The 224,563-nt window shown below is 37.3% G+C and overlaps 6 protein-coding genes and 2 long non-coding RNA genes across 14 annotated transcripts in view; 4 read left to right on the forward strand and 4 right to left on the reverse strand.

Moving 5' to 3' along the window:
* sh2d5 (SH2 domain containing 5) overlaps positions 1 to 4,852 on the reverse strand; it is a 5,602-nt gene extending 750 nt beyond the window's left edge. The window contains exons 1-10 of one of the 3 annotated variants that reach the window (XM_042733786.1): positions 4,510 to 4,764; positions 4,098 to 4,180; positions 3,905 to 3,985; positions 3,311 to 3,385; positions 3,088 to 3,234; positions 2,626 to 2,826; positions 1,717 to 1,897; positions 1,359 to 1,464; positions 158 to 314; positions 1 to 65 (exon numbers count right to left, since the gene is read on the reverse strand). The exon at positions 1 to 65 is cut by the window's left edge and continues 750 nt beyond it. In XM_042733786.1, coding sequence (XP_042589720.1) covers positions 1 to 65; positions 158 to 314; positions 1,359 to 1,464; positions 1,717 to 1,897; positions 2,626 to 2,826; positions 3,088 to 3,234; positions 3,311 to 3,385; positions 3,905 to 3,985; positions 4,098 to 4,148 — 1,064 coding nt within the window. In that variant the 5' untranslated portion in view covers positions 4,149 to 4,180; positions 4,510 to 4,764. Of the gene's footprint in view, positions 66 to 157; positions 315 to 1,358; positions 1,465 to 1,716; positions 1,898 to 2,625; positions 2,827 to 3,087; positions 3,235 to 3,310; positions 3,386 to 3,904; positions 3,986 to 4,097; positions 4,185 to 4,509 lie in introns of all 3 variants that reach the window. The other 2 variants (XM_042733785.1, XM_042733787.1) reach the window with 2 other exon arrangements.
* A 711-nt stretch (positions 4,853 to 5,563) lies between these two features.
* hp1bp3 (heterochromatin protein 1, binding protein 3) lies at positions 5,564 to 12,606 on the reverse strand. Its single transcript, XM_042733784.1, has 12 exons — positions 12,461 to 12,606; positions 11,724 to 11,802; positions 11,219 to 11,474; positions 10,963 to 11,095; positions 10,092 to 10,238; positions 9,961 to 10,002; positions 9,690 to 9,838; positions 8,868 to 8,958; positions 8,637 to 8,796; positions 7,953 to 8,064; positions 6,987 to 7,151; positions 5,564 to 6,775 (listed from the first exon to the last, which is right to left on the reverse strand). The coding sequence occupies exons 2-12, from the start codon at positions 11,791 to 11,793 to the stop codon at positions 6,418 to 6,420; spliced, it is 1,683 nt and encodes a 560-aa protein (XP_042589718.1). The 5' UTR covers positions 11,794 to 11,802; positions 12,461 to 12,606; the 3' UTR covers positions 5,564 to 6,417.
* A 2,371-nt stretch (positions 12,607 to 14,977) lies between these two features.
* On the forward strand, positions 14,978 to 17,000 carry LOC122138820. The gene is made up of 3 exons (XR_006155815.1): positions 14,978 to 15,325; positions 15,931 to 16,063; positions 16,529 to 17,000. It is a non-coding gene; the product is annotated as an uncharacterized LOC122138820 (long non-coding RNA).
* Positions 17,001 to 20,303: 3,303 nt separating this feature from the next.
* On the forward strand, positions 20,304 to 107,157 carry bsnb (bassoon (presynaptic cytomatrix protein) b). 2 transcript variants are annotated; one of them, XM_042733788.1, is made up of 12 exons: positions 20,304 to 20,658; positions 33,883 to 34,258; positions 52,955 to 53,716; positions 87,044 to 87,478; positions 88,062 to 94,331; positions 95,504 to 97,547; positions 97,923 to 98,776; positions 99,674 to 99,785; positions 99,912 to 100,037; positions 101,954 to 102,009; positions 102,165 to 102,266; positions 104,113 to 107,157. In XM_042733788.1, exons 1-10 carry the CDS (start codon positions 20,480 to 20,482, stop codon positions 101,992 to 101,994), a joined length of 11,199 nt encoding a protein of 3,732 aa, XP_042589722.1. In that variant the 5' UTR covers positions 20,304 to 20,479; the 3' UTR covers positions 101,995 to 102,009; positions 102,165 to 102,266; positions 104,113 to 107,157. The 2 variants fall into 2 exon arrangements, with proteins under 2 accessions (XP_042589722.1, XP_042589723.1); XM_042733789.1 differs by having other exon boundaries at positions 87,044 to 87,244.
* Positions 107,158 to 110,030: 2,873 nt separating this feature from the next.
* On the forward strand, positions 110,031 to 163,569 carry erc2 (ELKS/RAB6-interacting/CAST family member 2). 3 transcript variants are annotated; one of them, XM_042733790.1, is made up of 20 exons: positions 110,031 to 110,182; positions 113,554 to 114,281; positions 131,804 to 131,830; positions 134,506 to 134,943; positions 136,167 to 136,241; positions 138,701 to 138,856; positions 140,812 to 140,979; positions 141,162 to 141,329; positions 143,602 to 143,739; positions 144,255 to 144,395; positions 144,491 to 144,631; positions 146,114 to 146,149; positions 147,307 to 147,509; positions 156,248 to 156,368; positions 156,479 to 156,639; positions 156,781 to 156,928; positions 158,869 to 159,408; positions 160,874 to 160,937; positions 161,034 to 161,223; positions 162,204 to 163,569. In XM_042733790.1, the coding sequence occupies exons 2-18, from the start codon at positions 113,628 to 113,630 to the stop codon at positions 160,898 to 160,900; spliced, it is 3,342 nt and encodes a 1,113-aa protein (XP_042589724.1). In that variant the 5' UTR covers positions 110,031 to 110,182; positions 113,554 to 113,627; the 3' UTR covers positions 160,901 to 160,937; positions 161,034 to 161,223; positions 162,204 to 163,569. The 3 variants fall into 3 exon arrangements, with proteins under 3 accessions (XP_042589724.1, XP_042589727.1, XP_042589726.1); XM_042733793.1 differs by lacking the exon at positions 146,114 to 146,149; XM_042733792.1 differs by lacking the exon at positions 131,804 to 131,830.
* A 3,122-nt stretch (positions 163,570 to 166,691) lies between these two features.
* Positions 166,692 to 170,629, reverse strand: LOC109099368 (protein disulfide isomerase Creld1). The gene is made up of 6 exons (XM_019112885.2): positions 170,482 to 170,629; positions 169,055 to 169,264; positions 168,885 to 168,968; positions 168,464 to 168,559; positions 167,844 to 167,984; positions 166,692 to 167,383 (listed from the first exon to the last, which is right to left on the reverse strand). The coding sequence occupies exons 2-6, from the start codon at positions 169,221 to 169,223 to the stop codon at positions 167,190 to 167,192; spliced, it is 684 nt and encodes a 227-aa protein (XP_018968430.2). The 5' UTR covers positions 169,224 to 169,264; positions 170,482 to 170,629; the 3' UTR covers positions 166,692 to 167,189.
* A 258-nt stretch (positions 170,630 to 170,887) lies between these two features.
* Positions 170,888 to 181,550, reverse strand: il17rc (interleukin 17 receptor C). 2 transcript variants are annotated; one of them, XM_042733794.1, is made up of 16 exons: positions 180,962 to 181,550; positions 177,747 to 177,969; positions 177,627 to 177,670; positions 177,503 to 177,539; positions 177,220 to 177,320; positions 176,768 to 176,873; positions 176,364 to 176,405; positions 175,987 to 176,102; positions 175,788 to 175,844; positions 175,631 to 175,685; positions 174,968 to 175,185; positions 174,253 to 174,309; positions 174,091 to 174,133; positions 173,820 to 173,915; positions 172,309 to 172,356; positions 170,888 to 172,190 (listed from the first exon to the last, which is right to left on the reverse strand). In XM_042733794.1, the coding sequence occupies exons 1-16, from the start codon at positions 181,064 to 181,066 to the stop codon at positions 171,505 to 171,507; spliced, it is 2,034 nt and encodes a 677-aa protein (XP_042589728.1). In that variant the 5' UTR covers positions 181,067 to 181,550; the 3' UTR covers positions 170,888 to 171,504. The 2 variants fall into 2 exon arrangements, with proteins under 2 accessions (XP_042589728.1, XP_042589729.1); XM_042733795.1 differs by having other exon boundaries at positions 172,318 to 172,356; positions 180,962 to 181,549.
* Positions 181,551 to 198,081: 16,531 nt separating this feature from the next.
* On the forward strand, positions 198,082 to 199,282 carry LOC122138821. Its single transcript, XR_006155816.1, has 3 exons — positions 198,082 to 198,141; positions 198,738 to 198,775; positions 198,875 to 199,282. It is a non-coding gene; the product is annotated as an uncharacterized LOC122138821 (long non-coding RNA).
* Positions 199,283 to 224,563: the final 25,281 nt, after the last annotated feature.

Genomic DNA, 224,563 nt, shown 5'->3' on the forward strand with positions numbered 1-224,563 from the left:
TCCTCACTGAACTCTGTGTAGTGCTCAATCAAAGCAGCAAGGCTTTCAAAGTCAATGTGGCATTTCTGTAAAAGAACATGAAACATTTTCTACCTTCTACTTTATGAATGGAGCAAGTAACAAAATACAGACAAAAAAAGCTTCCATCTTTGCTCACCTCAAGCCGGAACTTCCCCTTGGAATTCTTAATAGCATGAGTTACCAGTCCTGAGGGAAAGCGGACTATAAGAGACCCACGGTTGGGCTTTTTGGGATGAGGACATAGCAGGAAGGCACCCAAGACATCATCTGCCAGCAATGAAGAACTACAGTCACTGTAATGGAAACCAGAGACTCAGCACTACACTGTACATAGTAAATTAAAAGCAATATGAATTCATCCCGTTGATGTACTACCTTGCTTATTAAAGAGAGAACAATTAATACTATCAACTCAGAAAAAAAATACAATTAAGCTCAACAGATTGCATTTGACCCTAAATATGACAAATGACAGAATAAAATGTGTTCAAAATAGAATTATGCAATTTAGAGAAACATGCAAAAGCTAATATTAAGAGGTACTGCTTTAAAATGAATTATGTGTAAACATTAAAGGAATAGCTCACCCGAAAATGAAAATTTGCAGAAAATGTACCCACCTTCAGACCATCCAAGATGTTAATGAGTTTTTCTTCATCAATCAGATTTGGAGAAATTTTGTATAACATCACTTGTCCAAACAGCTGATAAAAACATCACAATAATAATAATAATCACAATAATCCACACCACTCCAGTTCACCAATTAACATCTTGTGAAGTGAAAAGCTGTTTTTATAAGAAACAAACCCATCAAGACATTTTAACTTTAAACTGTCACTTCATAATTCTGAGCTCTCTGTTAAAAATAGTGCTTCCATAATAAAAGTGAAAAAGTCCATCCCTGTTGTCCTCTCGCATCAAAATCCACAGACACATATCCAGATTCAGAGATCACTTTTTCACTGGAAAAAGCAATATTGTGTAGAGGAATATTACTGTAGCCAGAAACAATGGTTTAAAGTCAAAACGTAATGATGGATTTGTTTATTACAAACATGCAGATTTTCACATCACAAGTCCTGTGGATAACTGAAGTTTTTAATCAGCTGTTTGGACTCAACAGGATTCACCGGTGAGCAATGATGTAACAATAAATGTATCCAAATCTGTTCCCATGAAGAAACAAACTCAACTAAATCTAAGATGCCCTGAGAGTACATTTTCAGCTTTTTTTTTTTTTTTTTTTTTTTTTTTTACCATTTTTGGATGAATTGTTCCTTTAAATTTATATAATTAAACAACAGACTTCATTGCCTTAGTGCACCAGCACTGACCTAGACACGCCAGCCCAGCACCACACTGCTTGAGCCAGAGCTTCTTCGGTCTCGGCTAAACTGGGAGCGCGAGACTTGCATGCTTTTGCACTGGCTTGTTCCTTTTCTGTTTACATGAAATGTTTATACCGTTACATGTATAAGATTTAAGAAAATTAAAGAAAAACAAAAACACTACTAATCCAAATTATGGAAATCCCCACAACCCCTTTAGACTGATCAACCACTAAATCCAAAGATAAATGATAAGTATAATAAATTAGCCCACTGTGTCTTAAGCCAGCCACCTTAACTATGTGTGTGCATTACCTAATGAACTCTCTCATTCTCGAAAGTGTTCTATGAACACTTATCCCACCTTGTGGTGCACTCAGTTTATCCTGCAGGTGCCGCTGTTTGAGAGGAGTAAATGTAAAAGAGCGATATGCTCCAGAACGCAGCTCTTTCGTTCGAATCGCCTTTTTACGAACTATAGTCGGAGAAGAAGTGAGGCCCTCTTCAGGACTGCTGACTTGCTCTGTGCTCGGCTGTGAGGACACCTGTTCAGAGAAACTGAGATGAACCCACTGCAGAACAGTGCAGCATTCAAATTATTGGAAACTTTTTTCTCAAAAGGAGTATTTGAGGGCTATTTACAACAAGCTCTGTTGACAAAATCTGTAGGTCATGCTGTCAATTTAAAAAAAAAAAAAATATATATATATATATATATATATATATATATATATATATATATATATATATATATATATATATATATATATATATATATATATATATATATATATATATATATATATATATATATATATATATAAATAAATAATGTGTGGGTTTTAAAAATAAAATAATTTTATCAATAATAATAATAATAATATAATGATAATATAAAATGATATAATAATATAAATTATTATATTATTTAAAAATAATTACATTCAACTGTATATACAATTTATACAAATATTTAGACTAGATTTAAACAAACTTACAAGTCTTTTTTTGTGATACCAAAACCACAAGCTGCAAATGTATGTTTCAATTAAACAAAAAAAAAAAAAAAAAAAAAAAAAAGTAAATAAATTGGGAAAGACTCAATTTTCTATGGTGAAATAACCAGTAAACCCAGAATATTTCTTTAACTAATATCAAACTAGTACTTGTACCAACTGCTTTTTATGCCATTTGCATCAATTTCATTCGGAAGCTTATCAAGGTTGTGATAATCTTTATAAAGCAATATATGCTAGATACGGTGACAACAAACCTTTGCCCCTGGTAGCAGGCCTTGAGTTGGGGCCCTGCGGAAAGACACCAAGGCACTGACACTGAGAGGGACACCTTGATTAAGCAACGATGGATTTCGAGTTGGTTTCTTCCCTGAACACTCATCCTGTGCTTCCTCTGGGTGCTTCTCCAGAAAATAGAGTTGAAAACAGCGACAAAGCAGCAGGTTCAGGAACTTGGCCTTTATTTGAGTAAAACCAATGGAACACATTAAATTCTTACAGTGTTTGAGCAGTTTTTCTTCATTTAAGCAAAGCAGTTACAGTCTTGGCGATTCTAAATATCACTTTTGTGACTTGTAAACCAGAAAACCACATCCTTGATTCTAGAACCGACATTCTAGAACCAATATAACAATCATTATATGGTGCTTTACAACCAAAATGATTAATAACACACCAACCACAAAACCTTTGCTGGGTTTCGTCATGTTAATGCTTACAGCTCGGGCATGTCTGGCTCTGAAGAGGTGGCAATAGAGCTTGGCATCAGAATTTCCAGGATTATGGGAGACAAAGGCAAACTGGGCATCAGACGGACGGGCGGTGGACAGCGAGACTCGACACATGGCGTGAGCCATGAGGAGCGTCTGATGAGATGCATAACAGAGTTCAACCATGCGACATACACAAAGAGAAATGTCAGAAATCTTAAGACAATCTTACCATTTCATCTTCATCATAAACTTTGACTCCCTTGACAGAGAACCTCAATGAGACTGTTCTCTTACTCTTGCAGTTCTGCAGATACAGAAGTTCACAAATCATCTGGTACCAGTCAAAGTATGATTATTTTCTAAATAATTTAATTGTCATTCAACTAAATTGAATAAACACTGAATTTAATTAAGCTGAACAGTGACAAGTGTGTTTTCAGAGCTTTTTAACAGCTGAAACTGTATTCATTTTATAATTGAAGAACTTTTCTTGTTTATTATTATTATTATTATTATTATTATTATTATTATTATTATTATAAGCTGTTTTAAAACTTTTATTGTATAAAGCCCTATATAAATAAATATGACTTGACCTTGTATAATAATAGCAAAGGCAATAAAATGATGAAATACTCAAATGAATGCATGTACATAATTTGTCTATAAAACTAATTGCAAGCACATAAGCTTCTCATTTAGATCAAAAGGCTCTTAAGACCATTAAAAACATATTTTGTCACGTGTCCAAACCTTTGCACTGTAAACAAAACATGAAAAAGCAAACATACTCTTGAGACTCATTGAACAGTACACAAATTACCTTGAAAGATTTCAGCTGAGTGTGCAGCTGCTGAATCTGATCATCCAAACAACTGTCATCCACAGGAAATGAGCCAATATACTAGACAAATGGAGTTTTTACTCAGCAAAAGCAACAAAACTGAATTCAAAAATCAACTTATATTCAAGAACAGATGTAGTCTACTGCATTAAAACATTGAAGACAATTTCACCTCCGCAGATCTTGTAACAATCCCATGTTCCCTTCCAGCTGTCTCACCCATGTCTCAGTCTGAGCCTGGCTTCCTTTACCTTACTTACTGTTCAAAAAAAAAAAAAAAACAAAAAAAAAGAGGGGGAAAAAATAAGATAAGTCAAACAACAGGAATGACACACATTCCTCCAAGATAACGTTACAGGCTGTGCAGCGTTAAGATTCGAAACGTGCCAAAAATGGCCAAAATGAAAGTATGTTTTGAAACACAGCCAAACCGGTTCCACAGAAATCGAAAAATCGAAAGAAATGTTTTGAGTTTGACTTTTTTTTTTTTTACAGACTGCTTTAATTGTAATGCTTGAGTAACACTACAAGGATCAAGAATGTTGCTGAAACAACAGACAAACACACAGAAGAAACAAACTTACAAACATTCGTCCACGCGACTGAACCTGGCAGGGTTGGTAGATTATCCTCCGGGGGTTCTGCGATCCTGACTCACCTTATTCTCTAAATCCCGCCTATATAGAGCCAGACTGGATTCATCGAAAGCATTTGAACTCTCCGCCTACACCACACAAGGATGATGCACAGTGGCTGAATCAAAACGATTCACTTAAAAGAGTCTGATTTTTCCGAGTCCCGTCAGGAGCCATAGATACAATAAATAATGTTGTTAGTGTAAAATATGATTTGTTTGGGCTCCCATACACGTATTATGATGTTCACAACCCGATTCTTAAATATAATTAGATTATAGCCTTTTCTATACGTCCTTCTGTATACAGATTACAGGTAGATAACTAGTAATTCAGTTCTTTACAAACGAGCGGCCATCTATACCACAAGCGGCATGGATTCACTTCGACTGAATTGATTTTATTTGCGATTCGAACTGAAATGAACGATTCGTTGGCTAATCGAACATGACAAGTTAACACTATTACATGTATGGTTTTCAACAAAAGTCTGTGGAAAAACATTTACATCAAAGCACTTACATTTTCATGACATTCCTAACTTTTTTTTTTTTTTTGTTAATTTTCTAAGAAATTATATGTTAAGTAATGTAGTATGTTCATAATCATCAGTAATCATAAAATCGAGAAAATGTGATATATATATATATATATATATACTGGGGATACCTGGATTGTGTAAATTTCTATAATTGTGTAAAAGATACTTGAAATAGTTCTACTCTAAGCCCCAAGACAAGTCAAAGCAAGTCTCCAGATAAGTTGTTGTATGTAAACATTTCAGTGCTTAGTATTCTAAATTAAAGCAGGCCTTACGTGCGTGTTAGAACAAGAGTAAGAATTTGCTATGGTGAATTTTACATTAATAGAGACTCTGATAAGGAGACAAACCTTGTGTTTCAGAGCTTGAATCATTTGGTAACACCTTTTAAAATAGCTGGTTTATCATTAACCTCAATTGAGTTTAAAACCAAACCACCAAAACAAAACAATGGCCAAATAATGAAGTACAAATATAGCCACTTTATTAAGGACTACAGAAAAGTAAGTATATCAGTTACATGCATGCAGGGTAAGGTGAGCAATGCTCATAAAATTACATCTACCCCCCCTGATAAACAAACACACAAGAGTATGACCGGGTTAGTAGTGCATCAAATGTCTTTAAACATCTGCTTGGTAAATCTTTTCAACTTATATTCTTCTTCGTAGACTATACAGAACAAAAAGACAGGTGTGGATATGGATGCCAATGTTTCTTTAATGCACTTTAATAAATCCAATTTTGCATTCATTTAGACTGTTCAACTGAAAGTTAGGCATCAATAATCGTTCTTTACTTCGACTGACAAAAAAAACAAAAAAAAAACAACATCAACAAAACGTTCTTGATTACAATAAAAGCTAAAGACCTAACTTCACAAAACATGACCCCAAAATGGAACTAAAACTTACAAAGAGAGTTTTCTTGAACACTGATGAGAAAGGGGCGACTGAATAACTGAAACGCTTGCCTCTACAGAAAGACTGACTACAGGAACTTTAAATAATTGATTTTTTTCTTGATACACAACCGAGAACAGCTCCTTCTGATGTTCTCTTAATGGTGACCTGAATGAGCATCTTTAACACAAACAGTAGCATTTCTATGCTTTACCTTTACCTGTTATTTAAGAATACTGAACATAAAATGCGTGTGTTTGAATGGCAGAATAATTCTCAAGAGGTCCTATATTCATCAGAGGCCCCAAGACGAGGAGAACATGGAAGTTTCTACAAAAATAAGAGGAGAAAATAGCCAGCACTGCAGTCTACGGAGCTACAGTTGATCTTTTCAGCCGTCGGCAGGTGCGGGATTCATTTCCGGGCTCGGAGTGACTTGCGGGCAGCAGGTTTAGACTTCACAGCTGATTCAGTTGCCTCCTTCTTAGCTGCCTTGGGTGCCGGCCGTTTGGGCCCCCTGCTTGTCATCTTTTTGGCTACTGGTGTTTTAGGTTTACTGGTCGGGGCAGCTTTCTTGACTGGTGTGGCTTTAACAGGCTCTGGTGCCTTTCTAGATGCGGCTTTGCTCGCAGATGCTGGTTTTTTGGCTGGTGGAGGGGCTTTCTTGGCTGATGCAACTGATTTCTTTGAAGCAGGAGGTTTTCTGCTGACTGTTTTAGCCCTTTTATTTGGACGAGCCTTAGGCGCAGATGTCCGGTTTGCACGCTGGGTCCTGTGGAGAAGCAGAAAGCATGCAAAGACACAGTCTAAACCAAAAGTCTCTATGATATTCTGAACTGTAGATACACTTCCCTTTTAATCATCCACCGAGTGGAAGCCAGACAACACGCAAGGTTTATTATGCATGGTTTCAAATCTCTAGAGCCGAGTATGATCACAAAGATAATACATCATGCTGAAACTGTTTATGTGATGTACTTCACCTCTTTCTCCGCGGAGGCTCATCTTCATCGGATTCCTCCTCTTCAGATTCTTGCTCTGACTCTTCTTCGGATTCTTCATCAGACTCTTCACCTCTCTTGCGTTTAAGCTTCTGTTCCTCCTTCTGTTTAAGTTTTTCCATCATTTCTGGAAACAGAACCGCTGGGCTGCAAGAGGAGCAATAGAAAATGTGTTCATTCAAGTTCTCACCTTTATCACACTTCTATGACAAATTGGACAGACATCAAAAATTACCTTAAAAAAAAGATTTTTTTAAGTAATAAACTCACCGAGTTCGACATCGACAAAATGAGTTAAAAATGAGGACAAACCATCAAAAAAGTGCTCAATCTAATTTTAGTTGTGGCTGAATTGTTAAGAGTTAAAGGGATAGTTTACCCAAACCTAGAAGACATGGTCTCAAAATGGTTTTGGACCACACTGGCATCCACTTTATGGACAAAAACAGCTGAAACATACTTCAAAATATCTTCATTAAAATTCCACAGAAGAAATAAAGTCACTGAGCTTTAAATTGACATGACAGTGAGTAAATGATGATAAAATGTATATTTTTGGGTGAACTATTCCTTTTAGACTAGAATTAATTAGTTGTAGAGTTAAAAATGAACCTGCATTCAGGATTTCAAGTGTGGAAAGCCCCAAAGGAAAGTTTAGGATATTTTTGCTTATTGCAGTGCTATTTAATTATAATTCATTTTAATATTTATTAACATTTGAATCAGCTTATATAGTTTCTGTTTAATTTAAATTTGTAGTAATTTATGTTTTAGTCTTTTTTACATATTTCTTTTTGGCTTAATTTATTTTATTTCAGTTTTTTACTTTTCATATAGGTTTTTCAACTACTATTTATATATTTTTTTATTTCATTTTCCAAAAACAATTTCTAACAATTTTAGTTTTAGTTAACAGTAATAAGCTGGCTTACGGTGAGCTGAACTTACCTGGGATAATACGGATAGCTTAGCTGGTATGACCCACTGAGTCCATGACCAGAAATCTGCTCCATCCATCCCATCATTTTACACTTCTGCAGGGTTCGCTTCAGGTTTGACACTAGCCATAAGAGAGAAAACATTCACAAAGATTCTACATAAAATAATTAATTTGCAACAAGTACAGGCAGATATAAATGTGATCCTGTTGTCATAAGGGTCAATTTTTTGAAATTGAGATTTATACAACTACTTGAAAATCGGGAATCTGAGGGTGCAAAAACTCTAATATTGAGAAAATCGCCTTTAAAGTTGTCCAAATGAAGTTCTTAGCAATGCATATTACTAATCAAAAATGAAGTTTTTATATATTTACAGTAGAACATGATCTTTACTTAATATCCTAATGATTTTTGGCATAAAAGAAAAATCTACTATTTTGACCCATACATTGTATTGTTGGCTACAAATATAGTGTGACTTATGACTGGTTTTGTACTCCAGGGTCACAAATGGTGACTGTAATATAAACAAGGACAGATCAAGACAGCTATTTATGTAACAGAGTTCTTGTGAACAACTCATTTGAGAATAACAATTAGAAGCAACCCCAAAACAAAGGCAAACTTGACTCAGTCCTCAGAGAGAAAACTCTCCCTAGGCTGCGATGAGTCAGGAGTTAGTGTACCGTACCGAAAAAATAGTTGTTCTGCTCCTTCTGTCTCTCCACCAGGAATTTGCGCAGTATGGTGATGCTGCAGGTCTTGGGCTCATTCATGGCTGTGATGGCGGCCACTATGGCGTCTTCCAGCAGTCCGCCACCCATAAGCACTTTATTCCCAGCTTTCTTCAACTGTCAAACACAAATGCAGATTCTCATCAAACCTGCTTTTAGGTGCTGAGCGATTCAGAAGGGTAACTAACCTGGAATGTTCCAGAAGCTCCCTTGCCAGTGATCTGCTCCAAGTAGCCCTTTTCCACAGATTTTTGCAGGCAGTTCTTCAACACATCAGGCCTGAGAGAGATTTACAGAACAACCCAAATTTTACAATCATTCAGGCAAAATGTACATACACAATTTCAATTTGTAACTAACTTATCATGACAAAATCTAGTATGTACGATGCACATATGCAAACATTTTGCATGTACGATGGAATACTTTTATTCATCAAGAATGCATTAAATGAATCAAAAATGTTTGTAATATTTCACAATATTAGTGTCTCACTGTATTTCTAATCAAATAATTGCAGCCATGGTGAACATAAGAGACATCTTTCAAAAACATTAACAATTCATACATATCCCAAACTTCTGAATTATAGTATTTTATTACCAGTCTTCCCAATGTTAAGTTTATACTTCTAGTGCTGTCAAACGATTAATTGTGATTAATCAAATTATTTTTTTTTTTTTTACATATACATATAACATATGTGCACTGTTTATATATCATGTATTTATAAATACACACACATCCATGTATATATTTCAGAAAAATATGTTATGTTTATATATTAAATATATTTATACTATAAATATAAATTATATGAATATAAATATAGACATGTAAATACAAGTAAAAATATTTTCAAGATATATCCTGTATGTTTGTGTATTCATATATATACACATACATTATGCAAACAAAAACTTTTATTTTGCATGCGATTAATCACGATTAATCGTCTGACAGCGCTAGTTCAAACTGTAGTCTAGCTATAAAAACACGTCAATAGTGACCTGCTATCCACGTTGAGTTGTGGGAAGTGTTGCTCCAGGTACTTCTTGATCAAGATGTAGGAAGCCTCCTTGGGTTCACAGAGGCGGGTGATGATCAGAGGCAGAGATTCTCCCAGTGTCTCTTTCGTCCCGGCAGACCCAGCTGGCTTCTGCACAACACGACATCGACAAAATGAGTTAAAAATGATGACAAGCCATCAAAAAAGTGCTCAAACTCATGGATCTCAGCAATAACAGCAATGCAGACAACAAACAAATGACGTTTGGATACCTTCCCAATGGCGAAACTTCCAGAGAAGCCTTTGCCTTTAAGCTGTGGGTGAAGACAAGAAGACAAAGTTTACTTTTGACTTAAGTCTGCATATAAAATGAAAAATATTCATGTATTGGATTGCAAATCACCTGTTTGACAGTTCCCTTCTCAACCATTCGCTTCAGAGTCCTCTTGTAGATGTTTTTGGTCTTTTTGTCCATTTCCACAGATGGATATTTCTTCATGACATATTTCACAATGGTGATGGCAGAGGCACCACTCCGCTCTTTGCAACTCTGTAGGTAGAGAGTAAAGATGTACATATGAGATGGCAATTTGTTTGATTCTTAGATTCTGAGATTTTCAGCACATCATCCTGAAACCACTGAATGGGTTTTTGGTTAAAAGCTTGAAATAAGGTTTGTGGTTAACACAAGCTAAAAATATCATAACATAAAATACTGCTGTAATACCCCACTCACAGTTTTTTTAAGTTTAAGTTTAAAATGAGACTACAGAGATTTTCGGAAACATTAAATGTCATTGTTCCGAACAGGTAAACACATCTACTTCAACTAAAAAGTGTAGATTTTAAATAAAGATCAAAGAGTTCTCAGAAGCTTAATGATGGTGATGTTGAATGTGAATGAAGTCATGTGAACGTGGTGTAGATTTTTTTAATAGCCTATGTTTAACTTTTGACTGCTTTAGGCTTCAAACATCCTAAAAGTTGTGTTTATTTGTGAAGATCATCATGATTAACAAAACATGTAATAATCATACATTTTTGTTGTTCACAGAGCTTTTTCTCTTCAATAATCCAAAAGCCAAATGGAATAATCCTATTGGGGTTTTTGTTGAAGGAACCAGGCTGGTGATAACTTCCAGACTGGGCTACAAAAACACTTCATCACTGCAGCACTTTATACTGGTGCACATATTTTACTGATCAGTGAGTGAACACCTACTTACTCAAATTCTCTCTAAATGGTAATGAAACAGTTCAATTCTGAACCAGACCTCAATTGCTTCTATGATGATTTCTTCAACTTTGGGCTGGGACAGAGAGGTTGAAGCCAGTTTGTTGGCGGAAAGTGTCGCCCAGGCAGGAATCTTCTTTTTCACCTTTTTCCCTTTGTCATCTTCCTTGTCACTGCACAATTTGAGCGAAACAAATACATAACATGCTTACTAAGTCATTTTTGATTCAATAAACGGGTGGATATCATCAAACGCTTAAAAATACATTTAGTTTTTGTACAAAAGCCAGACTTACATTTTGGCAACAACTTCCTTGACTTTTTTCTTCTTGCTCTTCCCTTGTTCAGCTGCTGCTTCGTCAGATTTCTCACCCTCATTAGGCGTTTCTCCTTCATCTTTGGACTGCTCCTCACCATCAGCGGTCGCCTCCTTCTCTTCACCTTCTTTCTTCTCCTCTGTGCTTTCAGGTTCAGCGGGTGCCGAATCTTTCTCTTTTTTTGTCTTCTCCTTCTCCTTCTCACCTACAGGTGCAGACCCTTCGGCAGGAGCATCTGTGGAATCGAAAACAATGAAATGCATGGAAATGTTCAAGCCAAATTCACACCACTTGTGCATTATTTTAGAAACTCTCCTGAAGCCATATGATTTCAGGAAAGCATTTCAGTGGCTAGTTGCCTGTATTCCAGTATTATTTCAGTGAATAATGACAGACTAACACAGGTAAATGACAGGTTCCACATTTATTTGTGGGAGAATTACTGCTTATGTGACCTGTGTGCCAGGTAAGGGGCAATACGTACCTCCCTCAGGAGCATTTGCAGGGGGTGCATCCTCTTTGGGAGGTGCTGCAGCTGATCGGCGAATGGGCATGATTCTAACCTGCCAATAAATAAAGACATTATGAATGTGTGTGTGTGTGTGTGTGTGTGTGTGTGTGTGTATATGTGTATATATATATATATATATATATAAATTATTTCATTTCTAACATGTTGTATGCATCTAAGTTGGGAATGCATTAAAAACATGTTTCATTGTTTATTACGTTATAATGCATTGCACTGCAGACTGAATTAGAAAATTACAGGTTTTTAATGCAATGTTTTGGACACCTGAAATGAACGCATATGACCTCTGGCCAGCAAAGGGAAGCTCGTGCATAGAAAAACACGTCGACAAACACGCGCTGGACATAAAGGCACGGCAAATTAACTAGAAAGGAGCAACAATATCATTGTTTATCTGCTCCACATACAGTCTGTATTGATATTTGCAGCGAATAGCGTGCATAAAGTCACACCTGCACACGTTTTACCAGTGCACAGGAACAGAATTGCACGTAAAACTCAATATAATCGAAAATGGCCATTTTGTCCATTTTGCCCTGTACAGTAATGGCGCTGCGTTAGGCTGAAAATGATAAATGCACGAGACTGCAGAGTGAAGAGATTTAATGAAACGTACGCGCCTGCAGAACGTATAAAAGATTCTGTAAACGTAGGATGCACAATTTCAGAATGAGTTTTTTAAGGCATACCTTGATTTACTGGATTATCAGTTGAAAGAAACACTCCCTTCTTTTTTGGAATTCTCTGTTTACGTGCCCCTCCCCCCTCCTGCGTACGCATAGAGACGTACGTGAGAGCGCACGCGCGCGCGTGCCATGACCAGGTCGTCAGCGAAATTATTTCTTGTGCTTACACACTAAGTTATAAAAGACATTACAGAATGACTCGTTTATATAACATTTACTTAATGCTTTCTCTCATTCTGTGTAACGGGAGAAAAGGGGATTATTTTTATAAATTATTTTTATATTTATTTAGGCAATATATTAATAAAAACAACAAAACAATAAAACTTCAAAATAATATTTAAAAAAATAAAAATATCTTTCCGGTTTGGGTTGTGTTTATTCGTTATTTGCGAATTAAATCATTTATATGTCAACACGAGATGGCAGTATTGCCACTAGATGCATAGAATTAAACTTCATATTTCTGATCTATCATCAGAGATATGTCTTTGTTGAACTCTCTTCACACGTAGTACTTCTTATACACTTTAAAAATAAACTACAAAATAAACGTATTAAAAGTACATTTAAAATTAATAAAAAGTATGATAATATAAGTTTTTTAGATCAATGTTGGTTTTAAACACCTGGGATAGCCTAACGTGTGAATATTTTTCTGCAACTACAACTATTGAATCACTATTTAAATTAAAAGCTTTTAATTTATATTTAATCTATGCTTTGAATTACAAATTGCTTGAAAAGAGGTGCTTAATCTTCAAAAATACCATTTATTCTCTTCAGAAGGTTCGACTTTATGAACTATTTGGCATAATTCATTTTATGAGGATTGAAATAATTTATTATGAATTTGGTTTTTTATTGGTTTATATAAGGAGGTAAAACTTACTAAGTAACTATACACTAACTAAAATGATCCAATTTGTAATAACAGCATTTAAATAGAGTTTAGCTATACTGCAGAATACAGTGTTATTTTAGTTCCACTGAGATACTATTATAGTTTTTATTAATATTTTGAATCAGTGTTTATTTTCAGATTTTGCTTTTATTTAATCTTAGTTAAAGTTTTAGTAATTTTTGTTGCATGTGTTTGTCATTTTTTTTTTTTTTTTTTTTTAGTAAATCAAATTAAATTAAAATAACATTGCCTTGGGATATAACTGAAATAAAAAGTTTTTTAATATATTTTATTTTGTTTCAAGGAATTATTATTATTATTATTATTATTAATTATAATAATAATTATTATTTTATTTTTTTTTTGTTAAATTTTCTGTTATACTTCTTTCTAACCCTGCAGGACACTGCAACATGTCATGTCCACTATTCATATGTCAAAAATTGGTATTATCATTTGATTTTTTTTTGGTGCACAAGAGGAGATAAAGAGGAGACAACCTGTGGGGTTTCATGCAGTATTAAAACACAACCCACACACTCTCTGTGTTTTTAAAGTCTAGCATGTGGCATGCCACACAATCATCCACCCCTGCAAAAATACAAGACACAAAGCTTTTCCAGCGAAATGACTTTCTATCAGCTTCCTAAACACACCTGGTCTCTGAGATGTTAGATTAATCGTGATGGTTTTTTTTTTTTTTTTTTGTTCTGTGCATTTGTGTTCAGTGCCTGGTTCCATAAAAGCAGTGAAATTACTATGTGGTTACCATGCCAACACAAACCTTCATATTTTTAGAGACTTTTTCCTTGTACACAAAAGCCCAAAGAAATTGGTGTACAAGTGGAGCTGTTTTAGATCTAATAGTATCAGAGCTAATGCTCTTTTGGCATCATTTATATCTCAGTCAGTATGTTATTCATGGACAAAGTTGCATCTGTTCTAGTTGCTTTGCAGGGAAATAATAAAAAGAAGGATCCCTGAGCTAGACAGCATTTAAAAAGCATAGCCCTGCAGCATCAGTGTGTGCTTCATTAGGTTTGTAGCACTTTCCACTTGAAACACTTAAAAATGAAGAAAGAATGGTGAAAATGAAGTGTTTTGCAGTCATAAGGCATATAAATACTTCTGGGGCTCTTTGGACAAGGGATTCAAATTAAATTATTGGCCGTCCATGAATCAGATTGACCCTTATGAAGGATTTCTCAACTGCAGCCCATCAGTTTGTGGATTTATTTGAACTTAATAGCCGTGATAAAAGGTTTCATAATTTATGTTTAATCTATGCCTTGGATTACATTGTTTTTTTAAAAAAGGAGTTGCTTAACCTTTAGAAATATTATTTATATTATTTATTGTCATCAGAAAGCTTTATTCTATTCTTTTCTATTCTATTCTATATTCATTTTACATGAGGTTTGCAGTTTTTAAAGTAACAAAAAATAATAGATAGATAGATAGATAGATAGATAGATAGATAGATAGATAGATAGATAGATAGATAGATAGATAGATAGATAGATAGATAGATATATAGATAGATAGATAGATAGTAACTGGTACAGGTAAAGGGTTACAAATTAGGCACTAAATTAGATCAAAGAGGCTACCAAATGTTGGTTTGTAATTATTAATAAACTTACTGGCTTTCATAACTGAAGGGAAATATTTGTAATTTGTTTATATTTCATATTAATTTTATGTTAGAGAACATTACAATATCTAACTTATTGTCACTCTAAACAATATAGTATGTGTGGATATTTTGCTTTAAAAAACACGTAATTAAACAATTTGCATTAAGCTTATTATCGCGTTCAACACCATATAAGCAGAAGAGAGCGGGGTTTAAGAATATCACACACGTCATTGGTTCTTTCGTGCAACGTCAACGCTCCGAATTTGAATTTGAGGAAGTGTGAAAGCAGTTTTTTATTGTTGTTGTTGTTGCGCAAGTATAAACTGTGAGTTCATTTAAATTTGCCTGAAAGTAAATAGTATATTTATACATAATAGTGTGTTTTAGTTTATGTAGCCTAGTTAATGTGCATAGCAAACAAACAAAGATATATTTAATTTCTTATGTTTTGATTAGCAGCACATACATACTATGATCATTCCGGTGGATTAAGGTTGTGTTTGCATGAAAGGAAAGATCCAACGTGTATAGCAAGCTTTCATAAACAAGACTGAATGGGTCATTCATATAATGCAGTAGAGAGGCCTACCCCATCATGCTATCAGTGGCCTATATGGGTAAAATGTTGAATTTACAATTTTAAGTGAACATGGGGTAGAAAAACTTGCCTTGCCTAATAAAACGATTATCCGTCTTTTTGTCTATATAAATACTTTAGTTGAAGGACAGCCATAGTGTTGCTTCCTAGAGAAGACTGCAAGTCTGGATTGAATGAAAGTCAAAAGGAATAATGAGATGGTTTTGTATATTAGGGTAGTCCTTGTGTAATGAGGAGCATGGAGAAGCCAGCAGCCATTGAAATGCTTATTTGCCTGCCGTTTTGAATCCAGAACACTAATTGCACTAATTACAACAATTTTGTAATTTCAGTGATCTTCGGTTCTTCCTGGTTCACCCCTATTTGAGAGATCCTTCCTCAGCTGGGAAATAGCCTTAAATATGAGGAAACCTCCATTCAGAAGATTGATCCTGTTCATCATCATGCAGCAGATTTTGTTTTTAGGTTTGTATTTATTTTAGGCCTATTATGATTATTCAGTTTTAGATGCTGCGACACAGAGATGGATAATGCTTGAGTCAAGAAGAATATATATATATATATATATATATTTTAGGCCTTATATATATATATATAATATTAAACAAGCTGAAGGCGACAGATGTTTAACTCTCCCTTGATGATTCTATGTGAAGGATGCAAATGGCTGCAGATGTTGGTTATGGCTGACAACTCCTACTTTTGACCACTAGATGTCGCCATTGAAGTGTTTTGCTCTTTCTTTGAGTTAATGTGTACCTATTCAGTTTATTGTCACCTATGTTTGACTCTTTACAGTCCACCGTTATACTCTGCAGTTTTTATACGCTCCGACTTTTTTAGGGTGAGTTTTGTCCTTTTGTCCTCCATGCTGTTCAGTTCTGCGTTGAAAGATTAGTTTCTTGTTTTTCTCTTCATTGCCTTGTGCAGTGTAATCATTTCCACTTCATTGACAATAAGTTATTGGTGGCTTGCCAGTGAACCAGACACTATCCAAGACTGATCATCCACTATGAAGAACCTTCTAGTGGTGCTGACCTCCAGATCCACCCTATGAAGGTCGTTCATATAAGAATAAGCCATTATCTAGTTTATTTTTGTGTCAGTTCTTCATCATTACTGTGAATCAGTGTTACAGTGGTGTTTATATCAAACATTGTAATTCAGAAGCTTTGGTGCCATTAGACTTTAAAAACTTGTTCTAAATTGTTGAATCTGTCACAACTCTTGCAGTCATCACTTTTGAATTGATTAACTACATCAATCACATTTAGAAGAACCAGAACCTTATACAGTATACACTTTTAAAAATAAAGATTCCAGAAGTGAGGCATTTGAAGCAATGCCATATAAGGAACAATTCTGAGTTCCAAAAAGAACCATTTTTGTCTTAGTTTGTAGAACATTTAAATAATCTGAAGAACCTTTTGTATGTTTTCATGCAGTCATGAATGCCAACAAGAAACCTTTATTTTTAATAGTGTTGACCATGTGCTTGACTCTCACAAACCTCCCTCTGACAACCTTATGCTGTTTAAACATGCACTTTCAAAGCAAAATTCACCTCAGTGACATTGCCCAAACCAGACGCTACAAACTTAAGTTGATATCTCTGCAGCCGATGTGCTTCCATGCAGTATTTGCTTGTCTCGGTCCCATGCAAACAGAGATAATTGTGGACCAGCTGTGTGAGCAGGAGGCAGCCAGTGAGAGGACTCATTTGTAGTGAGTATGCCACCATGCCAAAACTCGGTACCAGTCATTCAGCTCTGTTTCAATTAGACCTCAAAATGAGTTAATCTGATACAGTCCAGAGAGGACAGACTCTGCAAATACGCACTTTCACTTTGCCTACAGATCATTTCAGCTAAAGTAAATAGTTCAGTTTCTTCTTTTTTAATCTGAGGATGACTTTACTAAGCACAGATCAAACAGGATTGCAGGCTGTACTACTTTTCTAGATTCTCACTTCTCGATTGGCCTTCACTATGCAAGGTGTAACACATCCAAGATGTAGATGAGTTTGTTTCTTGACTGGAACAGATTTGGAGAAATTTTGCATTTGCTCACTTGCAGCTGCATGTTTGTAAGAAACAAATCCATTATTAAGGTATTTTAATTTTAATCATCATTTCTTACCAGTCCATACTCCATAATAATGTCTTTTCAGCTTTTCTAAGACATTATTTGAAGTACTGGAGTAGTGTGGATTGCTTGTGTTTTTATCAGCTGTTTGGACTCTCATTCTGATGGCACCCATTCACTGCAGAGAATCCATTGGTGAGCTAGTGATGGAATGCTAAATTTATCCAAATCTGTTCTGATGATGAAACAAAATCATCTACATATTGGATGGCCTGACGGTGTAAATTTTAAGCAAATTTTAATTTTTGGGGGTACTATTCCTTTAAGCAACTAAGTGCTTACAATCACTTATACCTGCTATAATTGGTGGTGCTTGCCATTATACATAGTGTTGGAGATTAGTATTGAACTTTGGCAGTAGTCTGCTGTTACTTCTCTTAGTGAAGGCCCATTCAATCTGAGGACCTGACCTCCATATGCAGGGTTTTAAACTAGGCTTGGCTTGAAGAACTTGCATGAACTCTTAATCTCTCCTGACTAACGTGGATACCACTAGTCCGTCTACACTAATGTTCTAAATGTTTTTAAAAGACGTCTCTTCTGCTCACCAAGGCCACATTTATTTGATGATGAAATAACAATTTAAAATAACTCTTTTCTATTCGAATATATATTTTAAAACATAATTTATTCCTGTGATGAGAATCGGTACGCCAGTCTTCAGTGTCACATGATCCTTCAGAAATCATTGTAATATGCTGATTTGCTGCTTAAGAAACATTTCTTCTTCTTATCAGTGTAAAGCACAATTGTGCTGATTAATATTTTGTGTGCAATCCATGATGCATTTTTTCAGGATTCTTTGAGAAATACAGAAGTTAATAAGAACAGCATTTATTTGAAACTGTTACTCTTCAGTTTAATGCATCTTTGCTATTAATATTAAAAATATTACTGACCCCACACTTCTGAACTGCAATGTATGTGCGAGGGAGAGCTTCAGGGAAAAAGCATCAAAGTATCCTCAATCTGTTTGCAATGCAAGCAGATCTCTTAACGTTTTTCTCTCTTTCATTTTCCTTTATTCTTTTTCGTGCAGGTGAATATGAGATTTATGCTGTAGAGAATATAGCAGCCATCTATTAGTGCCACAGTCTTAGTGTCTGGTGAAACAGCTTGGGATGGAGTCAAAATTAGTATTGATTTAACTGATTGATGATTTGAGCAGCTCTGCTTGGGTGTGAAATGACAGTATCGCCATCTGGAAGAGAGGTCTGGTGACTTTGAAGGAATGCGGTGCCTTTCTTTATTCACTGAGCTTGCATGTTCTCTTTCTTTCGCAGCAGGATTCTTGTTTTGCACAAGATCACACCAAAGTATCAGTTCCCTCTTTTTGCAGTATGGCTGTGGGTAACTTATTTTTTATATATTTTACTTTCTCTGCTTCAAAGGCTTTCTTAACATCACACAATTTTCTGAGTGCTTCTGATACACTAGTTCAGAGGTGACTGATGCAACCTCGACAATGACAGTGTCTTCATCAGCCCAGGAGGGTGTGCCATTCAGATCGAACTGAACAATGCTTTTTAAATTTCAATTAAATTGTTGAATGTGACTTGACTTAAAACATTTTATTTTTCTCAGATATTTGCCTGTGTGACAATGTAGATTATTTAATGTAATGTTTTATTTCGTATTGTATATTTAAAAATAAATAAATAAATGTATGTATATATGACCCTGGACTACAAAACCAGTCTTAAGTGGCTGGGGTATATTTGTAGCAATAGCCACCAATACATTGTATGGGACAAAATTATTATACACATTTTTCTTTTATGCCAAAAATCATTAGGCTATTAAGTAAAAACCATGTTCAATTAAGTTATTTTGTAAATTTCCTACTGTAAATATATCATAACTTAAAACTTGCTAAGATCTTCATTTGGACAACTTTAAAGGCAATTTCTCCGTATTTAGATTTTTTTTTTCATCCTCAGATTCCAGATTTTCAAATAGTTGTATCTCGGACAAATATTGTCCTATCCTAACAAACCATACATCAATGGAAAGGTTATTTATTCAGCTTTCAGATGATGTATAACTGTCAATTAACAAAGAACGACCTTTATGACTGGTTTTGTGGTCCAGGGACACAAACACACACACACACACACACACACACACACACACACACACACACACACACACACACACACACACACACATACACATATATACTTGCATTTGTGATTTAAGGGGACTCTCCATAGGCGTAATGGTTTTTGTACTGTACAAACTGCATTTTCTATCGCCCTACACCAACCCTGCACATAAACCTACCCCTTACAGACAACTACTGGCAATTTTTCATAAAACACCGTTTTGTATGTATTTTTATTTTTTTTTTTAAATCCTTTTGTTTTACGGGGACCCAGGGATGTCCTCATAAACCATGTTTACGTTATAGTAGTAAAATGCCGTTTTTTTTCATCATTAGAATCCGTCAGTAATCGATGCATTTTTCCAAGGCTGGATTCTACGGGACTCTGTAGATCTAGGACACAAGCGCGTTCACGCCGCTCCCCCGTGCTTTCCCGGCTCTGCGCGTGCTCGGTCGAGCCCTTCCGCCGGGCGCACGCGCGCGCTCCGCTCAGGATGCTTGATTGTAGGTGATGATGGCGGAAGAGGAGCTACGCTGAGTTTTCTCCCAGTTTTTTTTTTTTTTTTTTAAATAGACCCCTTTCAGACGCTCGTCAGCAGATCTCGTCTTTCTCCTCCTCACTCAGAGGGACTATGGGGAATGAAGCGAGCCTCGAAGGAGAGGGCCATCCGGGGCAACCGGGAGGCGCTGTCCCCGCGGCTGGAGCCCCGGCTTCCATTTCAGCACCAGCGGGCGGCGGACAGCTCCTCAAGCCGAGCAACGGAGCGCCTGCCGGGGGAACGGGCGCCGGACACGGCCCGGCGATGAACAGGTATGCCGAGTCATTTCAAACGCTTCTGAAACGTCTATATTTCTGTGAATTAAATGCACTCCTTTGTGCTGCACGATACGAGTCTGTGGGGTGTAATCTTGTGCTTTTAAATGTAAAACAACTAGTCACTTTTAGCCATATTTAGAATCGATCATTTATGTTTTTAACCGCCTTCATTTACTTGCACTTCATACCTGATGTTTTACACCCAGTGGTATGCATTACCTAAACCTACTAAGCCAGTTGTCAGCTAAAAACCTCTATATGTGCATAAGATCAGGAATCAACTAACATATGCTGGACTCATGGGGTTATTTGATCTCTGGCATAGTTCTATTTACATATGAGCATGCATATGTATATAAGAAGCCATATATTAGAATGTTTTGTTTTGGCGTGTTGTGTTATTTAGTGTATATTTTTCTATTAATTACAGACAGTCTGCACTGTTAGCCTTACTCTGTCCTGGACCGATAAACCTATGTTAGTTTCAGAGCTTTAATGGACATAGGATATTGATGATATTCATGATTGATAATATAACCAAATGCACATGTATTATCATATTTAGTGGTATATTTAATGCATATGTGAATCTGTTGCCTGATTTGGTTTGTTATAGAGCGAGGCATGTTTTGAGATAATCTGATGCGTGTCATACTCTTATTTAGTCATATAAACCTCAGTTTGCTTAGGTGTGATGTTTTAATAACACTGACTACAGTCACATGATGTGAAATTCATTGCTTTGGCAGCCACGCCTAACAGTGTTGATATCAAAATGCACTGGTACTAAAATCTCACTGTAAAAGACACTTGAGGGATCTGAGAGTGCAAGCATGATAAATTGTTATAGCGTTAATAATTGATAAAATTTTGACGAGCATCCATGTGATTCATCTGTTACACGTGCAAGCGAACATCTTTCACTACCTCTCTCTCTATTCCTCCCCACCCCTCTCTCATCTTCCTCTATGTTCTTTAAATAATGTAATGTGTGAATTTCCTAGCACTCGAAAGATTTAGAATCATTCAAACTTCTGCTGTTTGCAAATTTGCTAGCTGTCCTTCTCTGTCTGGGTTCATATTGTGTAGCAGTGGTTCTCCAGTGGTTTTGCATCAGCACACAGATTTTACATTGGACATGAAGTGGCAACCCAGAGCAGTAGCAAAATTGTTTATTGTATAAAAAGTCTCTTGAATTATGATAGTTTGGTGCTCTTGGGAGCCAATAATTCATAGCACAAAGCACATTATGGTTGGCACAGACATTTATTTTTGTCTGGGTTGTATTTTCTTTTACATTTCATCAGGCTTTTTGGATGAGGGCTGGTCATGTATCTTGTGCACAGCCTTTGACACCAGCAACAAAACATTTAGAAAGTGTTTCTTTCATCGAAAAAGGTGATAAGTCTATTTATATTCTTATATTTATATTTTAGCATTGTTTTTTTTCCTTCAATCCACTGGTTGAGAAGCACAGGTATACTATAAATTGCATTTTATAATTTACTTTTATAAAATTATTTTAGATTTATTATACTGTAAATGTTGATAAGATGCACAACCTTTGATGTCCATGATATGGGAAACCTTTTCTCTTCCATTGTAAAAGTTGATCATTTTCCAGTCCTAAATATGCATATGGTTAGTTGCATTATATTATTTGCTCTTAGCATCCTCCCTCCCCCTCGTAACCCATTGGTTGATCTGAGAATTGATTGAATATTAATATTATATTATCTGATACAGTAACAGATTAATTTGTGTCCCAATACTGTAATTTTTTATTGTCTACAGTAACAGATGAGTTTGTGTCAATAGACCTTAAGTTTTGATTGGATGCCCGCCTTTTGACATCAACAACAAAACATATGTGAAATGTTTTCTCTTCAATTTTTAAAGCTGATAAGCCTATTTATTGTCCAATCATAAATATGGACAATTATACAGTTTTTCCCTGCAACCAATTGGTTGAGAATCACAGATAATCTTATATAATTGTGTAGTAATAACGATTGGATACGTTAATTTGACTTGCATCTACAGTACCAGATATATTAGTGCCAAAATAATGTATATTTTGATTGGATGCACAACCCTTGACGTGAACAACAAAACATGAGGAAAATGTTTTCTCTTCCAACTTAAAAAGCTGATAAGCCTATTTATTTTCCAATAAAGTTGCACAATTATACGGTTAGTTGCATTTTATTTGATTTAAGCAATGTTTTCCCTTGCAACCCACTGGTTGAACCACTCTTGTAGATCTGATAATATTATAATCTGACTTGCGTCTTCAGGCACAGTTGAATTTGTGTCCAAAAACTGCAGTTTGTTTAAATACACAACCTATGACATCAACAACAAAAGAAGTGTTTTCTCTTTTATTGTAAGTGCTGATAAGCCTATTTATTCTCAGTCCAAAAAAATTAATGATTATAAGGTTCGTTGCTTTATATTTTTTGCTTTAAGCATTGTTTTCCCTTGCAACCTGCTGTTTGAGAACCATTGTTATATTAGATAATATGCTAGATGTCCTTGTCTTAGAACTTAGGCTTGTTTTGCATCTTGCACAACTGTGTCTCAATTGTTCTGAAGTGCAGATACACTGTGTAACCAACCTGAAACATTGATTTACAATGCAATGATCCAAATGAAATGTATTTGTAGCAGGTGGGTGACCATAGCTGTCAAATTGTTTATAGTCAGGCCTCTCTCAGTAAGACTACATTCTTGATGTCAGCATTTCTCTATGGTCTGATTTGTTTGTTCATAAGCTAAAGTTGAATCTGTTTGGACCTGTGAAATGCAGAGAAGCATTTGTACAGCAGTAATGTTACTGCTGCACGTACTGGCTGTCTGTCTGTGTCTGACCGGCATCATTAAAACTCCTGAACTGGGTGTGTAGTCGCAGTCGTAGCCTTGCGTGAGTGTTTGAGGGAAAAACAAACCCATGGAGGATATTACAACCAGGGCAGAGGAAACAATTGTTTTTCTCATGGGCCATTCTGAGACTCCTTTCTTTTCTACTTGCGTACGTCTCTTGTTTTTATTGATGTACTGAAATGTCCAGATTTTTCTGTGCAGTGTCATCCCATCATACACACGCATGGTGTGGGAAATGGCTGCATCTCCGCTTTGTTTGACAGAGTGGTGTTATGTCTTATGTACCATATCAAGGCACTTCATCATTCACTGGTAAAGTGCGTGAGATGCCTACAGATGAGGCAAGATCTTGTGCTTATATCCTCATGGGTTTCTTTCACTCCAAAATCTTTTAAAACTGCTGTCAAAGTTTGATGTTTGCTGAAGCATATCTTTAAAATCATTTCACAACATTGCGGTTGGGGAGTAACTTACTAGAAGTGGTAACATTACTTTTTTAGTACTGTCACAGTAACTAAATTTTTTGTAAAATAATGTGCATTTCTAGTAACAAGCTGCCGAATAAAATGTTCGTTCGAATTGCCTGGGGTTTCTGGCTTAATTCATTGTAGTGAGTCATTTAAATCAAATGGTTCATTTTAATGAATTGGTTCAAAAGATGATTCATTTGAGTGAGTCAGTCGTGTTTCTGGAACTCCCTGTGCAACTTTTTTTATTATTATTATCATTATTTTTATTTTTTTTTATATAGTTTTTTTGTTTGTAACAAAATAAATGTCTAGTTCAATACTGTTAAATGCTTTTCAGCACTGTTATGCTTTGGATTCATTGTTCAGAAGTTTAGGATTACTATAATAATATTTTATATTGTGAAATATTAATGGAATTTAAAAGAACTGTTTTTCTGTTTGAATATATTTTAAGATGCAATTTATTCCTGTGATGGTAAAGATCAATGTGTTATGATTTAGGCTTTTGTAAAAAACATAAGATTAAAGTTTGTTAATCTCCCGTTCACTTTTATTTTGTTTGAATGTTTGCTGTTTCACATTTGAATTGTCACATGATTCTTCAAAAGTCATTCTAATATGCTGATTTGCTACTCAAGAAACATTTCTTATTATTATCAATGTTGTGCTGATTATTTTTTTTTGTAATATTCAATATATATATATATTTAAATTATTTGATGAATGGAAAGTTCAAAATAACAGCATTAACTTGAAATAGAAATCTTTTGTAACGTTATAATCATCTTTACTGTCACTTTTGATCAATTTAATGTGTCATTTCTTAATAAAAGTATTAATTTCTTAAAAAAAAAACAGAAAAAAAACTTCCTGTTCCCAGACCTTTGAACTAGTGTAAATTATGCAATATTTTACTTTGTTTAAGTGTATTAACAAAGTTTTTGCTCTAATTTATATATTTATTGCAACTGTATACCAGATAAATGTTGCTCTTTTTCACTGAACTATTATAATTTCATAAGAATATAAGTGAAAAGAAAAAGCCCCCTTACATAGCTTTAGTATAATTAGCTATTTTTTAAGCTTCAGTGAAGTTAAAGGGTTAGTTCATCCAAAAATAAAATTTAGCCCATGTTTTACTCACCCTCAAAGCATTCTAGATGTATATGACTTTCTTTTTTCAGACAAATCCAATTGGAGTATATTAAAAATTATCCTTGCTCGCCATGTTTTACTCACCCTCAAAGCATTCTAGATGTATATGACTTTCTTTTTCTCCGTGGGGTGGAGCAGTGTGAGGCACATTTTCACTTATGGATAGGTAGAAGCCATTTATTCATTTTCAGACAAATCCAATTGGAGTATATTAAAAATTATCCTTGCTCTTCCAATACTACTTTTGGACTGCTGAAAAAAACACCCGCCGACGCCCATTCTAACGCTTGGAAGAGGAAGAATAATTTTTAATATAACTCCGATTGGATTCGTCTGAAAGAAGAAAGTCTTACACACCTAGGATGCCTTGAGGGTGAGTAAAACATTCACAACTAATTTTCATTTTTGGGTGAACTAACCCTTTAACTACTGATTCTAAAGAATAGTTTCACTGTTTGAACTAGTTTTCAATTGAGTAACCAAGTAAAGTTTTTAAAGATCTACAGTTTTAATGCTTTCCCAGCACCGGAAAGCAGTCTTGAGTTTTCTTATTATTGTATTTAAGCTTTAAAATAAGAATGTTAAAATTGAATTATGTATTATTAATGATTAATTATTCATTTATAATAATATTATAAACTATTCATTTAATCCAATCACATGGGGAAGCATGTGAAAGCGACAGGCTGAAAGAAGTTTCAGAATCGACATGTTTGAGAATTTTCATGGCACAAACTCAGAATATGTTCTTTTGACTGACAGCCAAAATGAGGAACCAGAAGCTATTAGTGTGTTTGTATGGACATTCCAGGGGAGTGTGTAGTTGTTGTTTGTGCTATTAGTGAAACATGGATGAAGAGAAAGACAGGAGGGATGAGAGAGATGGATGGAGAGACAGAACAGTATCCGGCGCTTTATTTCCCAGCAGATGGAATATGAACATCTCTGTCTTAGCCACCAAACATCACCCTCATAAAAGGGCCCTGAATTGTAATGACACAGAAATCTAATAAATGTTCTCCATGAGCCCGTGGCATTCTTTTAGCGTTCTCTTTACACACCCGCTCAGTGTCTTTAAACCGTTCCATTTATTAAGCATTGGAAGGAAACGCAGATAGAATATAGCCATGCACCCCGGCCCACATGTCGAAAGGCCAATTTTAAAAAGGTTAATGCCAAATCTTCCTATTTTAGACCTCTTTCATCATATGATACTTAATCTTTAGTTGTTCATTGTTCCCCTGGCCTTCAGACTTTACTGTTCCAGCACGACATCTTCATTGCAAGTCCTTATAGTAGTAATAGTGGTCTGTATCGCAGTACAGTACAGTATAGGCATACAGGACTTCACACTAAAACATAGTGCTCAGTGCTAGAGTATAGTACACTATATAGCAGTTCAGTTCTATGCACTTTATATGCACGATTCATTACAAGTTAATCTCAGTTGAAAGCTGTCGTCCCTAGTGAAAAATACATATGTCAAAATTTGTGCTGTCATATGATTAATCGCATCCAAAATATAAATTTTTGTTTACATAATATATGTCTGTGTACTGTGTATATATATCATGTAGGCCTATATATATATATATATATTTTTTTTTTTTTTAAGAAAAATGTTATGTTTATACATTTAAAATATTTATATATAAAATCAATTATGTTAATATAAATATATACATGAAAATAGTTTCAAAATATGTACTGTATGTGTGTGTATTTATATATACATAATAAATATAAGCAGTATACACACATATATATTATGTAAGCAAAAACTTTTATTTTGGATGCGATTAATCACAATTAATCATTTGACAGCTCGAATTAAAATGTATTTAAAATACATTTATTTCATACTAAGTATACTACAAATTCATTTATTAAGTATTTATGTACTTAATAAAAATACCCTGCAATTGTATTTTAGTATACTAAACTGGTATACTTACAGTCTGCTAAATTAGAACAATTAATTTTGTACTTAATGCTCTTTAATTGTGTGGAAGTAGTGCTGAAGTCCAATTAAAGATATACTGAAGTATATTTGATTGTGCTAAAGTAGAACTATTGCAAGTATACTTCACATACACCTTAAATATCTTGCATTTAAAGACTGATATTATTCAAAGATCATACAATCCTCATCAATAATGACATCAAAACACATTTTAGGCTTAATATTAAGAAATCTGTATTGTGTACAAGTAGTCCTCCAAATTAATTTTAATTATAATTTTTATGTCACATGTCAGTATATATGTTAATAGATTACTATACTTAGTATGAAATAAATGTATTTTAAATATATTACTTTTTTACATAATGTTGGTTACACATATATACACACACACATATAAAATGTTTAAATCAGATTTGTCCCTTTTTAAAAGAAAAGAAGGGACAAATGGAATAGAATTGTGTGGTAATCAACATTATGCAACGGATGGTTCCAATTTGAGCTTAACTTGTATGCTTGTATTCCTTTAACACCATACAGTATAGGACTCACTCTACAAAGAAGTATATAGTTATAGTATATAGTGCAGTATTCCTCACAGGAGTGAGAGGAGACATGAATTCAGTTAGTCAGTCTTCACCCATGCCTGTTCTTCTCATGTGGAGCTGACACCCACTGGTTTTGTACTTTCCTTCTGTCACTCTGTGACTCATCAGAGGTGTTAACACAGGCTCTGTGCAGTAGAGAGAGGAGTGAAGGGGACTGCTCAGCACTACAGATCCAAATTAATCTGATCCAGCAGACATGGCTGTCTAAGGCTGCTGTTAGCCCAGCATCACAGTAAATGCTCACTTCTGTCCGGGAATCACTTTAAGCCCTTTGTACATGCGATTGTGCCCAATTTAGCATTGCATTTAGAGCACTAGGATTAAAATATTGTCATACTGCATATAGATTTGATGATAAATAAATAATGAAATAAATATTAAATAGCATATTAGACTGATTTCTGAAGGATCATGTGACACTGAAGACTGGAGTAATTGTGCTAAAAAAATTAGATTTGCATCACATGAATATATTACATTATAAAATATATTCATATCAAAAACACTTTCTCTATAGCCGTTCATCTGTTTGAGAAAATAGACAGTATTGTTAAGATCTAGAAAGATTATTTGTCTGAGTGAAAAATGTCTAAATATATACATTTGCCATGCATTTTGAATATAATGACCACAGAAAGTACAATGATTCCCTGCATCGAGACACAGAGTATAGAAATTGCTTATCAGTGCTCCATTATGTTTTCTGCATTCAGGAATAATTACCTGAGCGCTAGATAATGATAAGGGGTACATGGTTCAGTTAATGAGACAATCAATCTTAGCAGACACAAAAACTCCTTGATTAAGGACAAATTATGGTGTATCGAGTCACTCAGTCAGTAACCATGGCCCTGCTTGTTTTGCTCACTTACTTCAAAGTTTATATCTGTGAACTATTAGTGATAGACATGTATCAAGGGTGTGTTAGCAAACAGTATTATAGACTGTATCCCTGTTTGTATAGTGTGCTATGAGAAGTCTGTTTGATCAGAAATACAGTAAAAGCCGTAATATATTGAAATATTATTATAGTTTAGAAGGTTATGTAGTCGTGTAGCTGTCCTGACTCTGACTTTTGACTATGGAAAATACAGTTAGCTTGGTTTAGCATTAAGTGCATTTAGCCTCTAGCTGTTTAATTCACTTTTTATTGAATGAACTTATCTGGTAGTGTATAGCTTTCTCTGTTCAGACTTGGCCTCAGGATTTCAGTTAAGATAAACTCTATGCATATTGATATTAGCAATACATCAGAGTGTTGAGGGTGCATTATTTTTCTTACTTGAATAAATAGTGTATATAGAGATAATGAAATGCCCTTAGCAGAAAACGATCAACCGTGTGATGAAAATTATTTGAAGTATGTCAGTGAGTTTATTTCTACCACAGAGTATATACCCAAAAGCATTTGTATATGTTGTATCTTATTTAAAACTACTAACTCAGTGATTCTTCTAGACATCAGTGAGATTAAATAGACTTCATGTCTCCATCTTTTTAACAAATTAATTATTTTATTTTATTATTATTATTATTATTTTATTATTTTCAGAAACCTCAGTTTGAACTCAAATGTTTCTTATTCAATTAGAACAAACTTAGAATTAGCAGCTATTTAGTCTTTTGCATGGCCACAGTAAAAAGAATTTACTTGTCCCCCAAAAAAATTTGGTGGAAACCCTTGTGTTGCATTTGTTTTGTTTTCAGGAATAATATTTCTTATTAAATTCTTCCTAGAACAAAAAACTCAAGATTTGATTTTTAGTCTTGCATGCCAACAGTTGTCTCATTTCCTTTTGTTTATTTCTTACAAAGAATTTTGGTAGAAACCACTGTTTTTATTTTATTTGAAACATTTTAAGATAAACTTATTATTTCTTATTAAATCCTTATTAGAACAAATAACCCAAACTTTGCAGCTCTGTAGACTTCCTGCATGCCATTCTAAAGTCATTCAATTCTTTATTTAGACAAACTCTTAATGATGCTTTCTATAATTTAAATGGTTCGTCTATAATGACTGAAACAAAGCTAGTCAGTTGTTAACAATTAGCACTGAGTGACTCTAGTGGGAAATATAAGTGTGAAGTAAATTCAACATAAGCCTGTTTTACTTCCGTAATCCGATGTGTTCTGTTTGACCTACTTATATTTCACTACATATTGACCTGAGGTAGGAGAAAGCCTTTTAACAGAGAAAAAGTATGTCCTTCACCTTTAAATATGCTGAAAGATTATATTATGCCAATAGATAGTAGGCCTACCTGTAAGCCTTTCCACCTTAGCTGTACTGCTGCGAAGTCAATATTGTGTAAATTGAATGCTGGGAAGGAACTTTGGAGCCATAGTTGGACTGAGATTAAATTTCTTCGCAGAATACAAAGTTGACACTGAAATAATGAACTTTTCTCCTGCTTTGGCGCGTCTTAGTTGATTCAGACCTTGGTAATGGCTTTAGATGAAGCGGCACAAGAAAGGCGGCCTGATTTTCTGGCTCTGAAGTTCCACTTCAAGTTTTTTTAGGGCTTGTATTTAGTGAGGGGGTGGTTGATGTATTTATTGATGGACAGACAACAGGGGGATGCACAGCTCACAGATACACACACACACACACACACACACACACACACACACACACACACACACACACACACACACACACACACACACACACACACACACACACACGCACACACAAGCAAGTTTCAGCCTGACTCCCTGTTACTGTGAAACCTGCTATTTTAGTTCTCACACACTTTTTTCCTTTCTCCTCAGAATCTGACAGAGGAAGTGTAAGCTTTTGAAGTGTCTTGCGTGTGCATTTGAGGCTTTCTGTGTGTACCCCTGCACTTGTGTTTGTCGGCTCTCTGGAGACGTTATGACCATAGAGAAAGCTTAGAGTCCATTCTAATTGCTCACTAATCCCAGCAACAGCATGTGGAAGAAAGAAGAAGAGAAAATCATTACTGTTGTTGACGTGATAAACGACCTCAGAGTAACAAAGTCTGCACAAACCCCCTCATGCCTTTATAGGCAACTTGGGGACTTAAAAAGAGAGAAAAAGAGGCCAAGAAAGGGGTTGACAGAAGCTTAAGCGAAAGTTAGAAAGCAGGCAACTGTAAATTCAGCACTGAGGCTTAATTGAAAAGCAAAAAGGAAACAAACATGGGATCCGTAAAATGTAGTTGATGTCCGTTATGTGTTCTGGATTTGTTTTATAGAAACAGTTGCAGGGATGATACAGTGAACATGCGCTGCTAGAATGTTCCTCTGTCTATTTATGTAGTTTTTCAGTCAAAAATAAATGATTCAGTGATGTCTTAAATCTGAGTTTTATTAATTTTATTTTATATCTTTATATCCAAATTTATTGGTTCAAGTTTAATGCTGTTAATTAAGATTTGTTTATTCATTCATCATTCTGATGAAAATAAAAAATAAAAAATATAAAAATATTATATTAAAAATGTCTAAAATATAAATTCAGTGTAGATACCTACTATTTGTAATTTGTAGCTTGTAGTGTAGTTAACTATTTAAAAAGTTATTCACCCAAAAATTATAATTCTGTCATTAATCACTCACCCTCAGGTCCCGTAAGACCTTTGATCATCTTCGGAACACAAATGAAGATATTTTTGATGAAATCCGAGAGCTTTCTGACCTGCATATACAGCAACACAACTGACACATTCAAGGCCCAGAAAGGTAGTAAGGACATTGTTAAAATAGTCCATGTGACATCAGTGGTTCAACCTTAAATTTATGAAGCTACAAGAATATTTTTTGTGCGCAAAGAAAACAAAATAATGACTTTATTCAACAATTTCTTTGTGGTACTCTTGTAAAAACACACGTCAAAGACTGACACAGAAGAGGAGAAATTTCTTCTCTTCTGTGTCAGTCTTTGACATGTGTTTTTACAAGAGTACCACGTTATAAAGTTTATTTTGTTTTCTTTGTGCACACACAGTCTTTGACAGGGCATTCATGAGAGTATCGGTTGCAGTATTTGTGTGGGATTTAATATTTTAACTATGTCTTTACTATCTTTCTGGGCCTTGAATGTGTCAGTTGTGTTGCTGTCTATCTTAATTTGTGTTCCAAAGATGAACGACATGAGTGTGAGTAATTAATAACAAAATTTTAATTTCTGGGTGAACGTTCTCTTTAAGGCAACTAAACGTAAAAACATTATTTTTAATAAGTCAGTTTCAGTTTTGGTTTTTGGTAGTTTTGGTTTTTATTATTTTTTATTTTAAAGTTGAAATTTAAGTTTTATTTATTATTTTGTAAGTAATTACATTGCCAAGTAAAACAACATACTAGTAGTCTAAAATGGTTATGCAATCATAACACGTTTCTTTATGACAGACTCCATGACTCACATTTATATTAAAGCATTTCATCTTACAGGACACACATTGAGCATCTCTTGCTTGGGTAATTATATTGTTTTATAAACCATTTGGATGAGATTCAGTCATGTCAGCTCTGGGACTGCATAATGTTTATTGATCATGGTTTGAAATGTGCCATTGACCATTCTTTTGAGTGAAACAATAACAAATAGCTCATTAGAGCACATTGATTAAATGCTTAAATATAGTCACCGCTCTTATGTGTACAGGCTTCAAAAGAAAAGTGCTCATAAACAAACTTTTAGCATGATGTAGTATGACAACGATGTGATAAACTGTCAGTGGCAGATTTTGAGATTCTTGTGGAGGAAAGTGTGTTTGTGTTTGCAGTAAATGGCAGTTCCATTAATATTCTTTGAAAGGATTTTTTTTTCTTTTCTTTTTTTTATGTATTCAGTCACCTGTGAGATCTCCTTCACGGTCAATTTCTGCATCTGGTCATAGAACTATTTTGCTTTTTCCGAATCATGCCAAAACTTTTCCTTATGCACAGAGCACAGTTAACCGACGTTTTAAAAGATTTGACAGATATTGTTTTAGAACCGATACTGATTATTTTAATGTTCTATACAAAACTGTTTTATAACAATACACTGTAAAAACATGTTTTATTATTATTATTATTATTACAATCTAGTATACAAAACTGTATTTTATTATATTAATAATACACTGTAAAACATTACATGCTTTATTATTATTATTATTATATTTTACCATTTTATTATAATAACAACAATATATTATTATACAAATTATTATGTTATTGTAATAATAAAAAAAAAAAAAAAAAAAAAAGTGACGTGACATTTACCAAGTATGGTGACCCCATACTCAGAATTCGTGCTCTGCATTTAACCCGTCCGAAGTGCACACACACAGAGCAGTGAACACATACACACACACACACATACACTGTGAACACACACCCGGATTGTTAGTGAATTATTATTATTATAATGCCATTCAAAATGTATTGTATTAATAACGCCCTGTATAAGCAGTGTGGGGTTATTATAGTGAACACACACCCGGAGCAGTGGGCAGCCATTCATGCTGCGGCGCCCGGGGAGCAGTTGGGGGATTTATTATTATTTTTGTTGTTGCTTTACCGTTTTTATTATGATAACAATTTATTATTATACAAATTATAATGTTATTGTAATAATAATAATAATAATAATAATAATAATAATAGTGAATAATTGTTTTTATTGTTAGTATTAAGGGTTAGTTGCTTTGAAAGTTTCCAACCATAAGTAAGAGCAGTAGTAGCAATGGTTTCCTTCATAAGCACCACTAATGATAATTCATCCAAACTATTTATAATAGCCATAATTTTGTCACTTTGCCCCTAAGCAGCATCTGTTCTATGTCAAAGTTCAAGATTGACCATTTAAGACAATTAAATATGCTTAGCTGAAGAGGAAACCCCTGTCACCATATAGATAACATTTCCAGATTCTTTTGGAGAAGCATTAAAAGTCCTCATCAATCTGTCTGTTTCCACCCCCAGAATTTGCCCCGCTGCATTGATTTATCTTTCTATTCTCATTCAAAGTACTCAGGAAGCTGCGGCACAAAGCTCTTTAAATCTCCTCCTGTGAATCCCCTGGGCAGATGGATTCAACAAAGTGTTCAGCTATCAGTGATTTCAAACATATGCCACACCACCCCTGCTTTAATTTACACACCGATGTCTTTTTTTCCTCCCACAGTATCCAAGGCAAACCTAATCAGACAGACCCGAGCATGGGACCCAAACCTGGGGGTCCACCGGGTGCAGGACCCAGCCCCGGAGCGCCGACGCAGCCTCAGGGACCCAGTCAGGGTCAAGCTGCACGGAAGAACCTCCAGGTGGACGTGGGGAGCAGCAAAGGGGGACACCCCGTCTCGCCCGGAAGCAGTGCTCCCACCTCGCCCTATTCTTTGCCTCAGATTGCACCCATGCCCAGCAGCAAGCTCTGTCCGGTGTGCAAGACCGCAGATCTGACAGGCACCACAGACGGCCAGCCGAACTGCAGTAAATGCACACAGTGCCGCTCCATGGTGTGCAACCAATGCGGGTTCAACCCCAACCCTCACCTCACTGAGGTAAGCAGCCCAACGCATGCTCATTCTACTTTTTATGTTGTACAGCACTGGGTTAAAAATTTGTCATCAGTTAGATTTTTCTATATAGAAATAGTTTTATTGAGCAAGAGTGCATTAAATTGATCCAAAGTGATAGTAAAGATATTTACAATGTACAAATGCAAAACATTTCTCTTTCAAATGCTGTTCTTTTGAACATGTACAAAATGTATAATAAGCAATGTTTTAAATAAATTATTGAGCAGCAAATCAGCTTATTAGAATGATTTCTGAAGGATCATGTGACACTGAAGACTGGAGTAATGATGCTGAAAAATCATCTTTGGATCACAGGACTAAATTAGATTTTAAAATATATTTGATATATTATAATGAATAAACACATATTATAAAAAATAAACATTTATTATATTTATAATGAATAAACAGTACACACACATATATTATGTGAACACGAACTTTTATTTTGGATGCGATTAATAGCGATTAATCATTTGACAGCACCAATTCAAATACAAAAGTTATTATAAATTGTAATAATATTTTGCAATTTAACACTGTCGTTTTCCAATTGTAGAAATAATGTGAAATATAATAATAATATTTTTGCTCAGTTTTTTTATTTTACAGTGGAATGCTACAATGGTAATATTGCTTATTTTGTTTTTATTTAGTAATTTTTATAATATTATTATTATTTATTATTATTTTATAGCAATATTGATATATAATCAACATTTTGGCTAAATTGTGCAGCCCTACATGCACAACAAACTTTTTCTTTTTAATTGCAATTGCAATTTTTATCTGAAAAATGTTTCTATTTCCATCCCCAAATCGTGCAGCATTAATTTTTACAGAATTTTTGATTAAATAAATGCAACCTTGTTGAATTGCGCATAAAAGACTTTCCCCCCAAAAAACGTGTGTGTATCAGCTTGACTTAAAGGGGTCATATGATGTTGCTAAAAAGAACATTATTTTGTGTATTTGGTGTAATGAAATCTGTTGATGCGGTTTAAGGTTAAAAAAACACATTATTTTCCACATACTGTACATTATTGTTTCTCCTCTATGCCCCGCCTTTCTGAAATTTGTCAATTTTTTCAAAGCTTATCATTCTGAAAAGCGAGGTGTGCTGTGATTGGACAGCTATCCAGTGCATTGTGATTGGCCGAATGCCTCAAGCGTGTGACGGAAATGTTACACCCCTTAACATACTGTGATGGAGCGACGAGATAAAACATCAAAAAACCCATTATAAATGAGGCATTTGTTGCATCCAGTGGGGACATAATTACTGATTATACTGACTTATACTGTCTTTTTATGCGTTGTGTTGCGTATCGCGCTGTGTAAACATAAAACCATGTCTGCATTTGTGATCGGAGAAATGACAAACAACAAGTGCTGCTCTACACTGCTCAAAACTTGCGTTTGAATCATCAGTATGGCGTTATTTTTTAGTCAAAAGTTATGAGCGTGTAAGACATGCTCACGAGCACATTATGTTATTTCACACGCGCAAAAATTAACCTTCAGCTGGCATGATAAAAGTACTCGCGCACAAATTCAACAACCGAGAGGTGTACATGTAGCTGTGAGCGAGCGCCTGGCATACTCTTATAGGTTAACTCTGCTTGTACAGTGGAATCCTGCTCGCTCGCAGCGGGCTTCTACTCGCGGAGTGCTGTTTTGCTCGCGCAGTGGATTTCTGCTCGCTCAGCTGATTTCTGCTCCCTCGAGTCTACATGACTTTTGACAATTTGGGGGCGGAAACCAAGGAGGGCACTGACCCTCTTATGATTGGTCACTTTCACACAGGGACATCCTTGTACCTTGATTGACAGCTCTCATTACAGGAAGCACAGAGTCAAAGTATCAGTCAAAGTCATTCAGTTAACACTGCACAGTTATGGAAGCAGATTAGTCTCAAATATAATTCACGCAAAACACACAGTGGACGGAATGGCGGCGACACCCTACTTAACAAAACGTAGGCTTCATCGTTCGCACATATATACATCGATGGTAATTGATTTAACTATGATCTGCGCAGCATTTTATACGTGCAGAGACATTTTATGTATATTAGAAAACTCATTCTAATTCATTCCCACTCTTCTTCGGTGGTAACTTAACCCAACTCCGTGCTTTCTGTAATGAGAGCTGTCAATCAAGGGTACAAGGATGTCCCTGTGTGAAAGTGACCAATCATAAGAGGGTCAGTGCCCTCCTTGGTTTCTGCCCCCAAATTGTCAAAAGTCACGTAGACTTGAGGGAGCAGAAATCAGCTGAGCGAGCAGAAATCCACTGTGTGAGCAAAACAGCACTCCGCGAGCAGAAGCCCGCTGCGCGCGAGTAGGATTCCACTGTACAAGCAGAGTTAACCTATGAGAGTATGCCAGGCGCTCGCTCCCAGCTACATGTACACCTCTCGGTTGTTGAATTTGTGCGCGAGTACTTTTATCATGCCAGCTGAAGGTTAATTTTTGTGCGTGTGAAATAACATAATGTGCTCGTGAGCATGTCTTACACGCTCATAACTTTTGACTAAAAAAATAACGCCATACATCAGTGACAAATTATTTAAAAATGAAAATGTACTTATAGACTGTGAGTCAGAAAAGCCGGCATGGTCTACTCTCCCAGGATCAGGAAACAGTCCTTCATAAAATGCGTTGCACACAGCTGAATATTTGGGTTGGATGTTGTAAATACAACTGTAGGTGTGTCCTCTTTTGGAACAAAATAGTTTCGCTTTCACAACGAAACAACTCACACACGGCAGGCTTGATTTCTAGGCTTGAAAAAACAATGTGGCGCCGCGGGCTTGCGGCAACCACATGCGAAGGACCCCGGGCTTGCACTTTCCACATCCACAAAGCCGATTTCGCTTTCATGTTGTCCTCAACGAAACAGGCATGACGCGTCTATACGACAACACAAGTAGTTTCGCGGTCGGCAACGAAACCACAAGCGTACTTAGCAACAACGACGAATAAAAAGTTACGCCTTCTTTCTTTGCGTGAACATTTGGGCGGTGTTATCCAAATCTTCCCACATACTGACGTAGAGATGTGGGGGCGTGTTAGAACGAGCCGTTTCAAGGGGGGCGTGCACAAGTCTTAAACTTTTATAAAAAATATATATTTTTTTTTTTTTGATTTTTTATTTGCAACTTCACAGATCTTCTTTACGCACCAAGAGCTTGTAACACTCCAAAGAGAAAGAAAAAATTTAAATCACATTATATGACCCCTTTAAATCATGCCATAAGTCCCTTCAGAGACTTATTCCTGTTTGATTCTGAATATTCACCATCAGAAAGCAACAGTGTGATATAACAACAGTGAAAGAGAGTGAACATTGCAGTCCAAATGGTGATTTTCAAATAAAATATTACTGTTAATGATATGTATTTCTGGAGGAGAGAAAGCGAGATGTGTTAAATAAAAAGCTCTTGGTAATGAATCCTACGCTCGGCCTCTGCCTCTATCTGGCTCGTACCCAGGACACACACTGCACACAACCTGGAACTGCTCAGTAAAGAGTCCTCTGGGGCGCATGGGAATGTGTGCCTGTGTTTTCTCTGAGTCTCTGCGTGTAGGATGCAGCGGAAAGACAGAGACAGTGTTCAGAGATGTGTGTGTGTGTGGGAGAGCGAGAGGGCACACGGCTGAGTGTGTTTGAGGATGTTGCTTAAAGGTGCAAATGGCTGGTGGCACGTTAAATCCTGCAAGTGTAAATTAGGCAATGGACAGGGGGACGGAGAGGATGGGATGCTGAAGATAAGTGTAGAAGGGGCTCTAAAGTGATTTTTGAGGATCTGCTTTCCTTCTCTCTCCTGCTCTTCATCAAAGCCATTAAGGGGTGGAAATGCAAAACAGCCCCCTAGTTAGTAGGTGAGGGCAATTTTATAAGGGTTGAAGAGCAGTTCAGACAGACAATCACTGATTCAGAAAGCTGTGTTATAAGTAAATGCTCACTAGAGAAAGCTCATTCCAGCCCCTTGAGACCATTTATAGAAAATAAGCTACAAAAATAACTCAGCAATGGTCATGGTTATCAACACACATTTAATATTTAGTAACTTCACCCGTCCTGATGAATAACAACATGAACTACAAGTTTGGGGCCAGTAAGATATTTCATCATTTTTAAAAGAAATTAATACTTTAATTCAGCAAAGACACATTATGTACATAACTATATATGTAACTCTCTATATATAACTCTAACCCCAAACCTTAGATCAAGATCAGTAGTATGGCCGTATACTACTGTAGTACCACCGTATTGCTTGTGCATTCAATTCCAAATCTTTTGAAGCCATATTATAGCTTTGTGTGGGCTGATCAAAATTTAAGTCATTATTGACTAGAAAAATAGCACCATTTGTGGGAACAATAGTAAATAATTGTGCATCCCGAGAGCAAATATCATTGACATCAGTGGTGCCAAATTTGATTTGAGAACAACAGAAGAGAGAAGACATTTTATTGAATAATGATTTTTGTTGTGTTCCTCACACAAAACTATTGTAGAACTTTTGAAGTCTTGGAATATATACTTTTATGATACTTATTGTGCTTGATTTTTTTTTTTTTTTTTTTTGTATATGAAGAAATATGTTTGGACTCACATGAGGGTGAATAAATAATGACAGAATTTTCATTTTCAGGTGAACTGTCCCTTTAAAGGTAAAGAAGCAAAAACCTGTAAAAAGCAACCCTCAGCATTTATTTTAGGAATACCACTCATTACAATGCCTCTACTACCTGGCAGATTGCACTGAAATGGATGTCCTGAAATCACACATTTGTTTCCATGACAGCCCTGGGCTCTTTACACAGCAAAGAATCTGAGTGCATTAGCCAGTCATAAAGATGCCTCTCTGTCAATAATTTTGCATGTTAGGGTTGGCTGGCATATCTGTGAGACTGAACGGATGGTCTTAATTTAGGCCATCTAATTTAGCAAGATGGCTAACATACACACAGTAAAAACAGTAATATTGTGAAATAATATAATTTAAAGTAATGTTTCAAAGTGTAATTTATTCCTGTTTTAAACCTATAACAAGGAACTTACCATTCTTTCAGTATATATGTATGTAAAGTGCAGCAAGTGGAAAATTATGACTTGACTTATGCTAAATAGACTTGAGGGAATAAAGTAAAGTGCAAGTATGTATAATATGGCATTTAATGAACGATCATTGTGTGGAAGAAAAAAAAAACAGCTTTTGGGATTAAAAAGCTTCTGTTGATGACAAAAAACAATAACATCCAGGCAGTATAGTAGTTCAGCAGCTGAAACTGATGATCTCAGATATACGGATATATCATTTGTCTAGCACATTGCCACATTTTTTACAAAAGGGTTCATCTTTAGAAATTCGATTGGGGGAGTTTGAGAGCCCTGTTGTGCTTTATAAAGACAGGATTGAATTAATTGGGCTCCTGTAGGATGGTGGACACTACAAAGCAGCTCTGAGAGGGCTTTGATTTATACTGATGCTGCAGCACATAGCATACAGTGCTAACTCAGCGTTTTTAACAGCTCTGCTGTCAGTTCCAGCTACATGTGACAGAATGATGGGAAATATGTCTTCTGGCATGTAATTTCAGGGTTCAAGTGTGGTAAGAGCAGATGTTTTATGAGCATATGGTTTAAATTACTAGAGCTCTCTGCAAACTAGAAATACAGCAATAATGGTGAACTTGAGCCCAGATTTTGAATTGAACACATTTGTTTAAATTATTGTTTTAAGCATTAAGCAGGAGCCAAGCACAAATTTATTAGTGAAACGGGAGACATTATGATATGACAGGCTATTAAATGTCAAGTAGGGGTGAGCGATATATACCAGTGGAAGCAATTCACTGGCTTTTCCGAAGGGAACATGGAAGAACTTGTTAGAAATAAGGTGCATGCTGTGTGATGAGGAACTGGTGTTAACAGTCTCAAGCTTTCCTACTAGAGCTTTTATTATAAAATAGTGAATTTATCTAGTAATTATATCTGGTCACCCAAATGTCATCAACATGTCATGGCAGCCTACATCCAAAATTGGACAAAAAAAGTGGTAACATTGTAATTAAATAAGTGTTATTTTTGTAATAAATGAAAAGATCTCTAATGCTCACCAATGCATCATTTATTTGATCAAAAATACAGTAAAATTGTGAATCATTATTGCAATTTGAAGAGACTGCTTTCTGTTTTAATATATTTTAAATGTACTTATTCTTTGTCATGCAAAGCTGAATTTTCAGAATCATTACTCCAGTCTTCAGTGGCACAGGATCCTTCAGAAATCATCCTAATACGCTGATTTGCTGCTCAAGAAACATTTCTTATTATCATCAATACTGAAAACAGTTGTGCTGCTTAATGTTTTTGTTGAAACCATTTTTTTCCCTATTCTTCGATGAATAGTAATATTTATTTCTTTTATTTCAAACCAAACCATCTTATGTAACATTCTAAACGTCTTTACTCTCACTTGATCAATTTAATGCATCCTTGCTAAATAAAACCATTAATTCTTTCTTGCACAAATCATACCGACCTACTGATATATTGCACTTTTTAAACCACTTTTCCAATAAAAAATACTTATATTGTAATGTTAAAGGGATAGTTCACTCAAAAATGAAAATTCTGTCATTAATTACTCTAATATCGTTTCAAACCTGAAACATAAATTAAGATATTTTTGATGAAATCCAAGAGCTTTCTGACCCTCCATAGACAGCAACGCAACTGACACGTTAAAGGCTCAAAAAGGTAGTAAGGAGATTGTTAAAACTCAAAGAATTTTAATTTTTGGGTGAACCATCCCTTTAAATCATTTTCATTATATTTTGAGAATATAAAGATGTAATTGCTTTCCCCAAACTCCTACAAAGTCAGAATAAAAATATTACATTATTTAAAAAATTGAAAATATCGGCTAAAATTAGTAAAAAAAGATATTGTCCAATCTACCTAATATATGTGGTTAATGTTTTTATACTTGGTCAAGACTCACTTTGTTAGATGAGTAACATACAGTATGTTAACTCAATTGTGAGTTGATGCTGCTGTGCATTTGTGTTTTTATGATCCAGTGAGCTACTGTCTTCTGTATATAGAGCGTTACAAATTGATGATTTATGAGGCGTCATTTCAGTTAGTATGCTGCTTAGAAGGAAGCTGCCTGTGTAAGTAATGTTGAGTTGAGTTGCTGCTCTATTTTGTGTTTGTCCGAGTACTCCAGTAGTGATGGTTTCTTCCAGGTGTTTAGTGTAAAGATATCGGTTTAAAGCTGAACTCTAAATGTCTGTTGGAGAACAAAGCAGAGAGAACATGAGACAAGTAGCAAGAACAGCTGGTGAAGAGGAGAAAGAGCGGCCATCTGATCACTATGCAACAGACACCTGGAGAAAGAGAGAGAGAGAGGCTTGACATGATGGCAACAACACTTAGTGGGATGCAGGAACCATGGATATACGGACAGAGAAATAGCAGGGTGGGGAAGGGGGATGGAATGATAGAAGGAAAGAGAAAGTGGCCCTGACACACTCCAGTAGTCACCCACCAGCATGCAGGAGGCGGTTCCACTCTGCCATTGGCTGATCCTCTATTTATAGATCTTGCTATGTCTCTGCAATGAGCTCCCATTCCTACTGCCAGAGAAAACCAGTGGAGGATCAGAGGAGAGAACGAGATGGACAGACGGATGACGGTGTGGAAATGTAGAAAGAAGAGTCCAAATTTATCAGGCAGTTAAGGAAGCTAAAAATAATTGTGCTTGTTTGGCACATAAGCACTGCTCCCTCTGAAAACCCTGGGGTAATGACGGTAGAATATGAGCATCATGAATTCTCTTCTCTCCACGAGTTCTTCAGAAATCTGTGACTTGACGGGAACGTGAAATCTAATAGATGGGTCCTGCGTTTTGGCTCCGAATGTATCACGTCTTCTGGTATTCACGCTATCTAGTGGATTTATCATGAGACTGACAGCGGAAACGGAGTGTAGGGCCATCTGGGCTACAACACACTCATCACAGGACAAACACAAAGAACACACACACACACCACCACCACCACGGCCCTAGAGATTTCACGCTATTTTTCCATCATTACACAAATTTGCCCAGGCAGCATTTGCACATTATGTGGTTTCTATATGTAATCCTAAATATATACAACATATGTATTTTTGAAGCACATGGATGATGGCTTTTATAATTTACTGACATTTGGATTTCATTCGATTTTTCCATCATTACATAAATGTGCCTAGGCAGCAATGGTGCGTTATTTGGTTACCACATTCAATACTAAATAAATATATACACCATATGCAGTTTTTTAGTGCATGGATGGCATCTTTTAGAATTTTCTGACATTATATATTATATTAGACATTTAGGTATCTAAAAACAAATCACTGATATTTAGTAGTGCTTTTTACGGCAAATTTAGTATGTAATTTGAGGCTTTATTTTCGATTTGAAATATGTTATTTAAATGGACCCGTACTTGCATGACTGGAAATAGCTGGCCAGTGGCATTTCCGAATATTTTATTGTTATTTATATACTATTAGTATTATTATAGTATTTATTAATATTAATAATAATAATAATTAGCCTTCAGTTTTCATGCAGTTTTATTTATTTTTTTTATTTAGCTTTCATTTATTTTAGTTTAGTAACTTTTTTGTTAGTTGCCAAGACAACATTTCTAATTTTATTTTATTTTTCCCCCTAATATTTTTTCATTCTTTTAAGTTTACACCATTTATTTTATTTTATTTTATTTTGGCTATTTTGTATTCAGTATTATTAATTTTATTTTATTTTTTTGAATCAAAAGGGACTGAATTAAAATTTGTGACTATCAGACTTAGCTAATCAGCAATCAGACTTAGTTTTCATTTTAACTAATGATAAATCAGGTGGAAAAATCCCTTAGGTTTATGCAGTTTATTTTTTCAGTTTGGTATTTTTATGCAGTTTGAAATATACAGAATATTTTGTTTTTGGTGTTAGTGAGACAAATAATGAGCCTTAATGCATACATTTTTATTATGCATTCACAAAAATTGGCGAACCTGATAACACAAAAAGCCCTACTATTTGGTCTTATACAGAGTCAAATAAAGTACTTTAATCACCTGTGGCTATCACCTTTTTTTCTCCTTTTAGCAGAGTCATATCAAACAGCACATGGTAAAATTGGATCAGAAGTGCTTGAGTTGATATTGAACCGATGTGTGAAATGACTGCCGGTCTCTGAGGGCTGAGTAAGAATGCATCGCTCACCATGCAAACATGAATAATCAAACAATAGAGTACTGTGTTTTTCTTCTAAATGGCACAGTGTCCTGCTGCCTTTCCAAGACAATAGAATCTGTCATGTGTTAAAGAGATGGACGTCCCACTTTTTCCACTAATGCACAAAATAAGCATTCATGTGTAAACTGTGCAGTAATAGAAAAAGTTTCTGAGAAATAGGCTTTTTCCACACTAAATGTTTTTTCTGTGAGTTTGATAATATGAAAACACCCTTTGAATGTTTCACATAGCACAGATGTCTTTGCTAACTTTTCGATTACCTGAAGGTTACATCTCGACCATGTGGAATATTGTAGCCTTTGCCATCTAAGCTGCATTCACTACATTTTGGAAATTACTATAATTAGAGTTTAGTCAGAGCTGTTTACGACCTTGGATTCTGAATTGATTTGTTTCTATGGCAATGATCGTAACACAGAATTAGATATCATTATGTGGGTGGCTAGCCAGCTGTTTTGTGCTAGCTTAGCTAGAGTGACGTGATGTGACATACAGCCAAGTATGGTGACCCATACTCAGAATTCGTGCTCTGCATTTAACCCATCCAAAGTGCACACACACAGCAGTGAACACACACACACCGTGAACACACACCCGGAGCAGTCGTGCAGCCATTTATGCTGCGTTCGGGGTTCGGTCCCTTGCTCAAGGGCACCTTAGTCGTGGTATTGCCGGCCCGAGACTCAAACCCACAACCTTAGGGTTAGGAGTCAAACTCTCTAACCATTAGGCCATGACTTTCCCTAAAAAAAAAAAAAAACCTAACCCCTAAAGCTAGCGGTTAAGCATAGTTAGTTTTATTCTGATTGATGATTTTTATATGATGATGATGATTATTATAGTAGTTGTTGTGGTTATCAAATTGCTAATTTTATGTAGTAATGTAAATGCATTATTATTAACGAGTGATTGTATTATACTACTAAGCAATGTAAAAAATTCAGAATTTTTTTAATTCAATATTTTGTTTAACAATAAAAATGTAATAATAAAACTAATAATAATAATAATAGGATAATAATAGTTGTGTTTTTTGAAGTACTAAATTTATAATACTGAAGCCATGTAAAAAATTTTATCTAATGAATTATTGTTGTTATTATTATTTAACTACCAATTGAATTATTTGATGCAATAATTTATTTAATAAATACAATAACTTATTTAATAATAATTTATTATTATTATTATTATTATTATTATTATTATTATTAATGCAATAATTTATTTAATAATAATAATTTTATTATTATTATAATTAATTATTAACTACTGATTGTATTATACTATTAAGCAATGTAAAAAAATCTAATAGTTTTGATTCAATGACGGTTTAATAATAATAATAATAATAATAATTATCAAATTACTCAATGTATTATACTGAAGTGATGTAAAAATTTTTGATACTTTTATATAAAGTATTATTAAACTACTGTTTGCATTATACTGAAGCAATGCATAAATTGTTTTGATTTAATGATTATTTAAAAATAATGATTTTTATAACTGCAATTACTACTACTAATTATTATTATAATTACCATTCTGATTGTATTATACTTAAGTCATGTAAAAAAAATGCATAAATAATTTTTTATTGATTTAGCACTGTATATGCGTCCCTAACATTGGGGCTGTCATGAAATTCAACATATCTAACTTACAATTACGCATCCAACTAAAACATGAAAGCCACAAACTCGTAATTATGGTAATTCCAACATGACTTGAGTCCAGCTATAGCTAAGCATTTTGATTTCCTCCTGAGAGTTCAGTTTTTTCAATACTTTGTTATAATGATCATTATTACTCACAGAAACATTTCTCTTGCAACATGTCACATTCATTACAGCAAAGTTAAGTAGTTTTGAATCATCTTTAAACACCTCAATTATAAGCTACCCATCAAGTGTACACAGTAGTACTCAGCAAATAAGGGTTCTATACCTTTAAAAATCCTCACCAGCACATTTCCATTAATCGGCTTCATTTGTGCTTCATATGCTCTGATAAGCTGTCATTTTGGTCTAATGCTTGCAGAGAAGAAGTAATTTATGAATCTGGTGCCCATTGAGACAGGAGTGAAGCTGTGTTGTGTTCTTGTGTGGTGTTTATAGAGATATTTAAAATATTGGGGGCCTTCAGAATGCTCTTTTGATGTGACTCGTCCCAGTTTCGGCTCGGTGCTTCGCTGCTGTGGTTTGTTGTTAGGAAACTGCAGCATTCAGTCTGTGTCTCAACCGCTTTAGTCTGGAAACAGGCAGCAGTTCACCTCCTCTATCTGTCTCTCTGCTCTATGCCAACAGAATGCTGTCGACACGACTGTCTATGCAGCTGATGTGTCTCTAGTTCACCCTTAAAAATTTCATACTCTATTCGAAGGTTCTATCCAAAACTATTTGAAGTCTTCTCAAGTCATACAATAGAATTGACTGGTTAAAATTGTATTTTGTTGTTCTATTGAGATGTTAATTCAAGAACTGCCATGTCCAGATCATTGAGTCAGTGAGTTGAATGAATCATCCAGTTGGGTTTGTGAATCTTATCAACTAGTATCAACTTCATTGACAAGAATCGACTCAAAAGAACAATTTTGGTTCTGTTTCTCAAATTTAAACCATTGGCTCAGTTTATTAGTTCACAGCATTTCTCATGCTTACTCACTGAAGAGGAAGATTATCATTAAAGAGTTAGTTTACTCAAAATTTAAAATTCTGTCATTAGTCACTCATCCTCATGTCGTTCCAAACCTGTAAGATCTTCGTTCATCTTTGGAACACAAATTAAGATATTTTTGATGAATTCTGAGAGCTCTCTGACCCTCCCATAGACAGCAAGTATCCTTACACGATCAAGGCTCAGAAACGTAGCAAGGACATCGTTAATATAATGCATGTGTCATCAGTGGTTCAACCGTAATTTTACAAAGCTACAAGAATAAATTTTGTGCACAAAGAAAACAAAAATAACGACTTTTTAAAACATTTGTCTCCTCCGGTACCCTGGTGCCATTTTGGAGACTATCACATACGTAAATGATGTATGCAGCGTATGTACGCGGATACATTGTTTACGTTCAGATCAAAGCGTTAACAGTGTATCTGCGTACATACGTTGCATATGTTGTTTACGTATGTGATACTTTCCAAAATTGCACTAAAAGGTGATGCGGAGGAGACAAATTGTTGAATAAATTCATATTTTTGTTTTCTTTGCGCACAGAAAGTATTCTCGTAGCTTTGTAAAATAATGGTTTAACCACTGATGTTAGGATCCTTGCTGTCTATTGGAGGGTCAGAGAGCTCTTGGATTTCATCAGAAATATCTTAATTTGTGGTCTAACAATGAAGGAGTTTACAGGTTTGGAACGACATGAGGGTGAGTGATTAATGACAGAATTTTCATTTTTGGGTGAACTAGCCCTTTAAATCAACAAAAAATGAATTCAATTTTTGTCTGTCTGTTATGCGCATGGAAAAGAGCTCATGAGTCAGTAAGTTGAATGAATCATCCAGCTAGGTTTGTAAACTGAATCAGCTGTTCACTGACAAGAATCAACTGAAAAATACAGTTTTCACGGTTCTTATCAAATTCACGCGATTTTGTCAAAGCAGTTCTCAAAAAAAAAAGGCATTATTTGGCTATGACTGAATTATATGTGACAGTCATATTCTGTTTAAATTGTTCTCTTTGAAAAAAACATTGATGCATTGTTAATAATCTAGAAGTGTATCATTAGTATTAGCATGATATCAATATTTCATGTTTTAAATATTACTGTTGCTGTCAAATGCCGGTATATTGCCCCTAGTTTGTAATGAGTAAATCACGCTAAAAATGTCATTTACATTTGAACTTTTCATTTTAATGTGACTATGAGACATGTACAGTGGATATATTATTAACTGAGCTCTGTCAGGGTGCAGTGTGTTCTGCGGATTGTGTGTGAGTGTTAGTATTCGGCTCAGTGTCTTTGAGAGATTCTCCTCTTCTTGTGGATTCTCTCTCACACACCAGCTGACTAATCAATACCTCGGGTGCTGCACCATCATTTGGGTGTAAATCAGTGGAAGAAGTGTGTTTGTGTGTGTGTGAATGCATTCTGAGAGATATTAGCATAAAACTGTACACATTTAGTTTCTCATAAATCATATGCAGTCTTCACACACATACATAGGCACACATAAAAATATGCTTATTTAAATATGTGCAAATCCTGCCGTCCGTGTGAAATTCCCAGTTGAATGCAGGATATTGTTAGACTTGCAAGGCTAATGTTGTAAATGTTAAGCAGTATCTTTATAGAAGTTAGTTTGATGTTATGTAAATCTGTATATACAGGTACATGGAGATATATAAATATGGAGATAGATAAATCTGTCTATGAAATGAACCTGATATTCAAAAATGCTTTCTAGGTAGGTTGATCACTAGGTTTTGAAAGTCTTGATTATGTTGATTCTGGTCACCTTCTAAATACTTTATCCATTAATTCAGTCAGTTAGTCTACTAATCAGAATGAATGCAGGACAGGAGAACATGTAGTTTGTGTGAATAAGCCAAGCTACAATTGACCCTTCGCAAAGAGCTTGATTGACAAACGAACTGACAAATCATAACTCAAAATCTGCCATTTTGTCCGACAAACAAATCAGGCAGGAGATTAACTTCGGTGGACTTAAACTTGAAAAATCGTGTGTATTGACATCTTTCTGCAGTTGAAATAAAATATGTTCTGATGTTCATTCATGTTTATTTCATTTATATGCTTTAAGTAAATATGAAAAGACGTTTGGTTCATGTGCCGCTTGAACTGAAGCGCTAAAGCGATCTGTTGGGTAAGTTACTTAAAAAAAGTAAACCACTACAAATTACTAATTACTTCTTTAAAATTGTAATTTGATTACATCACTGATTCCTGCATTTAAAAAGTAATCAGATTACAAATTACTTTACTTTGAAGTTACTTTCAAGGTTACTTTACTTTTCAAGTTATCAAACCTAAAAAATGCACTACAAAGAGAAACTCATAGTTCTTTCATTAATTTAATATTGATAGAAAAAAATACATAAGTATTATTTTTATAGTCTACACTCCTAATATCAAAATCTTTATTTATTTTTTTGTAAAATAAAGAAAACAAATTGGGTGCATTTTCTGCATTCTCAGTCTCCGCAAATATCTTCCTGATACCAGTCACTAAAATTAAGGAAAATGACATGAGAAATACAGTAGGCTATATCTAAAGAAAGCGTCTATTATTAAATGAAGTAAGTCATGTCAAAAACAAATATTCTCTGATAAAATAATCTGTATGAAACCAACGTGAGGTACAGTCTCTCCTGTCTGAGCTCACCTATATCATGCCCATGCACATCGCGTGCTATGAGATCATCATTCACATGAGACATGCGAGCATGTAAATGTCCACATCACCTCCGTATATAAGGGAAAGGTTCATGAGCCGGGACTCGAACACAGGACACCTGAAATGCAAGGGCGCTACATGTCAACACACTGCCCACGAGGCTGTCGGCACCAACTGCCACACCAGATTTGACATTAAAATTGGTCATTGGTCATACATTCTGGCCATTGGTTATCTATTAGTTTTCTCTCCAGACAAAGTGGTCATATGAAACACTTTAATGGTGTTTTTTTTTTGTTTTTTTTGGAGCTTGAGAAAAGGGCTCTGCAGAAGAAAACAGCAGAAAAGTGGGAAATGAAAGGTAGAGTACAAATGGAGAGAAAATACTAGAGCAGACTGGCACAGGGGTCTATATGTAATTACTCATTGTCCAGTGGATATTGAGTGTGTTCATCTGCTGTGTGTTTGAATGACAAGTGCAGACATTTTCTCTCTCTCTCTCTCTCTCTCTGTCTCTGTCTCACACACACACACACACAGAAACAGAGTCCTCTGTGTCTCTGCTGCTGAAATTGGACTCTGACTACAGCCCTGTCCTTCAATATGATTGAAAAACATTTCTAGAGACATCATCACCAACTAATGCACAGGCTCAAAGTTTGACCTGAAGACCATCACTCAAACCCTTGCTGTTGAAATAAAGTACATTTACACTGCAGATTTTCAGCAAAGAATCACTCAATATACGAACAGCTGGTTGAATTCACAAATTGCTGAACTGTAGGCACCAAAAGGGCACAGATTATTTCTCAGGCCTTTTTAAATATTTACAGTGATTAAATTAAAGGTTATGAATTATTGTGTTTGAGTTAAATCCTTCAAGAGTGTTTGGAGTTAATAATTGTAAGAATAATGAGATCCTGTGACATGTCTGGCTATGAGAAATCTGCTCATTATCTTTCTTCATAACCCAGAAGCTCATGCAAGCGAGAACATTTACTCACAAACGTAATTTCTGGAACAGTCATTAAGTCATTATATTTCAGTAGTTGCTATTAGTTTTGTTAATTGGATTTATGCTGAAAAAATTAAAAGTACTGTGATGCAGATAACAGGTAACTGAAAACCGTTTGTGCATGTGTGTTCTTGTATATGTGCAAATGCTATTGAGAAGATAAATGATCTTACAGTACTGTGTCAGTACCATGGTACAGTGACATATCAGATGGTAATGCTGTGGCTCATTTGTCAATAACTGACCAATTGGATTCATTTCTTGATCTAGATATGTCCAATCTAGATATGCCAATACCAGTATGCAGAGCTATTGGCATTATATTGATGCAATACCAATGTATTATACTGTAGCTTAATAATAATTTATTGATAGCAAATGAGGCATACATAAACATAAACATAAACTGATTTATCAATGTACACCAGCGTTCTTTTAATATATTCTAAAATGTAATTTATTCTTCTGATGCAAAGCTGAATTTTAAGCATCATAACTCCAGTCTTCAGTGTCTCATGATCCTTCAGAAACCATTCTAATATGCATATTTGCTGCTCAAGAAACAATTCTAATTGAAATTGAATACAGTTGTGCAGCTTAATATATTTGTGGAATCCAGGATACAGTTTTTCAGGTTTTTTTGATGAATAGCAAGTACTATAAAATAATTATTATTCTTTACTGTCAGTTTTTATCAATTTAATACATCCTTTATTAATTTCTTTCATAAACCTGATCTTGTTGACCACATACTTAGTGTATATTGGTCTAGCATTAGAATTTACTGTATATTGTACCATGTCAGCTTTTCGGTACGTGTTTGCACATGGCTGTTTTTCTTGTGGGGGTGAACTGTTGGTGACGGGAGTTTGCCTGGTGTGAGTATGGTCAATAATGAGACACGCTGCCATGATGTCAGTGGATGTTACATGAGCACTGATGTGGTATTGACAGGCGTCAGTTATCACACCTGACCCAATGTGACAGCCATCTCATCTTAACCTGAGAGAAGTGTGTTTGTGTCTATCACACTCATACACACATTCACCTTGACCAGAAATAGATGTTGGTTTGACTGTCCGTGAGAAATAGGAATAAGCTATATTACAATTTTTCTTAGTCCTAACTAAGCTTTAGTCAACAAGCATTAGAAAATACATTAACATATGATTATTTTTTCTGTCCTGACTGGTTAGCACCACTCTCATTGATCCAATTTCATGTTCAACATAACTTTTACTAAACATAAGATACAGAACTGGACAATTTTGTACCCTTAATTCACACTGACGAATGTCTGAATGCCATTGCTTTAGATGCCAAGTGGCATCTGCAAACAAATCATGTTAAACTTGTTCTTAAACAAACCTTACTTTGCCTTTCTTTCAGCTTGAGGCATCAATATCCTTCAGTGTTAAGTATTTATGTTATTGCTCTTTTGTTTATTACTTCAGTCCACCTCTGGCACAATTTGGCACAAATGTAATACTGTTTTATCAGCATCAATTACAATCATGGGCCTCTAAGCTTTGGTAGAAGGCAGTTAAGCACACATTTGTCTGTGTCATCTCCTAACTGTAAAGGGAAACCCTCCCAGAGTAACCAGTGTCATATCGTGTCAGTCAAGCTGTCAGATGTTACAGTTTTGTTTGATATGATTTGTCGGTCAGTTATATTAAATCCGGTATGTCAGCTTTCATGTCTCAACATGTCAATTCCAAATATCGCAAGAGCAGACAGACACTAGACAGGCTAATATACTCAGCATCAAACTCCTTTTATGGTTATAATCCATTCATAAAGTCAGATTTTCTGACCGGGTGTCAGTTGCGACTTTTGATCCTATTAGTGAATCCTATTTATCTGGGGCCGCATGTCACATCTCTGTCATAGATTATGAAGTAATTGTGCTAGCTCTGTCAGGTAGTTAGCACTGTTGATGTGGACTCATTTCCTGTTCCAGTGGTCAAATGAGCAGTTATATTGCTACTTATGCTACTATTTCTAAATGAAGTATTAGTTTTATACATATTAATTTTAACAAGTTAAGTATTACAAGTGTTTTTGTAAAACTTGCCACAGAGTGTTTTGTAGCACATTGGTGAGTGAATGCTACGGAGTTATGGTGGTTTCTAACTAAAAAGTGCACAACCCAAAGGCCTGGATGTGTTCCATTCTGTAGTGGTAATCCCTATACCCTATTCCCTTCAAAGTCTTTATCTTTAAATGTAAGAGTTTTCATGTTTTGAAAGACATGCCAATCAATAATATTTACCGCTTGCTAGTACCTTGAAAGATATCCTTTATACTGTTTGGAACACAGTATCTATGGCACTCTGGTCTCTAGATAATGTATGATTGTAGTCCAGGAGTGTCCAATCCTGCCCCTGAAGGTCCAAATTCCTGGAGAGTTTAGATCCAACTCTAATAAACATGCCTCAACCAGCTAATCAAGGTCTTCAGGGTTACTCAAAATTTCCAGGCAGGTTTATTGGAGAAGCTTGGATGAAGACTTTGAAAGGTGGCCCTCCTGAAAGCTTAACCAGATAATCAAGGTCTTCAGGGTAGCTGGAAACTTTAAGGCAGGTTTATTGGTGAAAATTGGTGAAAGTTGTAAAAGAATGGGCACCCTGATCTTTCACCTTTGTAAGTCTCTGGGATTTTTCCCACTCTGTTTTAGTTAACAGCTGGTGAGACTGTAAGACAAATATAAGCAGTAACACAAGTCACGCATGAAAGTCAAATATGTGTGGTTAGAATTTATTCACATCCTAGTCAGCAGATCTTCTATTGCAAGAAACTAGCTGATATGTCATGTATTCTAGTTCTATTTCTTTTCTTCTCCTCCCCATCCTCTTCATCTTTTTCACATTGACATTCTTCATTATGAGAAATTAATGAGTAATCTTTTGATCTAATTACATAGTCAGTAAATGGTTCGTTGTCTTTCCCAGGTGCAGGAGTGGTTGTGTCTGAACTGTCAAATGCAGAGGGCATTGGGGATGGATATGGAGACACCACGGTCGAAAAGCCAACAGCAGATCCACTCACCATCCCAGCCAAGCAAACCTCCTCCCCAGACTGTATCCCAACCCACACCTCCCCCACAGACCCAGCCCCAACCCCAACCTCAGTCCCAGCCTCCCCCAGAAGCTAAGAAGCAGACCGTCCCTCAAGCTGCCCCTCAAAGCAAACCCCCAGCTCCAGGTGCTGTTCCTCTTCCAGGCATGGCCAAAGCCCCATCCCAGCCTGACCTATCCCGCTCGGGCCCCGGATTCCAGTCTCATGCACCGCGACAAGACCAGACTCGCAGTGCCGGAAGTTCCCCATCCCGTCAACCTCCTCCTCCAGAACAGCCCTTCGGAAAACTCTTTGGTTTCGGCGCTTCTCTCTTGAACCAGGCCAGCAGTTTAATGTCTGTGGATCCGGTGCAAACTGCACCACCAGCCCAACCACCATCCTCCCCCAAGCCCCCGCAGAAACAGCCGGGACCCCCTGGACCTGGTCCAGGTCCTGCAGTGGGTGCTAAACCTGCAGCCCAGCCAGGTCCACCACGGCAGGAAGTTTCTTCAAAGCCCAAAGTGTTCTGTCCACTGTGTAAGACTGAGCTAAACATTGGAGATCCAGCCAAGAGCCCGAACTACAACCTCTGCACCGAGTGCCACACCCAAGTCTGCAACATGTGCGGATTCAACCCCACACCTCACCTGACCGAGGTAAGATAAGACTTTTATCTGGATGATTGTGCATTTTTGGAAAGTCTGAACTTTTTAGGTCCTTGGTATCGAATCATTGAGCAGCAGCTCAAAGTCTCTTTGTTTTCTCTAGAATTATTCTTTGACAGGTTTTCAAGAATTGTTCTTTGGCAGGTTTTCATCTGAGACTAGTTGCCTTTCAGTGTCATTAAAGGATTAGTTCACTTCCAGAAAAATAAAAATAAAATTTGCATAATTTACTCACCCCCATATCATCCACGATCTTCATGTCTTTTTTCTTCAGTCACCAAGTAATATTTGGAGTTTTTTTAGGAAAACATTCAAGGATTTTTCCCCATATAGTAAACGTCAATGGTGGCCAACGGGTTGAAGGTCCAAATTGCAGTTTCAATGCAGCTCCCTTCCTCGCAGGGGAGGCGAGGAATAAGGATCCCATCTAGCAAAACAATTAGTCATTTTTAAAAAAAATACATATTTATATTCGCTCTGCGATGCACATGAGTGTCTTCACGCATTACGAAGTCACGTTGGAAAGGTTACGCATGACGTAGGCAGAAGTACCGACTCAGTGTTTACAAAGTGAACATACAAGGTATTGCGAACGCCTGAGGTCAAATACGTGAGGTCAAGCTAGTGCAAGGAAAGCAAGTAGTAGGTATTGTGTGTTTATGAGGTGAAATTAGTGAGGTGACTGATCGTTTTGCTAGATAAGACCCTTATTCCTTGGCTGGGATCATGTAGAGCCCTTTGAAGCTGCATTGAGACACCTCTTGGGCATGCAAGTGCAACTCCTATCTTTCTGAATGGGGGAACATCAAATTCTCCAAAACTGTTCACTAAGCTTCACCAAATCACCAAAGAAATCTGACAACAACTGTGTCATAAATGTTGTTTCTTTTGCTGAAATAGCGTTATAAAAAGCTTATTTTTCAGGCTAGATCAGCCAGTGTGCATGCGCAGTCGTAAGCATCTCAGAATGCTGACTGTTTCTATAGCAACCGGGACCCTTCTAAAGGCAGCTGCAATGACATGCTGACTTTACCGATTAGTGATTGGCTCTTTCATTCAGAGGGTGGGGCTTCCTGCAATCGAGCGGCCATATTGAGTGTTGCATTTTTCCCCATTCAAAACTATATGAGTGACACGTCTTGGGTATTCTATAGTCTTTGCTATGACCAACCAAGCTAATTCGTACGTTTGGTTAAATTTCATTGGGTAAGTTTTTTTTTTTTTTTTTGTCATGTTCAATAGTTTTGGCAAAGTGTATAGGTCAACATTGCTGTGGTGTTGTCAGAATAGTCTTTAGTTCCTGCTGCTGTACCAGGTTTTTCTTGTACGAATCGATTTACAGATACAATGTTGGCCAAGTTTTATTTTAGGAAATGATATGGAGGCATATTATGATACAGTTCTCATTTATCAAAATCATTGATTACATAATATGATATTGTACATAATATCATATTATGATGGTAATATGCTACTTAAAGGGGGCAGATTATCTGTAACATTGTATATTGATTGTATTACAAATAAGGTCTATCTATATATGATATTTTAAAAATAATTTTCAGACACAGTAGTTTGCAAGGTACCAGTGTGGCTTAATTATTAGAACTATTTCCTAATATTTCATTAAAATGTCACTAAGACATTATATTCAAACTGATATTCTCAACCACAATGTTTTTGTTAAGAGAACCTCTTAGATACTGTGTCCTGTTCACTTAAAGGTGTTATGTCAGTTCAGAACAGTCTTTTCATAGAAATGTGTTATTGGGAAAAGTGAGCTTTTGTGCCACAAAATATAGTGAGATTCAGAAACAAGAAGCTGTCAAAGGAATGTTTAAGTGAGTCGATAGACTTGTTTGCTTTTTTATTTTATGCAAGCCTTCTGGGTCAAATAGGGATCAATAGATTATCACACATGACATTTTGCATTTGAAAGCAAAGGGAGATTGTGGTCACAGTATGTGATTATTCATATTTCATGGGTTTCTGATCGCATTATATGCAAAGTATTATTTTATACTAAATAATTTATAAGCTTGTATTTTTGACTTGTGTTTTTACTGAAAGTTGTGCAGCTCTGAAAAACTGAAAGCATATAGGGTGCATTTTCCAACAGCTTATAGATATCTTTATGTGGATATGCATCATATTGAGAGAGACTTCCCAGACCCTCATCTGTTTTATAAGCTTTCTGTGAAGAGTGACCTTCGTCTAAGAATTTCCAAAAACTCTTTCACATTTGTATTACCTGTCCTGATATCTTTGAAGTTGTTCACCACCATCAAGCTAAAATCCATCAAATGGCTCGCTGCCCCTCAGGTTAACAGAACGTTAGTGGACAGACGGTTTCATTTCCTTCCAATAAAGTGACGATACTCATGCAAATTATTCTCATTGATCGCTTTTAGGCTACTTAATTCAGAGGCCAGCTAAGTTGACCCTGACTTGTTAGCTGTCCTGGAAAGTTCTGTCATGATAGAAAGAAAAGCTGGGAGAGTTTTTCACCAAGACAGCATAGGGATAAATATGCAAATCAGGCCTGATTGAATGATGGCAGTAATAACAAGCTTTCAGGGAAGTATTGCATTGTTTTATGAGCTCACTCAGTCTTTACATAGTCACAGCTGTCACGATGAGAGCGTGAAGTCATCGTTACTGGAAAATCTTAAGAGAATATCATCTGTTGTCTTTCTTATGATTATAAGTGGTTACATTTAACATAAAAGGGCATGTGCAAACTATTTTACTCTACAGTTTAGATTTAATGTTGACTAGGCAGCAGTTTCTTGTTTGTCTTATGTTGTATGTCTCATCTGACCTTTTCTGCTGACTAGTTCGACCCATTGTGACACTGATGCTCTTGTATAGGCTACTGTTTGAGATTTACCTAGCCTTGCTGATGTTACCTTGTCCTTTATGCTCCGCATTCTTGGTTTTGTGAATCTTGAATTTGTTTAGCTCTACCATATCTTTGTGTAGATTCCTGATGCTGCCATGCTGAAAATCACTGCTTTAAACCAGTCTAAGGTGGTTTCTTGGTTTCCTAGCTTGGCCAGGCATGTGTTTAGGTGGTCTAGTTGATCAGCAAGATTTTTTTTTAGCTTAAACATGCCATAAACTCAGATGGTCTGCAAAAAGAAATGTATTACTTATTCTTGATGTTTTAAAAGAACAAATATCTAAACTCTTACATCAAGATGCATTTACCTCAGAAATGATAATTACTCAAGAAATTAAGTTTTGCTTTTACATTTTTTTTTAGCAAAATTAAGTGGTTTTATGCTTAAAACTCTCAGTTGGGTGCGGAAAATCATTTTCTCACCCCATTGCTAGATATTTGTTCTTGTTTTAAGCTTTCAAGCTTTCAACTTTGACATTTGTCAGAATATGATACTTAAACTTGAAGTCATTTTGCTTCTCAAGTAAGTGTATCTTCTTGATTTATGAATGTTTAGAGATTTGTACTGAAATATAAGACCAAAGCACTTTGCAGTGCAGCCAACCACTTCTGGCTGGCTGAAGATGTTTTTGCAACATGGTATCTAGACTGAGGTTTCGGCATGTTTAAAGTGAACACCTACTTAGTGAGCTACCTACACAGACAGCATTTTAAGGCACAGATCTATTCTGATGTGAAGGCTTTGCCAAACAGTAGGCACACTGCAAAAATCATTGTCGTAATCAATATTTGCATCTAGTTCTTCAATAAAAACATCTAAACATTCTTAAAACAAGATCAATTGACCTGGGAAAAAAGGGACAAAAATACTGTTTAAGACCCCATTTTTACCTAATGTTTGTGTATTCTATGTAATTTTATGAGCAAATAATTTGACTGAGCAAGACTTCATTTCTTAGATTTGTTTATAATACAACTTCTTTCTGCTGGTTATGAATCTTTTTATATAACAGTAACTATGACTGTGTTGAGTTGAACAAGCACAGATTCTTGAAACTTCTCTCCAAACGCATGATGAAGCCTCTAGAGGCCCTCGTCATATTTGCCACATATTTATTTATATCAACCAACGAAAACTAGGTCTGAATAATATGGGAACAGCATGTGGCCTAGATGGCAGAAACACAATTAGGGTGACAGACACTTGCAGTAAATGCAACACAACAAATATACCCTATAAAACACTGTAATTGGCATAACTTATTTTGAAGCTTAATAAACAGACATATTTAAATGCCAGAAATAATTTCAGCTACATTTATATAACCTTTGTTGAGATTCAGTGCCATTGTACTGCCAAAAATAAAATTTTACTTCAACAGAGAGTGCAAAATTCTTATTTCTAAGCGAGACAATGAGTCACATTGCTGAATTAAACATGTAAACTGATGATCTTATGTTGCAAAGTTGTAGCATACTACTGTTTAAAACATTTTGTTGCATACTGCATGCTTTCACACACTTTCTACAGTGTAAACTTCAGTACACTAGTATTGCATTGATTACTCAGATGAGTCATTGAATCATTTTTCATTAGTTTGAAAGAATCTATTTAGTAAAATGACTCTCATGGGCACTCCACATCAGATAAATGTTGTAATCCTCTTTTATCCGTAAGTGGCAATTGGCTGATTTTGTTTGCGCTTCGGTGGGTTTGAGCTCAGATTGAGTTTGCAGTTTCACAGGCCTCTTCAGAGCAAAACAGCTGCATGGGGAAAACGTGGGGTGTATTTTTAAATCACAGACCTAGATATTCATAATGCATAATTTATCCTCACTCCGTAGCCCCTACTGCTTCATAATTATTTAGTTGAGATGCCGTTTTAAGATGTGTGACTGTGCATGTATGAGTGTTTGTTTGGATGTGCTTTCATGTGGAGACAAGAGAAATAAGGCAGTCGTGCTTGTTTTGTGAATCATGACATTCCAGTGCAGTTTGTAAATAAGACGGAGGGCTTTTTGTGCTGCGTTCTGTATTCATGAACATTTCTGAATCATATTTCACTTCAATAAGTATATGAACAAGTGTGGGTATGTTATAATTTGTGATTTATTTGTATTGCAACATTATTTTCCTGACAATTAATTGTGTTACTGCCACATTTCTTATCATTTCATTATTAAGATTTATTAAGATATTTATTTAAAAACTGATTTAAATAATGTAATATGTGATACATATATTATTATTTAATTTAATATTAAAAAATATTATAAATAAAAATAAAATTATTGAGTAAACCATTTAAAGATGTAAATGTCACAGTGCAAAATTCTTAGTTTTGAAATGTAAATTCCATATTCACGTGTAAATTCACAAATGAATGGATGTAATGTCAAAATCTAAAATTATTAAAACAACTAAAACAGTTTCTGGAATAATTTACAATGTATATCTTTCTATAGCATACTGTAAATAATATAACTGATGGTTATGTATCTATTCTTTTTTCCCGTTATGTAATATATTATGTTCTTTTACATGCTATTTGTTAAAAGCATTTTAAAAATATTAAAATTCCTTAATCATCATATCTCTTTATGCAAAATGTAATTTCTTTCTTTTTTTTTTTGAGGTGAAATGTTTTTGTGACCCACAAGCTTTGAAAAAATTTGCATAATTTTTCCTTTCTGTATTTCTTAAAAAAGATTGGTACAGTTAGCTTTTCTCTCCATGATTTGATAGCCTGTGTCAGTGTCATTTATTTTTATGTGTATTTGTGTGTGTATGTGTGAGAGAGAGAGAGAGAGAGAGTGTGTGTGTGTGTGTGTGTGTGTGTGTTTGTTTGTGTTTGTGGTTTGCTTGTGATAGCCATGTATCGCTTCAGTTGTTCTCTGAAATGCTCATTCCAGACCTCTCCTTCAAACATGACGCAAACATCTACCCATTATTACCAATTCCAGCCTTTACTGCTTTACTTCAGGAATTTTTTGGTCCGAAACATCAAGTGGCTTTTCAAAGCACTCTGCGGTGCCGGCAGAATGAGATCACTCGATTATTCGGAGAAACCTGCTCTGAGATGCATGAGTCAGGCTGAGCTGAGAACTGGGGCATTTTAGCTGCTCATAAATTCATACAACACTGATCTGAACTGCTGCATATAGGTATGTTTGCAGTCCAGATGCTGATGGTTATCATAACTCTAAAAAAAATCACTGCATGAAAGAATTGTGACTCCACTTCCAGTTTAAAGAGGATGTGCTGGTGGGTGTTGTAGTAGTAGTAGTAATGATAAAAATGTATCCGGGAGCTCCCATCATGGTAAGTGGTTGTGATTCATCGGCCTGCTGTGAGCTTGAGTTCTTACTCATGATAAAGGGGGGAGGAAAGTGAAGTTCATGTCTTTTTTTGGGAGGATGTTAGGATTTATTTCACACTGTGCTCATTGCTTGAAGTGGAAACCCAGTCAACAAAAATATGTTTGAAGAAGGTTTTTCTAAAGTTATGAAAACATTATATCTGAATGTTCTCTGAGCATTCAAAATGTCCAGTTGTTTACATTGCATTTGAAAGTTCTCTAAACATTCTAAACAAGTAGTAACATTAAAATGGACATCTAACTAAAATGCTTCCAAATGAATACTTTTGTGCTAACATCTTGAGAACATTATTAAAGACCAGATAAATCAAATTCTAGCACATAAATGTTGATGTTAATTCACATAAAGCTAAAGCGCTTTCTCTTCGTAAATCTTCAAGAAGCTTTTGAAATGTTTTGGATTTAGATCTTCATATTAAATTGAGTGGCTGCGCTAGTACATGCTGTTTTTGTTAGTATGTAAACACAGTCAGAGCTTTAAATCAGGCTTTGTTTAAAGTCTTTATTTAGAGAGATATATCTTATATAAACACATCCAAGTCATATTTCATCCTCCAAATCAGAAGAAAAATGTAAATAATTTCTGTGATGTACAGTAAAATTACTTTACAATTGAATGGCCCCGTTCCACCAACGGGGCTTTGTTTAAGCCAGGACTTAAATTAAGATATTTAAGCAACTTTTACAAAAATGCATTAGAAGAAAACAATACAGGTGTGCATCTTGACACAGAACAATGACACATATTTTAATATATGTCAGAGCAAGATACTTTCAATTGAGACATGCATTTTAGTCTGGGACTATCTCAAAGGCATACTCCACTCCAAAATGTGTCATCCGCGCCACAAGGATGCGCTGTTTTATTTCAAATCTAAGCTAAATACAGCGCATCCTTGTGGCGCGGATGACACAGAAGAGCATGCACAGCATACGGTGATATTGAGAGACACAGAGGAGACTGTTGACAAAGAAATTATTGAATAAAGTAGTTTATTATTTTATAAGTCGTATATTGTTTTCTTTGCTTACAAAAAGTGTTCCCGTTGCTTCATATAACCCAGATTGCACGACTGATGGCAGATGGAGTATTCTGAAGACGACTTTCATACCTTTTATGGACTTTGACACTGTTATTTACTTGGCAGTCTATGGGACAGTCACAGGCCTCCCGGTTTTCATCCAAAATACCTTAAATTGTGTTCCGAAGATGAACGGAGCTTTTACGGGTTTGGAATGACATGGGGGTAAGTGATTAATGACAAAATTTTAATTTTGGGGTGGAGTATCCCTTTAAGCCTTTTCTGTGAAACCAGGAGATTATGTTCCATTTTTTTTTTTTTTTTTTTTGCATTGTATGGAAAAATAGACTTTGTATTTCTTATGCAAAATACAATTGTAATTTAATTTAATTTAATTTAATTTAATTTAATTTAATTTAATTTAATTGTATTGTATTGTATTGTATTGTATTGTATTGTATTGTATTGTATTGTATTGTATTTGTTTATTTTATTTATTTTTATGCGGTAAAATAGTGTTTGGTTACATTTAACCTGAGTCTGGGCTCTTTTTGTGTAAGAAAACATTAAATGTTAGCTATCATTGTTGTGTGACTCTTCTTACTCATATATCTGATTACACCCATCATAAATCTGTGTGTGTGTGTGTGTCAACGTTTGAGTGAACTACTGAGTTTAAAAAAAAAAGGTATGGCCTATCAATAATTCAGAAAGGGAGAGCACATTATAAATAGTGCATGATATGAGAGGCAGGGAGAAAGTTTGAATCCATGTGTCAAACAAGGTCTGCGAGAAAATGTGCGTGCATGTGTGTGTGTTTGCTTGCATTCAGGGGATATGATGTTTCGCCTATGTCAGGGATTTTCATTTAAAACACATGACCAGTGTCATCAGATCAGATGTGTTGCTTTTTTAAGCATGTCACATTAGTGGAATGTATATTATATTTACACTAATACAATTCAAGGTGACATTGTCCGCAGAAGATAATGGCTGCTGTCTAAAAACAAATGCTTTTTATGTAATAAATATATTCTGTCTACCTTAAATATTCAGCACAAGAAGCTGTTCAGCAAAATAGATTTGTACGTTTCCCAGTGGCTTCAAGTGAGATGTCAGTGTGTGCAAAAAAGAGCTTGCAGTCCTGAGAGTGTTTTACTGATAGACAGCAGGAGGAAGAAGGATTTAGTCTCACATTGAACAAACCAACGAAGAATTGCACATGACCTTGGTTGAGAAAAATATGATTCTGTAATACGTTCAAAACTGACTTCATAGAATGAAACATGCAAAGTCAAAAAGATAGATTTCAGATATTAGTAAGTGTTAGTAGTAGTTTAGCAGATGATTTTTACGATAGTCTTACTACGCTGACAATCCCTCGGTTTAGTGCCATGCTTAAGCGCACAATGGTAATAGCTAGAGGATCAATGTTTGTGGGTTCAAATCTGCGACCATTCGATTATCAGCCTGTGTTTTTAACCATTAGGTTGAAGATGAAGACATTCTGTCTTCAGTTATTCACCGAACAGCTAGTCCCATCCCAAATCTGTCTACCTGCTAGAAAGTATGCTAAAAGTGATGTTCCTCCTCAGTATTTTTTTTCTTGCTTTCCAGTACAAATATCTAAACATTCTTAAATCAAGATGCATTTACTTGAGAAGAAAAATGACAAAAAGAGATTAAGTATTGTTTTCAGATAAATCTTGTTTAAAGTTAAATTAGTTTATGCTTAACAAAGAACAACCAATGAGAAAAGAAAAATGCTTAATTCGAAGGGAAAACAAGATCATAATTTCTTACCTAATCACCAGATATTTTTCATTTTTTATGAACAAAAATACCAATCAATATCTTAATATCTTAAGTCATTTCCTTCCAAATTAAATTGATCTTGATTTAATAATGTTTAAATTAGGGATGTCCTAATCATAAATAAAACTAAGTAAATCTTTTTTAGCAGTGTATAGGCTACTTATCTAAGAAAGTATTTTAACATCTAAAAGTGACATGTTTGACCTTTAAATAAAGTGTAGATCAATAAAAATCCCCAAACACCTTCTACTTCTCTGATCTGCAGTGGTCCCGCAGTAAACCTCCTTCAGAAGAGCTTAGCTGGTGTGAAACTCTGACAGACAGCTCGTCATGTGCAGCGCATATTAATGAGTGTGGGTGAATTTAATCCTAATCCAAAGCAACTGGACGTGTACTGAGTGGCGGAATCCCCATCATTTAAACCCCGCAATGCAGTGACATCATTAGATGTGCAGTCATAATCTCTCGCATAATATCCGCCAGAGATTTCACACCAATTCGCACCTCATTAAGTCGACTCCCTCTGGGAATCGTGACTCTCGTGATGCCCGGATATTTTGGGCATAACATTCTTAAGAAGGATGTCTGTTTGCTGTGCTTCTCTTGTTTTGCAGTATCATGGCTAGGCACACAAAATGGCAGGTCTTCTAATCTGAAATGCTTCTGATCAGTCCAGTATATCTGAAGATGAACGGTGAAAACAGTGTGTTAGTTTATTGCTCAGGTCAGCAAAATACATTTGCAACTGGATAATTTGTTAAACAAAAGGTATTTTGAGAAAGCTATATTGATGTTTTAATGTTTTCTAGATGTCTATGGAAAACTTTTTTGTGCTGTAAAGGTGCCATTTTGTGGCTTTTCCTAGCTCTTTTCACTGGCTTTTTATTATTACAGTTGTAATTTAGTTTTTCATGACTGTTTTCCACCCTCTCTGTGACCCTTATAAACAGGCTATTTTTGCTGCTTTATCTTAAAGACTTAAAGGCACAATATGTAAAAAAAATTATTAAAATATCCAAAAGCCACTAGAACAGTGTTATATATTTTGCTGACTTGTGTACTTACATTATCCCAAATGTTTCAAAGAATGTTTAAATCCAGAGAAATAAGCAATTTTAACTAGTTACACGGACCGTGTCCATAGTGTCATTGTGTCACCTGCCAATGATGTCATAACCCCTCGATTTCCGGTTTTGTTTTGTAGAAAACATGGAAACACCAAAGATGCTTTAATATGATGAGCGTTTTAATAGACCGATGACGACCGCACAGAGTAGCATTATAACAGAACTTTTAAATGTATCTAGTATGATAAAATGGCGCTGCTTTTTTCCGCCCACATACGCATGACCGGAAGGAGCGGAAGCGATCGACTGTGGCATAATAAAAGCTCTGCTGCTTGTGAGCCGTGTGTCGCGCTCGTTCAGCGGCCTTGTTTCGCTTCGACGGCTTTCAGCCTCACCCTGCTTCATACTACAATGTTAATACTGTATATCATTAGCTCATCCATGAACATGATTTCTGCCCGAGTCCCGTTGGATTGTGTTGGCTGTGGGGATGAAGATGACAACTCCCATGATTCCACACACAGGCGTCATCAAACTACGCCTTTGTCTCTTTGTTTATTTTGAATACGCACCCTCCAGCGGCGAAAATTACATATTGTCCCTTTAATGGAGGGCTCAACACTACGAATAGGTACAGAACTTCAGGTACAGAAATTAATAATCAAATATAAAATAACATTGCATTTTCTTCAGTGTATAAAATAAATATAGAATAAATCCATGTTAAAGCTACAAAAGTTATACAGTTAGTGAGTGATTTACTCATTGTGATTTACTTTTTTTTTTTTTTTTTTACTGGACAGCAGCTAGTAATTTAGGCATGGTCACCTTAAAGGGTTAGTTCAAACAAAAACGAAAATTCTGTAATTAATTTCTTGCCCTCATGTCCGTTCCAAACCCATAAATCCTGAACACAAATTAAGATATTTTAGATGAAATCCCAGAGCTTTCTGACCCTGCATAGAGAGCAATGGAACTATCACGTTCAAGGCCCAGAAAGGTAATAATGACATCATTAAAATAGTCCATGTGACATCAGTGTTTCAATCATAATTTTATTAAGCTACGAGAATACTTTTTGTGACCCCCCCCCCCATTTTTTTTCAATAGTTCTTTTCTTCCATGTCTGTGTTCAACAGATATTGTGTAAATTTTATTTTTGTTTTGTGTTTCATCTTGTGTTGTTGTTGTTGTTGTTTTTTTAATTATTTTAGTTTTGTTTTACCATGCAGTAAGTCAGTAGATGTTGTTTTTGACCCCAAAGATGTTTTAGGGTGTCTTCACACTTGTAGTTCGGTTCTCTTGATTCTTTTGGTCCGGACCAAAAAGTAAAAAAGTAAAAAAAAATTAGGTCCTGGTTCACTTAGCATTAACACTGGTATTTTGACAGCGAACCTAAAGATACCGAACCTACTGTAAAGGCATAGTCATACATTCATAACCTGATGGTCGGGTTGAATGACATATATTTCATGACGGAACTTACAGAACTCCCCAAACAATAGGTGTGCTTGACTAAAAGCGGTGCTGTGCAGACCGATCAGTGTATAACATCAGAGTACCATTCACTGATCAGTCTGCTCAGCGCTGCTTTAAGCTGAATACACCTAATGCTGTCAGCTGGACTAAACTTGCTCACTGTTGTGTGTACATATGATTTTATTTTTGCCACCTGCAAACTCACAGAGAGCTTATTAAAAGCACATTACCTCCTCGTTGCTTAACATTTGCCCTCTTCGCATTTTGTTTTGGATACACCACTTGTTCTGCATTGTCAAATCATGTCACATAGCATCTCATCTTGTCATTACATCCTTTTTTTGTTCATTTAGAAGTATTTGGTCCATGTTGCGTTCATATTTCATTCAAACTGCACAGTTCATTTGAAAGCGGACTGAGACCCATCTTTTTAGTGGTCACGGTCCGCTTGTTTGGTGCACACTCAAATGAACCGCACTAACAGAGCAGTCACAACAGACTTCATTTTAATCAAACCAAACATGACAAATGTGAACACACCCTTATTGTCAGGAGAAAAACAGCTGAAACAAGTGCATTCATAAAGATAGATGAATGCACTCAGTCCTTGATGGAAACACACTGAATGCAAGTGGAAATACGAATTCTTCATGGTTAAGTTAGGACATCACAAATATGAGTGACCACAAACATTTGCATATCAATGCATATTCAGTGTTCAGCAACGTGGTGGGGATATTATTGTGCATTTCTTATACAAAGAGTTTAGCCAATCAAAACAGACATCATTTACATATAAAGGTCTTGAATAGGCTGCGATTGCTAATCTAATTTAATTTTAGTGCTCCATGTGAACTTGAAGAAAAATCTGCCATTCCAACTTATATGTAGAGCTGTAGTCTCGCTCTGACTGTTTTACATATTCTGACCTCTTTACGTAATTTCTACCCCTTAATCAGTTTTCAGAAAACATTCTCTTCATTTACCCTGCAGGATGGCCCGTTGTTAACATCTATATGGACATATGAGGGAGCGTTGTGTGTGTGTGCATTGACCTGTGCCTTTGAATTGCTCCTCAGTTCATAGATGTATTCGTATACACACACACACACACACACACACACACACACACACACATAAATAAAGCCACGTGCAAACATCAGCATAACTTTCACAGTGTGACAAAAATATTGCTGTTCAGTTTGATGGATTATTTTATTGTGCTGTAAGCAAAAGGTATTAGTGTTATTTTAATGTGCTGTAAGTGTGATGTATGAGAGTTTATAGCTGCTAATTCGTTGCATTTAGTCCCTCAAAACTGGCCTTTGGCATAATACAGCAGACTCGGGACAATGAATGTGTGTGTATGTTTGAGCGTGCTGTGCCATACTGGTCTGTGGCTTCCATACAAGCCACGACATGCTCATTTGGCACAGATCAGTTGTTGCATTGCAGGAGAGCCAACTCGGACCAGATGGCCCCTTTGCGAGCGTACGCCAGGCAAAATATCACAGGGTACAACACCAGGCACACTTAACACATAATACAAATATACTCACAGACCTGCACATATTTATATACACCTGTTTGTAGCCTGAGAGATTTGTGTCCGCTTTCTGATTCCCTTTTGTAAGCAAAAGGATGAAAGCATGCAGTGTGATTGGATCGGCCCTCGGTGCCTGAAAACTTGATAAGTGACCTCAGGGAATCCAATAAGATTAGCAGAGTGCAACACGAGAGAACAGAATTGAATAGAATGGAGATTTGTAGTGTTACTGCAAACATGGTTGGCAGCTTGATAACTTTCTGTTCTTTATTTATCTTTTCAGTCTGTGGAAGATTTATGAATAAACAAACAATAACATCTTTACAGTGCTTGTAAGGCAGGAATTTAATGAAATTCATCTTATTCTTCTTCAGAATTTGTTTTTAATAAATTGCTTTGTTTTCTCAGGTGGCTATGTATTTTTTGGTGTTCATAAGCTTTAGATAGTTTTAAGTTTGAGAGTCTTTCTCTGCCTTGCATTGTTAAGGCACATTGACACCAAGAGGATAACTGTAACAATAACGTAACAATAAATTTAAAATAATACCTCAATCCATGGCACAACTATAACAATATCGACACAGAGGAATTATATAGTTGGAATTTCTTTCAAAGAAATTTTTTCAGCTGATGAAGGATAAAAATATTGACAAATTAGAATCGATCCTGCTTTAAAGAGCACGAGCATTTAAAGTGGCAGATGATAAAATTGAATGTTATCATGTGTTGGCGTGGATGCTAATATAGTGTTGTAGTAATCTTTATAGTTATAATTTTAGGTGTGAATAGGCCTTTAGAGTGCGTGTTCAAATCTAACCAACTGTGATTATGTAATTATAATGACTTAAATTATAATATTTGCATACTTGGTTGCAAATGGTTATCTTTTTTGCATATATTTTCTTGTTACATTATGATTGATGGTGATTTTTTCCTCTATGCTAGAAAGCTGCTCATTTATATATATATATATATATATATATATATATATATATATATTATATATATATATATTTTTTTTTTTTTTGCTAGTTTGATCATGATTTAGCCAGCAATAACAATATGGTACTCTATGCCACATTTTTCCCATGTTTGAATTGATTGAAAAGTGCAAAGAAAGTCTGCAGATTTTGTCTAGACCTGCTTATCACTGTCAGTCTCATTCTATCCATTTTTCCTCTCCATCACTACATTTTCGAACTCTCTTTAGACTGTTGTTTTACTGCCTTGCAAACACTTGTTTTTTTATTCAGTGACATTATAATAGTTAGGTAATGTTTTATTTTTTATTAATGTTAGAATACTGTACTTTGGGGGAAGTTGTGGGCTAATGGTTAGAGAGTTTGACTCCTAACCCTAAGGTTGTGGGTTTGAGTCTCGGGCCGGCAATACCACGACTAAGGTGCCCTTGAGCCAGGCACTGAACCACCAACTGCTCCCCGGGCACCGCGGCATAAATGGCTGCCCACTGCTCCGGGTGTGTGTTCACGGTGTGTGTGTGTTCACTGCTGTGTGTGTGTGTACTTTGGATGGGTTAAATGCAGAGCACAAATTCTGAGTATGGGTCACCATACTTGGCTGTATGTCACGTCACTTTCACTTTTCACTTTACTTTCTTCTGTCTCAGCTCAGTATGCAGAGATAAGTAATTCATTTGTAGGATGATTTCACAAGAACTGCTGATCAGTTAAGCATTATATATGAGGTGCCACCAAATCTGGAATTAATATGTCAAGTGTGGCTGTTGGATTTGACATGGATCCATTTGCAAAGTTTAATTAAATGTAATCATAATCAAAATTTATACAGGCGTATGGTTCTAATAGCAAATCCGTTAAATAAGTGCAAAAGATTAGATGTATTAATCAAAATAATAAACAGATGACTGTTAAAGGCCAAATGATGGAAATGCATAAACCCTCGTAATGAGTGATCTGAATTTTAGTGACACTAACAAGATGTTGTATTTGACAGGTGGGCGCTGCATAATGAGAACGAGGTGTGAGCAGAAACCATGGAAACCTATCAATATGACTGGGATGACAGTGATTGGGTGTTGAGTTTCTGAATAGCAGGATAATAATACAAAAATGTGATATTTACATACTTTTAGGCACTGTTTTGTATTCTAACACTCAAGTTTGGCGTCTTGCGATTATTTTAGCCAATTAACCTACAGATTCCTCTCCGTCTCTGTCAAAATGTTTTTTCATTTTCCATTTTTGTGCTGCACTCTTTTTACTTGTAGAGATAATTTCCTTCTGCCCCAGTGTCTGGCTCTCTCTCTGTCATTCTCTTTCTGCAGGGAGGCTGCTTGTTTGTTGACACATTGATTGAATTGGTAACGACTCTTGGCAGAGCGGGTTGAGATGATGTTTCGGCACTGCACTGGCCCTGTACCTGTGTGGCTGCTCTGTCAGTGCCACTCATGGCCTGCTGGGTGTGTGTGTGTGTGTGTGTGTGTTGGCTCCAGGGTCCAAAATTAGCTTTTTGCCAGAGCTGCCAATGTTTAGATGAATGGAGACTTTATTTAGGCCGTAAATATTTCTTACACACATTTTTTATTTTTTTTTAATCTGTATGAAATTGGAGTTGTTGTGTTGTCTTGTGTCTTTTTTAATTAATTATTTTTTGTAATCACCAATGCAGCATTTATCTGAATAAAAATACTGTTAAAACAGTAGTTATGAAATATTATTACAATAACTGCTTCTATTTGTTTTACTCACATTAGTGCTTGGTTAGTGTTAATTTTTAAACCTGATTGTCTGCCATGTGGAAGAGCATGTGTGTGTGCCTGTGTTTTTAGACTTTACCAATACATGCATTTATTAACTAGTTTAAATAGCTAGATTTAGTGGAGCAAACAATCTGTAAAACAACAGGGAATCTATTAGAGGCAGCATTGGCTTATTGTATCTTCATGTTGCATCACTGTTGCAGCAGGGAAGTCATGCTAACACATTTCAGCAAGCTTCTGTTAGCTCTGTTGTATGTATTCCTTTTGAAGAAGAATGCAAGGTGGGTTAGTGCTAAGACGGCCTCTGATCCTCTGAGATCCTGGTTTATCCTCACAATGATTCTGTAAGATCCATAGCAGCCATGCTTAGCCCCGTTATGCCCACAGAACAACATATACACACACAAACACAGATGAATGTTGTTGTGATGATGCCTTTAGCTGGATTTCAAGGGCTGTGCTTTTTGTATAAGATGCAGAGAAATACACATACATCAGTGTGACCGTAATTGTGCTAGTCAACATACAACAACATAAATTCTGGCATTCTTGGCCTTATTGTGTATGATTCATCTATATATATTATTTTAAAAGAAAAAATGGTAGTCTTGGAAATTCTTATTCTCTTTTTAATTCTAAATGTACTTTCTTTTTGGCTTATGTAACCAGTATTCAAGGTTTGGCTGTTTAGCAACAACTTCTTGGCTCCAATCTGGTATGTAACACCCACTTTACTGATAAAATTTAGCCCCACCCTACATTTTTTCCCCCGACAAATTGATAGGGTCCTGTTGAGTCCTTAGGTTCCTATTTAATTATTATTATTATTTTTTTTTGTCTAGATTTCATTTTCTGGGTTCGATTCTTTTCTTTTCATTTTATTTTCAAGTTACATTTTAGTTGTCAAAAACATGTCTTAAAGTGCCCCTATTATGGATTTTTGAAAATTACCTTTCATGCAGTGTGTAACATTCAGCAGTGAATGAAAACATAATGCAAAGTTTTAAATCTGAAAGTGCACCATGTGTAAAGTTATTGTCTCTCAAAAGAAAGAGTTAACTCTGAATCATTGAAACAAGTTTTTTTAAAACAAATCCCAGGCTTTCATGTTGATGTCAACATGAAACATTAGCATATTGCCCGCCCACTTGTTGGTCTTTTCTTGGTCTGAATGAAAACGCAAATTTATTCTTTGCCACTAGGTGCCGCTTTTGGAGCAGTAAAATAGCGGTTTCCCCGGTAACTGTACACAAAGCAGCACTGCCCTCACAAGCTGCTTTATGAGGCATTACAGGCATGATGACATTAATATGAGACCAATCAACCAATCACCGCAGATTAGCATCCCGCAATGGAGGTGTTTTGAAAAATGAAAAATGAGTCTTTGAGCAAGTAAGGTAAAAATAAATGCATATTATAAGACAATGAAAGTGTTTTTTGTCCTTGCATGCATGTCAACCTGTTATTGGGGACTCCCAAAACCAAAATATGAACCTTTCATTACCCATAATAGGGGCACTTTAATTAGACACGGCTAATTAATTTAAATCATGAAGCTTGTACAATTTAACAACAATTTACTAAAAGGGCCCTATAATGTCAAAATTCACATTTTTTCCCCCAATTTATTTCTATTATAATATTCTATATTCGGTTTCAGAGGTTTATTAAATTTGAATAATCAAAAAACATATTTAATCAATTAAATTAATAAAATGTTAACAACTTAATATTTTATATTACATTTTTTTTATATTTTAGCTTAATACTTTAAATTTGTACAATAATACAGTCATATGAAATGTTTTATTGTTACAGAAACTCTGTGTTGTCTGTTTTTTTCTGGATTAACAAAATTCTGACATTCCTTAAAAAATAGCTTTAATAGTTTTATTATTAATATTGGTTTGAGAAGTACATTGTATTGTATTATATTATAGCAATATATTTGTCACAATTTCTTCAAGTTAAACCAGACTTTAATTTTGATGTCGTGAAGACCTTTGAGTTTCTGTGTGAATGTGATGATCGTTTTTAGCTAATTGTGAAATCAAGTGAAGTGACTCTTAGAGCAGCTCTAGAGATGAAGTTCATGTGTTCAAGTCCTCATATAGCTACTTTTTTTGGTTACACACCACTTTGAACATTCACCAAAATCTTTTGCAGGTTAATATTCACAGAAGCTAGTCTGTATCAAGATTTGATTCATTGTACAGCCCTACTTGAGATTTATTCATCCAAAATTGACCATATTCCATGACATTCTGCAATATGCTGTAAATTCTGGATTCTGTGATTCTGTTTATGTTTTCTGCCTTATGGAATTCTAAGGGCCCTATGCTGTTACACCCCTTCATCTGTACCGTCAAGCGGCTGTTTTTGCTGTGTAACCTCATATACAGTTATACATCTCTATATCCGCCTGATCAGCCACTGTGGCGACTCAATTATTGTGAGCATTTCGGGCCTGCTGTCAGAAGTGCTTTTGTGGGCCGGGTGGAGTAACAGCCTGTCTAAAAGGTTGTTTATAGGGTAGCACAGCTTCACAAAATGTGATTCAGTGAGGCCGACTGAAAGGAAGCAATGAAGTAAACATACACTGGAGATAACAGAAAAAATAACTTTGTACAGTGAAAAATAGATGTTCAAGTCTTGAATTTAATCGCTGCAAAACCAAGGTTACTTGAAGCCAAGGAACACAAGCTGAGCGATTGTGTCTGCTCAAGCCTTGCTGCCGACTGCAAATTTGTGAATGCGCTTTTGGCAAGAAAGATCCCCACCTCCCCTTTGTGATTAAAGAGCTTGATTCTGCAAGGCAGGCCGATAAAATATTGATAGGGAGGTTCAGCCTAGCTCGTCCCTAAATCGTTAACTTTTAACGAGTTTATCACAGCTTTTGATATGAGATCCTTGATCAAGTCACCCAGTTTCTCCCAAATGGAGGTGGGATATGTCACTTGGGATTACCGTCTTCCCTTTTGTTCTTTCTGCTGAGTTATTCTGGGAATTATGTGGCACTGGTGTGGAAGTAAGGAGTCCTGGAAGTTTAGAAATCCCAGTCTGTGTGTTTTAATTAAAGCCGGGTACATGCTGAATTATTTTCATGTAATTTCCCATGTTTATTACGACTGTTGCTTGTCTGATTGTAGAATATAATCTGGTGAGATCTTGAGTAAAAGCCAAGGTAGACTGGGCAACATCTAATTAACATGATATTAATATTGCATAATGTTCCATTTGTCCATACGATATGCACATTTTTTAAAGAAATTAATAGTTTTATTCAGCAAGGATGCATTAATAATGAAAAGGAATGAATTACAATTTTTAAATCTATTAAAATAGAAAACTTTCTAAATTTCACAATATTACTGTTTTTAGTGTATTTTTGGTGTATTTTAGAATTTTAAATTCATCAACAATGAATAACCAATCACTTACAGTAATATTACTTACATTTATTTTTTTGTATTTTTTTTTAAAACAATGTGAGTAACAAATCATTTATATTAATTTATTTATCAATTTATTAACATTTAATTTATTATGAACAAACAGTAAGAGTGGACAGTAGTATATTTTTAAATGAACATTAACCTTATTGTTTAACAAATTGTCTCACATGGCAAAAATCACACTGTGTACACCTGGCTTTAGTTAAGAGCCAAGATGACACAGGAATTACTCCAATTCCCTTTCTTTTTGAGTGCTGTTAGCATGTTATGCTAAACCAGCAAACATGGCCTCTGAGGCTTTCCTGTAAGTTCTGAATCCGTGAATGTTGGCAGAGGTCAAAAACCATTTGTCTCCGGACTAGATTGCTGTTGTGCTATGCAGACAGCTCTATTCATCAGACTAATGCTCCTGAGGGGGTTGATGCCTGTCTCAGACTGGATATGTTTTACACAGATGAATCTGACCCAGCATTTCCTGCTTCCTGTGTGCAGTAGCGCTGATTGGCTGTGCCGCATTGATTTGATTGATTGATTGGTCTCGGCTCACAGGTGCTGGAAAAGATGTGACTCATTGGAGGGGAAACACTTTCATAATTAAATGATGACATTGTTCCTCTTTTATAGCCTTAATCATCAAGGCCAGGCCACTTAAGTCTTTTAAATTCACCTAATGATGGAGACTTCATGATCTAACCAAGTTCATTTTTCTTTTTTGGATCTAGACTCATAGATTCCTTTACACAGAGATTGAGCCACATAAGTGTATATTTCAAGGCTAACATACCTATTTTTTTTTCAATCTTATTATTGTATCTGTAAATATTGTTGAGTTCACTATTAGTTTTTTGTTTGTTTGTTTGTTTTAATTTTGTAACCATTGTCTTGTTTTAGGAGTAATCAAAGATTAGATGGTCCCACTTTATATAAGGTGTCTTTTACTACTATGTACTTATTTCAGAAAATGTAACTGTTAGGTACAATATACTTATGTTCATTTTGAATTGCAAAATTATTTTGTTTATATATTGTTTGATCTTAGAAGCTTTAAGATCAACAATTTTCTGTCAGATTAAAAGCTTGTTTGAAATTTTTTTGAAAATGAATCGACAGACATAAATATTCATATTGTAATTTTACAGTTGTACTATTAAATTATTATAATTACCTTATTTTTCTTAAATGTGACCCTGGACCACAAAACCAGTCATAAGGGTCAATTTTCCGAAATTGAGATTTATACATCATCTGAAAGCCGAATAAATAAGATTTTATAAAATAATATACATTGATGTATGGTTTGTTATGATAGGACAATATTTGGCTGAGATACAATTCTTTGAAAATCTGGAATCTGAGGGTGCAAAAACAATCTAAATATTGAGAATATTGCCTTTAAAGTTGTCCAAATGAAGTTCTTAGCAATGCATATTTCTAATCAAAACTTAAGTTTTAATATATTTACAGTAGGAAATTTACAAAATATCTTTATGGAACATGATCTCTACTTAATACGCAAATGATTTTGGCATAAAGGAAAAATCAATAATTTTGACCTATTCAGTGTATTGTTGGCTATTGCTAAAAATATATCCCAGTGACTTAAGACTGGTTTTGTGGTCCAGGGTCACAAATACTTGTTAATTTGTATGGTTTTAAGTTTTTTTTTTTTTTCTCATGTTTAATTTGTATGTATTAAAAACAATAAGTATTGTCATTAATAATAATAATAATGATAATAATTTGATTCATTCAATTCGTTATGGGATTATTGTATAATTTTTTGTTGTGAAATGGCTGGCAAGCAAAGTGTGAGCTGGCTAGAGAGGCAGTGGAGGCTGCGGGTTTGAACCTTGGTTGATCGTATCCAAAAGACTGTGATACGTGCTTTACCACCTACGCCACTGGAGCTGACATGTGACAGCCGTCTTTTGTAGTGTTGACTAGCCCAATCACACATTGGTGGGCAGAGTTAGTTTAAATAGCCTCTGCCAACAAGGCTAGGTTATTTCCACTTAGTGTAAATAGACACTCGGAAACGTAAATGTACTAGTGGGTCAGTTCCATAAGGGAAGACTAATTGGTCTCTGAAAATTTGTCATCAGTTCAGAGTTATTCAGAGTTAGACCAGAATGTGTCTGAATATACATTGAATGTTTATTGTAGATAAAAAAGATCATTCAAAAGTCAGTTATAGCTATACTTAAGTAGATAGTATAGTATACAGTAGATAGTATACACTTTGTGCACATGGGCATTGTCATCCTGAGGAGAAAACACCACTGTTCTCTTGAACGCCGTTGTATGGTGTGCAATTAAGATCTGTCTTCACTTGAATTAGTGGTCTGGCCAAATCCATTAATTAGTAGTGAGTGTCAGAGACACGCATAGACACAGTGCTGTGTTCACTGATGCTCTTCTGACTCATAACGATTTCCTGAAGGCATTTAGTCTTTCCTGACTCGATTGGCTGATGTTAATCACCTCGAATGTGATTGGCTATTTCAAAAAGCTCCCAGTCACATTGGCTGCTACAGTGTCTCCCGGCCAGCCCTGCATATCTCCTCATCAGGCCTGGAGAGCAGTGAAAGAAGAAATGAGAGATGGATGCTGAGACATGATGAGATGATAGTGAAGGATGAAGAAATGAGAGGAGAGGAGAATGGGTGTGCCAAGTGAAACGGATATCAGTAGAAATCTAGACTCATGACTGTGCACTCTTAAGGTTTGTCCAGAATAGTCCTGGACCTGCATGTCTTAAACTAGAGGAGAAAAAAAAAGATTGGTGCATTTAAACATTAAAATTTACGAATTATACATAAAACTGATTGATTGACTGATTTTACATAAAACATAAATGTTCTTATAGAAGGAGCAATCATTCTTGCAGACCAATTTAAGTGCTTAAATGAACTCGTGACATTTAATTTGATAACTTCATTCCATCTGCCACGGTCAGGCCCGGGATTTTGTAGGTCAGCCTTGCAGGAGTGAATATATTGCTGTTGTTGTTTTCCATGACTGACAGTAGCAGCAGTCATTCAGTATTAAAAATACCAAATTGTCATTCATTTTACCTGACACTGGAAATTAAAGTTGTTGAAGAACATTTTCAGTTAAAATAGATGTTTCTTTGCATTTCTTCGATTCTCACTATGGTATTTTTGGTGGAAATTAAAGCTACTATGCTGTATTTTTGGTAAAGAGATGTACTATAAAGTCATTTGTATCTCACAGCAAGACAAAAAATCCAGTGGATCAGTCTTTTACCTGTTATGCTATAACAAAAGCAGTTAAATTGACAGAGAAGAATAGTTCCTACGAGAGTAATCCTTGCCTTAGGCGCTTTATACACACAGGCCCTAATCTTACACTTTTCACATCAGTCCCTGTCCTCAGTGGGACGTCTAAGGAGATTTCCCACTGCCTTTTTGGCCATGGAACATACTCTATGGAAGCAGACATTAACGCTTTTCCAAAGCATGTTCTATATGTGTCAATAAATTGGTTGACATGTTTTCAACTTGTAAGATTTTCATCAAACTCGACTATTACAGTAGTTGACCTGGAAGTAAAAACTGACCATAGAAAACAATTCTATTGTGGCAATGCTATTCATGTGGGATATGTGCATTTATGCATTTGGCAGATGCTTTTATCCAAAACAGCTTGAATTGCATTTCATGGTACAGTACATTTTATTTTTTTTTATTTTTTTTACATCTCATTATGTTTAATAGTATGACATTCATTGGAGTGACGTCCTGTGGTGATGGTGTAGCGGTTAATTTTATGGGTTGTAATCTAAACGTTTTAGCTTCACCATTGTGCCTTGATACTTACCCACAGGTGGCTGTAGCAAATGTGCTGTAATTTGCATCAAATATAAGCATCTGCTAAATGACAAATAGGCCAATGAAAATAAGCTAAGCACCCGGAATTAGTGCCTGGATATTAGATATTTTCTCTGGCTGTCTGGAGTAAAATATGTTTGGGTTGAGAGTCGAATGCTCCAAGGTGTAGTCAAGAGATCTGGGCTTCCACTCAGGTGATCAGAGAGCATTATGGGCCGCAGGAAGCTGCTGTTCAGGGCAACAGTCTTCACACGGCACTTACTTCATTACAGATAACATTTGATATGGTCTGCGGTGTGTTTGTTGTTATTGCCATCACACCCTGTCTGTCACCGAGCGTCTGTGTGATTTCATTTTGAAACGACTGATGCACAGCGACACAAGCCGTATATAAAGAGTGCTAATACATGACCCTGCTCTGCTCGGCTCTGAGAGGGACTAACAGTGCATGCTCGCACCGGCTTAATCGCTGATGACAGCCTGTTATCCTGCAGCGACATGCGGGTGCTATTCAGGCCCGTTTGTGTGTGTGTGATAGGGCTTCATTGTTATTTCAAAGTAGAGCCTGGCAGAACAAACACATTTTTTTTTTTTAATGAATGAAGGATCATGTGACACTGAAGTCCGGAGTAATGATGCTGAAATTTCATGAATGAATTACATTTTAAAACATTCAAATAGAGAACGGTTATTTTAAATTGTAATAATACTTCAAAATATTATTGTTTTTACTGTATTTTTCATAGAGGCTTCTTTTTTTTTTTTTTTTTTTTTAAACAATTTTGAACAGTAGTGTATATCACTGTAACTACAGATCACAAGGATTTTTTGGCTAGAAATAAATTATGCTTATCAATATATAAAATTTAAATGGTTATATTTATTTTAATTATGGTAATTTATTTAATTTGTTGTGTATTTGCACGTCGTTATTTTCACATTACGTCATGTTTCTTAGCCTTTCTCATTTGTAAATAATGTAAATCAGTTCTGGCCACTCGAATACTGGATATCTACTAGTAAATGATAAATGGTATAGCAGAACTTGGTTAACACATTTCTGTGTTTGTGCTTTGACAACCTTAATCATACCTTCCTTATTCAGTAAAATTGCACAGATATTCATGTAATTTTTCCTTGTACATGTGGTGCTTGTTACATCAGCAGAAAAGGACTGTTATTGGATTTTAATGACAGCATAAGAAATAAACATTTTCTCTTTAAAATAACGTAAAGCATTGTGCAAAATAAGACGAGAGACATTATTAAAGGAATAGTTAACCTAAAATGAGTTTGTTGTTTAATCAGAATAGATTTGGAGAAGTGTAGTATTACGTCACTTGCCTACCAGTGGATCCTCTACAGTGAATGGGTGCCGTCAGCTGTTTGGACTTTCATTCTGACGGCACTCATTCATTGCAGAGGATCTATTGGTGAGCAAGTGATGTAATGCTAAATCTCTCCAAATCTGTTCATGAACATCTTGGATGGCCTGAGGGTGATTGAATTTTCAGCTAATTTAAATTTTGGACCGAACTATTCTTTTAATATTTTCATGTTGTTGTTTCTAATATCCAGACAGTTTCTCTCTTTCACAGTTTTGACTGGCCAGAAAAGTTAGAGAATAATTTGAATAATAGGGCAATTGTAATGTAATGCAAAACATAAATCAGGGAGAATGCACTGCTTAAAGGGATAGTTCACCCCAAAATGGCATTTCTGTCATCATTTATTCTCTCTCATATTTCTCCAACCTGCATGACTTTCTTTCTTCACTGAAACACAAAAGGAGATGTTAGACAGAATATTAGGGACTGAGAGCCTCAGACACCATTTACTTTTATTGCATTTTTCCCCCACACGATGAAGGTGAATGATGATTGAGCCAGTCATTCTCTCTAACATCATCTTTTGGGCTTCGCAGAAGAAAGTGAAGTTGACATCAGTGAGTAAATTGACTGAATTTTCATTTTTGAGTTAACTATTCCTTTAATGCAAAATCAAATATTTATTATATTAGATATATAATTGGGAGTATAACTAAAGCAGACAAAATCTCTTCAAGTCCTAACTGACTGCTCTCTATGAAGTTCCTCCTTTCTATTCTTTTGCGTTGTGTAATATCACTGCTTCTCTAAAGCTAATATACAGCTAAATCAATTACCCACATAATTTAGAGTCTTTCTTTGCCTCAGGTTCTGCAGGAGCTTCAGTTGAGACTCTCCACATGAAATAAGCAAAGAGTTCAGTTCTCACAGGTTTATGCTGCTTTGAATGAATCCCAGTGCTATTAATGGATAGTGAGGCGGTACAGGAGCAAACTACTGTAACAGATGCGTTGCAGTGCTTTCGATCAGGTGGATGCCAGTGCACACGCAGATGGCTTTCTCTTTTTCTCCATATCTTTCTCTCCCACTTTTCTTTTCTCTGATGGAGTTTGAATGGGGGCTCTTTGAGTGCCTTTATGCTGGATGATCTTTCATTTCCTACTCTCTGTAATCCGGTGCAGGCTCAGACTCAGGGCAGCAGGCCTGGAGAATCTGTGTTGGTGTATGTGTGTGTGTGTGTGTGTGTGCACTCCCACGTGGCCCATTGAAGGAGTCCCACAGGATTAACCCACATATCTCTTGACTTGCCCTGCAAAACCATCCTGACACACACACATGCGCACATAATCATACAGCAGAGCATAGCAGATGAATGCACATGCATGTGAGAAACATTCATAAATCAGTGCACGAGTTGCTGAGAAAGCCAGTTGTATATACTGTAGGATAGTCTTATTGTCTAATACTATCTATCTATCCATCTATTCATCCATCCATAATTTTTCTGTCATTTTGTTTGTGGTCTATCAGTTCATCTGTCGTTTTTTTGTTGATTGTTGTCATTCTATCTATACTATAATAATTTCTGTTGATATTTCTATCTGTCTAATTATTATCATTATATGAAATACATTATTATAATGAAATACTGCACTGTTCGATATTATTACAGTTCAATTTGTTATGTACTGTTTTTGATGAAATAATGAACATACAACTGCATGGTTGGTAAAAATATATATATATTTATGCCGTTGGCAGGAGTAACAAAGTGTTAGTTTCAGGGTCGAGAAAGCCTGAGAGAGATGCCATATAAGACTGCATTATCTTACATGCGTATTCAATTGTCAGAGCTGATTGATAAAGCAAAAATAGTTTAAATGCATAGGCGGCCAGGGATCCAGTGCATAGGCTGATGGGAGTCCAGCAGTAAGGGTCAGGTATGTGACGTGTAGGGATGGTGAGTGGGTGTGTCTTGGCTGTTAATGAGCACTGACATTTCCTGTTTCAGCGTGAGTACCTGCGCCCAGTGGGCTGTCAGCAGGGATAGAAGCGTCCTGTCGAGACATGCGTGGCAAGCATACGCATGTGGCTGTTTATGTCAAGAGGCGAATGGGAATTCTGGCAGAGTGGAGTGAGTGTGTAGATGGCGAGTATGAGCATGTGGTTGCACCTGTGCCCCAACGTGGAGGTGATTAAATGTGTAGTGGTTTGTGCTCTCTCTGGTGCCCTCCTCAGGGGAAACAAGGGAACCACAGCTTGGCAGAGGATGGATTTCCTTCTGTAATGTATTAGTATACTCTCCTGGATTGAAGATGGTTTTATGCTTTAATACAAATATAGAATTAGATTCCCTTTTTCACCCAAAAATTGTAAAGTATCCTTATTTTAGCCTATTAATACTTTATAAGTTGCTGTTAATATGTATATATGTATATATATATATATATATATATATATATATATATATATATATATATTTATATATATATATATATATAGTTTATATTAAACTGATACAGTTTTACCAAAGCATATATGCTGAGCTGATAAACATCAAAATGTTCTCCAAGACCACTGTCATAGCATAATATTCACATGGCAAGGCACAGTCAGAGATGTAACATGTCACATGGTACCATCATGTACCATCATTGTTCCCATGAATGTCCATGCAAACATGCAAACTCTGTCATGTAACCGCAGCTCATGCTGATCTGCAGGTGTCTGGTCAGAGGGTGAGTCAGCACAACTCGCTGTGTGGATCAATCCAGGTGACCCTTTTCTTTCCTGTAACCTGTGGAGAGGTGTATCTGATTGTTCTTTTAATGAACGCTCTATATCTATATATCTATATCTCATCTATATTCCAGAGATGAGTTCTGATTGGCCCATATCATCAAAATTCATAATATACGCATTTATAAAGAATGGACTTTTTGTTGTTTCACACAAACTACATGTTCAACTTAGTTTGGGGTTAGGTCTTTAATGTTTTTGAATGACGTCTCTTCTCACTGAGGCTGAATTTATTTGATCAAAAATAGTCAAAACAGCAATATTGTGAAATATCATTACTATTTAAAATTAACTGTTTTCTGTTTTAATATATTTTAAAATATAATTTATTCCTGTGATGCAAAGCTGAATTGTCTTCATCATTACTCCAGTCTTCTGAGTCACATGATGCTCAAGAAACATTTCTTATTATTATCAACAGCTGCTTAATATTTATCTGGAAAGCATGATACATTTTTTTTTCAGAGTTCTTTAATGAACAGAAAATGAAAAAGAAAAGCATTTATTGTAGCATAATAAATGTCTTGACATTTATAATGATCAATTTAATGCATCCTTGCTGAATACTAAGGCTGAGTACTAATTTCTTACTAAAAATCCTACTGATCACTGGGGCATTGCTAGCGAGTTCTGGGTGGTTGTTAGGTGGTTTTCTACAGGGCCCTCGAAGTCTGTAATTTGTAGATATGGCACACATCTCTCCTGATTTTTTTTACCAGGCAAAAACCGTAAGTCAAATTGATTAGAAAAATAAAAGCACGCCTCTCTTCAACAACTGTCCACAAACTGTGTGGAATGAGTTACGCACTTAAGTTTAAAACTTGAGGGTAAGAGTTTGTTCAAAATACTTATGAGCAATAGTAATGACCACTAATTAAATATAGATTTATTCTGATTACTTTGAACAGTCTGGCATGTTTCATAGCTGTCTAATCAGATGAAAAAAAAAGTGTAATCTTATTTGAAGGTACTGTACTAAAGATATCCCTGATACTATATCAAATTATGTTTAACTCTTTAAAAGACTCTGGAGCCTTTGCATAATTTTGAGGATTCTGGACATAATCACTGTCTGTATTTCTGATATGGAAAGCATTGCAGCCATCATGAGATTATGTTGTTTTCATAGAGATGAGCTAATTTAATTTGTAGACTGTAGATGGCTGTTTGTCTGGAATAAATTGTAGCATTTTGACTGAAAATCTCAGACATGAAAGTTTAACCTCTGTGATTGTTATATTTTAATGTCAAACCTCAAAAATTTGAATGTCACAGTTTCTAACTATAACTTAGATGTAAATGTAATGCAGTATATGCCTTTCTGTACACTTAACCAAAAAAGGAACACTATAAATACATTATTCTATATTTAGCACACACTTCTTATCCTAAGTGACTTCTTGTATGTTTTTTTTTCATAGACCATTCCTTTTAGAGCAAGGGCATAGTGGTTATAGCTCATAAATCATCCCTTCTGGGGTTTGAACCTACAACATTTGAGCTACCAGCCCACATGAATAACCACTAATCCATGCCACCCCACTGTCCTGCAATAACTGTAGTAGTCTGACCGGCACAGTCCCTTAACATGATGACAACATTTACTGATGCATTACTAGTTAAGACTAGTTGCATTTGGAATAAATGTTTTACATTCTATTTATTTGAAAAAATTGCTAAAACTATTTGCAGTTTTCTAGTCTGTACTGTTCTAGGCAATCTGTATTGTTAGCACTCTCGTTATTGCCTTCTTAAGATGAATATTGTATCCTTTTTTATAAAGTTGCTTTGGATAAGTGTCTACAGAATGAATAAATGTAAATGTATTTTATCTAAAATGTATCTTAAATGCAGTTATTCTCAGATCAGTGGCTACAAAAACATAGAATTTTGCCATTCCAACTCTGTACTTTTTATTGCATGATTTGGCATTAAATGTGATTGTAGAAAATAGAAACATAAGGTAGGCTTATAAACAAATAGAGTCTATTTCACATGGCAAGACAAATGCAACTCTTTTCAGTCAGTTGTGCAGACTCCACTTACTGGGTATGTAAAAATGCATCAGTTCTTGCTTTTAAAATCCTATAAGCAAATCCTTCACAGCCTTAGACTGACATGTTTTCTTGCAGCAAGTAGCCTGGTAGGGGAAAAGTGTGAGTTTTTCTTGGATGTCGATATGAAAGAGTGACAAGAAACACCATGTGTGGAGTTTTTTTGTCATTTGGGTGCTGTTAATATTTGTAGTGAAACCTTCAATGCGTGTCTTGCTTCATAATCTGTATAATCAATTCTAATAAACCTGCCTAACTGGGATAAATTCTGCTTGCACACATAAAACATACAAACATCCATACTTCTTTCTCTCGCTTTCTGTCCCCTCAATCTCAGAGAGATTGATTGTGTGGCCTGAGTGTTTTTCCCATTGAGCACTGAGTTGCAGAGTTCTATGTAAAGCGCTACAAAGGCTAAGGCCTTACACCCACTATCTCTTAAAGTAAATCTTTTAAGAGCAGTACACCTCTCTGCCCTTCACTGCGGAGTTTAAATGACTCTAAACTGATCTGCTAACGCTTTGATCTCTCGCGTTTTCATTTTTCTATCTCTGTCTTTTTATTTGCTGAGCTGTGTGTAATAGTTTGTGAATAGGGACCAGTACTTGGCATGTTTTTGTAACAAGAGGGACGATGCTTTAGAAAACAAACTAATCTATATGCTAATCATTAACAATGATCATTTGCATTTACATGGAGATATTTTTTATGCGGGAGAAGACTCATTTCAGTCTTCTGAACATCAAGTCTACTGAACATGTGGTGTGTAAAATTCAAGACGTTCCCTTTATAGTCAGTGAAGCATTGTGGTTTCATTTCTAGCAGAGCTTCATTTTCCCTGTCTGTATCAAAATGATTTACGTACAAATGCCATACAAATGCCGTGTTACTATTGTGAGAGCAATATGGCGTGCAGCTTTGATTCTCCTAGCACTGGCAGACTCAAGCTGTTGTGGTGTAGTATAAAGCAGTCATGTAGGCTAGATGGTTTGGATTTAATCTGGCAAATTTTTTTTAGATTTAAACTTTTGAGACATTCAGATGTAGCAGCGATTTATAAAGAAAGTTGTTTATGTAACATTTGAAATCTATTGAATGCAAAGTTTATCCCAGCAAGCAAAACAGTCAAGTCTGCACCTGCTTGATGGCAACATCGAAACACACTGTGAACTAGGAGCAGAAATCACAGACACACAGACAGTAACACAGGTATGCAATTAGCTAATTCAGGTCCTGTGGATTAACTAAATAATGTTAGAAAACATTTATTGTTGTTCACAGTAGTATAGTTAGCAAGTAATCTTGAAGATTATTTTACAAAGCAACTGTCCTGGCCTTGGAACCCATTAATCCAGGTATTTTCTAAATACTTGAGTAGTGCATTGGTATAAAGTTTAACCATGTTATTCTTTGCCATCCAATATGTCAGTGGAATTTTTGTTAGTTAAATTGTTTAAATGTATATTGCTTCATTTAAACTGCATACTTCCTATGCAGATTTACCTTTTTATTAGTGATTAATTTAAAAATCATATACATTGAAGTTATTATTAAGGCTAAAAGGCCTGAATGTAGCCCTTGAATTGTCTTGGCCTTGTAAATTGAATCTTTTCCATCATTAACTGAGACTCAAAAGCTAATACCTGCGATTTGACTTTGAATTGCAGATCAAACCAGAATTGTCTGATTGTCTCGTGTCCAGTAAGAGCTGACATTGTATATGTGGTTTCCATACTCTCTGAAACTCACGTGTCATACATTTAGATTTTTGAATGCAAAAAATTCTGCCAGTCCAAATGAGTCACAGCTTTCAAAAAGCATTTGCTTTGAAATACTGTAAGTTACAGTTTTTCTTTGGCTTTCTTCACAGGCACACACTGCATTACTACCTTTTGTTCATAATGCTAAAAGCACACCTCAGAAATGACTACACTCACACAACGTCCATTCCACTTCAACACACCATACAAAAAGCAGAAAGGCACAGATGGCAGAGCATTTTGTGAGCTTTGCACAAGCATTGAGTGAACGCTGCACCTGTTTATATTTAGCTTCACTGTGGAGCACTTGGGGGGGTGTAGAATCAAAAAGAAAAGGCGTCTGTCTCGCATGGCAGAACCTTTCCTTTTCTCAGCCTCTCCCCAGATTTCATCCTGACCCGCTCTAGCAGTCAAGCAAAGCTGTGCACATACATTTTTTATGATTTTTTTTTTTTTTTTTTTTTAAGCAGAGCTGTTTACTTACCAGAAAGAGCTTCTTTCTATACTCAACAGCTTGGCTTTGGGGATTTTAATGGCATAATTTGAATGAAGTTACAAGTTATACATTTAGGACTTATTACTATTGCCATTACTTTGTAGAACCCCAAAACCTTTGTATTCAACTTCAGTATAAAATCCTATAGATTTCTACTTATGCATCCCAGTCATATGCCGGGCCCAAAATATTATAGAAAATGGTGGTGGTTGATTTTTGTCTTTTGCCAGTAAGCAACCACCTAGAAACATTAGCAACTGCTAAGCAATGCCTTAGCAACCACCCAACACACCTTTGGATGATGACTTCTGTTTTGGCGCAGTTTACATAAGTGAGCAATTTCTGATGCAGGTTTGTGGTATGTTTGTGTATTTTTTGTGCACCAGAGATCAACAAGCAGTACACCCCATGGAATTCTGTCCCGATCTACACTGATGCAACTGCTTGTACATCAACCTGAGTCACAAAATCTCAATCACTGAATAGAAACAAAACCCAGCAAACAATTCCAAAAGGTATTGTGAAAGTAGAGAAGTCTGACAGGAAATTCAAGAAAAGAGCAGCACAGCAAATTGAAAATGATCTCTTTCATATTTAGGACTAGGAGAACTATTACTGTTTATTTGCTGTACTCATGAGACTCATTAAACTTAGTGAGAACTTCTGTAGTCTCTTATAACAGTATATCTGAATGGTTTTGGTGTTCTTTCTTTTGAAATTATCTGTAGACCCATGGCTGTGAAAGAGAATAACTTTCAGTAGATGTTTTTATTTTATTTTTTTTTATGCCGGTGTACTATTTGCTGCTATATATGGTGCAATATATGGTGAATATTTTCTGTGATGATGCAGAAGGAATTACTGGCTCAATGCTTTAGTGAGTTTTGCTATAAAATGCAAATGATTTTTACTTTATAGTTCATCTAGCAATGCAATTGGGTTTAACTGGTTTTATGAGATCATACTATCAGTAGGTGCGTTTACATGGACACTTTTTGTATCCATCAGAATTAATTCATTCTGATTGACGACTCCAATCGTAGTGCTTACGTGAACGCTAAATGATCGGGTTGATATGCGCGTTTATATGTCACAAGCTTCTGATCGGATTTACTCTTTTTACATGTGCACACTGCATGAATATACAGAGTTTCCCGCTGCTGTCGCATACTGTTTTAAAAAGCACACGTGATATTTATCTACTTCGGGTAGGCGACGACCAGCACATGAACTGTTGTGCTGCTTAACGTTACTACAGCCTCCTGCTGTGGATGGTATAAGCCATCATTCTGAGCTTGTGTGTCTTACTGGACTTAACAGAGGCTAAATAATCGTGTGTTAAACACAGTAGCTTTGAAGAGAGTCAGCAAGGCCTTTGAGAAAAGGTCACAGTCTTGGCCAGGGCCCAATTATGCTTGCTTGCTCGGCTTGACCAAATCCCTTTTAAATTACAATAGTAGTGTGACAAAGGCAGAGAGAGTGCAAGAGAATGCCAGTGAGGGTGAGTGATGTGATAAATCACATGTAATCTGACCATTGACACTTTAACCTTGTTTACAGTTTTTTCCCCTTTATATCTCAGTTGTTTCCTTGTACTTATTATATGTTTTTCTTTCATTTTCAGAAGAAAGAATGGCTGTGTTTGACATGCCAGACCCAGAGAGCAATGTCAGGGAGCTTAGGGGATATTCCTCCTCCCGTGCCATCATCCGTTGGATCTCCCCGACTACCAGGCCCAGCCAATCAACAACAGCAGCAAGGGCCCAGTCAGCAAGCTACGCTGAGACCTACCGGCCCTCAGCAGCAAAAGCCATCTGGTGCCCAAGTAAGTGGTCCTTTTTCTCCGGTAAAGCAAGGGGCACCACAATCCAAGGGCCCCTCTCAACAATTTCCTGCAACTAAGGCTGAGACAGAAAAACAAGATCAAGGCATTAACAAGAAACAAGCTATGTCCAAAACAGAAAAAGAGGGGGACATCAAAGCAACGTCTAAAAAGGGAACAACGGATAAAAAAGATGAGAAGAAAAGTAGTGGCAAGCAGAAATCTAAACACGATGACGTGAGTGGCCCTCCGTGTCCTCATCACCACCGTCTTTATCCTTCATAACAGATCACTTCAGCATTCTATGATGGGAATGTTATATGTTAAATAATATCACCAATGTCATCTGTACTCAAAAATGGGTTAAAAAATTAACAGTCTCAGTGGCTAATCACTATTTCCAGTGCCTGATGGTTACAAGAGCACAGTTATGAGTCAACATCATTTGTAAACTTTATTATCCATTATAAAGAATTGAAGCACTAAATAGCTTCATGTAACTATTTAATGTGATATACACTAAAAGTATTTCCAGAGCTATCAACTGTTAACATATGCATGCCATGTTTATTTACATCACTAACTAATATTATTTATTGCATTTACTACAATTTTCAGGATTATCAGGATTTAGATTCACTTTTGACCTCATCCCCTCCAGGTTTTGCATGATTGTCTAATGTGTGCCATTTGCATGTTTTGTATATTGTGCTTAATAAACTTTTAATGTTTTATATGTTAGTTGACTTTGTAAATCTTTCAGTATAATTTAAATGATCATATGACCTATGACCTAATGTAGTGTCCTCTGCATTTACAGGATTCCAACAAGTCTAGCACACAGAGTCTGAGTGATACAGGCTACTCCTCTGATGGTATATCCAGCTCCCAGAGTGAGATTACCGGCTTGATCCAAGAGGACTCTATGAAGCTCAGTGAGAGGGGGATTTCTGACCAACGCAGCCCCCCAAGTCCATCTGAACTAACAAAACTGGAAAGTTCAATGCGACCTCTGTTGGAGTCACATACAGCCACTGACCAAGGACACCATCGTGATGGAAAAGAGACAGCAGAACATCAGAGACCTCGATCTCTGTCTATAACACAAGATCAGGAATATGAGTCTGATGAGGAAGCATCGGATGATCTCAGTTGTAAATTACGACATGATTATGTGGAAGACAGTAGTGAAAGTGGCCTATCTCCATTACCACCCCGACAGAAGAAGTCACAGAAAAACCTGACTGATGAGGAGTTCATGAGGAGACAGATTCTGGAAATGAGTGCAGATGAGGAAGACACAGCAGATGTTGAGGGCCACGTGAAGACAAAAAGGAGCCATAAACATAGCGGAGATCTAGGAAAAGAGAGACGTCGCCTGACACAGCAATCTAGCAGTTTTGAAGAAGACACTAAAAGCACTGATAGCTACAAATCGGGTGAAGCGGATGACATGATGGCCTCACAAGGTGGTCTGAGACGATTTAAAACTATTGAACTGAATAATACAAATAGCTATAATCGTGATATGGAACTCAGCACAGATCATGACCTCAGAGAGCCTGAGCTTGAGATGGAAAGCCTTACTGGGTCACCTGAAGAAAGGTCAAGGGGAGAATACTCATCAACCCTCCCTGCAACCACACCAAGTTATACCTCTGGAACTTCTCCAACCTCTGTGTCATCAATGGAAGATGATAGTGATAGCAGTCCTAGCAGACGACAAAGGCTTGAGGAAGCAAAGCAGCAAAGAAAAGCAAGGCATCGATCCCATGGTCCACTATTGCCCACCATTGAGGACTCCTCAGAAGAAGACGAGTTGCGAGAAGAAGAGGAACTTCTAAGAGAGCAGGAGAAGATGAGAGACTTAGAGCAGCAAAGGATTCGCAGTACAGCCAGAAAAACTAAAAGGGACAAAGAGGAACTGAGGGCGCAGAGACGCAGAGAGAGATCAAAGACACCTCCTAGTAACCTTTCACCTATTGAAGATGCATCACCAACAGAGGAACTCAGACAAGCTGCTGAAATGGAAGAACTACATAGATCATCCTGCTCAGAATACTCTCCATCCATGGATTCAGAAGCTGAAGGATTTGAAATGGGTTCAAAGCTGTACAAGTCTGGCAGTGAATATAATCTACCTACATTTATGTCTTTGTACTCTCCAACAGAAAAAACTTCTGCTGTCTCTCCATCTGCGGCAGAGAAATCATTAAAAAGTGCTGAAGAGGTTTATGAGGAAATGATGCGAAAAGCAGAGATGATGCAAAAGCAGCAACGTGCACCAGGAAGACAAGGACAACAACACCAGGAAAGAGTCCTTCAAACAGACAAGAAACAACATTTAGATTCTGGAACAAATTCTTTGAGTCCAGGTACAAGTCCTACCCAGATCTCAGCTCCAGTTTCATTCTCTGGAAATGATCCTTCAGGAAGAGGGACACAAAGAGTGCATGCTACACAACAAAGTCAAGTTAGAATGAGCAACCAAACCTCCAAAGGAAGCCATGTTACTGGCTCCCCACAGTCTCAAGTAAGGCAGCCTGCTCCTACACAGCCTCAAGGAAGACCTGGTGTTCAGGGGAAAGTACAGGGCCAAGTGCCGGATCCTGGAGTGTCCTCCTTAACATCAAAGATGTTCTCATATCTTAAAGGCTCAAGTCCTTCCACATCCCCTTCCACTTCTCCCACACAAAGTCCAACACGTGCCCCTGCACCTTGTACAACTTCTACAGCGGCACCTACTCAGACCTCTCAGCTCCCTCATAAAGCTGGGTCACCACGTCTTTCAAGACAGCAGTCCTCCCAAGATTCCCCTGTTATGGTGATTACATTGGGATCAGGAACAAGCAGTCAAACAAAACCAGTGACAGTGAATTCATCCACCTCACCTTTATCCTCACCAACAAAAGACAGCCAACAGACAATTTATCAGACTCAACATGCAACAACAAAGTCACCCACATCACCAAAGAAATATCCAGCTCACCCATTACCTCAACATAACTTGCAAAGGACACAGATATCAGAAAGAGTTAGCGTGGCTGTGAGCACTGCCACTTCTGCTGGTTCCCAAAGTAGTGGATCTCTTTTAGTGGGAAACATATCCTTGTGTAGAATCTCCACAGTACCTGGTACCTCAAGAGTTGTAGAGCAAGGCACAGTTGGTCCAGGTAGTAATATAGTGGATCTTAGAGCACCAATGAAGCCTGCCCCAATTATCATGACAGACCAGGGTATGGACTTAACATCTCTAGCTTCTGATACACGTCGATATTCACTTGATGCAGAAACACCACCAAGCCGTCATACTGCTGTTCAACCTCTTATTATGAATCTAAATGCACAGGCACAACCCCAGGTGTCAACAACTACACCAACAACTGTAAGTGTGACTGTGGCTGCATCCATGTTCATATCACAGCCAAAACAACCAGTCGTTTATGGAGATCCTTTACAAAATAGAGTCGACTTTGGTCAAGGAGTTGGATCTGCAGTCTGTCTGACCCAGACCAGGCCAATTATCACAGATCCATCAATTCCAAAAATTGATGCTTGTCTGGAAAATTTAGGCATTCAACAGCAGCAACTTCAGAAGCAGCAACAGAAACTTCAGCAGCAACAAGAGCTCCTTGAGCAACAGCTCCAGCAACATCAACAAAATGCATCTTTTGCCCGGTACAACTTAGCTAATCAAGTTCAGCCAGTATTGTTGAAGAAGGACTTGGTGGTAAGCCAAAACACTGGTGGAGGGACCCAAACAACAGTTAGCCCTATTCCCAAGATATCTCCGCTACCTCCACCACCATTATCTTGCTCTGCGTCAACCACCCCTACACTTGGTCATGACATATATGGTGGGGTGGCTTTGGAACTAAAGAGTAAGCCTGCTGTAATGAATCTCTCTACAGGAAAGCCCCAGGTAATGATGGTGCAGTTGGATGAGAATAGCACTCAAGGAGGTGCAGTGACCCAGCTTGTTAAAAGAGAGGAGCCACCTCCACCAGTAGAAGTTCTAGATCTCACTGGACAGATTAAACCAGAGAATCAGTTAGCTTGCTGTGACGTTGTCTACAATTTGCCATTTGCAGGTAGTTGCTCAGGTCCTTTCGCTCAGAGAGGTAAAACAGCACCATCAGATCCTTCTGCAGAGCCATCCCAAGCTCCTGGGCAGCAAAGCCAACCTGGAAAAGATGGCTACCAAACAGTAAACATACAAGCATCTGCAGATGAACACAAATCTTTTACCTTGCCTCCTCCAGGGCGACTTCCACCATCAATGTCAGACAACAATTTAGCAAGTTCAAGTCTCCAATATTATCAGAGGACTGACCCTGGGGACCTAGCAGTGGATTTAAGCACCATGAAGCAGGCCTATGAGGCAGGATATCTTGGAATGGGTGCCCAGTATGGATCTTACACAGATCTACGCCATCAAGGAGGTGATTCAGCTCCACCATTACCTTTGCGAAGATATGGCTCAATGTCCAATATAAATGCAGAGAATAGTTATCTTTCACGTGATCTTGGTGGTTTTCAAGAATCCAATCTCGCACAGTATAGTGCCACTACAGCCAGAGAGATTAGCAGAATGTGTGCTGCTCTTAACTCCATGGAGCAATTTGGTAGCCGCTATACCAGTAATCCTGAGCTTCTGCAGTATGGTGCTGGGAGAGCAGGCCCTGCAGGAAGACTTAATCTTCAACAAGGCTTAGCATCTATTAGAGCCAATCTCCTGTATGGTCCTGATGGCAGACCAACAGTACATGGTCAGACACTTACAAATTTAATCAATGCTAGACAAGCTAGCCTAAGGTCTTTGTATCCCCCTGCTGTAAGGACAGCTGATGGCATGATATATTCTACTATCAACACCCCAATAGCCTCCACTCTACCAATCACCACCCAGCCTGCCCCTGTTCTCAATCCCATGTTAAGAGGAGTATATGGATCTTACCCTTCAGCCACTGTAACTGCTGTACCTCTGGCTAACCTCACCAGGTTGCCTCAAGTCACTCCAAGAATGCCTCTTAATGTCCAAGGACCTTACATATATCCTCCTCCAAATCGATTTTCAGTAACAGCTCCAGATACTTCATCAGGAAGTGTTCCACCTTCTAGTACATCCCAGGAAGCTCCAGTTTACCTGGGAAAGCCTACAGCACCTGGCAGTATGTCAACAACTGCATCACCTAAAACTGGTCAACCTATTTCAAATTTGGGTCTGCAAGGTGTACAACCAGCTCATACTAGTACAGTGCCAGTTCAATCAGTTGGAAATGAACAGGCTCCCTTTTCTCATATTTCAGTAGAAGGTACTACAAAACAACTCCCAATACAGCCCCAAACTCAACCACAGTCATTCGTCAAAGGTCAGGAACAAACTCAAAGCCAGCCACAGACACAACCTCAAAAATTGACAGTGCCACAAAAACAGTCCCAGGCAATTACTAGAGTTTTTCCAGATGCATCTGCCAGTACCACTATAACCACATCTGCTAATATTGAGAGGGAAAAAGAAGAGGAACAATTGCGACTACAACAGGAGCAGCTCTTGCAGCTAGAGCGAGAACGTGTTGAGTTAGAGAAATTGCGTCAGCTACGTTTACAAGAGGAGTTGGAGAGGGACCGCATGGAACTCCAGAGGCACCGAGAGAAAGAACATCTGCTCATGCAGCGGGAGATACAAGAGCTACAGACCATCAAGCAGCAGGTTCTTCAGCAGCAACAAGCTGAAAGGGAAACCCAGCTTGTGATGCAAAGAGAGCAGTTGGCACAGCAAAGGATGCAGCTAGACCAAATTCAGTCCCTACAACAGCAACTCCAGCAGCAGCTGGAAGACCAAAAGAGGCAGAAAACAGCAGCCATTGAAGTAGCAGCAGCAGCTGCAGCAGCAGAGGCAGCAGCTGCTTCGGCGGCGGCTGCAGCAGCAGCTACGACAGCTCAAGGGGCTATTCAAGGTGTAATGGTTGGTGGAACGACACCTCAAACTATCTCAATTATCTATGATCAGAGTGGTAGAATTATTCCACAAGAGGGCCAGAGTGTGCAGATCTTGCCATGTGCTGATGGGCAGGTGGTCCAGGCTGTGGTGTCCACTAGGCCTTTGCCCAGCTCTTCTTCAGAGATGTCGCTTAAAAATAGTGAAGATCAGGGAGATGGTCGGATTATGAGGAAACAAAACTCTATGCCTCGATTGAGGAATGGGTCTGAGGATGAGTCATGCAAGAGAATTGCAGATTGCAGTGTCCAAACTGATGATGAAGACACAGAGGATAAACTCATGTCTCGTCGTCGTAGAACTAGACGTATAGCTGACTGCAGTGTTCAGACAGATGAAGAAGACCAGGGTGAGTGGGACAGTCAGCCAATACGCCGCAGACGTTCAAGATACTCCAAGCACTCTGAACCAACTGCAGAGACTAAGAGTGATGCATCTAAATCTAGCATTGCCATTCAGACCACTAATGACTCCTCATGTCAGACTGAGTCAGACCAGTTGGGTAGAATCTCTCCAGCCATCCACATTACCATGGCTGAAACATCAAAGGTTGAACTTCTTCACTACATATCTGCTCCAGAAAGAACCCACAAGGGAGAGAGTTTAGCCTGTCAAACTGATCCAGAGGCACAATCCCAAGGAGTTGTTGCTCCTCAGCTTAGTGTTCCCACTACTGTTAGTCCCTATTCCACTACTCTGCAATTAGTTGGTGCCACGCCAACCAAGTTTGAAAGGAGAAAGCCAGACCCATTAGATATTGGATACCAGCAAGCTCAGCAGCTTAATGAATCTCCTTTCCGTCAGCCTCCCAAATCTCCACAAGTGCTGTACTCTCCAGTGTCTCCGTTGTCTCCCCATCGTATGTTGGAGACTACCTTTACTTCAAGTGAGAAGCTTAACAAGGCACATGTGACTCCCCAACAAAAAGCCTTTACTGCAGAGTCACCACAAAGGCATCAGACTATTCCAAGGCCAATAAAGAGTGTTCAGCGGTCTATGTCAGATCCTAAGCCTCTCAGTCCAACATCAGAGGACCCAGCCAAGACCAAATTCTCCTTATACCAAAGTCAAACCAGCCCAGCAAGCCAGGTATGGAACCATTTCATTACTTGCAAAAAATTTAATAACTATACAGTTTTCTTTTGTTGACTACAAAACTACAGCTTGTAAATATTAATTTCAGACAATTCCATTTCCTATTATTACTATATTTATATGCAGCGATGTATAATTGTATAGACTTTAATACACTTGGTAAACAATTGTTTTGTTTTAATAAGGTGTAGGTTGGACAGCACCTAACCTATCTGGTTACATGAAAATTAATATAAATAAAATATTATAAAATAAATAGTTATTTAGTTCTCTATGTATTTTTTATTTGCCATTCATTCCCTGTTTTATCTTTACCTTTACACACACACACACATACACACGCACACACACACAGAGAAAAACTGCTATATCTGGCAAAGCCTCAGAAATGCTAGAGGATGGCACAAAGTGTAGGCATACTGGGTCAGCCCTGCTGTCCTCCGGCTTTTCAGCAGCTGGTCAGAGAGGTCTCAGTCTTGCATTCTCAGTTTGTTTCCTGTCTAAGGAATTCTCAGGCTTGTGCATTTAAATAACGGTTCTCCAGCTAAAAGGAAACTATTTCTTCTGTCACTTCATCCAGTTTGTTTTAACTAAATTTCTTTAATGGATTATCTAACTTCACATGTTACAAATGTTTTTGTTTGTTATATGATATTTTAATGTCTATTTCTTGTAAACTGAAAACTAATTCTTGTCTTAACACTAAAATATTAGGTACACCAAAATTATTACAGTTAAATAGGATTGTAGCCATTTTTATCCATGTATAACATATTGCCTGATTGATTCTGAAACCACTAGTCATTTATAAAATAGTATCTATATTTATAATTTATGTATATATTTATAACTGGTTGACAAAATAGCTGTTTCGTTTTTGAGTATGCTTGCAATATCTTGTACAGTAATGTTTTAATTTTTGGTGTATGTATACCCCAAAATTCCTCTGAGGGATTTAAGAAAAATGAAAGTGATAAATACTGTAATACAGAGTGATACACTGTGATACAACTGTGTCTGTGTGCAGTATGTGTTATATATTTAACAGATTTACCTAATTTGGCATGTAAACTATTATTATTTGCTTTTTAAAGTATTAAGGAAAGTGGTGGTAAATTTTTTGTCTGCAGTTATTTTAATCAATCTCTAAATTGTCTGCTTTCCAGATGTCTGCCTTGCAGCAGCAGAACGCAATGATGAGAAAGGTGAAGAGAACTCTCCCTAGTCCCCCTCCAGATGAGACACCTGTACCGATTGTAACACAAGCAATTCCCCATATATACACTTCTCCCGGAGCATCCCAGAGGGTTTTGCCACGTCCTACACAAGGTGCAATGAAGGCAGGCTTGCTGAGTGAACTGAAAGCCGTAGAGCAAGAATCCACCAAATTGCGTAAACAACAGGCAGAGTTAGAGGAAGAGGAAAAGGAGATTGATGCTAAGTTGCGATGCTTGGAACAGGGCATTACTCAGCGCAAGGAAACCAGGTTTAAAGAGAGAGAGAGGCATGAGTTTGCATACCTGCGATGCATGGGGGATGCACGTGACTACATGTCAGACAGTGAGCTGAATAATTTGCGACTAGCTGTGGCTGTAGCACCAGGCACCTATGAAGAAAATGGAATGTTGTCACGCCCAAGTACAGCACCTCTTAACCAGTTTACTACTGATTTGAATGCATCTCAGTACCCTCCTACCTCCTCATATGTTCCATATCAATATCCACAGGCCCAGCCCACACCCACACAACCACCCACTGCAGCCTACCAGCAGATTGGGTTTCAGACAACACCATACCCAACCTCCTCACAGCCCCAACCTGGAACCTTCCAACCTCATCCTCCTCAACCTTCATCCTATCAGACCCCAGGGCCATACCAGACTCATAGCTATGGTCAGCCTACTTATGAGTCTGATCTTGGTTTGCAGCAGCCCAGTCACCAAGGATTCCAACCACCCCCTGCACCTTTACTAGGTCAGACCCTACCTTATCCTGCACAGAGCATGTCTTTCCAACCCCACGCAGACATGCTTTCTGCCCATCAAAGGCCAAGGCAAACCTCTCTTGCTGATCTTGAACAGAAGCTACCCACAAACTATGAAGTTATCAGTAATGCTTCAGTTCCAATAGCAACATCAGCTCAAGAAACTGGATTTAGTGGTGTCTATTCCTCACCCCTGAACAATGCTTATGGTCAGTATCGTTCCTCTGACCAACCTCTGACTGAACATATCCCAAGTCCATCATCAGGATATGTAACAGATGGTGTCTATGCCACAAATCTAGAACAAAATATCCCCAGAAATTATGTCATGATTGATGATATCAGTGAACTTACAAAAGAAAACATGGGGTCTGCTGACATGTCACGGGTAGGTTATGGAAGTGAGAATGGCCCACGTGGACCATCTTATGGCAATGGCTCTGAGAATTTATATGGAAGAACGTCAAATACTTATCAAAGTGCAGTAGACAGCCATGGACATTCAAGCACCACTGTAAGTGGTGGTACGGGTTATTATTATGATGACTATAAGCATTCATCCCGTAGCAGTGGGAATGGGAAGCCAAAAACACTCATCCAAAATTTGGCACCTGCTGTTTCATCCAAACGTAGCAAACATAGGAAGCAAGGCATGGAACAAAAGATATCCAAATTCTCTCCAATTGAAGAAGCTCGAGATGTAGAGTCTGATCTAGCCTCCTACACCATGACAACATCAACAGGTGGTAGTTGCACTGTGGTGTCCAGGACTGGTGTGAAAAAGAGTTATGATCAACAGAAGTACTATGGATCAAGAGAGGCTTTGGAAGAGGATGACCGTCTTTATGGATCCGGACGATCAAGGTCCACAGGTTATGGCATGGATAAAATTTCTTCAAGAGATTCAAGTGGTTACCGAAGTAAGTCTTATGAGAGGGACGTCATGGAAAGATCACAGAGGGGCACACATGGTCGTAGTGGCCGTCCTTCTATGCGTACGCAAAACTCAGAGGAAGAGAGCCCTTTGAGTCCTGTTGGAAAGCCCATGGGAATTGGTCGTGGCTCTGTGCCAGATCCCCATGATGTACGGAATCAGTATGGCTCCAGTCATTCCTTACCAGATGTACAGGACCACCATATAAGGGATATGCCTAAGAGTCATGTATATAAGCCAGATGACCCTTACCTTGCAGATGACATGCACTGTGCTGTTTCAGACAGTGAAGGTAACTGGTGCTGAATTTAAAATCTGCTTGTTAAAATGCATCCAACAGTTGAAAGCTTGCATGCCAATGATCTTGCCTTGAAGGCAGAGAGAACAAAAGATTGGACTACTGTTGTATGTGAATGCTTTAATCAGTGCATGAAACCATATATGCCTTTTTGCATGAACTGCATGGTGTGATTCAGATGTCAGTACATTTTGTCTTTTGGTTATTCTTGTTGATGGCTGTTTTTGTTGGCTCCTTTTCATTTTTCTTCAGCTATTTTCTTTGGGATTTGAGCATTGCATGGCTTCATTGAGTTCATATCTAGTTTTGATGCCACTGACATTTCCTGTAGCTCAAAGTATTGACTTTCTCCCTTCATTTCCCAAAAAGCCTATCATTTGGGTCAGGAGGAAACAGACTGGTTTGAAAAACCACGTGAACTTCGGTCAGATCGCTCTAGACACCATGGGAGTGGAAGTCACTCATCCTCTAGCAGGAGGAGCAATGTAAAGCACACTTACCATGATTATGATGAGCCTCCTGAAGAAGACCTGTGGCCTCAAGATGAGTACGGACATCAACGACATTCCTCTTCCACCTCATCTCGAGAACACCGTCACCATGGCAGTAGTTCAGGAAGACACTCTTCTTCCCGTCATTCATCAGATGATCCCAGGTCATCTCGTTCTTCACGATCACATCCAAAAGATCCTTCCACCCGCTCAGACGGCCGTGTCACATCATCCTCCACACAGAAAAGATCCTCCGATCCACGATCTGCAAGCCCCCGAGACTCAGGAGACTACTCCCGTGACCCATCAAGCCACCACCATGGCTCAAGTGGACAACGGGGGCAGAGGCAACCAGGCTCATCGAGAAGGCAGGAGCCCTCTTCAGGTTCCAGGCCACAGCAGGGTCTTGGAGAGCAGCAGCCACAATCACAGCAAGGACAACAGCGATCTACAGCAGGCCAGCAAATGTCTGCCAAGCAGACAGGGCCTCAGCCACCTGAGACAGGACAGCAAGGACATCAACAACTGGGACAAACAACTCGTACACAGCAGCAGCCACCACAGCAACCCGGGCAACAGCCAGCTACCACAATGGGCGCAACTCAGTCCACAACCACAGCTGCTAGCATGGGAACAGGCACAACTCAGCAACAATCTAAGCCAGGTCAGGCTCCAGCACAGGCAAGACAACAGTCAGGAGGACCACCCACTGCCCAGCCAGCTGCTGCTATGGTGAGTTTTTAAAAATCACTTGGTGCCTTACCATTTATACTACTTTTAATCTGCTTCTTTAGGTAAGTTTTACATTTAATCCTTTCACATTTGGTTATAAGTGTCATGTATAACAGTGGTTCTCAACTGGTTTGGCCTTGGGACCCATGTTATCCCATTGTCATCAAGCTGCGACCCACTATAATTTGTTAAAAAACAACAACAAAGCAAATTTATTTTTACAAAAATTAAGACTGTTAAGAATATGACTAATACTGAATAAACAGCCTACGAGGCTATTAAATAGCAGTCCCAAACTAGTTTTTGTTAATACAGTTAACAGGAAATCCTTTCCAGCTAACACACGCAGTACCAGGAATGTGATTTATCGGTACTGTATTTTTATTTCACACGTTGCATGCTCATACTGTAGTTTCTGCGCTTAGTGAAGTGATATACAGCACAGCACCGCATTCACATGTGCTATAGAAGAGTGCGCGCTACGAACACAGTTTAACATCTGGCAGGACAGGATAGTTCGCTTTTCTGAGGTGAAAGACTTTTTATTTCATAAGTTATGAAAATAACGATAAGGACACTGACATTAAACTTGTCAACATCTCATCTGACTGCAGATACTGAATCGGGACAGCAAGTTTTTCTCAGGCACTCTTTAGTTAAACTGCATCTGAATTTTAAATAAAAGTTGTGCATCAAAAAAACATTTAGAATTACGTTTTTTGTTGTTGATGTTTCTTTGGCCATACAGTCCACAACCCACTCAGAACAGTCTCATGACCCACCAGTTCAGAAACACTGATATAACATTGCCTTTCAAACAAAGCATGATTGACAAATACTTTTTTTAAAATTAGCTTAAAATTTCTTGTAACATTGCCCCTTCATGCCCCTATACAGGCAAAACCTGACACAGCTGCACCTGCTCCTTCACCAACTCCTGCAGTTGCTATTGGATCAAAAGCTGCACCACAGGCTGCAAAAATACCCCAGATTCCTGCCACAGGAATTGGTAAATGGAAATAACTAATAATTCAGAGTAATTAGTATAATTTTGTTTTTCAGCAAGATAGGGAACCTGTATTACTTGTGTATGACCTACTGTAAGAACAAGATAATTTTTTCTTTGTCTTTTCAGGTTCAAAGGCAGCACCCCGACCAGGGGGTATAGGCAGTGCTGCACAGCAGCCTGTCGAAGGGGAAAATGTTCTTACAAAGATCCTGCAGGGAGGAGCAGCGGAACAAGCTGGAAAAATAGGAGATGGTATGGAACTGTGAATCATATGCAGTCAAAATTTTGGCAACAGGTAGAGAGAGACGTTATGGAGAATATGTGCCATGTCTTGACTGAGCAAAGTAATCAGTTGCCATTTAGCAGTTGCTTACCTTTCACAACAGTTTGCACAACAGTAATACAGGTCCTTCTCAAAAAATTTGCATATTGTGAAAAAGTTCATTATTTTCCATAATGTAATGATAAAAATTAAACTTTCATATATTTTAGATTCATTGCACACCAACTGAAATATTTCAGGTCTTTTATTGTTTTAATACTGATGATTTTGGCATACAGCTCATGAAAACCCATTTTTAATATTTATGATTTTTGGATTATGCTCATGAAAATTCTCTAAACGAGCTATTAACCTAATCATCTGAATCAACTAATTAACTCTAAACAGCTGCAAAAGATTCCTGAGGCTTTTAAAAACTCCCAGCCTGGTTCATTACTCAAAACCGCAATCATGGGTAAGAGGTTAACCCAGAAGGCCATCATTGACACCCTCAAGCGAGAGGGTAAGACACAGAAAGAAATTTCTGAACGAATAGGCTGTTCCCAGAGTGCTTTATCAAGGCACCTCAGTGGGAAGTCTGTGGGAAGGAAAAAGTGTGGCAAAAAAACGCTGCACAACGAGAAGAGGTGACCGGACCCTGAGGAAGATTGTGGAGAAGGACCGATTCCAGACCTTGGGGGACCTGCGGAAGCAGTGGACTGAGTCTGGAGTAGAAACATCCAGAGCCACCGTGCACAGGCGTGTGCTTTTGAACCAGAAACAGCGGCAGAAGCGCCTGACCTGGGCTACAGAGAAGCAGCACTGGACTGTTGCTCAGTGGTCCAAAGTACTTTTTTTCGGATGAAAGCAAATTTTGCATGTCATTCGGAAATCAAGGTGCCAGAGTCTGGAGGAAGACTGGGGAGAAGGAAATGCCAAAATGCCTGAAGTCCAGTGTCAAGTACCCACAGTCAGTGATGGTCTGGGGTGCCATGTCAGCTGCTGGTGTTGGTCCACTGTGTTTTATCAAGGGCAGGGTCAATGCAGCTAGCTATCAGGAGATTTTGGAGCACTTCATGCTTCCATCTGCTGAAAAGCTTTATGGAGATGAAGATTTCGTTTTTCAGCACGACCTGGCACCTGCTCACAGTGCCAAAACCACTGGTAAATGGTTTACTGACCAGGGTATTACTGTGCTCAATTGGCCTGCCAACTCTCCTGACCTGAACCCCATAGAGAATCTGTGGGATATTGTGAAGAGAAAGTTGAGAAGACGCAAGACCCAACACTCTGGATGAGCTTAAGGCCGCTATCAAAGCATCCTGGGCCTCCATAACACCTCAGCAGTGCCACAGGCTGATTGCCTCCATGCCACGCCGCATTGAAGGAGTCATTTCTGCAAAAGGATTCCCGACCAAGTATTGAGTGCATAACTGAACATAATTATTTGAAGGTTGACTTTTTTTGTATTAAAAACACTTTTCTTTTATTGGTCGGATGAAATATGCTAATTTTTTGAGATAGGAATTTTGGGTTTTCATGAGCTGTATGCCAAAATCATCAGTATTAAAACAATAAAAGACCTGAAATATTTCAGTTGGTGTACAATGAATCTAAAATATATGAAAGTTTAATTTTTATCATTACATTATGGAAAATAATGAACTTTTTCACAATATGCTAATTTTTTGAGAAGGACCTGTATAAGGGGTAGCACCCAAGAATACCCTGGTTTTAAGTGCAAAATGGTGGAGGCCTAAGCAGGACGGTGATCTTAGTAATTCTCCAATTCCTGAGTTACTCCTACTTAGGACTGAATCTATAGCCTTTGTGTTTGCAGCCCAGATTGTTTGATATGCCACCTGTTACCTTAATTGTGTTTTTTCTTTGCTCATCTTTCATACAGCTGTATCTGCTCTCGGGAAGAAGTTTACTTCATTTTGGTGATCAGCTGATAGAAAGGTGAGAAAACACTTTATGCATTAATCTTCTGAAAAGACTTGCATGAATTTTGTTTTATGCTAGTTAGTGCTGGATTGGTTGCCATGTTGACCAACAAAATGTATCTTGTGAAGCTGAGTCTTAAAGTTTTCTGATTTTTGTTTTCTGTTCCTCAGGCATTAGTTGGGGTGACTTGGAGTTAGAACTGGAAAAACCTATGAATCTGCTTCTGCAATTTAACATCTCTAGCTGAGGGCGGGGTACACCTGAGGACACTGGTGAGTATTTTATTCTAACTCACTTTACTTTAGAATTCAAAACAAGTATAAACATTTTAATCCCAAACTGAATTCTGTCTATTACTGCGTATGACACTGTGACAAATTACCATTTTAACTTTATCATCAGTGTACAGTTTCACTGCTTTGTGGGAGAGAAACCAACTGATTCTTTCACAAATGTGCAACTTTCAAATACATTAACCACTGCTTTAAAAAAGCAGACCAGCTGAAAAGTTGGAGGACAGAGCATTTCATCTCAGAGTGATTTTTGGTTCTCGATGGTCATGTACACACTGTTAAGTTTCAGGAGTGACAACCGCATTTAAATACGGGTGTAAATCCCCTAAATTCATGTTTTGTCTTCGTGTGGAATAAAACTTACTCTTTTGAAATTGTGATAATTGACAACATGGTAACCATAGCAATGTTTTGGAGTCTGGAACATGTGGTTCATTCATTTTTTATTATTCTTTTTTTTTATTTTTTTTTTACCAAAGTTAGATTACAGCGACCAAAGACTTGTGTTCACCATCAACAGTGCAATCGTGTTTTGTTTATGTTTGGAAGGCTATTTCGCAAATTACACTCTAGAAGGGTTGCCATGTCCACTTATTATAAGCAACGCTTATTAAGTGTTTTTGGACTTGTTGATGTGGCTCATAAAGTGATCCAGTTTATGGAGTCAATAAAGTAGGTGAGTGCATTTCGCAATATTTTGTTTTGTACTTCCAATATACAGTGTTTGGATTTAATTTCATTGTTAACTACTTTACTAGTTTTAGTTGAACTAATTGTTTACTAGTTTACTTCTTGCAAGATTTGGCAACAGGAATTAGTCAAGATGTACCTCGTTCCGTGATTTATTGCACCACACATACAGAAGAGAGACAACTCTGACACACATTTAAATACGTAATTAACAACTAGTTGTTCAGTTGTTCAGCTCCACACTGCATAGAATTTTTGTAAATGCGGTTGTAACCACAGGTGGAAAGAGTATGGAAATGTTCTACTCAAGTAAATGTACCAGTATTAATGAAATTTTACTTAAGTACAAGTAAAAGTATCACTCTAAAAATCTACTCAAGTAAAAGTAAAAAGTAGCTCATTTAAAATTTAATCAGAGTAAAAAATACTTAGTTACATTTTAATAGTGGAAAGAAGGCAAAAATGGGATAGGCCAAGGGTGTCAAACTTTAATTCTCACATTAATCAAGACTCAAAAAAGAATTGTACCAGAAATTTAACTGAAACAGTAATGAGAATGTTAAAAAAAGTACAGTGATTAACTTTGTATTCAGCAATATGGTCTTGTAGAAAACTTGACTAAAAGCTCATGTCTCATTGAACCACTTATTCTCTGCTGAACATAGCCAATGAGACCTTTGGTTTATTAAATTAATTTACTGTAATCGCCATATTTCTCTGGTTTCTTAATATACCTGTGGTTTGTCTCCTCTTGGTGTATATCATGGTATACATTCGTCAGATTTTCCACATCTGTTTGCTGTAGTTTGAGCAAGTTTGTTCAAATTTATAGTGAAAATTTGATATTTGTTCACAAACCTTTTCATGAAGCCCGCAGATTTTGAATATATCTGATTCTGGTACTTAGCCTTTTTCTGGTGTTGCTGGTGTGAGAAATTCGTCCTCGTCTTCCCTCTAGTGGCTAAGAAGAGTAGTGCATTGTATTACCCTCAACAATGCAAGTAAACTGGGCCAGTGTTTTGACGGTTTAAATCTGATACCACATATTTTATGATTGTTTGACTAACTCTGCACTCTAATTATGAAGTGAAAATACCAAATATTGTAATCTTTCTTTCTTTCATCTCTTCTCTAGATGTATCATCCAACCTTGAAGTTTCAATGAAAACATTAAGACAGAATTCACAGGCACAGTCTATCCGATGATATCTGCAAAACCAAACAAACATGGAGGCTAAATCTCTTCCAGAGTGTTTCCATAGTTGCTGTTGAAGCAATTACAATTCCCAAAATGCCAAACTGCCTGTTCAAATTCAGGTTTTTCTAGACAGTTATGTCCTCCCTTATATGACATAATCTGTGCTCAGGTGACCCTCCCTCTACTAAAAACAGCATGAAGATGTCCAGCAGCTGCCGTTCTTAGATTTTTGCAGTCCTAATGAAGACTTCTATGCCCAGACTCGAAGAGACTGTAGCAGAGAAGGAGAACGACTACCTTACAAAGGCTTCAAACAAACTCTGTTTAAAAATGTATGCTTGATTTCTAAGATCTTGACATTCCAATATGGCGATGATTGACCCTCTCTATGAATGTTTTTGTTTCTTCCTTAACCTTTTTGTCACGTGTGTAATGAATGCAAATGTGTTAACTGTGGACATGGAATGCACGCATAAAAAATATATATCTATACATATATGAGATTTATGAGATATATGAGATACATATATATATATATATATATATATATATATAATATATATATATATATATATATATATATATGAATCCATATCTCGACAACTTTCAGAGTCTCTAAGGGTGAAGCCATGTGCACCTTGTGTAAAAAGCTGGTTATTTAACGTAAAACTATCGGTCAAGTGCAGAGGTCAGTAATATCAGAATGTTAGCATAGTCTTCTTTGTCTTTTATCAACCATTAAGCCATTGCTACCCTATTCCAGATATTTTATTTTTATTTATTTATTTGCTTTAGCTTGTTATCAGTTTTGCCTAATTTTCTTTTAAATTAAGAGCCTTACTAATATTTTTTACTTGTATACCTCACATATTTTTTTAAAAGTTCCATATCATCCTTACTTGATTTATTTTGCACAACTGTATACTGCTGAACATGTACATATCTCTCGTTAACACTGCTAATGTAAGATATTGATTTGTGTATTTATGGATTTATATTTCTGGTATTCTTTTGTTTAATGTTTGGTATTATTATTTATACCTTCACATATTATTTATTCTTCTCATTATTGATAATCTAAACCGTTTATAATATATAAAGTTGTTTTTTTTTCTCCCTGATGCAATATCATGCTAGAGCACAAATTTTTTTTTTTTTTTTTTTTTTTTTTTTTTTGAAGTTCCTTATCACAGATCTGATTGTCGTACATAGACAGGTAAAAATACGTTTCTACGAACCCCAACAAAATACACCATCACCCTCTCGCGCATCCAGATGTTCCTAAAAACACATTTACCGGTGCGTAGATCCACCTAGGAAAAAATAAATTTCAAAACCAATTTCAAATGTTCTATGCAATAATCCATGTAAAACCATTCCCACTGCAATGTCCCTCACCGATACTGCGTTATGATGGGTTCAAATACGAATAAGGACAGTTTGTATTTACCTTGTATGTATGAATATATCAAACTACTTTCTTTTTATTTTAATGGCATGTTTATAAAAGCCCTCGTCTTCCCTAGTTTTCAGGGAATCTGTTGCCAAAGGGTTTACTGTGTGGACTGTTGGTCTTGAACATCCACCATCTCTGTTGCTTGCAGCATGATTCTGCTCAGCTCTCTTTGGCTCCTTGTAGTGCTGTTATTTGGTCTTCGTGTCTGCAGTTTGATCAGGTGACAAGTCAGGCACACAGCTTATGCACTCGTTATTTCGTCTCCGTGTTCGGTTGCGAATGTTATTGTGTCCACACTGAATTCACACCAAGTTCACAAACAGGTCTTTGTGCACTGTATATCTGTGATGTTTGAGAAAACCGACAGATGGAAACCAGAGAGCATTATTATGAAAAAAAGAAAATGACGAGATCGTAAAGACACATGAACATGTACATTTGACAATGTCTTCACAGTCAAAACTATGCTTTGGAGAGAAAGCAGACTTGCCGTAAACGTGATCATTGTACAGTATGTAGCATGAATTCATCTCCATGCCATTTATATGAAAATCAGGGCATGCACGTGGAAAGCACAAACTGTCCATCACCATTCGAGTCAGGTAGGGTGCACTCGTTTGAATGCGTCACGAGGTGCATTGATTAGAGGTGAATCTTTTCCTTTTTATACTGGAATGCTGTTTAGGCAATCATGACTCTATACTGAAGAATAATAACTCTTCTACATCACTGTTACCATGGAGATATTCAATAACAAGTGCATGAGCCAAAGTTGCCACCACAAAAGCCGGCCACAGTGATAGATAGAAATACTCAAACATGGACATATCCACACAAACAGGCATGTGCACACACACAGACACACACACACACACACACACACACAGACAGACAGACATACTGTCGCTGTAAATACTGACTTTGGTTATTTTGTACAGTGTTTAAATATCATGAGTAAAACGATGGCCATCTTGTGCAACTTCACGCCGGCCTTGCTGCCAACCTTTTGTGCTTTTGTGTATAAAAGAATAATGATGATTGTTGTTATTATTATGAGAAAAAATATCATAGTATATGTTGCTGGCTCTCAATGACTGTTGACTACAGTGGAAAAAATGAAAAACTTACAAGCTGAAAACATTTGGTCTGTGTAGGGATTCTATACATATTGTGTTTATTAAATCTAAATACAATGAAAATATGTAAGTGGCTTCCATCATGACTGTCCCAGAAAAGAGGGTTCAGAGTGATTTAGTGGATGTATTATAAATTTAATCGGGAATTGGGAAAAACAACATGAAAAAAGAAGCAAAATGCTCTTGCGAATGAAAATTCACTCACTGTTGTAAGTGCAATGGGCTAAATGTGAGTCCAGTATTCATTGTGAAATATTGTGTTCTTTTCAATGTATTCCTGTTAAAAAGAAAAATTTTGGTGCATCATGTCATGTAATGTGATTATGAAAATAATGAACCTGCAATTTGTTTCCAGGCTGGAGAAGAATAAAGACAAAAAAATAAAATTGACATTGTCTCTTGTATTGGTATATTTCACTCCTTGCAGGAAAATGACATTAGAGAGAAAAGGTTCGTCATCCTCTTTCTTATCCTAAGCAATTTTATTTTTAGTGGTGTTTGTAAGCATCACTAATAATACTATTGTTTATACTTAGGGTTAAAGGAATAGTTCTCCCAGAAATTTGCTACTGACCCTCAGGCCAACCAAGATATAGATGAGTTTGTTTTGTCATCAGAACAGAGTTGGAGAAAGTTAACATTACATCACTTGGTCACCAATAAATGAGTGTCCAAACAGCTGTTAAAAATATCACAGTAATCCAAATGATTCCCGTCTATCAGTTAACATTTGTGAAGTGCAAAAGCTGTGTTTGTAAGAAACAAATCCATCATTAAGATATTTTAACTTCATACCATTGCTTCCAGCTAAAATACAAGTCTATCTATCAGTGAAAAAGTATTTCTGTCTGAATCAGGAGAGAAATATGCACAGATCAAGTTCCATATAAAAGTGAAAACAGTTTTAAACTAAACATTGGATCATTGGAGGAAGCGTTATTATGTATTATATTTTGTCCAGAAGTGACAGTTTAAGTTTAAAATGCCTAAATGATGGATTTTTTTATTTTTTATTTTTTTTAAACATGCATCTTTTCACAAGATGTTAATTGATGGACTGGAGTGGTGTGGATTACTGTGATGTTTGTATCAGCTGTTTGGACTGATGGCACCCGTTCACTGCAGAGGATCCATTGGTGAGCAAGTGATGTAATACTAAATTTCTCCAAATCTGTTTTGATGAACAAACAAAGTCATCTACATCTTGGATGGCCAGAGGGTGAGTACATTTTCAGCAGTTTTTATTTTTTGTGTGAATTATTCCTTGTAGAGTTTGTTTAAATGCCTAACCTTAAGTATTATTGTGCAATTCCTCTCACAAAATTTTTTCTACAGATGTGAATTACTTTAAATCATGTGGAATGGTTTTTCTTTATTTTCCTGATTAAATATCAGTAGATCTGATCCACATTGTAACTTAGTTTGGCCTGATCACATCTGAACTGATCGCAGTTTTGTTTTCCATCTCAAATGGAATAATGGAAAAATACATTTCCCCGCTCACAATTTAAAAACACATGGTTCACTTATGTAATTTAGAAACTGCATATTCATTGGCAAAAAAAAAATAATCAGTTGAAGACCCCAACATTATGTACTACTCGTTGAAGATGCATCGATGCACTTTTTTGATATGACCTCTAGGTGTCAGCATAGAACCATTGTCTCAATGTGTGCTATAATAACTTGAAAATGTGATAGCTATGAAATATGGAATCGTTTTGCAGTTTGAAATAGACTGCGGCTCTCTGTAAATTGGTTTGAATCAAAAATCATAATCAGTCACTCATAATCAATATTTTGTGCTCTGGTAATTAAATTCTTTCCCCAAAGGCCACAAACACTGGCAACAATTGATTTGGTTTGCAGTCAGTGTCCCCAGTGAAAGAAATGATGGGGGAAAAATAATGATTTTGTGGGGGGTAGAAAACAATAGATTTATTAAAATTTTCTCTGCTTGCTTTCTGCTAAACATAGAATTTACAACAATTTTCCCCTTTGGACAGAATTATTTCAGTGCAATTAGAAACTGTACTTCATATCGTTGTACAAGATCAATGGAACGTTTGGAGGAAAAGTGATAAACTGAGTGTGAAGAGTGTTGTAAGAGCTCAAGCCTTCTGTTAATGGACCTTATGATGTGTGTTTGTGTAACTGTGTAAGCTACGTGTTTTCTTGTCCACCCACTGTCACACACGCTTACCGTCAACATTCACTAAATCCCTCCGCACCAGGAAGGCTTGTATGTAAAGGCGCTGTGATGACACATTACTCACATCACCGAGGGACTAACGGAGCTGGTTGGTAAGGTTGAGTCATGCAGAGGCTAATCAGGCCATTTGCTGTAAACTTCACAAGTCACACTGAAATTAACATTAACTTTAAGAAGAAACAGTGTGAAAGCTGCTGAAAGTGACAACTTACTGTAAACAGATTGTCACAAAGACTTTTTAATTTATACCTTATATAGCCTCTGAACACTATATGGATTTAATGTCTTGCAATTCTATTTCCAGAATGGTCGAAATGATCTTGCTCTACTAAATCGTGAACACAGTCCTCTTATAATGCATCGGTTCTCTCTCTCTCTATTTTTTTTTTTTTTAAATAGTCAAAGTCCAGTTCATTGTATAGACAGAGCTCTGGCAGTCTCCACCCTTCATCACGTCTGGAGCGAGCGCTGGAGGGGAAGTCTGTGACAGTCAGCCAATCAGAAATCACCGGAGGCATCAAAGCCAATTACAGCAGGGGTCACATGACCAGACTTGGCCGCATATGATTGGCATGACCGCAGACGGTGAGCAGCTCATCCGTCAACTTAATGCAAACTTCTTAGATGTGACCTTCACACAATTCATATTGAGAACAGCAGTTATTGTCAAGGAGACTTTGAGAGAAACATTTTAATGGGTTAAAAATGACTATGAATGAATAATTATAGGGTATATATACGTGTGTGTGTGTGTGTGTGTGTGTGTGTGTGTGTGTTTGTGTGTGTGTGTGTGTGCGTGTGCGTGTGTGTTGTTTTGTGTGGTAATATAAAAAGTCGTGTAAGTATTGCTGTTTGTGTGTGTGTGTGGGGAGGGGGGGTAACTTAACCTTGTTTTAACCCTGTGTTATTTCTTTCTTTATAGGCGACACTGATCTCAAATTGATCTTAAGAAGTGATAATACAGTGCAATACAACATGAGCTACATGCATGCATGACAACGCCTCATGTGGTCAACGCGTCTTGTCACTATTTGTCCTGGCCCTTTAAATCTGAAGCGCATTTATGCGTTCGGGGGCGGAGTTTGTGTACGGGTGTCCAATAAGAGAGCGGAATGCTGATGCTGGAGTGGATGCAGGACGTGGGACGCTGATGCTGATGCTGGGGGACCCGCACAGTGATGGAGCGGCGACGACGCTGAAAAGGTAACGAAACGTGATCTAACGACACACTGGCATATATTCACCACAGTTAGGTGGGGTTTATATTAAAGGAGCGAAATTTAGGTCGGATTCATCGATTTGAGCTAATTATATTATTTTCGAATGATGGAAAATGAGCTTAAATCCGCTGTAGTATGAACGAGATGAAGCGTCGCTCGATGCTGTTTCAGTAGCATTTGCTTTAGGATCAATGCATACTCTGGTTCTGGTTCAATATATGAACACGCGTTCATATTAGTGTTAATTTATCTTAATAAACGGTTGATATTTTCTGCATGAACGTTTCTGTGTGAGGTCTAAATTTGAATAATTCGATGTTAATGTTAGAAATGACATTTCTTAAGCTTAATGATATTGAATATGTATATCTTTTTTTATCTCAGTTTAGGTGCATTACATTTTCACATGTTTATTGCATTTGGTGTTTTTTTTTTTTTCTTTCTTCTTCAATGATTGCTTCTCAATTAGGAAAAACATGGGCATGTATGACCTGTCAGCCTCTAGGAGTGATCTTTGGGTGATGATTGACATTGGTCAAAGCCAATCAGAAAACAACTGTTATCCACACAGCCAGTGGCTGAAGGATGAGGGAGGGCTTTAACATGCGGCTTCTGTCTGATCTTCAGAAGATCAAATAAATCATTGGTGTTTAAACAGTGTTTCTGGCAACCCTTGATTACAAGGGACATTATGTGATATTTTATCACAATGTGACCGACATCTGGAATCAATAATGTGAACTGTCACCGTTGCTTCAAAATCATTTAAATTGATATTTTATTAAGATATAATTGAGAAGAGAAACATCACCTTGTTTTATACTTGGAAATTTGGGGGAATTTAAAAATTGGTCTGGAAATGTCATGGGAATTTCTGTAGTGAATATAATTTTTTATAGATATTCACAGATCTAAAATATTAATCGACTATTTTTGTGTTTGCACTCTTTAAAATGTTTTTAAGATAACCTTATACAGTATTTCACTCACAATGTTCTTATTATTCCCTTATTATTCCCTCTGTTTTTGCACATTTCTGATTTTTTTGCACATTTCTACATCCGGATGTTCATTGGCCATATATAAACTTATGCTATTTACGTACCTCTTCTTTTTATACTCACTGTACAATGCATCTTCAGTTTATACTTTCTTTGCACCGTGTTGTATGTACAGTCATTTGCATTGAGCTGGTCTCTGCCCTCCTACCTCATAACTTGCACTATATGTCATAAAGCTTAATGTATATACACACATTTTATATTTATTTTATATACGCTGTTATTTGCACTTCTGGTTAGATGCTAACTGCATTTCATTGGCTCTGTACTTGTACGCTGCACAGTGACAATAAAGATGAATCTAATCTAATCTAATTTAGCAACGACTAGATAAGGATTTATTTGTTAAAAGTGTGGGAATTGAGCTTTTTAAGGTTCATTGAATGAAACTGAGAAACAGTACTTTCAATATTTGTTTACATACTGAATGCCAATAAGTGATCTGCTTGGTGATAGACTTCTGACAAATAAGAGGTTTTAACAGGGTAAGGTCTGTGAAAAATGCATTCTTGTACAAATGATTAACTTGAGCTGAATTGAATTCTGGGTTTAAACCATGCATTGCATGGCTTGGTTAACTCGCATTCCATGCAACAGATGTATCGCTTGGCCAGTTTTTCTTTTAACATGTCGTGTTATTGAAGTCTGGGTAATTTGCGCTTTGTGGCTCTTTGCACACACTGTTTTCAGTGTCAGAGTGGGTGGCAGAGAGAGAGTCAGTGGCTCGTGATATGCACCCTGTCACCTTGATTAAGCCATTTATGCTGGAGAGCAGCTGGCTTCTATATATTACTGACCAAAAAAAGCTCTTTCCTTCATTAATTTCTCATTCAGAAGTTTCTTTGCTGACATTAATCAGCTCAGTCTCTGTTAGCTACTTCAGTTGAGACCAAAAGCAGCATTGCTTGTTTAATTTATGCTGTTGGCAGATACTTTCATCAAAATGACTTACAGTGCATTCAAAGTGTACATCTTATCATGTGTTCCCTGGAAAGCAAACCCATGACCTTGGTGTTGGAACAGAAAATGAAGCCTCAGAAAGTGTAGGTTAATTAGTGTTTCCTGAGGCAAACACCATATGCTCATGCCAAGGTTTGAACTAACTTCTGGGCATAACTGATCCTTCAGCATTTGTGCTTCAGACGTGAGTGATACCTCAAATTGAGCAGCTTAGTCCGTAGGAGAGGTGTTTTTTCCCCCGCTGGAATTGACTTAGCTTACATCAACTCTGTAAAAATGTTTATAATTTTTACAGAGAAAAAAACGGTAAAAAATGCTACAGTAGAAACCTGTTTATCGATTAACTCTAAAGTATCTTACCATATACGGTTGCATCAGATTAGTGTTTTACAGTAAAACACTGTCAATTATATGTCTTTTTTCCAAGTTAAAAACCATTTAAAACTGATTTAATATGTGGCTTTCTATTTTCCCACCAGTATTATCATGGTGGTTATAAGTACATTTTAAGATAAAAGCTTGGTGATTAACAATCCCATAATATATATATTTTACCATGACTTTCTGGCTGCCGTTTTTACTGTATATTTAACAGGAGAGTTATTTTGACTCGTAACAGTAAGCAACAATCCAGAAAAGGGTTTTGCACTGGCAAGCACCAAAAAAAAAAAAAAAATCTTGGCATTCGGGTGCAGCCCTTTCCCTTTTTTTTTCCCTGTTTGTCCAGTATGGCACGCTACATATGGTCTCCGTCCGGAAAGATGAAAGCTGAATGTGTCCTTTCTCTGGCACGGAAGTGCACAGATGAGCAGGCCATCTGCAAGACTGGCTTCGTTTAATGTCAGAATAAATGTACATTTCTCACTCTCTCTCACTCCCTCAAATGCACATGAATGCCTACACATCCTCACTTTTCATACGAGTGAAAACAGGTGCGCTCTCCTCCATCATCTCAGTCACTGTTGCCATAGCAACCCTCTCCACAGCATCAGCGTCATCCCCGCAAGCAGCAAGTGGTCCCCACCTCTGAGAAAAACTGTGGGGCACTTTTCATTTTGACTCATCTTTCTGAAGAATAGACACCGGCGTTATATTGAACCCACCTCTGGCAGAAATTTGAAGGAACTTACGTTGTCTCTGAAATGAAAAAGAATACAGTGTCTCATTGTGTTTCACAACGGAACTTAATACATCTTTGCATTTTGATTAGCTCTAGGCTGTTGTAAATGAAAGCGAAGAATTGTTCCAGACAATACACAAAGCCACTTTGTTGCAGCCATTTTGAAGTGTTTGACTGCATTTTGAAGTGTGTGACTTCTCTTCTCTTCTCTAGGACGCAGTAAACACCCTTGTCGTTCTGTGAAGGGGCTTTTCTTACAGACTCTCAGTGTTACAGAACCTCGGGAGATGTATGGCAGTGCGCGTGCCGTCGGCCACATCGAGGGCAGCCCTGCTCGCTCCCCACGGCTGCCCCGCTCTCCTCGGTTGGGCCACCGTCGAGCCAACAGTGGCAGTTCGGGCAGCAAGACCTTATCCATGGAGAACATCCAGTCCCTCAACGCTGCCTACGCAACATCTGGCCCAATGTACTTGAGCGACCATGAAGGCATCGGATCCACGGCTACTTACCCTAAAGGCACCCTGACGCTCGGTCGGGCCACGAGTCGAGCGATGTACGGCGGTCGGGTTACGGCCATGGGCAGCACCCCTAATATCGCAACGGCAGGACTCCCGCACGCCGACCTGCTGTCTTATGGAGATCTGGGCTCACTGTCTATGCTCCACCACCAGGGGACGCCGTCAGCCCTGCTGCGACAGGCGGTTAGGGGCAGTGGAGGTGAACTTTTGGAGCTCCAAGCACAGCTGCGGGACATGCATAGGGAAAATGAGCTACTACGGAGGGAGCTGGACCTGAAGGACAGCAAGCTGGGCTCTTCCACCAATAGCATCAAGAGCTTCTGGAGCCCTGAGCTGAAGAAAGAACGCGTGATGAGGAAAGAGGAGGCAGCTCGCACATCCATCCTCAAAGAACAGATGCGAGTGACCCACGAGGAGAATCAGGTTAGGATGGTTACGTTACCTTACATGCAGAATGATAAGAAGCTATGCTTGAGTAAAAATAAGGGTTCTTTGCAGTAATTCTTCCTATTAAGACCCGTTTTCTTGGGTTTTTGAGATACTGTATGGTTCTATGGGGAATAAGTTCTTGATGTTACATTATATGTTCTCCAGATCACTATGTTTGTCCTAGATATCTGCCATTCACAACATACATTTTTTTGTAGCACCGGTAAACTGATAACCTTCTAAAGAACTATAGAAATTAAAAATGTTCTCTAATAACATCAGCTTGTTCTGTAAGACCCTCCGTGGAACCTTTAGTTTTATTAAGAGTGAATCTTGCTAAGATGTATAAATAATACATTATGGCATTTATAGATCATTTATTGTCTACTCATGGCTTTTGATGTACACTACTGTTCAAAAGAATCCTAAGAAAACTGTATCACTGTTTCCAGAAAAATATTAAGCAGCTGTTTTCAACATTGCTAATAAAAAGAAATGTTTCTTTAGCACCAAATCAGCATATTAGAATGTTTTCTGAAAATTTGGCTTTTTTATCACAGAAATAAATTACATTTTAAAATATGTTAAAATAGAAAACAGTTATTTTAAATTAAAAATTTCTGTATTTTTGATCAGGTATTGGTGAGCTGGAAAGACTTATTTGAATAAAATAAAAAATTGAGCTGACCCCATACTTTTGAACAGTAGAGTATGTTATTACATTATTACATTTAAAAAAAAAAATGTAAAGATATAGTTCACCCAAAAATGAAAAATCTGTCCTTAATTATTCACCCTCATGTTGTTCCAAACCCATAAGACCTTCGTTCATCAAAATAAAAATGCACATGCATTTTTGTTTTCTTTACACACAAAAAGTATTCTCGTAGCTTTATAAAATTACATAAAACCACTGATGTCAAATGGACTACTTTAATGATGTCCTTACTAACTTTCTGGGCCTTGAACTTGTAAGTTGCGTTGCTGTCTATGGAGTGTCAGAAAGCTCATGGATTTCATCAAAAATATCTTAATTTGTGTAATGAAGCTCTTACAGGTTTGGAACGACATTTGGGTAATTTTATTGACCGAATTTAAATTTTTGGGTGAACTATACTTTAGTCAAATCCATATGATTTTTCTTTAATCTGTGGAACATAAAAGTTAATGACAAAATATTTAAAAAAAATCTGAATTCTTACAAATTAAGAGTAGCGTGAACATTGGTCAAAACGACTCTTTTTAATAATGTCACACAGAAAGCCATACAGGTTTGAAACGACAAGATGGTGAATAAATGATAACATAATGTTCATTTTGGGTTAACTTTATCTTCAAGACTAATTTATAGCTGGTGATCAGTTAAAGTTGCCTACTTGAGGGATACGCCTTGTCTTTGAATTCTTGTGTTGCCAAGGTTGCTCATCCTGCCTCCAGTTTTGGTGTCATCTGTGGGCTGTGTTCCTTTCTTCTCCTCTGTTCTGTGTCTCACTCAACTGTGTAATCACACTCTCACTCTTTTTTTCCACCCACTCTCATGCTCTTTAAGTCTCTTCACAGCTGATTTCTTCTTTGAGTTGTCTGTCTTTTATGTGGCACTTCTGGAAAGAGGCTCTTATAATCATTAATATTTCATTATTAAATCGGATGTGGCTCTCTGTCAATGGACACGCCAAAGCCACAGATACTGAAACACATTTTAGACAGTTATGGCTTAAAATACAACTCATTCAAAGCCATTGTAGAATGGCATATATTTGCATGCAGTAAGTGTGACCGCACATGACATTAATTCTTTATTTAATCTGTCAAGTTGCTATAGAGTGCAACAGTGCCTGCCCACTTTTTCAGCAGTCTTGGTTCTGTAGATATTCTTTCCGTCCATTATTCCCAAAGAGATTTTAAAACAGTCTTCAATATAAAAGTTACAGGCATGAACCAAGCCAACCAGCAACAAGGTTAATAAACAAAAGTCAAAAAGTATTTGAAAATAGAACAAAAAGACAAAGACTTTGTACTTACCAGCCTTTAATGAGGGAAATAATTCAGTTCCAAGCATTGCCAATAGCATAATCGAATTAAAAATAATGGAGAAATATAAAACTGTTTCTTTAAAGAAATAAAGACCTCTCATACTTTATTGATTTAATACCTACAAAAATGTGTGATGGTTCAAGATCACTCTCATGCATTCAGCAGCTGTGGACCGAAGATATTTGTTTTCTCACAGTCTCACCTCGTCCTGTCTATCTGTGTTTTTGAGAGTAGGGCAGTGGCCTAGTTAAATCACACTCCGTCAGCACCCTGCACGTGGCCTGGAGATGAAGAAATGTCAAGGACAAATGCTTGTCTGAGAGACTTTGTTTTCCTTCATCTAATTCCTTGTCGTCTCTTTTTCTCTGTCTCTGTCATCCAGCTCTCTTTTTGGCTCCTTTCCTGTAACACATCCTCACTCTGCGCTTCTTCCTCTCTCTTCCTCGTCCTATGTCCTCTCCATCCATCTTGTTCTCTGTTACTCTATGCACCCATCCTCTAAGGCACCATATGGCATCATGCATTTGACTGAATTGTATTTCACATTGGAATTTAGTGACATTTTAAGCGCTCGGTTGTGTTGTGTTTCACATTCATCTCACTAAACTACTCTCAGTTGAGTTTAACCAGGTTTCAATGCATATTTAAATTAATTCATTGCCATTCATTTTAACACAAACAGTTCTCCTTTCTATGCAAATTATGCTTATTGTGTTGTATGCACAAAAGTAAATTTGCCTACTGCAATTATTGGTGTGGTTTAATTAAAAGAGATGTTTGTGAACATTTTCTAGTGATCTTGGCAGCAGTTACTGATCAAATGACAGTGAAGAGACCTATTTCCTGATGCACAGTGCAACCAAATGCACTTTATGCATTTTCAAGAGCCGGTTCAGGGGGCTAGATTGAGCAAACATCGTTATGCACTGTTTAGACCATGTTTGTGAAGTTACCCGTTTTGCATAATTCCTTTAGAGATTTGGATGCGAAAACAGTGCAGATAATGCATGCATGCATGCATGCAAAAAAAAAAAAACTTTAAGCAGGCGGAGTGTATTCCCCCAAATCTCGTAATGTGTCATTGCAGTGCGACTGTTTTGTTAGAAAATAAAAGTGTTTTAACTAAAATAAAAAGCTGGAACATGCCATTTGCTGAAATATTCAGTTTCTAGGCTGCAGAAGTTTATTTGAATAAAAAACAATGTGGAGACATAATTTCCTTGCAAATAACTAGTGAATCATTTCAATTACTATCACATTTTCTAGATAAAAAATCCTCCAGTTCATGTATTCAGGTTGTACAGTATGTCTGAAAGACATCGGTGGAGATTGTGGAGACTACAGAATGCATAAATTAGCAGTCCTGAGGTGAAAATGGGTTTCTTAATGAAATTGAAGAAAGAAGGGATGATGCAAAATAAGACAGAGTGTTGCTGAAGATTCTGTCTTAGGTCACTAGAAACTGAAGCTTGTGAGGAAGTTGATTATCAACAGGTCAGTTTCTACACACAAGGCCAATTTAACATTGAAGTGGCTTAATAAAAGCCCTGGGCAAATACATTATTTGAAAAGTGCAGTGAACAAGTGACAGCTAAATAACCTGAATGACCTGGAGCAAATACAGCCTGGAAGAACAGGATAAAATCACACTCAGGAGATTTAGTTCTCATGTACTCTTCAACATAGAGGTTCCTAATTGGCATCGATGGATCCATATAGAAAATCCGTTTTTTCATCACACAAAAGGTTCTTAGTAATAGAAGTAGTTCTTTAGATTATTCAAATGTCCTTCACAATAATGTAAAACTGGCTCTTTTAAGAACTGTTCGCTCAAAGGTTCCTTGAGGAACCAAAAATGGTTCTTCTGTGGTATCATTTCAAAAACTCTCTTTTGGAACCTTTATCTTTAAGATTTATCTCTACTGTTAAAGGTGACATATCATGAAAATCGAACTTTTTCTGTGTTTAAGTGCTGAAATTGTGTCCCAGTTGCATCCACAAACCCACGAAATATAAAAAAAGGAGCCTTTCTCTGCAAGCTTGTGTAAAACGAGCCACTCAGATTTTGCTCCCCTGTGATGTAGAAAGGGGATCTTATTATAATATTACCGCTTCTTAATCTGCACATTTCCACCCATTGTGTTTCACGAGCAACAACGATGTACCAGTTCTAATGCCATGGTGAAAGTTCAAGCAAAGCATGTTAACTTTTTGTCTTTGGCTGCACTGACGAGCACAGAACACTATAGCCTCGTTCAGACTGTCAGCCCAAATCCGATTTTGTGCATTTCCAGTGGACAGTAACTGATTGTCCACACAGTGTATTGCAACTGTTCATATCCAATTTGTTTCCATAAGTACTCTTGCGTTTTACTGAATGTGTGTTGGTTACTAGGTCAATGCCGTTGCGTTGTTATGCAAATGCTAAAAACAACAATAACAGCAATACAGTTTGCAATACAGATGTTGTCTTACGACGTGACAACATGTTGCTGTCGTGCGGGATTATTATTAGTATTATGGATTTCATCTTATGAGGCAGCAAATGCAGGAAGCTGGAATGTGCGACTTTATTCCATCTCCACTGGTTTCAACACTCATAAAGGTAAGTATACTAGCAGTATATTGTCTTTTTCCACTTGACATAAAGTTCACAACAACACAAGCTTGTTTCTGCAAAGACATTTATTATATTTTCTACAAAAACGTCTGACGTGTTTACGTTTTACATGCCGTGAGAACGTGAAAAATCTAAACTAAATCCAATCTGACCAGTCAGACTGAAACGGATTTCCTGAAATGCAATTTGAATAGGATTCCAAACCACATACGAATGTAGCTCAAAATGGATTTCTTGTAGTTTGTTGCCGTTCAGACTATCTAAATATGACCGGATTTCAATCGGATTTGCACAAAAATCGAATTTGGGCTGACAGTCTGAACAAGGCTTATTTAGAGTCCCAGCCTCAGAGGAGACAAGAGAGCAGTGATTTATTGATTTATTTATTGTATATTAAGCTGCTGGCACACAGATTTAATATAAACATGCAATTTCTTTCCTAGCTGTTTATCTTCACAGTCATAATCGACTGTTTTTGTAACTCGTGTGTTTTTAACATAAACTTTTGTGTATTTGACAGTTTAAGCGCAATAACACATGAAAGAGAAGTTAGTTTAGTACTCACCTACCATGTGACAGCCACTTTCTGTGCACGCGTGCTTCGGATGTGTGCACTCAGAAAATCATATATCAGAAGTTTAAACTAATATGGTTTAAAATGCATCATTTCTGCATGATAAACACAATAATCAAAATCAAACAGATGTATTTAGCAGAGTATCTGAGGTACTAGCTGTAAAGGCACAGCCCTATTCTGGAAAAGGGGGCGGGGAGCAGCAGCTCATTTGCATTTAAAGATGCATGCATGACAACTGTTCTGCTTTCACTCAAAATAGGCATTTTCAAAATTATATAATAAATGATCTCTGGGGTATTCTGAGCTGAAACTTTATAGACATACACATTCTGGGGACACCTGAGACTTATATTCCATATTGTAAAAAGGGGCATAATAGGTCTTCTTTAAATCTGAGCACAGTGTTGAGATATTTTCTAAAACTTCAGAGGAGACATATTTGAGATTAGCAGTTGTTTCTCAAAAGAAAAATGTAAGAAGCAGCATGTTCTGATTATTTCATGGCTCTGTATTAAAAGAGAAAATGACCTTGCATTTAGTTTGCATAAATATTAAATTATTGCAAGCTCACTATTGAGGAGCAGATGTGTGGCGTAGAATGGAATCATGGTTACAATGCAGGGGATACTAGAACAGGGACACTGAAATACACAAATGAGATTGGATATGCAAGTTAGACAGGCTTATGCTCAGCCAATCTGTGAAAATGTGTGTGTGTGTGTGTTTCATTTCTCCTTTGCGTGATACTGTCCCTTCTTCTAAGTCCTCAAGGTTAAATCAGGACGGTGTCACCACAGCTCCCAGCAAACACCTGTGCGCGCGTGTGTGTGTATGTGTGTGTTCGTGCAGTGCCCAGAAAATGGGAAAGGACATTAGCAGAGCTGTAGGTACATATCCAGTGACAGTGCTACTGTGACACAGTTAGTGCCCTGTGGTGGAAAGTAACAAGATTAGACATGCAAGAGGTTTCTTATGAAGCCCTTGGAGTTAAGATTACGTGATCAGACATTGTATGCATGTTATTATGTATTTGTTTATCTGTTCATTTGAATATAAATGCTGCAAATCACTCATAAAATGTGTATTTTAAATGCAATGTAGGTTGCTTTGGATAAAAAGCATCTGCCAAGTGCATAAATGTAAATGTAAAATGACTCATGGTAATATTTTTCAAAGAGGCTTAATGAACAAAATATGCAAACAAAAATGATCCAAGAGATGCACAGTATCCAGAAAGAGATATGAAAATGTAGGTACAAATAAAATGGTTTGCATCAGCTTAACCATAAACATAAAATGTCCTTACCTGACAGATATCATTACAATAAGTCTCCTATTTTACTCGTTTTGCTAATAAAGCAATGTATACAACTACATAATCTCATGAATGGTATTTTCTGTTTATATTTGTATATTAGTATAGATTTTAAAACATATTTACATAAATATTTAGTTTTATTTATAATATTGTATATAATATAATACAATATTTTATAATATAAATTATTTATTTATATTCATGGACCTTTTTACATTTTTAATCTAAATACATTGTTCTAAATATATTTGTAAAAATCTTTTTGCATTCACATCTAAGTGTATATATTTCCTTAACGAGCATCATACTGTATATTTTAGCATAAATTGTAAATTTACTTTACAAAATGCTTTTCTGCCCCTCGAAGTGCATATTGTAATATATTTTAGCATTTAAAAGTTTAAACAAAATACACTTAAAATATATACTTGCTTAATCAACCTTTTTTTTTAATCATCTCTTTAGCATAAATTTTAAATGTTTTTGAAATTCCTCTTTCCCCTTGAAGTAATATATTTCAGAATTTTTTGAAAGTTTAAACAAAATATGTGTTCAATTTAAAAATAGATTTCCTAACCAACATTGTTTTTCATCATACAGTTAGCATAAATTTTAAATGTATTTCAATTTCTGCCTACTGTATACATACTGTAATATATTTTGGCATTTTAAGGATTAAACAAAGCATATTTTCAATTTAAAAATATATTTCCTTAACCAACACTGTTTTTTTTTTTCATCATATGTATTTAGTATAAATTTTTAATTTATTCTGCAAAATGCTCCTTTTTTTACCTCCTTTTTTTATGCTTTTAGTATTCTGGACACTACAATAAATATATAAGTTTATAAGTTAAATATATAAGTATATAACTTGTTTGAAATCCATCCACCCTTTTTCTGCAAGCAAGAGAGTAGCAGTGAGCAACAGCCATTGAAATAGCAAGAGCAACAATTTTTTATTTTTATAATTATTATTTTTTTTTTTTCTGTACAAATCAGTGCTAAGCAATTTCAAGAATATCCTCAATATTATTTGCTGACCTTCAGTCTTATAGTGTACACTAGGCCTAGTCCATCCATGTCCTCCAGCACGTCTGGACCTCAAGGACACTTGTACTTGTACATGCTACTGAAGATGCCGGCTTCACAGAGGAGACACGGCAGGCTGGATTATACAGCAGCGGTCACCAGACACAATTAGTATAAGGCACACGTCATCACATGCTGTTAGCAGTGCTTCATTTTCACACCCCTCCTCGTGGCCACATGTTCCTGCTGTGATTCTGGAGGTGGGCAGGCGAAGGGTAGGCCGCGCTGTTGCTGATCAGGGAAGGATCCTTCGTCACAGGGTATCACTTGGGATGCTCAGGATGCCATATGAAGCATACTGTGCATAGTAAGTACTGTATACCATGCCCAGTATGCAGATTTTATGAATGAAATACTCTTGACATACTACATTTGCCAAAATGTGCAGTATGCAGTTAGAGCACAGAATATGGGATGCTGCATCCCATAATGCAATGCGCTCAAGCTGACTTTTCCATTGCCAGAGTGATAAAGCCATTATTTACAGTAGACAATTGGATGAAAATCTAATTATTTCAAAGCTGATAAGTAGACGCAGCTCGCTGAATTAATCATGCATCATATAGTGAGGTCTTGTGACAACAAACAAAAAATTCATCTGAAAAGGGTTGTAATAATGTTGCTTTTGACCTTCCATTAAGTCTGGTTAATCCTTTTGGTCAGTGGGTCGAGAAAAGGTATTGATGTAAATAGACTAGCAACCTCTTGATCTTAGTCTAGTTCTTCTCCAACGGTCCTCTCGTCTTAGATTGATGGTTTCCGTGCTGTTAATAGCTGGGCGTTGATGAATGATGATTGGGTACATCCGTTGGGTGGCTTGTGCTTGGTGCTAATGGCTCTTTTGTAGCTCAGGACTCAGAGGTGAGGTGAACGGATGAGTGAGAATGTCCTCAGGTGTTATGGGCTAGTTTAGCTCAAGTGTGGTTGGTTATTTTTGTGGTCTTTCTCTCTCTCTCTCTGTCTCCTCCTCTTTTTCTCTGCCTCCTTTTTCTGCTTTCTCAATTTCTCGGCCCCACGGGTGCCTGAAAGAAAGCCAATACAGAGAGGATTAGTGGGGGCTGACTTGTTTTTGATTTGTACAGTAATAAGATTTGATGGCCTGTGTTTAAACATGATGGTATCGAGGAGAATAATGATCCACACAGCATGTTTCAGCATGACTGAGAAAGCTAATGGAAAGACCAGATTTAGATCATGAATTTAATGCTTAAAATTAATAAACTGTGCTCACTTTTAGTCACTACTGTTCTGTTGTCATCTAGCATCTCAGAACCACATCTCACTGTACCACAGTGTGATTATAGTTTTTATTCATATTATGAATCAGTTTTTGATCAGCATTCATTTTAATTTTAGTTGAGTTTTATTTCAATTTTAGTTATTTATGAATAATAAAATTTTAAAGGGTTAGTTTACCCAAAAATAACAATTCTGTCATTAATTACTCACCCTCATGTTGTGTCAAACCTGTAAGACCTTCGTTCATCTTCGGAACACCAATAAAGATATTTTTGATGAAATCCGAGAGCTTTCTGACCCTCAGTAGACAACAAGGGTTTGACCGCGTTAAAGGCCCAGAAAGGTAGTAAGGACATCATTAAAATATTCCAGTACATCAGTGATTCACCTGTAATTTTATGAGGTTGGAAGAATACATTTTGTGAACATTAAAAATAACAACAAAACTTTATTCAACAATTTCTTCTCTTCCGTGTCAGTCTTTGATGCACGTTCACTCCCTTTTTTTCAGTTCTTTTTTTCTTTAAACACAAAAAGTATTCTCTTAGCTCCATAACATTATGACTGAATGTCTACTATTTTAATGATGTCCGTACTAACTTTCTGGGCCTTGAATGTGTCAGTTGTGTTGCTGTCTATGGAGGGTCAGAAAGCTCTCAGATTTGTGTTCCGAAGATAAACAAAGGTCTTGAGGTTGAGTAACTAATGACAGAGGTTTCATTTTTGGGTGAACTAATTATTTAATTTTTGTTAATTTTTGCATTTTTGTTGTGTGTTTTAATGTTTTTACTAGTTTAAATTTTCTTAAATGTCTATATAGTTTTTATGAATTTTATTTCAGGTTGTTATTTTATTACAACAAGTCAAAAATCAAAACGAAAAATGTTGCAACTAGCTGAAATAAAATAATTTTAAGATTTAAAAAAAATAAATATTTAAGTTAAAGGGATACTCCACCCCAAAATGAAAATTTTGTCATTAATCACTTACCCCCATGTCGTTCCAAAACCTGTAAAAGCTCTGTTTGTCTTCGGGACACAATTTAAGATATTTTGGATGAAAACCTGGAGGTGTGTGATTGTCCCATAGACTGCCAAGTAAATAACAGTGTCAAGGTCCATAAAAGTATGAAAGACATGGTCAGAATAGTCCATCTGCCATCAGTGGTTCAACCTCAAGCCGCACCACACGGATGTGCTGTTTTCATTTAAATCAAAGTGTAAATACACATAGAAAATGTATCCTTGTGGCACGGCTGACACAGAATAGTGTACGCAGTTTGTGATCAAAATGGCGCTACCGTGATGCGGAGAGACACAGATGAGATGAATTGTTGAATAAAGTCATTATTTTTGTTTTCTTCGCATACAAAAAGTATTCTCGTCGCTTCATAACGTTACGGTTGAATCACTGATGGCAGATAGACTATTCTGACGATGCTTTTCATACTTTCCTGGACCTTGACACTGTTATTTATTTGGCAGTCTATGGGACAGTCTCAAGCCTCCCGGTTTCCATCCAAAATATCTTAAATTGTGTTCCGAAGACGAACAAAGCTTTTACAGGTTTGGAATGACTTTGGGGTAAGTGAATAATAACAACATTTTCATTCTGGGATGGAGAAACCCTTTCAAGCTTGTTTTATTTAAAGTAATGACCTGTTTTTATGGTTTCAGTTTATGTTTACTATAACCCTGCACAGAGTGTATTTTCAGGCTTGCATGATGCTATCTTGTATAATCTAGTCCATTTTGTGGTAATTAGAATCTAACCTGACATTTCGTGCTGTTATAAATTATCTAGGGCGTAATCTAATGCTATACAACCAGAATATTAGCATTTAAATGAACATGCTCATTTCATCCACAGTGCTAGCGTGGGCATGTGCTGTAATTGAGACATGACTCTCCACAGAGCTAGCTTTGGCATCTGATCCAGAGGTCTGTGGAAGCTTACAGCTCTCTGCGCCAGTTTAACATGCAACAGCTTTCGAACCTCAACCATCCAGTCGACACATAGAATCCAAATCAGACTGTAGTGGCAGCGTCCATCACACTGCTTGATCATCATTTGACATTTGATGTCTGCAGTAAATGAATACTTTTGCTCAGCAAGGATGCATTAAATTGATCAAACGGGTCAGTAAAGACATTTATAATATTTTTATTTCAAATAAATGCTTATTTGAATTTTATACTAATCAAGCAATCCTGAAAAAAGTACCATGGCTTCCACAAAAATATTAAGCAGCACAACTGTTTTCATTTATAATAATAAATGTTTCTTGATGCATCCAATCAGCATATCAAAATGGTTTGTAAAAGATCACATGACTCTGAAGACTGGAGTTATGATGCAGAAAATTCAGCTTTGCATCACAGGAATAAATGAAATTTTACAGTGTGTTAGAAAACAGCTTACAATTTTTTTTTTTTTTTTTTTTACTGTATTTTATCAAATAAATGCAGTCTTGGTAGGCAGAAGATGAACCCAAATTTATGGTAGTCTTTTAAAATTCCTGGAGATCATGCATATGTAGTATTTTTATTTTTTTAAAGTAAAAGCTATTTGCAAACTGTAAGTAATTCAAGTGACCTACAGTTCTGTTTTATATTTATGCAGAAAAACACAAGATTTTTCTTCTAGACAACAGTAAATGAGCTTTTTTTTCAAGTGTGATTAAGCATCTTAAAGCAGGTACAAAAAAAAGAAACAGCTGAATATATACGTGAATCAGAGGAAAGACAAAACTCTTTAAAACTGTTGGTCAAAATTGTGTTTCATTAACCTATTTCAAAACCAACAATAAAACAATGATCTCATAAATTTTGCTTTATTTCAAATTATCCTAAAAAGGTGCCTCCTAAAAGATTAAAAAGGCACCTCTTCCATTTCTGTGGTGATATATTTGCGATTTCTCCTATTCTTCTGTGAGAGATCTGTCTCTTTGTACTGTTTCTGGCATGACTAAGCCAAAAGAAGGGAATCATGGGGAGGAGCGAGGCCTCTGTTCCCTGTTGTCACATCTAACAAAGTAATGATCTTCGATCGCATTCTTTCTCTGTTCAAACTAATTGCTAAAAACTAAATCCATGGCACAGACACTGATTCTTTAATCAGTGATTTTTCGCATGCATTCCTAACTATTACCAGTCTAGAGCGGCGAAGGAAACTAAATAGGGATGGATGGATTGGTGAAAAGCACATTTGCGAGGGGAAGTAGTGGCCGGAGGGAATTAGAAAACAGATTAGCAAAACAACACTCTGTGATAGACGAGTGAAGAATTGAAAGAGAGAAGAAAGGCAGTTTTCTAGCCACTGATTTTTTTGAATAATGAGACTATAAATAAATGTGTGTGTGTGTGCATGTCTGTGTGTGGTGGGTGATTGTGGGGAAGAAAATTAACTACAGCTGCTCCTGCTCAGATTGTGGTTATTGATCTTTAGCATGTACTGCTGAGCAATATTGTGTGTGTGTGTGTGTGTGTGTGTATCTGTGTGAGTGTCTGAGCATTTGTTGTGTCGTAGCATGCTGCGGTGATAATCCTTGAGGTGTTTAGTGGCTTTGGCTAAATATCTAAATATGAAATATTTCTTCTCTTTTGTTTTTTCACTGCCTTTTCATTGTGGTCCAGTCACAAATTTATAATGTATTTTTTTTATTACTTTTTCAGCTTTTTCATTGTGGTCTAGTCACAAATCTATCATTATTTATTTATTTTAATTAATATTTCTTGTTTTTTTTTCACATCTTTTTCATTGTGGTCCAGTAAAAATATCATTGTTTATAATTTTTAATTAATATTTCAATTGTTTTTCTTTTTGATTCCCTTTTCATCGTGATCCAGTCACAAATTTATCACTGTTTAGTTATTTTGATTGATATTTACTGATTTTTTTCATTCACATTTCATTGTGGTTGAGTCACAAATTTGTCAGTATCTATTTTACTTTTATTAATATTTTTTCACGTCCTTTTTCATTGTTGTCCAGTCACAAATTCATTCATTCATTCATTTTCTTTCTTTCTTTCTTCTCTTTTTCACTGCCTTTTAATTAGTTCCAGTCACATATTTATCATTATAAAACGGATAGTTCCGGTCCTTGATTCTGATTGGTTGAGCCAAGTTCGAAGCTGTTGTAAATTACTCTACAAACATACACCTTTGTTTACATTTGTGTGTTGCTCGGCAACCACTTTGTTGGAACCACAACCATTTCTGAGCAACTACATTGTTTACATTGTTTTTATTTTGTGAAACCGTGTTATAAAAGCAATAAGCCCCACTGAAGCCGTGGTTTACAGTGATTTTATAACAGCTAACGGCTTCTTGGGGCTTATTGCTTTAATTTATCCTGTCCCTCTGGATGATTTACATTTAGTGTCAAGTGAGCATTAAAAATCTAAATAAATACTTTTACTGTCATAATATGCATTATCAGTCTTAATGTAAATGATTTCATGCATTTTCCCCTCAAAATGAGTTATTGTCGCTATAGTCCTGTCACAGCATAAACAGTTTAACATATGACAATGTACATTTATATAAGCTCATGATCCATTATGTTGAATGAAGTATGCTGTAACACATGTCTGAATGTGTAATTTCATTCAGGGAGATTGGAAAATAGTCATGTACACCTTTGTGATTTATAACATCTCAACTAACAACGCAGGTAGATTATTTTTTGTGTGTGTGTAAAAGAAAAATGTGCTACAAAATTGATTGCTTTAATACTATTATTTATATCCAGCTGTTGTTTTGGCTTTCAATGTAATCATGCGGTTAGAGATGCAGTAACATTTACTGTGGTGGTTGACAGCCAGAGCCAAATATTTCCACATTTGGACTGAGCTGATGGATGTTGTGCAGAAAGATGAAGCGTCTGTCATGGGGGTGGATGTGAAGGTGTTTGTGCCCATACGGACTATTGATGTATGTCAGCTGTTGTATTAGGATCTGTGTTCCTGAAATTTGCTCTGGCTAGAAAGCAAAGATTTGGACATTTAGCTTGATTGTTCACTTCTCGAGACTCGAGAACTCATTAGAGTTCATAATATGAAGATCAACAAACATTGCGGCACAAACACTAGTGCAATAAATTTATTTGTAAATCGTAAAACCATTTGTACATAAAGCCTTCTTATGTAAATTGCCAGATTGAGTTCAATACAATGGTTTTGTGGAATACTTGAGACATAAATTTGTTCTGCTTGTGTTTTATGAATGAGGCCTGTAGTGTTTGATTCAGAAAAATGCAAAATTAGCTCAGTTTAGCTAGCCAGCCTAATCCAATTTTTGTTTCTTAGAAGCCTATTCATTTGGATGTTATTTTCTTGCTTACTACTAACTCTAGTTCTAGTAAATAACACTAAGATAAAGTGGTCCTTGTATGTATATTTTTATTTACACCACTGTTTAGAAGTTTGAGGTCGGTAAGATTTTTTTTAACGTTTTTGAGTCTTTTATGCTCACCATGGCTGCACTAATTTGACCACAAATATCCTAAAAACAGTAATATTGTGAAATACTAGTTTTCTTTTCGAATATATTTTAAAATGTAATTTATTTCTGTGATGCAAAGCTGAATTTTCAGCATCATTACTCCAGTCTTCAGTGTCACATGATTTCTCAGAAATAATTCTAATTTTCTGATTTGAGAAACATTTCTCATTAATATTGATGTTAAAACTGCTTAATATTTTTGTAGAAATTATGATACAGTTTTTCAGGATCCTTTGATGAATGGAAAAATCAAAAGAACAACATTTAATGAAAATTGAAGTCTTTTGTAACATTTGAAATTTCTTTACTTAATGAATAAATAAAAGTAATAATTTTGCATTAATAAAAGCATTAATTTCTTTTAAAAACTTAAAAGAATACTGTGGTACTATAATGACACCTTCAAAACACATACAACATTTACATTTTTTAAATGCGTTTTTTTCTCTTTTAGATGTTTTAAACAAAGCATAAAGATTCAATATGCAAAGAAATTAAATTTGTCCACAGAATGACAAATTGACTGAAAAATTGTTTCTCTCTTGGATGCATGAAGCTGAAACATTTGTGATAATAATGGGGGGTAATGAGTAATGAGCGGGAGAGGAAGTGATGCGGGCTTCCTCAGGGTTGCTTTGGAATATTCCTGCTGCCAGCTCTCCTTCGCTCTATGCCCCCTCCCCCCCCCACCCTTTATCACGCGCTGCCGTATGGGATACATATTCATGGCTGCCTATGCTTCAGTGCGCCTGAGAGCTCCTCACACACACACAACATGAAAGTTGAACACTTCTGAATGACTCAGCTAACTCAACTCAAACCTCATGCTCTTAAAGGGACAGTTCTCCCAAGAATGAAAATTCTATTATTGTTCCAAGGGTGACATGAAGGTTAGTGAATGATGACAGAATTTTTTATTTTTGGGTGAGTGGCCCCTTAAAATGCACTTGAACAGCAACCCCATATATCTCCGGTCGTTTATTCTGGCCGCCGTTTTGCAACCCAGGGGATTGTGGCTCTTTGCAAACTGTTGTAATTATGCAAATGGAATAATTGGACCATTTCCTTGAATTCTTTGCCAGCCAAGACAGATTATTGATCAGAGACGGAAAGAGAAGGAGGAGAGGATAAGGAATTGGGAAGGAGATGGATAGACAGAAGAGAAAGAGAGACAAATGTCCTGTGTCCTCAGTAAACTTCCTGTTCTGAAGGAAACCCGATCTATGCTGGGAAGAGTGAAAACAACAGAAATAGAGCTTTAGAAATAGAGAGTTTATTTGGCCGACAAATTTAATTATCCAAAGTCTCATCTCCTCTGTTTCCAAGTGTGCCGTGCATATCTACACGTGCATCCGTAGCATTTATCTGGGATAAACAAGTGCACGTGTTTGATTTTATGTGTGTTTGCTTGCAGTCATGCGTGAATGTGTGTGTCTGTTTAAGGAGTCTGAATTAATTTGCTAATGCATTCGATTCTTTAAGAGGCAATGAGTGCAGACGGCACTCAGTATCAGCACATAAAAGAGTCATAAAAGCCAATTAGTTAATTTTAAAGACAGAATATTGGTACTGTAGTTACATTTATAAGGATGAGTGAATCTCACAAAATCTGCCAAGACCACGCCCAGGTCATGTTTGACACCTAAATCAAAATAAAGAAATAAGAAATTCTATTTTGCTTAAATACAGTGGGGCTTGTTTTAAGATCATTCAAAATCAAACATAATTAAATCATAACAAATTATGCATTACTGTAATTAGAATTTTGGATATGTGTATGTATATATATATATATATATATATATATATATATATATATATATATATATATATATATATATATATAGTATATATAGGATATATACATGTATATATAGGAAGGAAGGTAGTGCCTCCTCAAAATATTGGATGAAAAAATATTTGTAGTACAAAAAAAAAAAAAAAAAAATGCAAATATTACAAAATATAAAATTAGAAAGTGTTTAAATGACTTGTTTTTCTAATGAAACATTGTCCAATAGCAACACCAGCAGGTAAAGTTTCAGCAGAAATCTACTTCTGTCATGCCTCCCTTGAGCATTGAGTTTTAACAGACCCCCATAGCATGCAGTGAATTTGGATGGTGGTAATGGTGGTAATTTTACATTTATGTAAAATGCTTAAAAACACTAGCTTAGTGAGATTTATACTTGGCTTTAATAAATAGATTACTAACAGAAGAAAATGTGACCAGGACAAGAATTTACATTTGACAAAAAAAAAAAAAAAAAAAAACCTTTTAGGGCTTTGTCTCCTCATTTCAGAACACCATCACACACCACTGATATGTGTTTGTGTGTGTGTGTGTGTGTGTGTGTGTGTGTATTCACAATTTACACTTTTCTTTTCTATATATATATATATATATATATATACATATATATATATATACATATACATATACATACATACATATATATATATATATATATATATATGTATGTGTGTTTGTGTTTGTGTGTGTGTGTGTGTGTGTGTGTGTGTGTACATATGCATTATGTGCACTATGTATGCATCATCAAATATCAAACAAAATAAAATGATGTGGTTTTAGCAGCTTGCATGAGTCCTCTGTGTTTATAGTGTGTGTTTGGCTCTGTGTGAAGGAATGTGTAATGGCAGAAGTGTACCAGCCCAAAACGGCATTTCTTACATAAGACTGAGTGCCCGTTGTTCTGGAACTAAGGCAGGCTGGCACAAGCCAGCTCACACTTCACTCCTGTGTCTGAAACAGCACTCCCCTTCCCTCTGCTGGTCAAAGGAAGGCATTACAAAGCCACAACACAAATAAATCACAGCGCATTTATCCTGTTTGATAACTGACATCTTTCCAGAACGATCATTCACATTAGCTTTATGACTTCCTCTGGTCTTTAATTGTATTTTCCATTCTGTTATGGTTTTTCTATTAGCAATGTGTTTGTATGCAGTGTCCTGAATGTAAAATGCCTCATTATTCTTTGTAACTGAATCCTTTGAATAATGCTATCAGTTTGTTTTTGTTGTGTGTCATTGCTTAGTCCATCTCCTTCTGCACTCACTCTGCTGTGTTTCATTGTTTCTGTTTTGTTGCACTCCACAATCACGCAGCACCTGTTGGACGCCAGGAGAACAAAGGTTTGTTGTCATGTTCGCCACCGCTAGTGTGTGCAGAACATGGTACCGCACGCTTGGCGTGAAATGTGTCCCTGATCTTTAAACAAGAAAGTATCTTAAACCTGATCCCTAGATTCAGATCTCATGGGTTTCTTTGAGTGTTTGTCTTATCTACTAGGGATGCACAATAACGGTGACCAGTATCAGCAATTATTAGGATTTTTACTTGTGTTGGTCTTTTTAGGCCAATATCGGAAACAGATTTTTATTTTATTTTACTTTTTTTTTAATTTTGTTTTGTTTTGTTTTATTTTTTATTATTTTATTTTATTTAGTATTTTTTAAAGTTTACATTTTAATTTCTAATTAATTTAATGCTTTTAAAGTGTTTTTGATGAAGAGCAGGGTTATGTTTGTATTATTCTAAATTATTATACGATTTAGCAATATATAAATTATTGAAATAATATATGAAATAATTATCAATTATTTTCAGTTTTAAACTTTAGTTTAAGTTTTAGCAATATTATTATTTGCTTTTGTTATTTTTACCTGTTTGCTTTTTTAAGAAATATTTTAATTTAGCTTTAATTAATTTATTTATAATTTTTTTCCAGTTTTAGTTTTAGTAATTTAAGCTCTTAAACATTTTATTTCAGTTTGTTTCCAAAATAACATTTCAAATTTTTGTTTAATTTTCTTAATCTAATATTTTAAGTTTAACTCAAAAGTTTAATTTCAGTTAACTAAAATGATTTCAATAGTTTATTTTACAATACCAACGTAGCTTCATTCATTTTTCTGTAACCTGCTTTGAAACAATATGTATTGTAAAAAGTCGTATACAAATAAATGGAAATTGAATTGACTGAATTAAAAAAAAAAAAAAAAAAAAAACAGGCGAAACTTAGATTTCATTGGCAAGTCAGCTAGAATTTTTATATCAGTGCATCCCTACTAGCTTGATCTGATACCATTGCTGTTTTAATTATCACTTTTAAATGGATCAGATCATTATATAAGCACAGCCTCAATAAGGAACATTTTCCCTTATCTTCTCCTCCATGTTCCTTCAAGATAAGCTAAAGTGGGGTATAGCCGGGCTTTAAGCAGCTGGTTCTTTTACTAAAATCCTGACCAAAAGCATGCCTGTGATCCTTGACTGAATCTGTTCTTCTCTCAGAATTGTGTGTTCTGTTTGTGATAGCGCAAGGATGTGTAATGATCTAAATTTCCTGACATGATTGTGGATTATCTGATCCAGTTCTGGGCCCATATACTCTCTCATTCTGCCGACGGCGCCACATGTGCCACGTAGACCCGAAAACCCCATTACCTTGTGACTATTTCTAGCAGGTTTTTGTTTCATTTTTTTTTCATTAACCTTATTTAGGAGTTATTAGTTAGTGTTTTCTCAAGAGAAACCTTATCCTTTCCTGTTTCCTCTCCTAGTATAGACCTCACTGTGGTTTTCCCGCTGTATCCTTCATTTGGATTCCTTTACTAAGATATACATTCAGATATTGCTAAATTGGTCAGTTTAGCTATTAAAGATTAACCTTTTAATATTGATCTCACTCATAATTAGCAGTCAAATAGAAAAGAAAAGTCATTGTGAATTATGAATGCAAAACTGAACAAGTTAATTTGTAATCTGTACTCAAACCAGGTACAAAGCCGCAGTGCTATAAGTTATAAATTCTAGCCCCGCCCAAAGTGAAATTACATTGGTCCAAATCAGTGCTGTTTTAGTATTATATATACTGTGTATATATATATATATATATATATATATATATATATATATACATATATATATATACATACATACATACATACATACATACATATATATATATATATATATATGTATATATATATATATATATATATATATATATATATAGTTTAATAGTATTTATTAATATTTGAAATTAGCTTTTATTTTAAAGCAACACTACAGTATATAAAGAGCGAGTAAATCATAAATTCATCTACCAAACTGCCTTTTTGTCTTATCCGAATCACTATGGTTCATTTATAATAAGTGATTATTTTTGGACTATTGTAGCCTGTTCGAGTCGTCACCGCACCGGAGTAACACATACCTGCGTGAATCACCATAGACATAAACTTGGAGAAGTAGCTCCAGTTGGAATGTTCTTCCGCGTGATGCATGCAGTTATGTTTATTAACTGCTACAGTGCCAACATTTACATAGTGTTGCTTTAAAAGTTTTAATTTTAATTTTAAAGTTGAGCAATTTTGTTATGTGCTGTTGTTATGTTTAATAGTTTTTTCTTTATTAATTTTTATTTCAATTTTAGCTAGTAATTTTAGTACTTCAGCTTAATCTTATTTATTTTAGTTGACAAGGCAACATTTATCATTTTTAATCTGATATTTATATTTAATTTTATTACTTTATTTGACCAAAATTGTTTTATTTAATAAAATTTCAGCTTAAGTTTTAGTATTTTTAGTACTTCATCTTAAACTTATTTCATTTGTCATCAATGTGTTTATACATCACAGTGAGGTCTATATAACCCCCCCCACTCCAAATCTAACCTAAAATTTCTGATATCAAAAGATGGGTTTCTGAATGGGTCTGGTTGAGGATACTTTCTGATTATTGTCTACATGAGGATCCCAGTGCCTGTTTAGTTAATTTCTGCTTTTGTTTCCTTCTCCAGCACCTCCAGTTGACCATCCAGGCCCTGCAGGATGAGTTGAGGACTCAACGTGATCTCAACCATCTTCTCCAGCAGGAGAGTGGGTCGCGGGGCAGTGGTGGGGAGCACTTCACCACCATCGAGCTAACCGAGGAGAACTTCCGTCGACTCCAAGCCGAACACGACCGTCAGGCCAAAGAGCTCTTCCTCTTGAGGAAGACACTGGAAGAGATGGAGCTGAGGATTGAGACGCAGAAGCAGACGCTAGGAGCCAGAGACGAGTCCATAAAAAAGCTGTTGGAGATGCTGCAGAGTAAAGGACTTCCCCCAGCCTCAGGAAGAGCATCAGAAGAGGAAGAGCAAGAGCGAGCCAGGCGTATCGCAGAAGCTGAAGCACAGCTGGGACACCTAGAGGTGATATTAGACCAGAAGGAGAAGGAAAACATCCATCTGAGAGAGGTATCAGGTTCTACTCAAACTTTTTGGCTGAAAGTAGAGCATGCATGTCACTTAAAGCAATAGTTCACCCAAAAGTGAAAATTTGATGTTTATCTGCTTACCCCCAGGGCATCCAAGATGTAGGTGACTTTGTTTCTTCAGCAGAACACAAATTATGATTTTTAACTCCAGCTGTTGCAGTCTCCAGCCGTATAATGCATGGCAATGGTAACAAACTCTATGAGAGTAAAAAAAAAAACATGCACAGACAAATCCAAATTAAACCCTGTGGCTCGTGACGATACACTGATGTGTAAAGACACAAAACGATCGGTCTGTGCAAGAAACTGAACAGTATTTATATTGTTTTTTACCTCTGATTCATGCAATGTCCGAACTGTTAGTACTCTTGTGAATGCTTCTCAGCAGCAGGTGCATGAGGCATCTTTTACGTATTTTTTTATTTATGGCGGATGGAGTATTTATGTGTTATTTTGGGAGTCCTATATATAGTATGTGCTGTTGACACTCTATCTACAATCTCAATTAGGAGTGTTAATGGTCCATTTGAGAGATAGGTGGCGGAAATGCACTGCAACGGCTGGAGTTAAAAATCATAATTTGTGTTCTACTGTAGAAACAAAGTCACCTACATCTTGGATGCCCTGGGGGTAAGCAGATAAACATCACATTTTCATTTTTGGGTGAACTATCCCTTTAAAGATGTTCCTAAGTAATGGATGTAAACTTGCAAAAATAAGTGTTTTCAAATGTGAACCTGCAACACATTCAAAGCAGAGAAATATAATAATTCAGGAACAGTCTCCATGGAGCACTCTGAGGTTAAGTGGTTTGCCATCGTAATAGTCAGATAGATAGTCAGATGCAACTAAGACAATAACAGCATATGGTCTCTGAGTCATCTAATGCCAAGAGAAAACATGAGGAGATCCATGCCAACCACACAGATAACTCACTATGAGCTCAAAGAGAATAAAATGAAACAATAAAAATGTCAAAGAATGCAGATTGAAAATAAGATTTTTAGAAGTAAGATGTTAATGGATTGATATAATTGCTCTATAATGTTTTGGGTTGGTTTAAGGTTAGGGCTATGTAATGGATTTGAACTTCACACTATAACAAGTTGTTATAAACAAGAACACATCTGTTTTAAAGTATATAGCTCAATTTTGTGTTATGTGTTTGTTATTATGTTTATTATAATCTTTGTTTTTCTTTAGGAGCTTCATCGGAGAAACCAGCTTCACCCAGACCCTGGAAAAACTAAAGCTCTTCAGACTATCATAGAGATGAAGGTAAACATCTGTGAATGCTTCTTATATAATATATATATATATATATATATATATATATATATATATATATATATATATATATGTATGTATATATATATATATATATATATATATATATATATATATATATATATATGTATGTATGTATATATATAGATAGGTATGTATATATATATATATATATATATATATATATATACTATAAACTACTGTTCATAAGTTTGAGTCCAATAAGTTTTTTTTAATAATTAATTTAACAATTAATTGATCAAATGTGACAGTAAATGCATATACAGTCAAACCAAAAATTATTCAGACACCAGATATAATTGTTTAATTTTTTTTTTTTTTCTAGTGAGTGCAGGACACTATAGTTCATTTATGCAAGTGAGGATAGCAAAATAAAGTGAACTGTGACATATTATACCCCAAAATTCTTCATACAGTGGACAAGCAGTAAAATTGATAAAACATTTGGGACCAAAAATTATTCAGGCACTTTGACCTGACCATGTTTTTCTAAAGTGTTTTGTCTAATGTGATCTTTTCACACCACAGACTGAACTAAATTAATTAAATTAAGCATTGCTTTGAAACTGGTATTCTAAATTGGTATTATTTAATTGTGTACTTAAATTTAACAGCTGACAGCTATTCAACTTAATTCATTACATACCTTTCTATCAAAGTTACCTGACATTATCAAGATGAATTTGTTCTGACACAGTTTAACTCTGAGGTGTTGTCATATTTTATTACCATTTTCTAAACTATAGCGAATAAATTTTGGGTTGACTGTATAATGTTAAAAAAGATTTCTCTTTCAAGTAAATGCTGTTAATGTACTGTATCATGGTTTCCAAAAATATTAAGCAGTTTTTTTTTTCAACATTGCTAATAAGAAATGTTTCTTGAGCAGCAGATTAGCATGTTAGAATGATTTCTGAAGGATCATGTGACACTGAAGACTAGATTTATGGATTTTTGCCATCACGGGAATAAATTACATTTTTAAAGCTGTTAAAGCTGTTTTTAATACTATTTCACAACATGATTGTTTTAATTGTATTTTTGACCAAATAAATAACAAATAATTAGTATTGTCATTAGAGAGAGTATTTGTATTTGGCACGCTCTGGTTAACACAATAGGCTGAAAAGGCAAACAGAAATTGTCCAGAAAGACAAGAGAAATGTCTGATGGCAAAGCCACTGCAGCATGCTGCTTAATGGCTGAATGAAACAGTAAGTGGGTTTGTGCACTCACAGGCAGAGCAACTCCTGCCAGCAGAAGCATTACACACCACTCTAAAAATAAAGCATGACCTCATGCAAGGCACGCACACACCCCTCTGGTCCACTCTGATTGGAGTTAAATATTACCCAGAATTCAAGAGCATTCAAAAGCGTTTTGTATCACATGGATGTAGTGGTGAATAGTGGTGAAGTGATACACAACTATTCAAAGTGCAACTTCGCTAATTCAGTTGATGCAATTTCCTCGAACCAAAAGCCGCTCCACCTGTACTGGTTTCCATTGCTCTTTTAACCTTTAGCATAACTGGTAGTGTTCTCTCACCCTATTGGCTGAGCAGGGATGTTGATTCTGGTGCCATGGGAACAGGTGGAGTTGTTTACAACACATAGAGCATGAATGCAGGCGTGGGAGAGGATGACAGAAAAGAGAGCAATGTGATCTGTTTGCTAATATTCTGAAGATGGATATTATCTTTCATTGCGCCACAAGGTATAATGTTACATTGCATTTAAATAATGAAGGATTTAGCGTTTGGAGCCTTCAAAATATTGACGATAAGCCTCACGCTTTGCCTAAGGAATTGAATCTCTGTGTGCAATATGCAGGAAAAGGGATGCTGGTTTTCAAAGGCCTCGTGTGAAAATGGTGCCTATTGATGTCTGTGAAAACAAAAAGATGAGAGAGTGAGTGCAAGAGAGAGAGAGAGCGGACAGGAAGGGCGGGTTACCGGAGAGAGCACTCGAGAAGGAACAGCAAACGTTCTCTTATGTCTGAATGGGAGATAGACCATAGCTAATGCCAAAGACGTTGTATTATTTATTTAAAAATCCGAAGGAGCTGCAACGCTGCAACTTTCTGTCTCGCAGTCCAAAGAGGCACACGCGTAGCTTGCTTTCCCAGAGCGTCTCTCTCCGCCCAGGCTGGATGTGTGCTCAATACTACCAAATGGTGATTACATGCTGATCCATTAGCGTGAGAGAGACAGATTCTGCTTTGGCTATGCAGCAGTACTGCAGCTACTCACTGGCGATGCTGCAAGACGTTAGAGTTTCGCATATCCCTGTCTTCCTCTTGTTTTGATCCCATCTGTTGGGAATTGGGTTTGGCATGCTTCCGTCCGTAGAATCGCACCAAAGTTGTCATACTAGCTTAAGATGATGGAGCACAGCGTCGCTAATTTTTCCACTAAATTGTTTATCCAGGACACCAAAATCGCATCCCTGGAACGCAACATTCGAGACCTGGAGGATGAGATACAGATGTTAAAGGCGAATGGATTGCTGAACACGGAGGATCGAGAAGAGGAGATCAAACAGATGGAGGTCTACAAAAACCACTCCAAGTTCATGAAGACCAAGGTAAACTTTTTCTTTAAGGAGTTTAAACTACAAACCGTGGGGACACACAGAAATTAGTGCATTTAGGTAACTGATAAAGTGAAAATGCATCATTTTTATTATTATCTATGTGTTTTTTTAAAGGGATACTCTCATGTTGTTGTAAACCGCTATGCTGTTATTTAATTTGTTGAGCGGAAAAGAAAAAACTGCAAAAACCATCATAAACAAAAGTCCACACACAGTCTTCTGGAAGCCATGCATGAGAAGTATATCGAAATTTAGGTGATTTGAGCAATTTTTGGGGGTGAACTGTTCCTTTAATTATTGCTAGCAGCCTGAAGATGTACATTTTGGCTTCAAGCTTGTAATTTTATATTATATGAGCAAGATTTGTTGTTTAAACTAAACATGAAATCAATATTGACCCTACTTACTTTCTTAATAAATATTCCTAATTTTGTTTTGGATAATTTGTCAAATTTGAAAAAGTTTGTCTTTGTAATCTTGCTTTAAAATGTAAAAACTTGCTTTGTCACTGAAACAACTGTCCTGTTCATGTTTTTCAACCCCTCCACTGCAATTGCCACTTTGCATAATCCAATCAATTCTTGATGGATAAAAGTTCCACCCTAGCTTTTTTTTTTCACTTTGAATATCATGTGTCTTGTTAACGAAAGAAAATGAGTTGTGAAAGCTGTTTCATATTTACTTTAACAGTAAAGATTTTAAAAATCTGCTATAATGTCAGTGATAATATTAAAAATTCCGCTATCAGTCCATACTTAGATTAAATATTACGTTGAGCTTCTTTCAAATAAATAAATGTGTCTTTTCACAAATGTTTAAGTGCAGTAAAGGGTTTCCAGTGTCAGGAAAGTGGCAGAGAACATCCTTGCGGATGTCTTGTGGAATTGTAATGATAGGTTTGCTGAGTAATGCTAGAAGCAGCAATATTAAAATAGAGTCTGTAGGATATCTGTAAATATTTCTCATGGCTGTGCTGACAGTGTTTCCTGTCAAAACACTTCAGTGTATTTGCTGTAGGTTTATTAGAATTTCTTCCCTCACAAACTTTGGCTGAATCACAGTTCCCAGTGCCAGTAAGTCTACCACGCATTGCGTTGGGCACTGTGTCTAGAATCATCTCGAAACAATACATTGCATAAGAGGATGTGGGTAGTTTTAGCCAAAAAAGCATGCATTTGTATTTTTGAAAAAGAACTGAAAATAGCATGCTATCCAGTAGTATTGTTGTAAAACTATTAAAAAATGTTTTCGGTAATTGAAATGAAGGTAAAATGAAGTGAAGTATTAGATGACAAACTTCATCTTAAAAAAATAAAATTACTAAAATTATACTGAAGTATAAATTAAAGCTAAACAGATACAAAATAAAAAAAATACTAAAATAACACTGCCATCCAGGCCACTTTAACAAACAATGTACAAAGGTTTGGGTGTGTACTAATTTTACACTTGCATACTAAATATGACTAAATGAATAAATATGGGATTCTAACTTTATTCTTTTTAACTGATATTTAATGATATTTTGATGGCTTGGTTCCTGACAGAAAAATTGCATTGGCTAGTGGATTTTTGTACATGTGTGTGTGGGTATTATTTTGTGTGATGTCTTTTCTGTATCTACCATGCTCGTGAATAAGCTGGGGGTTTTGTTGTGATATTTATAGAACTCGTTTCATCAATAATTGATATGGCTGATGTATATTAAATGGGGATTGCGTTCTGAAATCCATCTTTTATGTGAGGAGAGTACAGATGTAGAGAAGAAAACTCCCATACTCATTTCAGCTCTCCTATTAAAAAAACATAGCTGATTAACACATTTTATGAATTGATTCGTTAAAAATATAATTTGTCTAGAGACTCATATGTACTAAATGATTTCCTTGTCCTATAAATAACAGTAGATTTTCTTTCTCTGTTCCTGATTTTTCAATCTCTTTTAGATTGACCAGCTCAAGCAGGAGCTCTCAAAAAAAGAGTCTGAGCTTTTAGCTCTGCAAACAAAACTGGAAACTCTGAATAATCAGAATTCAGACTGCAAACAGCATATAGAAGTGCTCAAAGAGTCCCTCACTGCCAAAGAGCAACGCGCTGCCATTCTACAAACAGAGGTTAATAATATTTTATTTAATTTTTTCTATTTTATGTCTTTATTTTTTTAAGTTTTAACATTTAAATATAATTAAATTTTTATGAAATAATAAAAAAAATGTATTATTATTTTTTTAATAAGCACTTGAAGACACATCTCACCAGCTTTACATGAACTCTGTGCTCATGGTGTGTTGTTTAGGTGGACGCTCTTAGATTGCGTCTGGAGGAGAAGGAGTCTTTCCTTAATAAGAAGACGAAGCAACTGCAAGACTTGACAGAGGAGAAGGGAACACTGGCCGGGGAGATCAGAGACATGAAAGACATGCTGGAAGTCAAAGAACGCAAGATAAACGTCCTGCAGAAGAAGGTAAATTTCATTTGGGAATCAAAGGTCAGAGGCCAGTTTTCATGGGCCATTAAGAAATGATTGGGGTCAAAACTGATGAGCAGTACCAAGAAGAGTGTGATTTGAGCCAGAGCAAGGGGATTTGAACCAATTTAACTTATTGCACACCTATATAGTGTCTTTGGTCAGATATTTTAGAAAATATAAATGTAATATAGAAAAAGCTCTGTTTTTAAAACCTAGTGAGCTGAATTTTGACAAAAAAAAATTGAAGCAGAATCACATGTATTCTTCACAGACAAAGCAGTCCTAGTAAAATGCATTGTAACTCCATGTAACAGAGCCACAGAGCATTAGTGTCTTTCTCCCCATATCTTCTTCCAACTGCTTTTTCATCTTTGCCCTCTTCTTACCATATCACCACATGCTTTGCTCGGTTCTTCAGCCTTATTCATGTTGTTCAGACACTGAAAACATCTCAAGAGTCAAAAAATGGCACAGTCTGCTTCAATCTGTATTGAAATTCTGATCTCTTGCTCTTTGTGTTGGTTTGATCCCTTATATCTTATATTCTAAGTCACATTGCAAACAACCTGCTGTATGTCTTAAATATTTACACATAGAAACAACCAAGTAGTTCCTTTTGCCTTTGTTCTTAAAACCCCTTCATACAGCTCCATAACTGTGGGGGTAACGGGATATTGCACCATTCATCAAAAAGAAAAGTGGGAGGATGAAGGAAATGAAATCTAGCCCATTATCTGACCATACAGAACATCATCAGGCATAAATATTCCCATGAGATGCTGCCTGTACCATTAGAGACCAACCACCATGGTTCATAGTCAGCATTAGACACTGTGGGCTGAAACATCCTTAGGCTTCCTTCAACACAAGCCCGTTCAAATGGAAAACAAGCTGAAAGATGACCCAAAAGTCCATATAACTTACTCAGATGTCCATGTACTGTGTCCGTTGGACTAGGTTATCCATCTTTGTAAGATGGCCTTGAGTACATACAGTTTGTTTGTAAGATGGCCTCTAGTAAATGCAGTATACATCCATTCATGTCAGTAAACACTGACCTATTAATGTTTCTCATTGTCAGTGTCATTTGTTGTTATTTGACATTTGTCCTTGTTATTTTGACAATGTTTGTTCACCCTTTTACAGACTAAAGTTATGTTTTTGTAACCAGTGCACCTACAGTTTGTGGGTATATTTGTAACTTGATTAGCTCATAGAGCTTTAACAACTAATCCTTTCATATTAAAAAGCATTTGAGAACTATTTAGCAGGGCTCTTACAACAGTTACCACAGCATGACCTTAAGTCAAATTTGAAGGGATAGTTCACCCAAGAATGAAAATTACCCTATGTTTTACTCACTCAAAAGTCATCCTAGGTGTATGTGACTTTTTTCTTTCAGAAGAATACAATCAAAGTTTTTTTTAAAAAAATGTCCTGGCTCTTCCAAGCTTTATAATGGCAGTGAATGGGTGTTGATATTCAATAGTCCAATAGATGTCCAATAATAGAAATCCATCCATCATAAAAAGTGCTCTGCACGGCTCCCAGGGAATAATGGATGCGTTGTTAAGTGGATTGGTTTGTTTTTTTAAGGAATATTTAAGTATTTTGGTTTTTTTACACTCTAATCTCTAGCTACACCTGTACAAAATCTTGAGGGTGGGGTAATTTTTATTTTTGGGTGAACTATCCCTTTAACTCCCTGTTCATTTGATTTTTACAGATTAAGTATGTAATTTTAGCACCCCTAGTGGTACTAAGGTGAAGTGCAGTTCTTGATTGTTTGAATGAACAGGTTTTGCTAATACAGTGATGCAGGAATGAGTCCTAAAATCTGGAAATGAGTTCCACTGTTCCAAAGTCAATGGTTTTTTTGAACAGCTTTTTGATTAAATGCCTGAAATAAGGCCTTGTGGTTAAAACAATCAAGATTTTCATATTTCATTCAACAACATAAAAAACATCAGTAATACCCTACTCATGATTTTTTTTAAGCTTTTAAGTTTTTATGCTTTAAATGGCAATTTCTAACTAGTCCACTTTTTACAGCCTCATTGTTTTTACATATACTTGTGCTCTTACAAACTATTCTAACTTCAACTTTCTAACAAACAGTTGACGGAATCTTAGTAGTGGTGACATTGATGCAAACATGGTGTAATTTGTTTATAGCCTAACATTTTACTTCGCGCAATTGTATTTAGTAATTGTATTTTTTTTATATTTGTTAAATCCACACTCATTTTATCTTCCTGTCTCTTAGATTGAGAACCTTCAGGAGCAGCTGAGAGATAAAGATAAACAGCTTGGGAATCTAAAGGACAGAGTGAAGTCTCTCCAGACGGACTCCAGCAACACTGATACTGCCCTCGTCACGCTAGAGGAAGCCCTGTCTGAGAAGGTACCAGAAACGGTCCCAAACATCACAAGAGGAAATAAAAATGTAGAGCTGAAGCAAATCAAATCAGAACTGCCTCATATATGCTGATTTAGAATATAAAATGAAGTTCAAAGTTCAAGAAATTGCCTTCGACAACAGATTGTGCATGACACATTCACAGTATTTTAAACTTAGGAAATAAATTGTGTCTGCTGATAGCATTGTTTATTTGCACATACTGTGTTGTTTTAGCACCGGATTCTCTAAAGTAATTATGCAAATCAGGTAACGAAGAAAACATGGCCAAAAAACATAATTAAATACAGCACATTTCTCAGCATTCAGGCCAGATTCTCAGAGACTACCATGATCTGGGATACTTCAGTCGGATTGTTTTAGTGAATTTACCCACTAATCTGTGAAGAATGAAGACATTTACAGACATTTATTGATAAACCTTGAGTGTTAGGAAAGTGGAAATTGTTTTAACATGCTCAATTAGCCGTGAGTTCAGGTGAAATGTGTTTTTGTCACAGGAGCGAATTATCGAGCGTCTGAAAGAGCAGAGGGAGAGGGAAGACCGCGAGAGACTGGAGGAGGTGGACTCTTATAAAAAAGAGAATAAAGACCTAAAAGAGAAGGTGAACTCTTTACAAGTGGAGCTAACAGAGAAAGAGGTACGTCAGTGATTGCGTGTGTGTCGGTTTCAGTTGTGTTTCTGTGAGTTTTTGGCGGGACTGTCAGCTTTCGTCTCGTCTTGCTCTTCCTCCAGTCGAGTCTCATAGATTTAAAAGAGCACGCCTCCTCACTGGCCTCGTCAGGTCTCAAGAAAGACTCCAAGCTCAAGTCCCTTGAGATCGCAATCGAGCAAAAGAAAGAGGAATGCAGTAAACTGGAGACACAGCTGCAGAAGGTATGATTTTCCTTTTGACATCTTGATCATTACATTCTGGCCATTTCACTTGGCCGACTGACAAGAAGTGTGTGTCCGTTTCAGAATCAGCCGACAATTTTGTCAATAGAAAATCCACATTTTTGTTTTCATATATTTTTAGTTATTAAATTAAAATTAGAACTAAAATTAGACTTGATTTAGTCATTATTTAATTTTAGCAATTATGTGTATTTAGAATTTTAGATAATTATTTTCAGAAATTTCATATTTGTGCTGTTTTTTTTTTTCTATTTGATATATTTTTGTTCATTATAATATACATTAACTTTCAAAAGTTTAGGGTCAGTAAGGTTTTTTTTTATTTTTAAATGAAATAATACTTTTATTCAGCAAGAAGCCACTAAATTGATCAAAAGTGATGAAAAAGATTTTTATGTTGTGCTTAAATGCAGTTGTTTTGAACTTTCAATTCAATAAAGAATTCTTTTAAAAATGCATCACAGTTTCTCCTAAAATATATTAACATCGATGATAATAAGAAAGGTTTAAGTATCAAATCTGCCTATGATTTCTGAAGAATCATGTGACACTGAATACTGAAGTAATGATGCTGAAAATTCAGCTTTGCATTACAGAAATAAATTACATTTTAAAAATATATTAAAATAGAAACTACTTATTTTGTATTGTAATATTATTTCACAATATTACATTATACAATATCACAATTTTAAAAAATGTACAGACCCCAGACTTTTGAATGGTAGTGTACAGTATGTAATTTGAAGCATAGCAATCTTTTTGTAAAGTTTTTAAAATATTTTTTAAAAGACCAAAACTTTTTGTACAAAGGAGTTCATATACTCAGTGTCACAAATTTGCTGATTTGATTGGTGACAGCGCAAAATCTTTTTTCTGTTTCTGTTTATTTTGAATGAATCCCAGGTTTTCTCTGTGGTCTCACTGTATATATTCTGGCTGTATATAAGAATATCTGCATTTTTAAAACCGATATCAATAAACCTCTAGTTTGTACCACTGAAATGACTTTCAATGATTTAGCCAGTTGTGTCATTGAATGTGTTTTCTGCATCAGCTTAATAGTCACTCATTTTAGAGGGCATCATGGGAACTTTATGAAAGTAGTGATGAGTTCCTGTCTTTGTCTAATTTCTCTTATTTGATAGTAGTTATGTCTCAAAACCTAGAGAACCGCCTACCTTAATGGCATTTTTGGGTATCAGAGGTGCATAGTTCAGTTAAAATGTTTGAATTCTATGTTGATCAGAAATGCTGATTTGGTAGGCGATTCACTCTGATTTGACACTAAATCTGCTTCTTTTTGTTCGTATGTTGCTCTCTAGTTATTTATATTCTCCTGTGTAGAACATTATCATTATCCTGAAAGAAGAGCTAATGATAAAGCTTGTGCTGTTTTACTGAGTCCCTTCATCCTCCTCCTCCTCCTCATTTCCCATGATTCCCTCCTTTGCAATGTAGCAAGCAGAGCAGCTGTTCAGTCAAATGAACAATCCCGTAAGTGTTTCTCTGGATCTGTACTAGCACATATTGAAAACATGAGGACACTATACTCTTAGTTTCTTTCTACTTTAACTTATAAGAATTCAACCCTGCTGCTTTAGAAAGAAGGGGATCTAATTTATGGTCTGATGAACTTTACAGTTTAGGAACAATACAATATGTATTTTAGGTGCAGCTTTTAATTATTATGGAAAATTTCAAGTAAAAATATATCGAATTCTAGCTATTTTTGGAGGTTTTTGTTGTTGTTGTTGTATAAGTAAAGGTCTGCAGGATGCAACAGTTGTAGGTTATTTAGAGGAAATCTAAATAATATATAGTAAATTGTGCTATACAAAAATTAAATGGAAGTGTAAATTATTCTAAATTATTCTTCCTTAGTTCGGGTGTAATACAGATCCTTTCAGAATCTTGCATGTGCAACCTGTTTATTGTTTTTATCATATAACCAGCCAACAGGATTAAAACAGAATTAATTGGGATTCAAGGGCATTCTGTGAAATGTGGAAAAACTGTATTGTTTCCTCATGCTTCCAGTGTTTACTAATCTGTTTCTGAAATTAATACCCAGATAGTTGAACACGCATATGTCTGAAGGCAAACGCATTGCAAAGAATCTTATCACTGAACCAGGGAGCTAAAATCCACATTTGCATGTTGCGTTGCATGCTCCTCTGTTGTGTGTGTTTCCTCTCATGTCATGTGATTCTGGTGTCAGCTTTGACCTGTTGCAACCTCGCAATGTATTTCTTGGATTGTTTATGTTGTCGCTTTCTTCAATTCTGCATTGTGTGTGATCCATTGTGCATTCATTTTTAACATGCCAATGTAAACTGTGTTTCAGAATGCCCACAGTGTTTTAATAATTAAGCAAGGCTGCATTTCAATATTGCAAAGAAAATTATGCATAACTGCAACTTCCTCTGTTTGTATAGTATAACGTGATCTCTTGTATTCTGTTTCAACTGCAGCAGGACAAATAAGTGCATTTAATCTTATATTTAAAGCTTGGCTAATTATCTGCCCTCTAGTCTGCGTACTGGTGTATGCACTGGAGAGGCATTCTGAACTGGGGATGCTTCTTCAGGAATTTTTGATTGACTGAGACCATGTGTTTTAACTGGTGATGCCTTCCCATGATCATCATACAGAAGGCTCATGATATGGAGGTGCAGCAAAGCTCACGTGGGAACCCTGAGTATGTGGACCGGGTCAAACTTCTAGAAAAGGAGGTGTCCTTCTACAAAGAGGAGTCCAGCAAATCCCAGGCTGAGGTTGAGAGGTTACTGGAGATTCTGAGAGAGGTGGAGACAGAGAAAAATGACAAGGATAAGAAGATTGCAGAACTGGAAAGGTGAGAAAAAGCCACTTGTTTACTTTTAAAATGATTTTGAAAGTGTGAAGGGCCATTTACACTACCACATCTGGACACACTTGACTGAATTCATTTTTACGTTCTTGTGCAGATTGTGTTCTTATGATCTTTAAAACCCTTACATCCAAATACTTATACTTAATTACTTATACTTAAATACACAAGGAAGAAATGGCTTCCATAAGATAATGAAGGAAAAGTGGCTGCCAACAAGTGTCTTTAATTATGTTGTGCAGAGCTGGAATATAGACAAAAAGATATATATTTATTTAAAAAAAAAATTGACACTGTATAACTCACATGCTTACATTTGTGTTTTTAATATGTATTTCTAAGATGTTAACAGTAGTATTAGTAAACAATGAATAAACATGTCCAAACATTAGTAGTGTAGTGTAGATATTGGAATTCAAGTGAATTTTATAAGATTTGACAAGCTGAAAATATTTTTGATGCCTGCACGAGTTTCATAAAGCAGCATCAGGACAGAGGCCTTGTTTTGCCGTTATCTTGAGATTTGACAGCATCGGTTGACAGTTTCTACTGTACTTAATATCAAATTCTGCTGGGGTATAACATCAAAATGCTGATGTCAAGAGCCGTTTTGTTACTGATGCAGTACAAACCATGCTGTACTCTCAGAGCTGCCGTCAATAATGCATCTCCTAGAGGTGAAATATGATGATGATTGCAAATATTTATGCTGTTTCCTGGAATCATGCATTCATGAGGTCATCAGTATTCTGTGTTTCTGACATGTTCTGAATATTGATATGGAGCTTGTGTTTAGTGGTTGTGTATTGCCTCTCACTTCATGCGCCGTGATGACTGCTTCTCCCGACAGAATTGTGTGTGTTTTGGCATGTTCATGTACAACTGCCTCCATATCTTTTTTCTCTTCTTCGAAATTCTTGTTTAGTTGATGTAATTCATCTAAGATATCAAGTCCATGCTAGTGCTGTAGATTCAGGTTGTAACTCATCCAAAATGGGCATTCACACTAACAGCAAAGTGACCATAAATCATTGATTGCAATTTGCATATAATATATATATATATATATATATATATATATATATAGATATATATATATATATATATATATACTGTATACAGTGCTGTCAAAATTAGTGCATTAATGCAGGCAATGATTTTTCTCAGTTTAGCAGCATTAAAAATATTCAACTCAGTTAATGAAGCTAGGGTTGGCCAGCCCACTCACAACTGCTGCTTCTGTTTCTTTTTTCTGAACAAGAATTGCATTTATTTAGATGCAGCATGTCTTTATGACCACATCAAACAGGAGACTTTTTAGATACCACCAGGCGCAATTCAAACGAGTGCGGAAACGGTATAGGTGATGAGGAGCTCAGTGAACTGTGATCAGTTGAGATGTTGTCAGGCCATATGTCAGCTCATAGCGTGTGCTATTCAGTCGCACACACAAATATGGAGGCGTGCGCTGTAGCTTGTATAATTTCATATTAAAGCACAAATGAATGTCAGATCCGCGTCACATTCAGCAGTGGCAGCTCTTAAAGTAATGGCAGCCAAATATCCTAATAACACAGCTGCTGTGATGTCTGTTAATCAAAGAAAAAAAGAAAAAAAAAGAGGGAAATCAGTAAAGCTTTTGCAGCTTTAAGGATTCATCTTTTTTAATTTATAATTTAGTATTGATAACTTTATTCCATTTCTGTATATTTTTCTTCTTGCTAAAGGGCACAGGTGAATATGACATTTATCATAATGGGTTTATGTCAAGATTGTTTTAAGTCCACTTTAATTAGAAGAAAAAAAAAAAGTCTAATAAATGTTAAAATTGATAGCTATTAATTATACTGTAATATTGAATGGCTATAGTCTATGGTTAAATATTAGGAAAAAAAGAACAATTTCCCAGACACATCAGTAGTATTGTATTGGTATCAGTTGTTCTCACCTTCAGTCATAAAAAAATTGGCATTTATATAAAAAAAATGTGTTTAATTATACTATCTTTATGCTGTTTATACATTCATTTGAAGATTGAATGTGGAATTATTGCAATATAAAAGTATATTTAGAACACTTTAATGTTACGTGGGATTAATTGTGATTAATCACGATTAATTTCAGAAACAAATGTGCGATTAATTAGTTAATCGATTGAAAGCACTAATATATAATATAAATAAATAAATAAATAAATATATATATATATATATATATATATATATATATATATATATATATATATATATATATATATATATATATATATATACTACATGCAAAAAATGGACTAGTCATACTAGAATTTCTCAGCATTCCAAGTGAGTTTGATTTATGCATTTATGGCCCTGTTTACACTTGGTACTAAGATGCTTTTTGGTCAATATGATCACGAGTGGACAATGGAGACACATACCCGTTTACACCTGGTGTTTTAATCTGTCTCTTCTGTCCACTTTCGACCATTTCTGACCAGATTACCAGCCGTGGTGCTCTGTCAGGTCCCTCTGTCAGCGTCAAAACACGAGCTTGTACTTACTGCTGTTGTTTCTTTTTCATGTTATCAGAGTAATACTTCTAATTCGGCCTGTCAAAGTTTAAATCCCATCTGGTAAGCGTGCGTCCTTGTATTCTTGCAATGATTACAGGTCCAACCTGTCCTCCAACTAATACGCTCGTATAGGTCGTTTGTCCAAATCCCTGAAATACGACCCATCAGAGCGTATACTACAATTGCGCCCCTATCGGCAAAAGGTCGTGTTCATATTAATGTTTTTGTACTCTTTTATTTGTCCCGTGATTTGCGTTTCGTGTAGCTCAGTTGGTAGATTATTGCGTTATACCTTGAAATGCAATCATGCTATCATGGGTTCGATCCCCGAGAATGGACGTGCACGTAAAATGTATATGCTCAAAAAATCATAATTTAAGCATGATTTCTGTGAGGGTTAGGTTTAGGGGGTGGGGTTAGGTGTGGTCATTCGAACGAATAAGCCTCCTAGTAAAATATGTACGAATTACTGTGAGATCGGTGTAAAAAGTCCACACATTGCATTTAAATAAACGTGCGTTTTGATTGGTAATGACGTTATACGTCATTTCATGACGACAGACGCAACGCGATACTGTCATTATTTTTACGCCCGCTAGAGGCCGCTTAACGTTTAAAACGTAAAAATAGGTCGTAATAAGCATAGACAGTAAAAGAAATGGACACAGCGACCCCATTGGAACTCAATTGAGACATGTGAAGCCCGTTTTTAGCGATTTTTAGAACTTCCGTTTCTGACGCGCAGACTCAAACTAAGCTTGATGACGTCAGCAACCTGTCTGACAGATGTAAACCTTCTAGTAGCTGTGCGTGCAAACTGCCATCGTTAATCTTGCAGAGACGGAGAGTTTGAGCGGGGAGTTCTTTGGCGTGAGTGAGCAGGAGTAAGTATTCTGTTTAATTATTTTGTATAGTATTTTAAAATGTAACGCCAGTACGCCATATCTCTTGACGTCTCCCCGATTGCCTGCGAGCTTCTCCTCCTGTCTGTACGGTAATTTCTCTACTGTGCGACAGAGAGTCGAGTGGTTATGACGCAATCGTTAGCCTATTTTTACAAAAACTGTTTCTACGGGGCCATAATGTAACATAGAAGGTAATGGAGCCCTTTATACATTGTCGTGTATCTTTAGAAATAAATAATGGACAAATGGAGTCTTTAAACGCCTCAGATGTAAAGTTATTCGCTGTCAAAGTGACGCAAAAATGAATGGGAGTCAATGGGATGCTAACGCAAGTGAAGTTCTGCTACAAGATGGCGGCACGCAGCCGACTTCAACTTCCGGTCGACTTCCTTGCCCCCTGGTAATAAGGTGCTTGCACAAACGACCTATATGGTCGTTTTTTGTTGGAGGACAGGCTCTACAGGTCAGTAGGTGGATAGTAGGCTGTCTTTTGTGGCTGCTCAAATGCGTTTTTGACTATCTCTGGAAGTGGTTGAAAGTGGACAATCTCAAAATGTTTCAAACCCTGTTTACACCTGTGTTTAGCATTGTCCTCTTGTGATACGATGGACCAAAACGCATCTTAATACCAAGTGTAAACAGGGCCTATGATGTAATATGAAATGCTACAGTTTGCAGTTTATAAACACACTGTTTGTTCCCATTCAGCTGTAATTCCTGTCAGTGTGAACAGCCCTTATAATAGTTTTGAGCATTGGACAGTAAGTTCAGTACCTCATAGGTTCCAGCTCTGGCTCAAAGTCTTGTTGCTTATTCTCGGTTGACATACTCATGCTTTAGTGTTAATGTGGTTTGATTAAACATGTATGTTTCTGTTTTGTTTTTTACCGTCTCGCCAACTCTTTCTCTGTTCTGTCTGTTGGTCTTTCTCTTTTTCCGACCTCCTTCTCTTCCTCGTGTTCTTCCATGTTCCTTCATCTTCTGTCACAAAACACTCATTCTTGTCCATCTTCATGTTCTTCCTATTCTGCATTCCTCTCATTGGCTTCTGAATTCCTATCTATCTATCTATCTATCTATCTATCTATCTATCTATCTATCTATCTATCTATCTATCTATCTTCATTCATTTTACCTCCATCCATAACTTCATAATTCATACCCCCTTCACTGTGGCCCAGCCCCCCTCCCCCTGCTGCCCGCCCCTCGCCCCGCCCTGGTGGCAGAGCCCCCTCTGACCCTCCCCCCTCTGTATCCGCTGCCCCCCAGCAGATTGGGGGCATGGTGTGGGACTTCCTGGGAAAGTGAGTGCTCTGTCCTGGCACCACGGCTCGGCTGCATTTATCTGTCTGCAACTGCTCTGTGTTTGATGCCTTGATGCCTCTGTTGCACGGCTGTCTCTCATTCACTGGTTTTTCTTACAAAGGAAAGAATCCTTTTGTTCTTTATAATGTGATACATACGTGCCAGATTGCATTGATGTGAAAATCTGTGGACTGAGAAAGCCCAGAAAATAATATTGTGTGTATAATGTGTTTTGTGGTTGTTTATGCTGTTTCTTTGTGCATGTGTTGGGCTCTCTTCCAAACCCTAGTGAGATGCCTCGCAGTCTAATATCTACAAAGGTACAATAGGCAACATCCTAACCAAGATGGAGCCTCATAAGTGGCTGATTAAACATTTTTTTCAAGATTTTTAGCGGGCAGCAGCAATACAGTAACAGAAACAGTGCTCAAGAGATCTGAAAGGGAGTTTGATGCTGGTGATAACTACTCAACCGAAACTTGACTGGGTGCATTTGTTAAAGTATTTTCTACTGTTTACACTTACAGAACCCCAAACTTTTGAGTGGTAATATATGTAAGGATACATTTAATGCTACCTTAGATTTTGGCCACAACTGCATATTTTATATATTGCTGTCTATCTAATTCGTTTTGGGAGTGTGCCTATGGTGCATAAACTATGTTGCCTATAGGTAGGAAGCTCACTAGGCTTTGGAACTGAGCTAATGTGTACATCAACCATAGTGCATGTTTTCCTTTTATGATTATATCTGTTCTGTTCTAATTTTTTTTTTATTATTATTTATTTATTTAGTTTTGTATAATAAATATAGAACATGAAAATTTTATCTAATGGTTCCATAGTTTCAGCACAATTTTCTTTCACAATAGTGTCATACATGTGATAACTGCACACTTGATGTATCTGTCATGATTTTGGCATTGCAACATGTTGATGTGTAGTCATTCTCTAAAATTACACCAAAATTAAAGGAATAGTTCACCTAAAAATAACAATTCTGCCATTAATTACTCTCCCCCATGTCATCAGGCTGATTTTCTTTCTTTCATAAAATATAAGAGAAGTTGACTTTATACCAAAGTTTTATTAATTGTTCTAATTCTATGAGGTTCACACCACAGCTAAATCAAAAACGACACATAGGAACAATATTTGGAATCACTTTGAGAATTATTTTTGTTCAGTTAGTAAATGATAAAAACACTGAGAGCCAACCAGAATCCATTCTGCTTTAAAGAGCTTGAGCATTTAAATTGGCAGATAACAAAACTACAGTTCATGATTATTATAAACAGAACATTATCATCTGGTGTGGACACTAATATCATTATTATTATAGTTTCCATTTGTTTTGGTTGGAACAGGCAGAATGTTCTGTCAGAAAGTGAATGGGGACAAATGCTGTTGAACCAAAAATGACAAAAAGTCATTCAAATGCAATATAGGTAGTTTATTGCTTGTGCATTATATTCAAAGTCTTCTAAAGTCTAAAGGATAAGATTATATTTGAGTCATTGTTACTAAAAATCTCATATTGAGTCTTTTGTTACTACATTTTGGTGAGTAAATGGCGACATTGTTTTATTTTCAGGTGAACTATTCTTAATTACACTCAATTATACAGTGGTTTTCACATACTGTAGATCTGTCAACAAATGCTATTTTTAGCAATCTTGGTGTATTTTATTCTACCCTGCTTATAAGATGTTACACGCTTCTGTGATCTCTGTGCTTGCCGCTTGGTGTTGCTGGCAATGAGTGGAGCCCCGTTTCCTGACCTTTGAACACCCATCTCACATGCTGAACCTCTTGACCAGTCATCTTTCTGCTTCCTAACATGATCTCTCCTCCCTTCCCTCTCACTTTTCTGAATGATCCTCTCCATCCCCTTCCACCTCAGGCTGCGAAATTACCCTCAAATTGGCCCTCTGCATGAGACGTTCTGCAGCATTTCAGGCCCGGTTTTGCTCTGTGAATGAGCTGGGTGCTTTAGGTAGGGTTTATTGTTCCTCAAGTAGGTTTGCACCCTCATGCCTGATCGCTCTTGCCCTGTTTGCCACCCCGTGCGATCCCTCACTGCGGCTCGGCTGGTTGTGTTGCTGCATGTTGGTTCTCTCATGGGCCCCTGCAGATCTGGACTCAGTGGCGTATCCACTGATGGTGATGATTTGAGATGATAGCGTCGTGCATCCTGCCTTGCTGACCTTAGGAGCCATTCTAAACCGCTCCTAGTTTCTCACTTGACTCTTTCCAGCTGTTTTCTGCTTCATTTCGATGAATTCTAAAGTTTTATTTTGTGGCTTCTCTTCCTTTACGTTCCTGCCCTTCCTGCATCCTTCCTTCCTCCTCTCTCTCCTCCACCAGTCTGCTCCTAGGTAAGTTGGTTGTTCCTTAGGTGTCGTTCACCCTCCATTATGAGCAATAACCAAGCGTGTTTTTTTTTTCGTGTGAGGTTAGAAAAACAACTGTATTTTTTCCTCACATTTGCATCTAGTGTGTTGTTGTCACCGTTATGATATTTCATGGTGATGTTGTGTTGTGTTGTTGTTTGAATTTAATAATCACACATACAGCAACCCAAAATGTATTTGGACACTTAAAACACACTTTAAGAAGCCAGAATGTTATTACATCTTATAATGAAATATTTAACTAACTTTGGACTAGATGCATTGAAATCTCTTGCGATGTATTGAGTATAAATATTCTTAAATCAAGATACATTTACTTGAGAAGCAAAATGACATTTTTGACACACAAAAAAAAAAAGAATAAAAATTAAAGGGGTCAAATGATGCTGCTAAAAAGAACATGATTTTGTGTATTTGGTGTAATGAAATGTGTTTATGCAGTTTAAGGTAATAAAAACATATTATTTTCCACATACTGTACATTATAGTTTCTCCTCTATCCGCGTTGTGATTGGCCGAATGCCTCAAGCGTGTGATGGAAATGTTACACCTCTTAACATATTGTGATGCCTTGTCCGGCCGGAGCGACGAGACATAAACATAAAACCCATTATAAACGTGATATAAACATGATTTCTAGTCATGTTTTATTTTGGAAGGCAAAAACAAAGTAGTTTCGCTTTCTCAACGAAACAGCGTCACACACCATGGTCTAGAGTGAGCAGAGGCCGGAGGCCTAGAGTAAGCCAGAGTCTAGAGTGAGCCATGGCCGGCTTGAGTGAGCAGAGGCGGGTGGCTTGAGAAGGGTGCGGCAGGCGGATTCTACGAAGGAGCGTGCCTTGGGCTTGAAGCAACAACATGTGACGACCTCAGGCTGGACGCCGCTTCATCGACGGTGAAAGCCGATTCAGCAATCCACAGTGCAAAGTTGATGTATTTCCTCAGTGACCAGCACAGATCAGCCCCAGGCATGACGAAGCGGATATCACATACTGACGTAGACATGTGGGGGCGTGTTAGAATGAGCAGTGTCAGGGGGGCGTGGACCAGTATTAACTTTTATAAAGAATATCTCTTTGGATTTGAGACCTTAGTCTTTGCAACTTCACAGATCTTCTTTATTCACCAAGAGCTTGTAACACTCCAAAGAGAAAGAAAATTTTGAAATCGCATCATTTGACCCCCTTAAGTGAGTTCATACTAAAAAAAATAATAATAATCCTCCAATGGGGTAAGAAAGCTAGACTTGTTTTCCCTTTGAATTAAGTTTATTTTTCTTACTCCATTCCACAGATGAAAGAAATGCATAGACATTTGGAAGGACATAAGGGTGAGCAAATGATATCAGAATTTAGATTTTTATATCTTATGTCATTTGCTTCTTAGGTAAATGTATGTTAATTTAAGAAAGATTTGTACTGGACAACGACAAAAAATATGCTATAATAATTAATTTTGATCATTATATCATGTTTGATTAAATAGGGTTTTGTGATTGATATAAAAATCAAGCAATTCAGGTGACACAGGTGGCAATTCTTGTTCTAAGCAAACCAAGGATCAAAATAAAAAGGGCCCAGGCATCAAGCTTGGTCCTCAGATGGACAAGAAAGGCCCTGGGAATATCTTGCAAGACCAACGGAAGGATAATCCAATGGACAACCCAAAGGTGTGTTGTTTGTATTTTATGGCTTTATATTTTGTCTTAAATCAAGAGAAAACAAGAAAAACAAAAGGGTTTCTCTTTATTTTCTTGCACACATTTTCTTTCTTCCACAGATGGAGGAGTTGATGAATGTTTTGGAGAAGACGAGGCAGGAGTTGGAAGCCACTAAGCAGCGTCTGTCCTCCACCCAACAGTCTCTGGCTGAGAGAGACGGCCATCTGACCAACCTCCGACAAGAACGCAGAAAACAGCTCGAGGAGATCTTAGAGATGAAGTAAGAATCCTTGCAGTCAGACTCTGTTTCTTCATAAATATTTGATGCCTAGGATGTTTTTAGTCTACGTTCCTTTTGTTGAAAGCTGCTCAGTGTACATCATGCATGCATACAGTATCTCAAACGGTCTGTTCCCCTCAGACAACAGGCTTTGCTCGCTGCTATCAGTGAGAAGGATGCTAACATCGCTTTGCTGGAACTGTCCTCCTCCAATAAGAAGAAGACACAAGAGGAAGTGTTGGCCCTGAAAAGAGAGAAGGACAGACTAATGCATCAGCTCAAACAACAGGTCGTCGATTTCTGTACTCAGAAACCCATTTAATGACACCTCGAATTAAGATATTGAATAGTGAAGATATGATTCATTTTTCATAGGCATGGCAAATTCTGGCCAAGTTGGTAATTATTATCTTGTGGTCAATAAATGTTAAATGGACAATATTGTAGAGCTGTATGATTTTGGTCTTTTAAAAGGTCATAAAACAATTTCCTTATCTTATCTTATCTTATCTTATCTTATCTTATCTTATCTTATCTTATCTTATCTTATCTTATCTTATCTTATCTTATCTTATCTTATCTTATCTTAATCAATTTTATTTTATTTAATAAAATTGCACTCCCCCAACAAAATCACCTCAGTCATTCTATAATGAATATTTATTCCCAAACAGAGTTTCTGTCAACATTTCTGTATTTTTATATGGCTATATACATTGCTGAAAAACTGAATATTGCAATTTCAGCTTTTTTTTTTTAATATCATGCAGGACTAATATAGTATATACCAGCGGTTCTCAACCTGCGGCCCGTCACGAATTCAAATGCGGCCCACCATGCTGAACACAATTAAAAAAAATAACTTTCAGTTTTACAATTCATTTTAGTTTTTACATTCATTTAAAAATGTAGCTACTAAAGAAATATGAGCTATAGCCTAATGTTTATATGTAAAATTCTTTTGTTTTTCATATATTATTTTCAGACATGAGCAGACCTACTCACATAACGTTCCGCATTTTATGAACACATACAAGCGCGCACTTTGGCAGAATTCAATTCAAATAGTCATCAACAGCCATTAGTTCGGTAAAATTGAGCATCAGAATTGACAAATTTGTTTTTAAGGGAGTAAAAAAAGAAGTGTGGAAATGTCAGTGAATGAACACAAACAAACAAAGAATAGTCACAGTATCAGCAGTGAAGGAGAGTGCTGGATTTTCGGTTTGCGCCGTAACTCACTTGAAGAAGTTCAGGCAAATAGAAACACCCATACTACGCAGCAATCATCCTTAATTGCAGAAATGTGGCAAAACATCTCTGGAGAGAACCTCATATTATTAAATTCGAAAGTGCTTTCCATATTTGGATCAACATAGGCTACATTTGGGAACGCACATTTTCTGCAATGTCGCGCGTCAAGTCATGCTCCCGTGTGCGTCTTTCAGACTGCAACTTACAATCGCAACTTCATTGTGCTGTTACTCCTTTCGAGCCGAATTTTCACAAAATTGGTCAGCTCCCGACAGCATCAGGTGTTTTATTTATGGGGGAGTAGAATTATTAATTTATTTCAATGAATGTAATCGATTAATTATCATAATATTTAGGCTATAATATTATAAATCAGGTTGGTTTGTATTGGTGACGTAATATGTAAATGATATGCGTGCGGCCCGCGAGACTTGCACTTGGACCATAGTGCGGCCCGTTGGAAAAAAAGGTTGAGAACCACTGGTATATACAATAATATTTTTAAAAATTTCAAATTTTCTAGTTAATCTTTGCTATAATTGATCACTATCCCTATCCCTTTTCCAGATGATTACACAAGTTATCTTACTCTTAAAAAAGCCAGAAGCAATTAAATATCCAATATCAGCCAATAAACTGAAAAAAAGGCGCTTATATACATTATTGTGCATTCCTATTTCCAGCTTCAGAAGGATGTTCTTCCCAAAATGTGGCCATATCAGCTTACAGCTTTGAGGGAATGAGTCAAAGAAAGTATTAGAAAATCTCCTGTACTTCCTCTGAGGCATGTAGCCACCTGATACCCTGTGAACTCAGCTTTGCTTTCTGGCAATTTGTGCTTCATTAACTCCTGGAAATTGAGTAAAAGTAAACTGATTACATTTGTACAAGCCATTTAGAGATGTTTGATGATCTCAAACCTTGTATCAAAAATATGCTGCTTGTGTCTTGCTAACTTCTTTTTATCCATTTTAGACACAGAGCAGGATGAAACTTATCACTGACAACTACGAGGATGACCATTACCACCCTCACGCTCCACCTCCCCACATGCAACCTCAACCAATTCATCCTCAACCCCAACCCCAGCCTCCGTACCCACATCCCCAACACCCCCACCAGCCTCCTTACCCACACGCGCCCCATCCCCAACACCCACAGCCTCCACCCCACCACCCTCAACACCCGCAGCAGTCACCACAGCCTCAGTACCCCCACCCACAACACCCACAACACCCCCAGCATCCGCAACCACCCGGCCCACACCAGCACCCACCTAGACCCCAGCCACCCCATCCTCAACACCCTCATCCCGGGGTCCCTCCACAGCAGCACCCCCACGGCCCTCTGCCTCAGCAGGGCCCCCACTCTCAGCCCATGCCACACCCGCAGCAGCACCCCCATCATCCCCCGCACCCCGGCCCGCAGGGCCCACACCCTCGCCACCCTCCACCACACCATCGGGGTCCTGGCCGTGGACCGCCGCATCCCGGACACCGACCCGCTCCAGACCAGGTTCGTATGGTATCTTCACTATACTACGAATTTTGTGTCTGCACCTTCTAATTTAATTAATTCATCTAAATTAGTGTATATTTGTTTTTCCTACTTCCTGCTGTTCATCATATGACTGTTTCCTTAACCTTTGCAATATTTCTTATCTAATCTGCATCACATGGAATCCAATGCTTGCTTGTTACTAATTTTAGGATGCTGATTCCATAAATAGTGCTTGTTTTGTTTTGTAAGTTAAATTATATATTTTTAATGCTTCTTTCTGTCATTGAAAAATGAAAAAGCTGATATATAATTAAAATAAAAATCCAAAAAGCAAAATTCAGAAAGCATCAGCATTTCAGCAGAAAAGTCATCAGATTTGTGTGTGTGTATGTGTGTTAATTACAAACTGTTAACCAAACCCTAATCCTAATCAATACCAGTGTGTGTTGAAAAAACAGATTCATGTGTTGTTTTGGCTGCTGGTATGCGGTTTACTTCCTGCCAGGCTTAATCACAAAATTTTTAATCAGCAAAACCATGTTTTACCAACTTGGACAGCCTTTATCCACCAAATAAATCAGCACTAACCAGCATAGACCAATGGACCTGGCCAACTACATGATGATATACTAACATACATATACTATGATATGATACATTGCATTAAAATATCAGAGATTTTGATATCAGCAATGGTCACTGGCATTGTTTTTGCATGCAAATATTATTTGAGATCTACAACAGAAGGCAATATTAATACATTTTATTTAAATAATTTATCTATAAAATAAAATTGATAAATAACATTGCAAGGATCTAAAAAATTGATGCAGTAACTATTGTATATAGTTGTATATCTATTCTATATCTATTATACATGGTATTTTAGTATTATTTATATACTATTATAGTATTTGTTAATATTTTGAATTTGCTTTATTTTTTTAATATAATTTTTACATATAATTATTTATTTTTTCTATATTATTTAATATTTTCAGTTTTCATTTGAAATATAGTGTAAATTTGAGTAATTTTGTTATGGGATTTTGTCTTTTTTCAATTTTTTCATTTTTTACAAAATACATTCATTTACATTTCAGTAATTTCAGTAGTTCAACATACTGTAACAAAATATATTTCAGTTAGTTGCCACTTAACATTTCTAATTTTCTTTTAGTTGTTTTTTTAGGGTAAGTTTTTCATCTGTTGTTAATTTATTTTATTTCTTTTTTTTTTTTTTTTTTTATAGTTTTAGTGTTAGCTTTGGTTAAAGATAACAACATTGATTGAAATCAAATCACAATATATGGCTGGGGTTTTCAGCAGGCGATTGACCTCTGTATAATCTACCTGTCTCTCACTGTAATGCAATCTCTAAATTTCCTTATCTAAACACCTGCTCTTTCACCTTTAACTCATCAAATTCTCCTCATTTCATGCTGACCTCTGGATATCTGGATATATTTTGGGCTCAAAGGATGATGAAGAAGGAATTTGGGCATAACTATTTCCAAACCAAAGCTATGATGTTGTTTTGTGGGGTGAGATCTTGATGTCTGATGTCAGTTGTCTGGTTTAAAATGAGATTTTGTGGATAAAAGCGCTTTGCCAAACAATTTATTTTGTTTTGTTTGCAGACAATTCAGTCACTAAAGGAGGAGCACAGCCATGCCATACAGATGAAATTCTACATTGTTCACTTGGCCAGTCTTTACCTACAATCAGATTCATTCTTTTGGATGGGGCCCCATTTTCCATGCATTAAGGAAAGAGGCGGAGCATTAGTTTGAGTGGGAGGGCCAAAGCTGGAGATGGCCACCTGAGCAGGTAAATACTATTAACAAAAGTACTAACACTTTATTAACTTTAATTTTTTATTTACAGTTTTCATATCATACAGTACCATTGTAGTATATTTCCAGCATCTTCCGTAACATTACCATTTATACCAAAAGGCGAGTTAATAAGTTAAACAACTGATATTTTTCCATCAAAAAAGTCATCAGCATATCATAACATAATATATATATATATATATATATATATATATATATATATATATTATATATATATATATATATATATATATATATATATATATATATATATATATATAATATATATAAACAAGCGGAGTGATACAAAATTGTGAAAGCGTGTTCCTTTAGTGATACCAGTACGATATCTCACGGTTCTCAACAAATCAGATGTGAGTACAAGAACAAACTGTTGTATATATATATATATATATATATATATATAATATATATATATATATAATATATATATATATATATATATATATATATATATATATATATGAACCTTTTTCAAGCAAACCTACATTTTTTCAAAATATGTGATCATGGGTTGCCACGTCTCATACAATTTTTGGACAGATCCCTTCATTAAATAATTAATTTTCTCTAATTTCCAATATAACACTAGGTCACACATCCACACTGAAGCTTTAGGTGGGATTGCTGATTTCCACTCGAGTAATATTATTCTCCTCACTAATAAAGTGGCAAAAGCGATAACATTTTTTACCTTGTTTGTCAATTATACTTTGTGTTATGGTACACCAAAAATGGCAACTTCAACACTAGGTTCTATTTCTAAATATTAATGTCAAAAAGTCACTCACCTTTTGACAAGCCCAAAACACAATATTGTGGTTTTTAATGTATTTTTGTGCAGCCTTGTTGAGCATTAGAGACTCATAGACATGGCGTAATATTAATGCTAAATGTAGCATTCTGTTAAGGATAATTATTCCATCTTGTTGTTGTTGTTGTTGTTTTCAGATGATTAAAAAAAATAAATGGAGAGGAAGTCTTGACTGAACAGAAACACAATTACTTCCTGGTGCAGTCCTCTTCCTAAAGACATTTGCCTTGAAGACTCTCCATGCTCAGTCAACACTAGATGAGACACTGCAGCTGCTCCTAGTTGCCTGGTTTCCATTTGTGACCAGTGCATGCATCCAGCTGGCCCCGCCCCTTCTCATCACTGCCCCGCTCACTCTCATCTAGCTCCACCTCTTCAATGAAGCAACAAGTCAGCCTGCATCCATTCAAGCCTTGATTCTGTCATTTCTCTGCTTTTTATATGTAATCCAATGTAAAATAATACCATCCTAATTATTTCATTTTGAACCATTTTTTATGATCACGTCTGCATTAGCAATTTTAAACTGTTGCCTGCCTTCAATTCTTTAGGTTTTATTATATGTGCTACTGTATACATTCATGTACTTAGGTTTGAGTATGCACTATGATATGCATGGGCCACATTTAAGTCTCCATTTTTGGTTTTTAGTGTATATTGGACCTTAGAGAGTTAGTATACCTCAGAGGTAGTCTACTCTATGCAGAGTTCATTTCGTCTCACAGATTATAACGTACATAACATACACCATGCTAACCAGAATTTGCCCATTCTTTTTGCTTGTGCTCCACTCCAAACACCAAGCCTGGTCTGCATGTAAGCTCTCATGCACCTATGCACCTCCACCCCTTACAACAGGGAACATTTCTAATGGTGCTTCAACTGGTGCTCAGGCCCAAAAGAGATGGAGACAGCCATGGCTAAACTATTTCGGACATCAGCTGATCTATAATACTCCATGAATCCATGGCGGCAAGTTTTTCGGAAGATAATTGAGATGTTTTCCCAAGCTACTGTTGCAGGTCGTAGCATTGATGAATTTGTCAAGACGTCTGTTGACAAGGCCAGTCCAACCTGCGTGTCCCGTAAAGGGAATGTCCTTCTCCTTTAATGAACCACCCCACCAGGTACTGGCGGAGCTACCGCCAAATTCTCGTAACGTCTCAACATGGTGGCGAGTGCCTATTTATAAATAGATAATAGATATATAGATAGAGAAATACTAGCTAAATAAAGTGTGTCTACTGTGGTCAGACTATTGTGTCAGAAATCAAAGGAAACTTTTTTTTTGGTGTGTTTGAGTCGTGTGTGTTATCATTGTCTGTTTGGCCCTCACAGTGCTCCAACAAGATCTTGGCACTAGGGTCTATGCAAAAAAAGAAAGCAAAAGGTCTTTTGCAGGATATGTGCGGAATCAAGAAACTAGATCTTCAGCTAGAAAAAGTGTTGTATAGAATATGTTGCATCTCACAAAAAAAACCCAAAAAAAACAAAAAAAACAAACGGCAATGAGATCTGAACAAAAAAATTATTTTGGTGACCTGAGTTGGATTTCATCACTGTCACTGTAAACACACCTTAAAGGAATAGTTCACCCAAAAATGAAAATTCTGTCATTATTTACTTACCCTCATGACGTTCCAAACCTTAAGATTTTCTTTCATTTTCAGAACACAAATTGAGATATTTTTGATTAAAAAAAATTGTGCGCAGAGAAAACAAAAATAATCACTTTATTCAACATTTTCTTCTCTTCCATGTCAGTCTTCAACGTGCATTCATGAGAATACCACAACACAAGCATGTGCTGCTGCTGACATAGAATAGTATGTATGACTTACATTGTATGGTCAAAAAATATAATGGAAGTCAATGGAAATGGCAATGGCTGTTCGATTACCAACAGTCTTCAAAATATCTTCTTTTGTGCTCAGCAGAAGCAAGTAACTCATACAAGTTTGGGATGACATGAGAGGGAGTAAATGACAATCTATTCTATTTTAGGGTGGACTATGCCTTAAAGAAGCATAAACATAGTTTCAAGTGGAAGAACACATTGAGATGGCTGGGATATGTTAACAGTTGTTTTGCATTGTCTTGTGTCATTTCACTGCTGTTGTCTGTAGTTGTGGAGTTCACATTAGGACTTTGGCAAAGCCCAAAATATAGCCAAGATTTGACTGTTAAATGACCTGTCTGTGCTTCCATGTTACATTTCAACTTCTCGTTATTCAGACGCCATCACATTATTTCAAGAATCGCATATGTTTCTGTTCTGTGTTCACATAATGTCAGAATTACCGCCTTTAAAATATTCTGTTCTGATAAGTTTGTATCTTTGGGCTCAGAAATTATTATATACAAATCTTGAGGGTCAAAGAAAGTGCATTGTGTACCTAATCTATAATAAAATGGCATGAAACTAGTTTAAAGTAGGCTAACTGTATGTAGTTCTGCATATTTCTGTGACTTTGAGCTCTTACAGTTAAGTGAGTGGAATTCACAATATACAACTGTCGTAATGTCATAAAGCAATCTCACCAAACTTACAAACTCCCAGATGTTTGAGGGGAGCATTAAAGAAACAGAAGCTGTTTGCCTTATTAGAAGTCAGAGGAATGATTTTGAAACTCAAGGTGAAAGGTAATACACATACAGTGGCTTTAATGTTAAGATTTTAGTCATAATGAACATGTCACAATGAGTTAGTCAGAAACTTCACGGTAATTCTGTCATGACGTGAGCGCATCATTGTCGCTGTGCTCTAGAATATTCCTACGTTTCTTTAACTATTGTGACTGATCAACACTGATCCAGAATATGTCCACCATGTGAATACTGGATGTTTCTGACTCAGTTTCAAACACTAGAAGAGTGTTTGATCTGCTGTTCTAATATTTATGTCTGTCTACATGTCTGTCTGTCAGTTGTGCAAGTCTATTATTGTACTATACGGACAAAAAAGACATCAGACATATAGCAGTCCTCCACCTTCAGGACCTTGAATACTTGAAGTAGGGGGAGATCTCCTGCCTTGGGAAGAGATATATTATATACAGAAGAACAAAGAAAAAAAAGAGAAATGTTGACATATGTGGTGATGATGCATGATTATGTACATTATGTGCCAACTCTGGGCTGTGGTGAAGTCTAACATAAGACTAATGGATCTCTACGCAGAAATTATTAATAATGAATGAAAGAAAGAAGATTCAGCCCTGTAGGGTTTATAAAACTATGACGTATGTCAAAGGGCCTCTGGTTTGAGCAAAGGCCCAAAATAAAGAGAACAAAAGTGAAGATTTCTCTCTATATTTATATTTGTTGTGTGCCAGTTGCATTGTTTCTTTTATTTCATGATGTCAAAAAAATGCAAACCTCTGGATGATAAAAACCACTGTGACAAATGCCAGAAAAGAAATAGTATAATCCTTCTTAAAAACAAAAAACATTGTTTTTACTTTTTTAAGATATTTATTTATGTTATGTTTTTTTATGGTTCATGCTTTTTTGAATATGTCAGTTTGGGACTGTAAGATTTGTACATGAAATTAGTTTACTGTTCTTTTTCTGTACAGCAGTGCAAACAAGTCCAATGTGAGTGTCAGCATGCTGAATGATGCTGTGTGAACGTGTGGTTCAGTTTCCCATGATGCATCAGTCGTCACGGATGAGACGCATTGGCATCATGATGGTGTAATGTGTTTGAGAATGGTGTGTCCTCACCCACATCTTCCCACCCACTGCCAGTGGATTGCCCATGCAACTAAATAAAAGCGTTCGCATGTTTTCGGGGTGTAGATCTGAGATGCTAAAAGAGTGTGGGATATGCTTGCATGATTGTGTCTGTGTATGCAAATAGGATTGTTACAGGGTGTGAATGCTGCGCGTGTTGGAGAAAGTTGGCGGTGCGAGAGCCTAGCAGGAGCGACTGGGGTGTTCGGTGTGAAATATGTGTCATGTTCGATGTTTTTAAAGTCCTTAACCTCCCTGATATTTGTTATTGTATGTGTTGTATCCCCCCCACCCCCCCAACTATTCTTGAGTGTCAGTCGGCTTGTTTATATCCATTAAATTAAAGTGACTTTCTTTTTGAGATATGCGCTGTTTCATTAAAAACAAATAAAAGTCTTTATTAGTCGAGGTCCAAAGAGTGTTTGTCTTCATAAAATTACACTGTACATTGCTGTTACATACAAAACTGTTCAAAAGTTTGGTTCTTTAAGATTTAAACATATAATAATAATAATAATAATAATAATAATAATAATAATAATAATAATAATAATATTTAGCCAGGTCACATTAAATTGATCAAAAGGGACATTTAAGAGGACAAAATGTAAATTACAAATAAATTCTGATTTGTTTTTAATTATTTTTTTTACTATCTATGCTATCACGCTTTTCACAGAAATATAAGTTCTATTTTTTATTATTATTATTTAATTTTAAATATTAATTATAACCATTTTTAACTTTAATAATAATAAATATTTCTTGAGCCGCAAATAAGCATATAATGATTTCTGAAGGATTATGTGACACTAAAGACTGGAGTACTGATGATGAAAATTCAACTTTCATTTTTTAAATTGTAAAAATATTCCACACTATTAGTTTTTTTTATCTTTAATCAAATAAATGCAGCCTTGATGAGCAGAAGAGATGTTAAAAAAATCTTATCAAAACCAAACTTTTAAACATTATGTACACTCATAAATACATTTTAACATACTGTATATACTACCTGAAGGCTACTAAAAATGCACAGGCCACAATAAAAAATGACATCAGATGGATATTGTTACCAGTGCCCACATTAATAATCAAAAAACAACTGATTCCCAATATACAGTAGTCAACTTGTAAGTGAAATAAGAATATACCAAGTTGTCACATGCTAGTCAAACTAAAAACCATTTGGGGTAAGAAAAGTTCATGCTCATTATACTTTGTGAACATATTGCTGTTGCTGCCATTATATAGCAGCTTCCTTTGGCTGTGTGTGTGAACATACCATCATATGGTGTAAGAAATGGCCCAGCTCAAAAGTAGTTGACTTTGTAGAAAGCAGCACTGCAGATAGGTTTGCATTTATCTCCCCTTCAAGATGGAGTCTATCACTCGATCGCTTTTATCAGAGAGCCAGTATCCAGCCATGGCTGCCACTGCCCCCATAAAGATAGAGGTGAACACCAAGTCCCCTTTAGCCGCCAATGTGGCCAATGCACACAGCACAACACCGAAGAACATCTGCTGCAGAACCTCAATTTCATCCTCCTGAATGTCGTCAAAAAGACCCTTTTCTCAGACGCTGAGGAGAGAGACAGGAAGACATCAGTGAATTCAGAAACATCCACAAGTGCATTTTACATTACATTATGTGATTTAAACGCAGTGTTAAATGCATAAAGTCATTATTTTTGTTTTCTTTGCGCACAAAAAGTATTCTCGTAGCTTCATAAAATTACAGTTGAACCACTGACGTCACATGGACTATTTTAACGATGTGCTACTACCTTTCTAGTCTTTGAACGTGTCAGTTGTGTTGCTGTCTATGCAGGGTCAGAAAGCTCTCAGACTTCATCAAAAATATCTTAATTTGTGTTCTGAAGATGACGAATGTCTTACGAGTTTGGAACAATATGAAGGTGAGTAATTAATGACAGAATATAATTTTTTTTTTTAGGAGAGCTGTCCCTTGATCCTTAACTTCTTGAACTAAAATAGTGTGTTAAAAAGCGTTATTTCATATCTGTGAGAATAAAACTCACCTGTTGTCTGGCTCCTCTCACAGCTGTCGCCTCTGCGTGTGTAACCCACTGCACACTGACAGTGAAAAGAGCCCTCTGTATTTTCACAGAACATACTGACCCCAGGACAGGCCAACACCTCCTCAGCGCACTCATCTATATCTGCAGGAGGAACAAAATACAGCTGCGATTTCTGGGCCAGAGACAAATTAAAAATGAGATAAACAGACAGCTACAATTATAGAACAAATAGACAGTTTTTTGCTAAATACTAAATAATTAAAATAACAATATATGTATTGAAAAATGATCATTGGTTCGAGTTTTTGTTGTTGTTCTTCTTAACATTCTTGGTGGAAATGCTTCTTGTAGCCACAAGATGGTACCATTGCAGAAGAACTAACATTTGTCATTACAGACAAGATTAAGCTTCTGTTCTTGTATGTTTTCAAGCTTGATAAAGCAACAGCAAATTCACAAATGAAACTATAATATATTTTAAATTAATCAGTCCAGGCATTAATAGTATGGCAATCAAGATTAAGGAACTTTATCCTTATCCTTTATCTATACTACTACCCATATTTTATACTACAGGGGTTGAAGACGATACATGACTAGTTATATAGACTATAACTCGCCTATGCATCTCATGCCTGATGATCTGTAACCAGCAGCACATTTCCTACAGCGGGCAGGTCCTCCACCCATACAACCAACACAGGCCTTATCACATCCTGAAAAAGGACAAATAATAAAACAACTTGGTTACACTTTATTTAAAGGTGTCCTTACTACAGTGCAATTATATATTTACTGAGAAATATGAATTAACTAGATGTACTATATGCTTAGGTTTAGGATTAGGGTTTGAGTTATTTGCATGTAATTATGCATAATTAGTTGTTATTATAATAGCATGTGCATGTAACATGTGTAGCAAAGACACCGTAAACTAAAGTGTATTAACTTTTATACTGTATTAAACCACAAATCATATTAAGTGCGATTGTAAAATGTGTTACTCTGCTGTTCCATGTGTTGAGGATAAACCACACTGACCTTTGCATTCATAAGAGCCATGGGTGTTGAAGCAGTATGTGTTGTCGGGACACCGTTCCTGATCAGTACCACATTCATCGATATCTGTCAGCGTAGGAGTGTAGAAGTGAACTTCAGAGTGAAATAGACCATGAGGTGAATCTAGCGTACAGTCTGTTCATCTCACTCACCCACACACAGGTTGTCATGCAGGATGTAACCGGTGTGGCACTGAAGGCACTGGTCTTTCTCTGGGCCCCCGCATGTTTTACAGTGCTCTGAGCAGTTCTGACCCGAAATTAGATGAAAAAGGGCCACGCAGAGCACAGCAGACAGGAAGAACATCCGTGAGGGTGACATCAGGGTGACGTGCTTCAAACCCCCACTTTCCACAAAGTTTACTGTTAGAATGACATGTGATGATGATGCTTTTAAAATAAGGAATTTGTTTGAAGAAAAAAAAAGTTGATTTCATTTACAATAAATTTCATTGACAAAGACATATTTATATTAAAGTATATTATGTTATATACAGTATAAAAAAATCATAGTGTTTAAAGTGTAAGAACTTTGTTAAATTAAGCCACTGCTTTTATGAATCATCATTTTAGACAACAGATTAATTGTTAGTGCTGCTTAGCTGTGATAATTACTCTCTAAATGATTGCATTCACGTTGTTATTACTGTAGCCTATATTGTAAATTTTTTCTTGTTTATTGTCATGTATTAGTTTAAATCTATTAATTGTATTAGTATTTATGTCAAAATACTATAAGAAATGTCAGTTTTCTTTTCACGTTTCTAAAGCCAGGTAGCTAAATATGACATTTGAAGTTGCAGTGTGAGTATAAGGTTGAATTTTTTATTTTAATTTTTTAGTTACGATATTAGTTTTGAGGGCGAAAGGGGCGACCTAAATTATATTTTACCATGCATGCTAAACCGTAATGCATTAAAACAAAATCAACAAGCAGAATGCAAAAGTTTAGAAAAGACCAGAATGGAAATTATGTTTTAAATACTCACGAACGGGATAGTGATGGTCAGTAAAACCAGGATTGTCTAGTTTTCGCTTTTAGGGTTCAGGACGCAATCATACACCCAACAGATCCGCCTGTGCGCACTTGACGGAAAAATGAAAAATGGTACTATGGCGAAGGTTTGATTCATGAATATTGCATATGATATTCCAGCCTCGACTGGTAAACGTACAATTTGACTCATGAACATTAATAAGGTCCTGGTGACGTAGTATGGAAATCTTTCAGTGGTGATGGGCTTGTGAATATTAAGAGAAAGTCTTCGCCATAGTAGTCTCGCATAGTTGCTAAAATAACTTCGTTGTGTTCTGCCAGGGGCGCGAGTAGATGTCCTATTGAACCGCATTTACCAAATCTTGAACTATAGGCTACCATAAGTAGATTATTATATGTTTTAACTCCACTTTATATGTATGTAATTACAATGTTTCCAGGCTTCCAGCGCGGAGAAATGTAACACATGCCACCTGCTTCAGCTCATTCTGGAACTTGTGTAATGACACGGAGAATGCCTCTGCTTTTTAAAATAGTACACAACGAGTTAAAGCGGAAGAATTCTTATTTAGGTTCATTATACCTGATTCATGGCAGCTCTCGGGCCACAGGCATGGACGCACAAAACCAGCGCAGCAGCAGCTTGAGGACACCGCGCTTCTCAAATAACTGAATATTTTTAGTCTGCAGTGGGTCTGGTGTATGATACTTTTATGCTGCCCCCTCCCAGCTTCTTTTTATAGCCTCTAATTGTCTGTCCACTTCAAGTCTGATAGTTTGCTGGACTTGGTCTCCCGCTTCGACTGGTTGGCCAGTCTGAACAGCTGAAGCTTGCACCAAATCCTTTTAAAACCAGCAAACAGACAAGCCTGGTTGAGAATGTATGTATGTATCCCTGATACGGATACATAATCACGAAGACGTCTATTTGATGTCTGCATTTACATCTGCAATACATATTCCATATAGGCCAGACCATGACAAACTACTAGTGTCAAAACTGTATATTTGAGTACAACCAGAGCATTTCAAGTGTATCGTATATTACAAAAGTTCAATTAAAATATATATTACAGCCATATATAAAATATGTGAATAGCAATATTTACATATGAAATTTGTTTATAGTTAGCCAAAAGCCATTATTTAAATAACCATTAAATAAAAGCAGAGATGAAAACAGTAAGTTAGATGAAATTTCCTTCCAAATACCTAAACATAGGGGTATATATGTAGAGTATGAATATGAAGTATTTTTTAGTGTTTTTATCAAATTCTTTACATCCTATAGCGTCTGTACTGTGGAATTTTCTCATTTGGACTACATGCAGACTTCCTTCTTAAGCTATTCCCAGAGATAACAGCCAGTTACTGTAAATATGTCTACATTATGCCATATTCACATAGTATTCAAAGGTACTTTATGATGGCACATGTCTAAACTTCCTTAGTATTTCCAAGCATGCTCATAAAAACAGTGCATCCCCATGTTTCTTGGACCTTCTGCTACTTTTATAATTCATGTTATCTGTCATTAGTCCATACTGACAGAATATGACTGACAATCCAAACAATGTTCTGGTGTGACAAGGAAGTAAATGATATATCAGTGCTGTTCATTTTTGAGAAATTTTTTTTCCTCTGTTTCTTCCGTGTCTAGGCTGAGTGAATCAAATTGAGTGAGCATGGATTCAGTCCTCACCCTTGACTTAAAAATGTTCTCCACTCCTTGGGCCAGCTTTCTCTGTGCCTTTTTCATCCACCACATCTTCTTCAACTTCCCGCTCATGTTATTTGGGCTCTCCAGACACAGTTCCATAAGTAATCCCTGAGACTGTGAGGGCAGTTTATATAGCGGCAGGCCCCTCAATAGCTTTGGCATGTCATGCTCCTCATTGATGGGAAGTTCATGAACGTCTAACTGCACAAGGACGAACCGCTGAGCAGCGCAGCGCTTCTGACGGTCAGCAAAAATGCAGCCCAATACCGAAGCCAGCATATCTGCGGAGTATGTGACAGGATTGCTTTGTCTTTCCACTGCAATTTTCCAATACAACTCGGCTCTCTGCAGTGTTGTCGGAGAAAGCACCAGAAGGGCCTTCCCTCCGTGCTTTTGGATGTGATCGAGCTTAGAGTGGAGCCACGCGGCCGGGCCGCAAGTACCAAGCTCCGTTTGGTTCCACAGGTCGAGAAATACTGTGAACCCCAGCTCAGAAAACAACTGGCCCAGCTCACACACCAGCTGTGGGTCCGTGGCTGAGGAATGGAGCAACAACACCTGTCCCCTCATATCTAGAGAGAGAAATGAGGGCATGAGATTAATATAAGGTAAGTTAAATTAATTGGAGAACTTTTCCTGTGCTAAAAGGCTTCTTGATAATGAGACACACAAATGACTGTAAATAAACACCTTGTGTACCTTGAGAATGACATCTTCTGTCCCATTCGCTAAGCGACCCTGTGAGAGGTGCATACAAGAATGTAAAATCTCATCAAAGGAGAACACTTTTTTTAATACTTATAGGGGGAATAGTTCACCCCCCCCATTCACTCACACTCAAGCCATCTGAGATGTAGATGAGTTTGTTTCTTTATCAGAACAGATTTGGAGAAATGTGCACTACATCACTTGTTCACCAATGGATGCTCTACAGTGAATGGGTGCCGTCAGAATGACAGTCCAAACAGCTGATAAAAACATCACAATAATCCACAAGTGACCCACATGACTCCAGTCCATAAATTAACGTCTTGTGAAGCGAAAAGCTGTATGCTTGTAAGAAACTAAGCCATCATTTAAGTATTTTTTTTTTTGTTTTCAATTCAGTTTTTTTTTCTACTTCAAACCAGTGGTTCCAGCTAAAATACTATCCATAATATTGCTTTATTTAATCTCATCTGAATCAGGAGAGAAATATGCACAGATCAAATACTGTTTACAAGTTAAAAAATGATCTAAACAAATATGTAAGTGGATTTTAATGTGAGATGCCATCAGGGGATTTATCACTGGAGGAAGTGTTATTATGGATTATGGACTCATATTTTGGCCAGAAGCAACAGTTATATCTTATTGATGGATTTGTTTTTTACAAACATGCAGCTTTTCACTTCACAAAACTTGATGGACTGGAGACCTGTGGGTTACTTGTGGTTTATTTTGATGTTTTTATCAGCTGTTTGGACTCTCGTTCTGATGGCACCCATTCACTGCAGAGGGTCCATCGGTGAGCAAGTGATTTAATTTCTTCAAATCTTTTCCAATGAAGAAACAAACTCATCTATATCTTGGATGGCCTGAGAGTGACTAAATTTGTATTCCTTAGAAATTTCACTAAAAAGAGTATAAGACAAAAATGGTCAGATGGGTGATAGAACACAAAATGAAGAAGAAGGAGTTGATAAAGACAAAGAGCATGCTGAGATGGAATAAATGCTTTCTACACAGATCACCACAAAAATATGTGCCATTCACAGACACACATGAATAGAGCTATTGAGAGCAAAAAGAGTGTCTGGTCAACATCTCTCTTTCACAATCTTAACCCCCCCAAAAAAAGAAAAGAAAAGAAAAAAGAAAAAGAAATGACTGATCAGTTGTACTCTGACAGTGGTTATCAGTCTCTAGCATAAAATATTTAGAATTTACTTTGAGATTTTTGATGGATTTTTCAATGGAAACGAAAGAAAGAATTTATGTATATATTTAATATAATTGTAAAATATAATTCTTTATATAATTAAATGAAATACATGCAGTATAACAGTAATAATAATAATAATAATAATAATAACAACAGTGATTTTAGTTGGGAAGGTACAGTAAGTCATCCCCTACATTCTGTTGTAGTTTCTTTGTTGCTGAGAGGAAAAACATCTTTCTATATAAACAAAGAGATGCTGTAGATAGTAAAGACTTACATCTGAGTTTGTTCATCAGAAGAAATACTCCAAAAGCAGTCAGACAAACAAAGATCAGCGGCAGAAGAAGAAGGCGGCTCCAATACTGCCGCTCCACTAAAACAATATAAAATGAAAAATAAACCAACTGATGACAACTGCTATATCCATATTCAGTATAGTGTATGTTAGTTTTAGTACATCGAACAGACAAATATCAATGTGATCGAATGACAATGAATGGCGGCTTTAAACAGGATATAAATGAAATGTTTCTTCTCATCACACTTACAGGGATGTTGACAGTACTGCACAATCTTTCCATCTACCTCAAGCTGCAGACAAAGACACAGACAAAGATGAATGTTTACTTCCTGTATGTTCATTGTCTGTTTGCACTAAATGACTAATGAATGCTGAAAGAAAGAACTCAAAAAGGCAGATGGTATCATACCATCGCGCAGAGCTGCTGGTTATTCCGAGACCTGATATTCACAAACTTCCCGGATGCCTGTAGAGAACAAATATCATTAAAGCAAACTGCTTTATAGTCAACTGGAAAAACAATTATTAGCTTTGACCTCAGTTGGAGCAAATGCCATATTTAATTTCACATGAATTAAAATGAAAGCAAACATTAAGGGTCCATTTAACATAATACAGTAGGTTGTTTTGCACCTGGGAGTCAATCATTCAGTTTCAAAAGTCCGGAAGTCACTAGTGAAAGGGAGATCAATAGTGACAATGCTTTAATTTTTGCATTCTTTCTTTTTGTCTCACATTTCTGTATTTTTCAAATTCAGAATTCTAAGAGAAAAGTCAGAAATGCGAGATGTTAACTTGAGATTGTGTGACAAAAAAATATTTATGTATGTATATATGTATTATTCATTTATTTATTTTTCTTTCCCATGACGGAAACAGGAAAGGTAAATAAATACATACATACATACATACAACTTAGTTTAATTTTTTTATTATTATTATTATTATTATTATTATTATTATTATTATTATTATTATTCTAAAAGCATTTATTTTCAGGTTTCAATTTAAAAACCCTAGATTTCAGTGTGGTGTTAGAGCTTTTATATCCCACTGTTCTTCCTTACAGTCTCATTTCATTTATGACAGAAAATACATATAACCAAAATGTATACAGTATTTACCCATAGTATTGTGCTGTTTTCACTCCAATCATTACAGCATTTCTGTCTGAATCCTTCAACCTCTGTGCATTTTCCATCTGCCTCGAGCTGACACGGCCACAGTTCGGCTCTTATCCTGCAGGGCACTGTTATATTCCAGCTTAGCACCGGCTTACCATCATTTGTCTTGATGTGGGCTAAAGACACTGACATGTTGCTCAGGACATTGGTTTTAAATTCTGCCAGTGGAAAAAAAAAATGTGGGAAGACAAAATAAATCAAGATGGTGTTGAACATCCTCCACATCCAAGGCACTAATGCTAACTTTTATTTTTAAGAAAAGTGTACATCTTAGATCAGTGATTCTCAACCAAGGAGCCAGGGTCCCCTAAGCGGCACTAGATTATTTAAAAATTATTTAAAATCTGACAAAACAAGTATAAAAATAATTTTCATGTAAATAAATGAAATCTTATAATGAATATACATCATACACTAGTTATTTTATAGGTAGAAATAAAATAAATAAAATATTATTTTCATAATTATATTTTCCAAATTTCAAAAATATTTAAATCTATTTTAAATGTTAAAAGATTATATATATATATATAATCTTCTATTTTATATATATATATATATATATATATATATATATATATATATATATATATATGCTTTTACCTGTATTTTTTTCAAAAGGACAGATTTCCGCACGAACTGAATCATTTTTCCATGCCTAAAGCATATGCAAACACAACAAGTTAAAATAATATCGAAAGAAATTTTGAAAGAAAAGAGGCATTGTTTTGAGCGTGTACATGTTTGAAAAGCACGGTACCTGGAAACACATGCAGTCTGTGATTGACGCCAGTGGAATGTTATTACTTGGCAAGGGCTAAGAGAAGAAAAGGTATGGTAAGTTACCAAAAAATGATAGCTGATGAAAAGCACAAACTGGTTTGTACAGTCTACTGTTTGTCTGTAATAAGCCCTCAGGCTGTGTTGTATGGACAGAAATAATGTGCAAGTTCACTGACCCAGCATCTCCCTTCTCTTCCACGTTTCATACACAGGGACAAGCGTTCAGAAGCTCCTTCATCCTCATTGACTAACAGCACCTTACTCCCCTGTATTTCAGTGGAGACCCTAGGACCTAAAAATGAAAATGAAACATGGAGTAAATGAAATTTGTTCATACACTATAGTCTTTTATCCTACAAACAAAGATTTTTTTTTTTTTAAGTTTTATTCTCTTATTTTTCTTTAGAAAACCATATAGTTAAAACTGAAACCAAATCTCTGATCCAAAGTACCTATAATTTAAACTATAATTAAATGTGTGTTTAAACGAGGAGGGCTTTTTTAACATAGATTAAAATTTAAGAAATTTAAAACTGAATCAATCTGAACATACCTTTGCACTGCTCTATGTCCTTGAGGTGTGATAAGGAACACACTGCAAAGACAAAAACATTTTTTCTATAAAAACAGTGCACATTACATGCATTTTGAACAAAACATGCTAGTAAATGAAAACATCACTGATGTCACTGTCGTTACTTGTCATACACTTTATGCTGCAATATAATGCATTTGCATATATCTTCCCCTTTTAATCTTTTGGTAAAATATAACATTTAGATTCAACAAGACTAAAGTTGTGTGAATGAAAATGGCATAATGACAACAGATAGATCTACTTTTAAATAGAATGAGTGAATGTAAGAAACATACACTTTTAAATACTAATAAGTAAGCTACACTTGTATAGGCTACTGTTGTACATGTGTATCTAGGGTAAGTAAAAACAATAGCTACCTGTTTTCAATGTAGGGAATTCAACTTCAGGTGACTTAGTGAATGATCCAACAGTGATCTTCATTGTTCTGCCAAAGTCAACATCATTATACTCCACCAGAGTCAGCTGTGCCACACAAAGATAAACACTGAGATAACAATCAAGACACTAATTTCATTCACACTTACAAGGGTTTTTCTTCACCATAACTTCAATCAGGGTTTTCTGGAAACTTTGCATTTTTTTTCACGGTTTACTTTTAAATTGCCAGACCTTCTAGTAATATTGAAATTAAAAATAAAATATTAATTTTAAAAGTAAATAGTACACTGTCATTATTTATATAAATACATTTTTATTTTTGGGTGAACTATTCCGTTAACTAGCATTTTTGAGAAAAAGAAAATCTTCTCCAGGTCAAAATAGCGAGAAGACAACATGAGGGTTAAATGGACATGGTGGTGACACTCACATTGAGAAGTTTACAGCTTGCGGTAGAAGTCACTGTGAAGTCTAATCTCTTGCACCACTCATACTGCACTTCTGCTGGTTGGTAGCATATTGTAATAGTAGCTACATGAAGAGAAGACATAGATGCAAGCTTTAATAATGCACTGCATGAGTGGTGAATCCACTGCTGTCTTTCAGAATAAGCAAATACAGTTTGAGAAAATCAGTTTGCTTAAGTACATTAGCACTAATAAACAAATGAAGAGCTAAGAAATATTATGAGTTTTTAAGTTCACTTGGTCTACCTTGATCTAGCTGGTCTTCACAGAGAGAGTATTCTTCCTGTTAAAAAGTATAAGATGTTAAAGGTTTTAATTAAAGATGGAGTTTGTAAAAATATATTTTGTTACGAATGTTCAAAACACTTACCCTTGTGTCATTTGGCATGGAAACACATCCTGAATCCCAGTCCCCTAAAATTAGAAAAGTTAGTGTAAACATAAACCATTAGGCCAACAACTGTAATGTGCTGTTACTGTAAGGACTCACCACTGCTCTCCTCTTCATATTCTGATCTCTCAATATCTCTGTCCTCCTCCTCTTTGAGATCTGGAATAATACTCAGCTGGATGTTGATCCACAAACAGGGTTTGCAGTCCTTCTTGTGGCAGCACAGTTTTGGCTGCACGGCTAGAGAACACACATACACAGGACCACAGACCACATCAAGTGGTGTGATAGGATCTGTATATCTCACCCTGCAGTTTAGAGCCTAAAAACACAAACATACTCCAGGTTACAAACAGGCGATCTTGGAAACATTTTTGTATTAGCATTTGAATGTACTTTTTTTTTTTTGGTTTTGGTTTGATATGCATAATGGACGCAAAATTTTAATAAATTCTCAAAACTCACTTTACCAAAAACCTAACTTTTCGAATTATACTCCAAGATGATGCACAAATTCAGTTTTTATTAAATACTGTTTTAGATTAAAAAAAAAACTTTTAATGAAACAAATGTATATCCATACATAGAGGTACCAAACAAAACAATTATTATTTGTATTTCAAAAATATTTGGAAGTATTATCAGTCTTTAAAATGTATAAAAAGAAAAAAAAATAATTATGTATTCAGGAGAACTCAACTAAAAATTAATTTGAATTAATCCACAAAAAAAAATGGAATGGAAAACACTATGGAAAATTTTCAAAGTCATCTGGAGGAGGTGGAAAGTGGTGCAGCAGTGGAGACATGCAGAGGGTGTTTGGATTCCTAAGAGGGAGAACTCAAGTAACATTGAGCAGTTCAGGGTCATCTCACTCCTCAGCGTGGAGGGGAAGATATTTTTTCTCCTGCAGAATGAGTACAATGACACTGCTGTACAGAAAGGTGGTATCCTTAAAGTACCAGCCTGCATTGAGCACACAGAAATTGTCACCCATTTAATCCGGGGGTCTCGAAAAGTTGATGGTGATCTGGCGGTGCTGTGGCTTGACCTTGCCAATGCTTATAGGTCAATCCCGCACAAGCTGGTGGAAACCTCACTGATCCGAAATCCTGTTCCAGATAAGATCAGGGACCTCATTTTGAACTATTATAGCTGCTTTAATTTGAGAGTCACCTCTGGACCAATAACATCTGCATTTCATATGCTGGAAAAAGGAATAATCACAGGGTGCACTATCTCAGTGATCTTGTTCGCATCGAGGTGAGGACGAGTAGGAAGTGGAGGGCCCAGGAGGCAGCCACAGTGTGCTGGTGGGTACAGTGGCATCAGGACTCGCAGGGCTTGGCTGTACCAATTAACCTCAAAAGGACAAGACTCAGGGAAAGGACAGGCATCAGCTGGTCCAAGAAGAAATCTGAGCAGGGGTGGAGGAAAGACGTATCAGTAGGATGGTGGGATATTTCAACAAGGGGGGTGGACTCCATGGGAACAAGCGATGAACCAAAAGATCTTGTGGACTGAGTTGTTGTGGTAAGAGCCGTGCCGTATAGGATACAGTTCTTTATCCGTCTTTGGTGTATTATGTAGTCTGACCAACCTCTTCTCCTGGGTCCTAAAAGAAGCAATTTGGTTTGGGGTGTGTTGTGTAATCGCATTTTTTTTGGGTGTGGAGAGAAACCACCAGGGAGCAGGAACTCAGAGGAAGGACTTCTGGCAACAGCTCGAGACTGGCAGCTAAATGTAGACCTGGGAAGGCAGCTCAGACTCCCAGATACCATCACCACAACCTTGCTTAGGCCTGATGTGGTCCTATTTTCAGAATCATCAAGGCAGGTGGTTCTACTGGAAATGACTGTGCCCTGTTTGAGGTGTTGAGGTGTTTGAATGGAAAAGGGCCAAGTACAAGGAGTTGAAAGTAGAATGCCTTAATAGGGGATGGAATGACCCGCTGCCTTCCCACTGAGGTTGGTTGCTGAGGGTTTACCGGCCAATCATTTTCCAGGGGCCTCAAGTTCTTGGGAATTAGGGGACTGCACAAGAATAAAGCCATCAAAAACATCATGGATGCCGCTGAGAAGGCATCTAGATGGCTGTGGATCAAAAGTGTGGTGATCTGTGGACTATACAAGCTACCTAAGGCTACATCCACACAAAGCCAGAGCTTTCCCTATCCAATCTTTTTTTTCCCTTCATCTCAAGAAATATCTGCGTCCACATGAAACCACAAAACCGACACAAAACAATGTCGTATACATGCCAGACCAGCATGGGGTGCTGTAATTCTGCCACAGAGATACACTAAAAATGGAGAAGAAGACTTGGATTATGCGCATAAACCCTGCATGTGGTATACAGACAAACATGGAACGTGGAACTATTAATGTTAGTTAATAAAAAGACAATTGTTCAGTGTTTGTTCATCTTTTTGTGGCTGTTACGTGACGTGGCAGTATCTGACTAGGGGCGAGACGTGGGCTGATAACATCATAGTTTAAAAAAATATATCTGGATTCCCTGTCCACATGAAAACAGAAGGGTGGCATTTTCAAGTTTATCCACTCTGGAACCCGGTTTCAAAAAAAATATCCATTATCACTCTCCCAAAACGCCGGATTCATGTGGACGAAATGCCTATACGATACAAAATGTATGCGTATACAGCAAAACACATCTCCATGTGGATGGGGCCTAAGTCGGGGACTGATCACACCTGGCTGGGTCACCTGGGCGAGGGTGTATGATGTTGAAATACCCGAAACACCCGATGACCCCAGTTTACATCACTGATGATGTGTCTAGGGTGCACCTGGAAGGTGTGTGTCAAAATCAATTATGAAAATATATGTTTTATTCAGGCCAAACTGACACTGATCTTTCACATATTGTCTTTGAAAACATTTCATAACATTAAATGTACACTCGTGTTTATTTTGGTACTTGTTACTTGATAATTATATCACTTGAAATCAAACATTAAATTGATTTTTGTTTGTTTGTTTGTTTGTTTATAATGGCATAAACTAATAATAAAATAGCATAACTGAATTTAATTGAATTATTTTTGTTCTATGTGATGTTTTTGTACTAATATAATATAATATAATATAATATAATATAATATAATATAATATAATATAATATAATATAATATAATATAATATAATATAATATAATATAATAATGAGGTATATACTTTAGTAATACACTGAGCACTGGACACCTTTGTATACGATTTTTTCCAAACATATCACAACTATACAAATGAACAAGTAGCCTAATAAACAAGCATGTTTAATGAATGAACGTGCAACCTGAGGACAGATGACGTTGTTTTCTGGATTGTGTGTGACTCGTTCCAGTGAAGACACACTTCCGCTGGCCAGTAGGAGCAGTTGGATCCACCACGTCAACCTCATTGCGCAACAGTTTCACTCTGGTATCCAAAAGACAATTAATCCAAACTGGTCAAGAACAAAATCCTGTAGGTTATATCCTTCGCTATGTTGTCTCTATGCGGCTTTAGGAGAACCCAAGATGATCGGCTCGGATACACAGTCCAAATCCACCGTCCGGTTCTGGAGTTTCGCCGAGCAGGAAGCGCGAGGGATCGCAGTTACACGGCATACTGTCTCGTCTGTCTGTAAGAAGATAGAAACGATTAGTGTTTTATTTTTCCTCGATTCAAACTTTTAGCTCTTGTAATATCGGATTTGAGCTTCTGCTTCTAAACGTCGGTTGATCTGAGCGCGGTGATAAGTCACCTGGCTTCCAGTATGCCCAGGTGTGTCTGTGTGTATGACAGATTGCCATAACGTGGGTGTACCTCTATCATGTTTGCTGCTCTGACTGGAATTCCTGGATTTCTTATACATTTAAAGGGCAATGCGTATTGTTCTCGTTCTCATTTACTGTACTGTCTGTTAACTTTATTTCCAACTCCAGTTCAGAGAACATTCAAAATGTAACATTCCCTCAATGTTTTCTCTATAACGTTCATAAATGCGTTTTTTTTAAACATTTAAAAATAAATGTTTAGATGTTCTGAGAATATTCAGAAATAACTTTATAACTTCATGGGAATGTAACCTTCTTAGAGCATTTTAGTTAGGTGGTTGAGTACATTAAATCCATTTTAATCTAGTTTTAAATGTTTAAACTACATTTTAAAATATTTTAATTTCTTACCATCCTTATTTGTCATTGACCCTCATTTATTTTTAATTGAGACTACTCTTTAAATACTTTCAAGGCCTCTAATATAATTGTATTGTATTACTGGATTTCAGAATACATATTGTTGATGATATTGGTTGCTTATGGTAATAAGAATGACAATAAAAATGAGTTTTTATAAATAAATGCTCTCTGTCTCTCTCTGTCTCTGTCTCTCTCTTTCTCTCACACACACATGCACGCATACACATACACAACAAATTTACTTTAGCTTTAACAGAAATTGTTACTTACTGCCCAGTGGTATAAATGAGAAGGTGTTTTTTCGAAGCACTGCAAAGTATGGATTATAAAGCCTCATAAAACGCTGTTCCATTTGACACACATTAATTAGATGAAAGAGCGTGTGAGTGAACTTTGAGTGTATTACAGACTCACCCCTCCCAGCTGACAATCAAAACACACAAACTAGAACCAAATGGCTTTATGGAAGAAAACCGCAGTAAAAAGATGTTTGTGTGCTCATAATTAACAGAGCTGATTGAGAAATATGATCTTGGCTATTTGCCACTTTGTAAAACTGTAACCAGGAAATGGCCAGGTGCAAAGTTCCCTGTCTGGATCATTCTCTGTAGCGAGTGAATTTGTTAAGCGGCCCTCTTTCTTGTGTCATGGCAACTGGTTAATATAATTCACCTGGAATTAAAGAGTCTCTGTTAATAACTGACAGAAACCACCCAAAACAGGGTGTAGCATAGTGAGTTCATCCAGATGCTTTTTTATTTTTTTATTTTTAAAGATAAGCTTCTAGGTTTGCTATGGGATTGTAATCATTAAAAACACCCTCAAAACACCCATCCCTGAAGCTGAATGCATGTAGGGGAGACTGGGGCTAGTTGTTTCAAGGGCAAGAGCAGCTATCATGTTATGTACAGATGTAACATGATTTTCATGTGTTGTAGGCTACTGTATAAATTAAGTAAAAAATAGCTAAAAATCCAAATAGGCTGTTTAATTGCATGTTCCCGTGTGACAACATGTCCTTCTATTACTGTAAATGAATATTACTTGCAATGATAATAATAATAATAATAAATGTTAGTTAAATTTTTTTCTAAACCAACAACATGTTTATTAGATCCTGTACCCACTAAATTACTGAAAGAGTTGTTACCTGTAGCGGAAAAACCGCTTCTCAATATTATTAACTCGTCGTTATCTTTAGGTCACGTCCCCAAAACCATTCAAGCTGGCGGTTATTAAGCCTCTTATTAAGAAACCACAACTAGATCCTAGTGAACTGGCAAATTACAGACCCATTTCAAATCTTCCATTTATGTCTAAAATTTTAGAAAAAGTTGTGTCAATTGTGCTCCTACCTGCAAAAAAATGATCTCTATGAAGACATTTCAGTCGGGTTTCAGGCCCCATCATAGCACAGAAACTGCACTTGTTAAAATTACAAATGACTTGCTTCTTGCATCAGACCAAGGCTGCATCTCATTGCTAGTTTTACTTGATCTTAGTGCTGCGTTTGACACCATAGATCACGACATACTCATAGATAGATTACAAAACTATACAGGTATCCAAGGGCAGGCTTTAAGATGGTTTAGATCCTACCTGTCCGATCGCTACCACTTTGTTTATCTAAATGGGGAGTCATCTCATTTATCACCAGTAAAATATGGAGTGCCACAAGGATCTGTCCTAGGTCCTCTGCTATTTTCAATATACATGTTGCCCCTTGGTAATATCATTAGAAAATACGGGATTAGTTTCCACTGTTATGCTGATGATACTCAACTATATATCTCAACAAGACCAGGTGAAACTTCTAATTTATCTAAGCTAACAGAGTGTGTTAAAAATGGTAAAAGATTGGATGACCAATAATTTTTCTCCTATTAAATTCAGATAAGACAGAGATATTACTTATTGGACCAGAAAACATTACACAGAATCTCATAGATTACAATTTGCAACTAGACGGATGTACTGTTACTTCCTCTACTGTCAAAAATCTGGGTGTTATATTAGACAGTAACTTGTCTTTTGAAAATCATATTTCCCATGTTACAAAAACAGCATTCTTCCATTTTAGAAACATTGCCAAGCTACGAAACATGTTACCTGTTCCTGATGCAGAAAAGCTAGGTTCATGCATTCATGACCTCTAGACTGGACTATTGTAATGCACTGCTAGGTGGTTGTCCTGCATCCTCAATAAACAAGCTACAGGTAGTCCAAAATGCAGCGGCTAGAGTCCTTACCAGGTCAAGAAAATATGATCATATTACCCCAATACTACAGTCTCTGCACTGGCTACCTATTAAGTTCCGTATCAGTTACAAAATATTATTACTTACTTATAAGGCCCTTAATGGCTTAGCTCCTGCGTACCTAACTAGTCTTCTACCACGCTACAAACCCATCACGCTCCCTAAGGTCACAAAACGCTGGACTTTTGATAGTACCTAGGATAGCAAAGTCCACTAAAGGAGGTAGAGGTTTTTCGCATTTGGCTCCCAAACTCTGGAATAGTCTTCCTGATAATGTTCGGGGCTCAGACACACTCTTTCTGTTTAAATCTAGATTAAAAACACACCTCTTTGGCCAAGCATTCAAATAATGCATCTCATAATTTTGGACTGCAGTTATATCTGATCAAATGTGCATTATTATTCTTTAGCTTGGGTTAAACGAATTAATTTTACTTGGCTGGAACAGCAGCTACGCTAATTATGTCTCTATTTGTTTCTCTGTTTTGCCACGGGATTTACATCCCCGTGGTAACTAGGATTTACACAAGCTCCAGTCTGGATCCAGAACACCTGAGAAGAGATGATGCCAGCCCCTCAGAGGACCTCAGATGATGCTAACCCAGAGACAACATACAGAACTACCACATTTTGCTATAAGTCTGATTGCATAATTGCTGTTAATAGTGTTAATCGTCTGTTTGTTTACGTCTTTTTTATTGATTTTTCTGAACATTTCTGCTATATGCACATGAACTGACAGTCACCACTGATAAGCTACTACTAAATATTGTAGAAACTTAATTTTCTGTAAAGTTGCTTTGTAATGATTTGTATCGTAAAAAGCGCTATACAAATAAACTTGAATTGAATTGAATTGAATAGATATAGAAATATTTACTAGCATAACATATTCTTCAGCAGACTTTTTTCACTATAATGTCCTGCTTAAAGGCACAACAACATGAAATAACTGATTTATCAGATTGTCAAATCATGTCATTAATTTGACTGAATCAACTTGACTTTATTTGATTACACCAATAAACATAAGTTTGTTGTTGAACATTTGTTACATATTTTGTGTGCTTGTTCAAGAGCTGTCTAGTGTCCAGATGAGTCTTTCTTGAACAAGCCCAAAAAGAAATCTGAATAAACAAGTTGTTAGCATTCTTTCACTTCTCTCAGACCTGCCTAGTCACATTCATTTAATGCTTTTGTCTTATTCAAAGAGCTCATTTGATGCTTTTAACATAACAATGTGCCTTAAATAGACTGCAATATATAATTGTTTACAAATCTACATTATTCAGCAACTATAACACTATATCTTAACATTTAGAGCATACAAATTTTAACAGATGGATTATATTGCTACTACAAAAATACATTTAAACTCAAATTGCTTTTTGGTGCAGTCAGGAGGCATTTGACCTGAGTTTATGAACAGTGAAGTCACTAAGCGCCCCCTGAAGACAGTATTGTATGATACAATCCAACATCAGCACTGGAAAGCTTGATATTTGTAATATTTTTTTCCCAAATGAAACAGTTTATTGAACCTTTAAATAGTTTAGGTAAAAATGGCTTGTATGGCTCATATATGATATAAGAGAATATAGAGCTCATACTTAAAAAAAAAAAAAAAAAAACTAAATTTTGAGGCCCAAACTGAGCAAAAATGTGCACTTTTGTAGAGTTGCTAATAGGCTATTTGTATGGCCAAAAAGTCTGATTAAATTATGATAGCTTAATGTAAATCTGTGAGCTCTTTTTAACAGTATACTGTAGCAGACAACTTAAACATAAAAATGCATATGAATATAAAAATCCACATGAATATCAGTTGAGACTCTATGTCTCCTAATAAAACATCTTAGTAAGCTGATATTTTAATGCTTTTATGATCAAAGCTCTGTAGTTTCAAAACATATAATGCAATGCAATACAATGATGATTGAGTGATGAACAAATAAACAATCCTTGATGGTTTTAACATGATTTTTTAAATAAATGTATGGATAAACAAGTAAACCTAAGTTGCTTCACTCCTGTAAGTGATCATCTTGAAATATTTCTAACAATACAAAAGTTATTCTTACATTTATTTTATAAACATTTCACAGCAAAAAGACTGTACCACAACCTGAAAGGGGGACATTTTTATAATTAGACTAAAAGGAGTTTTACTTGAAAAGATTTCATCATGTTAATAATTTAGAGGCCTTGTAATATTGCATATTAAATATGAAACAGTAGGTTCTGTAGGGTTAAGGAAGTCTGTTGTCTGTGAAAGCCTCCCTATTAAATCCAAGTCATTGGTCTAAATACTGGAATTCATGAATGGAATTTCAAGCAAGCAATTTCACGATGCACAGTAGTGTTGTAAAAAATAACTGACTTCGGTACCGGACTCGTCGGTACTGAAATTTAAAAAAATGTCAATTTCCTGCTAGAATTTGAGTGCTGCTGAGCGGATTCTTAAACACCACTGTGTGGCCATTGTGTTCATGGCATGTGGCATTGTATGCATTAATTAGGTCTTTGTCAGGCCAAGTTGTCAGTTATTCTGCTTAACTGTAATAATGAAAATCAGAATACATAGATGTGAGCACGTGATGTCAGCTCTCACTCACTGGATCTCAGATCAGTATTTGATCTGGAGGTCAGACTTCATCTGTGGAAATAACATGTTTCTATACTGTAAAGAACAGAAGTTCAAAAAGAGAAATTCAAAAGCTGTCTCCTCACTCTGATCCATTGACAGTAACAATCCAGTGTACTTTTTAACACTCATGTAAACCAGTATGGATGAGGTGATGTCAAGTTACACCAGCCGTATGTGACATATATTATTTTATTTATATTTATTTGAAGGATCTGCATCATACGCAACAACAACAAAAACTTTATGTTAAAGTTTGCAAATAATTCTTTACTCTTAATGTCCTTAAAATTACAATTATTCTTTCAGGTTCAATGTTGTTTATTAAATATTTATATACTGTGCATCACCACACATTTCAAGATGTCTTTTCAACAGCTTTAAAGTTGCAAAGACTAAAGTCTCAAACCCAAAGAGATATTCTTTATAAAAGTTAAGAGTCAACCACACCCACCTAAAACGACTCTTTCTAACATGCCCCCACATGTCTACATCATGATGTGGGAAGATTTGCATAACACCACCCAAATGTTTACGCAAAGAAAGAAGGCATAACTTTGATTCTCGCTGTTGCTGTCGGCGCCATGTTGTGGAGACGCTGTTTCGTTGTGAACGCTAAAATACTTAGTTTGGCCTTCCAAAAGAGTACACAACTAGAAATCAGTGGTTAAGTTGAATTTTCAAACCCTGTTCCAGAACAGTTCAACCCATATATTAAGTGTGCATCACATTTTATGGAGGACTGTTTCCTGATCCTGGGAGAGAAGACTACAATGCGGCTGTTCTGACTCATAGTCTGTAAGTATGTTTAAATATGTAAAGGATTTGTCACTGATGATTCAAATGTGAGTTTTGAGCAGTGTAGAGTAGCGCTTGTTGTTTGTTGTTTCTCCAATCACAAATGTAGACATGATTTTATGTTTACGCGGAGCGATGCAGCACAATGTGTAAAAACACAGTATAAGTCATTATAATCTGTAATTATGTCTCTACTGAATGCAACAAATGCCTCGATTGTAGTGGGTTTTATTGTTTTTGTCTTGTCGCACCGGTGTTCTGACCGGGACACACATCACAGTATGACAAGGGGCGTAACATTTCCGTCACACGCTTAAGGCATTCAGCCAATCACAAAGCACTGTATAGCTGGCCAATCAGAGCACACCTCTCTTTTCAGAAGGATGAGCTTTGTAAAAAATGAAGCGTTTCTGAAAGGCGGGGCATAGAGGAGAAACAGTTATGTACAGTATGTGGAAAATAATGTTTTTTAAACCGCAAAAACACATTTCATTACACCAAACACACAAAATAATGTTCTTTTTAGCAACACCATATGACCCCTTTTTAACTGTAATGTTCACTTCTGAAACCACAACATACACTACAACTGGTAAGTTCCTGATAACACATTTTTATTCCATTATTCTTAAACTGGACAAACAATTCCCTTCTGAAAAATGATTCCCGTTGCCATTTTTATTATATATATATATATATATATATATATATATATATATATATATATATATATATATATGTGTATATATATATATATATATATTTATTTTTTTGTTCTTTTTTCAACATAGGTGTTCAGTGGCAATGTAAAGAAAATCCCCGAAGGGTGGATTTATTGGTAACTTTTGTGCTCCGAGTGAAGACAGTGCTCTCCGTAGTGTTCCAACTCCCTCGTGCTCTCCTGGGTCTTGAGTGGTGGATCCCGTGCGGTGCTCTCCGGGTTGGGGCTGACGGTCACACGCTGCTCTCTGTGACAGAGGAGGAAAGAGTTAGGCTCTGTGTCGGGGGGACATTGCTCCCCATACTGCTTTCCTCCCCGGCTGAAGTAGATGTCTCTTCATGAGCTGCAGGTGCGGCCGCTCAGCCCGTGACGAGCTAGTGCCGGTGATTCCAATGTGTTGCCAGGGCGACGCTGACGAGCGCTCGGGACACACGTCACACTCCCCCCCCCTAAGCGTCGACCTGCGCCTGCGGAACAATGGGGAGATATGGGGAGGGTGGGGAGTGGAGCCTGACAGACCTGCGAAAGCTGCCCCTATCCTTGAGAGGCCGTCCGCGTTGGGGTTGGCTGTCCCCGCCCGGTGTTGTACGGTGAAGTGGAAGTCCTGGAGCGCAAGGAACCACCGGGTCACCCTGGGATTGGTGTCCTTTGCGCGGGCCATCCACTGTAGTGGCGCATGATCGGTCAGCAGGGTGAACCGGCGGCCGAGGAGGTAATAGCGAAGCTCCAGGACTGCCCACTTGACAGCCAACGCTTCCTTCTCCACGGCGGCATACCGTTGTTCGTCGGGGGTCAGCTTCCGGCTAATATAGATCACCGGGTGTTCCTCGCCGTCCTGGACCTGGGAGAGAACGGCTCCTAACCCCGGTGTCTGAGGCGTCGGTTTGCACCAGGAAGGGGCAGTTGAAATCGGGGGCTCGCAGGACTGGCTCCGTGGTGAGGGCTGACTTCACCTGCTGGAATGCCTCTTCCGCTTCCGGACTCCAGGCTACCTTCTCGGGTTGCCCCTTCCTGGTCAGATCTGTCAGGGAAGAGGCTAAGGAGGAGAAGTTAGGGATAAAACACCGGTAGTATCCCGCCAACCCCAAAAAGGCTCGTACCTGGGTCTTGGTAGTGGGCCGCGGTGCCGAGAGGATAGCTGTCACCTTATTTTCCTGGGGCCGGATGAGGCCGCGACCCACGCAGAAGCCCAGGTACTTGGCTTCGGAGAGAGCCAGGTGACATTTCCGGGGGTTGGCGGTGAGCCCCGCCCGGCGGAGTTCCAGTAGCACCCTCCGGAGCCGCTCTAAATGCTCCCCCCAGGTCTCGGAATGGATGACCACGTCGTCGATGTAGGCCGCGGCGTAGGCCATATGGGGCCTCAGCAGGACATCCATGAGCCTCTGGAAGGTGGCGGGTGCCCCGTGCAGGACGAAGGGAAGGACCCGGTATTGCCAGTGGCCACTGGGGGTTGAGAAGGCTGTCTTGGGCTTGGCATCCTTAGACAGAGGGACTTGCCAATAACCTTTGGTGAGGTCGAGAGTCGATATGAACCGGGCCCTTCCCAGTCTATCCAGGAGCTCATCGACTCGGGGCATGGGGTAGCCATCAAATTCAGAGACCTCATTTAGGCGGCGGAAGTCGTTGCAGAACCGGAGGGTGCCGTCGGGCTTCGGGACCATTACGATGGGGCTGGACCAGGGACTCCGCGAGGGCTCAATTACCCCCAACTTCAACATCTCCTGTACCTCTGTCTCGATGGCGTGTCGCCGAGCCTCCGGGACACGATAGGGTCGCTGCCGGACGATAACTCCTGGTGGTGTTCGGACTTCGTGCTGGATGACGGTCGTCCGCCCTGGCAGGGGGGGAGAACACATCCGAGAACTGACCGACCAGGTGCTGCAGTTCCGTCTTCTGGGCCGCGGAGAGATTGGGATCCATGTCTACAACCACGGGAGAGGTGGTGGTGAGGGCCGAGAGCTGGGGTCCGGTCCCCACCCAGCGCTTCAACAGATTTATATGATAGAGTTGCTCCTCTTTTCGGCGACCTGGTTGCCGCACTTTATAGGTGACGGGTCCTACCCGTTCGGTGACCGTGTATGGGCCCTGCCAGCGTGCCAGGAATTTACAGGCGGTGGGGACCAGAACCATGACGTAGTCTCCCGGCTGGAACTCCCGTGGTTGGGCGGCCCGATTGAAGAGGCGCTGCTGGTCTTGCTGGGCCTTGGACATGTGCTCCCGGACCAATGGCATGACCCTGTCGATCCGCTCTCTCATGGCCTTGATGTGCTCGAGGGTGGTCCGACCTACCGCCGGCTGTTGCTCCCAAGCTTCCCGGGCGACATCTAGAAGCCCTCGGGGTTGGCGGCCGAAGAAAAGAGCTCGAAGGGCGTGAAGCCGGTGGAAGCCTGGGGCACCTCCCGGATCCCGAACAGCACATACGGGATCATTTGGTCCCAGTCGCGTTGGTCCTCGGCCACGACTCGTCGCAGCATTTGCTTCAGGGTCTTGTTAAACCGTTCCACGAGCCCATCAGTTTGTGGATGGTATACGCTGGTCCGGATCTGCCGGACTTTGAGGAGCTTGCAGAGGTCAGCCATGATCCGGGACATGAAAGGAGTGCCCTGGTGGTCGGTCAAGATCTCCGCTGGTAGGCCAACCCGACTACTCAGTAGGAAGAGCTCCTGTGCGATGTTCTTTGCGGTGGCTTTGCGGAGGGGAATGGCCTCTGGGTAGCGGGTGGCATAATCCACGATAACTAGGATGTGTTCATGCCCCCGGGCGGACTTCGGCAGCGGCCCCACCAGGTCCATCCCGATGCGCTCGAAGGGCACCTCTATGATAGGCAGCGGGATCAGCGGGCTGGGGGGAGGAGTATGTGGCGATGTCCGTTGGCACGTCGGGCAAGCTTGGCAGTACCGCGCTTGACATCCCCCTCCAGTCCTGGCCAGTGGAAGCGATCCCGGATCCGTTGCGCGGTGTTTTGAGCGCCGAGGTGTCCAGCCATCGGGTGGGCATGGGCGAGTTCCAACACCGTCTGGACTTTGCTTCGCGGTACCACCAGCAACGTCTTTTCCTCCTCCCTTCGCTGCGCGACACAGTAAAGCAGGCCGTTTTGAACAACGAAATGGGGAGTGGGGTGGGGAGCCGGTTGTAAATTCTCTCCTTCTGCCACCCGCACTTGAGACCAGCAATGCTTGAGGCGTTCGTCCCCGCGCTGCTCGTTGGCGAGCGTTCCCCCTCCAGCTATCTGCTGGAAGACATCAAAGAACAGGTTAGAGTTTTGGGAGGGGGACTCACCTCCTCGCGGGCTGTCCGATGTCAGCAGCGCGCGGGGCGTCGTCGAGGGCGCCTTGCTGATCTCCGGCGTCGGCGGTCCCCGGCCCGGCTAGCAGGCTGTGTGCTGGAGGTGAGGAGCTGATCAAACCCCGGCCAATCCCGGCCGAGGAGAACGGGTACCGGTAGGTCCTTTAAGATTCCCACTTCGACGGGCCAGGAACCAGGTGTCGCGGTGATGGTTACTCGCCGTGCCGGTACATGCCTGGTATCCCCGTGCACACACGTTATCGCCAGCCGGGCTCTGGAACCGGTTCTGGGCGGAAGGACAGTTGGTTGTATCAGGCTTACCCCGCTGCCCGAGTCGAGGAGGGCGATGAACGGCCGGCCATTGATATGCACCTCGGCTCGTGGTGCCACCGGCGGCGGGTTGTGCACTGAACAGCCTGCTAGCCATATCCGTTCTGGGGAGCGCGGCGGCTCGGTGGGCATCGGTTCGTCCTGGGGGCCGGGAACCGCAGGCCTGCTCACGGGTCGCCGGGTGCCCTCCGGCGAGCGTCGCTCCTGGACCACCCTTCGGGGAAAAGGCGGCGTCCCCGCTCCCCTACCTCCCGGTGTTGGGCGGCCTCCGCCAGCTCAATGGCCTCCACGAGCTCGTCGAGATCGGTGGGATTCCTCATGCCAGCCGCCTGCCTCAACGCGCGGGGGAGGGCGCGGAGGAGTCGGTCGATCACCACACACGCTCAGCTACCTTGTGTGCGGAGGGAACCCCCTGTCAACAGCCAATGGTGGGCCAACCGGGTTAGTTCTGCCGCTTGGGCGCGAGCGGGCTGTCGAGCTCGATATGCCCAGTCGTGGAACTGCTGCGCCGCACAGATTGGGGAGAGGCCTACTCGGCTCAGGATTTCCTTTTTCACCTCTTCATAGTCCCGGCTTCTCTCTGCCGTCATGGTGAAATACGCCCGCTGCGCTTCCCCGGTCAGCAGCGGCGCGAGAAGTCTGGCCCACTCGTCCTCTGGCCACGCCTCCCGGATTGCGGTGGCCTCAAACATTTGCATGTACATCTCCACATCGTCGTGCGCCGTCATCCGCGGCATCAGCTGTATGGCTTGGACACGGGGGTCAGGCAGCGGCGTGCGGTGGGCGGCGGTACGGAGGGCGGCGAGCTCGCGTTCGGCGTCTCCTTGACGTGAGGCCATGTGCTCCATTATTTGCTGCTGGCGGATGCTCACCTCGGTGAGGTGTTTAAGCAGCTCTTCCATGCCGGGGGGAGGAGCGGCCGCCTGGGGAAACAGAGCAGAGGGAACAAAAAACCAATGTCAACAAACAAAAAAAAAACAAAAAAGAAAACCAAATGGGTGACGGTGACTTCCTCAGGGGTCGGTTGTCGGTGTTCACCTCACACTATGCCCGCATTCTCCACCAGTGTGGCGAGGTGAGGAACTACACGACAACCGATGGACAGAGAAAATCCCCGAAGGGTGGATTTATTGGTAACTTTGTGCTCCGAGTGAAGACAGTGCTCTCCGTAGTGTTCCAACTCCCTCGTGCTCTCTGGGTCTTGAGTGGTGGATCCCGTGCGGTGCTCTCCGGGTTGGGGCTGACGGTCACACGCTGCTCTCTGTGACAGAGGAGGAAAGAGTTAGGCTCTGTGTCGGGAGACATTGCTCACCATACTGCTTTCCTCCCCGGCTGAAGTAGACGTCTCTTCATGAGCTGCAGGTGCGGCCGCTCAGACCCGTGACGAGCTAGTGCCGGTGATTCCAATGTGTTGCCAGGGCGACGCTGACGAGCGCTCGGGACACACGTCACAATATATATATATGTATATATATATATATATATATATATGTATATATATATATATAAAGCACTTTTGTTTTTGCCCCCATTTTTCATGAGCTGAACTCAAAGATCTAAGACTTTTTCTATGTACACAAAAGGCCTATTTCTCTCAAATATTGTTCACAAATCTGTCTAAATCTGTGTTAGTGAGCACTTCTTCTTTGCCGAGATAATCCAGAAGACCCCGATGAGGACGAGCATGCATAAATAAATACATTTGAATCATTTGTAAATAGTGTGAATTATTCCCCACCCATGAATTACAATGTGAATTGTGTACAGGAATGTTATGTGATCTTTTTATCCTCAAGCTTCTCCACTGCAGGCAATAAGCCAAATAAGTTTAATCTTTAATAGCATTAAGAATACCTGACAATATAGACAAACAAACTTGTGAAATATCATTATAGTACATAGCGTATGGTGTTATCAAAATGCAGTCACCAAACACTTTTATGAATACAAAAATTTAAGTCATGAATGAGTCTCATTGTTCATTCTGTTGGATATATACTGAGCTTAATGCTTTTCAATACAGAATTTATAATGCAAGCTAGAATTAAACATATAATGAAGTCACTCGTTTTCTAGGTCAAAAAAATAATTTTTTTCATGCATTCAGTTCAGTAGCCTGTGATATATTGTTGTAAATATTTCTTTTTTGTAAAAAATATTTTTGTAGTTCAGGAGCTAAATGTGTAAATGTTTAGCTTCTTATCTGATTTATACATGTATGAAAAGAAGCCATAAAGAGCAATATTTGATTCTTTGCAAAATTAGATTAATAGAAACTGAAGTTTCCAGTCAAGGAATTAATATATTGGTGAGTATCTGTGCATTTACAATTTTATATACATACATAAAATTATATGCATATATAAAATTTATTGATTATTGATTATGTTATTTAGAGTTGTTCTGGATCTGCAGAAATGTATTCTCTTATCACTTCTGTACCAGAAACATCTCAGCCCATATCTGGAGGTAAAGAACATCATTCTCAGGGAATGATCTCAGATCAATTAAAAGCATATTTGCTTACAGATGTCACAGTGTGAGTTAAAAGTTAGAAATACTGTGCAGTGATCGCGGTGTCTGATACCATTTCCTCTTTAAGGTCTTCAGCAGATCAGCATTATTAACCACATCTTCTTTTAAAGGAACAGTTCAGGCCAGTAAAAAAAAAAAAAACTCACCATAAAGGTCTTACAACAAAATAATAATAATAATAATAATGGCAATAATAATAATAATACATTTTATTTGTAATGCGCCTTTCTCAAACTCAAAGCTCTACAACATGTACAAAACAAAATAACAAATCAAACCAAAAATACATAATATGAAATACAGAATTGCAATAATAAATCATAAATTAAAAACTTGACTAAAAAGATGCATCTTAAGAAGTTTCTTAAAACAATCCAATGAAGCAGTATTCCTAATACAGGTGCTTCTCAATGAATTAGAATGTAGTGAAAAAGTTCATTTATTTCAGTAATTCAACTCAGATTGTGAAACTTGTGTATTAAATAAATTCAATGCACACAGACTGAAGTAGTTTAAGTCTTTGGTTCTTTTAATTGTGATGATTTTGGCTCACATTTAACAAAAACCCACCAAATCACAATCTCAACAAATTAGAATACTTCATAAAACCAATAAAAAAAAAAAAAAAAAAACATTTTTGGTGAATTGTTGGCCTTCTGGAAAGTATGTTCATTTACTGTACATGTACTCAATACTTGTTAGGGGCTCCTTTTGCTTTAATTTTTTGCCTCAATTCAGCGTGGCATGGAGGTGATCAGTTTGTGGCACTGCTGAGGTGGTATGGAAGCCCAGGTTTCTTTGTCAGTGGCCTTCAGCTCATCTGAATTTTTTGGTCTCTTGTTTCTCATTTTCCTCTTGACAATACCCCGTAGATTCTCTATGGGGTTCAGGTCTGGTGAGTTTGCTGGCCAGTCAAGCACACCAACACCATGGTCATTTAACCAGCTTTTGGTGCTTTTGGCAGTGTGGGCAGGTGCCAAATCCTGCTGGAAAATGAAATCAGCATCTACAAAAAGCTGGTCAGCAGAAGGAAGGAGTGCTCCAATTTCTTGGTAAACGGGTGCAGTGACTTTGGTTTCCAAAAAACACAATGGACCAACACCAGCTGATGACATTGCACCCCAAATCATCACAGACTGTGGAAACTTAACACTGGACTACAAGCAACTTGGGCTATGAGCTTCTCCACCCTTCCTCCAGACTCTATGACCTTGGTTTCCAAATAAAATACAAAACTTGCTCTCATCTGAAAAGAGGACTTTGGACCACTGGGCAATAGTTCAGTTCTTCTTCTCCTTAGCCCTGGTAAGACGCCTCTGACGTTGTCTGTGGTTCAGGAGTGGCTTAACAAGAGGAATACGACAACTGTATCCAAATTCCTTGACACATCTGTGTGTGGTGGCTCTTGGTGCCTTGAGCCCAGCCTCAGTCAATTCCTTGTGAAGTTCACTCAAATTCTTGAATCGATTTTGCTTGACAATCCTCATAAGGCTGCCTCATAAGGTTCTCTCGGCTGGTTGTGCATCTTTTTTTCTCCACACTTTTTCCTTGCACTCAACTGTCTGTTAACATGCTTGGATACAGCACTCTGTGAACAGCCAGCTTCTTTGGCAATGAATGTTTGTGGCTCCTTGTGAACAGTGTCAATGATTGTCTTCTGGACAACTGTCCGATCAGCAGTCTTCCCCATGATTGTGTAGCCTAGTGAACCAATCTGAGAGACCATTTTGAAGGCTCAGGAAATCTTAGCAGGTGTTTTGAATTGATTAGTTGATTGGCATGTCACCATATTTTAATTTGTTGAGATAGTGAATTGGTGGGTTTTTGTTAAATGTGAGCCAAATCATCACAATTAAAAGAACCAAAGACTTAAACTACTTCAGTCTGTGTGCATTGAATTTATTTAATACCCGAGTTTCACAATTTGAGTTGAATTACTGAAATGAACTTTTTCACGACATTCTAATTTATTGAGAAGCACCTGCAAATGCAGGTTATGTGCTCCATAACTTAGGCGCATTATAGGAGAAGGCCCATCCCCCCATGGTTTTTAATTTACAATGAGGCTGATAAAGAGAGAGACAACCAGCAGAGCGGAGAGAGCAAGAGGGAGTGGAAAGAGTAACCCAGTCACGAATGTAATCTGGAGCCAACTCATGCACTGCTTTATAGGTTAAAATCTGAATTTTAAAATCAATACGTGATTGAACCGGGATCCAATGAAGTTGCTGGAGTACTGGGGTAATGTGACATGAGCATGTGTAAGTCAAAACACAATGAGCTGAGTTTAGTATATATTGCAACCTCTTAACAGAACTTGCTGGTAAACCCGCAAAGAGACAATTGCAATAATCGAGCCATGATGTGATGAAGGCATGAATAAGCCTCTCAGCAGGCCTAGACAGAAAGGGTCTAATGTGAGTATGTTATGAAGATGAATGTTTTTAAAAGAGAATTAAATATAAATTAAACACCTGGGCAGAAGGAGATATTTGGGTATTGTCAACTGAAAGTTTAAAATTACTGCACTTATTAACCTTAGATGGAGTCCCAATTAATACAATTTCAGTTTTAGAACAATTTAGCTTAAGAAAGTTGTTTCATCCATGCCTTGATTTCCAGCAAACAGGCAGAGAGAGTTGAAAAGGAAAAAGTGGAATCAGGCTGAGTGTTGTCCATGTAACAATGATAGTCCAGGCCATACTTCTAAATAATCTCCCCAAGAGGCATCATATAAACACTAAATAAAACAGGACCCAGAGCTGACCCCTGAGGGACACCCTGACACAAGGGCACAGTCTGAGATCTATTAGTACCTAGGTAAACAAACTGATAGTGATCTGAAAAGTAAGATTTAAACCAGTACAACAACACGCTCAAGGACTTTTGTCAGAAATGGTTCATTTGAAATTGGCCGATAATTGGACATCTCAGCAATATCACACCCAGGCTCTTTAAGAACGGGTGTAACCCTACAATGAGTGAGGCATTGACAATAGCAGTGATGTGGTGTACAATAACAGACAAACAGTTTTTCAACACAGTAGTAGGGAAAGAGATCGAGTATACAAGTAGAGTTCATTGACAAAACAAGGTCAGAAATGAAATCAGAATCAACAGCAGTGAAACTATAGAAATAAAAATCAGGGAAATTTGGAGGATGCAACTCAGCAAATTCAGAAGCATGATCACAGGCAATAGAATTATAGATGAAAACTTGTTACACTGCTCAATGGAACAGTTAATGTTACTAGCAAGTTTAATAAGATTGTTGACAGTTCTAAACATAACTCTGGGATTAGAGATGTCACTACTTATAATTGTAGAATAATATGTCAGATTTTTTAAAAACAGCATTATATTGGTCAACAAAGGCCACAACCAGAAAGATACCAATAGTATGACTAGAATGGTCAAGAATGGTCCTAGAAACAGATAACACGTTCTTTCACAGTCTGCAAAGAAGGAGGAATGAAATTGAATGTGAGGAGCTTGTGGTCACTTATACATACATCAGACTTGCATTAAGACTTAAGCTCTATATTCCAAGTATGATTATACGGAGATCTTCCTGTTTGTCATAATGCATTTTGCAAATGCTCTCATTCAGTCATGGTGTCTGGTATCAAGACATGCATTGATCGTGTTTGCTGTCACTGTCATCAGATCCCACAGACACTCACTCTTTCATTATGTCTGAAAATTCAATATACCAGCCATCAGGTAATGAAATGTTTCTCTAATTAAAGTGGTCATATTATGAGGAATCAAATCTTTGTTCTGTTCACATAAGAGTTGTTAATATAGGCCTACTATGACAACAAACTGTGGTTTCACAACTCAAAACTTCCTCTGTTTTCCAAAAACTATTTTTTGGTGTCTACATTTAGAAGATGAGATACTTAGTCTCCCAATCATTCTGAGCTAATGTGGTGGAAGTTGGACAAATATTAAATTCATCACAACACTGACGCACAGAATGATTCAGTTCGATTATTCTGCTGTGTCAAAGCTAAAAATACATTAAAGTTTTATGACAAAAAGATTGTTCATCAAGGTCAACGCGTTTAAATTATGTTTTATTAACAAGGTTCGGGAGGAGCTCGTCAGATACCATGCCTAATTAGCACAGATGGAGCACACTTAAGTTAATCAACACTATGGTATAAATACAGCTGACTTACCTCTATCCATTGACAGTTTTTTAGCATCCCCCATCCCACCCCATCCCTGAGATCGGAGCCCTTGGACAGCACGCCAAATATGCATTATAATACTTCAGCTAATGAACTCGTGAATGCCTTTGCATTGCATTACAGATGTTTTGGTCAACAAACAGAAACAGGGTAATGCAGAGGTTTGTACACTGTCACACACCAAACATACATAACTGTCCATCATGAACAGAATACAAACACATTTACTTGTGTCTTAATAATCTTTCTTCTTCCTTAAGATTGTTTATCACCTGTACTCCATGATCCCTGACAAACCAGTTCACTCAAATGCAGAAGATCACGTGTACAGTTTGGTGAAGATGCACTGATGAATCTCATGTCTGTGTTCATTATGTATAGCGACTGTAAATAAAGTGTCTTTACTTTCAGACAAAGGCAGAAGGTGTTTATTTTTTTTATTATTCAGTGTTTGGTGTGGAATATACTGTGACTTCATTGAATATCCAGAGCATCTTCTCTGGCAATCCCACTAGTACAGTACCACTAGTGTAGCTTGGGCATTCAATGAGACCTGAACTAAAATTTTGATGATAAATGAAAATGTTTTACTTCTTTTCTGATGAAATTGAACCATCTGAACATTTGAACCAAATCTTTTTTTCTTATTAGTTTTCTGTATTTATTTTTTTTTTAAAATGCTTAAATCAGTTTTTCAAGGTCCATCATGTGATGTTAACTTCTCTTCCCACAAAACCCAGCCAATTACGTCAGAGATTTGTTTTGTTAGTAATTCTGAATGGTCTGTACTCTGTATGTTTTAAGAATCATCCCCAAAGCTAAAGTAGAATTTAAACATTTATCTTTTAAAATGGATTTTATTTTAAATGTTTCAGGCCTCTAAAGCTATTATATCAGATATTATTGTTCATGCTCTGTGATGCACATATATTGTATGTAAATGTACACTACTTCCTAATTCACCCATTGTGTAAGACTCATTCTGTCCATTTTCTACATTTACATTTATGCATTTAGCAGACGCTTTTATCCAGGCTAACATTTTTTACCTAACATGTTCCCTGGAAATCAAACCCACAACCTTTTGCGCTGCTAACGCAATGCGCTACCACTGAGCCACAGGAACACCTCTCTGTAATTGAGTTGTTCCTCATAGTTTTTCTACTCTTTGTGGAGGTTCAGTCTTACAGTAAGTGATCTCTGCTGTTTATTTTCTTCTTAAATAATGTCCACATTTATAGGTAAAGTTTTATTGTCTAAAATATTTCAGCATGTCTTATTGTTATGTGCAAAGTTTTAATAGAACTGATAATAGAAACACATGAACTACCACTTGACATTCATTTTACTATTACTGTAGTAAGCCAAATTTATTTTTATTTTATCATATTGCATGACAAATGATAAAAATGAAACACAGTAGTGTGTAGCAGACAGTAAGGGCTAAAAGGACAATAAATATGGACAATAAATACTGACAATAATACTACAAGGGACACACTAAAAACACAAGTGACAGTTAAATAAATAGGTATTATACAGTATACAGAAAGTGTAGCGGCAGTGCGATATGACTGATTTGTAAGTGAATAAACACATGTACAGTAATTACTAATATTAAGTAAATAATAATACATAAAGTATTGCACATACGGTCTGTAATAGAAAATTATGAGGCCATCGTTACATCTTTTGTCGGTACTGTAGGTCGGTCGTGGTCTGTAGTGCACTATTAAAATGATGATGGTCACAGTCCTTTTAGTGGCACTAAAAAACATTTTTCAGTTTTCTCTGAAACAAATAAACATAACTGTGCCAACATTTTGTTATGCTGGTTCATGCACATATTACAACAATGATGCTAAGGTTATCACTTTTAAAAATAATGTAACACCTACACTAAACCTGACTGTTACCTGACAGATACTTTTAAAGAAAGAAAAGTGAGATGAATTTGTATGTACAGATCCATTTTTTTTTTTTTTTAGTTTTGTAAAAATGTAGAAAAAAGGTAACACTTTGTTTTAAGGTGTCCTTGTTACACGTTACATGTACTTACTATTATAATAACAATAAATTATGCATAATTACATGCAAGTAACCCTAAGCCAAACCCTAATCCTAAACCTAACCATATAGTAAGTACTAATAGTATAATATTACTCTGTACTTAAATGTATATCAAGGACAACTTAAAATAAAGTGTAACCAAAAAAAAAAGTAAAAAAAAAATAAATAATAATAATAATATCTTTAGAAAAAAAAATCTAAGGGACCTGGGTTGGACGGTGACAGCTGGTTATTTATTACACTCTCAATAACACATCTGTAGAAACCAGTGAGGATGGAGAGGGTATGCCTGCTCTTGTTAGCTTCTTTAGAAAATACATGTGCTGTTGGGCTATTTTATATAAATTTAATCAATAATAATCAAATTATTATTTAAGACATTTATTAAAATTAATTACTTGCATATTAATATATTTTATATTTATTAAAAAATATAACATTGAATTCAATAAGGTTAACTTGTCTTTCTTTTTAAGATCATTAATTGTACAGGTATTTGTGCTACATTTGTGCAGCATGCTAATATGTAATTTTGAATTTTGAACCAGTGGGTACAAAAATGGTACATGCCCTGATCTGCCCTACGACACAGTGCACAGCTTTAAGTGTGGTCTATAAGTACACTTTTATCTACATAAACGAAACTGCACAATATATTAAAACATTTCCTGTGGTCTAATGTAAGTAGTAAGTAGACTGCACCAAACGTCAATATTTGATTTATGGCTTTGACCTTTTGAGGGTTTCCCCAGCAGCGGCAGCATCGGATTGCATACACTTAGATAAATACGGGCCCCTCGAATTTCTGAGCAAATCAGAAAAAGAGCTGTGAAAAATACATAGACATGGACTTCTTATACTCACCTAAAACCCCCGAGAAGGAATTGGACAAAGAGATGATGGAAAGGCTGCCTTTGGCGCCAAGAAAGCCGTACAACAGTAATTTGTCCTTGGCGAGATTTCTCTGTGAAAATACGGACAGCGTGCGAGATGAATTAATCAAGAACAAGAGAATGTGAGCTCATATCATAATATGAGTGTACTTACCCTCAAATATAATCTGCTGACTGTATAAATCGTTCCACAGCGATATAATAAAAGTTTTAAATAAAAATCCTAAAAAGTTAATGGAAATAAAACAACCAATAAAGAAACTGTATAATGAAGATTTTAAATAAAAATTCTAATAATAAAGTCTGAGTGGGTTTTGGGGAACTGGTGATATTTTGGCATGCCCCGACATTGGTGTTTTTTCAGTATCTTAAAACATATTAATGGTTAAAATCTGAATATACTGTATTCATCATGAACGGGGCTAAAAAAATATGTGAGCAGCATGAATGTACATGTCTGTGATTTTGAGAAAGCAGCATTTATGAGTAGTTTTGTTTAAAATGTGTTTAAAATGTGTTTTATAAGCTCAATAAACATATGTTGAATACATGATTAAAATGTATGATAAATGATTTGGTTTGGTTTAGTAACATGCTGTCATATATAATTATATTTTATTTATTTTAGCATTCTTTAAAATAGAGATAAGTCTCTTTTTAACTTGATATGTTCATGTATATGTGTGCTTGTTTATATGATTTATCAGAATACAAATTTGTATAGTGGCATGGATATTACACTGATTTAACAAGGTTAATGTGGTTTATGATAAAATTTCTTGAGTAGTCTTAATTCAGATCGCTTAAAAACTAAATTTAATTAAAAATGTACATGCATGCAGAATTTTATTGTGTGGTGGTAGGTGTACCAGCTTTTGAAAAAGATCAATTATACTACATGATCTTTAGAATGTTTACTAGGATTGTAGGTTTAGGGGATGATACTGTATAAAAATCATTAATATGATGTAAATATGAATATAAAAGGTTCTAAATATAATGTAGAAAATGTGTTGTGACAATTAATGTGAACTGAATTGAATTGAATTGTGCCTTTGGAAAGTCTGTATAAAACATGTCAATGACGTGTCCGGGGTCCCCAATAGCACATATCGGTCGGCCTCTTCAATTATATATTTTTCCCGATCCTGGTAAAATGTACATTTTTATATTTTTAGTGACTACTAAAACTACTGTAAAACTACTAATAAAACTACTACTAAAACTACTGTTTGTTTTATATTGTGTGTGAACGCATATTTTTTTTATTTTCATTTAAAAGAAGAAAATAAGACATGGAGACGATTGAATGTGTACACACATGCACACACAGAGACAGAGACAGAGAGAGGGGGATGAAAAGAGAGACATGAATGCAACGGAATACCCGAGCATGTGGTCCACAGATGCGTCTCATAAGTGAGTCCAGCTCAGTGAAGATCAGCTGTGAGACCCCAGCAGGTTTTACATTGGATCAGTGGTATTTCATCACAAACAGAGAGGAGAAGAATATAAAAGTCGATTCATCATGTGAGCTGGTGCTGAAGTGCTCAGATGGGCAGCTGTAAAACCACCGACCTCATACGTCATCAGCCCGGAGCTAAGTGATTATTACATTTTGAATATGGATATTTTTCTTACAAAAACACATTGATTCACTACAGGCCTTTGTTCACCCCCTGAAGCCATGTGAGACACTTTTTATTATGGATGGATGCGCTTTGTTTCACTTCTTTTGGACTGAAGCACTGCAACACCCGCTGACTGCCATTAAACAGCTTGAAAGATCAAAGGCAATTTTTAATATAACTCTGACTGGATTTGCCTGAAAGAAGAAAGTCATATACACCTAGGATGCCTTGACGGTGAGTAATTTATGGTCTAATTTTCATTTTTAGGATGAACTTACCCTTTAAGCTTTTTGCAATAGTCCAGAGTGAGTTTTTTATTGATTAATACACTCATGTGAACCAGTATAGAGATGATGTCAAGTTATAACATCACTATGTTAAATATGGTATTTTGTATTTGAATGACATGTACCTTTAGCAAACAATCCTTTCTTTAAAGTTCGCAAATAATGTAAAATGACTTCCTGTAATTCTGATAAATTTTCTCTGCAGTTTAAACATCAAATACCACTGAACAAACTATTACTGCAGCCATGAAAACCTGTGAGTAATTGAGTTTATAAATCAGTTATTCTTACTCCATTGCATGTACTCAAAATGACAATCAAGCTTTCAAGCTCATGACTACTTGTTAAAGATTTACTTTTTGCATTTCATTACATTTTTCAATTTCACAATGTCTTTTTTAAGTATAAACTATCCTCTCCACTTCTGAAACAACAGTAAAATTGGTTACTAATAACACAGAAACATAAACATTAGTACATTAGTTACTAATACAGTAACATCATTTCTGGTTATGGTAGTTTAATTCTGAGTTATTTTTGTATTACTAGACGTTCAATCCAAGACGAACCTTTCAACCAGCAAAGCAAAAAAAAATAAAAAAAATAAAACATGAGTAAGTTCATCCACTCTTCCTCAATGTAAAAGTCACTGTGTAAAATTATTATGCTGGATTCAAAAGTCAGCTTGGATTAAAAAACAGCTAGGATCTAATTTCAAAATTTATTGGTAAGTAATCTGTAGCACAGAGAATTTAACAATGACGTGGTTCTGATTAAGCTACTTTTGTTAATATGGTAAAGGGACGTTTACACATAACATGTTTTTCCATTGCGATACTTCTCTATTGTTTTATATGTAAATGCACTAGACTAATGTGTTTGACCATTGCACTTGGGTCTCGCATCTTTTGCAGTGTCTTGCGTATGACACTGTGTTATAAAAACACAGTGCTCAATTTAAAATTCAATTTTTAAAAAACATGTCTAGAGTTTTTCAAAGTAAAACATGTTCTGTGTGAACGGCTCCTAACAGCTACATTAACTATATTGTACATAACTGCATATTTCACTGTGTATTTTCTGGTTATTTTAGATAATTTCAAGTTTGAGAAATGATTCCTGATTACTGATGATGATAATGACTATTGCAATATGTTATTTTTTAATAGTAGAGCTATCTAAGAATCAGAATCAGAAAGAGCTTTATTGCCAAGTATGCTTGCGCATACAATGAAATTGTTTTAGTGACATAAGCTTCCAGTACACAGAGACAACAACACACAGACAAAAAAAAAAAAAAAATTAGCAAATAAATTAATTGTATAAACAGTTGTGCTATAGATGATAATGGAATAGAATTGAGTAAGATGCAGGGATGTACTAGGATGGAGGGGTAACAAATAAATATAAGGATATTGCACATTTTTATTGCATAAGTGGGGAACATTTAACTGTTCCTGAAGACTGGTGCACATCATCCTCACTGATTTGAAGTGCAGGAGGGGGTGAGAGGGGGATTGCAGGAGGTGTTAACGGTTGTGTAGGGAGATGGTCAGAATGGGTGTGGGGGGTTTCAAATCTACAATAAAACTCATTCACGTCTTTAGCAAGTCGTTGATTTGCCTCAGTGCAGGGGGATGGTGTCTTGTAGTTAGTGATGGCTCTCAGTACTTCCACACTGAAGTTGAGTCGTTGGAAGTAAACTGGTCCTCCAACTTTTTGGCATAGGTCCTTCTAGCCAGTCTGAGTTTTGCTGTAAACCATGGCTTATCATTGTTGAATGTTCAATAAGTTCTGGTAGGAATGCATATATTCTCACAAAAAGTAATATAGGATGTCACAGTCTCTGTGAGTTCGTCCAGATCGGTGGTAGCAGCTTCAAAAACACTCCAATCAGTGAGGTCAAAACAAGCTTGTAAATCCTGCTCTGTTGGTCCATCTCTTCACAGTCTTTACTACAGGTTTAGCAGATTTAAGTTTCTTCTTGTAGGTCAGTATAAGAAAGCTGCTCATGGAACAGAGGGATATGCATCCTTTATTATGGTGTAACAGTGATCTAGTATGTTACTGTCTCTGGTGGGACATGTAACATGCTGTCTGTATTTTGGCAGTTCAGGGGAGAGATTGGCTTTATTAAAGTCCCCAAGAATGATTAAAAGTACGGGTGTTGTTGTTCTGTCTCTGTGATCTGATCAGCAAGTTTCTGTAAAGCCAGGTTTACGTGCGCTTGCAGAGGGATGTAAACACTCACCAGAATGAATGAGTGAAACTCCCGCGGCGAATAGAACAGCTTGCATTTAACAAAGAGAACTTCTAGATCTGAACAGCACATCTTCTTTAACACAGTTACATCTGTACACCACCATTCATTGATGTAAAAGCATTTACCGCCGCCACGCGATTTTCCTGTGTAGTCTGCATCGCGATCTGCTCTAAACAGCTTAAAGTCCGGTAGATGGAGCGCACTGTCTGGAATGGCGTCATTCAGCCAGGTTTCCGTGAAACACAGAGCAGCAGAGTGTGATAAATCCTTATTTGTCCGAGAGAGCAGAAGGAGTTTGTCCGTTTTGTTGGGTATAGAACAGAGATTTGCCAGATGGATGCTAGGCAACGGCATTCGAAATGCGCACTTCCTGAGTCTGACACGCGCTCCAGCTCGCTTGCCCCGTCTGCGCGTCCTGTAGCGTGCAGCGCCACTGCTCTACCGACAACAACGTTCAGTAAAACGTCCAAATAATTGAAATCCGGTAAAAGATCTTGTGGTGTGTTCTGCCGAATGTTCAGCAGTTCATCCCTGGTGAAACTGATCGTGTTTGTTAAACAAAAACAGGAAAAAGAAAAACAAACAAAAACAGTCAAACACTGGAGAGCCAAGCACCGATGCAGCCGTGTGCGGTGCCATCGAGAGCTAATTGCTAAGACACAGCAAAGGAAACCATCAGTATGTTCAAACATTCTTCCTCAGTGGTCATTATGTACAATTAATATATTGGGTTCAAAAGACAAATTCAAAAATGCAACTGGGATCCATTTTCAAAGTTTGAGTGTACATGGTTATTTCTACAGTGTTTAGTTCAGTACAATGTAAAGAAATACATTACAACAACTGTACAATTGTTGTACAAACTGTATTTTGTATTGTTTTGAAACAATTATGTTTTATAGTGCTGGTTTCCACCGGTATTACTGTAATTTTGTCTGGACTCATGGGATTCATCTGTCTGTGCCGGTTTGCATGTAAGTATTTTAATGACATTTTTTATTTATTTATATGCACAGGAATAAAAACCGAATATATAATACATTATCACATTGTTTTTTTAGGTAAAAAAAAAAAAGAAAACTGTAAGGGACTGAGGGACCACTGTAAAATGACATAAAATTGTTAAATAATGCCAATATCTAGTCATACAATGTATGAACAATAAATGAACAAATTCAAATAAGTCCAAGTATATATTAAATTATTTTGTTTACTTTCTATGTAAATTTTATTAATTACCAAACACAAATATCACATACAGTATTAATGCCTTTTCAATGCACAAATATGAATGTAACCTTGCCCAATAATTCTGTGAACAAAACAAAGACTTTAATGACATTCCCAGTATGTTTTAAACCGTTATAGAGTTAAGACTATATAATAAAGTTAATATGGTGATTGATGCATTTGATTAGGATAATATGATTATTTAAAACTATTTCAATTGATATGTGTATTACAAACCTTTATATTTTTCATCTATGGGGGAGTGCTTTTTTACAACAGCTTGTCACTGGGGCAGTACCCTCAATGGGAATCTTTTGTACCTTCTTCACCTCTAAAGGATAATATATGCATATTATTATATTACCAATTAATACGGATTCCCTATGCTTGCAGGCGGAAGAAACTGAGAGCAGCGATCACTGGAAGCCGGTGCGCCCTGGAGCTCTGGCAGGGTTGGCAGATCGACTTCCCGAGGGCACTGGGGCGAGACGGGCACCGTGTGATGCGGTGTACCCTGCTCTACCCCAATAGGGGCCACCCTCCAAAGTCCTGAACCCCTAATGTCAGGACTTCTTGGCCGAGGACTTCTTCGCTTTAATGACTGCCCTAAGATCTGTTTTGGGCTTAGAAGTCCCCGGCCCAGAGCTCTCGGTCCCGACGCGGAGGAGCACGAGAGGCGAGACTCTGTTTTCGAGCCTCTCGGTATGAGGAGCTGGTATGCGGAGGGGGCATCTTCCGCCCAGATGCCCCACTAGAGCGATGAGGGAGGAATTTTGGAATGGCACCACTTGCTTGCGTGCCTCCTGGTACCTGTCGACGATGTCGCCGAACAGGCACGTCCGTCTTTCATAACGGACAGGGTCAGCCACAAGTGCTTCTCCACAGCCACCACAGCTGCCATTGACTGCCTGATGGCATGAGCGGTCTCTTTGGTGGTGCGGAGGGAGAGATCAGCGGTCCATCTTAGTTCAGTGATATCGTCAGACTTGATCTCCTCTCCTTGTCTAGCTCTTTTAGCAGGTCAGCTTGGTACACCTGTAACACTGCCATAGTGTGCAGACACGCACCAGCCTGACCTGCTGCCGCATACCCTTTGCCCACCAAAGCCGACGTTGTTCTGAGCGGCTTGGAGGGCAACACCAGAGCCTTCAGAGACGATGCAGCCCGAGGGACAGATAGCTCGCAAGCGTCTGTTCCACCCGTGGCATCGCTCTGTAGCCGCGCTCTCCCATCCCGCCACACTGCCATAGTAATCTGATGCAGAGATGAAGAGGCGGGCTGAAAGTGGTCCACGATCTAGCGATCTCGTCATGTAGATCAGGAAAGAAAGGAAGGCTCCGGCGTGGAGGTGGTTGCCTCGCCCACAGAAAGCGTTCATCGAGCTTGCTTTTCTGTGGTTCAGATTGCTTTTCGGCGGGCCAATCGATGCTGAGCTTGGCCACCGTGTGAGTAACCACCTCTAAGAGCTCCTCATACTGTGGCGATTGGGGTGGCGAATCCCCTTCGACATTCTCCACATCAAGTGGAGTGTCGATCCCTCTCCCCAGGGGAAGAAACCACAGAGCGTGCTTCCAATCATAGGGATTGGGCGCCAGATCTGGCAGATGAGGAAGGAGATAGGGACTCACTCGTCTCCATTCCTTCCATCAGATCCACCTGCGAACCCCACGAGTGCAGCTGCCGTTCTGCCTCAGCAGAAATGCTGGCGAAGGCTCCCTCCTCGAAGAGAGCCGGGATCGAAGCGGCCGCATTGGCAATCATTCCCTCGATAGCCGACTCAGCTTGCTTCAATCCAAGACAGACCACGCACAAGACTGTGTGTATCTGGAATCGACCTTCAAATGTCTAGTCTTCGCCTTGCTCTTTGACATAATTCTGGAGCTTATAGTGACAGACAACACTAAATAAGAATGACAACAGACTGATGACATGCACACACAGAGCGCTTGCTGAAAGACGCGAAGCTGATGCCAGCTGCGCAGCACGTGCTTTTATAGCTTCCTGGTCACTTACGTCACCCCACCTGTGAAGTCACGCCCTTCCATGGACAGTTTGCACACGATATTCAGAGTCGCTCACACTAAAGGCGTTCCCCATAGCGTTTTCAACACAGCTCGAGTTCCTGAAGAGGAACCTTAATTTTTTCCCTCCTTTTGTGATCATATCATGTGTAGGGCTGGGTACCGAGTTCGATACTTTTTAGGTACTGACCAAATTGCCTTGATACTATCGAGTATCGAAAAATGACATGTTGTCGGTTCCAGATTTCGATACCTAAGGAGTTAACTCGTCAACGTCAGTGCTCAAACAAATACATATGAAATGCACAACAGCACACAAAGTCGCTCACGCACATACATGCAAACTCTACACACACGAGACGCGCGGAACTCTCCGCGCACATACTCATATGAGACGCGCGCGCGCGCACGCACGCACAAACTCTCCACGCGCATACTTATATGAGACGGGAGCACACACACAAACTCGCGCACATACTCAATGAGACGCGAGCACACACACACAAACTCTCCGCGCACATATTCATATGAGACGCGAGCACACACACATAATACCTTAAAAATGTGGAAAAGTCGATCAAAAGTGTGGGTACATTTCTCCAGGCTCGATGCCAACAGCGCGCGATGCAGTATTTGCGGTAAAATAATTGCTGCAAAGACCGGTACCATGACAAATATGATGAAGACCTTGACAGTGCATGGAGTAAACATAAGAGCAGAAAGTTGCCCGTCTTCGATTGGTAAATGAAGAGATACCTTGTTGATCACTCTGACAGTGTTTATATTGCAATAATTATTATTAGGTTTGTGTTTTTGTGCTGAAGTTAAGGAATGTGTTGGTTAGTCAGAATTTTTTTTCAGTAAGGATGCATCAAAGTTATCAAAGGTGACATTAAAACGTGTTATGTTACAAAATATTTCGTTTTTAAATAAATGCTGTTCTTTTGAATTTTTTTATTCATCAAAGAATCATGAGCATGAGCTCTTTATAAAACATTTTTTGTAATGTGCTAATGTGTTCTGTAATCTTGTTAAAATGGATTTCATAAAATTGGTATCAAAAAAAGTATCGTTAGGAACAGGTATCGAAACTGAGGTATCGAAATTGGCACCGGATCGAAAGATTTTGAACAATACCCAGCCCTAATCATGTGGTATATTAATGTAAAGTTTATTTAATAATAAATCTACAAAAAACTTCATTTAGTGCTATATCATTCCCTTATTGCTGTTAACTTAAAAGGTTCAAAGATAATGACAAGTCCCAGGTTTCAAATACCAATTAAATTTAATAAGGTATTGGCTCAATTACCCCCAACTTCAACATCTCCTGTACCTCTGTCTCGATGGCGTGTCGCCGAGCCTCCGGGACACGATAGGGTCGCTGCCGGACGATAACTCCTGGTGGTGTTCGGACTTCGTGCTGGATGACGGTCGTCCGCCCTGGCAGGGGGGAGAACACATCCGAGAACTGACCGACCAGGTGCTGCAGTTCCGTCTTCTGGGCCGCGGAGAGATTGGGATCCATGCCTACAACCACGGGAGAGGTGGGTGGCGAGGGCCGAGAGCTGGGGTCCGGTCCCCCACCCAGCGCTTCAACAGATTTATATGATAGAGCTGCTCCTCTTTTCGGCGACCTGGTTGGCGCACTTTATAGGTGACGGGTCCTACCCGTTCGGTGACCGTGTATGGGCCCTGCCAGCGTGCCAGGAATTTACAGGCGGAGGTGGGGACCAGAACCATGACGTAGTCTCCCGGCTGGAACTCCCGTGGTTGGGCGGCCCGATTGAAGAGGCGCTGCTGGTCTTGCTGGGCCTTGGACAGGTGCTCCCGGACCAATGGCATGACCCTGTCGATCCGCTCTCTCATGGCCTTGATGTGCTCGAGGGTGGTCCGACCTACCGCAGGCTGTTGCTCCCAAGCTTCCCCGGGCGACATCTAGAAGCCCTCGGGGTTGGCGGCCGAAGAGGAGCTCGAAGGGCGTGAAGCCGGTGGAAGCCTGGGGCACCTCCCGGATCCCGAACAGCACATACGGGATCATTTGGTCCCAGTCGCGTTGGTCCTCGGCCACGACTCGTCGCAGCATTTGCTTAAGGGTCTTGTTAAAACCGTTCCACGAGCCCATCAGTTTGTGGATGGTACACGCTGGTCCGGATCTGCCGGACTTTGAGGAGCTTGCAGAGGTCAGCCATGATCCGGGACATGAAAGGAGTGCCCTGGTCGGTCAAGATCTCCGCTGGTAGGCCAACCCGACTACTCAGTAGGAAGAGCTCCTGTGCGATGTTCTTTGCGGTGGCTTTGCGGAGGGGAATGGCCTCTGGGTAGCGGGTGGCATAATCCACGATAACTAGGATGTGTTCATGCCCCCGGGCGGACTTCGGCAGCGGCCCCACCAGGTCCATCCCGATGCGCTCGAAGGGCACCTCTATGATAGGCAGCGGGATCAGCGGGCTGGGGGGAGGAGTATGTGGTGATGTCCGTTGGCACGTCGGGCAAGCTTGGCAGTACCGCTTGACATCCCCCTCCAGTCCTGGCCAGTGGAAGCGATCCCGGATCCGTTGCGCGGTGTTTTGAGCGCCGAGGTGGCCAGCCATCGGGTGGGCATGGGCGAGTTCCAACACCGTCTGGACTTTGCTTCGCGGTACCACCAGCAACGTCTTTTTCCTCCCCCCTTCGCTGCGCGACACAGTAAAGCAGGCCGTTTTGAACAACGAAAATGGGGAGTGGGGTGGGGAGCCGGTTGTAAATCCTCTCCTTCCGCCACCCGCACTTGAGACCAGCAATGCTTGAGGCGTTCGTCCCCGCGCTGCTCGTTGGCGAGTGTTCCCCCTCCCGCTATCTGCTGGAAGACATCAAAGAACAGGTTAGAGTTTTGGGAGGGGGACTCACCTCCTCGCGGGCTGTCCAATGTCAGCAGCGCGGGGCGTCGTCGAGGGCGCCTTGCTGATCTCCGGCGTCGGCGGTCCCCGGCCCGGCTAGCAGGCTGTGTGCTGGAGGTGAGGAGCTGATCAAACCCCCGGCCAATCCCGGCCGAGGAGAACGGGTACCGGTAGGTCCTTTAAGATTCCCACTTCGACGGGCCAGGAACCAGGTGTCGCGGTGATGGTCACTCGCCGTGCCGGTACATGCCTGGTATCCCCGTGCACACACGTTATCGCCAGCCGGGCTCTGGAACCGGTTCTGGGCGGAAGGACCGTTGGTTGTATCAGGCTTACCCCGCTGCCCGAGTCGAGGAGGGCGATGAACGGCCGGCCATTGATATGCACCTCGGCTCGTGGTGCCTCCGGCGGCGGGTTGTGCACTGAACAGCCTGCTAGCCATATCCGTCCTGGGGGAGCGCGGCGGCTCGGTGGGCATCGGTTCGTCCTGGGGGCCGGGGAACCGCAGGCCTGCTCACGGGTCGCTGGGTGCCCTCCGGCGAGCGTCGCTCCTGGACCACCCTTCGGGGAAAAGGCGGCGCTCGCTCCCCTACCTCCCGGTGTTGGGCGGCCTCCGCCAGCTCAATGGCCTCCACGAGCTCGTCGAGATCGGTGGGATTCCTCATGCCAGCCGCCTGCCTCAACGCGCGGGGGAGGGCGCGGAGGAGTCGGTCGATCACCACACGCTCAGCTACCTTGTGTGCGGAGGGACCCCCTGTCAACAGCCAATGGTGGGCCAACCGGGTTAGTTCTGCCGCTTGGGCGCGAGCGGGCTGTCGAGCTCGATATGCCCATTCATGGAACTGCTGCGCCGCACAGATTGGGGAGAGGCCTACTCGGCTCAGGATTTCCTTTTTCACCTCTTCATAGTCCCGGCTTCTCTCCGCCGTGATTTTGTTTTTCGCCTGTTGCGCTTCCCCGGTCAGCAGCGGCGCGAGAAGTCTGGCCCACTCGTCCCTCTGGCCACGCCTCCCGGATCGCGGTGGCCTCAAACATTTGCATATACATCTCCACATCGTCGTGCGCCGTCATTCGCGGCATCAGCTGTACGGCTTGGACACGGGGGTCAGGCAGCGGCGGGCGGTGGGCGGCGGTAACGGAGGGCGGCGAGCTCGCGTTCGGCGTCTCCTTGACGTGAGGCCATGTGCTCCATTATTTGCGGCTGGCGGATGCTCACCTCGGTGAGGGGTTTAAGCAGCTCTTCCATGCCGGGGGGAGGAGCGGCCGCCTGGGGAAACAGAGCAGAGGGAACAAAAAACCAATGTCAACAAACCAAAAAAAAAACAAAAAAGAAAACAAAATGGGTGACGGTGATTTCCTCAGGGGTCGGTTGTCGGTGTTCACCTCACACCATGCCCGCATTCTCCACCAGTGTGGCGAGGTGAGGAACTACACGACAACCGATGGACAGAGAAAATCCCCGAAGGGTGGCTTTATTGATAACTTTGTGCTCCGAGTGAAGACAGTGCTCTCCGTAGTGCTCCAACTCCCTCGTGCTCTCTGGGTCTTGAGTGGTGGATCCCGTGCGGTGCTCTCCTGGTTGGGGCTGACGGTCACACGCTGCTCTCTGTGACAGAGGAGGAAAGAGTTAGGCCCTGTGTCGGGAGACATTGCTCACCATACTGCTCTCCTCCCCGGCTGAAGTAGACGCCTCTTCATGAGCTGCAGGTGCGGCCGCTCAGCCCGTGACGAGCTAGTGCCGGTGATTCCACTGTGTTGCCAGGGCGACGCTGACGAGCGCTCGGGACACACGTCACAGTATTCAACACAGAAAAGTCCAACAAATGCAACAGTATGTAAAACACAAGCAACAACTGACAATTCAGTTGCCCCGCCTCAGGTTTCAAATACCAAAATAAATTTAATAAGATAAACCACAAAGAAAGGTCCAACGAATACAGCAGTACATCAAAAAACAAGCAAAAACCGAAAGTCCATGAAAATTGAAATTAAGGTAGAATAACTGAAAGTCTGTGACAACTGAAATATAAACATGGATTAAAGAATTATTTTTCCTTCTGATAGGCTCATGGCTTTCAGTAGTGCTTTACCAGTAAGTACAATGTACAGGTTTAGTTGTTCATAAACTGAACTCCATGATACAGAAATATATGATAATAAAGTTTGTATCTCTGCAGGTTCTGCTGATGTTCTCACAGAACTGAACTACACCTCCTGCCAGATGGAAACAACATCTCTTTTAACTTCCTCTGTGTGCTCCTCAAAACATGAATGACTTGTTTACTTTCTTCACTTGTTGCCTTGAAACACAAAAAAAATGATATGTACAGATAATACAGTACTTAGTTACTGAATTTATATACTGATCAGCAGACCAGACAGAATCTGTGGAGCTTTTTTTTCCACACATTTTGATTTTGGGAGAAAATTTATTTTTTTATGGATAAAATGTGTTAAATGTGGGTGAAAGTCATCTGTGGAGTTAAGATTCAGATTTATTACAAGATCAGTGATCGGTACAGATTTAAGGCTTAAGAAATATAAAATCTAATTTATGTCATTTTTTTTTAAATCAACTACTGTAACATATACATGTACAAGAGTTCTAACAAAGTTGCAGCATGGTATAAACAATTTCATAAAATTAGCATAATGCCTTACTTGTTTAATTTGTATTATTTTCACTTTCAGTTGTCTGATGAAAAAGAGCAACTGACCGCTTGACATTGTCTGCATGTTTTATGCATTAACCAGCAAACATGTACCTAATATAGAGACTATAAACTGAATAATGTATTCCACATTCTTAATTTTGTTATTATGATCTTGTGTTTTTCAAGTGTATTAATGGTACAGATGTTTTTGCCACATTTATGTTACTTTTACAAAACTACCTTCCTTTTAGGCTTTGCCCCAGATCTGTCATCTGTTAAAGTAAATATAGCTGTACATGTGGTCTCACGATCTGTGTTCATCTTCATAACTGACTGCACAATGCATTAAACAGTTTGTGGTCTGATGTTCTACTTCCTTATTCACCCATTGTTAGAGTCTCATTCTGTATCTTCTCTCACACTCGCTGTTATGGAGTTGTTCATCCTCATAGTTTTTCTGCTCCTGATGGAGGTTCAGTCTCACCGTAAGTGATGTCTATTGTTTAATTTTGATTAAACATTGTATGTCCACATTTGTCTAGCATATTTCAGCATTTGTTTTCAGTACGTTTTAGTAATACTGCAAAAACTTGAACCTACAACTTCTCTGTTTTACATTAGTTATGTCATGAAAATTCATTACCTGATTGCAATTATCTGATTAAACATTTGAGTTCCTAAAAATAAGAAGCTTTTATTAAATGGACTTGGTCTTGTAAACACCCTTGGAATATCCACTGTAGTATTCATTTACATCTGCACTTGTTCATATGAAAGTAATTCCGGGTGTTACTTGATTGAGAAATTGCTTGGCGAAACTGAAACTTGAACCCCTCCCCATGAACTGAAAATACACATTTTTAGGGGTCCAGACATTGGATTTTTAATAAGTTCCTTGAGGCTGACTTATAATGTTGATAAGGTTTTGTGCATGCTGTTTTTATAGCATCAAACCAAACTTATTAGAAAAATCACTTAAACATACATCAATGTGATAAGAACTATACCTAAATGACAGAAACCATCTTTGGTAAAAATTTACTTGAAGTGTAATTAGATTTTTTATTTTGGCTCAAACTAAAAATGGCCCATTCGTTTACACGTCACGGTCCCTGTCTATGATTCTTGAGTCTCTGTTCATGGACATTGCTTCTGCTCTTGCCCAGTGTTCCTTTGTTATTTACTTGTGTTTGTTTTCTTGTTTTGCCAATAAACTACTTGCATTTGGATCCACCTCACTTCGTTTATGTCCCAGCATAACAGAATGAAACAAACAAGGGTAAATAACAAAGGAACACTGATCAAGACCAGAAATCTAAGACAGGAGCATCAACAGGGAAACATGAGGGGAACAAGGTCACAAACAAGACAGAGCTACAAACTAAGAGTCCACGAACAGAGACATAAGAAACACAGACAGGGATCACGACAACATGGTGACGGCAGGGTTTATAATCTATACTAGTAGTTCTCAAGCAGATTTCTGGAGCCTCAAACACTGCACATTTTGCATGTCTTCTTTGTCTGACACAATCAATTTATAATACGTAGGACATGTAAGCAATGAAACATGATGTTTTATAAAGACTTCCTATTGTAAAAGGATCAAGGCAAATTTGATTTCTCATGTCATGATGCCTTTAAAGTAAGTAATATATAAATAAATTTCCATAAATGAAAATAAATTAACATATTCATATTTTCAAATCTCTCATGTACAACATTTTACTATTCATTGTTTATTTGGGTGATGTTGCAAAGACATTTATGAGTTTGCTCAAAGGTTAAACCATAACATGGACTGTAGTTGGAAAATGATGTATGTAAACATGGTCTATAAAGAGATGTAATGACTGATTGGTCTGTTTTGTTGCAGGATTTCCTAGAGTAAAAGTATCTCCAGATGTCATAAGAGAGTCCAGCGCAGTGAAGATCAGCTGTGAGACAGAACCACGTGTTACAGTGAATAAATGTGATTTCTACATAAACAGAGAGGAGAAGAAAATGAAAACCAGTGCATCATGTGAGCTCGAGCTCACTGGTGCTGAAGTGTTCAGATGGGCAGCTGTAAAATCACCTGAATCACTCAACATTATCTGTTACTACACAGTGATAAATGTGCAAGGCTCATTCATACCATCATCAGATTCTGATCCTGCCACAGTGACAGTTCTAGGTGAGATATTTCACTGCTGTTCTTCTGTATTAGAAACTTTAATTCCAGTGTTTTTACTGATCATGGATTATTTTACGTCATACAGATTCACTTGATAAACTCATCATCAGTTAGTAATGATGATGTTACACCTATAGGGCACTTCTGGATGGATTGGATATGATTTGTAAAAACCCTTTCAATACACTTTAATAGTATTACTACCTTAAGGGTACATATTACTACTCTAAGGTACTAATATGCATATAATATACTTTGGGGTGAAGAAGGTACAAAAGGTATCCCTTTAAGATACTGTCCCAGTGACAAGTTGTTGTACCCCTAAAGATTCATCATTAAATTAATCAAATCAGTTGTTAATACTAATGTTTTTGTTGTTGTTGTCCATCCAAAATCACACATTACTAAAGGACCAACAATATTTTTTTTATTATTATTTGAGGATCTGTATCTCCAACAAGCAAGCTTTGCTTTAAAGATTGATAATAATGTAAAATGTCTCTCTATAATGCTGATAAATTGTCTCTGCAGTTTCAACATCAACCACCACTGAAGAAACTACTACAACAGCCATGAAAACCCGTGAGTAATTGAGTTTGTAAATCAGTTATTCTTACTCCATTCTGAATGTCCTGAAAACGACAATCATTCTTTTAAGCTCATGAGTATTTGTCGATCATTTACTATACATACGGTACATCACCACACATTTCACAATGTTTTTTCATCAGCATTAACTGTAATGTCCACTTCTGAGACTACAATATACAGTAAAACTGGTAAGTTGCTAATAATAGCTTTTCTGGTTATTTTAGATTAAATCTGATAAATTATTTCCTTCTAAAACCTGATGGCCCTTGCAATGTTATTTTTATATTAGCAGACCCTTAAACCAAGATAAACCCGCCAATCAGTACAGCAAAGGAAAAAAGAAAAGTTCATCCACTCTTTCTCAATGGTAAAAGTCACTATGCAGAAATAATGTTTTGGAATAAAAAAGTTCCAATATAGCTGGGAATTATTGGTACATCAGTAACTCATAGTGGTTGATCCTGAATATAAACAGTAAACACAGAGAATTCAACAAAGTCAAGTCTCATGATTATGCTGCTTAACAGTAGAATGTCAGAAAATAGTGAAGGCCAGAATGCACTACATGACTTTTGCCCAGATTATTGCCCAGATTTACAGTCTGGATACATTGATGCTAGTTGGCTAAAGTCAGAGCACATTTGTTTCGACAGATTTCATAGGAAATCATGTAGTGTATAAAGGTTACTTCATTTTTTAGTTTCAGTCTGAGAATGTCAAACATGTTTGATATTTTTGAGCTGATTTTAGAGCACATAAACTGTGTCCCAATTCAGAGGCTGCATCCTTGGAAGGACACAGAATTTAAAGTCATGTCTTCAAAGGCTATGGAGGACGGCCGAGCATTGTTAAATGGGATTATCTAGCCTAGAGCCCTGACTTTCAGCCTGGGCCCGACGGGCCCCGTCTTTTTTACATCCCTCGGGCCAATTTTCACGTCATAGTTCAGACGTGTGCTGTTTTAGGCTTCTCCTTATTTTTATATTTTAGACATCCATCAATTAGTGATGAAAAAAATTCACGAGACCGTGCTACCGCAACTGTCAAGAGTGGCTCGACGGTGTTTATTGTCCCGCCAGCAGCAGCATGAATGGTGCGAGACGTCAGTGCTGCTGAACAGTTCTGCGTTCAAATGCACGCAATAGGCTTAACCTTGCTGCAAAGCACCGACAAAAGTAATTACCATAACTGTGTCATGGGGGAAATAGGAAGGAGATATTATAATTATTTACTAATAAATAATGTTTTCTGAGTCAGTGTTGCAAGGTTGAAGTTGCTGATCCTGACTTGCCACCTCTTCATTATATTATGCCTTTAGAGAGAAGTGCATCTTTACGGATTAAGATTATGATTATAATAATGTAAAATTACTCTCTATAATGCTGATAAATTGTCTCTGCAGTTTCAACATCAACCACTACTGAACAAACTACTTCAACAACCATGAAAACCTGTGAGTAATTGAGTTTGTAAATCAGTTATTCTTACTCCATTCTGAATGTCCTGAAAACTACAATCATTCTTTTAAGCTCATGAGTATTTGTCGATCATTTACTATACATACGGTACATCACCACACATTTCACAATGTCTTTTCACCAGCATTAACTGTAATGTCCACTTCTGAGAGTACAACATACAGTAAAACTGGTAAGTTGCTAATAATAGCTTTTCTGGTTATTTTAGATTAAATCTGATAAATTATTTCCTTCTAAAAACTGATGGCTCTTGCAATGTTATTTTTATATTAGCAGACCTCCAAACCAAGATAAACCCACCAATCAGTACAGCAAAGGAAACCATGAGTAAGTTCATCCACTCTTTCTCAATGGTAAAAGTCACTATGCAGAATTAATAAATTGGATTAAAAAGCTCAAATATAGCTGGGAATTATTTTCAAAGTTAATTGGTACATCAGTAACTCATAATGGCAGTTCCAGAATGAAGGCAGTAAACAGAGAATTCAACAAAGAGTCTCATTATTATGCTGCTTAACAGTAGAATGTCAGAAAATGCAGTACATGACTTTTGCCCAGATTAACAGTCTGGATACACTGATGCTAGTTGGCTAAAGTCAGAGCACATTTGTTTCAACTGATTTCATAGAAAACCATGTGTAGGATGGTCACTTCATTTTTTAATTTCAGTCTGAGGATATCAACATTTATGATATTTTTGAGCTGATTTTAGAGCACATAAGCTGTGTCCCAATACAGAGGCTGCATCCTTCGAATGACACAGAATTTAAAGTCATGTCTTCAAAGGCTGTGAAGGTCGAACCGAGCGTTTTTAAATGGTACTGTCTAGTCTACAAAGTAAATACAGTTCTGTCATGACAACTCTCGGAGGGATTGGCATGGTAATAATGTACATGACAATGTTAATGTATTTGGTCTTGGCGGAATAGATCTGCTACGCTGTTGCGGCAGAGCAATTACTGAGACTTGCTACTGCCAGTACATCCACAACATGCTGCTGTGAGCATGTAAGAAATATTGCTGCTGCAAATATAACATACTTGAAATAACCCCCACAAAGCAGGAGACAGAAGGAACAATACAAGCCAAAACAAGAACAAAACACCCCCCAACAAGCAGATCTATCACCAAGAAATATGTACTGCTGCTGCTCCAAAGAGCCATGTGAACCGCATGTATTACTATCTATGTGAGCCTCGGCTACCACTCCAACCGGCTTAACGCTAGTGGCCTATGGCTATGTGAGCCTTGGCTACCACGCCGACCGGCTTAGCAATAGTGGGTTATGACTTTGTGTGCCTGGGCTAACACGCCGACTAGCTTAACTCTAATTAGATGCACACTATGTGTAATATTTAATTAACAAAATGGATATATGTTGCAGTCTGATAGATAAGACCCAAGAACCCACCTGAGTAAATATCATAATTTAGTAATTTGATAACCGCTGTTACTTTCTTCTCTTCATCTGTCCCAGCGACAGCGTAACAGCTTGTTAAGTCATTTTCGTGCAATGATGAGACGGACAAAGTTATCCGATGCATTCCATTTTACTCTTGGGCACAATGTCTTGTCGGGCCCCCCAAACCCACACACACAAATATGAGCACAGTCAAGGTTTTGAATTATAGGGTACTATTTCTTGGAAACATCTCTATATTATACAGGATTTACACTGACAGGTTACAGCCTATCACAATCTGAAGGTCAATATCAACACACATCCTCCATCATACAGAATTGACATCACATGATTGCAACAATGCTTTCCTGGACCAGCAGCAATCTTTGCAATAAGTGTAAAAAGTAATTATGCTATCTATACTTTATATTGGCAGGTACTATTGGCACCTCAGTAATTTTGTACATTAACTGGATGCAATAATAACACAGGGCCTCATTCATGAAACTTGCGTAAATATGTGAGTAAATTCAAAGTAATCTGTGCGTAAAATACCTTCCCGAAAACTCTCCTCCGGATTCACAAACGCTTTGTAAACTTCAGATTTGATAGTTAAACGTGTATGTCAATGAATTCCAATCATTCGTAATTAGGGCCAACGTGCATGCTTATTCACAATAAGAATAATCCCCGCCTATGAATTACAACTAAGGCTAGGTAAATTACGTGTCCAGTAATGCAGGGGAATATTTTGGAGTCATTTCTCAGGTTTTGGTTCCAGTATATTTCATAAATGCAAAAGAGACCAATAGGACATATGCCTAACAATAAATATTCAATTAACTTGACCAGCTGAAAAATGCCAAGGGCTCTTCTGAAAATGGCCAGCTGGTGGTGCTTTAGAATTCTTTGGTGGTACTGCGATTTTCCAGCTGACGATTTAGTTGATATGCTTAATATTTGCTGCATACAATGCAAACTGCTAACATGACACTTAGTTAAACTTGATTATGGTTGCTCATTGTTTAATTCAATTAGGCAGACCACACAATACACACAGCAGTATGGATTAGATGAGCATTTACTTATTTTAGATGTTGAATTCGCTGTTCTGAAGCAAGCTGCACTGCAATGGCAAGCTCTAGTCATATATTTGAATGTTGAGCAGCGAGCTCACTGGCTACAGGAGAGGACCAATCAGCTGTGCCATGTGATGATGTCATTATGTCAGATTGAATTAGACCTATCAGATTGCGTCATCAGAGTTTCATGCCAGAGCTCTGTATGTGTGAATGGTGTCTGAAATGATTTGATCCACTTTTAGATGTAGTTGAAAACGTATTTGACCAGATTGCTTTTATAGTGTAAACACTCAAGTGGTCGAATGCAAACCACCACTAAAGACAGCCTCCTCTCTTCCAACTGATCTAAGTCTTAAACATTTGAGGACGTGTTGCTGAAGCACGATAATAGATGGGATTTAAATTTTGCAGACTGAATTCATACGTCTGGTCTGAAGGTGAAAAAATGTCAAAAGCACAATCTTCTCTTACCAGTCCTGATTCAAACACAAACAAACACAGAATAAATTATTTGATCAATACACACAATAAAAATAAAACAAATCGTTCTAGGTTTTTTGTGTATCACTTCAATTATCAGGTGGACTGATGTATCTACAGAGTCCATATTAAACATGATAATACACATAAACATGTATTAAAGTGTTTGTTTTGTTTTGACACAGATACATTGTTAATAGTGCTGGTCTCCATTGGTGTTGCTGGAAGTTTGTCTGGACTCATGGGACTCATCTGTCTGTGCCGGTTTGCATGTAAGTATTTTAATGTCAGTTTATTTTTAACAGAAATTTGAAGTGATACACAGCAATATAATGCAGCTCAATGATTTCTAGGTAAAAAAAGAAGAAAACCGTAAGTGTTTTTTTTTTTTTTTTTTTATGCATTCAATTCAGTAGTCTGTGATATTTTGTTTTTCTTTTAGCAAAAAATAATTTTGTAGTCAAGTAGCTGTGTGTGTAGATGTTTAGCTTCCTATCTGATATATGCATGCATGAAAGGTGTCATAAATATCAATATTTGATTCTTAGCATTAAAATGAGATCAATAAAAACAGATGTGCCCATTCAAGAAACTGGTATAGTGAGTATCTTTGCATTTATAATCTTTAAAATCATGAATTAACAAATATATTTCTAATATATCATAGCAAATACGAATGGCTGAAAGAAACTTGACCTATATTACTGGTTATGTTATTTAGAGTTGTTCTGGATCTGCAGAGATGTATTCTCTGATCACTTCTGTACCAGAAACATCTCAGCCCATATCTGCAGGTAAGAAAACATACTTCTCAGGAAATGATCTCAGATCAATTAAAGACATAGTAGCTCACCACCAACTGATACTTATAGTTATAGGAACATTGTTCAGAGACCACAGTTTCTCACATTTCCCCTTCAAGTCTTCAGCAGATCCATATTATTAGCCACATCTTCTCTTAAAGGAACAGTTCACACCAAACTGAAAATCATTAACCATAAACGTCTCATAAAAGTAGTGCAAACAACTTAAGTTTTATATTCCAAGTCTTCAGAAGTCATATGAAAATCGTTTCCCTTTATTGTGTAGATTGCTGCAGTGATGATGTATTTTTGTAGGCCAATCCAGAAGTCAGAATTTATTTAATTTTATTTTCATTTTGAAGCCTATAATCCCCAGAAGTAAAAAGCTATAAACGTAGGCTATAAACAATATATACCATGATTGGATGACTTCAAAGTCACTATTAAGCTTCTGAGAGCTCTTTCAGTTTTTATTTAAAAGCATTCAAAAATAAGTCAGTAAAATAAGGCAGTTAAAGCTAATGATTGAGTAGATGAGTTTACCTGTTCAGTGTTTTTTTTGCCACTTTTTAGCAATCACCTTTTTCAAGACAAATAAAAGTTTTGACAAAAGGCTCACAAGGGCTTATTTTATGTTGTAGACTAAAACATGGAAATATCTTGAGCTTGTGTTAACCACAGGCCTTATTTAAGGCTTTTAACCAAAAACCCATCCAGGACAGGGCTAAAATGCTACCACATTTCTGGGTTTTTGGCCTACAAAAATATGTCATCACTGCAGCACTTTAGCTCTTGCATCTAATTTACAAATGCACTCATCCAATCATTGTGTAATTTAACATTTGTCTTCTTGTTTTGTATAGTTTTATTGACTCTGTTTGACCCTCTTCATCATGCTGTTCTTTCAAAGGCCTCGAACGTCCAGAATCACATCTGGACAGCACAGCAGATCCCACAAAACACATTATGTCTGTAAATGTAATTTACCAGCCCTCAGGTAAGGAAATGTTTCTTTGTCATATCATGATGAGGATTTGAATCTCTCTCTTTCTTTTCACTTAAGAGTTATATATATATGACTACTATAAAAACCACTGTGGTTTCGCAACTCGAAACTTCCTCACTAGCACAAAAGCTACAAGCCCACATTTATGTTCTAAAAAACCTAGCTGCCCAAACACAGTGTGCTATGGAGGAAGTGGGGTATTTATTAAATTCATCACAACACTGTTGCACAGAATGAGTCTGAGAAGAGATGATTCTGCTGTGCAAAGTGTCAAAGTTTGAAATATACATGGTAAAGTTAATGATAGAGACCTTGTTCATCTAGGCCAACACATATTTGTTAAATGGATATGACTGGTTTAAATGGTTCTGCATTGCATTACAGATGTTTTGATCAATAAACAACAGAAACAGGGAAATCCAGAAGAAAACGAGGTATGTATGTGTGAACACTTTCACACACCAAACACACAAAACCACATATCTGTTCATCTTAAATGAAATACTAACACATTTACTTACTTTCTTTCATTCTTTCTTTCTTCCTTCTTAAGAATGTTTATAACATGTACAGCACGATCCCTGAAAACCAGTCCACTCAAATGCAGGCGATTAATCCTACAGTTTGGTGAAGATGTCTTGTTTCATTATGTACTGTACATGCATTGAAGTATCTTTACTTGCAGACAAACAGATTTTAATTTTCATCATTTATGCAATGTGACCTTTATTGAGAGGATCTTCTGTGGCAAGGCCACAGAGAAGAACTTACTGCACAATAAAAGCTAAAATGTAAATATGTAATGATAATTGTTTTTTTGTTTGTTTGTTTTTTTGCACAAAAATAATTGCAATATATTTTCAAACAAAAAGTTCAAGTGTGCTTACTGAGTGTTTTATAGAAATTTCATGTTCCCTTGTAAAAGTATTTTTTTTAGTATTTTTAAAATACAAGTAGTTTATTTTGATACATGTTGTGGCTAGTGTATTTTGAAGTTTATTTT

The sequence above is a fragment of the Cyprinus carpio genome, chromosome B11, assembly GCF_018340385.1.
Source record: "Cyprinus carpio isolate SPL01 chromosome B11, ASM1834038v1, whole genome shotgun sequence".
Lineage (NCBI taxonomy): Eukaryota > Metazoa > Chordata > Actinopteri > Cypriniformes > Cyprinidae > Cyprinus > Cyprinus carpio.

Bases quoted from the DNA above. Each gene is read 5' to 3' on its own strand.
- erc2 (XM_042733790.1), top strand. From the start codon at position 113,628: ATGTATGGCAGTGCGCGTGCCGTCGGCCACATCGAGGGCAGCCCTGCT. The intron at 140,980-141,161 runs GTTAATAATATT...TGTGTTGTTTAG, and splicing joins CTGCCATTCTACAAACAGAG to GTGGACGCTCTTAGATTGCG. The intron at 159,409-160,873 runs GTTCGTATGGTA...TTGGGCTCAAAG, and splicing joins ACCGACCCGCTCCAGACCAG to GATGATGAAGAAGGAATTTG.
- bsnb (XM_042733788.1), top strand. From the start codon at position 20,480: ATGGGGAATGAAGCGAGCCTCGAAGGAGAGGGCCATCCGGGGCAACCG. The intron at 34,259-52,954 runs GTAAGCAGCCCA...TGTCTTTCCCAG, and splicing joins CCAACCCTCACCTCACTGAG to GTGCAGGAGTGGTTGTGTCT. The intron at 99,786-99,911 runs GTAAATGGAAAT...TTGTCTTTTCAG, and splicing joins GATTCCTGCCACAGGAATTG to GTTCAAAGGCAGCACCCCGA.
- hp1bp3 (XM_042733784.1), bottom strand. From the start codon at position 11,793: ATGCCCATTCGCCGATCAGCTGCAGCACCTCCCAAAGAGGATGCACCC. The intron at 10,239-10,962 runs GTCTGGTTCAGA...CTCTACCTACAG, and splicing joins TCATCATAGAAGCAATTGAG to AGTTGCAAAGAGCGGAGTGG. The intron at 7,152-7,952 runs GTAAGTTCAGCT...CTCCTCTTGCAG, and splicing joins AGCTATCCGTATTATCCCAG to CCCAGCGGTTCTGTTTCCAG.
- il17rc (XM_042733794.1), bottom strand. From the start codon at position 181,066: ATGAGGTTGACGTGGTGGATCCAACTGCTCCTACTGGCCAGCGGAAGT. The intron at 177,321-177,502 runs GTAGACCAAGTG...CTCTTCATGTAG, and splicing joins TGAAGACCAGCTAGATCAAG to CTACTATTACAATATGCTAC. The intron at 172,191-172,308 runs GTGTTTATTTAC...TTCTCTCTCTAG, and splicing joins TCATTCTCAAGGTACACAAG to ATATGAGGGGACAGGTGTTG.
- LOC109099368 (XM_019112885.2), bottom strand. From the start codon at position 169,223: ATGTCACCCTCACGGATGTTCTTCCTGTCTGCTGTGCTCTGCGTGGCC. The intron at 168,560-168,884 runs GTCAGTGTGGTT...GTCCTTTTTCAG, and splicing joins TGGCTCTTATGAATGCAAAG to GATGTGATAAGGCCTGTGTT. The intron at 167,985-168,463 runs GCGAGTTATAGT...TTCCTCCTGCAG, and splicing joins ATCAGGCATGAGATGCATAG to ATATAGATGAGTGCGCTGAG.